The 288,358-nt window shown below is 46.3% G+C and overlaps 1 long non-coding RNA gene and 2 pseudogenes across 1 annotated transcript; 2 read left to right on the top strand and 1 right to left on the bottom strand.

Moving 5' to 3' along the window:
• Nucleotides 1-54,383: 54,383 nt before the first annotated feature.
• Nucleotides 54,384-268,081, top strand: LOC134947724 (uncharacterized). Its single transcript, XR_010182727.1, has 5 exons — nt 54,384-54,472; nt 66,026-66,064; nt 74,004-74,042; nt 266,046-266,135; nt 266,785-268,081. It is a non-coding gene; the product is annotated as an uncharacterized LOC134947724 (long non-coding RNA).
• LOC134952629 (5S ribosomal RNA) lies at nt 115,739-115,857 on the bottom strand (annotated as a pseudogene).
• Nucleotides 134,825-134,925, top strand: LOC134953831 (U6 spliceosomal RNA; annotated as a pseudogene).
• Nucleotides 268,082-288,358: the final 20,277 nt, after the last annotated feature.

The following is a 288,358-nucleotide window of genomic DNA, read 5'->3' as shown; positions in this document are numbered from 1 at the left end:
CCTTCCCTGGAACGAGATCAATCGGGCAGTCCCATTCTCTATGAGGAGGAAGGATATCAGCAGAAGCTTTACTGAACACATCCGTGAAATCTTGATATGGAGGAGGTGGAACATCAGACGACCTGGTGGAGGAAGAACAGACAGGCAATACTTTAAACAAACATGTCTCAGCACAGGAGGAACCCCATGCCAGGATTTGCGTAGTTGTCCAATCAATTGTAGGATTGTGAAGACGGAGCCATGGAAGGCCCAGGACAACAGGATGTGTGGCTCTTGGAATCACTAAAAAAGAAATAAGTTCGGAATGAAGAACTCCCACTCTCAGACGAACTGGTAGAGTCCTTAAAGAAATAACTGCATCAAAAATCTTGCTGCCATCCACGGCAGTTAAAGAAATGGACGAAGGAAGTCTCTCGGTGGGTAGGGACCACCGTTTAACATAGGCTTCAGAAATAAAGTTCCCAGCTGCTCCGGAATCAAGGAGGGCAACGACGTTCCGATAACGTTGAGCAACTTGAAGCGAAACTGGGAGATTACAATCTTGAGGAGATGGAGAGGAGATCATTACTCCTAGCCGGCCCTCTCCTTGGCGAGCTAGGATTTGGAGTTTCCCGGACGTTTGGGACAGGCATTAATGGTGTGAGACGGAGCTGCACAATAGAGACAGAGAGACTCGGAGAGACGTCTTCGGCGCTCAGCAGGAGTTAAACGGGAACGGCCAAGTTGCATGGGCTCATCTTTAGATGGTGACAGTTGACGAGGAGGAGGAGCAGAAGATTTTGGAGCAGATGATCTTCCACGCTCAGTTGCTCTCTCTCTGAAACGTAAATCAACTTTCGTGCAGAGTGAGATTAGCTCATCTAACTTAGAAGGTAAGTCTCTGGTAGCTAACTCATCTTTAATGCGCTCAGATAAGCCATGCCAGAATGCAGCATACAGGGCCTCGTCGTTCCATGCCAGTTCGGATTCCAGGATCTGGAACTGAATTAGATATTGTCCTACAGTACGTGATCCCTGGCGTAAACGGAGAATCTCAGATGAAGCTGAAGTTACCCGGCCTGGCTCGTCGAAGATACGCCTGAATGTTGACACGAAGGCAGTGTAGGAGGATAGCAGGATGTCGGACCTCTCCCATAACGGTGATGCCCAATCAAGGGCTGAGCCACTGAGAAGAGAGATAATGTAGGCAGTTTTTGTACGGTCACTGGGAAAATTGCCAGGTTGTAGCTCAAACTGAATCTCACACTGGTTGAGAAATCCCCTGCAGAACGTTGGAGATCCGTCAAATTTTGCTGGCGTTGGAAGATGAAGACGTGGAGCAGAAATGGGTAAGGTGGGTGGGGTTATAGCTGGAGTCACTGTGGTTGACGCACCAGACGCGCCTGATCCACAGAGAGTTGTCTGAATCCCATCCAGCCGAGTAGAGAGATCCTGGAGACAGCGGATGATGTGGCCCTGTGCAGCCTCCTGATGTTCTAGTCGGGCTGCCAGTTCTTGCATCGGCCTGGCCGCTTGATCCTGGTCTCCGGCTGGATTCATTAGGTCAGTGCTTACTGTCACAACTGAGGGCCTGAGCTGACGGGAGGCAGCCTCAGTTGTAGGGGCTGAGATGTACCGGAACCTGGGAGGTTGTATCAGACCCCTGGACATGTAAGTAACATGAATAATAACTGCCCGAAGGCGTGACCACGACAACTTGGATAAAAGTCAATGATGTTTATTATGACAACTCCGCAACACAGCAGCAGTAAAAGAAAACATAAAAGTCAGCAAAGAATAAATACAGTTCCTGGGTACTACAGGGTGGCAGGAGCCACAGGGCACTGGTAGTGTGAGATAGTTCTAATAATCTTCTAGATGGAAAGTCCTTACCAGGCCCGACTGTAGCAATGGAGATAACCCAGGATTGTACCAGCTGGTGTTCCAGGAAAAGCTGGGCTGCTGTAGATAAAACGGCTGCTGTGGATACTGGCTGGAACCAGACTGTTGTTAGCACGGAGTGGATACTGGCTGGAACCAGTTAAATAATAAATGAACTTGGGAGCGATGAAATATGAGCTGAAATGTAGAGCTTGAGAGCGGAGAAATAATAATACCGGTGGAGAGTGGTAAACTGTAGAAAGGACACCGGCCCTTTAAGAGAAGCTGTACTCTGCTGGAAGCTGGGCTGGAAGCAGGTAATGTTGTAGCTGGAAACAGATGAATCCAAAATGGATCGGAGAGTCAGGCTACACCGCAGGTGGAATGCTGGTGCGGGTCTCTATGGTGGAAGTCTTGAGACAGGAGCTGGAACCTGGAAGACAATCACAGGAGACAAACAGGAACTAGGTTTGACAACCAAAGCACTGACGCCTTCCTTGCTCAGGCACAGTGTATTTATACCTGCAGCAAGGAAGGGATTGGCTTGGCAATTATGCAGATTAACAATACTGACAACAGATTGGAGGAAATGATCAGCTGACAGAATCCAAGATGGCTGCGCCCATGCAGACACTTGGAGGGAAGTTTGGTTTGTAATCCATGTGGTAATGAAAACAGTAATGGCGGCGCCGGCCACTGGAGACAGGAGACGCCAGGCTGACAAGTGCACATCCAACCACGCGGACACAGCGGAGGCCGCGGCTGACGTAATCGCCACTCTGACACTCTGCATGCAGAAGCTCAGGGACGGCGGCGGAGGCCGCGGGAGACGCCATGCCAGATGTAATATGGCGTGACTGTGACAGCGTCTCAGGGAGACAGGAGAGGATGCAGGAATGTGAACATCAGGATAACAGATGGGATATGGTCCTGGAGCGCTGAGCCAGCCTTAGGAGGCATCTGATGGGTAAGAAATGGCGTCCAGATACCCGGATCGTGACATGGACGATCTCCTCATAAAAGCGAGATCAAGAGAGCAGTTGCTGAACAGCGTATCTCTTTCACTGAAAGTGTTACAACAACACGGCTGGATTCTCAATATCCCAAAGTCGCAGTTGGTTCCTACGACTCGTCTGCCCTTCTTGGGCATGATTCTGGACACGACCCAGAAAAGGGTTTATCTTCCGATAGAAAAAGCCCAGGAACTTATGACTCTGGTCAGGAACCTTTTGAAATCAAGACAGGTGTCCGTGCATCATTGCACTCGAGTCCTGGGAAAGATGGTGGCCTCATACGAGGCCATTCCCTTTGGCAGGTTCCATGCGAGGACTTTCCAATGGGATCTGTTGGACAAGTGGTCCGGATCACATCTACAGATGCATCGGCTGATCACCCTGTCCCCCAGGGCCAGGGTGTCACTCCTGTGGTGGCTGCAGAGTGCTCACCTTCTCGAGGGCCGCAGATTCGGCATTCAGGATTGGATCCTGGTGACCACGGACGCAAGCCTCCGAGGTTGGGGAGCAGTCACACAGGGAAGAAATTTCCAGGGTCTTTGGTCAAGTCAAGAGACTTGTCTGCACATCAACATGCTGGAACTAAGGGCCATATACAACGCCCTACGTCAAGCGGAGGCCTTACTTCGCGACCAACCAGTTCTGATCCAGTCAGACAACATCACCGCAGTGGCTCATGTAAACCGCCAAGGCGGCACAAGGAGCAGAGTGGCAATGGCGGAAGCCACCAGGATTCTTCGCTGGGCGGAGAATCATGTAAGTGCACTGTCAGCAGTGTTCATTCCGGGAGTGGACAACTGGGAAGCAGACTTCTTCAGCAGACACGACCTACACCCGGGAGAGTGGGGACTTCATCCAGAAGTCTTCGCACAGATTGTGAGTCGGTGGGAACTGCTGCAGATAGACATGATGGCGTCCCGCCTCAACAAAAAGCTGCAGAGGTATTGCGCCAGGTCAAGAGACCCTCAGGCAGTAGCGGTAGATGCCCTCTTGACACCGTGGGTGTTCCGGTCCGTCTATGTATTTCCTCCTCTTCCTCTCATACCAAAGGTGTTGAGAATAGTAAGAAGAAAAGGAGTGAGAACAATCCTCGTTGTTCCAGATTGGCCACGACGGACCTGGTATCCAGATCTGCAGGAAATGCTCACGGAAGATCCGTGGCCTCTTCCTCTAAGGCAGGACCTGTTGCAACAGGGTCCCTGTCTGTTCCAAGACTTACAGCGGCTGCGTTTGACGGCATGGCGGTTGAACGCCGGATCCTAGCGGAAAAAGGTATTCCGGTGGAGGTTATCCCTACGCTGATAAAGGCTAGGAAGGAAGTAACAGCAAAACATTATCACCGTATATGGCGAAGATATGTTTCTTGGTGTGAGGCCAGGAATGCTCCTACGGAAGAATTCCACCTGGGCCGTTTCCTTCACTTCCTACAAACTGGAGTGGATTTGGGCCTTAAATTAGGCTCCATTAAGGTCCAGATTTCGGCACTATCCATAAAAAGAATTGGCTTCTATCCCAGAAGTTCAGACTTTTGTTAAGGGAGTACTACATATTCAGCCTCCGTTTGTGCCTCCGGTGGCGCCTTGGGACCTTAATGTGGTCTTGGGCTTTCTAAAGTCACACTGGTTTGAACCACTGAAAACGGTGGAGTTGAAATATCTCACTTGGAAGGTGGTCATGTTATTAGCCCTGGCTTCGGCTAGGCGAGTGTCGGAATTAGCGGCTTTATCACATAAAAGCCCCTATCTGGTTTTCCATATGGATAGAGTGGAATTGCGGACACGTCCTCAGTTCCTGCCAAAAGTGGTTTCATCCTTTCATATGAACCAACCTATTGTGGTGCCTGTGGCTACACGGGACTTAGAGGATTCCGAGTCCCTTGATGTGGTCAGAGCTTTGAAAATTTATGTAGCCAGGACGGCTAGAGTCCGAAAAACAGAAGCACTGTTTGTTCTGTATGCAGCCAACAAGCTTGGCGGCCCTGCTTCAAAGCAGACTCTTGCTCGCTGGATCTGTAACACGATTCAGCAGGCGCATTCTACGGCAGGATTGCCGTTACCTAAATTGATCAAGGCCCATTCCACTAGGAAAGTGGTCTCTTCTTGGGCGGCTGCCCGAGGGGTCTCGGCACTACAGCTGTGTCGAGCTGCTACTTGGTTGGGTACAAACACCTTTGCAAAATTCTATAAGTTTGATACCCTGGCTGAGGAGGACCTTATGTTTGCTCAATCGGTGCTGCAGAGTCATCCGCACTCTCCCGCCCGTTTGGGAGCTTTGGTATAATCCCCATGGTCCTTACGGAGTCCTCAGCAACCTTTAGGACGTTAGAGAAAATAAGATTTTACTTACCGGTGAATCTATTTCTCGTAGTCCGCAGAGGATGCTGGGCGCCCGTCCCAAGTGCTGACTTCTTCTGCAATACTTGTATATAGTTATTGCTTCAATAAGGGTTACATTATTGTTGCATCGGGCGTGAACTGATGCTATGTTATTGTCATACTGTTTACTGGATTGTTATCACAAGTTATACGGTGTGATTGGTGTGGCTGGTATGAATCTTGCCCTTGGATTAACAAAAATCCTTTCCTCGTACTGTCCATCTCCTCTGGGCACAGTTCTCTAACTGAGGTCTGGAGGAGGGGCAGACAGGAAGGAGCCAGTGCACACCAGGAACTAAATTCTTTCTTAAAGTGCCCATGTCTCCTGCGGAGCCTGTCTCTCCCCATGGTCCTTACGGAGTCCCCAGCATCCTCTACGGACTACGAGAAATAGATTTACCGGTAAGTAAAATCTTATTATTTCCACCCATATGTGGAGTTTGAGATGCATACTTGTCAGCAACTGTATCATATGCACCTGGTTTACGCCAGGCACACTTCACAGACACTAATGTTCCATGTTTAAATCATTTATTTTATATCTAGCAAATGCATACGCTCTTAGGTATTCACACAGCTAAAACCTCTGTCAGAGGGCCTGATTCAGGTTGGAATGCAAATACTGCTAAGTAGCAGAATATGCAATCCATGTGATCGCATGCTGGGGGCCTCTCATTGCAGGGCAAGGCCACCCAACAAGCTGACCGCAGCTCCCCCTCTTAATCAAGCAGAAATTGTGATTGCACCACAATTTCTATTTGATCGCTAAAAATTAAGGTTTCCTCCTGCCGACGCAGCCTGGCTGCGCCCGCAGGAGGCCCACCACCAACTTTTAGACCACGCAGCCGCCCCAAATATGCCTCCGTCATGCGCCGGCACACCCCCTGTTTTGTAGCCATTCCCCCGCAATGCTTCATCTCCGCCTAGGAAACGGAGTGTTGCTGTCCCCCCCACCCCCCCACCACCACCACCTCTGCCTGATTGACACATAGAGGTGTTTGCATTTTCAGCGGGCGCCCGCAGAAAATGCGAACACATGAGCAGAATGATCACTGCACATGCGCCCACATAATTTTAGTAATTTTTGCGGTTGCGATCCAACCTGAATCAGTGGGTCTGTTTAATGGCACATACAAAAAGCATAGGCCCTCATTCCGAGTTCGCTCGCAAGCTGCTTTTAGCAGCTTTGCACACGCTAAGCCGCCGCCTACTGGGAGTGAATCTTAGCTTAGCAAAATTGCGAACGAAAGATTCGCAATATTGCGAAAAGACTTCTCTGTGCAGTTTCTGAGTAACTTGAGACTTACTCTTCCAGTGCGATCAGTTCAGTGCTTGTCGTTCCTGGTTTGACGTCACAAACACACCCAGCGTTCGCCCAGACACTCCTCCGTTTCTCCAGCCACTCCTGCGTTTTTCCCAGAAACGGTAGCGTTTTTTCACACACTCCCATAAAACGGCCAGTTTCCGCCCAGAAACACCCACTTCCTGTCAATCACACTCCGATCTCCAGAACGAAGAAAAAACCTTGTAATGCCGTGAGTAAAATACCAATCTTCATAGCAAATTTACTTGGCGCAGTCACAGTGCGAACATTGCGCAATTAGCGGAAAATCGCTGCGATGCGAAGAAAATTACCGAGCTAACAACTCGGAATGAGGGCCATAGTCTGTACATGAGCAATGAGGAAAATACCAAATGGCCAGTTACAGTTTACAAGCCCTGCAGCCATCAGCATCATCCAGTATTTGCAGCTGCAACACTCCCTTAATATGCTTGGATAAAGTTAGAGCACCCCTCCCCGCTTATCCTGGTGCTAACGGCATAAGTGGCAACATCAGGCAAATCTACATAAGCGATACAGTATGTGTACACCACTATTCTGGGCACGTTCACAGTAAATGTATACAGTTGTGTTGATATGTGTGTACTATTAATGGTGGAATGCAGGCAATAATAGGAGACAGCAGCGGAATCCAGATTCAGCAGACAGCCCAAGTACTTAACCAGGCGTTTGGTTTATTGAAGTGTAGTAGAGGTGTTTGTACAGTACTCACATTTACACTCAGTGGATCTGGATGAAGAGGAGCATGAGAGGAACACACAGCCAGTCATGTATGTGGGTAGCTCACACACAATAACAGAATGGCGCCACGCATGCGCAGGAGACCAAATGTGTCAATCTTGGTAAAGAAGAATGTGTCACATATGGAGCATTCATGGAGATATCTGTCGAAGTCGAAAGTATTTCAACCATACACATCACGGACAAACTCCACAGATGGGCTCCGTGCGCGTACTTGTGCTGCCGTGCGTGCGCATACTCGCAAGCTGCGTATAGCCGCTCACGCGGTAGTGCATATTAGCGCGTGGTATGAGTAATTACGGTAGCATTTGTAATCGCATGGAAAAGCCACAAAGACACATTGCATATTTATTACACATAGCGCACAATTTACACATAGTCTACATGCACCACACCAGCGAGTTACACTTGCTTAAAGGGTACAGTAACAAAGGGATTCACCTTCACAGGATATGAGGGGACAGAATTAGGTTAGGAGGTGGTGTTTGGTATCTAGCTGTAGGGTATTTTAAGAGCAATATTCCGGTGTTGGTTAGCGGAAGATATGCACAGGAGCAGAATATTAATATTAATATCAACTGTATTTACTGTACTCCTGATATTCGGCGGGAACCCAGTGGAGACCAACTGCAAGTGCACCTGGACCAGACATCGTCCACCTATTCAAACTGACCTATGACCTCTCCTGTACTGTAAATGACCATCCCAGTGACCAATAGATGAAGAGATAACAGTTTCCATTGTGTTAGGTTTTGGACAAATGTATAAAAGGCCAGCTGCAGGCCCGGTCACACCCAATCTCTGAAGGTCATCTACCTTGATTGACTGAGGACCGGACCGGGTAGCGCAGGCGAACAAACGTATGTACCATTGACTGTAGCCTTTTCTCTTATTGTATTGTATTATTATTGTAACCCCCTGCTAGTAAATAACCGTTGGTGGGTTGGACCCCAACATATTTATAAATACAATTGGTGTTGTGTCCCTTTTCCTGCTAAGGTTTAAAGTGTATTTACAGCCACTCGGGCTGCTGCATTGTGCTATCTGTGTATAGGCCTGTATACGCAAACTGTGTACTTACTACGTCCGTTCGGCGTAGGTACGCAGAGTGCGCACACGGTACGATCTTGTGTACGTAAGGTGTGTGAACAGTACAGAGGTTAAGGTTTAAATACAACGGCCGCAGCGGCTTGAACTTTGGTGAAATAAGGTATTGCTTTTTGCCCTGTAAAATAATCAGCATTCACAATTGGGGGCTCCTCCGGTTCACTACATACTCACAGATTTGCAGTTAATAGAACAGACTTTGATCTATCAACAAAGGGTGGAGACGCATCTTGTTAATCATTTTTCTGGTTGCTTGGGCATTCGTAAACCCTATTATTCTGTGTTGTTAGATCACGTCTGTAACTACAGTCTTAAGAGGTGCTGGTGTGAAACCCAGATACAGGAAAAAGCTGTTTATTGTCTCAGTGTAATTTTTGGCACGAAAAAAGCGTACACAGGGCGTACCGATACTTTGCATACCCTCTCACATATTGCTGACACAGGTATAGATTATTAGGTCATTTTAGGTCTGTGTGGAATCGGATACATTTGTTTGCTATATAGATACATTTGATATAGTATATTAAGGGCGTAATTGTAAAACAGAAAATGCAGTTCTGGCCTGGTCATTACGGTTTACACAGAACAAGTGTGGGTTGTGTTTAGTGGGCGATAGTAGTTTTTATTGCTCACATTTACCGAAGTTGTGTGGTTTTTATTGCGTCCGCACATTGCTACACGTGGTACGGAACGCGAGGACAGCGTACAAAAACGTGCATGTGGCGCAAGGCCGCACACATGGCATAGAGGTACGCACAGTTGCGTGATTACGCAAGCTTGCGTAGAGTTGTGTGCGCATAATAGAATCACACGATAGTTGTTCAATTAAGGTGGGATAGTATACCTTAAATACAAATAGCACATTACTATCCAATTTCAAAAGCAGATTAGTGTAAGACTTTTGTCTAAACTGTACTATCTCTGGGGTAAAGCTGCCAATCAGAAGGAGTGGAAATTTTTCTGTATTTGTGTGAGCTGAGAGTCAGAGTGAGTGTATTGAAGCCCGGGAATTCGGGATCCCGTCAGTGATACCAAGTAAGTGGAGGCGAGGCGGCTGACTCACGTTAATACAGATAGTGAAGTATGCAAATCGTGAGATTTGCAGAGGAGCATAATAGGGAATTGTGCATTGTGTAGTAAAGAATTGTGGACTGAAGTAAAGGTTTTTTTGTCACGCTCCGGCTGAGGAGCGCAGCTTGTATATTCGACTCCAGTGGTCGTAGAACAGATAGGTAACAAGTACCTATACGCTGTGCGATTGGACCGCGCATTTGTGGGTGCGATACGTGGCACAACTTGATACCCTTGTGCAAACTTTTTGCGCAAAACCGCGGTGTCATTAGTGCCGTGTAGAGCATACGCAAGCGTGATTTGTGTATTGTGTATAGGGAGTTTTCGCTGGTCTCTCTCAGGAAAATCTCCAACGGTAGATATTCACTGGAAAAGGTAAGTCACTCCTAAAACTTCCAGTGAATAGAAGCCAGGTAGGGTCCTCACTGGGTACGCGGTGGTCACTATTGGAGTGAGTCGTGGTACATCAGCGGAGAAGGAGTGGGTGAAAGCGCTCTGAGAACTTTCATCGCCTATTCGTGTCGTGCATTGGGGATTGTGTAAAAGGAAAAAGTCCGCGATGGGATCCAATTGCAAAAGTGGTGGGCGTTTGGTAGCCAGGGTTCAGGCTGAAGAGCCGTGGCCCAGGGGGTCAGCGAGGTTTATTATGTGTGGGAAATATGGTCCACACGCCGAGACTTTTTGTTCTAAATGTGTACGTATGACTGCTAAAGATAGGCCATCATTCCCTAGGATGGGCAGCTTTGAGCCAGAGGTATTACAAAACATAAGGATTAGGATATGTCTGATAAAATCTAGAAAACAAAGGATCAGACATACAGATTGTTTAAACTTGTGGCAGCAAGAGGGGGATATGCAGAGGGAATTGGCTCACACAGCAGGTTCCAAACCTAGCGGGAAAGCAATGGCGACCGCACCACCACCACCATATGTTGATGGGGAGAAATTGGCTACAAGCAATGGTGCATTGGTAAAGGATAGGAAAGTAATTGATCAATGTGCTAACCCTAACCCTTGCCAGCTGTATCCCGTTTTAAATTTTCCCCAGGACTGTGAGCAGAATTATGAGCCCAGCACGATATCGGCACTCTCTCTAGCAGCCACCATACAGAACACTCAGGTGGGCACGGCCCAACCACCAAGAGTTGTAGCAATGCCCCCCAGAGGAGGGGTGAGTGTGGTTGTGTCCACAGGTAAGTACGGCACCATACACTATGCAGTGACGATACCTCCCCGCATTATAGAGTCAAGCCAAAATGATGTAGTTGAATTAAATCCTGTCAGGGTGATTGCAGTTCCCAACGGGAGAACTGACAATCAGGGAGTAACTCCCATCAGGAACATTGCCATGCATTGTCCTTGGTCCCGAGTAGAGTTAAGGTCAATTATGTCAGAATTCCCCGATCCCAGAAAAGATCTAGTCGGATGCCAGAAATTTGTTAAAGAGTTAGGTAACGCCCATAAACCCACAAATAAAGATTGGCGAACAGTGCTAAGGGTGTGTTTACCCTCAAATATTGACATCACGAAATTCATAACGGATTGTAAGTTATATGCAGAAGTACCTCTCACTGATGAATACAATCAGGAGAACGTAAAGCAAATCAATCTGCAATTAGGAGTGTATTTCCCTACTGTTGTTAAATGGAATAAAATCTTCTCCATAAGACAAAAGGAAGGTGAAACAGCATCTGAATATTTCCATAGAGCACTGCAGGAAATATCTAGATACACTGGGATCGAGGATATTAAGGATAATGCACATCACAGGGAGGTAGCTGTCTCGGTGTTAATGGATGGTTTAAAGGAAACACTGAGGACAAGGGTGCAAACCTCTCTACCTAACTGGAGAGGTATATCGGTGGCTGCGTTGAGAGAGTCCGCTATCGAACATGATCGGAATATACCTAAACACAGGGAGTCGCAAGGGGATAAGCTGATGATGGTAAGTATACAGGCACTTACAGGAAAGTCCCATCAGCCAAAACCCCAGACCCCTGATGGTAAGTCACAGGTAATAGTATGCTATAATTGCCAGAAGGAAGGGCATTACTCAAGGGAATGTAGGAGTAAAGGAACACAATGTATACAGACCCCCTAGACCAGGATACGAACCACGCTATAACACACATGGGACCACTTAGAGGGGAAACACGGACGTACCCACCTAGGAGGGACTGGCAGACCTCCGAAAACTCTCAGTTATCCCCCTCACATATTGTAGCTGCCAATGCGCTGTGGGAAGGTCCCACTACAATAGAGGTCAGGCCACACCTGTAGTCTACAGCCAGTGAAGTTGATTGCTAGCCTTGGAAAGGAACCTGAGGTCATGGTTGATGTAGCTGGTGTACCATTACCTTTTCTTGTACTGTAGATACAGGGGCGGCCAGGTCAGTGTTGAATTCCACAAAAGGTGTGAAAACCACGGGAAAAACTATTTCGGCAATGGGAGTAACAGGAACGGTGCAACAATACCCTTTGAGTAGACCTGCAGAGATTAATATAGGGCCCTTGCAAACCAAACATTCTTTCCTGTTGGCAGCATCGGCTCCGACTAATCTACTCGGCAGAGACTTATTGTGTAAAATGAGGTGTGTCATATATTGTACTCAAGAGGGTGTCTTCTTGGATATACCTGAGAACCATGCTCAAGAAGTGCAAGATATACTAGACACCCCTCAAAGGCTAATGTCGCATTCTACTGTTATAGACACGTGTCCGTCAAAGGTAGAGGAAATGATCTCGCAAATACCGGGTTCCCTTTGGACCAAAGATGGACAGGACACTGGATTGAAGGCGAATGTAGCTCCAGTAGCAGTACAAGTAAAAGATGGCAGGATAGCTCCAAAAATCCCTCAATATCCTCTGAAGACAGAGGTAGAGTTAGGAGTGTACCCTTTCATAGAGCGGCTGCTACAGCAGGGCATCCTAGTCAGGACATCCAGCACAGCCAATAGCCCCATCTTCCCTGTGAAAAAAGTGGGGGGAGGGGTTACAGGCTAGTGCAGGATCTAAGGGGGGATAAACAAGATAGTTGAGAGCCAATTCCCCGTAGTGCCCAATCCAGCTGTCATCCTCATGCAAATTCCCCCTACCGCAAATTCTTTACTGTCATTGATCTCTGTTCTGCTTTCTTTTCTGTCCCTCTTCACCCTGACAGCCAATACCTATTTGCCTTCACATACAGGGGAGTAAAGCACACCTGGACTCATCTTCCCCAAGGTTTCATTGACAGCCCAAGTATTTTCTCTCAGGCCTTACATGACTGTTTGCAATCTTTTCAACCTGAGAGTGGGTCAGTGCTAATACAATATGTTGATTACTTGTTTTTGTGTTTTGTCTCACTCGAGTCGTCCTTTAGGTATACGGGCAGGGAGTTACAAGCCTACAAGACGGAGTTGGTCCAGCACAGGATGGACCTGAATTATGTCACGGCTGTGACGGGTGGGTATTGTGTCACTTTGGCAACTCAATATGGTGTGAAGTGCTGTACGTACATTACGAACAGCACTGACGACCCCACGGAGATCATCGATCAAAGGATAGACGACATCTTGCAGTTGAAGTGGGAGTTCCAGAGGAGACACAGTCTTACCTTGACGGCTGTGGGTAATGAATTGACCGGCTGGGTCTCATGGTTAAACCCACTCAAATGGTTTTCTGGATTAGGAGAGTGGGTGCAGAATGTAATTGCAAGTGTAGGAAAGTTTCTCCTGTGTATACTAGGTGTCGCTATAATTATTGGTTTGATATTTAGGTGTGTTCTAATTCTGACGCGGCGCAAGCGCAGCACAAATTTGATGATTCTAAGGAGCGAGGGCAGCAGATTTGGTTTATGATCCATCCCTAGAGACCGTGTTATGATAAGGATTGCAAATGAATTTCATGGCCTGTTTCTTTCACCATTTTTCTGTTTCCCCCTTTTACCCAGAAAACATCCAACCGGAAAAGACGTCAGCCCTACCCAATGTTTTTGTGAATGTATTTTTATATGTGTCTTATATTCATCTCTGCAACCTCCAGTTAATGGCACACATAGTCGACAGGTGTTATCCACATATACTAGCACTCACATATGTTCCCCCTCCATGTATCATCAACTAAATGTGCTCCCCGTTTGTTGGTATTAGAAGCCGAAGAGGCGAGGGTTAAAAGTCCTTGCCCAAACGAAGCTCGGTAGTGTTTGTTTGCCCAAGTACAGACCCTTAATACGGGATAAGAAGGATTTAATGTATACTTCGCAATACCTCGAAGCTTATTTAGAACATATATGGCACGATGATACATGCCCCTCAGACATTGATTCATACATACATACTTTTTACTATCCCACTAGGCTATACATTTCCCACCTACAATTCTCCCCCGATCATCCAAACTTGTATATATTGTGTAGATAATATTTTCTGTTTAGTATTCAAGTGTGGCAGTTATTGATGACTGCCAAAGGGTGGACTGTTGAAGTCGAAAATATTTCAGCCATACACATCACGGACAAACTCCACACAGATGGCCTCCGTGCGCGTACTTGTGCTGCCGTGCGTGCGCATACTCGCAAGCTGTGTATAGCCGCTCACGCGGTAGTGCGTATTAGCGCGTGGTATGAGTAATTACGGTAGCATTTGTAATCACATGAAAAAGCCACAAAGACACATTGCATATTTAATACACAGCACACAATTTACACATAGTCTACATGCACCACACCAGCGAGTTACACTTGCTTAAAGGGTACAGTAACAAAGGGATTCACCTTTACAGGATATGAGGGGACAGAATTAGGTTAGGAGGTGGTGTTTGGTACCAGCTGTAGGGTATTTTAAGAGCAATATTCCGATATTGGTTTGCGGAAGATAGCACGCTCCTGCGAATAGATATGCGCAGGAGCAAAAGATTAATATCAACTGTATTTACTGTACTCCTGATATTCGGCAGGAACCCAGTGGAGACCAACTGCAAGTGCACCTAGACCAGACATCGCCCACCTATTCAAACCGACCTATGACCTCTCCTGCACTGTAAATGACCATCCCAGTGACCAATAGAAAAGATTACAGTTTCCATTGTGTTAGGTTTTGGACAAATGTATAAAAGGCCAGCTGCAGGCCCGGTCACACACAATCTCTGAAGGTCATCTACCTTGATTGACTGAGGACCGGACCGGGTAGCGCAGGCGAACAAACGTATGTACCATTGGCTGTAGCCTTTTCTCTTATTGTATTGTATTATTGTTGTAACCCCCTGCTAATAAATAACGTTGGTGGGTTGGACCCCAACATAGTTTTGAAATACCATTCGGCGTAAGTACGCAGAGTGCGCACACGGTACGATCTTGTGTACGTAAGGTGTGTGAACAGTACAGAGGTTAAGGTTTAAATACAGCGGCTTGAACTTTGGTGAAATAAGGTATTGCTTTTTGTCCTGTAAAATAATCAGCATTCACACCATATTTCACCAGATTGACTATACAAACTGGAGAAGAATTCGCTCTGCATCAGCCGCTCTACTAGGAACCAGCTTTATAACAATGTGATACTTGGATTACCAGCTAAAAATGAAGGCAGGCCACCAGTACTCCGTGTTCTGTAATACACTATAGTGTAATAGGGAAATTTAGATGTTTTCCATACAAAGTGAGTAAAGTGTCTATTTTACATTTCACCTCACTGAAAATCCCTGGTGACAATATGTACAGCCCTGTCAGACAGTGCGTTACCCACTAAACATTCAGAGCATGATGCTGGGAGTTCATGGGAGGGTCGTAGTAAGAATGAAGTTCCATGTGATTCTGATTGGTGCATACAGGGAAGGGAAGCCTGTTTCTGACTAACCTCTTGTACCCTGCATAGTGCAGATACTACTGACAGTTGAGGCAGCTGGTGTAAAATCAGTGGGCGTTGCAGCTCTCTGCTTGCAGATGCACAAACTCCCCACATTAGCCCTATGGATTATCACATTAGCATAAGGTAGTAAATGTGTCTTCCGCAGCTGCCCACAAATACATGCCACTCAGACCAGCCTCATAGTCTTCATAGCAGCTCACATGCAGAGAATCACCTACAGGTACTTTACATTAGACCAAAGCATGGAAGCACAGTCTATGGCTGGCCCTGAGCATACTCTGGATGCCTTGGAGGCATTCATTATATAGGTAATGCAGGAGATATCACTGATCCCTCATCCTTGTGCCTATCTGAGAGTGGGGGTCAACTACATGTCCTCTGTTATATGCCATTGGTCATCCAGTGCTGGCAGCTGTGCATTCACTAAGCAGTGATAGGAAAATGGAATCAGTGTGATGAGCCAGGAACCCAGCACTTCATAAGCTGCTGCCCTGCCCCCATCCTTTCTCACTCTCTATGCACAGCAGTGGTGACACAGGGCCCTCCCAACCTTTTTTTTACTTCATAGGACACCGTGGCTCACAGGGGGAAGGTGGGACAATGCCTGAAAGGCGGGAATGTCCCAGCCAAATCTGGATGGTTTGAAAATATGAAATACTAGTTCAGCAAAACTAAACATTTATTACCCTTCCCAAATGTGTCAGAATGTAATTCTGTTCAATTGGAGTGATGTGATTTCAGATACAATTTACTATGGTTACAGAGGTGTTTTCTAGTGATTCCAAGTGTGGCCAATGAAATACATCTACTTATTCTACTACATTACTCACGTCTTCCAGTTCTTCCTTGGTCACGAATGTTCTGTGCTGCATCCTGGCCCAAAATTAGTGATGTGCACCAGACATTTTTCGGGTTTTGTGTTTTGGTTTTGGATTCGGTTCCGCGGCCGTATTTTGGATTCAGACGCATTTTGGCAAAACCTCCCTGAAATTTTTTTGTCGGATTCTGGTGTGTTTTGGATGCGGGTGTTTTTTTACAAAAACCCCTCAAAAACAGCTTAAATCATAGAATGTGGGGGTCATTTTGATCCCATAGTATTATTAACCTCAATAACCATAATTTCCACTCATTTTCAGTCTATTCTGAACACCTCACAATATAATTTTTAGTCCTAAAATTTGCACCGAGGTCGCTGGATGACTAAGCTAAGTGACCCAAGTGGCCGACACAAACACCTGGCCCATCTAGGAGTGGCACTGCAGTGTCAGGCAGGATGGCACTTCAAAAAAATAGTCCCCAAACAGCACATGATGCAAAGAAAAAAAAGAGGTGCACCAATGTCGCTGGATGGCTAAGCTAAGCGACACAAGTGGCCGACACAAACACCTGGCCCATCTAGGAGTGGCACTGCAGTGTCAGGCAGGATGGCACTTCAAAAAAATAGTCCCCAAACAGCACATGATGCAAAGAAAAATGAAAGAAAAAAGAGGTGCAAGATGGAATTGTCCTTGGGCCCTCCCACCCACCCTTATGTTGTATAAACAGGACATGCACACTTTAACAAACCCATCATTTCAGCGACAGGGTCTGCCACACAACTGTGACTGAAATGACTGGTTGGTTTGGGCCCCCACCAAAAAAGAAGCAATCAATCTCTCCTTGCACAAACTGGCTCTACAGAGGCAAGATGTCCACCTCCTCCTCATCGTCCGATTCCTCACCCCTTTCACTGTGTACATCCCCCTCCTCACAGATTATTAATTCGTCCCCACTGGAATCCACCATCTCAGGTGTACTTTCTGGAGGCAATTGCTGGTGAATGTCTCCACAGAGGAATTGATTATAATTCATTTTGATGAACATCATCTTCTCCACATTTTCTGGAAGTAACCTCGTGCGCCGATTGCTGACAAGGTGAGCAGCTGCACTAAACACTTTCGGAGTATACACTGGAGGGTGGGGAACTTAGATAAAAAAAGCCAGTTTCTGCAAGGGCCTCCAAATTGCCTCTTTTTCCTGCCAGTATACGTACGGACTGTCTGACGTGCCTACTTGGATGCGGTCACTCATATAATCCTCCACCATTCTTTCCATGGTGAGAGAATCATATGCAGTGACAGTAGACGACATGTCAGTAATCATTGGCAGGTCCTTCAGTCCGAACCAGATGTCAGCACTCGCTCCAGACTGCCCTGCATCACCGCCAGCGGGAGGGCTCGGAATTCTTAGCCTTTTCCTCGCTCCCCCAGTTGCGGGAGAATGTGAAGGAGGAGCAGTTGACGGGTCACGTTCCGCATGACTTGACAATTTTCTCACCAGCAGGTCTTTGAACCTCTGCAGACTTGTGTCTGCCGGAAAGAGATCCAATGTAGGTTTTAAATCTAGGATCGAGCACGGTGGCCAAAATGTAGTGCTCTGATTTCAACAGATTGACCACCCGTGAATCCAGGTTAAGCGAATTGAGGGCTCCATCCACAAGTCCCACATGCCTAGCGGAATCGCTCTGTTTTAGCTCCTCCTTCAATGTCTCCAGCTTCTTCTGCAAAAGCCTGATGAGGGGAATGACCTGACTCAGGCTGGCAGTGTCTGAACTGACTTCACGTGTGGCAAGTTCAAAGGGTTGCAGAACCTTGCACAATGTTGAAATCATTCTCCACTGCGCTTGAGTCAGGTGCATTCCCCCTCCTTTGCCTATATCGTAGGCAGATGTATAGGCTTGAATGGCCTTTTGCTGCTCCTCCATCCTCTGAAGCATATAGAGGGTTGAATTCCACCTCGTTACCACCTCTTGCTTCAGATGATGGCAGGGCAGGTTTAGGACTGTTTGCTGGTGCTCCAGTCTTCGGCACGCGGTGGCTGAATGCCGAAAGTGGCCCGCAATTCTCCGGGCCACCGACAGCATCTCTTGCACGCCCCTGTCGTTTTTTAAATATTTCTGCACCACCAAATTCAATGTATGTGCAAAACATGAGACGTGCTGGAATTTGCCCAGATGTAAGTGCACGCACAATATTGCTGGCGTTGTCCGATGTCACAAATCCCCAGGAGAGTCCATTTGCGGTAAGCCATTCTGCGATGATGTTTCTCAGTTTCCGTAAGAGGTTGTCAGCTGTGTGCCTCTTCTGGAAAGCGGTGATACAAAGCGTAGCCTGCCTAGGAACGAGTTGGCGTTTGCGAGATGCTGCTACTGGTGCCGCCGCTGCTGTTCTTGCTGCGGGAGGCAATACATCTACCCAGTGGGCTGTCACAGTCATATAGTCCTGAGTCTGCCCTGCTCCACTTGTCCACATGTCCGTGGTTAAGTGGACATTGGGTACAACTGCATTTTTTAGGACACTGGTGACTCTTTTTCTGAGGTCTGTGTACATTTTCGGTATCGCCTGCCTAGAGAAATGGAACCTAGATGGTATTTGGTACCGGGGACACAGTACCTCAATCAAGTCTCTAGTTGCCTGTGAATTAACGGTGGATAACGGAAACACGTTTCTCACCGCCCAGGCTGCCAAGGCCTGAGTTATCCGCTTTGCAGCAGGATGACTGCTGTGATATTTCATCTTCCTCGCAAAGGACTGTTGGACTATCAATTGCTTACTGGAAGTAGTACAAGTGGTCTTCCGACTTCCCCTCTGGGATGACGATCGACTCCCAGCAGCAACAACAGCAGCGCCAGCAGCAGGAGGCGTTACACTCAAGGATGCATCGGAGGAATCCCAGGCAGGAGAGGACTCGTCAGACTTGCCAGTGACATGGCCTGTAGGACTATTGGCTTTCCTGTGTAAGGAGGGAATTGACACTGAGGGAGTTGGTGGTGTGGTTTGCAGGAGCTTGGTTACAAGAGGAAGGGATTTAGTGGTCAGTGGACTGCTTCCGCTGTCATCCAAAGTTTTTGAACTTGTCACTGACTTATGATGAATGCGCTGCAGGTGACGTATAAGGGAGGATGTTCCGAGGTGGTTAATGTCCTTACCCCTACTTATTACAGCTTGACAAAGGCAACACACGGCTTGACACCTGTTGTCCGCATTTGTGTTAAAATAATTCCACACCGAAGAGGTGATTTTTTTTGTAATTTGACCAGGCATGTCAATGGCCATATTCGTCCCACGGACAACAGGTGTCTTCCCGGGTGCCTGACGTAAACAAACCACCTCACCATCAGAATCCTCCTTGTCAATTTCCTCCTCAGCGCCAGCAACACCCATATCCTCATCCTGGTGTACTTCAACAGGGACATCTTCAATTTGACTATCAGGAACTGGACTGCGGGTGCTCCTTCCAGCACTTGCAGGGGGCGTGCAAATGGTTGAAGGCGCCACCTCTTCCCGTCCAGTGTTGGGAAGGTCAGGCATCGCACCCGACACAATTGGACTTTCCTTGGGGATTTGTGATTTAGAAGAACGCTTTTGCCAGCTTAAGTCTTTTCATTTTTCTAGCGAGAGGATAAGTGCTTCCATCCTCATGTGAAGCTGAACCACTAGCCATGAACATAGGCCAGGGCCTCAGCCATTCCTTGCCACTCCGTGTCGTAAATGGCATATTGGCAAGTTTACGCTTCTCCTCAGATGCTTTCATTTTTGATTTTTGGGTAATTTTACTGAACTTTTGTGTTTTGGATTTTACATGCTCTCTACTATGACATTGGGCATCGGCCATGGTAGACGACGTTGATGGCATTTCATCGTCTCGGCCATGACTAGTGGCAGCAGCTTCAGCACGAGGTATAAGTGGATCTTGATCTTTCCCTATTTTACCTTCCACATTTTTGTTCTCCATTTTTTAATGTGTGGAATTATATGCCAGTATCAATAGCAATGGCCTACTACTATATATACTGCGCACAACTGAAATGCACCACAGGTATGGATGGATTGTATACTTGATGACACAGAGGTAGGTAGAGCAGTGGCCTACTGTACCGTACTGCTATATATTATATACTGGTGGTCAGCAAACTGTGCAAAACTGAAATGCACCACAGGTATGGATGGATAGTATACTTGACGACACAGAGGTAGGTAGAGCAGTGGCCTACTGTACCGTACTGCTATATATTATATACTGGTGGTCAGCAAACTGTGCAAAACTGAAATGCACCACAGGTATGGATGGATAGTATACTTGACGACACAGAGGTAGGTAGAGCAGTGGCCTACTGTACCGTACTGCTATATATTATATACTGGTGGTCAGCAAACTGTGCAAAACTGAAATGCACCACAGGTATGGATGGATAGTATACTTGACGACACAGAGGTAGGTAGAGCAGTGGCCTTCTGTACCGTACTCCTATATATTATAAACTGGTGGTCAGCAAAATTATGCACTGTACTCCTACTATATACTACAATGCAGCATAGATATGGAGCGTTTTTCAGGCAGAGAACATATAATACTGGTGGTCACTGGTCAGCAAAACTCTGCACTGTACTCCTCCCATATAATACTGCTGGTCCTCAGTCCCCACAATAAAGCAGTGTGAGCACAGATATATGCAGCACACTGAGCACAGATATGGAGCGTTTTTCAGGCAGACAACATATACTGGTGGTCACTGGTCAGCAAAACTCTGCACTGTACTCCTCCTATATAATACTGCTGGTCCCCAGTCCTCACAATAAAGCAGTGTGAACTCAGATATATGCAGCACACTGAGCACAGATATGGAGCGTTTTTCAGGCAGACAACGTATACTGGTGGTCACTGGTCAGCAAAACTCTGCACTGTACTCCTCCTATATAATACTGCTGGTCCCCAGTCCCCACAATAAAGCAGTGTGAGCACAGATAAATGCAGCACACTGAGCACAGATATGGAGCGTTTTTCAGGCAGACAACGTATAATACTGGTGGTCACTGGTCAGCAAAACTCTGCACTGTACTCCTCCTATAATACTGCTGGTCCCCAGAATAAAGATATTTGCACTGCAGCCCCCTGAAACAAAGTGAGAGGACACCAGCCACGTCCTCTCACTATCATTTCCAATGCACGAGTGAAAAATGGCGGCGACGCGCGGCTCCTTATATAGAATTCAAATCTCGCGAGAATCCGACAGCGGGATGATGACGTTTGGGCGCGCTCGGGTTAACCGAGAAAGGCGGGAGGATCCGAGTCTGCCTCGGACCCGTGTAAAAAGGGTGAAGTTCGGGGGGGGGGGTTCGGATTCCGAGGAACCGAACCCGCTCATCACGACCCAAAATATGGCCTTCTTCTTCTCTAACTGGCTGAGTGGAATATGGATGGCTATGGGGTATATTCAATAACTGTCGGAAGCTGTCGTCTTGTCGGGAAGACGGCAGCTTTCGACAGTTTTAGGTCGGAAGGGGTTCCGACCTATTCATTACGGACCCATTTATTCCGACAAGTCGGGAAACGCAACTTGTCGGAATGCTGTTGGAATGCACGCTGATCGACGTCTTCAGCCGCCAATCAGCGTGCATTGTCGGAAACTGGGCCAAACCCGACAGGTTTTAGCCCCGTTTCCGACAATCTCAATCCGACTTTAAAAAAAGTCAGATTGAGATGTGGGAGCTGAGAGCAGAAGACAGGGGGGGGGGGCTCTGCAGCGGGGAGAGCAGGAACCCATCGACAGCATCCACCCGGCTCCAGCAAGTGAGGTCCCGCTTACTGAAGCCGGGTGGACGCCGCCGTGAGCCTCCGCTTCTCACCCGTCTCCTCCTCTCCCCGTCCAGTCCATCTCATCCACTGGTCCCTCCACCGCCACAGACATCTCCTCACTCCCGACGCCGCTGACAGCTCCCCCTCACCCCAGGCGCCGCTGACATTTCCCCCCTCACCCCAGGCGCCGCTGACAGCGCCCTCTGTCGCTGCTGTCAGATAGGGGCGTGGCTTCATGGGGAAGGGGTGTGGCCACAAAATAATATAAATTCATATTACGGTGCACAGTAGTCTCCATTATTCAAATTACGTAGCAGAGTAGCGCCACTACACCAGGTAGAGCCCCTTTTCCACATTACGGTGGATAGATTCTCCATTTTAAACATTACGGCAGACAGAGTCCACCTTTTACACATTATGGCAGACAGCGTCGCTTTTTACACATTACGGCAGACAGCGTGCCCTTTTTACACATTACGGCAGACACCGTCCCCCTTTTTACACATTATGGCAGACAGCGTCCCCTTTTTACACATTACGGCAGACAGCGTCCCCCTTTTTACACATTGGCCCTCATTCAGAGTTGTTCGCTCGCTAGCTGCTTTTAGCAGCATTGCACACGCTAAGCCGCCGCCCTCTGGGAGTGTATCTTAGCTTAGCAGAATTGCGAACGAAAGATTCGCAAAATTGCTAATAGAAATTTCTAAGCAGTTTCTGAGTAGCTCGACACTTACTCTGCCACTGCGATCAGTTCAGTCAGTTTCGTTCCTGGTTTGACGTCACAAACACACCCAGCGTTCGCCCAAGCACTCCCCCGTTTCTCCAGCCACTCCCGCGTTTTTCCCAGAAACGGCAGCATTTTTTCACACACACCCATAAAACGGACAGTTTCCGCCCAGAAACACCCACTGCCTGTCAATCACACTCCGATCACCAGAACGTCGAAAAATCCTTGTAATGCCGTGAGTAAAATACCTAACTTTTGAGTAAAATAACTAAGCGCATGCGCTCTGCGAACCATGCGCAGTAAGCGACTAATCGCAATATAGAGAAAATCGGCAACGAGCGAACAACTCGGAATGAGAGCCATTATGGCAGACAGCGTCCCCATTTTTACACATTACAGCAGACAGCGTCCCCTTTTTACACATTACGGCAGACAGCATCCCCCGTTTTAAACATTATGGCAGACAGAATAGATAGATAGATAGAGACAGACAGACAGAGACAGACAGACAGACAGATAGATACTTACCATCTCTCCGCTGGCTCAGGCAGTCAGGCTCCTCGGTGCTCCAGAGGCAGGACAGGAGGAGGGAGGGGGACTCAGGAGCCGCAGCAGCGCAGTGTAATTGGTAGCGGCGCCGCTGCAGCTGTCACTATACTGTACTTCCAGTTATAAGCCTGCACCCCAGCTAATGGGTATATCCAGAGGAATCAATAGGGGGGTGCTGAGCACACCCGGGTGTCACTTTCCGAGGGGTGACACTAAAATGGTGGCTCCTCCGCAGTGACAAGGAGCTGGGGTCGGCACTGCGACAATATTGTGCAATACTCGGCTCTTGTCACTGAAGAGGACCTGGCAAGGTATGCAGACAAGTCTCCGGGTGCAGTCCAACATCTATGGGAATCCTGGGTATGCCCCCAGAGTAATGAAAATGGGACGGGCAGCAAGGCCACGCCTCCTTCCCTCGAGGACACGCCCCATTTTCAGGTGGGCGCCAGGTGTCACTGACCCCAATGACGCCTCTGGGTATATCTCCTATAGGGTTTATATAGCCTGTACATCGCTGTGTGCTGCTTTCTCACTTACAGTTTGGTTGCTGTGTCATTTGGGCTGCTAAGTACAAGCATAGTACTTTTTATGTTTATTGCTGGGCATACAGTAATCTGTAGGTGAGTAAATAACCCCTGTATTGGCTAGGTAGTGTTGTATTTTGTAATCCTGTCGTATCTGACTAATCAGTAAGTGAAAATACTTAGAGCGCATTAAAAGTTGGCGCAGTTGTATTCGCTCAATGTCAGGTTTACTCTCTGGAAGTAGACATAGACCATGGCCAGTAAGTACTAGAGCAGAAATACCAGTAACAGCGTCAGAATGGAAAAGTACATGTGTACATAGCCCAGCAATCCTATTTTCAACTATTCAGTCCCATTTCCTATAGCAAACAAAAGCAAAATATTGAGGGCATGAATATGGGATTAAGGTGCAAATTTATTGTGTATCTTGACCTGTATGTGCTACTGCACACGCGTGTTCTGCAGAGTGTGCATGCATGCTCTTCTCACTGTTATCGTCCGCTACTCTCCCAGACACATGCAGACGGCAGCACATAGGCTAAAATGGCTAAAGCTATCTGAAGATTCCAGAGCTTGCTACAATCAACGTTCGCATAGAAAACTATGGGGCTGCTTTTTGTGAACTGTGATGCCCTGTACACACATCCAAGTGATGTTTATTATTTACCAGTAGACCCTGAAAACTTTTTTTTTTTTTTAATACCTATGCTACGTAGGGACATTTTACACTAATCCCGCGGCAGCTGCATAAATATGCAAATGCCACAGCTGCCAGAACTTGCATTGAGATGCCCACTGGAGCCATAGCAGCTGTATACAACTGCATACACCTACACAGCATTGGATGCAGAACATACAAATGTAATCTCCCTGAGTGAGTCTATGGTAGAAACATAGAATGTGATGGAAGATAAGAACCACCTGGCCCATCTATTCTGCCCGTGAGGCAATCACGAGACCACCTGTCCGGATCCCGGTGGTCACAATGCTGATGACGGAATCCTGACAGGTGGTGAAATGCCGCCGCCGGAATACCGGCACCACAGGATTTTTTACCCCTCTATGGGTATCCACGACACCCATAGAGGGAGAATATAACCTGTTACGAGCGTTGTGAGCCACTGTGCCTACAATGTGGCGAGCGCAGTGAGCCCACAACGGGGCTTCCTAGCACATGCCTTGCTGCCGGTGTACTGGTGGCCAGGATCCTGCTGTCAGGATCCCGACAGCCGGGATTCCAGCTACCGGAAAAACGTATGTATTTCATTCTGCCCATGTACACACACACTTATACACTAGTGTTAATCTTTGTCTATTTCTTAGCATTTGGGAGCAAATGGTTGTATGTCATTTGCTTCAATAAATGACCAGATTTTCTTTCCCATCAAACAGATTGGACATATAAATCTTGTGCTGCTTATAAAAGCTACCAATAATAGGCAGCTTTGACTGAACAATTGAAATTGGCAACTCTAATAAATGCTAAACAAGCCTGATTTAGCATTTATTACAGTTGCCGGTTTAAATCCATCAGTCAAATCAACGATCAGTGGTGGCTTAGATACACCATGGCTTAGTTAATGTTCCCCAGGTGTTGAAAATACTATAAATAAGTTTTGTAACCCAATCCAAAAAAGTCAGACATTATCGGTCACTATTTCAGACTACACTAACCCGGTCATAGGTACCACCAGTTAACATCGGACTGCGATAACTCGGTCAGAGATGACATCACTTCACTAACCCGGTCATAGGTAACAGTCTACAGTAACCCGGTCATAGGTAACATCAGACTGCACTAACCTGGTCATAGGTAACAAACTAACCCGGTCATAGGTAACATCAGACTGCACTAACCCGGTCATAGGTACCACCAGTTAACATCAGACTGCGATAACTCGGTCACAGATTACATCCGGCTGCACTAACCCGGTCATAGGTAACATCAGTCTACAGTAACCCGGTCATAGGTAACATCCGACTGCACTAACCCGGTCATAGGTAACATCAGTCTACACTAACCCGGTCATAGGTAACATCAGACTGCACTAACCTGGTCATAGGTAACAAACTAACCCGGTCATAGGTAACATCAGACTGCACTAACCCGGTCATAGGTAACATCAGACTGCACTAACCTGATCATAAGTAGCATCAGATGCCCGCCCCCCCCCCCCCCCCCCCACTCCCCTGCCGGGCATCTAAAAGCCAGGATCCCAGTGTTGGTATGGCGAGGCCAGCCCAAAGAAACATAGAACATAGAATGTTAATGGCAGATAAGAACCACTTGACCCATCTAGTCTGCCCCATATAGTCACACAGCATATGGGCCCTCATTCCGAGTTGATCGCAGTGAATCATCGCATCGCAAACGGACAGAAATCAACTAAACGCGCATGCGCAAAAGCGGAAATACGCATGCGCGAGCATAGCGATACAACACTTGTGCAGAAATACTACAAAGAAAACTGCTCGTTACACAGAAACGAAAACGGGGAGTGGCGAAGGCGTGACAGGGGCGCGACTTCGCAATCTGATGACATGGGCGTGAAAGTGGGCGTCTAGTGTGGGAGTATGCAACTAGCAGTAGGCGTGTTTTTGCAGAAATGCGATTTCGATGTTAAATTTAACAGCAATTCCTCGCAATCTTGACACAGCAGCCGAGTAGGTCTGCAGTTACTCTGCATTTGCGAAGTAGTGTTACAAGTGTGTATGCAATAATTAGCAGTTAATTGGAGATGCCATTCATCTGTTGTCCAATTACTTGCTAAACACTGCTCTGCTGAAGTACTGCAAACAGCAATTGTGTGGACACATTACATGTTTATTCTAAGCACCTATAAATCTGTAACGCTGCCAAATAAGGTTTTTATTGTGAGTCAAGTTTTTGGATAAACATTCATGTTAAGTGCATGTTTTAATGTGTTAAATACTACCAAATGCAAACAAGTGAAATTATCAAAACTGCAAAACTACATCAGCAACATCTAAACTACATAAAATGTTACCTTTGTATATCCCAAATATCAGGACCAACATAATGCAGCATACACTTAATTTTTAACTTAAATAAAACTTTTATCTTTGGTTAGAATATCTGACAATGTTTAAAATGATGTCCTGTTGCCCATAGTAAAACAAAACCTGAGTTGTGACTATTTTTATAATATGGACATTAAAGTGTGGTGCAAGGCATACCTGTTGCATTTTTAAAGATGCAATGCTTGTATGTTTTTTCGGATTGTACCCTTGTTCCCCAAGTGTCTATATGCTTTGCTAAACTTTCCTGGACTAAGATTAACATAATGCATTTACTTTAATAAAGTACACAAACTTTTTTTTTTGTTTTGTTTTATTACTGCTGTAATATATTTAGTGATCCAAACAACATGGCTACAGGTGAGTGTCACAGGCAAAGATGGACCAAGCAGCAAGCAGATGCCACTGACACAAATGACATAGCAGAACTCAGTACTAGGGAAACTCCATCTTCTGACAAAATAATATTTTTAAAGCAAATAAATAATATGGTGTAAACACCCTGCCAGACAAATATATTTGGGGAACTGAGAAAGATTCAGGAGCCAGCACACAAACACAACAATACACAGCACACTAGGAAGAGGAAGATGGCTCTGGTGTACAGGAAAAAAAGCTCACAGGCTACAATATATCAAAACAGAAATAATAAATTTCACTAAGAGGGAGTTAGCCATTCTGGCCACACAAGCCAACACAAAAAAAACATAGAGACAACATGAAAAACATGGGTGCTGCCCATCTGGAGAGACATCACTTTCTCTTTTTTTTCCCCGCCTGATGCTGTTCTTCTTGCCTTGGTCTGCGGAGCGACCTTTGTGTGCCCTGCCCAGTGGGATGTTCTTCCTGGGCAGGGGCAGGGGAGGGAGCCGATGTGGCTGGCTCTCTGCCACTGTGGGCAAGGGAGACAGCGATGGCCTGGAGCCCTTGCAAGATGTTATTTGCAAGGTTTTGGAATGAGGAGGCAAGTTGATCTTGTCCCTGCCTGATCTCTGCCAGACCTTGGCAGAGTTGAGCAACACCTTGCTCCACACTGGTTCTGTGCTCAGTGAGCCGGACAGCTATCTGGCTTACCTCCCGGATCATCCTGTCCTGAAAAGCGTTTAGGCTCTCACCATACCTAGCTATTTCAAGCAGGATCTCCGGGATAGCAGAGGGTTGGGTGGGGGGGCCAGTTGGAACCTGGATAGGTGGGATTTGGGGTCCAACACTGCCAGACACACTAGGTCCCTCCACCTCAGCCTCAGCCACATAACCCTCCTGTGACTCTACCTGATCACCCCCCTGTGCTATGTGCAAAGCAAATAGAAGAATGTGTGGAAAAAGAGTACAAAAAAAAAAATATTAGACTTTTGTAACAAAAACAATTAAACAATACAAATATGTGTGTAAACTTACCTGGCAAGTCATGTTCCGTCAGTATTTCAGGCAGGTCCGTGTCCATATAAGACACCCCTGTCCCCTCCTCATATCTGATACAGTCCATCGCCATCTCCTCCAATTCTGTATACTCCACAGCGACAGATGGTCCGCCCCCTGTAGCCCTTGAGGCATTCCACTCCGCAGACCTCTTGCCCTTCAGGCGGGATTTGAAGTCGGCCCAACTACATATATTAGGAAAAATAGGGTCAAGGTATATTTTAAAAATAAATTCCAGCTTTAATATATAGGACACATGTTCTGCATTTGGTAGCTATAGACATCATATCTAATATATAGGACACATGTTCTGCATTTGTTTGCTATAGCCAACATCACATGTAACTAGCTTTTAAAGAATACTTTGCACAGATAATGGACTGCCAATATACACTTACCGTCGTCTAACTTCCTGTGATGTTCGGACTATAGAGCCGACTTCATTCACAGAATGAGTGATGTCCCTCCAGATTCGATCTTTGGTAGCAGCACCCATGTTTTTTGGGCCTCTATGTATTTTTGACATGGCCTGTGTGACCAAAACACGCAACTCCCTCTTAGTGAATGCGGGCTGCCTTTTTTTTCGCCTTGAAGTAGCCTGTGAGCTTTGTTCCTGTTCCTCCTCACCATCTTCCTCGTCACTAGCTGCTTGTGTATGTTGTGGTTGTGTGGCTAATGAGTTTCCCCAGTCTGTCTGTCTGGCAGGGTAACCCCTCCTAACTGCTGGGTATCAGAAGGTGGAATGTCTCTAGTACTGAGTCCTGCTTCTTCAGAATCCGCAGAGGCGGATTCCAGCATTTGCCGACGCAATGCTATTTGTCTTTGTGCCAATGCGGCCTGCTGCCGCTGCACGCGGTCCATCTCTGCTGCCAAATCCTCACGAGTAGCCATGTTGCTAATGACATGTCTGTACGCACAGGTGTGTAGGTATTTATAGCTACGTGCGCAGCGAAAATTCACACAGGTGTAAATTATGCTAATTGTGTGACTGATTGTACTGCTTATTTAAGAGCCTTGTTTGCAGCCTGTGTGAGTGGGTGTATGATGTTAAAAACTGCTGTGTGTTATCTTCGAAGGTGGTCGTCTTTGGTTCAACTTTGCAGTGAGTATTTTTAGCATTGTCTTGCAGACAGATGTCCGTTTATTCGCTTTAAACATTTTGTATAGCGTAGTGAGTTTTTTATGCTAAGTTTCTTTTGAGAGTATTCCTACATTAGTCAATTATCAAGCCAAGTATGTATGGTGGTGCAATGGAACTGGTTTTATGTATTTTGGAGGATATCTGTTTGATATTTAAATGGTTTAGTATGCCATGTTTTTATTTCTTACCTGTACTTTACAGTGTGTATGTTATATTGTTCACACAGTTTGTTTGATTTATTAGACTCCTTCTGTGTCTCTTGTAGGTGTGTCAGTTTTGGATTTTGTATCCATATTTTGCTTTGGACCAAGTTGGCTGCTTTTTTGTTGTTTTTTCTAATAAATTTGTGACTTCATTGATTGACCAGGTAAGTAGTCTATCCCTGTGTGTCCTGGAGTGTGTTTGTAGCAAGTGTGTATCTTATTTTTGATTGGCCATTTCTCTATCTAGTAGGTTTTATTTCTTGGTTTTCAAAGCATTTACTTTTGTCAAAGTCGGGCTGATTTTTGCTGTATTAGCTACTAAAGGACCCCCTTTTTTTAAAAAAAAAGTTTTTTTTAAGTAACAAACTAAGTTACATTATTCATACTTAGTTGTTTGAATATATATTGTGTCAGTTATTATATGGGTATGTTTGAAATCTCAAATACTTTTTGATTTGTGATGTTAACCTATGTTTGTAATAATTAGCTAAAGGTTTTTTTTGTTTTTTTTTTCCAATTTTGTGTTTTGGACCCGTATTTTATTCTTGAAGAAATGGAGTATGCTCCTGCAGTAAGTTAACACCCATACACTTTGTCTTTGATTATGGCTGACAATGTTTTTTTTTTTTTTTATTTAAAAAATGATTCTTACCTTCATTTTAAGTTGGTGATGTCCGTTCATGTGGCAGCTGAAGCCCTCCCACCCCAACCCACGGAACCACTCCCACCCCAACCGCTGCAAGCGCTCCTTCCGCAACCGGCTCCTCATCATCCAAGGCAACAAAGGCGTGCTAGGCCACCAATTTTCCGTACCCGTGTCCTCCTTTTTGGGATGCCTGATGATGTGGTTTTGCGCAGATACAGGCTGCCACCTCATCTAATCCTAGACACTCTCTCCATAATAGAGAGTGATCTAGAACAATCTATTAGGTATCCTACAGCAATACCAGCATTGACACAATTCCTTGCTGTGTTACATTTTGTGGCCACTGGTTCATACCAGCATGTTGTTGACAATCTGGTTGGCATGTCGCAGGGCCAGTTCAGTAAGGTCCTGCGGCGTGTCAGCCAGGCTTTTATTAAGCGCGTTAAGCAATTTATTGCTATGCCTTTGGATGTTGGGGCCCTAGATGTGGTGAAGCGGCGATTTGAGGAAGGTGGTAGTTGCTTACCACATGTTATTGGGGTTGTGGATGGCACACATGTAGCTATTGTACCACCAAGACATAATGAAGAAATTTATAGAAACAGGAAACTGTTTCATTCTCTGAATGTAATGATTGTTTGTGGGCCATCCCTCCAGATCCTGTCCCTGAATGCTAAGTTCCCGGGGAACTCCCATGATGCCCATGTCATTAGACAATCAGGGATATGGCACAGATTAAGATCGATGGAAGGACAAGACATGTGGTTATTGGGTGAGTGTTTTAATTTTTTTACTTACAATATTTAAAAAAAAAATTACATTCTAATTATTTTCTTTTCTTCTCATCAAACAGGAGACCGTGGCTATCCTTGCACCCCCTGGCTCATGACTCCTTACAGTAAGCCCAGGCCAGGACCACAGACGGCATTTAACTCCGCGCTTACTGCCACTAGACAGCTGGTGGAGCGCACGATTGGTGTCCTTAAAGGGCGCCTTCGTGTGCTTCACCGCACTGGTGGCGACATCATGTATTCGCCGGAGATGGTAAGTAAAATTGTGGTCCTGTGCGCAATTCTACATAACATCGCTGTAAGGAGTCGCGTTGAGCTTCCTCACACAGAGGAATTGCCAGATGAGGAGCCAGGGGTTGGGCGGAGAGTCGGTGGGGGGAGTGTTTCCCGGAGGGGAAACGAAGTAAGGGCACGCATTGTTCGGGAATATTTCAGGTATAGTGTTTTTTAACTAATTTAAAAAATAAAACACAAAGTCACTGTATGTTTATGTTCATTTTGCTCTGATGTCATTTAGGTAGCTTTTGAAAGTTCATTGTGTAATTGTTTTGGTGTCTGTGAATATATTATTAGTTGTTTCTGTAAATATTCAAACATGTTAACCGTACAATGTTTTTTTTGTTTTTTAAATATTTTTCCGTTGTTAAAACTGTTTTTTTTTTTTTTATACTAATCCTGTTTTCAAAACCAAATACACAACATATGATACTAAATGTGGAAAACTTTCTGACTGTGCAGCTGATTGTTCCTCCAAAATGTGGTGAGTACACAGATTGTCACAAAGATTTAAGTAAAAATGTGTGTGTGTGTGTGTGTGTGTGTGTGTGTGTGTGTGTGTGTGTGTGTGTGTGTGTAATTGTGAGGGTAGGTTCTTTTATTATCATGTTCTTCCGCGTCTGCGAATTTCCGCTTTCGCGAAATAACCCCTCTGCTCTTCACAGCACTGCAGACAGCATTAGTTTATTCAATGCACACATCAATAAAGTTAATTTAGATGACAGCACAGATTTTACACCAATCACATGCCAACACACACTATAAATATATGCCCATATATGGAAAACGCCATTGCCATGATGCGTGCTGAACCGTTCACACGGCGTGAGCTCCGCGTCCTGGTGGCGGTGATGGACCGCCGCGTAGGGCGATTTATCCCAAATCGGGTAAAGTGCGAGGCCTACGCGGAGGTCCGCCGCTTGTTAAGAAGCCGCATCCGCAGCCGGAGGACCATTATCCAGCTGGAGAGGCGCTGGAGCGACCTTCGAAGGCGTACGCCGGACTTGTTGGCGGAGCTACGCCAACAGATCCGGACCCTACGTGGGCGCAGTAAGTAACATTTCGGCACATGACTGATTTTACGCATAACCTTTGCATACTTTCACTAAGTGAGAGTGTGAAAATTTGCAAAACTTACAATAAGCATGAGTGTGTGTGGGTTGGGAAAGCAGTACTGCATACCTCCCAACATGACCCTCTCCAGGAGGGACAGAATACTCTGCTTCTGGACTTGTCACTTAATTTAGTAAATAAAGGTGTTTCAGCACAGATGATGGCAATCATACATTAAGAGGGAAGTGACGGAGCACAACATTCTGTCCCTCCTGGAGAGGGTCATGTTGGGAGGTATGGTACTGACTGTATGTTGTTGGGCATAATTACTACACAGGCTCACAACTGAACACAATAACCTGCTCAGTGGTTTATTTTTTTAAATGTTGGTGGTTTTGTGAACTGGTGATGTTGGCTATAACAAACATTCAGATTCTATATATTATCGGATAGAAGGTGCTTAAGAAAGTTTAATTATATTATGATTGGTTGCTAAGGACAACATCACCAGTGTAAACATTTTAATAACTTAGTAATGTTACCCCTGTCTCTTTAACATGGTACAGAACTGAGTAATATGAATATGCGGATGTTTGAAATGTATATGTTAAAACCTAAAAATTACATATGTCATTCTAGGGCGAGCACAACGGCAAGGTGCTGCTGCTGGTGCAGGGAGGCCACAACAGCCACATCCACAAACAGCATCCCCTTCTGGCTCCCCCTCTCCAGCCCAATCCCCCTCTCCAGCCACCTCACCCTCTCCAGCACAATCCCCCTCTCCTGCCCAATCCCCCTCTCCAGCCCAATCCCCCTCTCCTGCCCAATCCCCCTCTCCTGCCCAATCCCCCTCTCCTGCCCAATCCCCCTCTCCAGCCACCTCACCCTCTCCAGCCACCTCAGCCTCATTTTACCACTCCCCCTCTCCAGCCCAAGCCCACTCTCTTTCCCAATTCCCCTCTCCAGCCCACACCCCCTCTCCAGCCCAAGCCCACTCTCTTTCCAAATCCCCCTCTCTGCCCCCCTCCCCCTGTGTCACAAAAAAGCACACCACCACCCTCACCCTATCATTCCCAAACACCCTCTGTAAGTAACTCCCCCTTCCATCCTCTCACCCAATTGGACTCTCCTTCCCCCATCCTGCCTCCTTCCCCCAGCCAGCCCCCATCCCCCATCCAGCCAACCTCACCCATCCAGCCTCCATCCCCCAGCCAGCCCCCATCCCCCATCCAGCCAACCTCACCCATCCAGCCTCCATCCCCCAGCCAGCCCCCATCCCCCATCCAGCCAACCTCACCCATCCAGCCTCCATCCCCCAGCCAGCCAACGTCGCCTACAGAATGGGCAGCAGAGGCCCCGGAGCCACTAGAGGGAGGTGGCCAAGTGGCAGAGGAGAGTAAGTTCGCACACATTCCTTATTTTAAATTTTTTAAAATACAAAACACATTCAAATAAATGCAGTGTTGTACTGTGGCCAATCTTTGGACAAGGTTAAATGCTTGTCTTCTTCAGCATGGTATGGATGATGCATTCACATTTGTGTGCGGGACATTATATGTACAGTGTCTACATCTGGTTGCTAATCACTATGTCGACAGGTTTTCCTGCACAACAAGGTTTGTATGTGAAACATTATATGCAACACATTTAGACCTGAATGTTCATTTTTGTGTGGTTTTACTTTTACAATTGAGCTTGGGTATTGCAATATTTTCCGAAAAAAGTCGCAGGAGTCACTTTGTTAGGCAGCCGAACAACACAATGATTTGTGTTGTGAAAGTTACACTCCCAAAATGCTTATTTGCTTTTTCTAAACCTGTTTGACCTTATTTATTTAGTAAGGCAGGCTTTCAGGGAGTGTGGGTATGCTAGGATATGTTGTCCTTCTGAAGATGTTGATATGCAGTGTGATGATGCAGGGCAAAACAGCACAAAAGACAAGTCTGCTTCACTACAGATGTGAATGAAGACCAGTATGGGGTTAAATGTACTAATTTGGGGGTGTGATTAAAGATTGGATGTTGAACATAGCAACCAAAAAAAAACAAAGTTTCAGTTATTTCCCACCTTCCAGAAGATAAGTCGAATATGATTGGTTGCTATGGACAACATCACACCCTAAATATAACTCCCATCTTAGTAAATGTACATCATGGTGTGGTAGACTTTTACACATTGAAATTTTGCAAGGACAAACATTGCTGAGTATGCTTGTGTGTTGGTATGCTACTGTTTTGTCATTTATACATCCATGATGTATATCATTTGATATGAAAGTGTGCTTTTTGGAATTGTGATGTAATAGGTAATGTGAGTTTTGTTTTAATTTGCATTTTGACTCTGCATTTCAGATGGTGCCATTGGAGATCCCAGAAGCCTGGCAGGCATCGTTGCCCGGATGCAGGCACATTTGGAGGCCATGTTGGCCGAAGTTAAAAATTTGGCAAAATTAATTTAAAAAAAATATATATATATATGTTTATAAAAAACTTTAAACAAAAAATGTACTAAAAATAAAAAAAAATAATTTACTGTTATACGCTTGTGATGTTTTTAATGCCAAAATATTAAAGCATATTGCAAAGCAGAAATTGGTTACCTAACAAAAAAAACACAAACAAATTACGAGTTTAAGTCTTATTTATTACATACAAATTAGGTTAGTTAGTAGCTTATTTTTTAAAAAAACATGTAAACACATACATTCACACACTAAACATCCACACCAAATTATGCTAATTACATTTATGTCAGGCACAGTTTACACATCTCTTGCACTTCTTAAAAAACAAACATGGTAATGTCCAATTATGCCTACAAAGTGTTCTTGAGGTATTCTTTCCAGACTTAATTGGTCATGCACACAATCAATTATTACAATAATTTGATTTATAATTGAGGGACGCTTGCTGAGTTTGAATTGCAAGGTGTCATCTAAATTAAGGAAAAAAAACCCATTGCTGTGCGTTTGTTTGCACAAACCTTAGCACATTTAAGAGGAATGCGTAAATCTACGATGAGATCGGATTTTTACGATGAGGAGTGTACGTATGCGATGGATTCGCATTAATGCGTTGTGATTTGGCATACGCCTACTTTGTGTAGTACTGCGTACGAAATAGCAAATGTACGTTGGGGGCGGATGTTCGCAGTTTTACAACATAATCGCAACTTTGCGAATATGTTGTGCGAACGAAAAACATAGCGAACAACTCGGAATGACCACCATTAAACAGAACTCTGCAAGGGACATTTATCATTGTAACGTTAGATCAGCACTACTGGGTAGTGGGCAGAGTTCTCAGTGTAATAGGAAGTAGTATCTCGAAGGAACTAACAGGCTCTTTGTAGTAATGACATCTATTTACTCAATGTGCTATAACTATTCTGGAGCTTCTAGGACGGAGCCTAATACTGCCGGGTCCTCCTGGAGCACTGGATCACCAGTAGTTAAATGTATTTATATTTTATTTACAAAGCACCTAGTCAGTGGTGGATTACCAAATAGGCAGAGTAGGCACCGGCCTATGGGCTCCACGCCTTTTATTTGCCCGCGAAAATGGATCAAAATAATATTAATTTGATCTTTAAATAAAATTACAGTCAAGCTTTCTTAAATTGTTTCCAAAGGATAGAAAAAACTTAATCAACTCAAAGAAATGAAAAATGTAATGTACCCATTAACAACTTAAAGTACATAAACCATAGACATACGTTTCACATTACAGTTTCCAGATCGTAGACTTTTGGTTGGTAAAGGTAAAACTGTAAACATGTTTAGAGATAATGAAACTATGTGTTAACGCAAAACCTGTAAGGAGAAAAACAATATTTATGGTAAGAACTTACCGTTGTTAAATCTCTTTCTGCGAGGTACACTGGGCTCCACAGGGAATGACATTGGTGTAGAGTATGATCTTGATCTGAGGCACCAACAGGCTCAAAGCTTTGAATGTTCCCAGAATGCCTAGCGCCGCCTCTTCTATAACCCCGCCTTCGTGCACAGGAGCTCAGTTTTTGTTAACCAGTCCAATGCAGTAGGAGGCAAAAGAGACGACAACTGTTAGAAGCCACATACACCACACTCTCACGACAGGAGAAAGTGTCAGCGGCTAATGACATACCAACCCAAAGAAGCAAAATGCGTCAGGTTGGGAACCCTGTGGAGCCCAGTGTACCTCGCAGAAAGAGATTTAACAACGGTAAGTTCTTACCATAAATCTTGTTTTCTGCTGCGGGGTACACTGGGCTCCACAGGGAATGACAATGGGGATGTGCTAAAGCAGTTCCTTATGGGAGGGGACGAACTGTAGCGAGCACAAGAATCCGGCGTCCAAAGGAAGCATCCTGGGAGGCGGAAGTATCAAAAGCATAGAACCTTATGAACATGTTCACTGAGGACCACGTAGCCACCTTGCACAATTGTTCAAGGGTCGCACCACAGCGGGCCGCACAAGAAGGTCCAACCCACCGAGTAGAATGGGCCTTGATGGTAGCAGTAGCTGGAAAGCCAGCCTGTACATACTGTAAGCATGTGCAATCACCATTCTAATACATCTGGCCAGGGTCTGCTTGTCAGCAGGCCAGCCACGTTTGTGAAAACCAAACAGAACAAAGAGAGAATCCGACTTCCTGATGGAGGCAGTTCTCTTCACATAGATACGGAGAGCCCGTACCACATCCAAAGACCGTTCTTTGGAAGACAAATCAGGAGAGGCAAAGGCCAGAACCACAATCTCCCGATTAAGGTGGAAAGAAGACACCACCGTAGGAAAATACCCAGGACGTGTTCTAAGAACTGCCTAATCACGGTGAAAAATCAGATATGGTGACCTACAAGACAAGGCACCCAAATCCGTGAATGTATGCACATCAGGTAAGGTCGCAATTTTTCTCTGAAACCAAACCGACAAGGCAGAAATATGAACCTTGAGGGAGGCCAGACGAAGGCCCAAAAGTCCAGGCCTTGTTGTAGAAAGTAGAGATGAGCGGGTTCGGTTCCTCGGAATCCGAACCCGCCCGAACTTCAGGTTTTTTTACACGGGTCCGAGCGACTCGGATCTTCCCGCCTTGCTCGGTTAACCCGAGCGCGCCCGAACGTCGTCATCCCGCTGTCGGATTCTCGCGAGGCTCGGATTCTATCGCGAGACTCGGATTCTATATAAGGAGCCGCGCGTCGCCGCCATTTTCACACGTGCATTGAGATTGATAGGTAGAGGACGTGGCTGGCGTCCTCTCCGTTTATAGAGAAGAGAGTGAGACTAGAGAAGAGAGTGAGACTAGAGTAGAGAGAGACACAGTATTTACTTTAGTAATTTTGGGGAGCATTAGGAGGAGTACTACTACTTGCTGAAGTGATAGTGTGACTGTATATCTGACTTGTGGGGGAGACAGTGGGGAGCAGTTAGAGTCTGAGAGCAGGAGTACATATTTTAACGTACAGTGCACACTTTTGCTGCCAGAGTGCCACACTGCCATTGTGACCACACTGACCACCAGTATATATTGTGATTGTCTGCTTAGGAGTACTACTTGCAAGTTGCTGATAGTGTGACCAGTGACCTGACCACCAGTTTAATTAATCACCACCAGTTTAATATATATATATATAATTGTATATAATATATATATAATTGTATATGTATACCACCTACCCATGTTTTTTTTTTCTTTCTTCTTGATACATACTACTATAGTAGCTTACTGTAGCAGTCTGCGGTGCTGCTGAGCTGACAGTGTCCAGCAGGTCCGTCATCAGTCATTACATAATAAATATATATACCTGTCCGGCTGCAGTACTAGTGATATTATATATATATATATATATATATTAATTTCATCTCATTATCATCCAGTCTATATTAGCAGCAGACACAGTACGGTAGTCCACGGCTGTAGCTACCTCTGTGTCGGCAGTCGCTGGTCCATCCATAATTGTATACCACCTACCCGTGTTTTTTTTTTTTTTTCTTTCTTCTTGATACATACTACTATAGTAGCTTACTGTAGCAGTCTGCGGTGCTGCTGAGCTGACAGTGTCCAGCAGGTCCGTCATCAGTCATTACATAATAAATATATATACCTGTCCGGCTGCAGTACTAGTGATATTATATATATATATATATATATATATATATATTAATTTCATCTCATTATCATCCAGTCTATATTAGCAGCAGACACAGTACGGTAGTCCACGGCTGTAGCTACCTCTGTGTCGGCAGTCGCTGGTCCATCCATAATTGTATACCACCTACCCGTGTTTTTTTTTTTTTTTTCTTGATACATACTACTATAGTAGCTTACTGTAGCAGTCTGCGGTGCTGCTGAGCTGACAGTGTCCAGCAGGTCCGTCATCAGTCATTACATAATAAATATATATACCTGTCCGGCTGCAGTACTAGTGATATTATATATATATATATATATTAATTTCATCTCATTATCATCCAGTCTATATTAGCAGCAGACACATTACGGTAGTCCACGGCTGTAGCTACCTCTGTGTCGGCAGTCGCTGGTCCATCCATAATTGTATACCACCTACCCGTGTTTTTTTTTTTTCTTTCTTCTTGATACATACTACTATAGTAGCTTACTGTAGCAGTCTGCGGTGCTGCTGAGCTGACAGTGTCCAGCAGGTCCGTCATCAGTCATTACATAATAAATATATATACCTGTCCGGCTGCAGTACTAGTGATATTATATATATATATATATATATATATATATATATTAATTTCATCTCATTATCATCCAGTCTATATTAGCAGCAGACACATTACGGTAGTCCACGGCTGTAGCTACCTCTGTGTCGGCAGTCGCTGGTCCATCCATAATTGTATACCACCTACCCGTGGTTTTTTTCTTTTTCTTTCTTCTTGATACATACTACTATAGTAGCTTACTGTAGCAGTCTGCGGTGCTGCTGAGCTGACAGTGTCCAGCAGGTCCGTCATCAGTCATTACATAATAAATATATATACCTGTCCGGCTGCAGTACTAGTGATATTATATATATATATATATATATATATTTATATATATATATATATATATTAATTTCATCTCATTATCATCCAGTCTATATTAGCAGCAGACACAGTACGGTAGTCCACGGCTGTAGCTACCTCTGTGTCGGCAGTCGCTGGTCCATCTATAATTGTATACCACCTACCCGTGGTTTTTTTTTTCTCTTTCTTCTTGATACATACTACTATAGTAGCTTACTGTAGCAGTCTGCGGTGCTGCTGAGCTGACAGTGTCCAGCAGGTCCGTCATCAGTCATTACATAATAAATATATATACCTGTCCGGCTGCAGTACTAGTGATATTTTATATATATATATATATATATATATATTAATTTCATCTCATTATCATCCAGTCTATATTAGCAGCAGACAGTACGGTAGTCCACGGCTGTAGCTACCTCTGTGTCGGCAGTCGCTGGTCCATCCATAATTGTATACCACCTACCCGTGGTTTTTTTTTTTCTTTCTTCTTGATACATACTACTATAGTAGCTTACTGTAGCAGTCTGCGGTGCTGCTGAGCTGACAGTGTCCAGCAGGTCCGTCATCAGTCATTACATAATAAATATATATACCTCTCCGGCTGCAGTACTAGTGATATTATATATATATATATATTAATTTCATCTCATTATCATCCAGTCTATATTAGCAGCAGACACAGTACGGTAGTCCACGGCTGTAGCTACCTCTGTGTCGGCAGTCGCTGGTCCATCCATAATTGTATACCACCTACCCGTGTTTTTTTTTCTTTCTTCTTGATACATACTACTATAGTAGCTTACTGTAGCAGTCTGCGGTGCTGCTGAGCTGACAGTGTCCAGCAGGTCCGTCATCAGTCATTACATAATAAATATATATACCTGTCCGGCTGCAGTACTAGTGATATTATATATATATATATATATATATATTAATTTCATCTCATTATCATCCAGTCTATATTAGCAGCAGACACAGTACGGTAGTCCACGGCTGTAGCTACCTCTGTGTCGGCAGTCGCTGGTCCATCCATAAGTATACTAGTATCCATCCATCTCCATTGTTTACCTGAGGTGCCTTTTAGTTGTGCCTATTAAAATATGGAGAACAAAAATGTTGAGGTTCCAAAAATAGGGAAAGATCAAGATCGACTTCCACCTCGTGCTGAAGCTGCTGCCACTAGTCATGGCCGAGACGATGAAATGCCAGCAACGTCGTCTGCCAAGGCCGATGCCCAATGTCATAGTACAGAGCATGTAAAATCCAAAACACCAAATATCAGTAAAAAAAGGACTCCAAAATCTAAAATAAAATTGTCGTCGGAGAAGCGTAAACTTGCCAATATGCCATTTACCACACGGAGTGGCAAGGAACGGCTGAGGCCCTGGCCTATGTTCATGGCTAGTGGTTCAGCTTCACATGAGGATGGAAGCACTCAGCCTCTCGCTAGAAAAATGAAAAGACTCAAGCTGGCAAAAGCACCGCAAAGAACTGTGCGTTCTTCGAAATCCCAAATCCACAAGGAGAGTCCAATTGTGTCGGTTGCGATGCCTGACCTTCCCAACACTGGACGTGAAGAGCATGCGCCTTCCACCATTTGCACGCCCCCTGCAAGTGCTGGAAGGAGCACCCGCAGTCCAGTTCCTGATAGTCAGATTGAAGATGTCAGTGTTGAAGTACACCAGGATGAGGAGGATATGGGTGTTGCTGGCGCTGGGGAGGAAATTGACAAGGAGGATTCTGATGGTGAGGTGGTTTGTTTAAGTCAGGCACCCGGGGAGACACCTGTTGTCCGTGGGAGGAATAGGGCCGTTGACATGCCTGGTGAAAATACCAAAAAAATCAGCTCTTCGGTGTGGAAGTATTTCAACAGAAATGCGGACAACATTTGTCAAGCCGTGTGTTGCCTTTGTCAAGCTGTAATAAGTAGGGGTAAGGACGTTAACCACCTCGGAACATCCTCCCTTATACGTCACCTGCAGCGCATTCATAATAAGTCAGTGACAAGTTCAAAAACTTTGGGCGACAGCGGAAGCAGTCCACTGACCAGTAAATCCCTTCCTCTTGTAACCAAGCTCACGCAAACCACCCCACCAACTCCCTCAGTGTCAATTTCCTCCTTCCCCAGGAATGCCAATAGTCCTGCAGGCCATGTCACTGGCAATTCTGACGAGTCCTCTCCTGCCTGGGATTCCTCCGATGCATCCTTGCGTGTAACGCCTACTGCTGCTGGCGCTGCTGTTGTTGCTGCTGGGAGTCGATGGTCATCCCAGAGGGGAAGTCGTAAGCCCACTTTTACTACTTCCACCAAGCAATTGACTGTCCAACAGTCCTTTGCGAGGAAGATGAAATATCACAGCAGTCATCCTGTTGCAAAGCGGATAACTGAGGCCTTGACAACTATGTTGGTGTTAGACGTGCGTCCGGTATCCGCCGTTAGTTCACAGGGAACTAGACAATTTCTTGAGGTAGTGTGCCCCCGTTACCAAATACCATCTAGGTTCCACTTCTCTAGGCAGGCGATACCGAGAATGTACACGGACGTCAGAAAAAGACTCACCAGTGTCCTAAAAAATGCAGTTGTACCCAATGTCCACTTAACCACGGACATGTGGACAAGTGGAGCAGGGCAGGGTCAGGACTATATGACTGTGACAGCCCACTGGGTAGATGTATGGACTCCCGCCGCAAGAACAGCAGCGGCGGCACCAGTAGCAGCATCTCGCAAACGCCAACTCTTTCCTAGGCAGGCTACGCTTTGTATCACCGCTTTCCAGAATACGCACACAGCTGAAAACCTCTTACGGCAACTGAGGAAGATCATCGCGGAATGGCTTACCCCAATTGGACTCTCCTGTGGATTTGTGGCATCGGACAACGCCAGCAATATTGTGTGTGCATTAAATATGGGCAAATTCCAGCACGTCCCATGTTTTGCACATACCTTGAATTTGGTGGTGCAGAATTTTTTTAAAAACGACAGGGGCGTGCAAGAGATGCTGTCGGTGGCCAGAAGAATTGCGGGACACTTTCGGCGTACAGGCACCACGTACAGAAGACTGGAGCACCACCAAAAACGCCTGAACCTGCCCTGCCATCATCTGAAGCAAGAAGTGGTAACGAGGTGGAATTCAACCCTATATATGCTTCAGAGGTTGGAGGAGCAGCAAAAGGCCATTCAAGCCTATACAATTGAGCACGATATAGGAGGTGGAATGTACCTGTCTCAAGCGCAGTGGAGAATGATTTCAACGTTGTGCAAGGTTCTGCAACCTTTTGAACTTGCCACACGTGAAGTCAGTTCAGACACTGCCAGCCTGAGTCAGGTCATTCCCCTCATCAGGCTTTTGCAGAAGAAGCTGGAGGCATTGAAGGAGGAGCTAAAAGGGAGCGATTCCGCTAGGCATGTGGGACTTGTGGATGGAGCCCTTAATTCGCTTAACAAGGATTCACGGGTGGTCAATCTGTTGAAATCAGAGCACTACATTTTGGCCACCGTGCTCGATCCTAGATTTAAAACCTACCTTGGATCTCTCTTTCCGGCAGACACAAGTCTGCTGGAGTTCAAAGACCTGCTGGTGACAAAATTGTCAAGTCAAGCGGAACGCGACCTGTCAACATCTCCTCCTTCACATTCTCCCGCAACTGGGGGTGCGAGGAAAAGGCTCAGAATTCCGAGCCCACCCGCTGGCGGTGATGCAGGGCAGTCTGGAGCGACTGCTGATGCTGACATCTGGTCCGGACTGAAGGACCTGACAACGATTACGGACATGTCGTCTACTGTCACTGCATATGATTCTCTCCCCATTGAAAGAATGGTGGAGGATTATATGAGTGACCGCATCCAAGTAGGCACGTCAGACAGTCCGTACTTATACTGGCAGGAAAAAGAGGCAATTTGGAGGCCCTTGCACAAACTGGCTTTATTCTACCTAAGTTGCCCTCCCACAAGTGTGTACTCCGAAAGAGTGTTTAGTGCCGCCGCTCACCTTGTCAGCAATCGGCGTACGAGGTTACTTCCAGAAAATGTGGAGAAGATGATGTTCATTAAAATGAATTATAATCAATTCCTCCGTGGAGACATTGACCAGCAGCAATTGCCTCCACAAAGTACACAGGGAGCTGAGATGGTGGATTCCAGTGGGGACGAATTGATAATCTGTGAGGAGCGGGATGTACACGGTGATATATCGGAGGATGATGATGAGGTGGACATCTTGCCTCTATAGAGCCAGTTTGTGCAAGGAGAGATTAATTGCTTCTTTTTCAGTGGGGGTCCAAACCAACCCGTCATTTCAGTCACAGTTGTGTGGCAGACCCTGTCACTGAAATGATGGGTTGGTTAAAGTGTGCATGTCCTGTTTATACAACATAAGGGTGGGTGGGAGGGCCCAAGGACAATTCCATCTTGCACCTCTTTTTTCTTTCATTTTTATTTGCGTCATGTGCTGTTTGGGGAGTGTTTTTTGGAAGGGCCATCCTGCGTGACACTGCAGTGCCACTCCTAGATGGGCCAGGTGTTTGTGTCGGCCACTAGGGTCGCTTAGCTTACTCACACAGCTACCTCATTGCGCCTCTTTTTTTCTTTGCGTCATGTGCTGTTTGGGGAGTGTTTTTTGGAAGGGCCATCCTGCGTGACACTGCAGTGCCACTCCTAGATGGGCCAGGTGTTTGTGTCGGCCACTAGGGTCGCTTAGCTTAGTCATCCAGCGACCTCGGTGCAAATTTTAGGACTAAAAATAATATTGTGAGGTGTGAGGTATTCAGAATAGACTGAAAATGAGTGGAAATTATGGTTTTTGAGGTTAATAATACTTTGGGATCAAAATGACCCCCAAATTCTATGATTTAAGCTGTTTTTTAGTGTTTTTTGAAAAAAACACCCGAATCCAAAACACACCCGAATCCGACAAAAAAAATTCGGTGAGGTTTTGCCAAAACGCGGTCGAACCCAAAACACGGCCGCGGAACCGAACCCAAAACCAAAACACAAAACCCGAAAAATTTCAAGTGCACATCTCTAGTAGAAAGGCCAAAAGTTTGGCCGTACTAAACTTGTAAGCGTCATGATTGTTAGATGCGCACCAAGCAAAGTAAGAATTCCAGACCCTATGATAAATCCGAGCAGAAGCCGGTTTCCGGGCCTTCAACATGGTTTGAATGACTGCCTCAGAAAATCCTTTCGCCCTTAAGACGGAAGCTTCAAGAGCCACGCCTTCAAAGCCAATCGGGCTAAATCCTGATATGCACAGGGGCCCTGAATGAGGAGATCTGGGCGCTGCGGAAGTAGAAGAGGACGCTCTATCGAGAGACCCTGAAGGTCTGAGATCCAATGCCATCTGGGCGCTGCGGAAGTAGAAGAGGACGCTCTATCAAGAGACCCTGAAGGTCTGAGAACCAATGCCGTCTGGGCAACGCTGGAGCGATCAGAAGTAGGATTCCTCTTTTTTGCTTGAACTTCCTTATTACTCTGGGCAGGAGTGACACCAGAGGGAACACGTATGGCAGCCGAAAGTTCCATGGAATTGTCAGTGCGTCCACGAACGCTGCTTGAGGATCCCCTGTCCTTGCTCCGAAGATCGGAACCTTGTGATTGTGTCGAGATGCCATCAGGTCCACATCTGGTAGGCCCCACTTGTCCACCAGAAGTTGAAACACTTCTGGATGGAGGCTCCACTCTCCGGCGTGTACTTCCTGAAAACTGAAAAAGTCCGCTTCCCAGTTTAGGACGCCTGGAATGAACACTACCGATATGGCTGGCAGATGGCGTTCTGCCCACTGAAGAATCAGTTATACTTCCCTCATTGCCATGCGGCTTCGAGTGCCGCCTTGATGATTGATGTACGCCACCGTGGTGGCGTTGTCCGACTGTACTTGAACAGGTCTGTTCTGTATTAAATGCTGGGCCAAGTTCAATGAGTTGAACACCGCCCGCAATTCCAGAATGTTTATCGGGAGGAGAGACTCCTCCTTGGTCCACCGACCCTGAAGGGAGTGTTGCTCCAACCCCGCGCCCCAATCCCTCAGACTGGAGTCCGTCATCAGAAGGACCCAGTTGGAGGTCCAGAAGGGACGACCCCTGCTCAATCGTTGGTTCTGAAGCCACCAGCTAAGTGACAGACGGACCTCAGGAGACAATGAGATCATTTGAGACCTGATCCGGTGAGGCATGCCGTCCCACTTGGCAGGAATCAGCCTCTGGAGAGGGTGGGAATGGAATTGAGTGTACTCCACCATGTCGAAAGCCGACACCATGAGACCTAGCACTTTAATTGCCGAATGTATCGACACTTGTGGACGAGATAGGAAGCATCGAATCCTGTCCTGAAGCTTCAGGACTTTCTCCTCAGACAAGAACAACCGCTGGTTGTGAGTATCCAACAACGACCCCATGTGCAATATGCTCTGAGCAGGAACCAGGGAGGATGTCTTCCAGTTAATGAGCCACCCGTGGGCTTGCAGAAACTGGATAGTCAGATCCAGATGGCGTAGGAGAATCTCTGGGGAATTTGCCAGGACCAACAAGTCGCCCAAGTACGGTAGGATCCTGACCCCTTGACGGCGGAGTACAGCCGATATTACCGCCATGACCTTGGTGAAGACTCGTGCCATGGTCAAACCAAAAGATAACGCCCGAAATTGGTAATGGAGGTTGCCAACCGCAAACCTTAGGTACTGCTGATGCTACACTGCAACACTGCAATGGGAATATGCAGGCAAGCATCCTGTATGTCCAGTGAGACCATATAGTCCCCATGCTCCAAGGCCAGAACAATAGAGCGAAGAGTTTCTATACGAAACTTGGAGACCTTCACAAATTTGTTCAATGACTTGAGGTTGAGAATGGGCCGGGTAGACCCATTCGGTTTCGGGACTAGGAACAGTGGTGAATAGTACCCCTTGCCTCTCTGAGCCAGAGGCACCTGTACTACCACTCCTGTGCCCAGGAGGGACTGCATCACCGAATTAAGAGTCTTTGCCTTCACCTGATCCGAAGGGATGTCTGTCAGGCAAAATCGATGAGGGGGACGATTCTTGAAGGATACGGCATAACCTCGAGTGACGACTTCCCGTACCCAGGCATCGGAAGTGGTCTTCAACCACTCCTGGGTAAACCCTAGAAGTCGGCCCCTCACTTTGGGATCCCCCAGAGGGAGGCCCGCTCCGTCATGCAGCAGGCTTGTCAGTTTTGGAAGCAGGCTGATGGGCAGCCCAGGCCCGTTTGGGTTTGGGCTTATTGGGTTTGGAAATGCGAACCTGTTTTGGGTAAGCCTGACCTTTTGCTTTCCCTGAAGGACGAAAGGAGCGAAAGGAAGTACTCTTAGCCTTTGGCACCGAAGGAGCAGTACTAGGAAGACATGCTGTTTTAGCAGACGCTAAGTCAGCCACTATCTTGTTGAGGTCTTCTCCGAAAAGAATGTCTCCTTTGAAGGGGAGAACCTACAGGGTTTTTTTTAGAGTCCATGTCCATAGACCAGGACCATAACCAGAGAATTCGGCGAGCCAAAATGGAAGTAGTAGAAGCCTTGTCCGTCAGAATACCGGCATCAGAAGCCGTCTCTTTAATGTAATGAGATGCTGTAACAATATACGACAGGCATTGTCTAGCATGATCAGAAGCATTGGAAGGCAAGCTCCTGTGCCCATGCTTCCACAGCTTCTGCAGCCCATGTCGCTGCAATAGTGGGCCTATGCACCGCACCGTTTAGGGTGTAGATTGCCTTCAAACAACCTTCCACACGCTTGTCCGTCGGCTCTCTCAAGGACATGACGGTAGTTACAGGCAGAGTTGAGGATACTACCAGCCGCGCCACTTGCGAATCCACTGGCGGGGTTTTCCCAATTTTTACTAAGCTCCGCAGCGAGGGGGTAGCGAGCCAGCATCTTCTTGTGAGGCGTGAACTTCTTTACTGGATTTTCCCAGGACTCCTGACGTATGTCAGCTAAATTTTCAGAGTGAGGTAAAACTTGTTTAACCACCTTCTGACGTTTAAATCTGTCCGGTTTCTTAGGGGCAGCGTCAGGTTCCGGTTCATCATAAACCTGAAGTATGAGCCTGATAGCCTCTAACAAGTCAGGAACATCCACCTGCGAAACAACTTCCCCATCAGAAGCATTAGGATCAGAATATGTGGGGTCTGTATAAACGACATCCTCATCAGATGAGGTGTCTGGAACGTTGGTGGATTGTGAGGAAGTAATTGCCCGCTTAGAGGACCCCTTGGTCTTCTACGTCTTTTGGCGATTGCTCATCTGCAGCTCTACACAGCCCTTCCCTAGTGTACATCCATGTGTCCGAATGTACAAGGACTGAGATGCTCACTGTCTGCTTCTGTAGATGCTAAAATACCAACTTGTACCAGTCCTATGTCAGGTGCAGCTTTTTTTGGAGTAAAGTCTCCTATGTGAGTGGCCAAGCATCTGGGTATGCAGCCGCTTTCAACGACACAACTGCGACATTCCCAAAACAGGCGCATAGGAATGTCCATTACATTTTTAACACATTTCTGAGACCGGTGTCTCCCATGAGCCTCAATAAGAACTTCGGCTCTGTGTGCATGCTCAGCGAGCCTATACGCATGTGCAGAAGAAATAATTGCTCCACTGTGTCCGGCATCGGCAGTGCCTGCGACTCAGGCCCTACGTGTCTATCCATAATACTGAACCTTGACAACACCATAACAATAATCCCACCCATAACACACTCAGTCACCCCCACAGATATATAGATAAAATGTCACCCATTTCATCTTAGATTGGGTAATGTGTAATATAAAATGAGAGGCTGGGCACCAGATATCAGACTAGCAGTTGTCTCATGAAAATGTATCAAATCTGGGTCCAGATGTGATGAATCTGTGCAGAAGACCAAACAGCAGCTCTCTGCACAGTCACCTCATCCACGCACCTACAAAAGGCAGCAAATGGGATGAAAAGATGGAGGTTTCCCAAGTACAAATATACGGAATAAGTGGCAGGGATGAGACTGTACAGTCACACCCCAGCAGGAACGAGATCTTCATCTGGCACCCGACTCGTACGGGACGAGGGCAAGAAAAGGAGAAAATGCAGCATAGGATGATTATCCATAAGTGGCAAGTGGTGCCTAGTTGGGTCTAGGTCTAATGATTCCTAACTATGGTGGTGATAATGTCGATATTTTCTTACACCATAAAGCTATACCTTTAAACACACTCTTACCATGGAGCCGCTGCGGCCGCTATACTTAAGATACACGCTACGCACTTTGGGGGTAATTCCAAGTTGATCGCAGCAGGATTTTTGATAGCAATTGGGCAAAACCATGTGCACTGCAGGGGAGGCAGATATAACATGTGCAGAGAGAGTTAGATTTGGGTGGGGTGTGTTCAAACTGAAATCTAAATTGCAGTGTAAAAATAAAGCAGCCAGTATTTACCCTGCATAGAAACAATATAACCCACCGAAATCTAACTCTCTCAGCAAATGTTATATTTGTCCCCCCTGCAGTGCACATGGTTTTGCCCAGTTGCTAACAAACTTGCTGCTGCGATCAACTCAGAATTACCCCCTTTGTACGCTATTTGCGTACAGATTCCCGTACATTGTACGGACTTAGCGTACACACGCCGCGCTGGGGTATAAAGTACGCACAGCGTGCACACACACTCTTGATAAACTTTAAACCTTATTAGTAATGTAATGCAATGATGTTATACCTTAAACCTTACGCAGCGCTGACGGTATAAAGTACCCGCAGTGCGTACACCTTATCAATACACTCTTAAACCTTAGCAGGGAAATGAGGACACAACACCGATATGTAGTTAACCGCTGGGTTCTAACACCACAGTGGATTATTTGAAAGGGGATAACAATACAAATTATACACTACAAGGCTAACAAGATAAATCTACAACAGAATAATGGCTACAGTCAATGTACACACGTGAGAATATTCGCTTGCGCAACCTGGACCAGTCCTCCGCTCATCAGGTAGATAGCGTTCAGTCTTCTCACCGGCCAGGCAGCAACAGGCTTTTTATACACTACTTCCATAAACAATACAATGGTTACTGTAATCCCTTTGTTCATTGGACACAGAGATGCATCTTTACATTACAGGAGAGGTCATAGGTTGATTTGAAAAGGTGGGCGATGTCTTTCCCAACTGCTCTTGTGGGTGGTCTCCTCTAGATTCCCGCTGCATACATAATATACAGTAAATACAGTTTATATCTATATTCTATTTCTGCACATAACTATACGCAGGAACATGCGATCTTCCTCTAACCAACATCGGAATGTTACCCTTAAAATACCCTACAGCTGGATACTAGACATCACCTTATAACCTTAGTCTGTCCCTTCCTATCATGCAAAGGCGAATCCCTTAGTCCTGGAATCATTTTAACTGTTGATACTTGCTGATGTGGTGTGGGGTGGCTATGTGTACAATGTGCACTATTTGGGTTAAATATGTAATGTTCTGATAACCCTCTATGCGCTCACAAACTCCGACATAAATACCCCTACCACACGCAGGAACGCGGGAGCGATCATATGCAAATTGCGGATATGTGCACGGACGGCGGAACAAGTGCACGCGCAGCGGGCATGTGTGTGTGGTTAGTACATGATGTATGCATTACAATATTTTTTGACTTTGACAGTGGAGACACAGTGGGATTTCCGCAGGCCATACTGCCCACCTTGGTGGCTGTGGAGGACTGTAGGCAACCTATTGGCTTTGAGAACTGAGGCAGGCCTCTAAAGACTGGTGGCCTAGTGAATGTCCCTTTCCTTCAAGCACTTTCTTTCTGTTGGTAGCTGTTTCCCTCTTCGGTATTGCATCTTCTGTCGTCAGGAGGTCTTCCTGTCTCTATCTCTGCTGACAAAATGTTTGTGTGCCACTCACAACCTTTAGAATAAAAATAATAAATACAATCAGGACTTGTAACTGTGCTAAAATTCAAAAGGTCAGCAGCAAGCACTGATTGACTCTCTACACTGGTCTCTAATTGGGCCATAGTGAATCTTCACGGAGCTACTATTCTCAATGGCAGAGTTTCTGCTGCTCCATGTAATAAAATGATGTACATTTTTATGTTTCCACTTGATTGACCACTGGTAGTTTTTGTTGAAAGTGGAGTGCGCTACTGCGCAGACTCCATGCCGCTACTCATCCAGGGAAGCTTCATTCCCTTTACCAAGATGGCCTGCCAAGGCTACTAGTGAACATGTGCGGAGCCATCTTCAGACTCTGTTAAAGTGTCACAGTGAAAGAAAGCAGTCTTCCTTTTAGCTCCAGTGAAATCTGCCATTATAATGCTGTTCCAGCATCATGCACCACTATATGGCACCTGTTTATACTCACTGACTGGTGAGCCATATGACTCCCCGTGCTGCTCAAGCTACGCTCCATCTACCAGTGTGTATAAGAGTGAGTGCAGCTGTACCTGCAGTATCTTCAGTAAAACCACTCCGCTGGTTAAGTAACTGGGCTGTTTGTAGGTGTAAAGCATCTGCTGTCGTGTGCAGAAACTCTGCTACATACTCAAACCCTTACACACATATTTCCAGCAGTTAACCAAAGTGATTGTTGTTGTTACCCCAGCAGTACTCACAATCTTTATTGGGAATCAAGTGTGGCCGCACCCTTCTATCCAGCAATTGGGCCTGCAGATGACTCGGCGGCACTGCTTGTAGGTACATTATCAGTGTCTATGGAACATTATAAGGCGGTCTCTGCTGGTAAGTACATTAGCAGTGTCACTAGTAGAAGGCAGGCACTATTAAACACAAGACACTGAAATGTTTAGTCGCAATCCATGCACCCTCAGTTTCATTGGTTTTATCATCTAACAGTCAGTCTTACAGTATCAGTAGCTGATCTTCCCTCCAGCAAGATTTCTCCAGGATTCCATCCCAAGCAACAAAGAGAGTAATGACTGAAGGCTTTTCCTTCAATATTGGCTCTGCTTGCACATCCCAGCAAACTGAGTATCGCAGTGGGGGTACATACGTATTATATACTGCAGTGCCCAACATCTATTATATATTGCAGTGCCAACATCCAGCAGTGTTCAACACACTATGGGGGTCATTCTGAGTTGATCGCACGCTGCAACTTTTTGCAGCCCGTGCGATCAACTAGACGCCACCTATGGTGGTGTATTTTTGCATAGCAAGGCTGCGATCACTTGTGCAGCCCTGCTATGCAAAAAAAGTTTTGTGTAGAACAAGACCAGGGTAAGAGTTACTTACCCTGTGCGATGAATCCAGCGTTGCAGATCGCGGAATTGACGTCAGACATCCGCCCTCCAAACGTCTGGACACGCCTGCGTTCGCCGCACCACTCCCAGAAAACGGTCAGTTGCCACCCACAAACGCCCTCTTCCTGTCAATCTCCTTGCGATCAGCTGTGCGAATGGATTCTTCGTTAAATCCATCGCTCAGCAACAATCCGCTTTGTAGCCGTACGATGCACCTGCGCATTGCGGTGCATACGCATGCGCAGTAGTGACCTGTTCACTGCGCTGCGAAAAATGACAGCGAGCGATCAACTCGGAATGACCCCCCATATTGTTAATTGTTCAGTCAACGGACCTACATCAGATTTTTTTCATATGCATTCTTCAAGAAAGAGACAAAAATAAAGAATAAATATATAATTGGCAAAAAATAATAAAAATACAACTTTACGAGCGGTATTCAAGTGATCCCCGTTATCACACATATCGCACTTCATAGTAATCAGGTTTACCTGCGTAAAGGGTTGGGTGCCTCACTACCCTGGGGATAGCGATCTGAAATGATGATACCAGAAACAGAACAGGGGTGGAAGGGGGCAGAAAGAATTGAATACCGCCCTATAAATGTATACACATATGTTGTAACCAATAGCTACCAACAAGGCATTACAAAGATGACTCTGTTTACTCTCGGTATAGCACAGAAATGCATAATGCACAATTAAATAAGCTGCAAACTTCCTTTCACTAGTGCTGTATATGCGGTTAGTGAATAACAAGTATGAGCTCATTTAATTGCATAGTGCTAAATGCATACATGATAAATATGCTGCTATAATAACTGTCATTTTCTAAAATGTGCTAGAAAAATTGCCAGTGCAGTTTAGTTGGTTGCTATATATTGTAGCATATTGCGTCAAACATTTCCCTGTTTTATTATTGCCCAAAAGTTGGGCTGAATTGGGAACAATAAGTGTGATTGGACGATGAAAGCACTCATGGGCAGATGGCAATCAATATCTGGTTTTATATAAGATGCTGATCAGATGTTGATCAGGTTCTGCAGTCTTTGTGGAACCAAAAACAAAGCCATTTTCTACCTGTTCCATCTACAGTCACTTATGCTGCTTTCAGATCGCAAATGCCTTATCCTACCCGGTAAGAGAAACGTGTCCTTACCAGGTGGGATCCGGCATTTGCTCTCCTCTGCTGGCTTTCCGACCCGGCAATTTACCGGGTCGGTTGCCATAGTAGCGGGGGGCGCAGCAGCAGCAGGGGCGGGGGTGGAGGCGGCGCTGGGAGCTGAGCTCATCTCCTGCGCCGCCTCTCCCTATGCTGTGAATGGGAGCCGTGTCGCATCGAAACGGCTCCCATTCACACTGCACCTGACCCGGTATTCAACCCGGTAAACTAATAACCCTTCTTTTTAACCGTGTTGATTTACCGGGTCAGGCGACCCGCTAATTCGGCAAAGGCGCTTTCACATCGCACACTGACCCGTTTCGACACGGCAATATGCCGTGTCGATACCGGGTTATTTGTGCGATGTGAAAGGGGTATTAATTAAACCATACATGTGCTATCAATTTGGGAAATCCCCTGTTTTGCCAATGACTGAGTCAGGACATTGGCAAAATTCAAACATGTTGTAAACCCTTGATTTAAGAATGTCGACTTATAGATGATCAGAAGTCACACGAGATCATTTAAACATGTAAGCATAATGAATGTCTGTATTTTGACCGTGTCAGTATTTTGACTGTCGGTCAATGGCTGTCGTGATTATGACCGTCGGTATTGTGTCCGTCAGTAAACCTTACTGAACCCAGTCAGACGTGTAATTCATTCTTCCTAAGGAATTCCGTTGGAAAACCAAATGTTGATCAAATAGTGACCAACAGGTGGTGCACATGCTGCAGCTACTGTACAGCTAGCTCTTCACATACTTCATTTGTGCTACTGCCTCTACTCTAGTTTCATTGATTTTGTGCCCTTCCAGAGAACCTGACATAAACAGAATGCCACACACATTTTCCTGGGGTCATACATCTCTGCAATGCTTGCACACTGTCAGAGTAAAGTTTAAAAGGACAGACTTCGTGAAATCTATTTACCTTCCAGGCACAAACAGTAAAAGTACAGCATATTACCAGCACACAGTTATATATTAAGGGAATTGTGCTATGTAAAGTGCTATAAGACAGTACTGTTTATTTATTATAACTGCAGTTCTAGATAATTGTTTTATATTATGAACCACTATGCAGCTAAGGATGGACAAGACTTTGGGCTAGATAAACTAAATGACCATTTTTCAAAGCCACCAGTAATTGATGGCATTGATGGCATTGACTGATGGATTTAAAGTTGAAAACAGAAATAAATGCTATACTGGGCTGGTTTAATATTTATTCTGTTGTCATTATAAATCCATTGGTCAAAGTCGTTGATTATCAGTGGCTTTGAAAAACCGACAATTAGGCTGGGTAGACGCAATATATAGTTTATTCGAGCGACAAACTATATATTTGTAGGTCATTAGCAGGTGCGTACATCCAAAATATCTTGTAGATATATCGGTATGTCTGCCTGTGTGTATGGCCAGGCTCAGCAATGGGATGCAGTGCAGGGAAGCACAAGGCTGGAGAGGCGCTCTCCCTGCTCTACATCCCTGTGCTGAGCTGGGGCTGATGTACCTACTGCTGCTGCCTGCTGCTGTCACACTATGACATGCAGCGTCGTCGGCAGCACAAAGCCTCCTCTCCCCTCCCCTGTGTGACAGTGCATTGGGGGGCAGAGCTAGATGGGAATAAGAGGCAGAGCTAGACGGGAGCAGGCTACAGCAGGAGGATGAGCTGCTGCAGCTTCGGCCAGCCAGGCTTCCTTAGGTAAGTGTCTGGAAAGAGAGTGAGTGTGTGTGTATGTATGTGTATACAGTATCTGTGTATACTGTATATATGTATGAGTGTGTGTGTGTGTGTGTGTGTGTGTGTGTGTGTATATATATGTGTATATGTGGTGTGTGTATGTGTGACTGCAGCATAATGTGTATAAGCGGCACTGATACAGGGGGCGTTACGTGTCTAAGCGGCACTGGTACATGGTATAGGGAGCATTACATGTGTAAGCGTCACTGCTACAGGGAGCGTTACGTGTGCAGGCGTCACTGCTACAGGGGGCATTACGTGTGCAAGCGTCACTGCTACAGGGGGCATTACGTGTGCAAGCGTCACTGCTACAGGGGGCATTACGTGTGCAAGCGTCACTGCTACAGGGGGCATTACGTGTGCAAGCGTCACTGCTACAGGGGGCATTACGTGTGCAAGCGTCACTGCTACAGGGGGCATTACGTGTGCAAGCGTCACTGCTACAGGGGGCATTACGTGTGCAAGCGTCACTGCTACAGGGGGCATTACGTGTGCAAGCGTCACTGCTACAGGGGGCATTACGTGTGTAAGCGTCACTGCTACAGGGGGCATTACGTGTGTAAGCGTCACTGCTACAGGGGGCATTACGTGTATAAGCTTCACTGCTACAGGGGGCGTTACGTGTGTAAGCGTCACTGCTACAGGGGCGTTACGTGTGTAAGCATCACTGGTACAGGGGGCATTACGTGTGTAAGTGTCACTGCTACAGGGGGCATTACGTGTGTAAGCATCACTGCTACAGGGGGCATTACGTGTGTAAGCATCACTGCTACAGGGGGCATTACGTGTGTAAGCATCACTGCTACAGGGGGCATTACGTGTGTAAGCATCACTGCTACAGGGGGCATTACGTGTGTAAGCATCACTGCTACAGGGGGCATTACGTGTGTAAGCATCACTGCTACAGGGGGCATTACGTGTGTAAGCATCACTGCTACAGGGGGCATTACGTATGTGTTACTGGTACAGGGGACGTTACGCGCGAAAGCGTCACTGCTACAGGGGGCATTACATGTGTAAACGGCACTGGCACAGGGGGCGTTACGTGTCTAAGCAGCACCGATACAGGGGGCATTACGTGTCTAAGTGTCACTGCAACAGGGGGCGTTGCGTGTCTAAGTGTCACTGCTACAGGGGGCGTTGCGTGTCTAAGCGTCACTGCTACAGGGGGCGTTACGTGTAAGCGTCACTGCTACAGGGGGCGTTACGTGTGTAAGCATTACTGGTACAGGGGGCGTTACGTGTGTAAGCGTCACTGCTACAGGGGCGTTACGTGTGTAAGCGTCACTGCTACAGGGGGCATTGCGTGTGTAAGTGGAACTGCTACAGGGGGCATTGCGTGTGTAAGCGGCACTGCTACAGGGGGTGTTGCGTGTCTAAGTGTCACTGCTACAGGGGGCGTTACATGTGTAAGCGTCACTGCTGCAGGGGGCATTACGTGTGCAAGCGTTACTGGTACAGGGGATGTTACGTGTGTCACTCGTACAGGGGGCGTTACGTGTCTAAGCGGCACTGGTACAGGGGGCGTTACGTATCTAAGCGGCACTGGTACAGGGGGCGTTACGTATCTAAGCGGCACTGGTACAGGGGGCGTTACGTATCTAAGCGGCACTGGTACAGGGGGCGTTACGTATCTAAGCGGCACTGGTACAGGGGGCGTTACGTATCTAAGCGGCACTGGTACAGGGGGCGTTACGTATCTAAGCGGCACTGGTACAGGGGGCGTTACGTATCTAAGCGGCACTGGTACAGGGGGCGTTACGTATATAAGCGGCACTGGTACAGGGGGCGTTACGTATCTAAGCGGCACTGGTACAGGGGGCGTTACGTATCTAAGCGGCACTGGTACAGGGGGCGTTACATGTGTAATAGTCACTGCTACAGGGGGTGTTACGTGTCTAAGCGGCACTTGTACAGGGGGCGTTACGTGTGTAAGCGTAACTGGTACAGGAGGTGTTACGTGTCTAAGCGGCACTGGTACAGGGGGCATTACATGTGTATGCGGCACTGGTACAGGGAGCATTACGTGTGTAAGTGGCACTGGTACATTGGGCGTTACGTGTCCAAGCGGCACTGCTACAGGGGGCGTTACGTGTCTGAGCGGCACTGCTACAGGGGGCGTTACGTGTCTGAGCGGCACTGCTACAGGGGGCGTTACGTGTCTGAGCGGCAGTGCTACAGGTGGCGTTATGTGTGTACGCGTCACTACTACAGGGGGCCTTACGTGTGTAAGCGTCACTACTACAGGGGGCGTTACGTGTGTAGGCATCACTACTACAGGGAGTATTATGTGCCCTGTCCCTTTGTAAAGCATGGGATGCACAAATTTATAGTTTGCAGGGGGTCACCGAACACCCTTGCACTGGCCCTGTGTACGGCTGTCTGGCCAACCATCCGATATGCAGGCCAGGGACCAATGTCAATGATGTGACAGCTGAGTGGGCAAATTCAAATGCCCACCCAGCTGTCACAGATTGGTAAGTGTGTATGCTTCGCAAATCGTCCACTCTGACAGTGGTTAGCAGATCATTCGGCATAGTGTTAACCCAGCCTTAGTAAATCTACCCACTTGCCTGCAATTTGACAACATTACATGTAATTATTGTCTTGATTACATTTAAGTGTCACACATTTACTACACATTTACTAAAATTCTATCAGCCACTAACTGCAGTCAGTATCAGCAACTGGCACTGTGTGTAACCCCAAACGATTGTGATGCCTGACAATGACCACATCAGAATTGATCGGAACATAACGAATGCCCAGTTTTCTTCATGTTATACTTAATCTAAGTTCTGTGATCCATAAAACAAATACTTTAAAGTCATGTGAGTCCTTTCCTATTGTTTTGTCCTTAGTCACGTATTGTCAGCAGGAACACCTTACCAGTATTTAGATATATCATCCAGGCACAATTTACTGCTGGACACGTGCTTCTATAAGCTGTACGCACTGTAGGGCTGATGCAGAGTAGAACGCAGAGTCTACTGGTGGATGGAGACCTTGCGTTTTTACACACTGCACATGTGCCAGAAGTGACTATTTGCAAGTGCATGTGGTGTGCATCTACACAGTTAAATGAATGTCATAATCTGCGCTATGGCTTGCATTACCAACAAGGCTGGATTAACAATGGGGCGGATGGAGCTGCAGCTCCAGGCCCCCCATTGAAAATAGGTCCACAGACTTCCCTGTAGCGCAGCCAGTGTGGACAGGAAAAAAAAATGATCTTACGTCCTAGAGGATACTGGGGTCCACATTAGTACCATGGGAATGTACCACAACTCCCAAACCGGGTGGGAGAGTGATGAGGTTCCCGCAGAACTGTTTGACCAAACTGAAGGTCCTCAGAGGCCAAAGTATCGAACTTGTAGAACTTAGCAAACGTGTTCAAACCCAACCAAGTTGCTGCTCGACAGAGCTGTAAAGCTGAGACACCCCGGGCAGCCTCCCAGGAAGAACCCACCGACCTAGTAGAGTGGGCCTGTACTTTAGGAACCGGCAATCCTGCCGATGAATAAGCATGCTGGATAGTAAGCCTGATCCAGCGAGCAATAGACTGCTTTGAAGCAGGACACCCAATTTTCTTGGTATCATAGAGAACAAACAGCGAGTCAGATTTCCTGTGACGAGCTGTCCGCTCACATAGATCTTCAAAGCCCTCACAACATCCAATTACTTTGAGGTAGCAGAAGTGTCAGTAAGAACCGGAACCACAATAGGTTGGTTGATATGAATCACCGACACCACCTTAGGAAGAAATTGCTGACGAGTTCCGAGTTCAGCTCTATCTTCATGAAAAATCAAATAGGGGCTTTTGTGAGACAATGCCCCCAGTTCCGACACACGCCTTGTAGAAACAAAGGCCAACAGTGTAATGGTCTTCCACGTAAGAAACTTTACGTCAACCTCCTGTAAAGGCTCAAACCATTCTGATTGTAGGAACTGCAACTCCACATTAAGATCCCAAGGTGTCATGGGAGGCACAAAGGGCGGTTGGATGTGCAGAACCCCCTTCAAGAACGTCTGAACCTCAGGGAGGGAAGCCAATTGTTTCTGGAAGAAAATGGATAAGGCCGAAATCTGGACCTTCAAAGAGCCGAAACTTAGGCCCACATCCACACCCGACTGAAAGAAGAAAATGTCCCAGCTGAAATTCCACTGCAGGAAATTTCCTATTTTCACACCACGAAACATTTTTTCCAAATACGGTGGTAATGTTTAGACGTTACCCCTTTCCTGGCTTGGATCAGGGATGGAATAACCTTGTCCGGAATGCCTTTTCGGGCTAAAATTTGACGCTCAACTTCCATGCCGTCAAACGCAGGCGTGGTAAGTCTTGATAGACGAACGGCCCCTGTTGTAGAAGATCCTCTTGAAGAGGTAGAGGCCACGGGTCTTCGAGGAGCATCTCCAGTAGATCCGCGTACCAGGCCCTTCTTGGCCAATCTGGAGCAATGAGAATTGCTTGAACCTTTTCCCTTTTTATTCTTTTGAGAATTCTTGGGATCAGTGTAAGAGGTGGAAACACGTAAACCCTCTGGTAGACCCGCTTGCGGGTCCCTCGACCTGGAACAATACCACTTTAGCTTCTTGTTGAGACGAGAGGCCATCATGCCTATTTGTGGAATTCCCCACTGATGTTTTAAGGACTCAAACGCCTACGGGTGAAGTCCCCACTCTCCCGGGTGGAGGTCGTGTCTGCTGAGGAAGTCCGCTTCCCAGTTGTCTAATCCCGGAATGAAGATTGCCGACAGCGCCACCGCGTGTCTTTCTGCCCAGAGGAGAATTTTTGTTACCTCTGACATTGCTGCTTTGCTCTTCATTCCGCCATGTCGGTTTATGTACGTTACTGCCGGCACATTGTCCAACTGAACCTGAATGGCTTGATATTGAAGAAGATGTGATGCCTGTAGAAGGGCGTTGTATATGGCCCTTAGTTCCAGAATGTTGATTGGAAGAATGGCTTCCTGACTTGACCATTTTCCTTGGAACTGTTCCCCCTGAGTGACCGCTCCCCAATTTCTGAGGCTCGCGTCTGTGGTTAGCAGAATCCAATTTTGAATCCTGAACCTTCGACCCTCGGTCAGGTGAGAAGTCTGAAGCTACCACAGAAGAGAAATCCTGGCTTTTGGCAACAAACGTATCCTCTGGTGCATGTGAAGAGGCGAACTGGACCATTTCTCCAGCAGATCCAGCTGTAAGGGCCTCGCAGATCCAGCTGTAATCCCCTGCGTGCCGACACTGCCATGGCGGTGGTGCGTGTGCTGAGCAAACCAATTTCCTTTAAGGACTCCACCATAACCTTAACAGAATCTTGGATATGCTGCAGGAGAAAACCCGGGTAAGGTATCCAACTTGTCAATTAGGTTACCTGACCATTTTGCTCTGCTGATCCATGAACAAGCAATAGTGACCATCTATGCCACCCCCGCCGACATATATAGCGATTTGAGAGTGTTCTCAATTTTGCGGTCAGCTGTGTCCTTTAAGGATGCAGCCCCAGGCACAGGTAAGACAATCTTACGTGACAACCTAGATACCGATGCATCGACAATCGGCGGGTTTTCCCATTTCTTTCTATCATCCAGAGGAAAGGGAAAGGATGTAATTAATCTTCGATATCATCCCTTTAATGGAAGCCAACCATGGGGGTTCTGCCCCACTAGCCTGAGAATGAGCACTATCCTGGGTACAGGGTAGTGAGTCTCCAGGGGAAGAGAGGCACTAAGACGTGCAAGAAACACAGTCCCTGGACATGGTAATGTGAAGGGACACACACATACCCACACACAGAATGTGAAAACACAGTTTTAACCCACACAGAGCCCTCAGGGAGACACAGAAATCGGAGCCAGCCACACACAGTGCCCCTGTAGCCAAGAAAATATTAGCTAGGTCGCCACACTGAAGTCCCTTAAGAGGGCTTAGTATTTGACACTACTCCCCCCCCCCCTTCCCTTCTAAGACCCCTTGGTACTTCTGAGGATACTTGGAGCCTTTGTGGAGGAGCTGTGCTTCCCTGCGATTCCTGTCAGTTCAAGCTGCAGAGGGAAAATGGCACTGGTAAGCTGCTGGATCTGCTCTTAGTGAAGCCCCCCCCTTAATGGTGCTCAGCTTTTTTTTTTATACTGGCCTGAGGTAATTTTCTGTCTAGCAGAGGGTTAAAACCCCTGATATGGGTGCCAGTGTGGGTAGTCATTGGTGGCTCAGCGCGCACCTCACAGCGGGACACACGCAGCCGTGTGTCCTCCTGAGGCCCCTGCACACCGCGCTGCGCTCCTACCCTTGTGCCGCCATTCCCGCCGGCGACCCGCTAACTGGGACGCCGGCGCTGTATTCACCACTCTTCTCTCTTCTGGCTCTGTTAGGGGTGGCGGCGTGCTGCGGGAGGGTACGTTGCGCCATGGTGTGGCTTGTGAATAACGCCCTCAGGAGCTCAGTGTCCTGTCTGCGGAGAAACGGGACCATTAACTCTTCAGGAAGTTGGGGCGTTCTTCCCCCTAAGTCTCACGAAGCAGGCAGGCTGGTGCCAATCAAACAACAAATAGAAAATAAATGCAGAAAACTCTTCAGGAGCTTCCCTAAGCGTGACCGGCTCCTCCGGGCACATTTTCTAAACTGAGACTGGTAGGAGGGGCATAGAGGGAGGAGCCAGTGCACACTATTGATTTCTTAAAGTGCCCAAGGCTCCTAGTGGACCCTTCTATACCCCATGGTACTAATGTGGACCCCAGTATCCTCTAGGACGTAAGAGAAATAGGCATTAATAATAGACATTTTGCAGCAGTTACCACAGGGGTCGCAGATTTTCCCATTTGCCACCAATCAGACCCCATTTCTGTTCTTCCCCCTGTCCTCTGCTGCTCTTTTCCTCACCCGCTGCTCTCATACAGTACCTTAGGTTAAGTTTTCCCTAAATAGCCGGGGACGTCAGATATGGCTGCAGCAGCCTACAGTATGCCCCTTTCCCTCCTGCATCTCTGCCCTCGCTACACCTGTGTCTCTGCCCCCTCCCCACCAGCATCTCTCCCTCCTCCCCACCCGCATCTCTGCGTCCTCCCGACCTGCATCTCTGCTCCCTCCTCACCTGCGTCTCTGCCCCCACCACACCTGCTTCTTTGCCCCCACCCGCATCTCTGCCCTCTCCCCATCCGCGTCTCTAGCCCCTCCCCACCTGCATCTCTCCGCCCTCCTCACCTGCGTCTCTGCCCACACAACACCCGCGTCTCTGCCCTCTCCCCACCCGCGTCTCTGCCCCCTCCCAACCAACGCCTCTGCTCCCTCCTCACCTGCATCTCTGCACCCTCCTCACCTGCGTCTCTGCCCCCACCCCACATGCATCTGCCAGCAGCAGCAGCTCCTGTGCTTAACTAACTCCGTCAGAATCTCTTTCTCTTCTCTTAAATTGGATAGTGCTGTGTGTGTTTCTGTAGATATGCTGTTTGTAGGTATGTAGTGTGTGTGTGTGTAGGTGTGTATGCATGCTGATTGTGTGCGCATGTGTGTATGTACTGTATGTATGCTATGTGTGTCTATGTAGGTATGGTGTGTGTGTGTGTGTTTGTGTTTTTGTAGGTGTGTAGGTGTGTATGCATGCTGATTGTGTGTGCATGTGTGTATGTACTGTATGTATGCTATGTGTGTCTATGTAGGTATGGTGTGTGTGTGTGTGTGTGTACTCTATGCATGCTATGTGTGTTTATGTAGGTATGGTGTGTGTGTGTGTGTGTGTGTGTGTGTGTGTGTGTGTGTGTGTGTGTGTGTGTGTGTGTGTGTGTGTGTGTACTGTATGTGTGTGGATGTTTTGTGTGGATGTATGCTGTGTGGATGTAGGTATGCTGTGTGTGTGTATGTTAACAGTTTTCTTCTTGTAGTACTATAGGGTTTAGGATTAGTTGATATACTTCATTTTGTGACAGGCAGATTATACAATCCTGTACTGTTGTAACCATCAGCTTGCCTATCCCTAGATGCAAGCAGATCATGCCCTCACATCATACTATCACCACATACTGTGTGACAGGTTTGCGGTGACCCTGTGCCTCCCAGATTGGCCACAACGTCCAATACTCTGAGTCTAGCTGAGCACTACAGTGTGATATTGTTTTTCTACAGTGTATACATACGCAAATTTTCTATTGAATAATATGTGCTATATGTTGTTACTGCCTCTAACAGCTTTCTGCTTATACTTTTATCTAATATATATATATATATATATATATACGCACACACATGTAAGGAACATCCCCTTCCTATATACACTATATTTAGTCCTCTGGGGCCCCCCTTGTCTAAAGTACCCCGGGCCCCCTGAAGCCTTAATCCGACCGTCTCTGCCCCCTCCCACCCGCGTCACTGCCCCATCCCCACCTGCATCTCAGCTCCTGCGTCTCAGCTCCCTCCACACCCGTGTCTCTGCCGCCTCCCCATCCGCATCTCTGCCTCCTCTCCACCTGCGTCTCAGCTCCCTCCACACCTGTGTTTCTGGCCCCCCACCCGGGTCTCTGCCCGCTCCCCACCCGCGTATCTGCCTTCTCCCCACCCGTGTCTCTGCCCCTTCTCCACCAGCGTCTCTGCCCCCAACACACCTGCGTCTCTGCCCCCACCCCACCTGTGTCTCTGCCCCCTCCCCGCCCGCATCTCAGCTCCTGCGTCTCTGCCCCCTCCCCTCCTGCGTCCCTGCCACCTCCCCTCCTGTGTTCCTGCCCCCTCCCCACCTGCGTCTCTGCCTCTTCTCCATAGCGGTGTCTCTGCCCCCTCCCCACCTGCATCTCTGCCCCCTCCCCACCTGCATCTCTTCCCCCTCCCCACCTGCATCTCTTGCCCCTCCCCACCTGCATCTCTGCACCCTCCTCACCTGCATCTCTGCGCCCTCCCCACATGCGTCTCTGCGCCCTCCCCACCTGGGTCTCTGCGCCCTCCTCCCGTGTCTCTGTGCCCTACTCACCTGTGTCTCTGACCCCTCTCCACCTGTATCTATGCCCCCCACTCCACTTGCTTCTTCCATCCTCTCCACCTATATCTCTACCACCTCCCCTCTTGAGTCTCTGCCCCCTCTCCTCCTGTGTCTGCCCCTTCACCACCTGTGCTACCGCCCCTCTACAACCTGTGTCTCTGCCTTCTCTCTATTTGTGCTTCCACCTCCCTCTTCACTAGTGTCTCTGCCACCTTCACTCGTGTCTCTGCCACCTTCACTCCCTGTGTGTCCACCTGTGCCTCATTCCCCACTTGTGTCATTGGCCCTTTCACACCTGTGCCTCTGCCTCGCTCTCCATGTGTATCTCTGCCTCCCTCCCCAGCTGTGTCCCTTCCCCATTCACCACCTGTGCTTCCAACCCTCTCACCACTTGTGTCTCAGGGTATTTTTATGAAACACGCCAATATTAGTAGTGGGGGAGGAGGCAGTGTCAGCAGTCATGGAGGATGGAGGTGACCAGCTTGTCCCAGGGAGGTTGAGCTGATCACAGGCTGGCAAGCAGGCACTTGAGGGAGGAGATGACGAAGAGCACACCACTCCAAGCAGAGCAGCACCCTGAACAACCGGCAGGGGAGGTCCCAGAGGAGCGTTGCAGCCCAGGCGCGAATCACTATCGAAGGAGAATGGCACCAGATGATCTCCGCAGAGGGGGAGCAGAATTCACAGCTGGAAGTCCAGGGAAACCACAGCGGCAGTGTACAGGTGGGCGGATTTATGTATCGGAGCAATCACAAGATAGACAGCTGGACGAACAGCAGCAGGGTGCAGTGGGGAGGCCATGGAAGAAAGAGCACCCAGAGAGGATGAAGCCTGCAAGGTCAGGAAGCCTGCAGCTGAGGTAGGCAGCTGGATAAGCAAGAAGTCACATCAGCAGGGTGCAGGCGGGCGTCTTTAGGTAAGTGAGTACTAGCAATTGTAAAGAGGGAAGCCCGCAGGTTTCAGTTAACCAGTAGGGGTTGGGATGATGTTGGAGAGACCCCAATGTGGTGACACCCGAGCAGGTCTCGAACTCCGGCGATATAGGAATTAGGGTGGCTCAAGCAACCCCCCCCCCCCTTCCCAGGCCGACAACACCCACCCCATCCCCAACCCATGGCCACACCGCTATCCCCCCAAAAAACCTCTTACCAGAGAGCAGCGGGAGTTAGGAGGGGTTGGAGTTGTGTTACCAATGGCTGGGATCCTGGTGGTCAGCATCCTAACGCCGGGATTCCAGCTACAGAATGCTGGCGGGTGGGTGAGCACAACAAAGCTCCTTGCGGGCTCGATGGCTCGCCACAGGTTATATTCCCACTGGATGGGTGTCGTAGTCCCTGTTAGTTGGCATGCCAAATGTCAGGATGTAATGGTTGGTATTGTGACCGTTAGGAGACAGCCTGGGACAAACAGCACTCAGCGCAACCGGGACAGGCAGTCAGGATGAAATTGCCGCTGCAGTAATATAGGCACGCCCGTGAGCTGCTAGATCTACTTCCTTCCTTCCTTATAATATCTGGTCGCCAGGAAGCAGAATCTGGTTTCCATGGCGACCTCGTCCCCGGGATTTGTCGAGCCCTGCATTAAAGTAAGGAGTCTGTATTTTAAGAAATTGTCCAGGCATTATGGATACCGGATGCCTTGCCCCTATGCATATAAAAGGAGATATAATCTAGCACTAAGTACTATGTGATTGAGTTCCATTCCTGAAGACTGTCACTAGATACTGTGGCCCCTCTGATTGAATCCCTTGTGTACCCACCTGGACCCTCTGTGTGGATTGCTTGTGTACCAATTCTACTTTCCCCCCCCAACTCCTTTGTGGATTATTTGTGGCCCTGTTATCTGGATGGATGGGTGTGGGTCAATGGATCAACAATGTTATTATGGTCGATAGTCAATAGGTCATCACCATATATTCGACAGGTACAAAAGGTTGACAGATTAAAGGTCGTCAAGTGCCAAAGGTCAACAGGGTCAACATGCCAACATGACAATGGTTGACACACAATTTTTTAGGCTAAATCTTGTATATTCCATGATATGTGGCCGCTATCAGTACTAATGTGTACCTTCGCAGGCAAAGTAGCGCACGTCGCACGTCACAGGTTTCTATTCCTATTAGATGTCCACGTGGATTGTAATTCAAGCAACGGATAAGAAAACTTGAATAACCAAAAGCAAATTGTGTCGACCATTTATACGTCTACCATTGTCATGTTGACCTTTGCACATGTCGACCATAAGCACTATCGACCTCTCATCTGTCAACCTTTTTATACCTGTCAACCTAATGCATGTCGACAATCTGGTGTTGACCTATTGACTGTCGATGAATGAATTAGAACCCCTTTCTACTCGTTATTCCCTGGGAGAAATAAGGTTACCACTACTTACAATTAAAGTGTGCCTCCACCCAAACTGATTTGATGTGGGCTAGCTTGGGAAAGCCCTTAGGATAACATGGTACCACTTTTATTATCTCGTACGAGTAGTACAATAGAGATCCTATTACTTTAACCTTACCTATGTTCTTCACTTTTGTCTTTCAGACATATGCCAGTTAGAGTCTCCGGAATCCTGAGTTACAGGTAAGTCAAGTAAATAGGCATAAAACACAACCAACCATTTTTAGTAATTATAGTTTATCTGTTCACCAGTATAAATATATTTCTGTAAACCTTTCAATACTTATATACTCTATGGGTATACAATAATATCTGCATGCATTACAAAAAACATGTGGAACCGGTTATACAAAAAAAAAAAAAAACCCTGGGACCTCACAATATTACCTATACCCGTTATGGGGTGACATTACTACGCTTATTATTCTTATGTTCTCTCTCCTCTAATGTTTCGTTGGTGCACACGTTGGGGCCCTGGAGAATATAATAAATAGTAGCGGAGAGTGTGGGGTGACGATGAGGAGTAGATATTCCACTGGCTATATAGTTTCCACAAATTGTTGAAGTTCGTATATATAGATATATATCATAGATTCTCAGTAAGAGATATGGCACAATCCGTGTACTCACTAGTAATTGTCTCTTTGATGCTAATGGATATTACCTGTATTGATCCACAATTACTGCAGATCCTCTGGGTGAAGGATTGTGGTATAGTAGTCCCGGTCCTCTATTGTGTTGTGTTGCAACACAATAAAGTTGAATGAGTTCAACAGGTCATTTCTCATACCCGAGCAGCTTATTAAGTTACAGTATATATCTGTATATTGTTTTGGTTAAACCCCTTATCGAGGAAGATATTGCAGACGTCTATTATAGAAGGTTCCCTTGCCGGGACTACCTACAGCGAGGTGGCTCCTCCAATAATAATATATACCTGAGGGTGATTACTAGTATCGATACATTCCCCAATCCGAGGGCTATGTTGGATCTACTTTATGCCCGTGGGGATTGAAATGGATAAGGGTTGACTCAAATCTACCTATGATACAGATTTTGAAATTATCCTCAGTAAGGCAGTGTCCCGGTTGGACAGTGAAATCTCCTCCCAGCCCAATAAGTCTCTCTCCCTGAGATGTAGTTGCTATTCTGGCAGACGCTGCTAATTAAAAGTTGGTTGCTCTATTGTCCTCCCCCTACTGTGAGGCTTCACAACAATTACTCCCTCGTAAAGACCTTGCTGTACCTGGAAAGCAGACCTTCGTTAGACAGCTCATACATCTAGAGCTGCTCAGCAGGATAATGCTCCTGAGGTGCTTCCAGCTCTCCGCGGCCACTTCTCAGAGTCCGGATTCCGATTACTGCCACTTTAAATAGGATACTATGTGGAATACATCCAAATGTTAATAATTGTTAGCCATTGACTAGGAGCTGGAAGTAACAACGATACATGGGTTCCCAATTATCAGTGGTGAATGGGCTGCACTGTATAGAGGTAATAACTCTGACTGAATTTCTTCCCTGACTAGATTATGCAATTATGCAAAGTCACATATTCTTGTCCATTTGTACAGTAGACTGTCACTTAGATTTATAGTATTCATAAAACACCCTGTAGTGAAGGTTACCTGCTGTAGATGAAGGTTATAACAAAAATCCCTGTCCTTATCATGTCTCTGCACAGGGTGAGATAGTAAACTCCCTTCTGTATAATGCCCTTCTCTGGCCAAGTAGAATACAATATTTTTTTTTTCTTTATGGGTAGTAGGTTACAGCCTCCTTACTCTGTCACTGTTTGTGAGGGTTTCTCACCTCCCTGTAGGCGGATCAGTCCAGAGCGTTCTCCATTTATTGCTCAGACATTCCTCTCATCTTCTAGACCTGTGTCGTGAAGCCTCCCCCTCAGACGTAGGCAGTTATCGGGACCCTCCGCTCTCAGGTACACTACCACCACCCCTTCCTCTTTTCCCTCCTCTCAGGGTGAGTGTCTTTGTGGGGGCAATAATGTGGGGTTATAGTACCATCCAAGCGGCTCCGGGTTACAGGAGTAGCTTTGATACAGCCGATCCTCCTTCTCGGATCTCCGTCTTTGTTTTAGCGCAGCTCCAGCTTCGTCACCCTCTCCGTCTCACCCAGCACGGCTCGAGCGCCTTCCAACTGTCCCGCTCTCGTCGTCTCCCACAGCGCGGCTCGAGCTCCCTCACACAGTCTCGCACGAGAGCTTCCAGAAAAGTCTCTGCATTCCCTCATGCCCAATATTTACCACAATGAATAAACTTATATATATAATATTATTATACACAAAAAAAACTATAAAAACATCAATACATCAAGTATACTTATATGCTGTATTAAACCATAAACAAATCATTTATTTCATTCAATATACAGTGTTACATTCTCCCCCTGGGGATGGGCACTTCTGAAAGGAGTGACATTCACCACACTTAATAACTATACTGTTCCATCTATTAATGGCCCATACTATAACCAAAATACGGCCATGTCATTATCAAATGAGGGTGTATTACCAAAGGAACTTCAGTGGGGGTGCCCAACTGCTCATAAGTTAAAATTCTTGGGGGCTTACGAACTCTTTGGGGTCGAGGTGAACTAACTAGTCCTTCAGGCCCTATATCTAATCTTCCGGGGGAGACATCGAACAACTCGGAAGCTTCCCTTACTCCCCAACTTCCCTCATTCACTTCCCCTGTAAAAGTTGAATCAATCACTTCAGGGTGTGGATGCGTCTTTTCCGAAACCCTCTCCTCCCGTAAATATTCGGGATCTCGATAATAACATCCTGAAGCATAGTCATCCATATTGTCACTATTCTCGGTGGCCAATATACCTTCATCATCCTGATCAATGTTCATCCCTTTTAAACCACCTCGATCACTCAGAGGAAGATCACTTCCAAGATACTCCCCCCACCTTATATCTTGACCAATGGGGAGCAAATGCTGCCGATGATAGGTTACTACTGATCCCTGACCATCAGCCCTTGCCAGTTGATAAGCAGGAATATTAGGTAATTTTTTTACAACCACATAGGGCTCACTTCTCCATCTATTACTTAATTTCTTTTTCTTGGGTACCCCCAGCAATTGTATTAATACACGGTCCCCTGGCTGCAAACACTGTTCCTTTACTCCACGGTCGAAGTGTGTTTTATTCTTTTCTCCCATGTGCTTCGATGCAGCTTCCGCTATTTGATAAGAATCTTTCAGCTGTTGTCTTAGTTGCTTAATGTACTGAGAGTGTGAGGATCCAACAGAATAATTAACCTGTGTCCCTAAGCAAACATCTACAGGCAGCCGAGCTTCACGACCAAACATGAGGTAATAAGGTGTAAATCCGGTGGTCTCATTTCTGGTGCAATTATATGCGTGCACTAATGTAGAAACATATCTTTTCCACTTATATTTCCTCTGGGTTCCGAGAGTACCCAGCATATTTAACAGGGTCCGGTTAAATCGTTCAGGTTGGGGATCACCTTGAGGATGGTAGGGTGTGGTTCGTGATTTTTGAATTCCACAGCATTTACACAATTCTTTAATTAACCGACTCTCAAACTCTCTTCCTTGATCGGAGTGGATCCTTGCGGGTAGTCCATAATGGACAAAAAACTTTTCCCATAAAGTGTGTGCGACTGTCCCTGCTCTTTGATTGGATGTTAGATAAGCTTGAGCATACCGTGTAAAGTGATCAGTTACCACCAATAGATGACTATCTGATCCTTCTGGTCCTTCCAAAGTTAAAAAATCTATGCATACTAACTCCATCGGCCCAGAGCTACTGATAGTCACTAAAGGAGCAGCCCTTTGGAGAGGTAGGGTTTTTCTCAGGATACAATTACTGCATGTCCGACAATATTTCTCAATTTCTTGGTTCATAAAAGGCCAGAAGAAACGATCAGCCACTAATCCCTGAGTCTTATCGTATCCCAAATGGCCATGCTGATCATGTAACGAATTCAGTACCATCTTTTTATACTGCGTAGGCAAAATCAACTGTAGGTTAAATCTTCCATCATTCTTCCTAACAGTTCTATATAACACTTCTTTCACGATCCTCAACTTAGGACGTTGTCGCCATAATATTTTGGAGATTGGTGACATTTGCGACCACACCACGGGAAGATGGGGATTCTCTACCAGTCTCAACACAGCAACTATATCTGGATCCTCTCGTTGAGATCTAGCCATCTGCTCCGGTGTTATCCTATCTAAACCCTCCAATTCCATACGAGTTAACCAACAATAGGAGGGAGGAATGGCCGCATCAGACGCTCCAGTGAACAGAATGGCAGCTGATTCGTTATGTCGATTAAGACGGATATGCTGACATAACCCCTTAACCGAGGCGGCAGGCACTTCGATCCACTCATCCTCCTTAACTTTACTATCTTCATGAGATAGCCGGGATAGAGCATCAGCATCATGATTTTTGGCCCCGGGACGATATTTGAGAGTAAATTCATAGTTAGTCAGAGCAGCCAGCCACCGATGGCCAGTACAGTCCAATTTTGCAGATGATTGTATATAAGTCAACGGATTGTTATCCGTGTGTACAGTAAATTGCACGCCATATAAGTAATCGTGGAATTTTTCACTCACAGCCCATTTAAGCGCTAAAAACTCCAACTTATGTACCGGATAATTTCGTTCACTGGTTGACAATCCTCGACTAACATAAGCGATGGGGCGTAAATGTTTACCATGTAACTGATACAACACCCCCCCTAGGCCCTCAAAGGAAGCATCTATGTGAACCTCATAAGGTAAGTCTGGTTGTACATAGGCCAATACAGGGGATTTGGTGAGAAGATCTTTTAGCTGGGTAAATGCTTCCTCACAAGATGCTGTCCATCTTTCACCAAATGGTTCTCGAGGCTTATAATACTGCTGTTCCCTATCCTCCCTTGTAGGGCGGGATCGTTGATTAACAGGAGGATACCCTCGAGTCAATTCAGTCAAGGGTTTGGCAACTACCGCATACTGTGGCACAAATTTACGATAATAACCACAGAATCCTAAAAATGATCTTAGATCTTTCAGGTTTTCAGGTCGAGGCCAGTTCTTAACAGTCACCACTTTTTCCGGATCTGTGGCTATGCCTTGCCTGCTCACTATATGTCCCAAATATTTGACAGAAGACCGACAGAGCTTACATTTTTCAATGGACAATTTTAGCCCACGTGCCTGAAGTCGATCGAGTACTTTAAGTAGCCTTTCATTGTGCTCTTCTAGATCTTTTCCGAAAACTATAATGTCATCAAGGTACACCAATACCTCCCGGTAGCACATGTCCCCGACGGTCTTTTCCATGGTTCTTTGAAAAGTAGCGGGGGCTCCTCTTATGCCTTGAGGCATCTTTAGAAACTCAAAGAATCCAATCGGGCAAATGAAAGCAGTCTTGGCTCGGTCATCCCGGCTCATTGGAATCTGATAGTAGCCACAGCGGAGATCCAGCACAGAGAACCATTTACTCCCGTTTAAGCAATCTAGGGCTTCGTCCACCTTGGGAACTGTATACTGATCCGGCACAGTGCGACTATTTAATGTGCGATAATCGATGCATAGCCGTATCTCTCCACTCTTCTTGCGAGCGACCACTATAGGGGATGCATACGGACTTTCCGAGTCTGCTATAACATTGTTCTCCAATAAATTACGTAGATGCTCTCTTACGTCGTCAAAGTCAGCTGGAGCTAATCTTCTTGACCTCTCCCTGAAAGGGGTGGTATCCGTAAGGGTAATGTGATGTTCTACTCCAGTAGCTGTACCCAGATCCCAGTCACTCTTAGAGAAGACTGCTTCCCTTAACCGTAGCTGTTCCATCAGAAGTTGCTTGCTGGCTGGATCTATATCACTGCCCTTAAAGCATACTTCTAAGTCACTATCCGAAGAGTAAACATCCAAGAAGTTCCTATTCCCATCGGGGACTACACGATAACTTTCCATTCTATGGAATCGGTCAGTGTCTTCATGAGTTTGTTCTACTACACCAAATTGATGGCCCTTCTCTTGCTTCCCACACCATCGAATTAGGTTGCGATACAGGTTAGTATTGGTCCCTATTATGGCTGATAACTGTCCATTATCCCCCGGAGAGTCAGGGCATACCAATGCTATCAACGGAACGGTTTCATTAGGGGTGATCAGCCCGGGTTCAAAAGAAATTTGGGTAATAATATACCCTAAATAGGGGTACTTTTGTTCGCTTAATCCCCATACAGTAAGGCCACTAAGAGGTTGAATGGAGACGTCAGCCAAATGTTCCCGATACCAGGATTCAAATACTATAGACACTTGCGACCCGCTGTCCATTAATATTGTACAATCTTGGCCGTTAATCATAGCCTTAATGAGTGGGGCAGGCCCCATAAGACTTTCTGGGATATTATCTACCCACTGTGCACTCCCCATCGCTCGAACGTTTAGAATCGGGGAGCCTGTGAGGGGGTCACAGCACTCCCACTGAAGTTTTCCAGTTGGTGATCTGGTGGTGTAGGGGTGTGAGTTGTATTTCCTCCCCGGCCGCTTCCAGTGCCAGGACATTCAAAAGACCTAAGTCCTGGCTGACCACAGCTATAGCATATAATGGGATTCCTACTCCTACTTCCCTGAGTCATTCCCCGTCCTCTCATGACAGGCCATCCTGTATTAGACTGTGGGCGGGATTGTAAAGCAATCAGCTGATCGATCTTTTTATTTTGTTCTTCAATCAACTTCAAAAGCCTCTCATCCATATTAGGGGGGGATGGCGTAGGTAATACCACCTTCACTCTTTTTATATTTTTTTTCTCGGGTATCTATCTGAATCTCTTCTAATTTAACCTCTTTTACCAATTCAGTAAGAGTAGGAGGAGGTCCCCTAGCCATTGTGCATCGTAGTCGCTGGGCCACGGGATGGTTAGTCATGGCTCCTTTCAACACCTGTTTCATACGTCGCTCATCTACGGCCCCCGTTTCAATACCTCCTTTGTCGACAATCTGGTAGATTAGTCTATCCACCCTATAAATATAGTGGGTCAAAGTCTCCCCCGGCTCCTGGTACGTCCTATTTAGGCGAGCCAACAAATCACCCACATCCTCGAGTGTTCCATACGAGAAGTCCAGAGCTTCGATGTAATCCTTTAAAGTGGCTGTTGTTTTACTCCTCCTAGTAGCCTGAATTACCCGCATAGCAGGTCCCCGTAAACTCTCTACTATTCTTTGTTTTTTTATATGCTCTGGGCAATGCCATTCCTCCGAATGCTGAATGGCAGCCTCTCGCCAAGTGTCATAAGTCTCTTCTCCAGCCGGTACTGGTGTAATTCCCGAGAATATTCTGAGTCTACGGTATCCTCCCTCATAATGCCAACGCTCCAGTTGACTGACCATCTTGTCTACGACCGCCTCTACTCCTGTTCCTGTGACATCCTCCTTATTCCCTGAAGACTCTTGGGGGTCAGCAGTAGGCGGGGAATCCACTACCAGTAGGGGCCCGGTACCTAAATCACCTCCCGATAAGGCCTCAGCTGCTACCATCTCCTCCCCTTCAGGCCATATCACTTGTACTTTCCCTCCAACAGCCCCTTCCACTACTACCATGCAGGGGATTAAAGTCTTATCCAATGGGTTCCTATTACTAATCAATATAGCATAGGTATCCCCAGATTGTCCTTTCCACCTATCCACCACACAGGGCTGACTGATGCCATAAAAGTTTCCCACTGCCCGTATCGCCAAGTCATCATTAACGGCGTTAAGCGGTCCAATAAGAACAAAACTGCATATAGGTTCCACTCCCTTCTCCGTACACCATCTGTATATATCCGTCACAGTTACCTCCTCCATGACCCACCTGTTACTAGAACTCCTGAGTGGGTGTTATCTTTTGTCGGGATCTCAGCAGTGCCTCCAAATGTAACCCCTTTCTACTCGTTATTCCCTGGGAGAAATAAGGTTACCACTACTTACAATTAAAGTGTGCCTCCACCCAAACTGATTTGATGTGGGCTAGCTTGGGAAAGCCCTTAGGATAACATGGTACCACTTTTATGATCTCGTACGAGTAGTACAATAGAGATCCTATTACTTTAACCTTACCTATGTTCTTCACTTTTGTCTTTCAGACATATGCCAGTTAGAGTCTCCGGAATCCTGAGTTACAGGTAAGTCAAGTAAATAGGCATAAAACACAACCAACCATTTTTAGTAATTATAGTTTATCTGTTCACCAGTATAAATATATTTCTGTAAACCTTTCAATACTTATATACTCTATGGGTATACAATAATATCTGCATGCATTACAAAAAACATGTGGAACCGGTTATACAAAAAAAAAAACCCTGGGACCTCACAATATTACCTATACCCGTTATGGGGTGACATTACTACGCTTATTATTCTTATGTTCTCTCTCCTCTAATGTTTCGTTGGTGCACACGTTGGGGCCCTGGAGAATATAATAAATAGTAGCGGAGAGTGTGGGGTGACGATGAGGAGTAGATATTCCACTGGCTATATAGTTTCCACAAATTGTTGAAGTTCGTATATATAGATATATATCATAGATTCTCAGTAAGAGATATGGCACAATCCGTGTACTCACTAGTAATTGTCTCTTTGATGCTAATGGATATTACCTGTATTGATCCACAATTACTGCAGATCCTCTGGGTGAAGGATTGTGGTATAGTAGTCCCGGTCCTCTACAATCCAAATTAATTCATCAACACAATAAAGTTGAATGAGTTCAACAGGTCATTTCTCATACCCGAGCAGCTTATTAAGTTACAGTATATATCTGTATATTGTTTTGGTTAAACCCCTTATCGAGGAAGATATTGCAGACGTCTATTATAGAAGGTTCCCTTGCCGGGACTACCTACAGCGAGGTGGCTCCTCCAATAATAATATATACCTGAGGGTGATTACTAGTATCGATACATTCCCCAATCCGAGGGCTATGTTGGATCTACTTTATGCCCGTGGGGATTGAAATGGATAAGGGTTGACTCAAATCTACCTATGATACAGATTTTGAAATTATTCTCAGTAAGGCAGTGTCCCGGTTGGACAGTGAAATCTCCTCCCAGCCCAATAAGTCTCTCTCCCTGAGATGTAGTTGCTATTCTGGCAGACGCTGCTAATTAAAAGTTGGTTGCTCTATTGTCCTCCCCCTACTGTGAGGCTTCACAACAATTACTCCCTCGTAAAGACCTTGCTGTACCTGGAAAGCAGACCTTCGTTAGACAGCTCATACATCTAGAGCTGCTCAGCAGGATAATGCTCCTGAGGTGCTTCCAGCTCTCCGCGGCCACTTCTCAGAGTCCGGATTCCGATTACTGCCACTTTAAATAGGATACTATGTGGAATACATCCAAATGTTAATAATTGTTAGCCATTGACTGGGAGCTGGAAGTAACAACGATACATGGGTTCCCAATTATCAGTGGTGAATGGGCTGCACTGTATAGAGGTAATAACTCTGACTGAATTTCTTCCCTGACTAGATTATGCAATTATGCAAAGTCACATATTCTTGTCCATTTGTACAGTAGACTGTCACTTAGATTTATAGTATTCATAAAACACCCTGTAGTGAAGGTTACCTGCTGTAGATGAAGGTTATAACAAAAATCCCTGTCCTTATCATGTCTCTGCACAGGATGAGATAGTAAACTCCCTTCTGTATAATGCCCTTCTCTGGCCAAGTAGAATACAATCTATTTTTTTTTTCTTTATGGGTAGTAGGTTACAGCCTCCTTACTCTGTCACTGTTTGTGAGGGTTTCTCACCTCCCTGTAGGCGGATCAGTCCAGAGCGTTCTCCATTTATTGCTCAGACATTCCTCTCATCTTCTAGACCTGTGTCGTGAAGCCTCCCCCTCAGACGTAGGCAGTTATCGGAACCCTCCGCTCTCAGGTACACTACCACCACCCCTTCCTCTTTTCCCTCCTCTCAGGGTGAGTGTCTTTGTGGGGGCAATAATGTGGGGTTATAGTACCATCCAAGCGGCTCCGGGTTACAGGAGTAGCTTTGATACAGCCGATCCTCCTTCTCCGATCTCCGTCTTTGTTTTAGCGCGGCTCCAGCTTCGTCACCCTCTCCTCCTCTCTCCGTCTCACCCAGCACGGCTCGAGCGCCTTCCAACTGTCCCGCTCTCGTCGTCTCCCACAGCGCGGCTCGAGCTCCCTCACACAGTCTCGCACGAGAGCTTCCAGAAAAGTCTCTGCATTCCCTCATGCCCAATATTTACCACAATGAATAAACTTATATATATATAATATTATTATACACAAAAAAAACTATAAAAACATCAATACATCAAGTATACTTATATGCTGTATTAAACCATAAACAAATCATTTATTTCATTCAATATACAGTGTTACAGAATCATTGATGTATCATCCGGATACCTATCTGTGATTACCTGTGCTGTGTATAATCAGTCGTGCACTGACTTTGAACTATGTGACGTTGGTTTTCTTAATCCCTATGGATTTTACCTTGTTCGACTGTGCATCAGACCCAGACTGTCCAACTACGAAATCGACTACACAGCATTCTGATCACCTGAGCACCACATCGTCTATACCTCACTATCGTCTGCAATTATGTGTCTCTGTCACTAGGGTTTCAAATTGTGATACGGGGGTTATTCAGATTCTGTAGCAGCTGCTACAAGATGCACAAAGTACTGATTATCGGTACATTATCGTGCGTGTGCACGAATGGGTCCTGAAATGAAGGTAGCAGGATGGCAGTAGACTGACAGATAGTGACAGTCTGCTACCATCTGGGGGTGGGGAGGGGGCGGCGCCAGGCTCTATTTGTGAAAATGGAGGTGTGCCATTGCCGTTTAGGACAGAGATTCCCTGGCTTTTGAGACGAGTGGCTTGTGCCACAACATGGGTGCTGCAAGTCGAACGATGGTGAGTGGGAGATCCGATGCTGCGTTCTAGGATGCAAGTCAGATCACTACTGCTTGTAATAGATCACTACTGATTGTAATAGATGCCTTCCATTGCATTACCATACAGAGCTATCTCTGCTAATTCCAAGGTACCAGCAGTGATAGCAACTCCAACCACATCTCAGGCCTCTTGCAGGGGCCGATAAGCCCTCATTTGCTGATAGCCAATTCAATAGAATCATAAAGTAAAAGCCACTAAGACTTTTTTTACTTTTAATTATCTCCTATATATTTGCCTTAATCTGTGACTCTGTGCCCGTAACGCTGGGCGGAGTCACAGAGCTGGGCGGAGTCAACTGCATCTGCTGCAGGGAGCTACCCCATACCCAGTGCCAGCAGCAGTCAGGTGCAAGACCCTACCTTACAGTATAGGAGGTGAGGATGGCCACCAGCTGCCGGCTGCTGTGCCTGTCCTTCCTCCCCCTCCAATCACCTGTGACAGCAGGCTGTGCGGGTCCCGACAAGGGGGCGGAGCTACGGTGTCACGAGGGGGCGGAGCTACACGGAATAGAGGGGCGGAGCTACACGGAACCAGACAGCTGAACAGTGGTGGAATCAGCATTGCAGTGACGGCCAGCCAGACTTGGTAAGTGGAGGGTGAGAGAGAAATGTGTATGTGTGTGTGTGTGTGTGTGTGTGTGTATATATATATAGTGGGTGTGTGTGTGTGTGTGTGTGTGTGTGTGTGTGTGTGTGTGTGTGTGTGTGTGTGTGTGTGTGTGTGTATATATATATGGTGGGGTGTGTGTGTGTGTGTGTGTATATATAGTGGGGTGTGTGTGTGTGTGTGTGTGTGTGTGTGTATATGGTGGGGTGTGTGTGTATATATGGTGTGTGTGTGTGTGTGTGTGTGTGTGTGTGTGTATACATATAGTGGGTGTGTGTGTATATATGGTGGGGTGTGTGTTTGTATATATGTGTGAATTGTGTGTGTGTGAGGTATGTCTGTGTGTGCGCACTTTATGGACGCCACTGCTGGGGGGGCCATTACATGCAAGGACGCTACTAATATAGGGGGGGGCATTACGTATAAGGACGCTACTACTATAGGGGGGCACTACGTATAAGGACGCTACTACTATGGGGGGGCATTACGTATAAGGACGCTACTACTATAGGGGGGCACTACGTATAAGGACGCTACTACTATGGGGGGGCATTACGTATAAGGACGCTACTACTATAGGGGGGCACTACGTATAAGGACGCTACTACTATGGGGGGGCATTACGTATAAGGACGCTACTACTATAGGGGGGGCATTACGTATAAGGACGCTACTACTATGGGGGGGCATTACGTATAAGGACGCTACTACTATAGGGGGACATTACGTATAAGGAGGCTACTAATACTGGGGGGCATTACATATAAGGACGCTACTACTATAGGGGGGGCATTACGTAAAAGGACGCTACTACTATGGGGGGGCATTACGTATAAGGACGCTACTACTATGGGGGGGCATTACGTATAAGGACGCTACTACTATGGGGGGGCATTACGTATAAGGACGCTACTACTATGGGGGGGCATTACGTATAAGGAGGCTACTAATACCGGGGGGCATTACATATAAGGACGCTACTACTGGGGGGGGCATTATGTATAAGGACTCTATTACTTCTGGGGGGCATTATGTATAAGGACGGTGCTACTACTACTGGGAGGGCATTACATGTAAGGATGCTACTACTACTGGGGGGGCATTATGTATAAGGACGGTACTACTACTGGGGGCACATTATGTATAAGGATGCTACTACTACAGGGGTGGCATTACGTATAAGGACGCTACTATTACTGTTGGGGGGCATTACATATAACTGCTACTACTACTGGGGGGCATTACGTATAAGGACGCTACTACTACGGGTGGGGCATTACGTATAAGGATGCTACTATTACTGTTGTGGGGCATTACATATAACTGCTACTACTACTGGGGGGGCATTATGTATAAGGACACTACTACTATTGGGGGGGCATTATGTATTAGGACGCTACTACTACTGGGGGGGCATTATGTATAAGGATGCTACTACTACTGGGGGGGCATTATGTATAAGGATGCTACTACTACTGGGGGGGCATTATGTATAAGGACGCTACTATTACTGTTGGGGAGCATTACATATAACTGCTACTACTACTGGGGGGGCATTATGTATAAGGACACTACTACTATTGGGGGGGCATTACGTATATGGACGCTACTACTACGGGTGGGGCATTACGTATAAGGACGCTACTACTACGGGTGGGGCATTACGTATAAGATGAATAAGATTGTGCTACATTGTGGCGTAATTTTAAATGGGGGTACTATTGTGTGGCCATGCCCCTTAGTTGTGAGACCACACCACTTTTCCCGATGCACTACAAAGGAATATGGGAGGGCGCAAAATTCATAGTTTGCAGGGGGGCGCCGAACACCCTAGCACCGGCCCTGGCCACCAGTAGCAAAAGTACACCACGGCCACTGACACTATCTGCAGGGAAGGGAACAGCGCTGATATGGAGGGTACTTGCAGGCAGCGAGTCGCCGCCCGCAGCTCCTCTCCCACCTACACACCATACCTGCCGCCTGACACCCACACCCCAGGGAGAGGGCGCTAGCTCAGGCACCGCTAGATCAGCATCTGCAGCATACAGACAAGGGCTGCCATGCTCAGCGGCAAGCGGTGCGGAGCATGTGCAGCGGGACAGCGCCAGGACGGGACACGCACTAATCAACATTGCTGCTGGGACGGTGCTCCCTCCGTCTGCAGCCTAAGGACGCGCGCCGCACCTCTCCAGGGAAACACCATGCCTGCCCGCCCACAGGGCTCCGGACGCTTACCTATGCTCCGCGATCACAGCAGCTGACGCTGCCATGCAGGATGGAGGAATGACGCCCGTCAGACGGGGCGGACAGTGTGCGGCGGAACGGGGCCAGGAAGGAATGCTGACCACGACCCATTGCTGCTGGGTCTGAGCTCCCTCCCTCTGCAGTCACCATCTCACAGCAGCAGCCTGGAGGTTAGTGGCCACCACGACCCGCACATCCTTACCTCACACATACCTCACACATACCTCACACATGAGAGCAAAGGTACACACACTGTGACATCACACCTGTAGCCCACCCCTATATCTGCTAAGTACTCCCCGTCACTATGCCCTGTCACCCTCATCCTGCTCTCTAACTGCCTGTTTGTGTACTGGCCTTCACCCCTCTTACACCATCACCAACCCTCACTAACTACCACAGAGACTCTGTGCACTGATATCTGCCCCTCCACCACCTGCAGCGCCCCTGGACCCCTCCCCATCCCCTGCAAACCCCCGCACCTGCCCCTCCACCACCCGTGGCACCCCAACCCACTGCGCCTTCGGACCCCCTACCCCACCCGCAGTGTCTTCCAAACCCCTCCCCCATCTGCAGCAGCCCCTCCCCCATCCGCCACACCCCGCATCTGGCTCTCCCCCGCCCGCTGCACCTTTGGATCCCCTACCCCACCCACGCAGCAGGCCCTTCCCAATCCGCATCGCCTACACCATTCGCAACAGCACCGCACCCGCCACTCCCCCACCCACGTTACCCCCGCATCCACCCCTCCCCCACCCACCGCGCCCCCTGGACACCTCCCCCATCCACTGCACACTCGCACCCACCCCTTCCCCATCTGCAGCGCCTTCGAAACCCCTCCTCCATCCGCAACAGCCCTGCAGCTGCCATCCCCCACCTGCGACACCCCTGCTCCTACCCCACCCACAACGCCTTCATACCCCCTCCCCCATCCGCGGTCCCCACTCCCCAAACCCCTTCCTGTTGCAAGGGACTACGCCCCCTTCACCATCGGACGCCCTGTCATTGTGCAATATTCAAACACTAACAAAACTAGGAATGCAGGTAATACTCCATAGATTGAACACCAGAAAGGCGTGCAGGAGTTAAGGGGGCGTAGCCCCTTCCGACGGTGTGAAGAGCGCCCGTGGGGCGCGATGAAGCACCTAGTGTAAACATATTTACTAAGTAGGACAGCTTACAGGGGCAGTATGTGCATGTCCTGCCCGTTTGTACTCCATTCAAGATGGCATATGGTACAGTACAGTGGAAATATTTTGCAATCATTGGTACTTTTTGGACTGACAGTACCGACACATGTTGCCGCCAGAGCTTTTACCTATGTAACTAGTCATGTGTATGCGTGTGACTATTTTACTGTGTTCTGCCCATTGAGAAGTACATCATTAGTTTTTAAACTGTGTAGGGTAAAATTACTTTTTAGCCTATATTAAAACGACATAAACATTAATGTAACAGCAGACATCTCCTTCCACTTAACATAATTTTCTACAACTGGAAAACAAGTTGGATGAAAAAGAGCCGCCTGTCGTATATTAAGGATAAACCTCCCCACATTATGTGTAAAGACAGTATGCTACTTTCACACATCCTCATCCTCTCATGTTACTATTATAACCTTACAGCCTGCTCCCTGGGAATGTCTGCAGTATGTGTAAGATGTGCGGGTGTGGCTCTGTTTACACAGAATCTGGAAAGGCGCGGAGCTGACGTGGAGTGTAATTAAGGGCATATTAGAGGATTTCACTAAGTTGTTTACAGACACTGACAACAGTTTTCAATTGAAAACATTTCATTATACAAGTATACTTATCATTTGTTCTCTTGGGCTGTTGTTCTTCAGTCACTGGGCGTTCTCTTGCACACCTCAAAGGAAATAGATTATACATTTCCCGCTTGGTTACTTGTCACTTCCACAAGTGTATCTCAGGCTTTATGAAGCAAAACAGGTTACAAGGACATTACCATAACTGTTTGGGGTAATTCTCTTTACTTTTTGCAGTCCATCGAATTTGCACAAGAAGAAGCAATTAAAGGAACAGTGGCCCTCATGCCGAGTTGTGCGCTCGTTGCCGATTTTCGCTATGCTGCGATTTGTTGCTAAATGCGCATGGTATGCAGAGCGCATGCGCTTAGTTATTTAACTAAAAACTTAGCAGTTTTGCTGTTCATCCCGCGGCGCTTTTAAGTCGCACTGCTGATCGGTTAGTGATTGACAGGAAAGGGGTGTTTCTGGGTGGTAACTGAGCGTTTTCCGGGAGTGTGCTAAAAAACGCAGGCGTGTCAGGGAAAAATGCGGGAGTGTCTGGAGAAACGGGGGAGTGGCTGGCCGAACACAGGGTGTGTTTGTGACGTAAAACCAGGAACTAAACGGACTGAGCTGATCGCAGTCTAGGAGTAGGTCTGGAGCTGCTCAGAAACGGCAAGGAATTATTTTTCTCTGACGTCCTAGTGGATGCTGGGAACTGCGTAAGGACCATGGGGAATAGCGGCTCCGCAGGAGACTGGGCACATCTAAAGAAAGCTTTAGGACTATCTGGTGTGCACTGGCTCCTCCCCCTATGACCCTCCTCCAAGCCTCAGTTAGATTTTTGTGCCCGACCGAGCAGGGTGCAATCTAGGGGGCTCTCCTGAGCTTCTTAGATAAAAGTTAGTTTTAGGTTTTTTATTTTCAGTGAGACCTGCTGGCAACAGGCTCACTGCATCGAGGGACTAAGGGGAGAAGAAGCGAACCTGCCTGCTTGCAGCCAGCTTGGGCTTCTTAGGCTACTGGACACCATTAGCTCCAGAGGGATCGAACACAGGCCCAGCCTCGGAGTCCGGTCCCAGAGCCGCGCCGCCGGCCCCCTTACAGAGCCAGAAGCAAGAAGAGGTCCGGAAAATCGGCGGCAGAAGACATCAGTCTTCATCAAGGTAGCGCACAGCACTGCAGCTGTGCGCCATTGCTCCTCATGCACACCTCACTGATGGGTGCAGGGCGCTGGGGGGGGGCGCCCTGAGCAGCAATATTAACACCTTGGCTGGCAAAAATACATCACATATAACCCCCAGGGCTATATGGATGTACATTAACCCCTGCCAGAATCCATAAAAATGCGGTAGAAAAGTCCGCGAAAAAGGGGCGGAGCTATCTCCTTCAGCACACTGGCGCCATTTTTCCCTCACAGCTCCGTTGGAGGGAAGCTCCCTGGCTCTCCCCTGCAGTTAATACACTACAGAAAGGGTTAAAAAGAGAGGGGGGGGGGCACAATTTAGGCGCAGTATACAATATATATGCAGCTATAAGGGAAAACACTTTTTTATAGGTGCTATCCCTGTGATATATAGCGCCCTGGTGTGTGCTGGCATACTCTCCCTCTGTCTCCCCAAAGGGCTTTGTGGGGTCCTGTCCTCTATCAGAGCATTCCCTGTGTGTGTGCTGTGTGTCGGTACGGCTGTGTCGACAGGTATGTGGAGGATAATGAGGTGGAGGCGGAGCGAATGCCTGTAAATATGTTGTCACCCCCTGCGGGGTCGACACCGGTGTGGTTGAACTTATGGAAGGATTACGTGAAAGTGTCAACTCCTTACATAAAAGGTCGACGACACGGAACAGCCGGCTACTCAGCTTGTGCCTGTTCCAGCGTCTCAAATGTCATGGTGGGCTCTAAAATCGCCCGCTACCTCAGATAACAGACACAGATGTCGACACGGATACTGACTCCAGTGTCGACATCGATGAGACTGGTGTACCCTCCAAATAGGTCCACCCGTTACAGGATTGAGGCAATGAAAATGTATTACACATTTATGATTATACCCCAGGTACTACATAAAAGGGTATTGTGTTTGGTGAGAGAAAACTATTAGTAGTTTTTCCTGCATCTGAGAAATTAAAGGAGGTGTGTGAGGAAGAGTGGTCTTCCCCCGGTAAGAAATTGATAATCTCTACAAAGGTTATTGGCAGCGTACCCTTTCCCGCCAGAGGATAGGTCACGCGGGGAAACACCCCATAGGGTAGATATAGCGCTTACACGCTTATCAGAAAAGGTGGCACTACCGTCTCCGGGTACGGCCGCCCTGAAGGAACCTGCTGATAGAAAGCAGGAGGTTACCCTATAAGATATGGTCACACACTAGGGCATTATATTGCGACCAGCCGCTGCTTCGGCATGGATGTGCAGTGCTCCCGCTGCGTGGTCAGATTCCCTGTCGGAAAATAACTATGGATAGGGACAATATTTTGCTGAAAATAGAGCATATAAAAGACGTGGTCTTATACATGCGTGATGCACAGAGGGATATTTGCCGGCTGGCATCAAAAATAAGCGCTAGGTCCATTGCCGCCAGACGGGGTTATGGACTTGGCAATGGTCAGGCGATGCCGACTCGAATCGGCACATGGAAGTTGCCCTATAAGGGGGTAAAACTGTTTGGGGATAGTTTTTCAGACCTCGTTTCCACAGCTACTGCTGGGAAATTGAGTTTTTTGCCACAGGCTACCCCACAACAAAAGAAAGCACCGTATCATCAAGTACAGTCCTTTCGGCCCCAGAAAAGCAAGAGGGCTAGAGGATCATCCTTTCTGCCGAGAGGCAAAGGTAGAGGAAAAAGCTGCAACACACAGCTAGTTCCCAAGAGCAGAAGTCCTCCCTGCGTCCGGTAGGTCCACAGCATGGTGCTGGGGCTGCTCAGGCGGACCCGGGTACGGTGGGGGCCCGTCTCAGATATTTCAGCGGACAGTGGGCTCTCTCACATGGATCCCTGGGTCCTTCAAGTAGTATCTCAGGGGTACAGGCTGGAGTTCGAGACGTTCTTCCCCCCGCCGTTTCCTAAAATCTGCCTTACCGGCACCTCCCTCTGCCAGGAAGACGGTGTTGGTGGATATTCAACACTATAATCACAAGTGATTGTCAAGGTGCCCCTCCTTCAGCAAGGAAGGGGTTACTATTCCACAGTGGTTGTGGTACCGCAACGGTTCGGTGAGACCCATCTTGAAATTAAAATGCTTGAACTTTTATATCAGAAGATTCAAGTTCAAGATGGAATCGCTCAGGGCGGTTATTACGAGCCTGGACGAGGGGGATTACAGGGTCTCCCTGGACATCAAGGATGCGTACCTGCATGTCCCCATTTACCCCCCTCACCAGGAGTACCTCAGATATGTGGTACAGGACTGTCACTATCAGTTCCAGACGCGGCCGTTGGAGTTGTCCACGGCACCGAAGGTCTTTACCTAGGTAATGGCCGAAGTGATGATACTCCTTCGCAAGAAGGAAGTTTTTATTATCCCGTACTTGGACGATCTCCTGATAAAGGCGAGGTCCAAAGAACAGTTGGTAGTGGGGGTAGCACTCTCTCGGGAAGTGCTACAACAGCACGACTGGATTCTCAATATTCCAAAGTCACAGCTGGTCCCGACGACACGTCTTCTGTTCCTGGGAATGTTTCTGAACGCAGACCAGAAAAGAGTGTTTCTTCCAGTGGAAAAAGCAGAGGAGTTGTCATCTCTAGTCAGAGACATCCTAAAACCAGGACAGGTGTCGGTACATCAATGCACACGAGTCCTGGGAAAAATGGTAGCTTCGTACGAAGCATAATTCCATTCGGAAGACTCCACGCAAGGATGTTCCAGTGGGACCTGTGGGACTAATGGTCCGGGTCCCATGTACAGATACAACAGCGGATAACCCTGCCAGCAAGAAACAGGGTGTCGCTGCTGTGGTGGCTGCAGAGGGCTCATCTACTAGAGGGCCGCAGATTCTGAATACAGGACTGGGTCCTGGTGACCACGGATGCCAGCCTTCGGGGCTGGGGTGCAGTCACACAGGGAAGAAATTTCCAAGGAGATTTCGCTTCACATAAATATTCTGCAGCTAAGGGCCATTTACAATGCCCTAAGCCAAGCAAGGCCCCTGCTTCAGAACCAGCCGGTACTGATCCAATCAGACGACATCACGGCGGTCGCCCATGTAAACAGACAGGGCGGCACAAGAAGCAGGATGGCGATGGCAGAAGCCACAAGGATTCTCCGATGGGCGACCTACACCCAGGAGAATGGGGACTTCATCCAGAAGTTTTCCAAATGCGGGTGGACATGATGGCGTCCCGCCTCAACAAGAAGTTGAAAAGATATTGCGCCAGGTCAAGGGACCCTCAGGCGATCGCTGGGGACGCTCTAGTGACACCGTGGGTGTACCAGTCGGTTTATGTGTCTCCTCCTCTACCTCTCATACCCAAGGTACTGAGAATAATAAGAAGGCGAGGAGTGAAAACCATACTCGGGGTTCCGGATTGGCCATGAAGAGCTTGGTACCCGGAACTTCAAGAGATGCTGGCAGAGGACCCTTGGCCTCTGCCGCTCAGACAAGACCTGCTGCAGCAGGGACCCTGTCTGTTCCAAGACTTACCGCGGCTGCGTTTGACGGCATGGCGGTAGAACACCGGATCCTAAAGGAAAAGGGTATTCCGAAGGAAGTCATCCCTACCCTGATCATAGCCAGGAAGGATGTCACCGCAAGACATTATCGCCGCGTTTGGCGAAAATTTGTTGCTTGGTGGGAGGCCATGAAGGCCCCGACGGAGGAATTTCAACTATGTCGATTCCTGCACTTCCTGCAAGCAGGGGTGACGTTTGGGCCTCAAATTGGGGTCCATCAAGGTCCAGATTTCGGCTCTGTCGATTTTCTTCCAGAAAGAACTGGCTTCACTGCCTGAAGTTCAGACTTTGGTTAAAGGAGTACTACATATTCAGCCTCCTTTTGTGCCTCCTGTGGCACTTTTTGGATCTCAACGTGGTGTTGGATTTCCTAAAGTCGCATTGGTTGAGCCACTTAAAACCATGGAGCTAATGTATCTCGCGTGGAAAGTGGTCATGCTGTTGGCCTTGGCCTTGGCCAGGCGTGTGTCAGAATTGGCGGCTTTGTCATGTAAAAGGCCTTATCTGATTTTCTATATGGATAGGGCAGAGTTGAGGACTCGTCCTCAGTTTCTCCCGAAGGTGGTCTCAGGTTTTCACTTGAACCAACCTATTGTGGTGCCTGCGGCTACTGGGGACTTGGAGGATTCCAAGTTGCTGGACGTAGTCAGGGCCCTGAAAATGTTATTTTTCCAGGACGGCTGGAGTCAGGAAAACTGACTCGCTGTTTATCCTGATGGCACCCAACAAGCTGGGTGCTCCTGCTTCTAAGCAGTCTATTGCGCGCTGGATTTGTAACACTATTCAGCTGGCGCATTCTGCGGTAGGATTACCGCAGCCTAAATCAATAAAAGCCCATTCCACAAGGACGGTGGGCTCATCTTGGGCGGCTGCCCGAGGGGTCTCGGCTTTACAACTTTGCCGAGCAGCTACTTGGTCAGGGGCAAACACGTTTGCAAAATTCTACGAATTTGATACCCTGGCTGAGGAGGACCTGGAGTTCTCTCATTCGGTGCTGCAGAGTCATCCGCACTCTCCCGCCCGTTTGGGAGCTTTGGTATAATCCCCATGGTCCTTACGGAGTTCCCAGCATCCACTAGGACGTCAGAGAAAATAAGAATTTACTTACCGATAATTCTATTTCTCGTAGTCCGTAGTGGATGCTGGGCGCCCATCCCAAGTGCGGATTGTCTGCAATACTTGTACATAGTTATTGTTAACTAATCGGGTTCTTGTTGTGAGCCATCTATTCAGAGGCTCCTCTGTTATCATGCTGTTAACTGGGTTTCATATCACAAGTTGTACGGTGTGATTGGTGTGGCTGGTATGAGTCTTACCCGGGATTCAAAATCCTTCCTTATTGTGTACGCTCGTCCGGGCACAGTATCCTAACTGAGGCTTGGAGGAGGGTCATAGGGGGAGGAACCAGTGCACACCAGATAGTCCTAAAGCTTTCTTTAGATGTGCCCAGTCTCCTGCGGAGCCGCTATTCCCCATGGTCCTTACGGAGTTCCCAGCATCCACTACGGACTACGAGAAATAGAATTATCAGTAAGTAAATTCTTATTATTAGCAGTTCTGCTAATCTTTGGTTTGCTATTCTGCTAAGCTAAGATACACTCCCAGAGGGTGGCGGCCTAGCGTTTGCAATGCTGCTAAAAGCAGCTAGCGAGCGAACAACTCGGAATGAGGGCCCGTATGTTAAAACTACTCCTTTTGTAACAATATATACAGCTCTGTAAAGTATATATTCTTATTCGGACACAAGTGTAAAGGTGCATACACACTGGGCGTTTTTGCCCAACGTGTATGCACAGCGATGATGTGAACATCGCTGGTAGGAAAATAGCTCAGTGCATACCCACTGAGCGATTTTCAGTGTGCCCAGCGATGTTCACTGTGGGGGTGAAGCACTTTCCACAGTAGGAGACTGTTGAAAGTGCTTCACTCGGCTGTTCAAAGAGCCTGACAGACGGCGGCAGCCAGCGATGATGCATCAGCGCTCACCGCTCATCACCCGGCCATACACAAACGCCAAAACTGAGCTACTTTGAGCTCAAAATCGGCCAGTGTGTATGGACCTTAACTGTCCCTGTAGAGCTAACAATCTAATTTTCATACTAAATGTTACCGCTTTATTGAGCCAAACATGCTTCATGACAAATTATCCAGCACTGTATGATGGATATCCTTTACATAATAGGTGGGTTTTACACTGCTGAGTTAGCAGGGAAGCTCTCACAAATGTTAATACAAATGTATAGTTCCAAAGGGTTGGGATTATTTGCCGAAGGTCGAGAGGCCAGAATACCGACCACAGCATCTCGATATTCAGAATCCCGCCTCTAACCCTAACCCTCCCTTTCCATAGCCTAAACCTAACCCTCCCACATAGCAGCCTAACCCTCCATGGTGGCGCCTAAACTTAACCCCCCTTCCCGCAGCCTATCCCTAACCTACCATCCCCTCACCACAGCCTAACCCTCCATGGAGGTAACTAAACCTAACCCCCCTCCCTGCAGCCTAAACCTAACATCCCCCCATGGCGCACCCTACCCTAACACACCCACCGCAGCCTAAACCTAACCACCATCATCCCCCTGCGGCTTACCTCTCTGGCGTGGCGGTGTATAATTGTTTGGAATCCTGACTGCTGGAATTCCGGCGCTGGGCTGGAGACCGTATTTGAGATTCTGGCGTTGGTATTCTAACTGGAGGGATTCCGACCGCCGGGATCCTGACCGGATCCCGTACCAAGGTTTGTCTGTAGCACCCTATAATCTAAATAAATAATCACTTCACTGCAATGACTAATTATATGTACTTGAAGTGTGCATCACAGTTGGTGTAATGGTTAGCATTGCTGCCTCTCAGCACTGAGGTAATGAGTTTGATTTCCACCAAGGCCATAACTGTGTGGAGTTTGTATATTCTCCCCATGACTGTGTGGCTTCTCTCCCACAATCCATAATTAATCTGGTAGGTTAATTGGCTCCCAACCTAACAAATTAACCCGAAAGTGTATGTGTGGGTACATATGGTAGAGAATATAGATTGTAAGCTCCCCTGGGGAAGGGTCTGATGTGATTGGCCAAATATTCTCGGTAAAGCACTATTGATTTTATATGCGCTATATAATGTCAATAATTAAATCAATACAGTAAAATAAATAAGGAACAGAAACAATCTTCAAAATACCAAAACTGAATGGACTACCATACAATCAAAGTATCTCTCAAAGAGGCATATTCATGATGAAAAAATTGTGCAATGAGAATTTTTAGTTTTAAATTCTCATTGCATTCTCTTACATTTTTTTCATTATTTATCAAGGACCCCTCTTAAAATGATCACTTCCGAAAAACTGGACTTTTTGAAAAGGCAGTTCTTCGGGAAGTGATAATTTACAACTCAGGCTGCCGGCTGCAAACTGGAGCACTGCAGCAGCACTCACCCTGACTCCCTGCTGGCACCTTATTGGATGGTCCCTCCGTCTTCAGAAATCAGTCTGCAGCCGCAGCGCCCCCGTCTCCTCCCTTCCCGTGCCAGCACCATATTGCCGGGGGATGCCTGGCTGCAGAGATCGCTCTGCAGCCGTGGCCCCTCACCCACCGGGAAATTATATACTAAATTGCTGTGTGGAGCTGTGCCCTGTATCACAGGGCACATCAATGCAGTGGCGGGTGTCCGGTGCAGGGACCGCATATTGGTTCCCTGCACCATATCCTGTGGTCGCAGAAGAGGCCTGAAGACCCGGGCGGCGCCAGAGAAGATGTCCGGCAGTGGCTGGAAGCGGTGTAGCAACGGCGGCGCCGCTAACCAGGACGGGCCAGCAGCAGAAGAGTGAGGCGCAGGCTGGAGAGGCCACCAGGGGTGGGAAGAAAAGAGCTGACGAAGCTCCCACCCTGGTGCCGGGTCAGGTAGGCTCTTCTAAGGTGCCCCTGCTACCCCTACCTAGACCACCAGGGATCGGGCATTAGGCCCGTGGGCACAGTCAGGCCACAGGCCTGTGGATCAGCAGGCCGGCACTAGGCCCGTGGGGTAATATCAGGCATTTGACCTGTGGCTACATTAGAGGGCATTAGGCCCTAGTTCATTTACAGCCGCTTAGGTGTATAAGGTGATCCTGGGCATTAGGCCCAGGTCACCCAACTGGCCCCAAGTTAGGCAGGCGCTAGGACCGAGGGTAAAGTCAGGCCTCTGGCCTGTGCATAGTTAGGGGGCAGTAGGCCCAGTATAAAAAGAGTGCTCCCCAGGTGAATAAAGGATGGTGCTGGGCACTAGGCCCAGGCCACTCCGATGTAGGCAGGCCTGCATGGCCTGAGTCCCTGGTAAGTTACTGTACGGGAGGTAGGTAGGCTGTATGGCACCCACTCCCCAGAGAGTAAGTAGGGAACAGAACCATTTAAACTTGTTCTGTTATATTGTGATGCGTGTTGTTACCGTGCAGGGCAAAGTGTTTGTTTTAAAATAAGAATTTACTCACCGGTAATTCTATCTCTCGTAGTCCGTAGTGGATGCTGGGTACTCCATAAGGACCATGGGGAATAGACGGGCTCCGCAGGAGACTGGGCACTCTTAAAAGAAAGATTAGGTACTATATCTGGTGTGCACTGGCTCCTCCCTCTATGCCCCTCCTCCAGACCTCAGTTAGGGAAACTGTGCCCGGAAGAGCTGACACTACTAGGAAAGGATTTGGAATCCAGGGTAAGACTCATACCAGCCACACCAATCACACCGTACAACTTGTGATAACTATACCCAGTTAACAGTATGAACAACAACTGAGCCTCATTCAACAGATGGCTCATAACAATAACCCTATAGTTAAGCAATAACTATATACATGTATTGCAGAAAGTCCGCACTTGGGACGGGCTCCCAGCGTCCACTACGGATTACGAGAAATATAATTACCGGTGAGTAAATTCTTATTTTCTCTGACATCCTAGTGGATGCTGGGTACTACGTAAGGACCATGGGGATTATACCAAAGCTCCCAAACGGGCGGGAGAGTGCGGATGACTCTGCAGCACCGAATGAGCAAACTCAAGGTCCTCCTCAGCCAGGGTATCAAACTTGTAGAATTTTGCAAAAGTGTTTGATCCCGACCAAGTAGCAGCTCGGCAAAGTTGTAAAGCCGAGACCCCTCGGGCAGCCGCCCAAGTAGAGCCCACCTTCCTCGTGGAATGGGCTTTTACTGATTTAGGATGCGGCAGTCCAGCCGCAGAATGTGCAAGTTGAATCGTGCTACAGATCCAGCGAGCAATAGTCTGCTTTGAAGCAGGAGCACCCAGCTTGTTGGATGCATGCAGGATAAACAGCGAGTCAGTTTTCCTGACTCTAGCCGCCCTGGAAACATAGATTTTCAGGGCCTGGACTACGTTTAGCAACTTGGAATCCTCCAAGTCCCGAGTAGCCGCAGGCACCACAATAGGTTGGTTCAAATGAAACGCTGATACCACCTTTGGGAGAAATTGGGGACGAGTCCACAATTCTGCCCTGTCCATATGGAAAATCAGATATGGGCTTTTACAGGACAAAGCCGCCAATTCTGACACACGCCTAGCTGAGGCCAAGGCCAACAGCATGACTACCTTCCACGTGAGATACTTCAACTCCACGGTCTGAAGTGGCTCAAACCAATGTGATTTTAGGAAATCCAACACAACGTTGAGATCCCAAGGTGCCACTGGAGGCACAAAAGGGGGCTGAATATGCAGCACTCCCTTAACAAACGTCTGAACTGCAGGCAGTGAAGCCAGTTCTTTTTGAAAGAAAATAGACAGGGCCAAAATCTGGACTTCAAGGGATCCAAATTTTAGGCCCATAGTCACTCCTGACTGTAGGAAGTGCAGAAATCGACCCAGCTGAAATTCCTCTGTTGGGGCCTTCCTGGCCTCACACCAAGCAACATATTTTCGCCATATGCGGTGATAATGTTTTGCTGTCACATCCTTCCTAGCTTTAATCAGCGTAGGAATGACTTCATCTGGAATGCCCTTTTCCATTAGGAGTCGGCGTTCAACCGCCATGCCGTCAAACGCAGCCACGGTAAGTCTTGGAACAGACAGGGCCCCTGCTGTAGCAGGTCCTGTCGGAGCGGCAGAGGCCAAGGGTCCTCTGAGATCATTTCTTGTAGTTCCGGGTACCAAGTTCTTCTTGGCCAATCCGGAACGATGAGTATAGTTCTTACTCCTCTCTTTCTTATTATCCTCAGTACCTTTGGTATGAGAGGAAGAGGAGGGAACACATAAACTGACTGGTACACCCACGGTGTCACTAGAGCATCCACAGCTATCGCCTGAGGGTCCCTTGACCTGGCGCAATATCTTTTTAGCTTTTTGTTCAGGCGGGACGCCATCATGTCCACCTGTGGCCTTTCCCAACGATTTTACAATCAGCTTAAAGACTTCTGGATGAAGTCCCCACTCTCCCGGGTGGAGGTCGTGCCTGCTGAGGAAGTCTGCTTCCCAGTTGTCCACTCCCGGAATGAACACCGCTGACAGTGCTAGCACGTGATTCTCCGCCCATCGAAGAATCTTTGTGGCTTCTGCCATCGCCATCCTGCTTCTTGTGCCGCCCTGTCGGTTTACATGGGCGACCGCCGTTATGTTGTCTGACTGAATCAGCACCGGTTGGTTTTGAAGCAGGGGTTCTGCTTGACTCAGGGCATTGTAAATGGCCCTTAGTTCCAGAATATTTATGTGTAGGGAAGTCTCCTGACTCGACCACTGTCCTTGGAAGTTTCTTCCCTGAGTGACTGCCCCCCAACCTCGGAGGCTTGCATCCGTGGTCACCAGGACCCAGTCCTGAATGCCGAATCTGCGGCCCTCGAGAAGATGAGCACTCTGCAGCCACCACAGCAGAGACACCCTGGCCCTCGGGGACAGGGTGATCAACCGATGCATCTGAAGATGCGATCCGGACCACTTGTCTAACAGATCCCACTGAAAGATCCTTGCATGGAACCTGCCGAAGGGAATTGCTTCGTAAGAAGCTACCATCTTTCCCAGGACTCGCGTGCAGTGATGCACCGACACCTGTTTTGGTTTCAGGAGGTCCCTGACCAGAGATGACAATTCCTGGGCCTTCTCCTACGGGAGAAACACCTTCTTCTGTTCTGTGTCCAGAATCATGCCCAAGAACAGCAGACGCGTCGTAGGAATCAGCTGCGACTTTGGGATATTCAGAATCCAGCCGTGCTGTTGTAGCACTTCCCGAGATAGTGCTACTCCGACTAACAACTGCTCCTTGGACCTTGCCTTTATAAGGAGATCGTCCAAGTACGGGATAATTATAACTCCCTTCTTTCGAAGGAGTATCATCATTTCGGCCATTACCTTAGTAAATACCCTCGGTGCCGTGGACAGACCAAACGGCAACGTCTGGAATTGGTAATGACAGTCCTGTACCACAAACCTGAGGTACTCCTGGTGAGGTGGGTAAATGGGGACATGTAGGTAAGCATCCTTGATGTCCAGTGACACCATAAAATCCCCCTCTTCCAGGCTTGCAATAACCGCCCTGAGCGATTCCATTTTGAACTTGAACTTCCTTATATAAGTGTTCAAGGATTTCAAATTTAGAATGGGTCTCACCGAACAGTCTGGTTTCGGTACCACAAACTTTGTGGAATAGTAACCCCGTCCCTGTTGAAGGAGGGGAACTTTGATTATCACCTGCTGAAGGTACAGCTTGTGAACTGCCGCCAGTACTACCTCCCTTTCCTTGGGAGCAGCTGGCAAGGCTGATTTGAGGTAACAGCGAGGGGGAGACGCCTCGAACTCCAGCTTGTATCCCTGAGATACCACTTGTAGAACCCAGAGATCCACCTGTGAGCGAACCCACTGGTCGCTGAAGTTCCGTAGACGCGCCCCCACCGCACCTGGCTCCACCTGTGGAGCCCCAGCGTCATGCGGTGGACTTAGTGGAAACAGGGGAGGATTTTTGTTCCTGGGAACTGGCTGTCTGGTGCAGCTTTTTCCCCCTACCCCTGCCTCTGGGCAGAAAGGACGCGCCTCTGACCCGCTTGCCTTTCTGAGGCCGAAAGGACTGTACTAGATAATACGGTGCTTTCTTAGGCTGTGAGGGAACCTGAGGTAAAAAAGTCGACTTCCCAGCTGTTGCTGTGGATACGAGGTCCGAGAGACCGTCCCCAAACAATTCCTCACCCTTATAAGGCAAAACCTCCATGTGCCTTTTAGAATCAGCATCACCTGTCCACTGCCGAGTCCATAATACTCTCCTGGCAGAAATGGACATTGCATTAATTCTAGATGCCAGCCGGCAAATGTCCCTCTGTGCATCCCTCATATATAAGACGACGTCTTTAATATGCTCTATGGTTAGCAAAATAGTATCCCTGTCAAGGGAATCAATGTTATCTGACAGGGTATCAGACCAAGCAGCTGCAGCACTACACATCCATGCTGAAGCAATTGCAGGTCTCAGTATAGTACCTGAGTGTGTATACACAGACTTCAGGATAGCCTCCTGCTTTCTATCTGCAGGCTCCTTTAAGGCGGCCGTGTCCTGAGACGGCAGTGCCACCACTTTTGATAAGCGTGTGAGCGCCTTGTCCACCCTAGGGGATGTTTCCCAATGTAACCTGTCCGTTGGCGGGAAAGGGTACGCCATTAGTAACCTCTTAGAAATCACTAATTTCTTATCTGGGGAACACCACGCTTCTTCACACAATTCATTTAACTCATCAGATGGGGGAAAAGTAACTGGCTGCTTTATCTCCCCAAACATAATACCCTTTTTTAGTGGTAACCGGGTTAATGTCAGAAATGTGCAACACATTTTTCATTGCCGTAATCATGCATCGGATGGCCCTTTTGGACTGTACATTTGTCTCATCCTCATCTACTCTGGAGTCAAACTCCGTGTCGACATCTGTGTCTGCCATCTGAGGTAGCGGGCGTTTTTGAGCCCCTGATGGCCTCTGAGACGCCTGGGCAGGCGCGGGCTGAGATGCCGGCTGTCCCAAAGCTGTTACGTCATCGAACCTTTTATGCAAGGAGTTGACACTGTCGGTTAATACCTTCCACATATCCATCCACTCTGGTGTCGGCCCCGCAGGGGGCGACATCACACTTATCGGCTCCTGCTCCGCTTCCACGTAAGCATCCTCAAACATGTCGACACAGCCGTACCGACACACCGCACACACACAGGGAATGCTCTGACTGAGGACAGGACCCCACAAAGTCCTTTGGGGAGACAGAGAGAGAGTATGCCAGCACACACCAGAGCGCTATATAATAGAGGGATTTACACTAACACAAAGTGAATTTTCCCCCAATAGCTGCTTATATCACCTTTTGCGCCTAAATTTATGTGCCCCCCCTCTCTTTTTTACCCTTCTTGTAGTGTATACTGCAGGGGAGAGCCTGGGGAGCGTCGTTCCAGCGGAGCTGTGAAGAGAAAATGGCGCTGGTGTGCTGAGGGAGATAGCCCCGCCCCCTCCGTGGCGGGCTTCTCCCGCTTTTTTAATAATGTTAATGGCGGGGGATTAGGCACATATACAGTTTATAACTGTATTATGTGCACATTTGCCAAAAGGTATACTTATTGCAGCCCAGGGCACCCCCCCCCAGCGCCCTGCACCCACCAGTGACCGGAGCGTGTGGTGTGCTGTGGGAGCAATGGCGCACAGCTGCAGTGCTGTGCGCTACCTTATTGAAGGCCGGAGTCTTCAGCCGCCGATTTTCTCCTGGTTCTTCCGTCTTCTGGCTCTGCAAGGAGGACGGCGGCGCGGCTCCGGGAACGGACGATCGAGGTCGGGCCCTCTGTTCAATCCCTCTGGAGCTAATGGTGTCCAGTAGCCTTAGAAGCACAAGCTAGCTGCAAGCAGGTAGGTTTGCTTCTCTCCTCTCAGTCCCTCGTAGCAGTGAGTCTGTTGCCAGCAGATCTCACTGAAAATAAAAAACCTAACAAATACTTTCTTTTCTAGTAAGCTCAGGAGAGCCCACTAGGTGCATCCAGCTCTGGCCGGGCACAGATTCTTACTGAGGTCTGGAGGAGGGGCATAGAGGGAGGAGCCAGTGCACACCAGATATAGTACCTAATCTTTCTTTTAAGAGTGCCCAGTCACCTGCGGAGCCCGTCTATTCCCCATGGTCCTTACGGAGTACCCAGCATCCACTAGGACGTCAGAGAAAGTTTGTTTACAGTTTGTGCATAGTTGTGTTGCACCACATACACCTGAGCTAGTTTAAGGGCTCTGTTCATGTAGCCAGTGTAGCGGACGCACACTATTGTAGAGATAGGCCCTGCATGGCTGTTTGTTTGCCACACAGGGACCTGTAAGTGAAGAGGAAGATCGCAGTGCAAGATTGGCAATGGTGAGCATCATCTGTGTCCGTCTGTCCCTTTGTCTGTCTGTCCCCTGAGCGCCGGTTCGGTGGACCTAGCACGGCCGTGCGAGGTCCAGAGTACACCTCAGCGTGAAAGCGCTGTTTGGTGAAAATTGGGTGGCTGAGTCTTTGTGCCAATGATGATTTTCACCTAACCGGTGAAGGTCGTCGCCTTGCTGGGAGTATCCTCTTTCCCTTTAGAAAAGAGTTGATACTCCTTCATTTATCTCCTTTCCTCCCCAGTTCAGCTGTCATCTGCATCTGGAAGGGGATCGTCGTGTCCGGGTCCAACTAAAGGTTCCAGGTCCATTGAAGGTTCCGTGACCTGAAGGTGAGAAGGTGCGGCGCCTGGTAAGTAGTGAGTCCACACCTGCACGGCACTAGGCACTACACCGCACCGCCACCCTTTACAGCTGCATCCGCGGCACCTCGCCCCCAGCTGCTGGTACCATAGTGGCGTTGCACCCCCACCGGGACATTCAGTGCAGCTGCTTCTCCATGCTCCCGCCCGCCGCTGGCTCCATGGTATTGTGGCACCCCTGCCGGGACAATCTATGTAGCCGCAGCCGCTTCTCCTTGCTCTACCTACTGCCGGCACCAATACTGCAACACCCCTCCAGGACAATCTATGCAGCCGCAGCTGCTGCTCCTGTCCGCCGATGCCACCTTAGTACCGGGGTTGCCTGAACCGCTTTGCAGCCGTTCCCCCCCCCCCCTTTTCTTCTTTTCTCTGTTTCACAAGTTTCTGTGTAAACGGCAGCTTGTGAAGAGATTCGGAAGCTGTTCGCCATCTCAGGATGGCGAACAGTTTCACCATCAAACTCTGGAAAAAATACTTTTCTGGAGTTTGATGAGTGTCACAATTTCTCCAACTTCGGCGGAGTGTAGAAATTGTGACATTTTAGTGATAATGAATATGCCCCAAAGAATCAAATTTTAATCAAGTAAAATACCATACCAATACTACATAGCAGAACATTTCTTTTGCATATAATATTGCTATGGTCTTAGTATTTTAAAAAGTGTTCCTATCACATTGACTGCAGTTTACTTTATTTTAGCATTGTGTTCTAAATTTAGTTACTGCAGTGTAGCATTGTATTCTATATTTAGTCAGTGCAGTGTGGCATTGTGTTCTATATTGAAAACTATGGAATTGTGTAACCCACCCCTTTGTTTTGTATACAGTAGCGGATCTTGCCACGGGCAAGCAGGACTTTTGCCCGGGGCGCCGCCTTCCGGAGGGCACCGGCACCTTCCGGAGGGCACCGGCACCTTCCGGAGGGTGCCGCACCATGGCAAGATCCGCTGCTGCTGTGCCCCCCACTGCCCCGCTGTGAAGGGAAACTAGACGCTATGCGTCTAGTTTCCCTTCGTCGGCTGCCCGTTGTGAAGGGAAACTAGACGCTATGCGTCTAGTTTCCCTTCGTGGAGAGGACCTTTACTGTAATGATGTGCGGTGCGCGTTGACGTCATCGCGCACAGCAATGGTCCTCTCCACGAAGGGAACTAGACGCTTAGCGTCTAGTTTTCCTTCGTGGAGAGGACCTTTGCTGTGTGGTGCACGATGACGTCATCGCGCACCGCACATCCTACTACAGTACAGGGGGCGTAACTGACCACGCCCCCTGTATGAAGCCACGCCCCCTAATGCCGCCCGGGGCGCAAGAAGCCCCGGAACCGGCCCTGTATGTATATTATAATTCACTTGGTTACAAATCTTTAGTAGTTGTAATTAATAAATCAAAATGCCGGTTCATATCTGCATTACTTGTGTCTTTGACAACAAACTGTTGGGAATGATGGTGGTCATTCCGAGTTGTTCGCTCGCTAGCTGCTTTTAGCAGCATTGCAAACGCTAGGCCACCGCCCTCTGGGAGTGTATCTTAGCTTAGCAGAATAGCGAACGAAAGATTAGCAGAACTGCTACTAAATAATTCTTTGCAGTTTCTGAGTAGCTCCAGACCTACTCCTAGATTGCGATCACCTCAGTCCGTTTAGTTCCTGGTTTGACGTCACAAACACGCCCTGCGTTCGGCCAGCCACTCCCCCGTTTCTCCAGCCACTCCTGCGTTTTTACCTGGCACGCCTGCGTTTTTTAGCACACTCCCGAAAAACGCTCAGTTACCACCCAGAAACACCCCTTTCCTGTCAATCACTCACCGATCAGCAGAGCGACTGAAAAGCGCCGCACAAACAGCAAAACTGTTAAGTTTTTAGTTAAATAACTAAGCGCATGCGTGCTGCGTACCATGCGCATGCGCATTTAGCAACAGATTGCAGCATAGCGAAAATCGGCAACGAGCGAACAACTCGGAATGACCACAGATGTGTGCAGGTGTTACTTGCAGCACACACCAATGGATTACACAAGCTATGTGTCACAAATTCTGTGCAGCCGCCGGCCTACTTACTTGCTTCCTCGTTCCTTGCTCCGGCTCTGTGACAGATCTCCTGGGATTCAGTGCAGCTTCTAACATACTCACTGGCTTCCATGTGCAGCATTCCCTCCAGTGCTGGCTACTGGGTGCTGCCATGTCTGATTCTGGTGACTTGCTCAACAACCAAACAAGAGAGCAGCGTTCTGACACCTGCAGTCAATCCCTGCTATTCCAGGAGTTATAAAAGATCCCTACACACAGAACCTGCCAGTGCAATGTTATACACAGCCTATGCGTGATTCTGTGAGAGCTCCTGCAGATATTAATCCTATTCAGCATCTCCAGTGCAGATTACCATCTCGCTGCACTCCTGGCCCCTCATTGGTTCGAGTCCAATGTCCTGTATCATTGGTTCGAGTCCGATATCCTGTACCATCGGTTCGAGTCCAATATCTTGTACCATCGGTACCAATCCAGTATCCTTTATCATCGGTTCCAGTCCAATATATCATCTATCATCGGTTCCAATCCAATATCCTTTATCATCTGTTCTAGTCCAATATCATCTATCATCGGTTCTAGTCCAATATAATCTATCATCAATTCCAGTCCAATATCCTGTACCATCGGTTCCAGTCCAATATCCTGTATCATCTGTTCTAGTCCAATATAATCTATGATCAGTTCCAGTCCAATATCCTGTACCATCGGTTCCAGTCCAATATCCTGTATCACCGGTTCCAGTCCAATATCCTGTACCATCGGTTCCAGTCCAATATCCTGTACCATCGGTTCCAGTCAAATATCCTGTACCATCGGTTCCAGTCAAATATCCTGTACCATCGGTTCCAGTCCAATATCCTGTATCATCGGTTCCAGTCCAATATCCTGTATCATCGGTTCCAGTCCAATATCCTGTATCATCGGTTTCAGACTGATACCCAATAATACAGATCCAAACAGATATCCACCACCACCCTGGTTCCTACTATTCCATTCATCCGTGATACTCTGACAGCAGTACTGGGAGACCCAGTCAGAAGGCTGCAGACTGCACGACGGGTGCAGCAAAGGCCAAACTCCTTTGCAGGAGTCCCTTATGAAAACCACTGGTGTGTTAGACTCCGCGCCTCTGCCATGGGTTTCCATCAACTCCTGGGTACTAGCCGGTAAGAGCAGTAACTACATCAGGCCAGCCAGCTTCCGGACACTGATTCCAGAATCCACTTTTGTCTGAAACCTAGATCCACATACAGACCTAAGCATGATAGTGACAATATGGACATCCCAGTCACTTAACCAGTGCTGTTGTTTTATTGAAGTTTAACAGGCACAGGTAATGGAACAAAGCTTGTAACGTAGTAAGTTTTCACACAGCTCACCGGTGAGTGTATACTGCAAACAGGTAGTAGAGCAGGGACGCTGGAACAGCTTTATATGCAGGTCTCTCTGGAGCTAAGCATGGAGACTTGTGTCTCCACCATATCACATAACAGTCTCACACAGAGTAATCACAAGATGGCCCCTGCACATGCTCAGTAGTGATCCAGTTGAAGGACAGACCTCCCTTGGTCCTAGTGCCCAGCATGTATTATACACAGTGGGGAGTGCACAGCTTTCTATCACTGCTTAAAATGTGAATCCCATTATTCCAGTTACTTATTGATTGGGACGCTAACATATGGGCTTATCTGACTTCAGGTCACATTGGTGTGGTGGATCAGCTTCCACAATGAAATCCAATTATGGCTATAATAACTTCACTTTCTCAAAGGGGATGGGGTCAAAATACCAGCAGTCGGAACTCTGACAGTCATAAGACCGACAGCAGAATGTCGACAGTCAGAATCCAAATGCATCCCAAAGGTAAGTACAGGGGTTGGGGTTAGGCACTAGGTGGAGGGTTAAGGCTGCAGGGGTGGGGCAGGTTAAGGTTAGGATGTGGACGAGGGGAGGTTAGGGTTAGGTAGTGGGAGTGGAAGGTTAGAGTTAGGTTGAGGGAGGTGTGGGTTAGGGGTAGGGTAAATATACTTACCGCCATCTGTCAGGATTCTGGCCTTCGGAGTTCCAATGTCAGTCTTCTGTCAGGATCCTGACTGCCTAGATTACATACCCGACCCATCTCAAAGTGTAATGCTAGTTTATATTGTAATGTTGCAGAGTGTCCCATTCGTTTTTTCCCCTTTGAATGTTTAATAAGTGGAATTGTAGCACACCCAACTCAGCCACCCGTACTGTACCTGGTTGAGGTGCGGGATCTCCCCGGTTCCTGGATTCTGGAGGCTTAATGAGTTAGCAACACAGGGGTTATTCAATCACATTTCTTTTTATTTTGGGGTAACCCAATGAACGCATTTTCTTCTTCCTCTTTACTGGGGAATCACTTCTGAAATTTCTGATAATATAATTTGCTTCAACAGATAACACACCACTAACAAAACAGATACGTATGTAAGAATCAGTACCCTTCTTTCAGCATGACAGATAATTTGACAATAAACAGCTTATTTTCTTATACCAAGCATGTGTTAAGGGTCACCACAAATACATCAACATTTGCTAGACATGCCTCTATTGATTTTATGCCGGTGTACACCGCAGTAGCTGTATCTGTTTCTTATCTAACTCTAACAGCTGCAATGGACTTAGGGTCAGGTCCAGCCTGTGCACAGAGACCCAAGTCTTAACGCCAGAGGCATATCTAGGGTAGGGCGAGTGGGGCACGTGCCCTTGGCAGGCCCAGGAGAGGGGGGCGCCGCCGGCGTCCAGGGCATCATGCCCCACTCGCCCCTGTCAACCCTAAATGTGAGGGGAGGAGAGCGCAGCGTCTCTCCCTCCCCTCACCGCCGCTGCCAGCACTAGCATTTTCAGTGGCCACACCCTTTCTGGGGTGTGGCCACGCCCATTTATTTATTTTTCCGCCGCACGCGCACATGATTCTTTTTGTATGTTTTTTTTTCTGGGGGGGGGGCGCCATTTTCCATCTTGCCCTGGGCTCCGAAAACCCTAGTTACGCCTCTGCTTAACGCTCAACCATATACAGTCTTGTCACAGGGTATCAAATTCGACGCTAGGGAACAGGGATGAAGGGTTCCTGTAACACCCCCTTCTCTTAAGAAGTATGTGTTCTTGGGGTAGTATATTACACTGGGTAAAAGATATAGTGTTCCTGTGATGTCCTTCCTTAAGGAAGCAGATATTCCCAAGGCAGGATAAGGTGTTGGGGGAAGGGGTGTAGTGCTCCTGAAATGCCCTCTCCTAAGGGAGCATATATTCCTGGGGCAAAATACGGTACTGGGAGAAAGGCTGCAGTGTTCCTATGCTGCCCTCCCCTAAGGAAGCATGTGTTTCTGGATCAATGAAGGACGCTGGGGTTAACGGGATAGGGAGCACAGAGTACCTTGTTCTAGATGCTTGTTCCAGCCGGGTGTCCTCCGTTTGGCATGGTGGATGAGAGGGAGAGAGTTCGGTCCCCGCGCTGCGCTCCGGCTACCTGCCACTTGCCTCCACATGCTGCGTCTTCCGGTGGCTGTACTGACCGCTCTCCAGTCCCCAAAAGGGTTGCAGTAGTGCGAGCGCCGATGGCATTGCCGCACTTAGCATCCAACCTGTCGCGCTAGTGTGGCCGCTGGCATTGCCACACTCTGCCTCTGTCCCACTCTTCCGCTCCGGTCCCTGCTCCTTCTTCTTTCCCTGCCGTGAACACACTGCACCACGCTGCTCTCTGCCTCTTCCGGTCCTCCTGCGCGCTCCGTCACAGTCCTCTCCTGCGCTCTCACACTCCTCCTTCCTCACCAGCAAGTCTTTCCTCTCCATGCATCATGCAGGACTCGTGGGAAATATTAACCCCAACGACCCTGCCAAGTTAAAGTGGCCACCGCAAATGCGCTATTCAGATCTGCTGGGTGCCACATTCAGCCCCACTCTTATATGTGCGTGTCCTCAAGCATAGAAAGTGGAACCATGACACACAAACATTTAACTCCGTTATACAAATCAGTGTCATTAACAACAATACTCGCAGTATACATGAACAATACTAATACTGATAACGATGTGGCAGAGTAGCCTTAGTATGACTAGTCGAGCGGCGTAGCTCGGGGTCTTGAGGTACCTCTGTTAATACTGTCGGGACCTGATCCGGAAGTGTGTAGGGTGCAACTACAGCAGGCATAACCGGCCAACTTACATGAAGTAACAGTTCGAGTGGATTACTTGGCATGGTCGGAAATTGAGGCTCCGTTGTCAGTTGGTTCTCAGATCCGTCACCCACCCAGGCGTGATCAGGATCGGAGTATGGTTTCAGTTGGTCCCGGTTGATCCACTGAGTCTGCAAACCATCCCGTTTCACAATACGATAGATCGACACTGTAGAGCGATGTTCTTCCTCCACAATGTATGGGTCAGTCACCCATCTGGCATCCAATTTGCTGCGGGGTTGATTATTCTTCTTCAGCACCGTGGCCCCTACTGGCAAGGTATCAGCTTGGGCAAGTTTGTTATAAGTGGTCTTTTGTCACTCCCGCTCTCGCTCAAATCGCTGATCTTCCAGCGCTCGAGCATCTTCCAACTTAGTTTTATACTCCTGCACCCAAGGCGTTTGAAACCGTACTGGTGCCTCAATATCAGGGACATCCAATTGCAGATCAGCGGGTAATTTCCCAGGTCGCCCAAAGAAGAGAAAGTTTGGCGAATAGTCTGTAGAGTTATGGCACGTATTATTGTAGATGAATGTTAATTTGGCCAACAGCGTAAGACACTCAAGTTTTTTCGTGGCAGGTATCGCACGGAGCATGTTGATAAATGTCTGGTTTGTATGCCCACACAATCCATTCCCCTGGGGGTGATAGGGGTGGTATGTATTTTCTTACACCCGTATATGGTACACAGTTTCTCTATGAGGTGGGCCTCAAAAGACGGACCTTGGTCAGTCAGGATTTGGTGTTAAAAGCCATATGGCCGGACGAATGCTCGCCAGAACACTTCTGCGGTGGTTTGTGCCGTTAGGTCACGGACTGGTAATATGACTGCAAACTTCGTGTAGTGATCCACGATGGTGAGGGCGTAATTGTAGCCAATTCGACTGGGTTCCAGCTTCACATGGTCTAATGTCATGAGTTCCAAGGGGCACCTGCTGACGATCGGGTGAAGGGGCGCTCTTTCTTTTGGTGTTGCTGACCTCTGAACTGCGCAGTTTAGACAGGTCCTACACATTCTTCGACATCCCTTCTTACGTTGTGCCGGTAGAAATGGGTGCGTATGTTATTTTCAGTCTTTTGACTCCCAAAATGACCCGATTGGTTGTGGAAAACTTGTAGGATGACATGACTCTCGGGAGAACCAGTTGTTTTCACGAGCAGTGTGTTTTCAGATCTGTCCAACACTGATATAACAACCCCCTTATTACTTCTATTCGGTCTTGTTTCCACAATTGCACAAATTCCGAAGGTGCTGCCTCTCGTTTGACTTTTGTGGGGCCTTGTTTCGTAATCAGATAATTTTTTTACCTGTTGGATATGGGGGCACTTGCGTTGCCATCGGTCCCATTCGCTGTCTGTGGTCTCTCTGGACACATCGACCGAGGCCGAATTCACCTCGAGTGGTGGAAATTTCCGGGGCGGTTGATTGAAGTAAGGTATCTCTACATGCTCCCTCATGTCTTCACTCTCTTCTTCTTCAGGTAGGGGCAGTCGAGAAATAGCATCTGCATTGGCATTACTGCGCCTGCTCCTGAATTCAATTTTGTCCTGATAATTGGCCAGGCGGGATGCCCACTATTTCTCCAGAGCTCCCAGTCGGGCCATCAGCTGGTGAGCAAGGGGGTAGCAGTCCGTCACTGCCACGAAAGGAGAAGCGGCCAAGTAATCTCTGAATTTTTACATCACCACCCACACCAGTGCCAAGAATTCAAGTTTGAAGGAGCTGTAATTGGCGTCATTCCGCTCCCTCTTCCGCAAACTCTGGCTAGCGTAGGCGATGACACGCTCGTCTCCTTCTTGTACTTGTGCGAGTATGACCCCCCAATCCTTGTTTGCTTGCATCCGTGTACAGACAGAACGGGGTACCGTAATCCGTATAAGCCAGTAGCAGGGCCCTCGTCAGGGTTTCCTTCAGTTGGTCAAAGGCGTCCTGGCGGGTTTCAGTCCAGTGTACAGTTGTTTTCCGGTGATACTTGTCCTTAGGGATGCCGTGGAGAAGCTCAGACAGGGGTGTAGCGATCTTAGCAAAGTCTTTCACAAATCGACGGTAGTACCCCACAAACCCTAGGAACCATCTGACATCCTTAACTATTCTTGGGACTGGCCACTCTACCACTGCCTTGATTTTCCCTGAGTCAGGGGAGACTCCACCCGAATTAACCATGTGTCCCAGCTATTGGACTTCAGGTTTGAGGAGACAAAATTTGCTGGGCTTTAATTTCAGGCCTAATTTGGCCAATTGTTGAAATACTTCTCGCAGGTGTTGAAGGTGTGCACTGTACGTTTCTGAAAAAATTATATCCAGGTAAAGGAGTAAAGTTTCGAAATTTCGGTGCCCCAGGCAATGCTCCATCACCCGTTGAAATGTGCATCCTGTTAAACTCATACAGGCCCACTGGGGTGACGAAGGCCGTCTTTTCCTTGTCTGATTCTGCCATTTGGACCTGCCAATACCCGCTGGTCAGGTCCAATGTGGAGAAGTATTTTGCAGCCTTGAGAGCCGTTAGGGATTCCTTGATCCGAGGAGGGGATAGGCACCCTGGTGGATCACGGTATTTAGTATCTCTGTAATCGACGCAGAAGCGTAACTGTCCATCTTTCTTCATTACCAGGACCATTGGGGCGGCCCAGGGACTGTGGCTCTCCCGGATGATTCCGTTCTTCATGTCATCAAGCATCTGGTTGATAGAGGGCAGGGGCTACCGGTCAATGTCGTCCTTTGATAGGCCGGGCCTCCCCAGTGAGGATCTGATGACAAATTTCTTTCACCACTCCTAGTTCGGAGGGAACTTTGCTGAAGGCTATGGCATGTTCCTTCACCACCTGTAGGACCACCTGTTTGTGCTCTTCTCTGGTGTTTACATCTCCGACTTGAATTTCACTCCACCATGCATTGGTTGGCGTATCTCCCAAGTCCTCTTTTATATTAGTGGTACACTGTGCTACCTGCATGACTGGTTGTAGGATATCTTAGAACATGGTCCACCATAGTGTCACCAACGGTTGGCTACGGCACAGCTTGACCGTTCGGTTGTGGGGGTTCAACACCCGCACTGGGACTCTTCCATTCTTGACCCTGATGAGGGCGCTAGCCACAACCACATCATGGTGTGCCGGAATCAGGCCCATTTCGATTAGGGCATCGTAATCACAACCGCTTGGACCACAGCGTGCCTTACCCCACAGGATCGTTTCCGAATTTGTTTGCAATTTAATAGGTTTCCCGTCCGTTAATTGGATTTTCCCGACTTCTCCATTTTTTTGTACAAATCTTTGATTGCCTTTAACACTTTTATCATTTTCTGTAAGGCTCTTTGGGCGGGCGGGACCGAATTTGTCAATTCCCTCCTCAGGATGGCCACCAGTTCTTCAGGGCATTGTTATAATATATTCATGCCTAGGATTATCAGCGCTACTTTTCCTTCTCCACTTGTGGTTACCAAACACCCTTGTTTGGGTAAGAGAATCCCTCCGATTTTCATGTTGTCCTCCCAATATCCGATGCACAAAATCTCTAGGCTGTTGCTGGCAATCAATTGGAGCCAAGTAGGAGGTGGTGATAGCAACTGTTCTTCTCCCCAATATTGTCGGAGGGTGGCTAGCTCTATGGTTGTTATCTGTGACCCCGTGTCCAGCATAGCAAACGTCTCCTTTCCATTGATGATTACGGGCATCGTCGGACATTGTCCTACATATTGGGGCCACCACTTCTCCGGGTCTGGGTCTATTCTCAACATTCTCCCTGAGGCTCGGCCCCTTTCCTCGGGGTACTGGAGTTTAAAGGCTCTAAGTGGTAACAATTCGTTTCAACATGGCCGGCCTCTTGGCACCGCCTACAGATAGGACATCCCTGTCCACCAAACTGGTCGGTGGGTCATTTGCCGAACTCTCCTGTGGAGATCCATCATTTTCCAGTTGGTATGCGCCGCTCCTCTCTCCATCCGTACTCTCCGGTGTTGGAAGTTGGCTGTCTTGTCATCTGACGCATCTCCCTTTGCATGTCTGCCATTCCAACTGTTAGTTCTTCCATTTGTTTGCATAGCATTTGTAACTGGTCTACGGAAGGGTTCTGCCCCCTTGTATCACCGTATCCTTGTTCCTCCTTGCCCGAACAGGGCTGGTAGCGGCGGATCCATGCGGATTTTGATGTTCGCGGAAACCCAGTAATTCTGGGTATTCTTCGCGTTCTATTTGTGTGCCGACTACAGCAATAGCAGCTTCCTTGAAGTCCAGGAATGGTTTCCCCATCATCTGCCTATGTTGTAGTCTCAGTTGTGTTTGCACACTCTCTCTTGATGCTCCTTCTACCAGTTGTACCATCAATGATTCATCAGAGTTTTTAGCTTCTTCTGGGTCGATGGCCTGGATTGCTCTCAGGGTCTCTTGTAAACTCAAGGCATAATCTTGTAGCAAATCTCCTAATTGCTGCTTCCTTGCGTAGAGCTTCATTTTTAGTTCTGGGAGAGAGTTTGTTTCAAAAGTAGTAGTCTTTTCAGTTTTTGCTCTACGTCCTTCTTATTTTCTGGAGGCCACGATATCACTTTGCGGAGGGCTGAACCCATTAGCTGGCCTTTCAGGATCTCCACATTCTGTTGTTCTTTTAATTAGTTTAATCAAAACATCGACTTCAGTTTATTTTTGAATTCGACAAATGTGGTTCCTTTTGGCTTGTTAGTGTCTCCACTGTAGGTGGGTAGCCACGGGGCCCCAAAATAATATGGGAGTGTGATTGGGTGTGGCCGCTGCCATGGCGGATGATTCTTGCTGTCCTACTCCCTGTTGTTGTATCGGTGCTTCGTCCGCGGCTTGTTGTTACATTTCTGTTTTTGTAGGTTACTTCCTTGAACTTGCCTCCGGAATCCTGTTCGTAGACGCCAAAATAGAATTGTAGCACACCCAATTCAGCCACCCGTACAGTAACTTAGTTGAGGTGCAGGATCTCCCCAGTTCCTGGATTCCGGTGTCTTAATGAGTTAGCAACACAGGGATTATTCAATCACGTTTTTTTTATTTTGGGGTAACCCAATTAATGCATTTTCTTCTTCCTCTTTACTGGGAAATCACTTCTGAAATGTCTGATAATATAATTTGCTTCAACACACCACTAACAAAACAGGTACGTATGTAAGAATCAGTACCCTTCTTTCAGCATGACAGATACTTTGACAATAAATGGCTTATTTTCTTATATCAACCATGTGTTAAGGGTCACCACAAATACATCAACATTTGCTAGACATGCCTCTATTGATTTTATGCCGGTGTACACCGCAGTAGCTGTATCTGTTCCTTATCTAACTCTAACAGCTGCAATGGAATTAGGGTCAAGTCCAGCCTGTGCACAGAGACCCAATTCTTAATGCTCAACCATATACAGTCTTGTCACAGGGTATCAAATCCGATGCTAGGAACAGGGATGAAGGGTTCCTGTAACTCCCCCTTTTCTTATGAAGTACGTGTTCTTGGGGTAGTATACAGGTACACTGGGGAAAAGATATAGTGTTCCTGTGATGTCCTCCCTTAAGGAAGCAGATATTCCCAAGGCAGGATAAGGTGTTGGGGGAAGGGGTGTAGTGCTCCTGAAATGTCCTCTCCTAAGGGATCATATATTCCTGGGGCAAAATACGGTACTGAGAAAAAGGCTGCAGTGCTCCTATGCTGCCCTCCCCTAAGAAAGCATGTGTTTCTGGATCAATGCAGGATGCTGGGGGAAATGGGATTGGGGGCACAGAGTATCTTGTTCTAGATGCTTGTTCAAGCTGGGTATCCTCCATTTGGCACGGTGGATGAGGGAGAAAGTTCGGTCCCCACGCCGCACTCCGGCTACCTGCCGCTTGCCTCCACATGCTGCATCTTCCGGTGGCTGTATTGACCGCTCTCCAGTCCCCAAAAGGGTTGCGCTAGTGCAGGTGCCGATGGCGTTGCCGCACTCAGTCTCTGTCCCATGCCACCGCTCCAGTCCCCGCTCCTTCTTCTCTCCCTGGCGCGAACAAACCGCACCGCGCTACTAACTGGCTCTTCCGGTCCTCCTACACACCCCATCACAGTCCTCTCCTGCGCTCTCTCACTCCTCCTTCCTCACCAGCAAGTCCCACCTCTCCCTGCATCAGGCAGGACTCGGGGGGAAATATTAACCCCCAACGACCCTGCCAAGTCAAGGTGGCCACCCCAAGTGCGCTAGTCAGATTTGCTGGGTGCCACAGAAATATACCAACACATAAAATAAATCCCTGGCGATATGGTGATACATGCGGAATATTTTCACTTTAAAATGAAAAATAACAACAAGCGATTGGTAACACAGTATGGTCTAAAGGAGATTATAAATAACAAGTAAATAAATCATTTAATTAATGCAACATACATAAATAGTAAGAATGTAATGAGACACAACAAGTGTTTATTGTACAGATATAAATATGATGAAAGAAATATACAGTGGGAAGGTATATGACTGGTTTCTGCAGGGAACATCCTTGACAGGATGTTCAGATTGTTTTAAAACATACTTTCAATCAAACATATTAATTGTGCAAACGCTCTGGGAACATTTTAATGATGAGCACTTAGCAGGGAGTGGATTGCAAGTTCAGCCTACATGTGGCTGTGCAGATAACATTTAAGTTAGGTGGATGCCATTAATAAGCAAGTCTATGTGATTTATATTATTTTGTACTGTCACTGTATCATGTCATGCGAAGCTGGTAAAATGTACCTTATCCCATATGCACTTCTCGCATTTAATGTTTACACCATCCCAACTGCTGCCTCTATAAATGTTTCATTTGTTTGTTTCCATCCTCCATTAAATAAACTGTTTACAATCCTGTACATGCATACTGTACATTCTACATACATATAGAGTGAACTGTATCTAAGTTGTATGCTAAAATGATAAACTGCACTGTCACGTTACAGTGGCTATAAGGTGCCTGATTTGGAGAAAGATATAAAGCAGTGACAATTGCTCTAAATGCAATCAGTTATTTAGCAAAGTTATAATAATGTATGCATTATGTAAATGTATCCTCATCATAAAAATATTGTTGTGCTTAACATATATATATATATATATATATATATATATATATATAAAAATGTGTATATATATATATATATATATATATTTCTGAATACAGAAACAAAAGAAGGGAGCGTACATAGTGCAAATCACCTTTATTTAAAACAGGTAACATCCCTTTTGCAAAAGGATCCACATAAACAAATGAGATCACTGTGACATAGAATCCACATTAAATGAATGAGACACATACCGAGGTTCTCACCCATGTGGACTGGTTACCACATGATGTATACAGAATAAAAGCTCCAATCTCTGTCTGCTGGTAAGAGCTGTGATGCACTGGGAACCGGGACCTCACACCGCACCAGCGGCTTATGGGACAACACTGCGCCGCAGCATGGGTTTCACACCAGCACTATAAATGACAGGCATCACGTCCAGCAGGTCAGCCTCCTGACGAAGCTACATGCGAAATGCGTAGAGACGTGGCCTGCTAGACGTACCCGAATCCAAGCTGACCACCGGTCTGTGCCTCCTACCTGTGTTGGTGTTGCAACGAGCCGCAGCGTTGTCCCGTAAGCCGCTAGTGCGGTGTGAGGTCCCTGTTCCCAGTGCAGCACAGCTCTTACCAGCAGACAGAGATTGGGGCTTTTATTCTGAATAATGTCCACACGGGTGAGAATTTCAGTATGAGTCTCATTCATTCAATGTGGATTCTATGTCACAGTGATCTCATATGTTTATGTGGATCCTTTTGCTAAAGGGATTTTACCTGTTTTAAATTAAAGTGATTTGCCCTATGTGTGCCCCCTTCTTTTGTTTCGGTATATAGAGTATCTCATTCCAGGAGTCCGAAGTTCTACAGGAGGGGTGCAGCGGTCAGGGACGGGATCAGAAATCTTGGGGCCCCATTCAGTGATATCTCTGGTGCCCCCTCAGATGATATATATATATATATATATATATATATATATATATATATACACGGCAGTAGGTGCGGCACTCCAAGCGTCGGATAAATCAGAAACAGGGAAACATCATCTACAGGACGACGTTTCAATGTCCTTTTAAGGTGACTTGATGAAAATGCCAGATTAAGAGGGCATTGAAACGTTGTCCTGTAGATGATGTTTCACTGTTTCTGATCTATCCAACGCTTGGAGTGCCGCACCTACTGCCGTGTATGTTACTCTTCTAGTGAAGGCACCCAGCGCAGTATGTTTTGTTAATAGGAGAGCCGGACCTTCAGTTGTATGTATGTATATGTATGTATTGTCCTATTTGGACAAGACGGCTCACATCCCTTCCTGGTACTTATCAGCATATACTTGGGGCCCCTCTGATCCTTGGGGCCTGGTACAGATGTCCCCTTTGTACCCCTCTGTCGCCGGCCCTGGCAGCGGTTTTTGAAAGGCTTTAAAACCAGTGCTATATCCCAGAGTTCCCAGAGTTTCTTCCAATTTTTTAAGTGGAAACTGAACATTTACCAGCGCACCTGTACACCATTTCGTTGAATATATATATATATATATATATATATATATATATATATGTCAATTTTTATATACATTAAGCCCATCACTAACCACAAACAACATTCCTATCATAGTTAACAAGCATGATATGTCCAGTGGAGACAACAACCACATTTTACCTATTACAATCCAAACACAGTGATCTGATGCTGAGTTCTTTGCAGAATATACCTGTTTTACATTTAGGGGGAGATACAGTATATCAAGTCTTGAGATGTAGAATCGAGAAGTTGACTAGTGTTTATTCTATTACCCTTGTCGAAGTCCAAAATATTACATACAGAAAACATACAAACTCCACACGGATGAGTCGCTATGCGTGCGAATACACGCAGCAAGCACAGGAATATATGGTAGCATACGCATTCACACAAACAAGCCACAAGAATATATTCAACACATATTTCATACCACACATAAATTAAACATATCAAGCACTAAACATTATAATGTTTTAAATTATATAATGTAGTATAACGTCTTGTATATGTATTGTTGGAGCAGAGCAAGATGGACATGTCGTGCTTGGTGTCAAAGTAATCAGATTAATGTGTGTGATAATTTGGTGCCTGTGATTGTATTGTAGCAGATTGCAATGAGTAGTTATGATTAAATGTAGGAATATAAAGCCACAATTCTGAAGTGAACAAAGTATTTCCGGAAGACACATGGGCCAGCAACCTAGAACAAAAGCCCTCACACTGACCAATGACACATCATGAACGAGAAATTTCCCTCCCCTGGACCAATAACAGAAGACATGTACTCCCCCAACATACACAGTGTATAGCTGATTGCAGACTCACAAGAAGTTCTGTTTTGCTGTTTTTCTGCTACTGTGAGCATCAAGGGAGAGATGGCGGAAATGGAGCGGAGGGTGCATTGAGCAAATAGGGTAGTTGTATGCTGTGGTTGTGACTATGGATTCTTGCTTCCTGTGTACTTGTAACCATGTAACCATATATATACTGTACATGTGATATATTGTATACATATCCTTTTAATATCAAATATATACATCAATGAGCTTTGGAACTCATAAATGTGTGTGTACTTGTTTTCTCTTAAGGGATGCAGTGTTTGCGATGTACAGCGCACTTTTATCGTATATGGTAATAGGATACACCTTGCGTCCGCAACATATATTAGCGCTGGCATTTTAAATAATTATTAGAACTTAATTTGAATCTCACAGTTGGTTGCTCATCCGGGATATCACGTTCTTAAGGATTCACTGTACAGACGCTGCTGTGGTCTACCAGCTAAAGATGGACGCATTTTGATGCTGCTGAATCACATGCGTTTGTTTTTTTGTGTTATCAGTAAGGCGCTGATATGAAATTCAAGGCACAATATATATTTCTTTGTTGTGTGAATGTGACAAAGAAATGCACTATTTGAAAATGCCACAGCGTATTTTTATTGTTGCAAAACAAAGTTCAAATAAGTCATATTGTGTTTGATTCAGATTGGATTGTTTATCTGTTAAGTAAATTTAAAGAACATTTAAAAGTTGGTGCATAGGTATGAAATAGCTGTGTTAGCATGCTCAGGCCTATTCGCATACTGCGCTAACATAGGCCTAAAAGTAACAGACTTCCGATGCTTGTATAAATTGTGATTTATTTGTGACAAAAGAGCTAGCCACATGGTGTCCTCCATTTTGGACAAGCACATGGCTTGTGAATAAGGGGGAGGAGCAGTGGCCATTTTAGGAAGGTCACTGTACCTACTTAGCTAATAGCTGACTTTCAGTCTGGTTAAAGCAATCAGTTTCCTTTGTCACAAAGAAACAACATATATGTAAAAATCCAACACCATTTAAAAGCTACCAATGAATTTATTTAACCCATGCCATAGTCAATTACAAATAGTTTCAATTGGGCCTAGTGAGAGTTAATAGTGAAATGAATACTTGATGTAAGAATTACACACAGATAGAAAAAAAAGGAGAGTTTTTTTTTATTTTTCCTCCAGGATTTAGTTAACTCTGTTTGCTACAAGATAGGCATCGAAATGTTAATTAACTTGTTCAACCACTAGTACAGGCAGGCAAACATCTTTTGATATGCATATTAGAGGCACTGAATGGGTGAAGGGTCTCATAGAAGTGCAGTAAATTGTGTGTGTGTGTGTGTGTGTGTGTGTGTGTGTGTGTGTGTGTGTGTGTGTGTGTGTGTGTGTGTGTGTGTGTGTATTATATTATATTATTATATAATATGAGTATTTATATCAGTGTATGTTCTGCAAGATAGCTACCCAATCTGAATCATAGTATTTAAATTATAGTCTATAGTCATTATAGATCTGCATAAGAATCGGATACGTTTACTTGTTATATATTTGATATATTTAGTTAAGGGAGTAATTATAAATCATAAGACACAGTTCCGGCCTAAAAGTTTAGGTAAACACTCAAAGGAGGATTACCCTTGTGTGCGACTTCCAGAGGGTGTAAGGAACAAAAGTGTATTGTGTAGTGAGCAGCAGAATTTTTGCTTACATTGCTCATGATAAGTGTGTTATATTAAGTTGTGAATGCAAGGTGTACACGTGGTACGGTACGTGAGGTAAACGTATGCAAGTTTAACCACACAATTGAAATAATTTTAAAGGCAGGATAGAAGACATAGTCATACAATGGCAAGTAACTATCCAATTTTAAAAGCAGATTACTATAGTACTTTGTTTAAAGTGTAATACCTTTAAGGGGATGTTATCAATCACTGGTAAATGACGTTTTTTTCTGTACAGAAAATCTAAAAGTATGGGTTGTTGAAAGCAAGTGTGAGTGGATTGAACCAAGACAAAGTGTTATCTCGTTGGTGATGAGACACTGAGTTTACAGAGGCTCAGTGGCGTGAAGGATAGCAACCTTACGTATTGATTAGTATTGAAGCACGTAGAGTGTGTGTTTTTACTGGAAAAATGTGCAGAGGTGCGTGATAGATATGAGTAGGAAGTGCGGACCCTACACGGATAAACTGATCAAAGGGTTGGTGTCACGCTCTGGCTGTGGAGCGCAGCTTGTGAATTCGACTCCTGTGATCATAGGGCTTATAGATAACAAGTACCTATAAGCCGTGCAATTGGACAGTGCATCTGTGTGATACGCGGTGCAGCGTCATACCATTTGCATGATTTTGCGCAATTGCGTTATCATACGCGCTGTGTAAAGCATACGCAGACGTGATTTGTGTAAAGTAAAGACATTTTTTGCTGACTCTCTCAGGAAAATATTCCAACAGACTTGTAACCTCCACTGGAAAATGTGTTCTATTGATTCTGTTAATGCTTCAATAATTCCAGTGCTCAGGGGTCTGGTAGGAGCCTAGTCTGGGTACACAGGGTTTTCACTATTCGGAGTAAGTCGTGGTACTGGCCAGTGGAGGCAGGAGCAGGTGAAAAGCGCACGGTAAGGACTTTTCACCGTCATCTCATGTGGGCTATTTTGGTGTGTTGTGAAAAAGCCCACAATGGGAGCCAAATGGGCATGCGAGAGGCGTTCAGGAGCTAGGGTTCAGGCTGAGGAGCAGAGACCAAGAAGGTGCGCTCGGTATATTATGAGTAGGTAGTACGTTCCCTACACAGAGGCTTTTTGAAATGACTGAGTATGTATGAATGGTGGAATATCATTTCCAGTGATTGGTGGTTTTGATCCTGAGGTATTGCAGGTAGTATGTCTAACCAAAGTCATAGGAAAATATGGAGAAAAGAAGACTCTTTTGTGGGCGCACTCTAATTTGAAATAAATATGGAAATTAGTCAAAATGAATTAAAAGTTCACATTTTAATAATTCAACACAATTAAGATGGTCAGTGGTTCATAGAGGAAATAGTGGTCAAAAAGATAATAATGTAATCAAAATAGCATGAAGTGCTGATACAAGATGAAGACTGAATTCCGACTGACGGAAAAAATTATGAATGTTTGTTAACAAATAGTTTTGATTTTTAGACGGTGCGTTCTACCGATAAGCAAGACATTGTTATGTGTTCCCTGTCAAGATATAATTGGTACAAATAATACAGGCTGGATACTGGTTATACTTGTAGGTAATGTAGGGTGAAAAATCAGATAGCAGTGTGAATCTTCTGTCAGTGTTAGACACTGTGTATGCTAAACCAATGAGCTCTACTAAACTGAGTATTCCTCAATGGTCACCCACTTGAGTACTGACCCAGCCCAACACTGATTAGCTTCCGAGATCAGACGGCTTCGGGCGTTTCCAGTGTGGTATGATAGCAGAGAGAATGAACAATAATTGGAAGCTCTGGAATCACTGATGAGAGTTCACGAATTTACATAGTTATTCAGGACAGATCTAAGAGATAGAAGAAGCCAGATGGATCTGCTGCCAATGTTAGACAAGAATGTGTCCCTGAATCAATGGTGAGAGTCCACGAAATGAAGAAAAGGAAGAAATAAGAAAGCAGTGCTTGTAATCATAGCAATAATGGAATAAATTGAAACATCAGTTTGATAAGTCCTACAATGTAGTAATCAAAATTTGCCTGGATATATGATGTCTAGGATAAAGACACAAAAAGACAAATGGAGACCGATAGCAATATAACAGATTATATGAAAGTATCCAACTGCAAGATGTTGCTAATGAAGGAAACAGTAACAGATAACACGGAGATTGTAGCCAAATTACAAATGGTTTAACCCGATTAGAATAAAACCTTTAGAGTTTTGCTTAAATCACTACCAAAATTAATAATAAATATACAATGTGTACTACATTGTGACATAAGATCAATTAGTATAACTGGTAGTCCTGAAAAGAGCAACTAATTGCCTGGAAGCTGTGAATATAGCCTAATTCAAATGAGAAAATGAATAAATTGATAAGTTGTTCATATAAGCAGGTGAAATCAAAATATACAGCCACAGAGGGCCACCACTGCTGATCTGCACCCTATAACCACATAAACATGTAAAGGTGAAAAAAAGCTGATATTACCCGCGCTGGGTGAATTAACCCCTTAGATAGTCCTGTGGACCGCCTCGTTTGAATGAATGCCGCTGGCTGGTTGGAGCCCCTGGTGTCTCGATGGGTAAATAGGTGTGTAGACGCCGCCGGCCTGAGGGTGACCCTGGTGGGTGCTGGAGATCATCAGCTACTTTGCGGTTCAGAGACGGGGGAATCCGAAGAGGCACACAGCGCAGGCAGATGCAGGAGAACGTCTGTCACTCCGGTCAGCCAGGAGAATGAAGGGTGATGTCGGAAGACGCGTTTCACCCGTCCACCGGGCTTGATCACTTCAGAGGAAGTTATAAATGTTTGGAGAAACCACCCGGGAGACCCATAGTGGCAGGCACCGAATCCCTGACGTCAAATCTGTCACAGTTCATCGACCATAAGCTACAACCTCTGGTCGTTAAAACACCATCCTATTTGAAGGATTCCACGGATGTAATAAGAAAATTGGGTGCCATCCAATGGGAACCAAATTTTCACTTAGTGACAGCGGACGTCTCATCGCTCTTTACCATCATTAATCATAATGATGGTCTGGATTCGGTATCACATTTCATCTCCAAAGAACAAGATCTCAGCCCTTTTCGAGATTTTATTTTGGAAGTAATAGAACTAATACTGAAGAACAATTTCTTCATGTATAAAGAAAAGTTCTATCTGCAACTGAATGGGACCGCCATGGGGACCAGGTTCGCCCCAAGCTACGCCAATCTGTTCATGGCCAAATGGGAACAGGAAGCGGTGGACGGTTGGAGTGGCGAGGGGGGGGACCTGGTCTCCTGCGTTCAGTATATTGACAACATCTTTTTTGTATGGAGGGGCAACCCCACATCACTACAGGAATTTTGTCAGTCACTAAACAACAATACCAGGAACATTACTCTAACCTTTGACATCAGTCAAAAATCGGTAAATTATTTGGATCTAGAGATTTTTGTGGAAGGAGGAGAAGTGCACACACGAACCTACACCAAACCCACGGATTGCAACTCGTTTATTCCATCTAACAGCAATCATCATGCCAACTGGTTGACGTCCGTACCCAATAGTCAATTTCACCGTATAAGGAAGAACTGCTCCAAACTGGGAGATTACCAGACACAGGGTCTTAAACTTCGGAAACAATTTACAGCCAAAGGGTACACAACCAAAACAGTGGATACCCCCTTTCATAAATATGAAAAAATCAGTAGAGAAGATCTCATCAAAACTGAACATCGGGATAATAAAACCATTAAGGATTTTGGTGTGCCATTTATCACCAAATTCAGTACCCAACATAAACAGGTAGAAACAATAATTAAAAGACATTGGGGAATATTATTGCGGGACCCAGCTCTAAAAGACACCCTCAAAGATAAGCCCAAATTTATATACAAAAAAGCAGATAATCTCAAAAATCATCTGGTCAAGAGTGTGCTACATGAAAAGAAAAATATGACCACAGTCCTCACAAAAGGCTTCCATAGATGTGGTACCTGTAGCATGTGTAGGAACTGTAAGAGTACCACCTCTAAGATTACCGAGTACTCCTCTTCCTCTACAGGAAAAGTAAGGCAGATTAGGCAGTTCATTACTTGTAACAGCAGTAATGTTGTATACCTGCTAACATGCTCCTGCAAAAAACAATATGTAGGGAGAACAACTAGAAAATTAAAAGAACGTATGGCTGAACACGTACGGAATATCAAAAAAGGGGTTACCACACATGGGGTGTCAGCTCACTTTAAAGAGACCCATCAGTGCTCCATATCAGGACTCTTTTCTTTTTGTGGAATCCACATCATTAAGGGAAATTGGCGTAAAAATGACACAGAAGAACAGTTGGCAAGAAGAGAAATGAGAAGTATCTTTGAATTAGGAACATTACATCCGGCGGGCCTCAACTTGGATTTTGAAACGAAATGGTTTCTATAAGGAATCCTCCCTCTCATCCTTCTCCATCCAGAATAACTTTTGTAATTGAGACCTATTACCCTACATAGATTAACAATACTGTTTATGTAGTGCACTAGGAATTCTTTTTTATTATCACGTAGGGACTGCAATCATGCAAATTGTATTCATTTATTATCCAAAGCCAGGTATTATTATCAACAGGTAGATCCTAGTTAAGTTTTAATAGGGGATACCATTATGGGATTAACCATTTACACATGCACCTTGTTATTTAATTGTGGTTATATATTTACACTTTTAGGGTGGGATTTGTAAACCCGCATTACCCATTATTCAACCATGTATTATGAAAGCCCATTATGATGCCAGGTTATTTCAGGGCGGAAGTGTGCACCGGTGGTCTCAGTGCGTTCCAAGAGATGTGGAACGCACTGAACGTAAACTAGCCGCCACTTCCGCCTCCGGCTTTTACGTATAGTGACCCTTCTATTGCGTTCCAGGGGACGTGGAGCGCATAAGAATTCACCCCCATCAGTTCCGCTGTGGGCACTGACGTTTTCATATATCACTGGCCGCCGGGCCGGATATCCGGCGGAAGTACCATGCGTTCCACCGGGAGTGGAACGCAAATCGCTAATTCCCCTTTGCGGTTTTAAATATCTATCATCCAGCCACCCCTCCTGGTTGTTTTTATATATGCATATAGTATATAGTATGCAACCCTGGTTTATGTCACCATTTAGGATTTCAATTGTGTTATCCCCGCCCAGGAAGGGGCGGAGTTAGTGACACAGGGTTTAAATACCATTCAGATCAGTTCTCACATGCACCTTGATAAAGACTTACATACAGTAGAAACGCGTTGGTGGTGGAGCATGTGGAAGCTGAATACTTTCTACCAGTGAATTCAACGATACAACGGTGAGAATACCCGGGTTTTCCATCTTCTTTTCTCACGTTGAGGAGTTGCACTATCTGGTCATGATATCATTGTAATTTGTCCAATTATAAGAATCCATTGTGACGAATATTTGTTTTAAACCATTTTATTAAAAATCTTTCGTACCCTCATATATTCCTTCGTTTTTTTTGTGCTTAAACTGAGCATGAAGTAAAATTGAAGGAATAGAGGAGGAATACAGCGGAATACGTCGAAAGAAACCTTTGATGTGAAAGTACACTGCATCTTGAAGTAAGCATACACGTGAGCATCCCATACATCTAGAGATATACTCATGGGTGCTTGATTGTTTTGGATATCACATTCATATGGGTGAAAGAAACCTTGATGAGATTTATACAATTGTTTTAGAAGTAAGCGCATGTAAGCAGCACTTTTATGCGAATCACTGAGGTGGACCTTACGAGTAGAACTGCACATCCCAAGTACTGAATAGTCGAAGGAACCTGGGTGTATACTTTACCCCTCGAGTATCTACAGAGATTGTTACTGAACATTTGTGTATACATTGTGGTTTTTTCCATACACCATCTCTGGACGACGGACTTACATATGAACTCGCTTGTATGAAAAAGAACGGACTTTAGCCCACACGGGTAATTTCTTTGTACCATTCATTTTTTTGCGTCACCTAGGGATTATTCTAATATACCCTTTTCAGTGCTACGGGTATGTTTACCCTCAAATATTGACCCCGCGAAATTCATAACTGATTGTAAGTTAGACGCAGAAGTACCTCTCACTGATGAATACACTCAGGAGAATGTACGGCAAATCAATCTGCAATTAGGAGTATATTTCCCTATTGTTGTCAAATGGAATAAAATCTTTTCCATAAGACAAAAGGAAGGTGAAACGGCATCCGAATATTTCCATCGAGCACTGCAGGAAATGGCTAGATACACTGGGATCGAGGACATTAAGGACAATGTACATCACAGGGATGTAGCTGTTTCTGTATTAATGGACAGGTTGAAGGAGGCACTGAGAACAAGGGTACAGACCTCTCTACCGAACTGGAGAGGTATCTCGGTGGCTGCATTGAGAGAGTCCGCGGTCGAGCATGATAGGAACATCATTAAGCACAGGGAGTTACAAGGGGAAAGGCTGATGACAGTAAGTATAGACGCACTTACAACAAAGCCACATCAGCCAAAACCCCAGACACCTGATGGTAAGTCACGTGTAGTAACATACTATAAATGTCAAAAGGTAGGACATTACTCGAGGGAATGTAGGAATAAAGGTACACATAATGTATACCGACCCCCCTAGACCAGGATATGAACCTCACGACAATGCACATAGTTGGGATCAGGGACTGTGTAGGAGGAATTACGAGCCACACGCATGGGAAACAAGGAGGTAACAACCAAGGAGGGACTGACAGGCCTCCGAAAACTCACAGCTACACCCCTCACATATCATAGCTGCCAATGCGCTGAGGGAGGGTCTCCCCACACAATAGGGTTTGGGCCACACCTGTAGTCTGCAGCCAGTGAAGTTGATTGCTAGCCTTGGTAGTGAACCTGAGGTCACGGTTGATGTAGCTGGTGTACCATTACCTTTTCTTGTAGATACACGGGCGGCCAGGTCAGTGTTAAATTCGACAGTAGGTATTAAAACCACGGGTAAAACAATTTCGGCAATGGGAGTAACAGGAGCAGTGCAACAATACCCATTGAGTAGACCGGCAGAGGTTACGATAGGGCCCTTGCAGATCAAACATTCTTTTCTGTTGGCTGCATCGGCTCCGACTAATCTACTCGGCAGAGATTTATTGTGTAAAATGCGGTGTGTCATATATTGTACTCCTGCAGGTGTCTTCTTGGGTATACCTGAGAACCACGTTCAAGAAGTGCAAGATATATTAGACACCCCTCAAAGGCTAATGTCGCATTCTACTGTTATAGACAAGTGTCCATCAAAGGTAGAGGAAATGATCTCACAAATGGCGAATGTAGCTCCAGTAGTAGTACAAGTAAAAGATGGTAGGATAGCTCCAAAAATCCCTCAGTATCCTCTGAAGCCAGAGGTAGAATTAGGAGTGTACCCCGTCATAGAGCGGTTACTACAACAGGGCATCCTAGTCAGGACGTCCAGCACTGCCAATAGTCCCATCTTCCCTGTGAAAAAGAGTGGGGGGAGGAGTTACAGGCTAGTGCAGGATCTAAGGGGGATAAACAAGATAGTCGAGAGCCAATTCCCCGTAGTGCCCAATCCAGCTATCATCCTCATGCAAATTCCCTCTACTGCAACAGTTTTCACTGTCATCAACCTCTGTTCTGCCTTCTTTTCTGTCCCTCTGCACCCTGACAGCCAATACCTCTTCGCTTTTACATACAGGGGAGTACAGTACACCTGGACTCATCTCCCCCAAGGTTTCATTGACAGCCCGAGTATCTTCTCCCAGGCCTGGCATGACTGTTTACAATCCTTTCAACCTGAGAGTGGATCAGTGCTAATACAGTATGTCGATGACTTATTGTTGTGTTCAGACTCACTCGAATTGTCCTTGAAAGACAAGAAACAGCTTCTGTTTCATCTTTCCCAAACAGGACATAAGATTTCAAAGGATAAGTTGCAGTTGTGCCAGACCAGGGTAAAATATTTGGGACATTGCTTGACTCAAGGACTTAGACACCTCACCGCTGATAGAATACAGGCGATCCGCGACACGACTCTGCCACAAACTCAGCAACAGATCCGCACTTTCCTTGGAATGTGTGGGTACTGCCGAAACTGGATCCCAGGGTTCTCTATACTGGCTTTACCTTTGCAAGAAATGGTCTCTTCGAACAAACCAGAACAGATCTCGCACACAGATGAGTCCGAACTGGCATTTGAGAGACTCAAACAGTGCCTATCACAGGCACCTGCATTAGGCATGCCAGATTATGAGAAGCCCTTCGAATTGTACGGCACGGAAAGTGCTGGGTGTGCGACAGGTGTCTTAACACAGAGACATGGTGATGCCAGCAGACCGGTAGCATACTACAGTGCACAGTTGGACACTGTAGCGCGGTCTCTCCCCATATGCTTGCGAAGTGTTGCAGCGATAGCTTTGCTAGTAAGTAAAAGCGAGGATGTAGTGTTAGGACACAACCTGACCATCCATACACCTCATGCAGTATCAGCCTTACTAAACTCCGCCCAAACCAAACATGGCTTATCTGCTCGGTTTACAAAGTGGGAATTATCACTGATGGCCCCTGTAAACATCACCATTAAGAGATGCAGCTCACTAAATCCTGTAACTTACTTGCCAAGTGTGCCTGGACAGGCACAAAGGGTGGAGGATGAGAATGATGGTGAAGGAGTATTTAGTGCAGACACTGATACATATGATTTTATGGAATATCTGAATCAGACTTTCAATGCGAGACCTGACATCAGTGACAACCCACTGGAAGGAGTAGACTTTACCTTCTACACTGACGGTAGTTGCCACAGACAGACAGAATCGGGAGACTTGTGTACTGGATATGCAGTTGTAGACGACAGAGGTATCATAGAAGCTGAACCCATGGGCCCACCGCACTCAGCACAAGTTTCTGAGTTGGTCGCCCTAACCAGAGCATGTGAATTGGTCAAGGGTAAGTCAGCTAATATAAACACAGATTCTAGGTACGCCTTTGGAGTAGTGCATGATTTTGGGGCCCTATGGCGCCTCAGAAATTTCATGACGGCATCTGGCACACCTGTAGCGCATGCATCCCACATAAAAAGACTTTTAACAGCGATACAGGAACCAGACAGAGTGGCTGTTATCAAGTGTAAAACACATACTTACAACCAAGACCCAATTTCAATTGGTAACAGCCGGGCAGACGAAGCTGCTAAATCAGCAGCCAGCACCCTCATACAAACGAACATCACATCACTGATGACATTTAACACGATCAACACACAACAATTAATCGAAATGCAAAATTTGTGTTCCCTACAGGAAAAGGCAGTCTGGAGGTCAAAGGGGTATGGCCAGGAGTCCTCAGGACTTTGGACAGGTGGACACGGTAAGCCAGTGGCCCCCAGAGCATATCTTCCATGTCTAGCTGAGGCGGCACACGGTCTGACTCATCTGGGCAAAGAGGGTATGTGTAAGCTGGTGAGAGCCTACTGATGTGCGCCAGGATTCTCTTCGCATGCAGGTAAAAGAGCAATGACATGTTTTACTTGCTTGAGGAAGAATATTGGTAAGTCAATACCAACAGAGCCATCCCATATCCCCCCGACAGACGGACCTTTTCAGGTAATACAAATCGATTTCATGCAGTTACCACCCTGTAGAAATTTAAAATATGTCTTAGTTTGTATTGACGTATTTTCCAATTGGCTAGAAACGTTACCTGCTGCCACAAATACTGCTACGTTCACTGCAAAGAAAATTGTGCAGGAATTTGTGTGTAGATATGGTATCCTTAGAATAATTGAAAGCGATAGGAGTACCCATTTTACAGGTGAAGTCTTTCAGGTCATGAGCAAACTGATGGGAATTAATAGCAAGCTGCATACTCCGTACCGACCACAGGCGAGTGCGAAGGTGGAGAGAATGAACAGCACTATTAAGAACAAGCAGAGCAAAGTGATGGCTGAAACTGGATTGTTGTGGCCAGAAGCTTTGCCACTAGTGTTGTACAGTATCAGAACCACCCCCAGGTCTCCCCTTAACCTATCACCTTTTGAAATTCTTTTTGGTCGACAACCTCATGTAATGATAGACCCCCAGGATGATTTGAAATGTAATAACGAAGTGACTGTGAGATATTTGGTTGGGATGAGCCAGCAACTGAGAAATCAACAAAGAAATAGATCGATCACAAGAGACTGCGTTTCGGGTTCTGTTAGTAATTCTGGTTTTAATCAGGACAGTTTGTTTTGGTGAGGGCCCCAGAGAGGTCGAGCAGGGATCTGGAATGGTTTCTGATGACGAGTATGAATTTGTAGGATCTCAGGAGCGGCACATCGCTCAAGTAAAGGCTAGCATCAGTAAGCGCTCTGGTAGTCAGGGAGCTCGGAGGCACTGTGAGGGGTTATTGTCTGAGGAAAATTGGATCTGCAGGAATTGTGAAAATATAGTCGAGGATGGGTGCATCCAGAGATGTCAGTCCAACCTTAATATCGACATGGACCGTCATCCGTTGAGTGATTACCACTCACTAGTGGGTAAGGTCTTAAACTAGACAGAATGCTGGGTGTGCTCACAAGGACCTCAAGGTCAGAGCAAGTCAGGATTGGTACCATACCCTTTAGCAATAGATTAGGTACTCGAATTACGGGGTGGGAGACCGGTGGACAAGAAATTCAATATTTCTATGCCCCCTAGTTTGAAGCTCCACCAGTATCATGTAGACAGGTCCTTATTGTGCTTTAATATTTCCAATTACCTAAAACCAGGAAATTGGGAAGTGACGTGGAACAACCAGACAATGACCTTTTCACACAGAGCTGATAGGATACCCATAGACTCTGAACTTGTACGCCAAATAGCCAAAAGTGGGAGGTATTATCGGTATAGGTATACTCGTGGAAGCACGACCACGTGGGTTGGAAAAGTATCGCCAGGGTATTGTGCCCATATCATCCAGCCTGATACTTGTACTGAGCAGATGGGAGAACTAGGGATTGGTTTCTTTACTTGGAAAGTTTGTAATATGGTGATGTCATACTTTGTCCCTTATGGTCTCCCAGATGATGCCTATTTCATATGTGGGAGGAAGGCGTACAAGTGGCTTGCCCCGAGCTCAGAGGGATTGTGTTATATTGGGAGAGTACTGCCAGAGGTCATGACCATAACCCCTGATAAGATGAAAGCCGTTCACCGCAGTGCTCAGGCTCCCTATACTCATACTCACTATGAACACATCATCAAGAGACACCTCATAGATAGGACAGTGCACGCAGCCTCTGATTTGATCCACGAATCCACCGGGATTCAGTTCCTTCTCGCATTAGACATCACCCGTACAGCCAGAGGAACTATAAATTATAGGTATATCCATGCGCTAGCAAACTTGATAGATAATATCACTGAGATGTATGACGACACCTTCAGGTATACGGGAAGGGAGTTACAAGCCTACAAGAAGGAACTGATCCAGCACAGGATGGTCCTTAATTATGTCACAGCCATGACAGGTGGGTACTGTGTTACTCTGGCAACTCAATATGGTGTGAAGTGCTGTACATATATCACGAACAGCACTGACGACCCCACGGAGATCATCGATCAAAAGATGGACGATATCTTGCAGTTGAAGTGGTAGCTTAGGAGGAAACACAACCTTACCTTAGCGCTTGTGAGTAATGAACTGACCGGCTGGGTCTCATGGTTGAACCCACGCAATTGGTTCTCAGGTTTAGGAGAGTGGGCTCAAAATGTCATCATGAGTGTAGGGAAGTTTCTCCTTTGTATCCTGGGAGTCGTCATAATTATCGGTTTGATATTTAGGTGTGTTCGAATTCTGACGCGGCGCAAGCACGGCACAAAATTGATGAGTCTAAGGAGCAAGGGTACTGTTACAGCAGCAGATTTAATTTACGACCCATCCATAGAGACAGTGATATGATAAGGATTGCAAATGAATTTCATGGGCTGTTTCATTCACCTGTTTTTCTTTTGTCTCCCCCTCTGCCCAGATACATCCATCCGGAAAAAGACATCAGCATTATCCAAAATGTTTATGTAAATGTATTTTTATATATGTGTCTTATCTTCATCTCTGCAACCTTCAGTTAATGGCACACATAGTCGACAGGTGATATCCACATATTCTAGCACTCACATATGTTTCCCCCTTCATGTATCATCAACTACTGTAAATGTGCACCCCATTTGTTGGAACAAGAAGCCGAAAAGAGCCGGTAGTGTTTGTTGGCCCACTTACAGACCCTTAATACGGGATAAGAAGGATTTAATGTATACTTTGCAGTACATTGAAGCTTATTTAGAACATATACGGCACGATGATACATGCCCCTCAGACATGGATTCATACATACATGCTTTTTACTATCCTACTAGGTCATACTGTTAGGGTCTCCTGCCCTGTGCTGCCACATCGTCATGGCAACCGGGAGACAAGTGCTAGCGGAGTGGCCTGAGCGCAGCTGATACTCCGGTTCGGGTCTTTTGCTGTGCAGTGGTTACAGGCTTTGTGCATGGCAGGGGATCCGGTGCTGGTTTTTGTGCTCACAGTCTGTGAGGTCTGAGTGGGGCGTGGACAGCACCTGCTATATAAGGCCTCTTCTCAGGTTAAGCAGATGCTGCTGAATCTTTGTTGGTTAGTTTGTTCCTGAAAGAAAGCCAGTACTGTGTAGCTTTGTATTTGTTTGTTGCTTACTGCAAATAGGCCTTGGGATTAGGTACTACACTCTGCCAATCCAGACCTAGCAGTAAGACTGGAGTCAGTCGTTTAACTTGCTGGGGTTCTTTTGCTACTCTGTGAACTTAGCAAGTTTGCGGCTGTATTCTCAGACTTGCCTGCCAAAATCCTTTCTCACTGTGCAAGGTGTTCTGGTGTCAGTTTAGTGGCAGTAAGCTGAACCAGTGCACTGCAAGTGAGGACTAGGATTGTGGAGACTCTCCTTGTGTCTATTATTCCATCTCTGACCAAGGAGTTTACTGCCACACCCGTTGGTAACCCTTTAGGGTTTTGCTGTTGCCCTTAGCAACAGCATTTCGGGTTCTCTACGTATTAAAACACAACATCTTGCTTCTTTCCATCTGAGCACTCCTAATACTAGGGAGACACCCAGTTTCTTAGCCTCTGGGCTTCTCTGTTCACTTTTGTGTTTATTTTGTTACCCTATCACTTTCTGTGTACGTAATGTCATATTCCCCAGTCTGTCTGTGAGTTCATTCGTTTTGCATCCCTCTCCGTTCAGACACCAGTACATTCCTGCAGGCACTGGTGTGCATAACATATTCAGCAGCCCAATACTCCTGTTGAAATTTTGTGGGAATATGGAGCATACCCCTCAAAATACTTTACAACAGGTGGTTGATCAGGTGCAGGTCTTGACTCGACAATTTAATGATTTGTCCATTAAAATGCACACCTCCCAGGCCGCTGGCGGAGCTCCCGCAGCAGCAGCACCTTCAGGGGTTAAGGAGCCGAAAGTAAATCTCCCGGATCGTTTTTCTGGAGATCGCTCGCAGTTCTTTTGTTTCAAGGAGAGCTGCAAGCTATATTTCCAGCTTAGGCCTCAGTCTTCTGGGTCAGAGATTCAGCGGGTGGGCATAGTGATTTCCTTGCTACAAGGAGACCCACAGGTCTGGGCATATGGGTTGCAGCCTGACTGTCCGTCGCTTAAAAGTGTTGATGCTTTTTTTACGGCACTGGGCATGTTGTATGATGACCCTGACAAGACGGCCTCAGCCGAGGCTCAGATTTTGATCCTTAAGCAAGGGCGAAGGCCAGGTGAGGTCTACTGTACGGAGTTTCGGAGGTTGGCCCATGATACCCAGTGGAATGACCCAGCCCTGAGACACCAGTACCGAAGAGGTCTTTCTAACCAGATAAAAGACCAACTGGTACAATATCCCTTGCCTGATAGCTTGGATCAGCTCATGCAGTTATCCATCCGGGTGGATAGACGGCTGAGAGAGCGTAGGCTTGAAAGGGAGACCGAGGTTTCCTTCTTTCCCAAGGGAACCTCAGACTCTGAGGAATTTTCCGAGGAGCCTATGCAGATTGGGGCTACCCGCCTCTCCTCTCGTGAGAAGACGCGGAGGAGACAGCAGGGGTTGTGTTTGTACTGTGGGAATAAAGGTCATGTGGTAGTATCATGCCCAGAAAAGCCGGGAAACTTCAGGGCCTGAGGGTGATGGGAAATATCCTGTCAGGCCAGAAGTCAGAATTTCCCAAGAAGACTTTTATCATTCCGGTGACCTTGAAGATCCTCGGTCAAACTGTCAAGACTGAAGCCTTTGTGGACAGTGGGGCCGACGGGGTTTTTATGGACCGCCAAATCGCCCTGAAACACTCTGTTCCCTTAGTACCCTTGGCATCAGAAATTGAGATCTGTGGGTTAAACGGGGAACCAATATCCCAGGGTAAAATTACCTCTTGCACTAGCCAGATTTCTTTGTTTATTGGAGCCACACACTCTGAAAAATTGTCCTTTTATGTGACTGTCTGTACTTTTGCCCCATTGGTGTTGGGGTTACCCTGGTTAAGGGCCCACAATCCTCAATTTGACTGGGTCTCTGGGGAGATTCTTAGTTGGGGTACTGATTGTTTCAGGAGTTGCTTGAGCCTTCCAGTCAGGCTTTCGCAGCTAAGTTTGCCAGGATTGCCAGGATGTTATGCAGATTTTGCGGACGTGTTCTCCAAAAAAGTTGCAGAGGTACTACCTCCCCATCGCCCCTATGACTGTGCCATTGATTTGTTGCCGAATGCTAAGCTTCCCAAGAGCAGGTTGTACTCCCTGTCACGTCCTGAGACTCAGGCTATGGCAGAGTACATTCAGGAGAACTTGGCTAAGGGATTTATCAGACCTTCACAGTCTCCAGTTGGGTCGGGGTTCTTCTTCGTGGGTAAAAAGGATGGTTCGTTGCGACCCTGCATCGACTTCAGGGAATTGAACCGTATCACGATTAAAAACTCATACCCACTGCCTCTCATTTCGGTCTTGTTTGACCAGCTTCGTACTGCCACCATTTTTTCTAAGATTGACCTACGCGGTGCGTACAATCTAATCCGAATAAGAGAGGGGGATGGATGGAAGACTGCCTTTAATACCCACTCAGGGCATTATGAATATTTGGTGATGCCTTTTGGGCTCTGTAATGCCCCGGCAGTCTTCCAGGATTTCATGAACGATGTGCTCAGGGAATATTTGGATAGATTCTTAGTTGTATACTTAGATGACATCCTAATCTTCTCCCATTCCCTGGAGGAACATCGGAAGCATGTACGCTTAGTCCTCCAGAAACTCAGAGACCACCGGCTTGGGGCGAAGCTGGAGAAGTGCGAATTTGAAGTTCAGCAAATCGCATTTCTAGGATATATTATCTCCCCAGAAGGTTTCCAAATGGAGGGTTCCAAGGTACAGGCAGTCCTGGATTGGGTGCAGCCCACTAGTTTGAAGGCGCTTCAGCGTTTCCTGGGCTTTGCGAATTTTTATAGACGATTTATCGCTGGATTTTCGTCTACAGTGGCGCCCTTGGTGGCACTCACTAAAAAAGGGGCGGATGTTGCTCACTGGTCTTGTGAGGCCAAAGCGGCTTTTGCCCGTCTCAAAAGGGCATTTGTCTCGGCCAAGGTGCTGCGACACCCAGATCCAGAGCGTCCTTTTGTGGTGGAGGTGGATGCCTCTGAGATGGGTATTGGGGCAGTGCTCTCTCAGATGGGAGTGTCTGATAATCGCCTTCATCCCTGTGCTTACTTTTCCCGTAAATTTTCGCCTGCCGAGATGAATTATGACGTGGGTAACCGGGAATTGTTGGCTATTAAGGATGCACTCGAGGAGTGGAGACACTGGCTTGAGGGGGCTAAGTTTGTGGTCTCAATTCTCACCGACCATAAGAATTTGGCATATTTAGAGTCAGCGAAGCGTCTCAATGCCAGGCAGGCACGATGGGCTTTGTTTTTTGCTCGCTTTAATTTTTTGATAACATATCGCCCTGGGTCAAAAAACATCAAGGCTGATGCGCTCTCGCTGAGTTTTGCTCCAATCCAGGAGACCATCGAGGAGCCATTGCCCATTGTGTCCCCATCATGTATTAAAGTGGGCATTACCCAGGACCTCTTGTCATTAGTCCTTAGAGCACAGGAGCAGGCTCCTCCAGACCTTCCGGTAGGTCTTTTGTTTGTGCCTCCTAGGTTAAGACAGCGAGTGTTCCTGGAATTCCATGCCAAGAAGTCGGCAGGTCACCCGGGTATTGCCAGAACTCGGGAGTTGCTATCTAGGGCGGTGTGGTGGCCCTCGGTGGCTAAGGATGTGGATCAGTGGGTTCGGGCATGTGACATCTGTGCCCGAAATAAGACTCCTAGAGGGGTTCCTGTTGGCCCATTACATCCACTCTCTATTCCATCTAAGCCATGGACCCACATTTCAATGGATTTTGTGGTGGACTTGCCCAAATCCTCGGGGATGACAGCCATCTGGGTTGTCGTTGACAGGTTTTCGAAGATGGCGCACTTCGTTCCACTGGTTGGGCTGCCATCGGCCAGACGCCTGTCTGAATTATTTATGCTGCATGTTGTGCGCCTCCACGGGTTGCCACTTGATGTGGTCTCTGACCGCGGATCCCAGTTTGTGGCCAAATTCTGGAGGGCATTTTGTTCCGATCTCCAGATTTCTGTCAGCTTGTCGTCAGGCTACCATCCGCAGTCTAATGGGCAGACTGAAAGGGTGAACCAGTCCTTGGAGCAGTTCCTCAGGTGTTATGTCTCCAAGTGTCAGACTGACTGGGTTGCTCATCTGTCCATGGCGGAGTTTGCCTATAACAACGCGGCTCACTCTGCTACAGGGATCTCTCCCTTCCTTTGTGTGTATGGGCATCATCCTAAGGCCAATTCTTTTGACCCCCTGGACTCCACGCCTGGTGGTTCCTCTGTGGTTTCGGTCCTTAGGGGTATTTGGAGGAAAGTGAAGAAAGCCCTTGTGTCTGTGTCATTAGTGACCAAAAGGGTTTTTGATAAGCGGAAAAGACCCTGCAGCTTCAAATTAGGAGACTTCGTCTGGTTGTCTACCAAGAATTTGAAGTTGAGACAGCCATCTCATAAGTTAGGCCCCCGGTTCATCGGCCCTTATAAGATCACTAGGGTTATCAATCCGGTGGCATTTCAGTTAGATCTGCCCCGTTCTTTGGGTATCAATAAAACATTTCATTGTTCCCTTTTAAAACGGGCGATTAGTAATCCCTCTTTTTCAGTGGAAGACCTTCTCCTCTTCTGATACGTGGCCAGAGGGAGTTTGTTGTTGAAAGGATTCTTGACTCCAAGATGGTTCGGGGTCGGCTGTCATTTTTGGTGCACTGGAGGGGTATGGCCCGGAGGAGCGGTCGTGGGTGCGCAGTTGTGATCTTCATGCCCCCAGACTGATATGCTCTTTCTTCTCGCAGTTCCCCGATAAACCCGGTGGTAGGGGTTCTTTGACCCCTCGTCAGAGGGGAAGTACTGTTAGGGACTCCTGCCCTGTGCTGCCACGTCGTCATGGCAACCGGGAGACAAGTGCTAGCGGAGTGGCCTGAGCGCAGCTGATACTCCGGTTCGGGTCTTTTGCTGTGCAGTGGTTACAGGCTTTGTGCACGGCAGGGGATCCGGTGCTGGTTTTTGTGCTCACAGTCTGTGAGGTCTGAGTGGGGCGTGGACAGCACCTGCTATATAAGGCCTCTTCTCAGGTTAAGCAGATGCTGCTGAATCTTTGTTGGTTAGTCAGTTCCTGAAAGTTAGCCAGTACTGTGTAGCTTTGTATTTGTTTGTTGCTTACTGCAAATAGGCCTTGGGATTTGGTACTACACTCTGCCAATCCAGACCTAGCAGTAAGACTGGAGTCAGTCGTTTAACTTGCTGGGGTTCTTTTGCTACTCTGTGAACTTAGCAAGTTTGCGGCTGTATTCTCAGACTTGCCTGCCAAAATCCTTTCTCACTGTGCAAGGTGTTCTGGTGTCAGTTTAGTGGCAGTAAGCTGAACCAGTGCACTGCAAGTGAGGACTAGGATTGTGGAGACTCTCCTTGTGTCTATTATTCCATCTCTGACCAAGGAGTTTACTGCCACACCCGTTGGTAACCCTTTAGGGTTTTGCTGTTGCCCTTAGCAACAGCATTTCGGGTTCTCTACGTATTAAAACACAACATCTTGCTTCTTTCCATCTGAGCACTCCTAATACTAGGGAGACACCCAGTTTCTTAGCCTCTGGGCTTCTCTGTTCACTTTTGTGTTTATTTTGTTACCCTATCACCTTCTGTGTACGTAATGTCATATTCCCCAGTCTGTCTGTGAGTTCATTCGTTTTGCATCCCTCTCCGTTCAGACACCAGTACATTCCTGCAGGCACTGGTGTGCATAACACATACATTTCCCACCTACAACTCTCCCCGATCATCAAAGCTTCTGTAGATATTGTATAGATATTTTTCTGTTTAGTGATTAGATAGTGGCAGTTATTGGTGACTGCCAAAGGGTGGACTGTCAAAGTCGAAAAATATTGCAGTACATACATTACATACAAACTACACACAGATGGCCTCCGTGCGCGTACTTGCTCTGCCATGCGTGCGCATATTTGCAATTTGCATATGGTCGCTCCCGCGGACCTGAGTATTAGCGCATGGTATGAGTATTTACGGTAGAGTTTGTGAACGCATGGAAAAGCCATCAAAACACATTACATATTTAATCCAAATAGTGCACATTTTACACATAGCGTCCCTGCACCACAGCAGCAAGTCACAGCAGTTTAAATGGTTTCAGAACAAAGGGATTCACCTTTACAGGATAGGAGGGGACAGAACAAGGTTATAAGGTGGTGTTTGGTATCCAGCTGTAGGGTATTTTAAGGGTAATATTCCGGTGTTGGTTTTAGGAAGATCGCATGTTCCTGCGGATAGTTATGTGCAGGAGCAGAATATAGATATAAACTGTATTTACTGTACATCATGTATGCGGCGGGAATCCAGAGGAGACCACCCACAAGAGCAGTTGAAACAGACATCGCCCACCTATTCAAACCGACCTATGACCTCTCCTGTACTGTAAATGACCATCCCTGTGTCCAATGGACAAAGAGATTACAGTATCCATTGTGTTAAGTTTTGGAAGAATTGTATAAAGAGAGCCTGCTGCAGGCCTGGTCTGACACAAGACTCACAAAGTTATCTATCAGATGACCGGGGACCAGATCTGGGTAGCGCGGCAAATCCACTCACGTATGTACCATTAATTGTAGCCATTATTCTGTTGTATTATATTGTTTGTATTGTAATCCCCTTTCAGCAATAATACGCTGTGGTGTCGGAACCCAGTGGTTTAACTACAGACTGGTGTCGTGTCTTCCTTTCCCTGCTAAGGTTTAAAGTGTATTAGTATCGCATTGCATTGCTGTATAAGGTTTAAAGTGTATTCATTGGGTGTGTACGCGCTGTGTGTACTTTGTGCCGTCAGCGCAGCGTTTGTACGCAAAGTCCGTACACGAAACGGGACTCTGTACGCTTACAGCGTAAAAGTTGAGTAGAGTGTGTATTAAGTTTAGCGGCCGCAGCGGCTCCATGGTAAAGTGTATTTAAAGTGTGTATAAGGTATAGCTTTTCATTCCTGTTGATAAATCAGCATTATCACCATCTACAGTCAGGAAACCTCTGCTTTCCCTCCCAGCTTACAGGACCCGTCCCCTTATAAGCAGCTCCGTGCTGCTGCAAGCTGAGCACTGCAGGCGGAGCTCTACAAGGCGGGTGAGTTGTGTGGCCAGCCACACACCCCCTATGAGGCTGTTAATTTGAGTGACCGGGGCCATGCAGCGGGAGGGGCTATGACAGCCCGGCAGGTAGCGATGCGCAGCAGGTGATGATCCAATCATCACTATCTGTGTGCTGCTGTAGTAGCACCACTGATACAACAGAAGCACACAGACAGCGATAATCGGATCGCAGGCGTGATGTGCGGGAGGAGGTGCCGGACATTAGGGGTTGCCTGTGCGCACCAGGCACCCCCCATGCGCATGCCTGTGCCCTTACTATAATCTGTTGGTGCAGGGCCTCCTCTTCCTTCCACCTACCATATACACCCTTACTGTACTCTGACTGTGCTGGGCCACCTCTTCCTTCCACCTTCCAAACACACCCTTACTGTACTCTGTCTGTGCTGGGCCACCTCTTCCTTCCACCTACCAAATACACCTTTACTCTACTCTGTGCTGGGCCACCTCTTCTTCTACCTACCAAACTCCCCCCTACTATACTCTGTCTGTGCTGGACCACCTCTTCCTTCCACCTACCAAATACATCCTTACTCTACTCTGTCTGTATCAGGCCACTTCTTCCTTCCACCTACCAAACACATCCTTACTGTACTCTGTCTGTGCCGGGCCACCTCTTCCTTCCATCTACCAAATACACCCTTACTCGACTCTGTATCAGGCCACCTCTTCCTTCCACCTACCAAAGGTTGATGAGAAATTACAACACATTTTTCTTCAGACATATTTAATTTTCTGGCTGTATGGAAGGATGAGTGTCTGAGGGGTGTAGGTTTCTTCATGTCCAATGTAGTGTTGTTGACCTGAATCGCCAATGGTTGTGAATAATCACTGAAATATTTGGTGTATAGGGAGCAAATTGTGAATCTCTAAAATTTGGCCCATTTCTTAATTGCAAAACAGAAAAATCGGGTCTTTGGTCGGTGCCAGGTATGGGTGGCAGCTATTCTTCCTTCAGCAGCACCTATACTAAAGTTGTAACAATACACAGAAGATTAACATGACCTCTGCACAAGGATAACAAGCAAATTCATGAAACATTTTTTAGGCAAACAGCTCTGGACAAATTTCCGAAGCCTGCAGATAAAATGTCAAGAAATTTTGCAAGCAATATTCCTTGTTGACATATAGTGTACATAGGATCTATTTTAGAATATAAGAGCTTCCCAGAGGAATTCTTTACATGCATAAGGCAGGCCATTGGTTGATAACACCAGTAGATAGGTTTTCAGTTAAAATATATTTAAAATGGTATGGCATTAGATAGTGATGAGCGGGTTCGGTTCCTCGGATTCCGAACCCCCCCGAACTTCACCCATTTTACACAGGTCCGAGGCAGGTTCGAACCTTCCCGCCTTGCTCGGCTAACCCGAGCGCGCCCGAACGTCATCATCCCGCTGTCAGATTCTCGCGAGATTCGGATTCTATATAAGAAGCCGCGCGTCGCCGCCATTTTTGACTCGTGCATTGGACATGATAGTGAGAGGACGTGGCTGGCGTCCTCTCACTTTGTTTCAGGGGGCTGCAGTGCAAATATCTTTATTCTGGGGACCAGCAGTATTATAAAAGGAGTACAGTGCAGATTTTTGCTGACCAGTGACCACCAGTATTATACGTTGTCTGCCTGAAAAATTCTCCATATCTGTGCTCAGTGTGCTGCATATATCTGTGCTCACACTGCTTTATTGTGGGGACTGGGGACCAGCAGTATTATAAAGGAGGAGTACAGTGCAGAGTTTTGCTGACCAGTGACCACCAGTATACGTTGTCTGCCTGAAAAACGCTCCATATCTGTGCTTAGTGTGCTGCATATATCTGTGCTCACACTGCTTTATTGTGTGGACTGGGGACCAGCAGTATTATATAGGAGTACAGTGCAGAGTTTTGCTGACCAGTGACCACCAGTATACGTTGTCTGCCTGAAAAACGCTCCATATCTGTGCTCAGTGTGCTGCATATATCTGTGCTCACACTGCTTTATTGTAGGGACTGGGGACCAGCAGTATTATATAGGAGGAGTACAGTGCAGAGCTTTGCTGACCAGTGACCACCAGTATTATACGTTCTCTGCCTGAAAAACGCTCCATATCTGTGCTGCATTGTAGTATATAGTAGGAGTACAGTGCATAATTTTGCTGACCACCAGTATATAATATATAGGAGTACGGTACAGAAGGCCACTGCTCTACCTACCTCTGTGTCGTCAAGTATACTATCCATCCATACCTGTGGTGCATTTCAGTTTTGCACAGTTTGCTGACCACCAGTATATAATATATAGCAGTACGGTACAGTAGGCCACTGCTCTACCTACCTCTGTGTCATCAAGTATACTATCCATCCATACCTGTGGTGCATTTCAGTTTTGCACAGTTTGCTGACCACCAGTATATAATATATAGCATTACGGTACAGTAGGCCACTGCTCTACCTACCTCTGTGTCATCAAGTATACTATCCATCCATACCTGTGGTGCATTTCAGTTTTGCACAGTTTGCTGACCAACAATATATAATATATAGCAGTACGGTACAGTAGGCCACTGCTCTACCTACCTCTGTGTCGTCAAGTATACTATCCATCCATACCTGTGGTGCATTTCAGTTTTGCACAGTTTGCTGACCACCAGTATATAATATATAGCAGTACGGTACAGTAGGCCACTGCTCTACCTACCTCTGTGTCGTCAAGCATACTATCCATCCATACCTGGGGTGCATTTCAGTTTTGCACAGTTTGCTGACCACCAGTATATAATATATAGCAGTACGGCACAGTAGGCCACTGCTCTAGCTACCTCTGTGTCGTCAAGTATACTATCCATCCATACCTGTGGTGCATTTCAGTTGTGCACAGTATATATAGTAGTAGGCCATTGCTATTGATACTGGCATATAATTCCACACATTAAAAAATGGAGGAAAAAAATGTGGAGGGTAAAATAGGGAAAGATCAAGATCCACTTCCACATCGTGCTGAAGCTGCTGCCACTAGTCATGGCCGAGACGATGAAATGCCATCAACGTCGTCTGCCAAGGCCGATGCCCAATGTCATAGTAGAGATCATGTAAAATCCAAAAAACAAAAGTTCAGTAAAATGACCCAAAAATCAAAATTAAAAGCGTCTGAGAAGAAGCGTAAACTTGCCAATATGCCATTTACGACACGGAGTGGCAAGGAACGGCTGAGGCCCTGGAATATGTTCATGGCTAGTGGTTCAGCTTCACATGAGGATGGAAGCACTCATCCTCCCGCTAGAAAACTGCAGTGCCACTCCTAGATGGGCCAGGTGTTTGTGTCGGCCACTTGGGTCACTTAGCTTAGTCACATAGCTACCTCATTGCGCCTCTTTTTTTCTTTGCATCATGTGCTGTTTGGGGACTATTTTTTTGAAGTGCCATCCTGCCTGACACTGCAGTGCCACTCCTAGATGGGCCAGGTGTTTGTGTCGGCCACTTGGGTCGCTTAGCTTAGCCATCCAGCGACCTTGGTGCACCTCTTTTTTTCTTTGCATCATGTGCTGTTTGGGGACTATTTTTTAAATCTGCCATCCTGTCTGACACTGCAGTGCCACTCCTAGATGGGCCAGGTGTTTGTGTCGGCCACTTGGGTCGCTTAGCTTAGTCACACAGCTACCTCACTGCGCCTCTTTTTTTCTTTGCATCACGTGCTGTTTGGGGACTATTTTTTAAATCTGCCATCCTGTCTGACACTGCATTGCCACTCCTAGATGGGCCAGGTGTTTGTGTCGGCCCCTTGGGTCGCTTCGTTTAGTCACACAGCTACCTCATTGCGCCTCTTTTTTTCTTTGCATCATGTGCTGTTTGGGGACTATTTTTTAAATCTGCCATCCTGTCTGACACTGCAGTGCCACTCCTAGATGGGCCAGGTGTTTGTGTCGGCCACTTGGGTCGCTTAGCTTAGTCACACAGCTACCTCACTGCGCCTCTTTTTTTCTTTGCATCACGTGCTGTTTGGGGACTATTTTTTAAATCTGCCATCCTGTCTGACACTGCATTGCCACTCCTAGATGGGCCAGGTGTTTGTGTCGGCCCCTTGGGTCGCTTAGTTTAGTCACACAGCTACCTCATTGCGCCTCTTTTTTTCTTTGCATCATGTGCTGTTTGGGGACTATTTTTTTTAAGTGCCATCCTGTTTGACACTGCTGTGCCACTCCTAGATGGGCCAGGTGTTTGTGTCGGCCACTTGGGTCGCTTAACTTAGTCACACAGCTACCTCATTGCGCCTCTTTTTTTCTTTGCATCATGTGCTGTTTGGGGACTATTTTTTAAATCTGCCATCCTGTCTGACACTGCAGTGCCACTCCTAGATGGGCCAGGTGTTTGTGTCGGCCACTTGGGTCGCTTAGCTTAGTCACACAGCTACCTCATTGCGCCTCTTTTTTTCTTTGCATCATGTGCTGTTTGGGGACTATTTTTTTGAAGTGCCATCCTGTCTGACACTGCAGTGCCACTCCTAGATGGGCCAGGTGTTTGGGTCGCTTAGCTTAGTCATTCAGCGACCTCGGTGCAAATTTTAGGACTAAAAATTATATTGTGAGGTGTGAGGTGTTCAGAATAGACTGAAAATGAGTGGAAATTATGGTTATTGAGGTTAATAATACTATGGGATCAAAATGACCCCCAAATTCTATGATTTAAGCTGTTTTTGAGTGTTTTTTGTAAAAAAACACCCGAATCCAAAACACACCCGAATCCAACAAAAAAATTTCGGTGAGGTTTTGCCAAAACGCATCCGAATCCAAAACACGGCCGCGGAACTGAATCCAAAACCAAAACACAAAACCCGAAAAATGTCCGGTACACATCTCTTGTATTAGAACCCTGACAGTTTCTAAAACCATACTACCATGGTCCAAACCCTGCCTATAATCATTCCCAACATTTATAATATTGTATCTCACATTTTCAGTAAAAGTAAGTTCGGACCTGAGACTAGTTTGGACATTGGGCCTAATTCAATGGCCAAAACCATGTGCACTGCAGGTGGGGCAGACATAGGCGTGCGCAGGGGGGGTGCCTGGTGCGCACAGGCACCCCCTAATGTCTGGCACCCCGATCTCACATGCCCGATGCAGCGATTGCAGAGCAGGCTGATTACTGTCCCTTCTGCGCTGCACCCTGTCAGGACTGCATTACTGACCGGACGCCTGGGTTAATCAAGGGTGCCACTGCCACCGGCTTTCAAATTTCCGGCTCCACTTCCATGTACATAAACAGCGTGATGGGATGTGATTACGTCATGCTGCTCGCACGCCCACCTAGCTCCTTCTATGCTATGCCAACGCCAGCCACTGATGAGCTGCAGCATGCAGCCAGTGTTCCTCTTAGGAAGACAAATTCAATACTGGCAGGCGGTCGGCAGTAATATTGACATGTCACTCATTTTTCCAGCAGCAGCAGTACTAGTCTGCGACTGTCAGTGACAGTGAGTGGCTCCCTTGTAAGTAAGCTGCTGCAGCTTGCAGGGGAAAGAGAGGGGGAGCCAGACCAGGCTGAGGAGCAGTGTAATTGCAGTGAGTGCCATCAGGGGTGTTTGTTTGGTGCACACCACAACATCTGACAATGCATCTACATTATTAGGATTGGTACAAGGGTGGATATTTATATTGCGTTGACCGTCAAGAGATGGTGCTAGGCATACCCAAAAGACGGTGCTAGACACACCATTCCGACGGTGCACCCCCTAATAAAATGTGCTGCGCACGCCTATGGGGGCAGATATAACATGTTCAGAAAGAGTTAGATTTGGGTGGGGTGTGTTCAAACTGAAATCAAAATTGCAGTGTAAAAATAAAGCAGCCAGTATTTCCCCTGCACAGAAACAAAATAACCCACCCAAATATAACTCTCACTGCACATGATATATTTGCCCCCCCTGCAGAGCACATGGTTTTGACCATTAGAGAAAGATTTTGCTGCTGCAATCAGGTCTGAATTAGGCCCATTGTTATATGATATAGCACTTTATTGGTGTGTAAACATTGTTCACTGTCAGGGTTCTATTGCCATACCCACATTTTATGCATATATTCACAGAAGCATAAAAACAACTGGTGTTTGCAATTGGTTACAGGGTGGGTCAGATAAAGTCAGATAAAGTGCACGTTACAGTGCGGGATGTATACAGTGTGGTTAAGATACAGTGCAGGCTACAGTGCGGGTGGGATACAGTGCGAGTCAGATACAGTGCAGGTTACAGTGCAGGTCAGATACAGTATTGGTCGAATACAGTGCAGGTTAAAGTGCAGGTCGGATACAGTGCAGCCCAAATCCAAAACCTGCCAAAACCAACAACAGGAGGATAACGTTGTGCCTCATTTTGGGATCAGAGGAAGGTGGGAAGAGCCAAGCCCTATCTCAGATCCCGGAAGTTTGGGTGGGCTCGCTTCTCTGAGATCAGAGTCCGCTCATCTCTAATAAAAATGGTAGCAAAGTAAATTTACTGAACAACCCATGGAAGGTAATTAACATAAGATATATTGCAGATTTGCACTTATAAAGCCTTTTCACAGTATAATGGTCATTGACTGGTATAATGTCATAGTGGACAGCTAGAAAGAACCATAACTTTCACATAAGTGTGCATCATTGCATCTACAAAGTACATTCAAAATGTCACAGGAACATTGTCTATTCATGAAGCAGTGAAATATGTGGAGAAGTGAGCTAGTTGAGAAGTTGCCCATGACAACCAATCAGCATTGAAGTAACATTAATAATTTGCATACTATAAAATTATACAGAGCTGCTGATTGGTTGCCATGGGCAACTTCTCCACTGTCTCACTTCTCCGCTCTTTTCACTGCTTCATGAATAGACCCTATTTACTACTACTGATCAAAGGTGCACATTTGCAAATATGCAAATAATCAGACCTATACTTTTATTGTCAAGTTTGTAATAGGCGGATAAAAGCTAACAGCTGAAACTGTTGCTATGGCCTAAGACTAAGTGCAGCATTCAGCAATTCTAGTAAACAACCCTCAACAACTACATTTTAATAGTAAATAAATTATATATTTGCATAGTAAAAACTAGAAGGAAGTAGCCGGCAGTCACTTAATATATTTAGGCACTATGATTTTCATGAGAGTTGTCAAGTTTTTGATACCTAGCAAATAGCAGCTGTTTTGAAGGATGTTGCCCAGTTTCAAGTAAAGTGCACCACCACCACCTAGTAGATATCCAGAATTTGTACCTTCTGTCTTTAATAGGGCATCAGATGAGTAACCGGATAAGGAGACATGGATTTGTCTGAATAAAGGAACATGCCATTTTGTTCCAAATGCTCAAGTGTGTATGATATGGACAAGCCTTTCAGTAAGGATGGGGGGGGGGGGAGGGGGGAGGGATAATCCCATTGTTTGTTTCACAAATGATGTTCTCTTTCTAATTTCCATGTGATTATTCACCAGAATAGCATACCGGTTTAATAGATCTCAGAAAACAGTGACAGGTTTGTTTCAGCAAACATTAGCATGCGTTACCATAATGGCCTCTTCTGTTGCTAAGGTAATATGGGCAGCAAGTCCAAAGTCTTCGCAAGTGCTACTGATAAATATAACTAATAAAGCTGTTGTTTGCATTTATAGTCATTATACCTGTGTCAGGATGTAAACACTTCACATCTTATCATGGGTAGAGAGGAAGAGCCTCAAACATTGTTTTCTGAAATTTCACTTGTGTATAATGGACATAGTTCAAGGCCATGCTCTTTGGTAATAATGTACATTAACACAAAGCATACATACACTCTGACATTCCGGTGAACAGCCCACATAATCTGGTCATTAAATCATAATTTCATTTAAAACAGATCCAGAAATGTTGTCCTAAAGCTTATTGAAGTGTGTATTTTGTAATCACACTATACTGCATTGTTCCTTGTAGGTGCAAATTGTTTTTTAATGGCACGTCCAAAGACCCCAAAGTGGATATGTACCTTGAATTGCACTTTGCAGACAAGTAGGTGCACTGCACTCATACAGAAGCATTCTGGGTCTGCAGATTTTGTATTGCATAAAAATGACCCTTACTGCATTTAACACCCCTCAAAAAAAAGATCCTACAAACCATAAAAGTGCCACTGGAAGAAAGAGCAAAATAATATTGTAAAAGCTACAATTAAATTATATGGGACAACTACAGTATAGAACAATTTCGGGATGCCGGAGCCAGCATTCCGAGCAGTGTCGGGATTCCGGTGTTAGCATTTCGTCTACTGGATCCCAGTATAAGAGACTGCTGTAAATGCTAGTATATGTTTGGTCATTTCAGGTACATAGGATTGCTTCATAAATAAAATGACCCAGTATATTTGTTTTATGAAGTAAAAAAGCCCACAATCTTCCTTTTAGCATTGAAGACCTATTTATTTTATAAAGTCATCCAAGTAACAAATGCCAGTAAAATGTCTCTAAGGGATACATTTACTAAGCAGTGATAAGAGTGGAGAAGTGAGCCAGTGGAGAGGTGCCCATGGCAACCAATCAGCACTGAAGTAACATCTATAATTTGCATACTATAAAATTATACAGAGGTGCTGATTGGTTGTCAATGGGCAACTTCTCCACTGGCTCACTTCTCCACTTTTATCACTGCTTAGTAAATGTCCCCCTAAGTGCACTACAAATGAGGTTCTGGAAACCTGCATTCCCATAGCTCAATCTGTAGTACCAGGCCAGCAAAAGCAGTGGTCCCCATGGGAAAGGAGAATGTGCACCTTTTATCATTATTAAGTACTCAGGCTGGCAGGACAGTTTCACTTAATAGTAAATGTTGTTTATATTGCTAGTCAAGAGGATATTTGGATCACAAGGATGAATAACTATAGAAAACTGTAGATGACTACAATTATTTAGTTATTTGTAGCAACAGGTGTCTCAGTTGGAGTCTCACTCTATCTCTGGATGACATAATGGATCCCAGGTTAGCACTGGGAATCTGCCAAGTCTTGTGTTGAAAACATCATGGATCCCAGGCCTGCACTGGGAATCTGCTAAGTCTTGTGTAGAAGACATCATGGATCCCAGGCCTGCACTGGGAACTGGACACATCTTGTGTAGAAGACCTCATGGATCCCAGGCCTGCCTGGGAATCAGCCAAATCTTATGTAGAAGGCATCATGGATCCCAGGCTTGCACTGGGAACTGGACAAATCTTGTGTAGAAGACATCATGGATCCCAGGCCTGCACTGGGAATCTGCTAAGTCTTGTGTAGAAGACATCATGGATCCCAGGCCTGCACTGGGAACTGGACAAATCTTGTGTAGAAGATATCATGGATCACAGGCCTGCCTGGGAATTAGCCAAATCTTATGTAGAAGACATCATGGATCCCAGACCTGCACTGGGAACTGGACAAATCTTGTGTAGAAGACATCATGGATCCCAGGCCTGCCTGGGAATGAGCCAAATCTTATGTAGAAGGCATCATGGATCCTAGGCTTGCACTGGGAACTGGACAAATCTTGTGTAGCAGACATCTTGGATCCCAGGCCTGCCTGGGAATCAGCCAAATCTTATGTAGAAGACATCATGGATCCCAGAATGCACTGGGAACTGGACAAATCTTGTATAGAAGACATCATGGATCCCAGGCCTGCCTGGGAATCAGCCAAATCTTATGTAGAAGGCATCATGGATCCCAGGCTTGCACTGGGAACTGGACAAATCTTGTGTAGCAGACATCTTGGATCCCAGGCCTGCCTGGGAATCAGCCAAATCTTATGTAGAAGACATCATGGACCCCAGACCTGCACTGGGAACTGGACAAATCGTGTGTAGAAGACATCATGGATCCCAGGTCTGCACTCAAAATTTACTATGTCTTGTATTGAAGACATCATGGATTGCAGGCCTGCGCTGGGAATCTGCCAAGTCATGTCTTTGCCTTTTAGTCAGGTCTAACACACTTTTGCTAAATGGATTGCTTAGCCAGTGAGTGTTCAATACTCTGCCCTCACTATGGGGCCGATTTATCAAGTTTTTTTTCACTAAAATAATGTGAAAAAGGCTGTTTTCACACCCTTTTCACATTATTTTAGTTTCACTCAAATGTATTAAAGGGCTTTTGGAACAGTTTTCGTGAGAAACTGCTCCAAACCCTTTCATTCGCATATTTTTCAGTAATCCAGATTGCATTTCCCATACTTATAACGGCAAATGCGGTCTGTCCGAATTTATAAAAATTGTTTTAAAAAAATCCCCACTGCAGTGTGCCCTGTGATAATTATGCCAGTTTCGGCTGTACAAGTTGTACATTGTTTGATGATGTACTGGTCTGTTTTTATGTCAAGATTGTTTTCTACTATTCATCATAAAACAGACTTTGGGTATTGGTCCATGTTACTATTCCTTCAATGACTTAGACACTGTCTTCTTTCAGCTGTCAGGCTTCTAACAGGTACAGTGGTGTGCAGCTTAATTGGGACAAAGTAAGGTTTTGTGGTTTTAAATGGGGGGCTAGCTAGTGTACATCAATGACTTTTGGATACTGTACACTGGGGGTCATTCCGAGTTGAACGCTCACTAGCAACTTTTTGCAGCGCTGTGATCAGGTTAAAACTCAGCAAAACTGCGCATGCGTATGCACCGCAATGCACAGGCGCGTTGTAAGGGTACAAAGAGGATCGGTACTGGGCGAAGGATTTAACAAAGAATCCATTCGCACAGTCGATCGAAAGGTTATTGACAGAAAGAGGGCGTTTATGGGTGTCAACTGACCGTTTTCCGGGAGTGTTTGGGAAAACGCAGGCATGTCCAAGAATTTACAGGGCGGGTGTCTGACGTAAATTCCGAAACAAAAAGACTGGAATGATCGCAGCGGCTGAGTAAGTTCAGAGCTACTCAGAAACTGCATAAACTGTTTTCGCACCGCTAGGCTGCAAAGGCGTTCGCACACTTACAAAGCAAAAATACACTCCTCCATAGGCGGGGACTATCTGATTGCAGCGCTGCAAAAAGTTGCTAGCGAGCGATCAACTCGGAATGACCCCCACTGTTGGAGACAGTAAATCTAGTGTTTCAAGGCTAGATATAAATCAAATCAAAAAATTGGATTTGTGTCACCCAAATGGAAGGGCATGTATTGACAGAATGATAAAACACACTGAACTGGCATTCTACTGATTGTCCAGTGTAAACTATTAAGGAGTTACAAATATACAGTACTTAGGTAATGGTGTTCTGACTGATGTAGAATCAGTTGGTACACCTTCACCTGCTAAGTACTGTATATTTGTGTGGCACAGTCTTCTAGAAATTGGAAAAAACCCTTAAAAAATGCAATCTCTTAAATTTAAATTGAGAAATATTAACGTAAAAGAAATAATTGCAGGTATGGGTGGCCATATTAACTATTAACAATCTATACATATAATAAAACTGTAAGGGTTGTCTCTGTACATAGCAATTTTTTTTGAGAAATATACTTCTAGGGACTTTATGAACTATAGAGAGAAAAAAATCTGAATTTTTGTTTGTTCATTTCGGCATCACGCAAAAAAATACTGGATGAATTTGGATTGCGTTCTCACTATTATATAGCTTAGTGACCTAGAAAGAAATTGAGGTATGTACAACATGAGCTCAATGCGACAATGTGAACAAGCCCTCCTGGCGAAACGTACGTTTAGGAGTTTCCCAGCAGCATCGATCTGCGCAGAGTGGACCGCCCGACATCCAGGTTCAGTATGGTTATATGCAACACCCTGTCTTAGAGGCTATGTGCACACAGCGGCATCCTTCTCCCAAAGCAGCCACACATGTGGAATATCTGTTTAGTTTGGATCTTATACACATCTGAATAATGCTGGGATTTTGGCAGATTTAGGACCAAAGGCTTTTTTCATCATTATTATTCTATTTATTCTGACTGTCAAGGTAGAAATCTATCATAATATATTGTTGTGTCATAGGCATATTGATTTACAGAGTGCTATCATATGCAAAACCCTATTAGGGCTGATTACGAAACGGTCAATTCATGGCCACCCCTGTAGTAATGTGAAATAATACTGCTTATTTGTCAACTGTTGCTACAATTGATATTATATGCATTTGCTGGAATTGTATTTCTTTTCTTTAACACTTCTGACATTAATTATATTTTCCCAGTTTGTTACGATTATTATGCGTGATCTAGATTTGGGTTACCCCTTATAGATTTACACACAAATGTGAAGTAATACACTGTCACAAATATATATCTTCTATAACCTTGGATTTCAGTCAGTAATAATAAGAATTTACTTACCGATAATTCTATTTCTCGGAGTCCGTAGTGGATGCTGGGGTTCCTGAAAGGACCATGGGGAATAGCGGCTCCGCAGGAGACAGGGCACAAAAAGTAAAGCTTTAGGATCAGGTGGTGTGCACTGGCTCCTCCCCCTATGACCCTCCTCCAAGCCTCAGTTAGGTACTGTGCCCGGACGAGCGTACACAATAAGGAAGGATTTATGAATCCCGGGTAAGACTCCTACCAGCCACACCAATCACACTGTACAACCTGTGATCTGAACCCAGTTAACAGTATGATAACAGCGGAGCCTCTGAAAAGATGGCTCACAACAATAATAACCCGATTTTTGTAACTATGTACAAGTAATGCAGATAATCCGCACTTGGGATGGGCGCCCAGCATCCACTACGGACTCCGAGAAATAGAATTATCGGTAAGTAAATTCTTATTTTCTCTATCGTCCTAGTGGATGCTGGGGTTCCTGAAAGGACCATGGGGATTATACCAAAGCTCCCAAACGGGCGGGAGAGTGCGGATGACTCTGCAGCACCGAATGAGAGAACTCCAGGTCCTCCTTAGCCAGGGTATCAAATTTGTAGGATTTTACAAACGTGTTTGCCCCTGACTAAATAGCCGCTCGGCAAAGTTGTAAAGCCGAGACCCCTCGGGCAGCCGCCCAAGATGAGCCCACCTTCCTTGTGGAATGGGCATTTACATATTTTGGCTGTGGCAGGCCTGCCACAGAATGTGCAAGCTGAATTGTATTACACATCCAACTAGCAAAAGTCTGCTTAAAAGCAAGAGCACCCAGTTTGTTGGGTGCATACAGGATAACAGCAAGTCAGTTTTCCTGACTCCAGCCGTCCTGGAACCTATATTTTCAGGGCCCTGACCACATCTAGCAACTTGGAGTCCTCCAAGTCCCTAGTAGGCGCAAGACACCACAATAAGCTGGTTCAGGTGAAACACTGACACCACCTTAGGGAGAGAACTGGGGACGAGTCCGCAGCTCTGCCCTGTCCGAATGGACAAACAGATATGGGCTTTTTTGAGAAAAAAACCACCAATTTGACACTCGCCTGGTCCAGGCCAGGTCCAAGAGCATGTTCACTTTTCATGTGAGATGCTTCAAATCCACAGATTTGACTGGTTTTAAACCAATGTGTTTTGAGGAATCCCAGAACTACGTTGAGATCCCACAGTGCCACTGGAGGCACAAAAAGGGGGTTGTATATGCAATACTCCCTTGACAAACTTCTGGACTTCAGGAACTGAAGCCACTTCTTTCTGGAAGAAAAATCAACAGGGCCGAAATTTGAACCTTAATGGACCCCAATTTGAGGCCCATAGACACTCCTGTTTGCAAGAAATGCAGGAATCGACCGAGTTGAAATTTCTTCGTGGGGCCTTCCTGGCCTCACACCACGCAACATATTTTCGCCACATGTGGTGATAATGTTGTGCGGTCACCTCCTTTCTGGCTTTGACCAGGGTAGGAATGACCTCTTCCTGAATGCCTTTTCCCTTAGGATCCGGCGTTCCACCGCCATGCCGTCAAACGCAGCTGCGGTAAGTCTTGGAACAGACATGGTACTTGCTGAAACAAGTCCCTTCTTAGCGGCAGAGGCCATAAGTCCTCTGTGAGCATCTCTTGAAGTTCCGGGTACCAAGTCCTTCTTGGCCAATCCGGAGCCATGAGTATAGTTCTTACTCCTCTACGTCTTATAATTCTCAGTACCTTAGGTATGAAAAGCAGAGGATGGAACACATACACCGACTGGTACACCCACGGTGTTACCAGAACGTCCACAGCTATTGCCTGAGGGTCTCTTAACCTGGCGCAATACCTGTCCCGTTTTTTGTTCAGACGGGACGCCATCATGTCCACCTTTGGTAATTCCCAACGGTTTACAATTATGTGGAAAACTTCCCCATGAAGTTCCCACTCTGCCGGGTGGAGGTCGTGCCTACTGAGGAAGTCTGCTTCCCAGTTTCCATTCCCGGAATGAAACACTGCTGACAGTGCTATCACATGATTTTCCGCCCAGCGAAAAGTCCTTGCAGTTTTTGCCACTGCCCTCCTGCTTCTTGTGCCGCCCTGTCTATTTACGTGGGCGACTGCCGTGATGTTTTATCCCACTGGATCAATACCGGCTGACCTTGAAGCAGAGGTCTTGCTAAGCTTAGAGCATTATAAATTTACCCTTAGCTATATTTATGTGGAGAAAAATCTCCAGACTTGATCACACTCCCTGGAAATTTTTTCCTTGTGTGACTGCTCCCCAGCCTCTCGGGCTGGCCTCCGTGGTCACCAACATCCAAAACTGAATGCCGAATCTGCGGCCCTCTAGAAGATGAGCACTCTGTAACCACCACAGGAGAGACACCCTTGTCCTTGGATATAGGGTTATCCGCTGATGCATCTGAAGATGCGATCCGGACCATTTGTCCAGCAGATCCCACTGAAAAGTTCTTGCATGAAATCTGCCGACTGGAATTGCTTCGAAGGAAGTCACCATTTTTTTTACCATGGCCCTTGTGCAATGATGCACTGATTTTAGGAGGTTCCTGACTAGCTCGGATAACTCCCTGGCTTTCTCTTCCGGGAGAAACACCTTTTTCTGGACTGTGTCCAGAATCATCCCTAAGCACAGGAGACTTGTTGTCGGGATCAGCTGCGATTTTGGAATCTTTAGAATCCACCCCTGCTGTTGTAACAGTATCCGAGATAGTGCTACTCCGACCTCCAACTGTTCCCTGGACTTTGCCCTTATCAGGAGATCGTCCAAGTAAGGGATAATTAAGACGCCTTTTCTTCGAAGAAGAACCATTATTTCGGCCATTACCTTGGTAAAGACCCGGGGTGCCGTAGACAATCCAAACGGCAGCGTCTGAAACTGATAGTGACAGTTCTGTACCACGAACCTGAGGTACCCTTAGTGATAAGGGCAAATTTGGGACCTGGAGGTAAGCATCCCTGATGTCTCGGACACCAGATAGTCCCCTTCTTCCCGGTTCGTTATCACTGCTCTGAGTGACTCCATCTTGATTTGAACCTTTGTAAGTGTTCAAATTTTTTTTAGATTTAGAATAGGTCTCACCTAGCCTTCTGGCTTCAGTACCACAATATAGTGTGGAATAATACCCCTTTTCTTGTTGTAGGAGGGGTAATTTAATTATCACCTGCTGGGAATACAGCTCGTGAATTTTTTCCCATACTGCCTCCTTGTCGGAGGGAGACCTTGGTAAAGCAGCCTTCAGGAGCCTGCGCAGGGGAAACGTCTCGACATTCCAAACTGTACCCCTGGGATACTACTTGTAGGATCCAGGGGTCCTGTACGGTCTCAGCGTCATGCTGAGAGCTTGTCAGAAGGGTTGGAACGCTTCTGTTCCTGGGAATGGGCTGCCTGCTGCAGTCTTCTTCCCTTTCCTCTATCCCTGGGCAGATATGACTCTTATAGGGACGAAAGGACTGAAGCTGAAAAGACGGTGTCTTTTTCTGCAGAGATGTGACTTAGGGTAAAAACGGTGGATTTTCCAGCAGTTGCCGTGGCCACCAGGTCCGATGGACCGACCCCAAATAACTCCTCTTCCTTTATACGGCAATACACCTTTGTGCCGTTTGGAATCTGCATCACCTGACCACTGTCGTGTCCATAAACATCTTCTGGCAGATATGGACATCGCACTTACTCTTGATGCCAGAGTGCAAATATCCCTCTGTGCATCTCGCATATATAGAAATACATCCTTTAAATGCTCTAGTCAATAAAATACTGTCCCTGTCAAGGGTATCAATATTTTTAGTCAGGGAATCCGACCAAGCCACCCCAGCTCTGCACATCCAGGCTGAGGCGATCGCTGGTCGCAGTATAACACCAGTATGTGTGTATATACTTTTTATGATATTTTTCCAGCCTCCTGTCAGCTGGCTCCTTGAGGACGGCCCTATCTATAGACGGTACCGCCACTTGTTCTGATAAGCGTGTGAGCGCCTTATCCACCCTAAGGGGTGTTTCCCAACGCGCCCTAACTTCTGGCGGGAAAGGGTATACCGCCCATATTTTCTATCGGGGGGAACCCACGCATCATCACACACTTCATTTAATTTATCTGATTCAGGAAAAACTACGGTAGTTTTTTCACATCCCACATAATACCCTCTTTTGTGGTACTTGTAGTATCAGAAATATGTAACACCTCCTTCATTGCCCTTAACGTGTGGCCCTAATAAGGAATACGTTTGTTTATTCACCGTCGACACTGGATTCAGTGTCCCTGTCTGTGTCTGTGTCGACCGACTAAAGTAAACGGGCGTTTTAAAACCCCTGACGGTGTTTTTGAGACGTCTGGACCGGTACTAATTGTTTGTCGGCCGTCTCATGTCGTCAACCGACCTTGGCGCGTGTTGACATTATCACGTAATTCCCTAAATAAACCATCCATTCCGGTGTCGACTCCCTAGAGAGTGACATCACCATTACAGGCAATTGCTCCGCCTCCTCACCAACATCGTCCTCATACATGTCGACACACACGTACCGACACACAGCACACACACAGGGAATGCTCTGATAGAGGACAGGACCTACTAGCCCTTTGGAGAGACAGAGGGAGAGTTTGCCAGCACACACCAAAAACGCTATAATTATATAGGGACAACCTTATATAAGTGTTTTCCCTTATAGCATCTTTTTTATATATTTCTAACGCCAAATTAGTGCCCCCCCCTATCTGTTTTAACCCTGTTTCTGTAGTGCAGTGCAGGGGAGAGCCTGGGAGCCTTCCCTCCAGCCTTTCTGTGAGGGAAAATGGCGCTGTGTGCTGAGGATATAGGCCCCGCCCCTTTTTCGGCGGCCTCGTCTCCCGCTCTTAACGGATTCTGGCAGGGGTTAAATATCTCCATATAGCCCCCGGAGGCTATATGTGAGGTATTTTTAGCCAAAAAAGGTTTTCATTTTGCCTCCCAGGGCGCCCCCCTCCCAGCGCCCTGCACCCTCAGTGACTGCCGTGTGAAGTGTGCTGAGAGGAAAATGGCGCACAGCTGCAGTGCTGTGCGCTACCTTAAGAAGACTGAGGAGTCTTCTGCCGCCGATTCTGGACCTCTTCTCGTTTCAGCATCTGCAAGGGGGCCGGCGGCGAGGCTCCGGTGACCATCCAGGCTGTACCTGTGATCGTCCCTCTGGAGCTAATGTCCAGTAGCCAAGAAGCCAATCCATCCTGCACGCAGGTGAGTTCACTTCTTCTCCCCTAAGTCCCTCGTTGCAGTGATCCTGTTGCCAGCAGGACTCACTGTAAAATAAAAAACCTAAGCTAAACTTTTCTAAGCAGCTCTTTAGGAGAGCCACCTAGATTGCACCCTTCTCGGCCGGGCACAAAAATCTAACTGAGGCTTGGAGGAGGGTCATAGGGGGAGGAGCCAGTGCACACCACCTGATCCTAAAGCTTTACTTTTTGTGCCCTGTCTCCTGCGGAGCCGCTATTCCCCATGGTCCTTTCAGGAACCCCAGCATCCACTAGGACGATAGAGAAATTTATTATTACATTATTATTTTTCATTTCAGTTTGCCTATTTTTGAGATAAAGACACCTTTGTTATTATGTTACTGTTAGGCTGCAGAATTGTATTATCTGAGTCACTACCAACTTTGACACTGCATCCATTGATAGAATAACTTGCACAGCGAGAAATACGGTCTACCTACAGAATCTCTGTCTACAATTTCTATTTTTTCTCAAGCTGGATTAGAAGGAAGCGTCAGTAGTTCTCTCATCGGATGCACTGATCTTAACTAGAGATGAGCGGGTTCGGTTTCTCTGAATCCGAACCCGCCAGAACTTCATGTTTTTTTTCACGGGTCCGAGCGACTCGGATCTTCCCGCCTTGCTCGGTTAACCCGAGCGCGCCCGAACGTCATCATGACGCTGTCGGATTCTCGCGAGGCTCGGATTCTATCGCGAGACTCGGATTCTATATAAGGAGCCGCGCGTCGCCGCCATTTTCACACGTGCATTGAGATTGATAGGGAGAGGACGTGGCTGGCGTCCTCTCCGTTTAGAATAGATTAGAGAGACACTTGATTTACTAATTTTGGGGAGCATTAGGAGTACTCAGTACAGTGCAGAGTTTTGCTGATAGTGACCAGTGACCACCAGTTTTATTTATAATCCGTTCTCTGCCTGAAAAAAGCGATACACAGCACACAGTGACTCAGTCACATACCATATCTGTGTGCACTGCTCAGGCTCAGGCCAGTGTGCTGCATCATCTATTATCTATATATAATATTATATATATCTGTCTGACTGCTCAGCTCACACAGCTTATAATTGTGGGGGAGACTGGGGAGCACTACTGCAGTGCCAGTTATAGGTTATAGCAGGAGCCAGGAGTACATAATATATTATATAGTGAGTGACCACCAGACACACAGTGCAGTTTATTTAATATATCCGTTCTCTGCCTGAAAAAAGCGATACACACAGTGACTCAGTCAGTCACATACCATATCTGTGTGCACTGCTCAGGCTCAGGCCAGTGTGCTGCATCATCTATATATATTATATATCTGTCTGACTGCTCAGCTCACACAGCTTATAATTGTGGGGGAGACTGGGGAGCACTACTGCAGTGCCAGTTATAGGTTATAGCAGGAGCCAGGAGTACATAATATTATATTAAAATTAAACAGTGCACACTTTTGCTGCAGGAGTGCCACTGCCAGTGTGACTAGTGACCAGTGACCTGACCACCAGTATATATAATATTAGTAGTATACTATCTCTTTATCAACCAGTCTATATTAGCAGCAGACACAGTACAGTGCGGTAGTTCACGGCTGTGGCTACCTCTGTGTCGGCACTCGGCAGCCCGTCCATAATTGTATATACCACCTAACCGTGGTTTTTTTTTCTTTCTTTATACATACATACTAGTTACGAGTATACTATCTCTTTATCAACCAGTCTATATATTAGCAGCAGACACAGTACAGTGCGGTAGTTCACGGCTGTGGCTACCTCTGTGTCGGCACTCGGCAGCCCGTCCATAATTGTATATACCACCTAACCGTGGTTTTTTTTTCTTTCTTTATACATACATACTAGTTACGAGTATACTATCTCTTTATCAACCAGTCTATATATTAGCAGCAGACACAGTACAGTGCGGTAGTTCACGGCTGTGGCTACCTCTGTGTCGGCACTCGGCAGCCCGTCCATAATTGTATATACCACCTAACCGTGGTTTTTTTTTCTTTCTTTATACATACATACTAGTTACGAGTATACTATCTCTTTATCAACCAGTCTATATATTAGCAGCAGACACAGTACAGTGCGGTAGTTCACGGCTGTGGCTACCTCTGTGTCGGCACTCGGCAGCCCGTCCATAATTGTATATACCACCTAACCGTGGTTTTTTTTTCTTTCTTTATACATACATACTAGTTACGAGTATACTATCTCTTTATCAACCAGTCTATATTAGCAGCAGACACAGTACAGTGCGGTAGTTCACGGCTGTGGCTACCTCTGTGTCGGCACTCGGCAGCCCGTCCATAATTGTATATACCACCTAACCGTGGTTTTTTTTTCTTTCTTTATACATACATACTAGTTACGAGTATACTATCTCTTTATCAACCAGTCTATATATTAGCAGCAGACACAGTACAGTGCGGTAGTTCACGGCTGTGGCTACCTCTGTGTCGGCACTCGGCAGCCCGTCCATAATTGTATATACCACCTAACCGTGGTTTTTTTTTCTTTCTTTATACATACATACTAGTTACGAGTATACTATCTCTTTATCAACCAGTCTATATATTAGCAGCAGACACAGTACAGTGCGGTAGTTCACGGCTGTGGCTACCTCTGTGTCGGCACTCGGCAGCCCGTCCATAATTGTATACTAGTATCCAATCCATCCATCTCCATTGTTTACCTGAGGTGCCTTTTAGTTGTGCCTATTAAAATATGGAGAACAAAAATGTTGAGGTTCCAAAATTAGGGAAAGATCAAGATCCACTTCCACCTCGTGCTGAAGCTGCTGCCACTAGTCATGGCCGAGACGATGAAATGCCAGCAACGTCGTCTGCCAAGGCCGATGCCCAATGTCATAGTACAGAGCATGTCAAATCCAAAACACCAAATATCAGTAAAAAAAGGACTCCAAAACCTAAAATAAAATTGTCGGAGCAGAAGCGTAAACTTGCCAATATGCCATTTACCACACGGAGTGGCAAGGAACGGCTGAGGCCCTGGCCTATGTTCATGGCTAGTGGTTCAGCTTCACATGAGGATGGAAGCACTCAGCCTCTCGCTAGAAAAATGAAAAGACTCAAGCTGGCAAAAGCAGCACAGCAAAGAACTGTGCATTCTTCGAAATCCCAAATCCACAAGGAGAGTCCAATTGTGTCGGTTGCGATGCCTGACCTTCCCAACACTGGACGTGAAGAGCATGCGCCTTCCACCATTTGCACGCCCCCTGCAAGTGCTGGAAGGAGCACCCGCAGTCCAGTTCCTGATAGTCAGATTGAAGATGTCAGTGTTGAAGTACACCAGGATGAGGAGGATATGGGTGTTGCTGGCGCTGGGGAGGAAATTGACCAGGAGGATTCTGATGGTGAGGTGGTTTGTTTAAGTCAGGCACCCGGGGAGACACCTGTTGTCCGTGGGAGGAATATGGCCGTTGACATGCCAGGTGAAAATACCAAAAAAATCAGCTCTTCGGTGTGGAGGTATTTCACCAGAAATGCGGACAACAGGTGTCAAGCCGTGTGTTCCCTTTGTCAAGCTGTAATAAGTAGGGGTAAGGACGTTAACCACCTCGGAACATCCTCCCTTATACGTCACCTGCAGCGCATTCATAATAAGTCAGTGACAAGTTCAAAAACTTTGGGTGACAGCGGAAGCAGTCCACTGACCAGTAAATCCCTTCCTCTTGTAACCAAGCTCACGCAAACCACCCCACCAACTCCCTCAGTGTCAATTTCCTCCTTCCCCAGGAATGCCAATAGTCCTGCAGGCCATGTCACTGGCAATTCTGACGAGTCCTCTCCTGCCTGGGATTCCTCCGATGCATCCTTGCGTGTAACGCCTACTGCTGCTGGCGCTGCTGTTGTTGCCGCTGGGAGTCGATGGTCATCCCAGAGGGGAAGTCGTAAGCCCACTTGTACTACTTCCAGTAAGCAATTGACTGTTCAACAGTCCTTTGCGAGGAAGATGAAATATCACAGCAGTCATCCTACTGCAAAGCGGATAACTGAGTCCTTGACAACTATGTTGGTGTTAGACGTGCGTCCGGTATCCGCCGTTAGTTCACAGGGAACTAGACAATTTATTGAGGCAGTGTGCCCCCGTTACCAAATACCATCTAGGTTCCACTTTTCTAGGCAGGCGATACCGAGAATGTACACGGACGTCAGAAAAAGACTCACCAGTGTCCTAAAAAATGCAGTTGTACCCAATGTCCACTTAACCACGGACATGTGGACAAGTGGAGCAGGGCAGGGTCAGGACTATATGACTGTGACAGCCCACTGGGTAGATGTATGGACTCCCGCCGCAAGAACAGCAGCGGCGGCACCAGTAGCAGCATCTCGCAAACGCCAACTCTTTCCTAGGCAGGCTACGCTTTGTATCACCGCTTTCCAGAATACGCACACAGCTGAAAACCTCTTACGGCAACTGAGGAAGATCATCGCGGAATGGCTTACCCCAATTGGACTCTCCTGTGGATTTGTGGCATCGGACAACGCCAGCAATATTGTGTGTGCATTAAATATGGGCAAATTCCAGCACGTCCCATGTTTTGCACATACCTTGAATTTGGTGGTGCAGAATTTTTTAAAAAACGACAGGGGCGTGCAAGAGATGCTGTCGGTGGCCAGAAAAATTGCGGGACACTTTCGGCGTACAGGCACCACGTACAGAAGACTGGAGCACCACCAAAAACTACTGAACCTGCCCTGCCATCATCTGAAGCAAGAAGTGGTAACGAGGTGGAATTCAACCCTCTATATGCTTCAGAGGTTGGAGGAGCAGCAAAAGGCCATTCAAGCCTATACAATTGAGCACGATATAGTAGGTGGAATGCACCTGTCTCAAGTGCAGTGGAGAATGATTTCAACGTTGTGCAAGGTTCTGATGCCCTTTGAACTTGCCACACGTGAAGTCAGTTCAGACACTGCCAGCCTGAGTCAGGTCATTCCCCTCATCAGGCTTTTGCAGAAGAAGCTGGAGGCATTGAAGAAGGAGCTAAAAGGGAGCGATTCCGCTAGGCATGTGGGACTTGTGGATGCAGCCCTTAATTCGCTTAACAAGGATTCACGGGTGGTCAATCTGTTGAAATCAGAGCACTACATTTTGGCCACCGTGCTCGATCCTAGATTTAAAGCCTACCTTGGATCTCTCTTTCCGGCAGACACAGGTCTGCTGGGGTTGAAAGACCTGCTGGTGACAAAATTGTCAAGTCAAGCGGAACGCGACCTGTCAACATCTCCTCCTTCACATTCTCCCGCAACTGGGGGTGCGAGGAAAAGGCTCAGAATTCCGAGCCCACCCGCTGGCGGTGATTTAGGGCAGTCTGGAGCGACTGCTGATGCTGACATCTGGTCCGGACTGAAGGACCTGACAACGATTACGGACATGTCATCTACTGTCACTGCATATGATTCTCTCAACATTGATAGAATGGTGGAGGATTATATGAGTGACCGCATCCAAGTAGGCACGTCACACAGTCCGTACTTATACTGGCAGGAAAAAGAGGCAATTTGGAGGCCCTTGCACAAACTGGCTTTATTCTACCTAAGTTGCCCTCCCACAAGTGTGTACTCCGAAAGAGTGTTTAGTGCCGCCGCTCACCTTGTCAGCAATCGGCGTACGAGGTTACATCCAGAAAATGTGGAGAAGATGATGTTCATTAAAATGAATTATAATCAATTCCTCCGCGGAGACATTGACCAGCAGCAATTGCCTCCACAAAGTACACAGGGAGCTGAGATGGTGGATTCCAGTGGGGACGAATTGATAATCTGTGAGGAGGGGGATGTACACGGTGATATATCGGAGGGTGAAGATGAGGTGGACATCTTGCCTCTGTAGAGCCAGTTTGTGCAAGGAGAGATTAATTGCTTCTTTTTTGGGGGGGGTCCAAACCAACCCGTCATATCAGTCACAGTCGTGTGGCAGACCCTGTCACTGAAATGATGGGTTGGTTAAAGTGTGCATGTCCTGTTTTGTTTATACAACATAAGGGTGGGTGGGAGGGCCCAAGGACAATTCCATCTTGCACCTCTTTTTTCTTTTCTTTTTCTTTGCATCATGTGCTGATTGGGGAGGGTTTTTTGGAAGGGACATCCTGCGTGACACTGCAGTGCCACTCCTAGATGGGCCCGGTGTTTGTGTCGGCCACTAGGGTCGCTAATCTTACTCACACAGTCAGCTACCTCATTGCGCCTCTTTTTTTCTTTGCGTCATGTGCTGTTTGGGGAGGGTTTTTTGGAAGGGACATCCTGCGTGACACTGCAGTGCCACTCCTAGATGGGCCCGGTGTTTGTGTCGGCCACTAGGGTCGCTAATCTTACTCACACAGCTACCTCATTGCGCCTCTTTTTTTCTTTGCGTCATGTGCTGTTTGGGGAGGGTTTTTTGGAAGGGACATCCTGCGTGACACTGCAGTGCCACTCCTAGATGGGCCCGGTGTTTGTGTCGGCCACTAGGGTCGCTAATCTTACTCACACAGCTACCTCATTGCGCCTCTTTTTTTCTTTGCGTCATGTGCTGTTTGGGGAGGGTTTTTTGGAAGGGCCATCCTGCGTGACACTGCAGTGCCACTCCTAGATGGGCCCGGTGTTTGTGTCGGCCACTAGGGTCGCTAATCTTACTCACACAGCTACCTCATTGCGCCTCTTTTTTTCTTTGCGTCATGTGCTGTTTGGGGAGGGTTTTTTGGAAGGGACATCCTGCGTGACACTGCAGTGCCACTCCTAGATGGGCCCGGTGTTTGTGTCGGCCACTAGGGTCGCTTATCTTACTCACACAGCGACCTCGGTGCAAATTTTAGGACTAAAAATAATATTGTGAGGTGTGAGGTATTCAGAATAGACTGAAAATGAGTGTAAATTATGGTTTTTGAGGTTAATAATACTTTGGGATCAAAATGACCCCCAAATTCTATGATTTAAGCTGTTTTTTAGTGTTTTTTGAAAAAAACACCCGAATCCAAAACACACCCGAATCCGACAAAAAAAATTCGGTGAGGTTTTGCCAAAACGCGTTCGAACCCAAAACACGGCCGCGGAACCGAACCCAAAACCAAAACACAAAACCCGAAAAATTTCAGGCGCTCATCTCTAATCTTAACATCATCATCCGACAGCAGAAACGAAGATATGCATCCTGAGTCCAACCTCTTCTGCCTTTTCATAGGCTGGTGCTACTAAGGATCTCTCACCACATATTCAATGCCTCCGGCAGATATGGGGAAGCAGAATCCCTAAACCACCCTAGGAGCCTTGCCTTTTCCATCTTGAATTGAAATCCATACCATATTTGATACATTCTGAATGATCAGAGATAATTATACCGATATCTAATCTTTACAATCGGTATACCTGGTGTCATTTTTAATCATGTTATATGTCTTATTTGTCTATATTTCGCTTTTTAAATATTCCTATAGATCTGGTAATACCAGAAACTTTTTATTATTATTATTATTATTATTATTATTATTATTATTATTATAATTAAAAGTTACGTTTTATTAGCATAAGAGCATCTGTATTGTGACGTTAACTATTCTCAGTTTGTGATCAGGTACCTAAGAGTTGCTTCCCTACAAAGAGAGACCTTTTTCCCTCCACCTACTGGAGGATCTTCTTCCTCAGAAATAAAGGAAAAACCAGACACTTGTGTGAAGGGGTGTGGTATGAGTTGCCGGCGACCATGTCCCCGGTGGCCAGCATATCGGCGCCGGGATCCCGACCGCCGGCTTGCCGACAGCGGGGCGAGTGCAAATGAGCCCCTTGCAGGCATGGTGACGCGTTACATGCGCCACGCTATCTATTCTCCCTTCAGGGGGGTCGTGGACCCCCAAGAGGGAGAAAAGGTGTTGGTATGCCGGTTGTCGGGATCCCTGCGCCGGGTGCAGTGTGCAGGCTTATTGTTTACAAAGACATTTTGTGATCAATGTGTACAATCTAAAATATACATGGCAATATTAGATGGCACTATTGTCTTCACATGAGTGAAGCCGCAGGCAAATGCTTGTATGTAAATAAAGCAGTGTATTTGAAATGCAAGTGGATGCAAGTCTCGGCCACTTTAATGTCAATCATACAAGTCATCAGATGTAATAGCCTGCAACTAGTTAACTTGAAAGGGTGAGAAATAAAAATGTACATTTCTAAATAATTTATCACCCGCTTTGTAAGCACAATGTTTAGGAAATCTGCAGTTCAGATTTTTCAGCAATTTTCTATCAGATCCAATATCACCTAATTAGAATTCAGTTTTGGCTGAATAACATTCTGCGAAGCACAATGGTTTCACAACATTGGGGTCATGTGTTTGATTATGACTCAGGAATTTGTTTTCCCCATGTTTGTGGATGATTTGGTTTACTCACAATCCAAAGACATACTAGTAAGTTAATTGTTTTCTTTAAAATTAACCCATGTATGTGATGCAGCTTGACAAAATTTACAGCTGTAGCATACCCTCCAACAATTTACACATAAAAAAATCAGTACAAATGCGAAAAGGGGGCATGGCCACGGGTAAATGGGGTGTGGCCACGCTCCTTTTCCTATACTTTCAATGGAAGTTTGGAGAGCCAAAAATCGGTACAGACCATAAAGAAAAGGTACTGTACCTGCCAAAAAGGTACAGTTGGAGGGTATGCTGTAGACCAGTGGTTCTGGTCCTCAACTACCCCCAACAGTTGATGTTTTCCAGGTCTCCTCACAAGATTGCAAGTGAAATAATTTGCTCCACCTGTGGGTCTTATATAATGTGTCAGTCAGTAATGAATACACCTGTTCAACTGCTAGATGACCTGGAAAACATGAACTGTTGGGGGTACTTGAGGACTGAGGTTGAAAACCACTGCTGTAGACCATACCCTCCAACACTGAACACTCGAAAACAGGTACAAATTAGGAAAAGGGGTGTGGCCACGGGTAAAAATGACGTCCCCCCCTCCCCTTTCCTATACTTTCTATGGAGTTTTACTGAGCAAAAAATCGGTACAAAGCCCTTTTTGACAGGTACAGACCATAAAAAAGCAGTACTGTACCGGCCAAAAAGGTACAGTTGGAGGGTATGGTAGACAACACACATCAATGCTCAGCCTCCTCATATACAAGTAGTGCAGCAAAGGAGGAATTACATTAACCACTTAACTGACGATTTATTTCCCCAAAAACCGCTCCAAAATTGTCGGGGTTTATTATGAGTGAATTAGGTGAAGAACATGAATTTAACCCTATCCAAAATGATTTTAGTTAAAAAAAAATAAATTATTATTATTTTAATTTTATTATTATTTTATTATTAAAAAAAAATTTTAAATATATTTTTTCCAAACATCGAAACATCGATTGGGAACATCGCGACCATCGTAACATTGCGACCATCGTGACTGTAGTTTTTAGATCCTGGACAGCTGCCAGGTACACAGGGGGGGTCTGGGGGTGGCTTGGGAGGGTTGTTTTACCCTTACCAGCGGCTGCTATTGTCTGCAGCCACTGGGGGTGGGGGATCCTGCCATGCTGGCCGATCAGCAATGATCAGCAGCACAACAGACCCTGGGGAGGGTGCAGGGAGGCGGAGAGACCTTCCGGTACCTCTGCCAGCAGCAGCAGAGGGAAGTTTCTCTTCCCTGGCACTGCTAACGCAGCTTATCTGACTGGTCGCATCCTGTGCGACCAGGTCAGATAAGACACTTGCTGGTATGGTCGTATGATGCGACCATGCCAGGCAAGTGGTTAAAACGGAATCACTGACACCCTCTTTGTGTTTCCTTCTGGACTCTCCCTGTCGCAGCAGCCCCCAGTCAGGTGACATCTCTTTTCATGGTCCCTCCTCGCGAATGCCTCTGCCTCTCAATCAGACAGAGGCGTTTGCATTCATGCACTGAGATCACAGGACCTGTTCTGCACATGCACCATCAGGGTAAATGCAGTAAGGATCACATTAGCGAGCCTTACTGAAAGATCCCCATAGACACTATATTTACTGTATCTCTGTGCAGACACTGGGGGTCATTCCGACCCGATCGCTCACTGTAGTTTGTCGCAGCGCAGCGATCGGGTCAGAACTGCGCATGAGCCGGCGCCGCAGTGCGCCGGCGCATGGCAGCCGTCGGTGGCTAGCGATCACCTCTGAGGCAGAGGCGGTCACTGGGTGGAAGGGGGCTGGACGGCGGCATTAAGCCGCCATTTAGGGGGCGCGGGCCGGCCAATGCAGGCATGGTGGGGGGGGGGGGGTGCCGCAGTGGCTGCATGACGTCACACGCAGCCGCTGCGGCCAGTGGCAGCGACGAACAACTCCCGGCCAGCCGCAGGAGCTGCGCTGGCCGGGAGTTACTCCAGAAATACAAAAGCATTGCCGCTGTGCGATACTTTTGTATTTGTGCTGGGGGGCCAGCACTGACATGCGGGGCTGACTAGCCCTGTGCTGGGCGTCCCCCCGCATGTCAGGGAAAATGATCTTAGGTGTGTTACATTTAGCACAGCTACGATCAACTCTAAATGACCCCCACTACCAGGTTTCCAGTGTCTAATATTCAATAGCGGGTTTTTGCCCGTTTTTCAATCCATTTTCAGCTAGGCGTTGTTGTTTTTTGTAGAGTCAACATGGGCGAAAACGGAGCCCGAAAACTGCCACAAATTTGACAATACACGTGTATCAGCGGCGATTTTGCCAGATTTTTCGAGCTGTTGAAAAAATGGAACGGGCATTGAATAGGTTGAATGTAAATTCAACTTTAAAACAGGTGGAAAATGTGTTGAAAAAAAATGGCACTGATTGAATACCCCCCTAAGTATTCACATAAAGGATTTTCTATGCAATAATAGTTACAATGACTTACATGTGCAGAGATATTTAGATTTGGGTGTGGTTTGTTCAAATTGAAAATCTAAATTGCAGTGTGGAATTAACGCTGCCAAACATATGTGGGTTACATGAAAAAGAAGCCAGGATTTACCCTGTACAAAAAAATATAAATGTATTTCCTCCCCTTGCACTGCAAAATGCATTGTTACAGATGCAAACTTACATGCTTTTTCTGCCTTGCTTCTACATTGCTTCCAAATCTGAATCAGTCCCTATGTGCTTAATAATATATATTAAGTCCTTACTGTATTTTAAATAGAGATGTGCACCGGAAATTTTTCGGGTTTTGTGTTTTGGTTTTGGATTCGGTTCCGCGGCCGTGTTTTGGATTCGGACGCATTTTGGCAAAACCTCCCTGAAATTTTTTTGTCGGATTCGGGTGTGTTTTGGATTCGGGTGTTTTTTTACAAAAACCCCTCAAAAACAGCTTAAATCATAGAATTTGGGGGTCATTTTGATCCCATAGTATTATTAACCTCAATACCCTTAATTTCCACTCATTTTCAGTCTATTCTGAACACCTCACACCTCACAATATTATTTTTAGTCCTAAAATTTGCACCGAGGTCGCTGGATGACTAAGCTAAGCGACCGACCCAAGTGGCCGACACAAACACCTGGCCCATCTAGGAGTGGCACTGCAGTGTCAGGCAGGATGGCACTTCAAAAAAATAGTCCCCAAACAGCACATGATGCAAAGAAAAAAAGAGGCGCAATGAGGTAGCTGTGTGACTAAGCTAAGCGACCCAAGTGGCCGACACAAACACCTGGCCCATCTATGAGGGGCACTGCAGTGTCAGACAGGATGGCACTTCAAAAAAATAGTCCCCAAACAGCACATGATGCAAAGAAAAAAAGAGGTGCACCAAGGTCGCTGGATGGCTAAGCTAAGCGACACAAGTGGCCGACACAAACACCTGGCCCATCTAGGAGTGGCACTGCAGTGTCAGGCAGGATGGCACTTCAAAAAAATAGTCCCCAAACAGCACATGATGCAAAGAAAAATGAAAGAAAAAAGAGGTGCAAGATGGAATTGTCCTTGGGCCCTCCCACCCACCCTTATGTTGTATAAACAGGACATGCACACTTTAACAAACCCATCATTTCAGCGACAGGGTCTGCCACACAACTGTGACTGAAATGACTGGTTGGTTTGGGCCCCCACCAAAAAAGAAGCAATCAATCTCTCCTTGCACAAACTGGCTCTACAGAGGCAAGATATCCACCTCCTCCTCATCATCCGATTCCTCACCCCTTTCACTGTGTACATCCCCCTCCTCACAGATTATTAATTCGTCCCCACTGCAATCCACCATCTCAGGTCCCGGTGTACTTTCTGGAGGCAATTGCTGCTGGTGAATGTCTCCACGGAGGAATTGATTATAATTCATTTTGATAAACATCATCTTCTCCACATTTTCTGGAAGTAACCTCGTACGCCGATTGCTGACAAGGTGAGCGGCTGCACTAAACACTCTTTCGGAGTACACACTGGAGGGTGGGCAACTTAGGTAAAATAAAGCCAGTTTCTGCAAGGGCCTCCAAATTGCCTCTTTTTCCTGCCAGTATACGTACGGACTGTCTGACGTGCCTACTTGGATGCGGTCACTCATATAATCCTCCACCATTCTTTCAATGGTGAGAGAATCATATGCAGTGACAGTAGACGACATGTCAGCAATCGTTGGCAGGTCCTTCAGTCCGGACCAGATGTCAGCATCAGCGGGTGGGCTCGGAATTCTTAGCCTTTTCCTTGCACCCCCAGTTGCGGGAGAATGTGAAGGAGGAGCTGTTGACGGGTCACGTTCCGCTTGACTTGACAATTTTCTCACCAGCAGGTCTTTGAACCTCTGCAGATTTGTGTCTGCCGGAAAGAGAGATACAACGTAGGTTTTAAACCTAGGATCGAGCACGGTGGCCAAAATGTAGTGCTCTGATTTCAAAAGATTGACCACCCGTGAATCTTGGTTAAGTGAATTAAGGGCTCCATCCACAAGTCCCACATGCCTAGCGGAATCGCTCTGTTTTAGCTCCTCCTTCAATGTCTCCAGCTTCTTCTGCAAAAGCCTGATGAGGGGAATGACCTGACTCAGGCTGGCAGTGTCTGAACTGACTTCACGTGTGGCAAGTTCAAAGGGTTGCAGAACCTTGCACAACGTTGAAATCATTCTCCACTGCGCTTGAGTCAGGTGCATTCCCCCTCCTTTTCCTATATCGTATGCAGATGTATAGGCTTGAATGGCCTTTTGCTGCTCCTCCATCCTCTGAAGCATATAGAGGGTTGAATTCCACCTCGTTACCACCTCTTGCTTCAGATGATGGCAGGGCAGGTTCAGGACTGTTTGCTGGTGCTCCAGTCTTCGGCACGTGGTGGCTGAATGCCGAAAGTGGCCCGCAATTCTTCGGGCCACCGACAGCATCTCTTGCAGGCCCCTGTCGTTTTTTAAATAATTCTGCACCACCTAATTCAATGTATGTGCAAAACATGGGACGTGCTGGAATTTGCCCAGATGTAATGCACGCGCAATATTGGTGGCGTTGTCCGATGTCACAAATCCCCAGGAGAGTCCATTTGGGGTAAGCCATTCTGCGATGATGTTCCTTAGTTTCTGTAAGAGGTTGTCAGCTGTGTGCCTCTTCTGGAAAGCGGTGATACAAAGCGTAGCCTGCCTAGGAACGAGTTAGCGTTTGCGAGATGCTGCTACTGGTGACGCCGCTGCTGTTCTTTCTGCGGGAGGCAATACATCTACCCAGTGGGCTGTCACAGTCATATAGTCCTGAGTCTGCCCTGCTCCACTTGTCCACATGTCCGTGGTTAAGTGGAGATTGGGTACAACTGCATTTTTTAGGACACTGGTGACTCTTTTTCTGAGGTCTGTGTACATTTTCGGTATCGCCTGCCTAGAGAAATGGAACCTAGATGGTATTTGGTACCGGGGACACAGTACCTCAATCAAGTCTGTAGTTGCCTGTGAATTAACGGTGGATAACGGAAACACGTTTCTCACCGCCCAGGCTGCCAAGGCCCGAGATATCAACTTTGCAGCAGGATGACTGCTGTGATATTTCATCTTCCTCACAAAGGACTGTTGGACAGTCAATTGCTTACTGGAAGTAGTACAAGTGGTCTTCCGACTTCCTCTCTGGGATGACGATTGACTCCCAGCAGCAACAATAGCAGCGCCAGCAGCAGTAGGCGTTACATTCAAGGATGCATTGGAGGAATCCCAGGCAGGAGAGGACTCGTCAGACTTGACAGTGACATGAAACAGTCACTTATATGAGAGAGCGCATAAAGATTTTAAACCATTTTTATTTCATATTAAAAGATATATAAAATTCAATTCTAACATCAATATATGCATGAACCTGCCAAAGGCCTTTGGAACAGTATAATTAATATTGCAACACACAAAGAAAAACCTATCATTGATTAGAAACACAAGTCAGTCCAAAACTAACACTTATCACCAGCTGCCACTTATTTGCATATTTGGCTTCAGGATTCCTTATATTTCCACTTAATGGCTAGAATACAACTTGATGTCCCGCATCAGTATATTCCAAATCCTTTATCCACAAGGTGTAAGTATTGGTGGTACTTGAATTTCATATATTAAAAACGTTATTCAAAAAGTGCTGCTGCAAAATTCCCCCTTTAGTCCAAGATTTTATTCAGACTGTAGGACTTTATATAATTGTATAGCTAGGCTTGGTTTTCCCTGCAGGGAACGGACTCCCATCCAGTGACACAAGAATGGTATTGTGTCTATCACCTGAGAAATGATTGTCAGTTTTAGAGAACTATGTCTCACCTCACCGCAGCCCGGGTGTGATGTAGGTATCTTCCCTCCACAGACAGCCGTGGCTAGCAGTCGGGATTTCTTCACTATTACCGCTGTGCTCACTGGACGCAACGTGTCCGCTTGTGAGACCCCAAGCCGCTGCAGTATGCCTCAGGAGTCTCCTCTGTCGGGCTTCGCCCTGCCGGAGCTTGTAGATTCACTACGTGGTGTGATGTACTGCGGCCCCCAGCTACGGCAGCATGCCGCTGGATTTCCCCTGCTGGAGCCGTCTGACTTCTCCTCACCAGAGCTCAATCAGGCAGTTTGTAGCGTTTCACAGTAAGGAGTGATGTTGCTGGTCCTCCCGGTCCCAAACAGAGGAGTCCGTTTCACCGTCCTAGTGGGGGGTGTCCAAACACGCTTGGCAGAGTGTCCTTAACGCGTTTCTCCGTTATAGAATTTTAACGGTTTCATCAGAAGGTAAATGTCTGTGCTTGACCCACCTCTATTTAAGAGGGATCTCCTCCAATCAATCTCTCTCATTCATCATGAGGGGCAGGTGTGCAACAGGTGTGTATGCATATATACATTTTGTGGTCAGCTAAATGAACTCCAATTTAGTTGAATTACAAGAACTATATCATATGAAAACATATATTGAGATACCATATATACTAATCACATCCTCTTCAGAGGAGCAATACACAAAAATAAAAAATAAATAAAACAAAAAGAAACATTCTTTACATTTCTTTATGCAGCAAATCTTTGTCTGCATAAATCTCTAGTGAACCTATTGAGCTCAATAAATAGCTCAAATAGGTCAGGTCCCTGTGTAGGGGCAAATTTTAGCCCCTTCGCAATAACAGCCTTTTCACTTTCACTCAATACTCTAGATCAGTGGTTCTCAAACTCGGTCCTCAGGACCCCACACGGTTCACGTTTTCCATGTCACCCAGCAACTGCACTGTGTATCACCAACTGTCACATTTTAAAAATCTACAGGTGACCTGCAAAACATGGACCGTGTGGGGTCCTGAGGACCGAGTTTGAGAACCTGTGCTCTAGATGATAAATTGAACAGCCCCCTATTTCTTAGTCTTTTCTTGCGCTTTTGTTGACATTTTTTACTTCCTCCTCTGCATCCTCTGATTCGAAACCCTTTCTTTTGGGTGAGTCTTGACTCAACACTGTGAATCTGTTTCGACCTTTCCAGATGGGGTATAGAGTGTGTAAAATGGTATGAGTCCTTATATATTAGTAAAAATACTCTCTTTTTTCCCTAAAGTAAACTCCTTCTCCTTTCTTTTTGTAAGATGATATGTCTTTGAAAATATCCTCTTGATATGTATTTGAAAACAAACTATTTTCTCTTTATTGTTATTCCTTCTTTTCCCCTGGAGAAAATATATATTCTGAGAGGCCTTCTGTAATGGGTTATATATACATCTATAAGAATAATATTTCCCGATATAGTGGGGATATTTTATCTAAATGCAAGTTGTCTCTTTATGCTGTATGTACCCAAGAAAAACGATTAGGGTTACATGAGTAATAAGCGGTATTTAATATACCAGAAAGTGTAGTTGTAAATGTAATATAATATAATGAATAGAGAAAATAGTGGACACTGTAAATTAAATAGATACCTAGAAACACACTTTCTATTGATTGGGAATTTCTAACCAAATTGAGTCCGTAGTGGGATTAGAACCCTGAGGGATCATGATGTTAGTCTGTAGCTCTCACCATTAGGCTATGCCTATTATGGATAGCCAAGGTAGTATTTTAGATCTATTTAACATATAGACTGATAGAGGTGATAATGATCTATTCACGTGCTGCCACTGCTAAATGCTGCATAAAGAAATGTAAAGAATGTTTCTTTTTGTTTTATTTATTTTTTATTTTTGTGTATTGCTCCTCTGAAGAGGATGTGATTAGTATATATGGTATCTCAATATATGTTTTCATATGTCATATATAGTTCTTGTAATTCAACTAAATTGGAGTTCATTTAGCTGACCACAAAATGTATATATGCATACACACCTGTTGCACACCTGCCCCTCATGATGAATGAGAGAGATTGATTGGAGGAGATCCCTCTTAAATAGAGGTGGGTCAAGCACAGACATTTACCTTCTGATGAAACCGTTAAAATTCTATAACGGAGAAACGCGTTAAGGACACTCTGCCAAGCGTGTTTGGACACCCCCCACTAGGACGGTGAAACGGACTCCTCTGTTTGGGACCGGGAGGACCAGCAACATCACTCCTTACTGTGAAACGCTACAAACTGCCTGATTGAGCTCTGGTGAGGAGAAGTCAGACGGCTCCAGCAGGGGAAATCCAGCGGCATGCTGCCGTAGCTGGGGGCCGCAGTACATCACACCACGTAGTGAATCTACAAGCTCCGGCAGGGCGAAGCCCGACAGAGGAGACTCCTGAGGCATACTGCAGCGGCTTGGGGTCTCACAAGCGGACACGTTGCGTCCAGTGAGCACAGCGGTAATAGTGAAGAAATCCCGACTGCTAGCCACGGCTGTCTGTGGAGGGAAGATACCTACATCACACCCGGGCTGCGGTGAGGTGAGACATAGTTCTCTAAAACTGACAATCATTTCTCAGGTGATAGACACAATACCATTCTTGTGTCACTGGATGGAAGTCCGTTCCCTGCAGGGAAAACCAAGCCTAGCTATACAATTATATAAAGTCCTACAGTCTGAATAAAATCTTGGACTAAAGGGGGAATTTTGCAGCAGCACTTTTTGAATAACGTTTTTAATATATGAAATTCAAGTACCACCAATACTTACACCTTGTGGATAAAGGATTTGGAATATACTGATGCGGGACATCAAGTTGTATTCTAGCCATTAAGTGGAAATATAAGGAATCCTGAAGCCAAATATGCAAATAAGTGGCAGCTGGTGATAAGTGTTAGTTTTGGACTGACTTGTGTTTCTAATCAATGATAGGTTTTTCTTTGTGTGTTGCAATATTAATTATACTGTTCCAAAGGCCTTTGGCAGGTTCATGCATATATTGATGTTAGAATTGAATTTTATATATCTTTTAATATGAAATAAAAATGGTTTAAAATCTTTATGCGCTCTCTCATATAAGTGACTGTTTGGTGTAGAATTTGGTAACATTTCAGAATACTAATTGGGAGCTGCACCTAGATTTTAAGCGGTGTGATCAGCTAAGTAAAGTGATACTGTACGGAGATTAATTTATACTTTGTTTTTTTTTTGTTTTTTACACTTGCGCCTGAATTAATATTCACGCACGGGCGCAGGGGCAACCACAATTAAGTTGGGCCCTTTACGCACGTGCGTGTGTATATCTGTGTTACTGTTGACAGTGACATGGCCTGCAGGACTATTGGCTTTCCTGTGTAAGGAGGAAATTGACACTGAGGGAGTTGGTGGTGTGGTTTGCAGGAGCTTGGTTACAAGAGGAAGGGATTTAGTGGTCAGTGGACTGCTTCCGCTGTCATCCAATGTTTTTGAACTTGTCACTGACTAATGATGAATGCGCTGCAGGTGACGTATAAGGGAGGATGTTCCGAGGTGGTTAACGTCCTTACCCCTACTTATTACAGCTTGACAAAGGCAACACACGGCTTGACACCTGTTGTCCGCATTTGTGTTAAAATAATTCCACACCGAAGAGGTGATTTTTTTTGTAATTTGACCAGGCATGTCAATGGCCATATTCGTCCCACGGACAACAGGTGTCTCCCCGGGTGCCTGACTTAAACAAACCACCTTACCATCAGAATCCTCCTTGTCAATTTCCTCCCCAGCGCCAGCAACACCCATATCCTCATCCTGGTGTACTTCAACAGTGACATCTTCAATTTGACTATCAGGAACTGGACTGCGGGTGCTCCTTCCAGCACTTGCAGGGGGCGTGCAAATGGTGGAAGGAGCCACCTCTTCCCGTCCAGTGTTGGGAAGGTCAGGCATCGCAGCCGACACAATTGGACTCTCCTTGGGGATTTGTGATTTAGAAGAACGCACAGTTCTTTGCTGTGCTTTTGCCAGCTTATGTCTTTTCATTTTTCTAGCGAGAGGATGAGTGCTTTCATCCTCATGTGAAGCTGAACCACTAGCCATGAACATAGGCCAGGGCCTCAGCCGTTCCTTGCCACTCCGTGTCGTAAATGGCATATTGGCAAGTTTACGCTTCTCCTCAGACGCTTTTAATTTTGATTTTTGGGTAATTTTACTGAACTTTTGTGTTTTGGATTTTACATACATTTTACATGCTCTCTACTATGACATTGGGCATCGGCCTTGGCAGACGACGTTGATGGCATTTCATCATCTCGGCCATGACTAGTGGCAGCAGCTTCAGCATGAGGTGGAAGTAGATCTTGATCTTTCCCTATTTTACCCTCCACATTTTTGTTCTCCATTTTTTAATGTGTGGAATTATATGCCAGTATCAATAGCAATGGCCTACTACTATATATACTGCGCACAACTGAAATGCACCACAGGTATGGATGGATAGTATACTTGACGACACAGAGGTAGGTAAAGCAGTGGCCTACTGTACCGTACTGCTATATATTATATACTGGTGGTCAGCAAACTGTGCAAAACTGAAATGCACCACAGGTATGGATGGATAGTATACTTGACGACACAGAGGTAGGTAGAGCAGTGGCCTACTGTACCGTACTGCTATATATTATATACTGGTGGTCAGCAAACTGTGCAAAACTGAAATGCACCACAGGTATGGATGGATAGTATACTTGACGACACAGAGGTAGGTAGAGCAGTGGCCTACTGTACCGTACTGCTATATATTATATACTGGTGGTCAGCAAACTGTGCAAAACTGAAATGCACCACAGGTATGGATGGATAGTATACTTGACGACACAGAGGTAGGTAGAGCAGTGGCCTACTGTACCGTACTGCTATATATTATATACTGGTGGTCAGCAAACTGTGCAAAACTGAAATGCACCACAGGTATGGATGGATAGTATACTTGACGACACAGAGGTAGGTAGAGCAGTGGCCCTCTGTACCGTACTCCTATATATTATATACTGGTGGTCAGCAAAATTATGCACTGTACTCCTACTATATACTACTATGCAGCACAGATATGGAGCGTTTTTCAGGCAGAGAACGTATAATACTGGTGGTCACTGGTCAGCAAAACTCTGCACTGTACTCCTCCTATATAATACTGCTGGTCCCCAGTCCCCACAATAAAGCAGTGTGAGCACAGATATATGCAGTACACTGAGCACAGATATGGGCGTTTTTCAGGCAGACAACGTATACTGGTGGTCACTGGTCAGCAAAACTCTGCACTGTACTCCTCCTATATAATACTGCTGGTCCCCAGTCCCCACAATAAAGCAGTGTGAGCACAGATATATGCAGCACACTGAGCACAGATATGGAGCGTTTTTTAGGCAGACAACATATACTGGTGGTCACTGGTCAGCAAAACTCTGCACTGTACTCCTCCTATATAATACTGCTTGTCCCCAGTCCCCACAATAAAGCAGTGTGAGCACAGATATATGCAGCACACTGAGCAAAGATTTGGAGCGTTTTTCAGGCAGACAACGTATAATACAGGTGGTCACTGGTCAGCAAAACTCTGCACTGTACTCCTCCTATAATACTGCTTGTCCCCAGAATAAAGATATTTGCACTGCAGCCCCCTGAAACAAAGTGAGAGGATGCCAGCCACGTCCTCTCACTCATTTCCAATGCACGAGTGAAAAATGGCGGCGACGCGCGGCTCCTTATATAGAATCCGAATCTCGCAAGAATCCGACAGCGGGATGATGACGTTCGGGCGCGCTCGGGTTAACCGAGCCATACGAGAGAATCCGAGTCTGCCTCGGACCCGTGTAAAAAGGGTGAAGTTCGGGGGGGTTCGGATTCCGAGGAACCGAACCCGCTCATCACTAATTTTAAATGTCATTCCTAGGGGGTAATTCCAAGTTGATCGCAGCAGGAAATTTTTTAGCAGTTGGGCAAAACCATGTGCACTGCAGGGGAGGCAGATATAACATGTGCAGAGAGAGTTAGATTTGGGTGTGGTGTGTTCAATCTGCAATCTAAATTGCAGTGTAAAAATAAAGCAGCCAGTATTTACCCTGCACAGAAACAAAATAACCCATCCAAATCTAACTCTCTCTGCAAATGTTATATCTGCCTCCCCTGCAGTGCACATGGTTTTGCCCAACTGCAAAAAAAATTCCTGCTGCGATCAACTTGGAATTACCCCCTAATTACTTTGTTTTATTATACTCATATGTAAAAATACTTTTTTTTTACCTTTATGTTATATACAGGGGTGTATCTAGGGGTCCGAGCGCCCCTGGCAAAGTAAGGGACTGGCACCCCCCCATATTTGAAATAGGGAAGGTGCATGTGCTAAAAAGGGACATGATCTTGTGGGAAAGGGGCATGACCATACAATAGTTTCCCCAATTCAAATAATGCTACACAGTAGTAACCCTTATACACATCATGCCCACACAGTAGCAGTTCCCTTTACACATTATGCCCACACAGTAATTCTTATAACAGTGAGGAGACATCAGCAGTGCCTGGCCTGGCTGAGGAGGCAATGCCACCCAAGGCTAGGTAGTATAATCAGATAGTAGTGCAAAGAAGTGCAGTACAGCGCACTAATCAGTGGCGCAAGTAGAAAAAAATCTTAGTGGTACTGTGTGCATGCGCCTTTGGCGCACGCATGCCAAAGAATGGGTGTGGCCTCATGCCACATGGGGCATGGCCAATGAAAATGGGGGCGTGATACACATATGCCCCCAATAGTGCAGTGCCAGATACACATTTGCCCAAATAGTGCCAGATATACATATGCTCCCACAGTGCCAGATACACATATGCCCCCACAGTGCCATACACACATGCCCCCACAGTTCCACATACACATATGCCCCCACAGTGCCAGATATGCCCCCATGTTGCTAGATATGCCCCCACAGTGCCAGATATACATATGCCCCCACAGTGACAGATATGCCCCTACAGTGCTAGATATGCCCCCACAGTGCCAGATACACATATGCCTCCATAGTGCCAGGTATGCCCCCATGACGCCAGATATGCCCCCAAATTGGCAGATACACATGCCCCCATGGTGCCAGATATGCCCTCATAGTGCCAGATATGCCCCCACGGTGCTAGATATGCACCCACATTGACAGATATGCCCCCATATTGCCAGATACACATGCCCCCACGGTGCCAGATAAGCCCTCATAGTGCCAGATATGCCCCCACGGTGCTAGATATACCCCAACACTGCCAGATACACATATTCCCCAACAATGCCACATAAGCCCCCACAGTCATATAGTCATAGTCCCCATCCCCCTCCTAGCACATAGCTATAGTCCCCTCCTGGTAAATAGCCATAGCCCCCACCACCCCAAGCAATAGCCATTGTCCCCGCAGCACATAGCCGTAGTCTCCACCTCTCCCAACACATAACAATAGTTCCCTGCCAGCATAGGTAGCCATAGTCCCCCTCCCTGCACATAGCCCCTCACCTCCCCAAGCACATAGCCATAGTCCCCATCCCCTTCCCAGCACATAGCTGTAGTCCACCCTTAGCACATAGTAGTAGTCTCCCCCACTGCCAGCACATACATAGCCTCCCCACACACCACATAGCCATAGTCCCCACCCCACAACATTCCAGCAGATAGCCGTAGTGTCTGGCAATACCTGCTGTGCCGAGCTGCCTGGGATGGAGGACAGAGGATCGCTCAGCAGACATGAGCTGGCGCCGGTGTACGGCACTGCACCAAACTACATGATGAAACTGAAAATAAACTACAGCTCCCAGCAGCCCTTGCCGCCAGAAGCTCCCGACAGCAAGGGTTACTGGGAGTTGTAGTTTATTTTCAGTTTCATCCCTGTAGTGCATTGCGGTGCCGGACACCGGCTCCAGCTTCTGCTTACTGAGCGATCCTCTGCCCTCCATCCCAGGCAATGCACAGGCAGCTCGGCACAGCAGGTATTGCCAGACACTACGGCTTAAGGGATTCCACCCATTGGCCGATGGTGGCACCGTTGGGCAGTGCCCCCTGCTCAGTTGGTGCCCATGGCGAGTGCCATCCTGGCCAATGGGTGGATACACCCCTGGTTATATATTCCATCTATGATGTTATTTAGGATTTAAGTAGGGTGACCATATTATCCCTTTTACCTGGGATGGTCATGTATTACACAGGTTCTGTGGCTGATTAAAACCAGCTGAAATGTAGACTTGAAGTCAGACAGCCACAGAACCTGTGTAATCCATAAGCGTCCCAGGTAAAAGTGATAATACGGTCACCCTAATTAAGATAATAAATTGTGATTTTATATATTGCATTGGTCCAAGTGTTCATTGGCCTGATTCACAGACTCTATTGCACATCTGCTGCCACTATGGGCCTAAATCATGATTGTACACAAATGCATACACAGCAGCGGTTTTCTAGGTTACAAAGCTGCTAATCATCGCAAGTGAAGCTAGCGCCCAGGAAAAAATATAGACACCCATCGGAGCCATGGCAAAGTCTTCCGCAGTTATTTTCTCTAGTAATGTGCACTGGAAATTTTTCGGGTTTTGTGTTTTGGTTTTGGATTCGGGTCCGCGGCCGTGTTTTGGATTCGGACGCGTTTTTGCATGACCTCCCTGAAAAATTTTTGTCGGATTCGGGTGTGTTTTGGATTCGGGTGTTTTTTTTACAAAAAAAAATAAAAAACAGCTTAAATCATAGAATTTGGGGGTCATTTTGATCCCATAGTATTATTAACCTCAATAACCATAATTTACACTCATTTTCAGTCTATTCTGAACACCTCACACCTCACAATATTATTTATAGTCCTAAAATTTGCACCGAGGTCGCTGTGTGACTAAGCTAAGCGACCGACCCAAGTGGCCGACACAAACACCTGGCCCATCTAGGAGTGGCACTGCAGTGTCAGGCAGGATGGCACTTCAAAAAAAATTTCCCCAAACAGCACATGATGCAAAGAAAAAAAGAGGCGCACCAAGGTCGCTGTGTGACTAAGCTAAGCGACACAAGTGGCCGACACAAACACCTGGCCCATCTAGGAGTGGCACTGTAGTGTCAGACAGGATGGCACTACGCTTCTCATCAGACGCTTTCAATTTTGATTTTTGGGTCATTTTACTGAACTTTTGTTTTTTTGGATTTTACATGCTCTCTACTATGACATTGGACATCGGCCTTGGCAGACGACGTTGATGGCATTTCATCGTCTCGGCCATGACTAGTGGCAGCAGCTTCAGCACGAGGTGGAAGTGGATCTTGATCTTTCCCTATTTTAACCTCCACATTTTTGTTCTCCAATTTTTAATGTGTGGAATTATATACCAGTATCAATAGCAATGGCCTACTACTATATATACTGCGCACAACTGAAATGCACCACAGGTATGGATGGATAGTATACTTGACGACACAGAGGTAAGTAGAGCAGTGGCCTTCCGTACCGTACTGCTATATATACTGGTGGTCACTGTCAGCAATCTGCAAAACTAAAATGCACCACAGGTATAGAATCTAGATGGATAGTATACTTGACGACACAGAGGTAGGTAGAGCAGTGGCCTTCCGTACCGTACTGCTATATATACTGGTGGTCACTGACAGCAAACTGCAAAACTAAAATGCACCACAGGTATAGAATCTAGATGGATAGTATACTTGCCGACACAGAGGTAGGTAGAGCAGTGGCCTTCTGTACCGTACTGCTATATATACTGGTGGTCACTGTCAGCAAACTGCAAAACTAAAATGCACCACAGGTATAGAATCTAGATGGATAGTATACTTGACGACACAGAGGTAGGTAGAGCAGTGGCCTTCCGTACCGTACTGCTATATATACTGGTGGTCACTGTCAGCAAACTGCAAAACTAAAATTCACCACAGGTATAGAATCTAGATGGATAGTATACTTGATGACACAGAGGTAGGTAGAGCAGTGGCCTTCCGTACCGTACTGCTATATATACTAGTGATGTGCACCGGACATTTTTCGGGTTTTGTGTTTTGGTTTTGGATTCGGTTCCGCGGCCGTGTTTTGGATTCGGACGCGTTTTGGCAAAACCTCACCGAAAAATTTTTGACGGATTCGGGTGTGTTTTGGATTCGGGTGTTTTTTACAAAAAACCCTAAAAAACAGCTTAAATCATAGAATTTGGGGGTCATTTTGATCCCATAGTTTTATTAACCTCAATAACCATAATTTCCACTCATTTCCAGTCTATTCTGAACACCTCACACCTCACAATATTATTTTTAGTCCTAAAATTTGCACCGAGGTCGCTGCATGGCTAAGCTAAGCGACACAAGTGGCCGACACAAACACCTGGCCCATCTAGGAGTGGCACTGCAGTGTCAGGCAGGATGGCACTTCAAAAAAATTGTCCCCAAACAGCACATGATGCAAAGAAAAATTAAAGAAAAAAGAGGTGCAAGATGGAATTGTCCTTGGGCCCTCCCACCCACCCTTATGTTGTATAAACAGGACATGCACACTTTAACGAACCCATCATTTCAGCGACAGGGTCTGCCACACAACTGTGACTGAAATGACTGGTTGGTTTGGGCCCCCACCAAAAAAAGAAGCAATCAATCTCTCCTTGCACAAACTGGCTCTACAGAGGCAAGATGTCCACCTCATCATCATCCTCCGATTCCTCACCCCTTTCACTGTGTACATCCCCCTCCTCACAGATTATTAATTCGTCCCCACTGCAATCCACCATCTCAGGTCCCTGTGTACTTTGTGGAGGCAATTGCTGCTGGTGAATGTCTCCACGGAGGAATTGATTATAATTCATTTTGATGAACATCATCTTCTCCACATTTTCTGGAAGTAACCTCGTACGCCGATTGCTGACAAGGTGAGCGGCTGCACTAAACACTCTTTCGGAGTACACACTGGAGGGAGGGCAACTTAGGTAGAATAAAGCCAGTTTGTGCAAGGGCCTCCAAATTGCCTCTTTTACCTGCCAGTATATGTACGGACTGTCTGACGTGCCTTTTTGGATGCAGTCAGTCATATAATCCTCCACCATTCTTTCAATGGTGAGAGAATCATATGTAGTGACAGTAGACGACATGTCAGTAATCGTTGGCAGGTCCTTCAGTCCGGACCAGATGTCAGCACTCGCTCCAGACTGCCCTGCATCACCGCCAGCGGGTGGGCTCGGAATTCAAGGCCTTTTCCTCGCACCCCCAGTTGCGGGAGAATGTGAAGGAGGAGATGTTGATGGGTCACGTTCCGCTTGACTTGACAATTTTCTCACCAGCAGGTCTTTGAACCTCTGCAGACTTGTGTCTGCCGGAAAGAGAGATCCAACGTAGGTTTTAAATCTAGGATCGGGCACGGTGGCCAAAACGTAGTGCTCTGATTTCAACAGATTGACCACCCGTGAATCCTGGTTAAGCGAATTAAGGGCTCCATCCACAAGTCCCACATGCCTAGCGGAATCGCTCTGTTTTAGCTCCTCCTTCAATGTCTCCAGCTTCTTCTGCAAAAGCTTGATGAGGGGAATGACCTGACTCAGGCTGGCAGTGTCTGAACTGACTTCACGTGTGGCAAGTTCAAAGGGTTGCAGAACCTTGCACAACGTTGAAATCATTCTCCACTGCGCTTGAGTCAGGTACATTCCCCCTCCTTTGCCTATATCGTGGCCAGATGTATAGGCTTGAATGGCCTTTTGCTGCTCCTCCATCCTCTGAAGCATATAGAGGGTTGAATTCCACCTCGTTACCACCTCTTGCTTCAGATGATGGCAGGGCAGGTTCAGGAATGTTTGGTGGTGCTCCAGTCTTCTGTACGCTGTGGCTGAATGCCGAAAGTGGCCCGCAATTCTTCGGGCCACCGACAGCATCTCTTGCACGCCCCTGTCGTTTTGTAAATAATTCTGCACCACCAAATTCAATGTATGTGCAAAACATGGGACGTGCTGGAATTTGCCCAGATGTAATGCACGCACAATATTGCTGGCGTTGTCCGATGTCACAAATCCCCAGGAGAGTTCAATTGGGGTAAGCCATTCTGCGATGATCTTCCTCAGTTTCCGTAAGAGGTTGTCAGCTGTGTGCCTCTTCTGGAAAGCGGTGATACAAAGCGTAGCCTGCCTAGGAACGAGTTGGCGTTTGCGAGATGCTGCTACTGGTGCCGCCGCTGCTGTTCTTGCTGCGGGAGGCAATACATCTACCCAGTGGGCTGTCACAGTCATATAGTCCTGAGTCTGCCCTGCTCCACTTGTGCACATGTCCGTGGTTAAGTGGACATTGGGTACAACTGCATTTTTTAGGACACTGGTGAGTCTTTTTCTGAGGTCTGTGTACATTTTCGGTATCGCCTGCCTAGAGAAATGGAACCTAGATGGTATTTGGTACCGGGGACACAGTACCTCAATCAAGTCTATAGTTGCCTCTGAATTAATGGTGGATACCGGAACCACGTTTCTCACCGCCCAGGCTACCAAGGCCTGAGTTATCTGCTTTGCAGCAGGATGACTGCTGTGATATTTCATCTTCTTTGCAAAGGACTGCTGGACAGTCAATTGCTTACTGGAAGTAGTACAAGTGGTCTTCCGACTTCCCCTCTGGGATGACGTTCGACTCCCAGCAGCTACAACAGCAGCGCCAGCAGCAGTAGGCGTTACACTCAAGGCTGCATTGGAGGAATCCCAGGCAGGAGAGGACTCGTCAGACTTGCCAGTGACATGGCCTGCAGGACTATTGGCTTTCCTGGGTAAGGAGGAAATTGACACTGAGGGAGTTGGTGGTGTGGTTTGTAGGAGCTTGGTTACAAGAGGAAGGGATTTAGTGGTCAGTGGACTGCTTCCGCTGTCACCCAAAGTTTTTGAACTTGTCACTGACTTATGATGAATGCGCTGCAGGTGACGTATAAGGGAGGATGTTCCGAGGTGGTTAACATCCTTACCCCTACTTATTACAGCTTGACAAAGGCAACACACGGCTTGACACCTGTTGTCCGCATTTGTGTTGAAATAATTCCACACCGAAGAGCTGATTTTTTTTGTATTTTGACCAGGCATGTTAATGGCCATATTCGTCCCATGGACAACAGGTGTCTCCCCGGGTGCCTGACTTAAACAAACCACCTCACCATCAGAATCCTCCTTGTCAATTTCCTCCCCAGCGCCAGCAACACCCATATCCTCATCCTGGTGTACTTCAACAGTGACATCTTCAATTTGACTATCAGGAACTGGACTGCGGGTGCTCCTTCCAGCACTTGCAGGGGGCGTGCAAATGGTGGAAGGCGCAAGCTCTTCCCGTCCAGTGTTGGGAAGGTCAGGCATCGCAACCGACACAATTGGACTCTCCTTGGGTATTTGTGATTTAGAAGAACGCACAGTTCTTTGCTGTGCTTTTGCCAGCTTAAGTCTTTTAATTTTTCTAGCAAGAGGATGAGTGCTTCCATCCTCATGTGAAGCTGAACCACTAGCCATGAACATAGGCCAGGGCCTCAGCCGTTCCTTGCCACTCCGTGTCGTAAATGGCATATTGGCAAGTTTACGCTTCTCCTCAGACGCTTTTAATTTTGATTTTTGGGTCATTTTACTGAACTTTTGTTTTTTGGATTTTACATGCTCTCTACTATGACATTGGGCATCGGCCTTGGCAGACGACGTTGATGGCATTTCATCGTCTCGGCCATGACTAGTGGCAGCAGCTTCAGCACGAGGTGGAAGTGGATCTTGATCTTTCCCTATTTTAACCTCCACATTTTTGTTCTCCATTTTTTAATGTGTGGAATGATATGCCAGTAACTATCAATAGCAATGGCCTACTACTATATATACTGCGCACAACTGAAATGCACCACAGGTATGGATGGATAGTATACTTGACGACCCAGAGGTAGGTAGAGCAGTGGCCTTCCGTACCGTACTGCTATATATACTGGTGGTCACTGTCAGCAATCTGCAAAACTAAAATGCACCACAGGTATAGAATGTAGAAGGATAGTATACTTAATGACGACACAGAGGTAGGTACAGCAGTGGCCTTCCGTACCGTACTGCTATATATAGTATACTGGTGGTCACTGTGTCAACAAACTGCAAAACTAAAATGCACCACAGGTATAGAATGTAGATGGATAGTATACTTAATGACGACACAGAGGTAGGTACAGCAGTGGCCTTCCGTACCGTACTGCTATATATAGTATACTGGTGGTCACTGTGTCAGCAAACTGCAAAACTAAAATGCACCACAGGTATAGAATGTAGATGGATAGTATACTTATTGACGACACAGAGGTAGGTACAGCAGTGGCCTTCCGTACCGTACTGCTATATATAGTATACTGGTGGTCACTGTGTCAGCAAACTGCAAAACTAAAATGCACCATAGGTATAGAATGTAGATGGATAGTATACTTAATGACGACACAGAGGTAGGTACAGCAGTGGCCTTCCGTACCGTACTGCTATATATAGTATACTGGTGGTCACTGTGTCAGCAAACTGCAAAACTAAAATGCACCACAGGTATAGAATGTAGATGGATAGTATACTTAATGACGACACAGAGGTAGGTACAGCAGTGGCCTTCCGTACCGTACTGCTATATATAGTATACTGGTGGTCACTGTGTCAGCAAACTGCAAAACTAAAATGCACCACAGGTATAGAATGTAGATGGATAGTATACTTAATGACGACACAGAGGTAGGTACAGCAGTGGCCTTCCGTACCGTACTGCTATATATAGTATACTGGTGGTCACTGTGTCAGCAAACTGCAAAACTAAAATGAACCACAGGTTTAGAATGTAGATGGATAGTATACTTAATGACGACACAGAGGTAGGTACAGCAGTGGCCTTCCGTACCGTACTGCTATATATAGTATACTGGTGGTCACTGTGTCAGCAAACTGCAAACTAAAATGCACCACAGGTATAGAATGTAGATGGATAGTATACTTAATGACGACACAGAGGTAGGTACAGAAGTGGCCTTCCATACCGTACTGCTATATATACTGGTGGTCACTGTGTCAGCAAACTGCACAACTGAAATGCACCACAGGTATAGAATCTAGATGGATAGTATACTTAATGACGACACAGAGGTAGGTACAGCAGTGGCCTACTGTACCGTAATGCTATATATTATATACTGGTGGTCACTGTTCAGCAAAACTCTGCACTGTACTCCTCCTATATAATATTATACTGGTGGTCCCCAGTCCCCACAATAAAGCAGCACACTGAGCACAGATATGGAGTGTTTTTCAGGCAGACAACGTATACTGGTGGTCACTGTCAGCAAAACTCTGCACTGTACTCCTGCTATATAATACAGCTGCTCCCCAGTCCCCACAATTAAGCAGTGTGAGCACAGATATATGCAGCACACTGAGCACAGATATGGAGCGTTTTTTTCAGGCAGAGAACGGATAACTGGTGGTCACTGATCAGAAAACTCTGCACTGTACTCCTCCTATATTATACAGCTGCTCCCCAGCCCTCCCCACAATTAAGCAATAGTGCACAATCAAGTTCAACAATAACGGAGAGGACGCCAGCCACGTCCTCTCCCTAACATTTCCAATGCACGAGTGAAAATGGCGGCGACGCGCGGCTGCTTATATAGAATCCGAATCTCGCGAGATCCGACAGCGGGATGATGACGTTCGGGCGCGCTCGGGTTAACCGAGCCATACGGGAGAATCCGAGTATGCCTCGGACCCGTGTAAAATGGGGGAAGTTCGGGGGGTTCGGTTTCCGAGAAACCGAACCCGCTCATCACTAATATATACTGGTGGTCACTGTCAGCAAAACTCTGCACTGTACTCCTCCTATATAATACAGCTGCTCCCCAGTCCCCACAATTAAGCAGTGTGAGCACAGATATATGCAGCACACTGAGCACAGATATGGAGTGTTTTTCAGGCAGACAACGTATACTGGTGGTCACTGGTCAGCAAAACTCTGCACTGTACTCTTCCTATATAATACAGCCGCTCCCGGGGTATATGCAATTGCGGTCGAATTCCCGAAAATGTCGAAAAACAGGACATTTTCGACAAAAAAAAAAAATTCGACAATGCAATTCAGTAATTTTGGTCAAAAAAACGGACTTTACAAATTCGACTTTTTGAAATTCGACATTTGTCAAATTCGACATTTCTGCAATGGTACAAATGCGGCAATTCGACAAAAGTATATTCAATTGAAGATTGTAAATTCGACAACAGTGCTTTTAAACAGTAAATTCGTCATTTTCAATCCGCCACACTTTGCTGGCGGAATCTAATAAAAAAATTTAAAAACATGTTTTTTTGTGTGTTTTTTTTATTGGTAATAGCATATCTATTTATATTAGAAGGGATTAGGTACTTGGTGTGTCTATTTTGGAGGCACAAGTATTATTTATATATTTTTAAAATATATATATATATTTTTTAATGGAATGGTAAAAATCTAAAAAAAAAAAAAGCGTGGGGTCCCCCTCCTAAGCATAACCAGCCTCGGGCTCTTTGAGCCGGTCCTGGTTGCCAAAATACGGGGAAAAAAATGACAGGGGATACCCCGTATTTTAACAACCAGCACCAGGCTCTGCGCCTGGTCCTGGTGCAAAAAATACGGGGGACAAAAAGAGTAGGGGTCCCCCGTATTTTTTGGGCCAGCACCGGGCTCCACTAGCTGGACAGATAATGCCACAGCCGGGGGTCACTTTTATACAGCGCCCTGCGGCCGTGGCATTAAATATCCAACTAGTCACCCCTGGCCGGGGTACCCTGGAGGAGTGGGGACCCCTTCAATCAAGGGGTCCCCCCCAGCCACCCAAGGGCCAGGGGTGAAGCCCGAGGCTGTCCCCCCCATCCAAGGGCTGCGGATGGGGGGCTGATAACCTTTTGAAAAATGAAAGAATATTTTTTTTCAGTAGTACTACAAGTCCCAGCAAGCCTCCCCTGCAAGCTGGTACTTGGAGAACCACAAGTACCAGCATGCGGGAGAAAAACGGGCCCGCTTGTACCTGTAGTTCTACTGGAAAAAAAATACCCAAATAAAAACAGGACACGCACACCATGAGAGTAAAACTTTATTTCACAACTGCCGACACACACATACTTACCTATGTTGACACTCCGACACTGGCCACGACCCCCTAGTCAGTGAAGAATCCGGGGTACCTGCAAAAAAAATTATACTCACCAAAAAGCAGAGTCCGGATCTTTTTTTATAATCCACGTACTTGTCAAAATAAAAAAACGAACACCCGGACCAGGCGGACTGAAAGGGGTCCCATGTTTACACATGGGACCCCTTTCCCCGAATGCAGAGACCCCCCGTGACTCCTGTCACAGAAAGGTCCCTTCAGCCAATCAGGAAGCGCCTTCGTGGCACTCTCCTGATTGGCTGTATGCGCGTCTGAGCTGGCAGACAGCGCATTGCACAGCTCCCTCCATTAGTTTCAATGGTTGGAACTTTGCAGTCAGCGGTGGGGTTACCCGCGGTCAGCTGCTGACCGCTAAGTGACCTCACCGCTGACCGCAAAGTTCCAACCATTGAAAGTAATGGAGGGGGTTGTGCAATGCGCATCTGAGCTCAGACGCGCAGAGCCAATCAGGTGAGTGCCACGAAGTGGCGCTTCCTGATTGGCTGAAGGGACCTTTCTGTGACAGGAGTCACGGGGGGTCTCTGCATACATGGGAACCCTTTCAGTCCGTGTGGTCCGGGTATTCGTTTTTTTTTTTTTTGCCAAGTACGTGGATTACAAATCACAGGACACTGGATTGAGGTGAGTATAATTTTATTCACAGGTACCCCGGATCGTCGGCGACATTGGAAACGTGGCAGTCGACGGGTCAACATAGGTAAGTATGTATGTCGGCATGTATGAAATAAACTTTTACTTTCACGGTGTGTGTCTCCTGTTTTTATTTGGGTATTTTTTTCCCAGTAGAACTACAGGTACCAGCGGGCTCATTTTTCCACCCGCATGCTGGTACTTGTGGTTCTCCAAGTACCAGCTTGCGGGGGAGGCTTGCTGGGACTTGTAGTACTACTGGAAAAAACAATATTCTTTCATTTTTCAAAAGGCTATCAGCCCCCCATCCGCAGCCCTTGGATGGGGGGGACAGCCTCGGGCTTCACCCCTGGCCCTTGGGTGGCTGGGGGGGACCCCTTGATTGAAGGGGTCCCCACTCCTCCAGGGTACCCCGGCCAGGGGTGACTAGTTGGATATTTAATGCCACGGCCGCAGGGTGCTGTATAAAAGTGACCCCCGGCTGTGGCATTATCTGTCCAGCTAGTGGAGCCCGGTGCTGGTCCAAAAAATACGGGGGACCCCTACTCTTTTTGTCCCCCGTATTTTTTGCACCAGGCGCAGAGCCCGGGGCTGGTTGTTAAAATATGGGGGATCCCCTGTCATTTTTCCCCCTGTATTATGGCAACCTGGACCGGCTCAAAGAGCCCGAGGCTGGTTATGCTTAGGAGGGGGGACCCCACGCAATTTTTTTTCGGGTTTTTTACAGTTTTTTCCCGTCTTTTTAACATTTTTACAAATCTAATAAAAATCCGTCAAATCGGCGTTTTTCGACAGCGGGACTGTCAAATCCGTTTTTTATTGAATATGTAGAATTCCGGCACACACCTGCCGGAATTTGACGGTCTAATTGTGTCGAATTAAAAAAACAGGCGAAAAATTGCCGCGATTCGCCGGCAATTGCATATACCCTTGGTCAGCAAAACTCTGCACTGTACTCCTCTCAGAGGCGTAACTAGGGTTTTTGGAGCCCTGGGCAAGATGGAAAATGGCGTAACACCCCCCCCCCCCCCCCCCCCCCCGAAAAAAAACATACAAAAAGAGTCATGTGCGCGCGCGACGAAAAAAAAATGGGCGTGGTCACACACCAGAAGGGGTGTGGCCACGCTCCAGAAGGGGTGTGGCCACTGAAAATGGCCCACAGTGCCAGTTACATTGCCCCACAGTGCCAGTTACATTGCCCCACAGTGCCGGATACATTGCCCCACAGTGCCGGATACATTGCCCCACTCAGTGCCAGTTACATTGCCCCACAGTGCCTGTTACATTGCCCCACTCAGTGCCAGTTACATTGCCCCACAGTGCCAGTTACATTGCCCCACAGTGCCAGTTACATTGCCCCACAGTGCCGAATACATTGCCCCACAGTGCCGGATACATTGCCCCACTCAGTGCCAGTTACATTGCCCCACAGTGCCAGTTACATTGCCCCACAGTGCCAGTTACATTGCCCCACAGTGCCGGTTACATTGCCCCACAGTGCCGGATACATTGCCCACAGTGCCGGATACATTGCCCCACAGTGCCGGATACATTGCCCCACTCAGTGCCAGTTACATTGCCCCACTCAGTGCCAGTTACATTGCCCCACAGTGCCAGTTACATTGCCCCACAGTGCCGGATACATTGCCCCACAGTGCCGGATACATTGCCCCACAGTGCCGGATACATTGCCCCACTCAGTGCCAGTTACATTGCCCCACAGTGCCGGTTACATTGCCCCACAGTGCCGGTTACATTGCCCCACAGTGCCGGTTACATTGCCCCACAGTGCCGGATACATTGCCCCACAGTGCCGGATACATTGCCCCACAGTGCCAGTTACATTGCCCCACTCAGTGCCAGTTACATTGCCCCAAAGTGCCAGTTACATTGCCCCACAGTGCCAGTTACATTGCCCACAGTGCCAGTTACATTGCCCCACAGTGCCAGATACATGCCCCACAGTGCCAGATACATTGCCCCACAGTGCCAGATACATGCCCCACTCAGTGCCAGATACATGCCCCACAGTGCCAGTTACATTGCCCCACAGTGCCAGTTACATTGCCCCACAGTGCCGGATACATACCCCACAGTGCCAGATACATTGCCCCACAGTGCCAGTTAAATGCCCCACAGTGCCAGGCCCCACTCAGTGCCAGTTACATGCCCCACAGTGCCAGGCCCCACTCAGTTCCAGTTACATGCCCCATTTGGTGCCAGTTACATGCCCCATAGTGCCAGATACATTGCCCCACAGTGCCAGTTACATGCCCCACAGTGCCAGTTACATTGCCCCACAGACAATGCCAGATACATGCCACACAGTGCCAGTTACATTGCCCCACAGACAGTGCCAGATACATGCCCCACAGTGCCGGATACATACCCCACAGTGCCAGATACATTGCCCCACAGTGCCAGTTAAATGCCCCACAGTGCCAGGCCCCACTCAGTGCCAGTTACATGCCCCACAGTGCCAGGCCCCACTCAGTGCCAGTTACATGCCCCATTTGGTGCCAGTTACATGCCCCACAGTGCCAGATACATTGCCCCACAGTGCCAGTTACATGCCCCACAGTGCCAGTTACATTGCCCCACAGACAATGCCAGATACATGCCACACAGTGCCAGTTACATTGCCCCACAGACAGTGCCAGATACATGCCCCACAGTGCCAGGCCCCACTTGGTGCCAGATGCCAGATACATGCCACCCCGTGCCGCCGGACCGCCCCCCCCCCCCCCCCCCCCTCGTGCCGCCAGACCCCCCCCCTCTGTCACTTACCGGCCGGTGGCTTCTTGTTGCTATGTGAGGGGAGGAGAGCGCAGCGCAGCGCAGCGCAGCGCAGCGCAGCGCCTCTCCTTCCCCTCGCCGCTCCAGGTCTCCGGCGGCTGTCTGGCGCCGGTTCGCTAGCCAATCAGAGCTCGCGGACCGCCAGCCAATCAGGAGCCGGTCCGCAAGCTCTGATTGGCTAGCACCGGAGACCGGACACAGCAGCGCTGCTGACAGTGCTGCTAGTTCTGGCAGCGGCGGTGAGGGGAGGGAGAGACGCTGTGCTCTCCTCCCCTCACATTTAGGGTTGACAGGGGCGAGTGGGGCATGATGCCCTGGACGCCGGCGGGGCCCCCCTCTCCTGGGCCTGCCAAGGCGCCCAGGGCATGTGCCCCACTCACCCTACCCTAGATACGCCTCTGCTCCTCCTATATAATACAGCTGCACCCCAGTCCCCACAATTAAGCAGTGTGAGCACAGATATATGCAGCACACTGAGCACAGATATGGAGTTTTTTTCAGGCAGACAACGTATACTGGTGGTCACTGGTCAGCAAAACTCTGCACTGTACTCCTCCTATATAATACAGCTGCTCCCCAGTCCCCACAATTAAGCAATAAGCAGTAGCACAAATATTATTAATAAATGGAGAGGACGCCAGCCACGTCCTCTCCCTAACATTTCCAATGCACGAGTGAAAATGGCAGCGACGCGCGGCTGCTTATATAGAATCCGAATCTCGCGAGAATCCGAGAGCGGGATGATGACGTTCGGGCAGGGCCGGTGCAAGGTTTCTCAACACCCTAGGCAAAACTTCTGCCTATTGCCCCCCCTCCCATCCCCTCCCAATACCCTCTTTCCATCTAGGAAAGGTGAGAGGGGTGAGTCGTGACTGAGTCACGGTGTGTGAGGGGTGGTTGTAAGACAGAACGGGGAGGAGAGTGAGAGAGAGAGAGGGAGAGAGAGAGAGAGAGAGAGAAAAAGAGGGGGGAGCAAGGGAGAGAGAGTGGGGGATGAGTGAGAGAGACTGTATCAGGGAGAAAGAGAACAGTGAGATAGTGAAAGAGGGTGTCAGAGAGAGAGAGAGAGAGAGAGGGTGGGTATCAGGGAGAGAGAGGGTGTCAACCAAGGAGAGGGGAGGTTTTGGGAAACAGTCAACGAGCACAGCAATTTAAGTCAAAGTAGTTAGAGAGGGGTCAAAGAACAGTCCACATCAAAATGACATCAAATAACTAGCGTATATTTCATATAGCAGGTGGAGGTGCGCCCAGAGAGTAAATATAGTATTAACAGAAAAAAAGACAGAAATAAACTCTCTTGTTGGGGCACTCTTGTCTATGAAAAAATGGAATTAGTTAAAACTTAACTTTTATTAGTTAGAATTAGAATAGATATATGATAGCTCTCAGATAAATTTCACATCGGGCATAACACAAGAAAGAAATTTCTAGGGTTGGCGAAAATATCAGGAATAATATTAAGAAATTGGAGTTCAATGACTCAATTCAAAACATATAGGCAGTCCTATATAAATATAATGACAGTCTGATACTGTTATAAAATTGTCCAGAACCTAAAATATAGATAATAAAAAGCCAGATGCTTCGATATAAGGAGTTTCATCAATTATAGGTCAGACTGACACTATATTAGGCCGAAGCTATTTACACACACACACACACACACACACACACGCACGCACACACACACACACACACACACACACAATAAATTAGTAACACATGCAGTCACAAAATACATGAGTGGCATATGCAGTCCATCTCAATAACCTAACACACAGGTTCTCAAACTCGGTCCTCAGGACCCCACACAGTGCATGTTTTGCAGTTCTCCTCACAGAATCGCAAGTGACATAATTAGCTCCACCTGCGGACCTTTTAAAATGTGTCAGTGAGTAATTAATACACCTGTGCACCTGCTGGGTGACCTGCAAAACATGCACTGTGTGGGGTCCTGAGGACCGTGTTTGAGAACCACTGACCTAACAGATTCCCTCTATATGGTAACAAACAATAGTGTGTTGCTGAACTGGCTAACAATGTGTCAATGTAAAACTTAATGTGATACAATACTGCTGTGTAAGGGTAATGAAAGAAACAAATCAGAATCATTAAAGTACAGTTCAAAATAAGTCTGCCGCATAGATGGATACAATATATGTTAGCTAGCAGTGAAAATATCACTGATTAGTTTAGATTCAGTGATGTACAGTATCAATAAAACCCTGCATGGGTACACTCAGGGGTGATAGAAAAGGTCTATGAGCTCTGTAGGGCAGCTGCGGCTCTGTCACATGTAAAGGGTCGCAGTGAAGACAGAGTGACCGTGTTCGCAGAGCCGGCACTCTAGAGAGGAGACGGGGGTATACAGAATGTCTGCTATTAGAAAATTTTTGTCAGATTGTCCCTGATGAATTTAATTAATTAAATTCAGTGCAGGGACACTGCTGACACATGATCCAATGACAGCACTTTGGATTGGAGAGGTAGAGAGATGAGGTGTGGTCAGAGGAGAGGAATAGAGCTGGAGAGGGGTAGAACAAAGTTCCGGTGAGGTTCTGGAGAGCCCCTGCTGTGTGTGACATATAGTCACAGTGGACAGCAGTGAGCGGGTCCTGCCGCAGCTGTGACCAGATAGAAGGAAGAAAGAGTGGGCAGCTGTGGAGAGCGGTTGAGTCAGCAGTGTGCCCTGTTGCAGTGCCCTGTTTTGAATTGAGTAATTGAACTCAAATTTCTTAAAATTATTCCTGATATTTTCGCCAACACTAGAAATGTCTTTCTAGAGTTATGCCCCATGAAAAATGTATCTCAGAGGCTATTGTATATCTATTTTAATTAGAACTAATAAAAGTTACGTTTTAACTAAATCCATTTTTTCATAGACAAGAGTGCCCAATAAGAGGTTTTTTTTTGTCGAGAGAGAGAGAGGGAAAGAGAGGGAATGAGAGAGAGAGAGAGGGGGGGGGGTGAGGAGAGAGAGAGGGGGAGGGAGAGAGATGGGGAAGAGAGAGATGGGGGAGAGAGAGAGATGGGAGAGAGAGAGATGGGGGGAGAGGGGGAGGGAGAGGGGGAGGGGAGGGGGAGGGGGGGAAGGGGAGGGGGGAAGGAGAGAGAGAGAGAGAGGTGGAGGGATAGAGAGATAGGGAGGGAGAGAGATGGGGGAGAGAGAGATGAAGAGAGAGAGAGAGGGGGAGGGAGAGGGAGAGAGGGAAGGAGAGAGAGATGGAGGGAGGGAGAGGGAGAGGGGGAGAGGGAGAGGGAGAGGGGGAGGGAAGGAGAGGGGGAGAGATGAGAGAGAGGGGAGATGGATAGAGGATGGAGATAGAGAGAGAGATAGAGAGGGGGAGAGAGGGGGGAGCGATAGAGGGAGAGAGAGGGGGGAGCGATAGAGGGAGAGAGAGGGGGGAGCGATAGAGGGAGAGAGAGGGGAGCGATAGAGGGAGAGCGAGCAGGAGAGAGAGCAGAACGATAGAGGGAGAGAGAGATGGGAGAGATAGAGGGAGAGAGAGGGGATCCATAGAGGGAGAGAGGGAAGAGACAGAGAGAGAGATAAAGAGAGAGTGGGGAGAGATAGCGGAGAGAGAGGGAGAGGGGGGAGATAGAGAGCGGGAGCGATAGGGAGATGGAGAGAGGGAGAGAGAGAGGGGAGAGAGAGGGAGGGAGAGGGGGGAGAAAGAGAGAGAGGGGAGAGATAGAGGGAGAGCAATAGAGGGAGAGAGATAGAGGGAGAGTGGGGAGAGAGTGGGAGAGAGAGCGGAGAGATAGAGGGAGAGTGGGGAGAGAGAGGGAGAGAGAGCGGAGAGATAGAGGGAGAGTGGGGAGAGAGAGGGGGAGAGAGCGGAGAGATAGAGGGAGAGTGGGGAGAGAGAGGGAGAGAGAGCGGATAGAGGGAGAGGGGGGAGATAGAGAGGGGGGAGCGATAGGGAGATGAAGAGAGAGAGGGAAAGATAGAGGGAGAGAGGGGAGAGATAGAGGGAGAGAGAGAGAGAGAGAGAGGGGTGAGAGAGGAGACAGAGAGGGGGAGATGGAGAGAGAGAGAGACAGAGAGAGAGAGAGAGGGGGAGAGCGAGGGAGAGGGGGGTGAGAGAGATAGAGGGGGAGAGAGATAGAGGGGGATGAGGAGAGACACACTACCTGTTCCAGCCTTGCTAGGCATCAGGGCATGTCTCTGATGGGGGCGTGCAAGTCACGGAATTAGGCCCCGCCCCCTTTCCACCCGCGAATCGCGGAAATGCATTCCCCTGCTGCCACATTGTGGGGTCCCCTGGATGACCGCCACGTCTTTCCTATAATCTGGCCCTGCTGCATACATACACAGCATGCCGGCACTACAGAGCCAGGCCAGGCCAGGCTCCAGGGAAGAAACGCCAGCGCTGCCATAATCACACTCTGACTCACCATAGATCCGCGGGTCTCCTGTTGGTGCCCCTGCTGCTGTGCTGGCCGAAGAGCTGCAGGGATCCATCAGCGCGGTCATCATGCAGGAGGGATGTCGGTGAAAGTGGCTGTCCAGCCTGCCCTCGGAAGTTTAGGAGCGCCAGGTACTTGGGAGGGGGGGGAGGGGGGGGGAGTGACACGACCACCTGGCCTACACACGCTGACCACCTCTGGCAAATAGGAAAAGAGATGGGCGGGCACACACTCGTCAGACTGAGTGTAGTCTGCCATCTCCGGGTGTCTGGAAGAAGACCTTCATTTTTCCTCCAGACAGCCTCAGCGGGCCGCCCTTCAGGTCCTGGCGCCCATAGGCAGCTGCCTAAAGCTGCCTAATGGAAGCGCCGGCCCTGCGTTCGGGCGCGCTCGGGTTAACCGAGCCATACGGGAGAATCCGAGTATGCCTCGGACCCGTGTAAAATGGGTGAAGTTCGGAGGCGTTTGGTTTCCGAGGAACCGAACCCGCTCATCACTAATTTTCTCATTCGCACACCGAGGCAATAACTAAGAACATCGACTCCTAGGGTTGTCCCATAGCTACGTAGACTGGCCGCGGTAGTTGCAACACTGACGCCATGTTAATACATACATGATTGCAGCTGAAGGCAGACACACCTCTAAAAACGGCCATGATACACCTCCCATGTTAACTCCACCAAATGATCCCTTCCTGTCAATCACTCTGGGTATAAAATGTCAGTGCGAGCACGATCACAAAGGTAACTTGGTGCGTGTGCAGTGTGAACACGTGGCGCATGCGCAGTCTGATGATAATCGCTCCGTTGTGAAAACATCGGCACTGCATACAAACATGAATATTGCCCTTTGTATGCCATGGGTGTGCTAATGCCGCAGAAGACGTCTTGTGTAAATAGAAACCCCCTGCCGGATACTCTGATCCACTGCTACGTCTGCACACACAGCACTGCATCATCTGCAGGCACTTGGCCGTCTGAGTAGCCCTCAGGTTACTCAGGTGTTTTCATGCTGCCAGGGCCAGTAAAGCTGAGTCCAAGTATGCAGCCACTGATCTTGGCACACCCAGAGAACAGGGCCAACACGCCCCTTTTTCTGAAACATTGGGCATTGCCATCCCTTCCTCTCCGCCGTGTGGCTGCATGTCAATCATACTGTGGTTTAGTTGGCATTGTGACCATCACCGACACAGATTGGCACATATGCAGATTGCCTGTCATCAGACGTGCATAAACCATCTCTGAATTAGGCCCTATTTGCCTTTGGTGTGGTGCCAAACAGCTCAGTACCTATTGTCCATTTTAACCCTTGTGTGCAGGGTTGGACTGGCCCACAGGGGTACAGGGGAAACCACCGGTGGGCCCTACTGCCTGGGGCCCCACCCCCTCCCCTAGGGATCAGGTTCCAGACTGTGCTGTTACTAATCTAGTACATTATCTTGCATGCACTACAGTATTTACTGCATATATTTATCTAGGGGACCAACACAACCAAAATGGTTAGGTAAACCAATGTGGTGGCTGGGCACACCCCTCCTAGAGACTGGCCACACCCCTAAACATGGGCCCCTAGTGGGCCCATTCCACCAGTGGGCCTTACATGCCCCAGTCCGACACTGCTTGTGTGTGTTTCCATATGGTAGAATATGTGTACATTGTAAAGGTGTGTACACACGGTAAGATCTTTTCTTCCGATTCTGACTATATAGTCAGAATCGGAAGAAAAGATAGTGCAGATCGCAAGGTGACAGTCACCTTGCGATCCCAATCCGATGCCGATGCGCGGCCCCGCACGGTCAGCAACGGCCGAAAAAATAGGCTGTGCAGGCAAGTCAATCCTGACTATCTCTATAGAAGAGATAGTCAGGATTGACATTTAGCCAAAATCGCACAGAACCAGGATCGCAAGCACACTCATTATGTGCTTGCGATACTGGCTAAGTGCCGACCCGGCCCCCCGTCGCACAGTGAGAATCGGATAAGTCCGAATCTCACCGTGTGTACACGGCCTAAGCTCCACACTTCAGAGTGTGAATGTGAAAATATTTAAAAGCTCTATGTTCTTTGTAGGTGCTATTACAAATAACGATTACACCTCTTTGTGTCTGTCTGCAGCTTGAAAACCCAACGGTTTCCTTAAGTATTCATTTGCATTCAGTTATCAGCAAAGGCCAGATTAAGGGTCACATGGGACTGGGTCTTAAAAAGATCAAGGGCCTATTATGAGAAGCAGTTGTGACTAGTGCTGTGTGGGTGTGGTCAGTGCCATGTGGGCGTGTACACTCCCTGCACTAACAGCCCCAATGTCTCCCTAAATACATAAAAGTAGAAAAATTGCACTATAGTGCAAGAAAAGTAGAAATACAATATTAATACTTTTTTTTTTTTTTTTCAATACCAGTGGCTGGTCATCACCATGCTGTCAGGATCATGGGTTTATTTCTATGTCTGGACCATTAGTCCCATCTATACCAACAATAAATACAGGGGTTAGGCTGCGGGAGGGAACGGTTAGGGTTAAACTGTACTCACCGGGATTCGTCGACCACCAGGATTCCAATAGCAACGCCCACCATTGTCTTAACTCCATTTTTAACAAATCCTACGCTGTATTCAGGTAATGAAACTTATGCCCCTTTCAGACCGCCTGATGCGGGTCGCACACGGGTGCCTCAGGCGCCCTCTACCGCTGACTGCAACCCGGCATATTGCCGGGTTGGTGACGTCAGCGGTGACGCGGCGGGGGTGGCGCTTGGAGATCACATGATCTCCAAGTGCCGTCCGTACACAGAGAATCAACGGGAAACGGGTCGCATCGGCCAGGTTCCCATTCACACTGCACAGTGAGCAGGGTTACTCACGACCAAGGTTGAAATACCGGGTCACTCGACCTGGTATTTTAACCCTTGCACCTTTCAGACCGCACCTGAACATGGGTTATGCGCGCTCATGTGCCCATAACCTGTGTTCATAGGTGGCGGTCTGAAAGAGGTGTTATAGAAGTAAGGATTATATGACATACATAATTAAACATGAACATACTCCAAATAACAACAGTCACTAGAAACTTTTCAGGTTGCTGCCAACCTTTAGGTACCTGCTGTTTTGTCTGGTGTAGTGAGTCTGTAAAGAAGATAATAGAAAAGGTCCAGACACCTGCTAGTGTCGCATATAAATAAAGTGTTTATCTAAAGTGCAAAGTAAATGTATACAATATAGGTGATAAAGATGAAGCTTATCTGAAAAAGAATATAGGGGGTAATTCCAAGTTGATTGCAGCAGGAAATTTTTTAGTAGTTGGGCAAAACCATGTGGACTGCAGGGGGGCAGATATAACATTTGCAGAGAGAGTTAGATTTGGGTGGGTTATTTTGTTTCTGTGCAGGGTAAATACTGGCTGCTTTACTTTTACACTGCAATTTAGATTGCAGATTTAACTCACCACACCCAAATCTCTCTTTCTCTCTGCACATGTTATATCTGCCTCCCCTGCAGTGCACATGGTTTTGCCCAATTGCTATCAAAAATCCTGATGCGATCAACTCAGAATTACCCCCATAGAGCAGGAACAGCTAATAGTGCAGTGTATTAACGTAGATATGATCACTATTTCTAATAGGTGTACAAAATAGGTGAATGCTGAGCTTATCTGGTAGTGTATATTGTTGTAGTCTTCTGTGACCTTCCTTCTGGAGAGTCACATATCTTTATTGTCTCAAAGCAAACTGTTCAAAGGAACAACAATACAGTTTAGTATTAAAATTGCAATTCAATTCAAGTAATACTAGTAATAATAGTAGTAAAACACTATACAGTACAAGTACAATAAAGCAAAGATGAAAAGCTCATCTGGATGTTAATTAGCAAACATTTACAGTGTTGTGCCTCCTTTGTTGGTGCAAGTCCCTTTAATTCCTGGAACTAGCCTTCAATACCGTACAGTAGAATTGTATTATAGATTAGAACATACTCAATACTGGGCCTGATTCAGATGTGGTTGTTTATGAGGAAGCAGCGGCGACAGCACTAATATGGTAATGCAGCAGGAGCTGATCCGATCATCTACGACACCATCGGCCGGCTATATGACCCCATGGGCCACCCCAGCTACAACAAAGAGGCCGGAGATCCTGGCCTTATCAATCCCCCAAATTGGAGGTGACAGGCCTCCGGTTTGGGACACGGAGGCCATCGCTGCTCCTTCCCCGCTCCCAAATGGCATCAGACTGTCAAGTAGTAGTAGTAGTATTGACAATAATAATAATAATAATAATAATAATAATAATATGAGGTCTAGTCCATATCCAAAGTCTGCTTTCAATGTAAGAAAAAATAGAGATTATTATGGTATCTGCAGGGCCGGCGACAGGGGGGTTCAAAGGGGACAACTGTACCGGGTCCCAAGGATCAGAGCGGCCCCAAGAATATACTGCTTAGTGCCCAGCAGGGATGTGTGCTGTCTTGTCCAAATAGGGCAGCGAGCTGTAGGTGGTGTGGGCGAAGCCTCAGAGTGACAGGAGCCTGTCACACATGGTGACTATGCAGTGCGAGAGTGCATCCGCTCTTCCAGCTCCAGCTCTGTTGCAGGCAGTTACGGGACATGGCAGGAGATCCACTGGCCAGAGTTCTCATGCCCTGCACTGGTCTGTTCTGGTGGGGTCTGCTGTGCGGTGTTTGGGTCTGAGTACTGGGCAGTGCAGCACAGGTGACTCTCCCTGGACTAAGAGTGGAATGGTGAGGGGATGCAGGGCTTTGGGATGGAGTGAGGGAGCTGAGAATGCAGCATGGAGACATTGGGGAGAGACAGACTGTGGTGTGTGTAGGGGAGGAAGGAGAGAGATAAATATTTGTGTATACGTTTATAAATATATATATATATATATATATATACACATATATATATAAATATAAAACAGTTTCTTTTATAGCGCAGCAAATTCCGTTGCGCTTTAATATATACAGTATATATATATAAATTGAGGGGGCCCCAGAGATATTATTCTACTGGGCCCCAAGATTTCTGTTGCCGGCCCTGGGTATCTGACAGTCATTAGTGCCTGAGGTGTAGTGTTTGTCAGGGGATTTTGGCAACAAAATATTTTCAGTAATTCTTGCTCAGGTTTTAGATTTCTTAGTCTAATTAATGAATAAATTGCACAATAAACCACATCTGCCGGTCCTTATGGGGAGGATTCATTTATCTTCAGCAAGTAAGGAGCTTATAGAATCCCCCACCATGGAATGACATCATCTGCAGATAGGTGTCAATGACCAGTGAATGTACAGTATGCTGGTTCCGTCAAATGGGTGTGGTTCGTTTTATCGACAGTATCTAGGTCGACAATGTTTAGGTCGACCACTATAGGTCGACAGTCACTAGGTCGACATGGATGGAAGGTCGACAGGGTTTCTAGGTCGACATGTGCTAGGTCGACAGGTCTAAAGGTCGACATGAGGATTTTTTTTTTGTGTGTCATTTTCTTCGTAGAGTGACCGGGATCCCAAATTAGTGCACCGCGTCCCCTCGCATGGCTCGCTTCGCTCGCCATGCTTCGGGCATGGTGCCTTCGCTCCGCTACCGCTTGGCACACTTTACCGTTCCAATCGTAGTCCACGTGGATCGTTAAGTATGAAAAAATCCCCCCCAAAAAAAATGTGAAAAACTCATGTCGACCTTTAGACCTGTCGACCTAGCACATGTCGACCTAGAAACCCTGTCGACCTTCCATCCATGTCGACCTAGTGACTGTCGACCTATAGTGGTCGACCTAAACATTGTCGACCTAGACACTGTCGATCTTCATACCGGATCCCCCGTCAAATACCCTTGTATCTTTCAGAGGGAGAGTACTAGAGCAGCAGAGAACGTACAGCATGCCAGGATGCATCACTGAGTCTCTTCGTAAAAACCATCATTATTATCTTTGTAACTCAAGGGATTGCCCGCTGAAGATTAGCTCTGACTTAAGGTGGGTACACACTATTAGATATATCTGCAGATCAATTGATCTGCAGATATATCTATGTACGGATCGGGCAGTGTGCTGTGCATACACACAGCCCGATCCGTCGGGGGACTGACGTCATGAACTGGGCGTCATGAACTGTCAATCACCGCCGGCCGCCGCAGCATGTGTACGGGCGGTCGGACGACCGCCCCGTACACACACAGCGACGGGCCAATATATCGTTAGATATATTGGCTGTCGGCTGTGCTGCGCGGCCGACGCGATACGTCTGTGAACGACGGAGTTCACAGACGTATCGCCCGTACACACTGGCTGACGGTCCCGCGATGTATCGGCCGTTCAAGAGAACGGCCGATACATCGACCAGTGTGTACGGGCCTTTACAGGCTGTGATTGAAAAATTACAGTTAGGAACTGGTTGTTTGGTACTTTATCTCTGTCCACTTTAGCTCTCTCCAATGCTTAGTACATGGGTGGTCATTCCGAGTTGATCGCTCGCTAGCAGTTTTTAGTAGCCGTGCAAACGCGCTGCCGCCGCCCACTGGGAGTGTATTTTAGCTTAGCAGAAGTGCGAACGAAGGATCGCAGAGTGGCGGCAAACTTTTTTTGTACCGTTTTAGAGTAGCTCAATACCTACTCAGCGCTTGCGATCACTTCAGACTGTTCAGTTCCTGATTTGACGTCACGAACACGCCCTGCGTTCGCCCAGCCACACCTGCGTTTTTCCTAGCACGCCTGCGTTTTTCCGAACACTCCCTGAAAACGGTCAGTTGACACCCAGAAACGCCCACTTCTTGTCAATCACTCTGCGGCCAGCAGTGCGACTGAAACGCTTCACTAGACCTTGTGTGAAACTACATAGTTCATTGCAATTGTATGACGCGCGTGCGCATTGCGCCGCATACGCATGCGCAGAAGTGCCGTTTTTTTTCCTCATTGCTGCACAGTGGACGAATGCAGCTAGTGATCAACTCGGAATGACCACCATAGGCCCTCATTCCAAGTTGATCGCACCAAGCAACTTTTTGCTGCTGGTGCGATCAACTAATCTCCGCCTATTGGGGAGTGTATTTTAGCTTAGCAGAGCTAAGAAAAAGAAAAATGCAGGCACACACTCTAAATACTAAGCACTGCTAATCAGAGTAATTCTAATAAACTTTGTAATATAACACATAGCTGGATCCTAGGTGGGGCGACAGGGGTGGTCGTCTCGGGGCATCCACACATTAGGGGCCCCCACGCTCTCCCCCTGAATAGGGCACCACCGGCACTGAAATTAGAGCACAACATGATTCAGCTGTGTCTCCGATGCGATTTCCTAAGTACACGCCCTCCACCAGCGTCGCCCGCCATGGTGCTGCTGCAGTCTTGCAGGATTTCAGTTTCACACTCACCACCGCGGCCGCTGGGAATGTGTGACGTACAGGAGCTGAGAGTTAGGCAGCACCATTTTACTCTCAGCTTCTTCCTCATCGGCGCCGGCAGTGTGTAACTGGCTGGTGGCTTTGTGTTGTGTGGCTTCAGACACCCCTACAGGGTCACTATGTCGACCTGGTCATTAGGTCAAAAGGTCGACATGAGTTTTTTTACTTTTTTGGGTGTCGTTTTCTTCATAAAATGATGGGGAACCCCAATTAGTGCACCGTATCCCCTTGCATGGCTCATTTTGCTCGCCGTGCTTCAGGCAAGTTGCCTCGCTCCGCTACCGCTGCGCTCGTCACAGGTTACCATTCCCATCTGTAGTCCACGTGGATTATAAAGTATGAAAAAGTAAAAAAATTGAAAAAAAAATTGAAAAACTCATGTTGACCTTTCGAACTGTCGACCTAGCACATGTCGACCTAATGACCATGTCGACCTAGTGACCCTGTCGATCTAATGCATGTCGACCAATAGTGGTCAACCTAATGACTGTCGACCTAATGACCCTATCCTGTAATGGTTAGCCAAGCCTCTGTGGTTGCTGGTCACACCCCTCTGATGGATAGCCACACCCCTTAAGCATAGGCCCCTTCCACTGCATTCCATTGATGGGCCCTTCATACTAGTGATGAGCGGGTTCGGTTTCTCGGAAACCGAACCCCCCCGAACTTCACGCTTTTTACACGGGTCCGAGGCAGACTCGGATCTTCCCGCCTTGCTCGGCTAATCCGAGCGCGCCCGAACGTCATCATCCCGCTGTCGGATTCTCGCGAGACTCGGATTCTATATAAGGAGCCGCGCGTCGCCGCCATTTTCACACGTGCATTGAGATTGATAGGGAGAGGACGTGGCTGGCGTCCTCTCCGTTTAGAATAGAAATAGATAGTGAGAGTGAGACACTTGATTTACTGGAGCTTAGGAGTACTCAGAGAGTGCAGAGTTTACTAGTGACTGACCAGTGACCACCAGTGCAGTTTTATTATTATTTAATATAATCCGTTCTCTGCCTGAAAAAAAACGATACACAGTGACACAGTATACCATATCTGTGCTCAGCCTCAGTGTGCTGCATCATCTATGTATATCTGACTGTGCTAAGTGCTCACTGCTCACACAGCTTAATTGTGGGGGAGACTGGGGAGCAGTTATAGCAGGAGTACATATATTTAACAGTGCACACTTTTGCTGCCAGAGTGCCACTGCCAGTGTGACTGACCAGTGACCACCAGTATATTGTGATTGTCTGCCTGAAAAAGTTAAACACTCGTCGTGTGGTGTTTTTATTCTATAAACGCATTCTGCTGACAGTGTCCAGCAGGTCCGTCATTATATAATATATACCTGTCCTGCAGTAGTGATATATATATATTTTTTATATCATTATCATCCAGTCTATACTAGCAGCAGACGCAGTACGGTAGTCCACGGCTGTAGCTACCTCTGTGTCGGCAGTCGCTCGTCCATAATTGTATACCTACCTGTGGTGGTTTTTTTTTTTTCTATCTTCTTCATACTAGTAGTTAACTTTAGGAGTCTGCAGTGCTGACAGTGTCCAGCAGGTCCGTCATTATATAATATATACCTGTCCGGCTGCAGTAGTGATATATATATATTTTTTATATCATTATCATCCAGTCTATATTAGCAGCAGACGCAGTACGGTAGTCCATGGCTGTAGCTACCTCTGTGTCGGCAGTCGCTCGTCCATCCATAATTGTATACCACCTACCTGTTGTGTTTTTTTTTTTTTCTATCTTCTTGATACTAGTAGCTTACTTTAGGAGTCTGCAGTGCTGACAGTGTCCAGCAGGTCCGTCATTATATAATATATACCTGTCCGGCTGCAGTAGTGATATATATATATATTTTTTATATCATTATCATCCAGTCTATATTAGCAGCAGACGCAGTACGGTAGTCCACGGCTGTAGCTACCTCTGTGTCGGCAGTCGCTCGTCCATCCATAATTGTATACCACCTACCTGTTGTGTTTTTTTTTTCTATCTTCTTGATACTAGTAGCTTACTTTAGGAGTCTGCAGTGCTGACAGTGTCCAGCAGGTCCGTCATTATATAATATATACCTGTCCGGCTGCAGTAGTGATATATATATATTTTTTATATCATTATCATCCAGTCTATATTAGCAGCAGACGCAGTACGGTAGTCCACGGCTGTAGCTACCTCTGTGTCGGCAGTCGCTCGTCCATCCATAATTGTATACCACCTACCTGTGGTGTTTTTTTTTTCTATCTTCTTGATACTAGTAGCTTACTTTAGGAGTCTGCAGTGCTGACAGTGTCCAGCAGGTCCGTCATTATATAATATATACCTGTCCGGCTGCAGTAGCGATATATATATATTTTTTATATCATTATCATCCAGTCTATATTAGCAGCAGACGCAGTACGGTAGTCCACGGCTGTAGCTACCTCTGTGTCGGCAGTCGCTCGTCCATCCATAAGTATACTAGTATCCATCCATCTCCATTGTTTACCTGAGGTGCCTTTTAGTTGTGCCTATTAAAATATGGAGAACAAAAATGTTGAGGTTCCAAAAATAGGGAAAGATCAAGATCGACTTCCACCTCGTGCTGAAGCTGCTGCCACTAGTCATGGCCGAGACGATGAAATGCCATCAAAGTCGTCTGCCAAGGCCGATGCCCAATGTCATAGTACAGAGCATGTAAAATCCAAAACACCAAATATCAGTAAAAAAAGGACTCAAAAATCTAAAATAAAATTGTCGGAGGAGAAGCGTAAACTTGCCAATATGCCATTTACCACACGGAGTGGCAAGGAACGGCTGAGGCCCTGGCCTATGTTCATGGCTAGTGGTTCAGCTTCACATGAGGATGGAAGCACTCAGCCTCTCGCTAGAAAAATGAAAAGACTCAAGCTGGCAAAAGCACAGCAAAGAACTGTGCGTTTTTCGAAATCACAAATCCACAAGGAGAGTCCAATTGTGTCGTTTGCGATGCCTGACATTTCCAACACTGGACGTGAAGAGCATGCGCCTTCCACCATTTGCACGCCCCCTGCAAGTGCTGGAAGGAGCACCCGCAGTCCAGTTCCTGATAGTCAGATTGAAGATGTCAGTGTTGAAGTACAGCAGGATGAGGAGGATATGGGTGTTGCTGGCGCTGGGGAAGAAATTGACTAGGAGGATTCTGATGGTGAGGTGGTTTGTTTAAGTCAGGCACCCGGGGAGACACCTGTTGTCCGTGGGAGGAATAGGGCCATTGACATGCCTGGTGAAAATACCAAAAAAAACAGCTCTTCGGTGTGGAAGTATTTCAACAGAAATGCGGACAACATTTGTCAAGCCGTGTGTTGCCTTTGTCAAGCTGTAATAAGTAGGGGTAAGGACGTTAACCACCTCGGAACATCCTCCCTTATACGTCACCTGCAGCGCATTCATCATAAGTCAGTGACAAGTTCAAAAACTTTGGGCGACAGCGGAAGCAGTCCACTGACCAGTAAATCCCTTCCTCTTGTAACCAAGCTCACGCAAACCACCCCACCAACTCCCTCAGTGTCAATTTCCTCCTTCCCCAGGAATGCCAATAGTCCTGCAGGCCATGTCACTGGCAATTCTGACGAGTCCTCTCCTGCCTGGGATTCCTCCGATGCATCCTTGCGTGTAACGCCTACTGCTGCTGGCGCTGCTGTTGTTGCTGCTGGGAGTCGATGGTCATCCCAGAGGGGAAGTCGTAAGACGACTTTTACTACTTCCACCAAGCAATTGACTGTCCAACAGTCCTTTGCGAGGAAGATGAAATATCACAGCAGTCATCCTGCTGCAAAGCGGATAACTGAGGCCTTGGCATCCTGGGCGGTGAGAAACGTGGTTCCGGTATCCATCATTACTGCAGAGCCAACTAGAGACTTGTTGGAGGTACTGTGTCCCCGGTACCAAATACCATCTAGGTTCCATTTCTCTAGGCAGGCGATACCGAAAATGTACACAGACCTCAGAAAAAGACTCACCAGTGTCCTAAAAAATGCAGTTGTTCCCAATGTCCACTTAACCACGGACATGTGGACAAGTGGAGCAGGGCAGGCTCAGGACTATATGACTGTGACAGCCCACTGGGTAGATGTATGGACTCCCGCCGCAAGAACAGCAGCGGCGGCACCAGTAGCAGCATCTCGCAAACGCCAACTCTTTCCTAGGCAGGCTACGCTTTGTATCACTGCTTTCCAGAATACGCACACAGCTAAAAACCTCTTACGGCAACTGAGGAAGATCATCGCAGAATGGCTTACCCCAATTGGACTCTCCTGTGGATTTGTGGCATCGGACAACGCCAGCAATATTGTGTGTGCATTAAATATGGGCAAATTCCAGCACGTCCCATGTTTTGCACATACATTGAATTTGGTGGTGCAGAATTATTTAAAAAACGAGAGGGGCGTGCAAGAGATGCTGTCGGTGGCCAGAAGAATTGCGGGACACTTTCGGCGTACAGGCACCACGTACAGAAGACTGGAGCACCACCAAAAACGCCTGAACCTGCCCTGCCATCATCTGAAGCAAGAGGTGGTAACGAGGTGGAATTCAACCCTCTATATGCTTCAGAGGTTGGAGGAGCAGCAAAAGGCCATTCAAACCTATACAACTGAGCACGATATAGGAGGTGGAATGCACCTGTCTCAAGCGCAGTGGAGAATGATTTCAACGTTGTGCAAGGTTCTGCAACCTTTTGAACTTGCCACACGTGAAGTCAGTTCAGACACTGCCAGCCTGAGTCAGGTCATTCCCCTCATCAGGCTTTTGCAGAAGAAGCTGGAGACATTGAAGGAGGAGCTAACACAGAGCGATTCCGCTAGGCATGTGGGACTTGTGGATGGAGCCCTTAATTCGCTTAACAAGGATTCACGGGTGGTCAATCTGTTGAAATCAGAGTACTACATTTTGGCCACCGTGCTCGATCCTAGATTTAAAACCTACTTTGGATCTCTCTTTCCGGCAGACACAAGTCTGCTGGGGTTCAAAGAACTGCTGGTGACAAAATTGTCAAGTCAAGCGGAACGCGACCTGTCAACATCTCCTCCTTCACATTCTCCCGCAACTGGGGGTGCGAGGAAAAGGCTCAGAATTCCGAGCCCACCCGCTGGCGGTGATGCAGGGCAGTCTGGAGCGACTGCTGATGCTGACATCTGGTCCGGACTGAAGGACCTGACAACGATTACGGACATGTCGTCTACTGTCACTGCATATGATTCTCTCCCCATTGAAAGAATGGTGGAGGATTATATGAGTGACCGCATCCAAGTAGGCACGTCAGACAGTCCGTACTTATACTGGCAGGAAAAAGAGGCAATTTGGAGGCCCTTGCACAAACTGGCTTTATTCTACCTAAGTTGCCCTCCCACAAGTGTGTACTCCGAAAGAGTGTTTAGTGCCGCCGCTCACCTTGTCAGCAATCGGCGTACGAGGTTACATCCAGAAAATGTGGAGAAGATGATGTTCATTAAAATGAATTATAATCAATTCCTCCGTGGAGACATTGACCAGCAGCAATTGCCTCCACAAAGTACACAGGGAGCTGAGATGGTGGATTCCAGTGGGGACGAATTGATAATCTGTGAGGAGGGGGATGTACACGGTGATATATCGGAGGATGATGATGAGGTGGACATCTTGCCTCTGTAGAGCTAGTTTGTGCAAGGAGAGATTAATTGCTTCTTTTTTGGGGGGGGTCCAAACCAACCCGTCATTTCAGTCACAGTCATGTGGCAGACCCTGTCACTGAAATGATGGGTTGGTTAAAGTGTGCATGTCCTGTTTATACAACATACGGGTGGGTGGGAGGGCCCAAGGACAATTCCATCTTGCACCTCTTTTTTCTTTCATTTTTCTTTGCGTCATGTGCTGTTTGGGGAGTAGTTTTTGGAAGGGCCATCCTGCGTGACACTGCAGTGCCACTCCTAGATGGGCCAGGTGTTTGTGTCGGCCACTTGGGTCGCTTATCTTAGTCACACAGCTACCTCATTGCTCCTCTTTTTTTCTTTGCGTCATGTGCTGTTTGGGGGGTGTTTTTTGGAAGGGCCATCCTACGTGACACTGCAGTGCCACTCCTAGATGGGCCAGGTGTTTGTGTCGGCCACTAGGGTCGCTTATCTTAGTCACACAGCTACATCATTGCGCCTCTTTTTTTTCTTCTTTGCGTCATGTGCTGTTTGGGGAGTAGTTTTTTGAAGGGCCATCCTGCGTGACACTGCAGTGCCACTCCTAGATGGGCCAGGTGTTTGTGTCGGCCACTTGGGTCGCTGAGCTTAGTCATCCAGCGACCTCGGTGCAAATTTTAGGACTAAAAATAATATTGTGAGGTGTGAGGTGTTCAGAATAGACTGAAAATGAGTGGAAATTATGGTTATTGAGGTTAATAATACTTTGGGATCAAAATGACCCCCAAATTCTATGATTTAAGCTGTTTTTTAGGGTTTTTTGAAAAAAACACCCGAATCCGACAAAAAAAATTCGGTGAGGTTTTGCCAAAACGCGTTCGAACCCAAAACACGGCCGCGGAACCGAACCCAAAACCAAAACACAAAACCCGAAAAATTTCCGGTGCTCATCACTACTTCATACCCCAGTCCAAAAGTACAAAACAATTGCTAAAATGCATCTTACATCAGCAGTGTGTCCAACTCAGAATCAGGCCTTTGGGGGGCCGTATTTCAGAGGTGCATTCATTTCATGTGCAGCTGCAATTAGTCACAGATTCTCACAAGCAAAAATACAGTACATTGCTGCACTGGTGGATCCGATCTCCCATCGACACACCATCGACACACCTTCAGTCACAACATCGACTCCTCGAGCTACCCCTGCCTGGCGCTGAGTCTCCTTTGTAACTTTCTTAAAATACGGGCGCTGTGTCTGCAGTGCTACAAATTAGATGCAGCCACATGACACTCGCATAATGGGGGTAATTCTGAGTTGATCGCAGCAGGAACTTTGGGGGTGATTCCGAGTTGTTCGCTCGCTAGCTGCTTTTAGCAGCATTGCACACGCTAAGTCGCCGCCTACTGGGAGTGTTTCTTAGCTTAGCAGAAGTGCGAACGAAAGATTAGCAGAATTGCGAATAGAAATTTCTTAGCAGTTTCTGAGTAGCTCCAGACTTACTCAGCCATTGCGACCAGCTCAGTCCTTTTCGTTCCTGGTTTGACGTCACAAACACACCCAGCGTTTGCCCAACCACTCCCCCGTTTCTCCAGCCACTCCTGCGTTTTGCAACTCGAACGCCTGCGTTTTTCCGCACACTCCCATAAAACGGCCAGTTTATGCCCAGAAACACCCAATTCCTGTCAATCACACTACGATCAGCACAGCGATGAAAAAGCTTCGTTATGCCGTGAGTAAAATACCTAACTTTTGTGTAAAATAACTAAGCACATGCGCACTGCGAACCTTGCGCATGTGCAGTAAGCGATTAATCGCAGTATAGCGAAAATCGGCAACGAGTGAACAACTCGGAATGACCCCCTTTGTTAGCAGTTGGGCAAAACCATGTGCACTGCAGGGGAGGCTGATATAACATGTGCAGAGAGAGTTAGATTTTGGTGTGGTGTGTTCAATCTGCAATCTAAATTGCAGTGTAAAAATAAAGCAGCCAGTATTTACCCTGCACAGAAATAAAATAACACACCCAAATCTAACTCTCTCTGCACATGTTATATCTGCCTCCCCTGCAGTGCACATGGTTTTGCCCAATTGCTAACAAACTTTCTACTGCGATCAACTCAGAATTACCCCCAATATCCCCAAGGACATGTCGGGCATATTTACTAAAGGCTAATTTAAATGATATTTTTATCGATTGTAAATTGATCTAAATTGATGCTCTGTTCAGGGGCTAAATTGATGCTCTGTTCATTGGGGGTCATTCCGAGTTGTTCGCTCGCTAGCAGATTTTAGCAGCATTGCACACGCTAGGCCGCCGCCCTCTTGGAGTGTATCTTAGCTTAGCAGAATTGCGAATGAAAGATTAGCAGAATTGCGAATAGAAAATTCTTAGCAGTTTCTGAGTAGCTCGAGACTTACTCCTACACTGTGATCAGCTCAGCCCGTTTCGTTCCTGGTTTGACGTCACAAACACGCCCTGCGTTCGGCCAGCCACTCCCCCGTTTCTCCAGACACTCCAGCGTTTTATTCTGGCACGCCTGCGTTTTTCCGCACACTCCCAGAAAACGGTCAGTTTCCGCCCACAAACACCCACTTCCTGTCAATCACACTCCGATCACTTCAACGATGAAAATTCTTCGTTCAGACGTGAGTAAATCTACTAAGTTTTGTGCTAAAATACTTAGCGCATGCGCACTGCATACCATGCGCATGCACATTTTTGCCTTAATCGCACCGTTGCGAAAATCGGCAATGAGCGAACAACTCGGAATGACCCCCATTGTCTGTACTAACAGACAATGTTTTTTTATATTGATTTTTAAATGTTAGCAAATGTGCATTTTAGCCCCTGAAACACAATCTTCAATTTACAATGATTTAAAATCGATAAAAACTGATTAAAATCAACCTTTCATAAATATATTCTGTCCTCTTTTTGTGATGACTTTGGGACTAATTCAGGTTGGACCGCAAATCGCGATCCAACTGGAATTTTACGATGGCCCCACGGGCGTATGCGCAGCGCTCGTCCTGCGCATGCGCCCGCACTTTCTGCTGGGGGGGGGGCGCAGAAAAAGCAATCGCCTCTGCCTGTCAATCAGACAGAGGCGGTCGCAAGAAGGGGGGGCGCGGCAATGCTCTGTTTCCAGGGATGAGACGGAGCGTTGCGTGGGCAGGGTGGCGCGAATGGTGGGCGGAGGCAGACAAACGGGGTCGCGTCATGGGAGTGATAGCGGCGGCTGCGTGATATCACACACAGCCGCTGCGATCAGGAAACTAGTGGCGAGTCTACTACGGCCGCAGCTATGCTGCGCCGGCAGGAGGCTTCCACAGTTTCTGCTAACAAGCAGAAATTGCGAATGCTTCGCAATTTCTGCTTGGTCAACTGGGGGAGGCGGCGGTCACCATGACGGGCGACCTTGCCCAGCGACGGGCAGCCCCCAGCATGCAATCCAGAGGATAGCAAATTCTGCTGATTAGCAGAATTTGCTATCCTTACTGAATTAGCCCCTTTACACTCTTCGGAGTTCTGCGCATGCGCTGTAGACTCTGGCACAGTGCCAGAGTCTCTAGTGGTCAGTGCGCTAGCAGCGGCGCGACGGCTACGGGAGAGGAGGGGGCCCACACACGGTAATTGATGAACTCCGGAAAGGTAAGTATAGGGGAAATGGGTGCGGTGTGGGCCCCCCTGGACTCAGTTCACCGCACACACTGCACCCATTATCGAAACGCCAATGTGTATACCCACAGCATGTTTCAGCACAAACCTCAAACAAGAAGACAATATTACAAGATGAAAAATGTCATCATGTTGATTAATCCAAGCGGTTATGGGAACAATCCTGCCAGGATACAGACGTACATGGGGTAGATTGCAAAGGGCTTTGTGTGTGCCAAGCAACACACAGTGCTGTTTCTAGAAAACTCTTTCATGGAAGTAGCATTCTGTAATAGAAAGACCTTGACAACAATAGATTGAATGCTGATAAACTGACCTTGGCAACAGCACACTCAGAGGATAATAAACATATAAAGGATGGAGACTTCTTGTCACATAAGACGTCAGATAGTGATAGTAAACTGTGATAAGGCGCCCATAATTTTATTGCGATTGACATAAACACTTCTTTAAGCTAGCTTATCACTAAAATAACGACACACTAAAATAACGACACGGACACGGTTAGCTGTAGTTAAAGGTCAGATGATATTTATTGATCGCTGACCTGCTCTTTAAACTATAATTGTAATTGAATTCATTTTATATTGGAGGATGGCAAAGGACCAGTCGCTACCAGACACCAGCTCCAGTCCCTTGGATGAAATCCAACCACCAAGGAGGGGAGTACCCAAACCCCGCCTCCTCCCTGCATAACCCGCATTGTGCAAGCCTCACCACTCTTTTCTCTGGCAAACGTTCGGTTCCCGCAGGGGAACGTCTAAATGTCCAACCGCAAGGTAAGGACACACCTGCCGTCCTTCTAAAGAGGGTGCCCCACAATGACCACTTATGCCCATCTGACCGCTGGTTGGTAGCGACTTCCCGCCAATCTGGCTGTCAAGAGCCCACCGAGAAAGACAAGATGCAGAAAAAGAAAAAATATATAGTCAGGGCGGGCGGGAGGGCATTCCAAAATGGCAAGAGGAAGCTGAGTCACATGACCATGGCTTATGTATTATTCCAAGACCAACCCCTAAAACCTTTGATGGACAGCCCTTTAATCCTATAGGAAAATACCCAAGAACACACTGATCTGCCTAGCAACTGCTTAGTCACAAACAACCAATCACAAAAAATTGGGCTCTTATATGGCTTCAGGCTTATGCAGCCTTCAGCTTATCTAGTCCAGCTATTGGGGAACTAAAAGTCCCAGCATTTCCTGTCAGCCACAGGGACCTAGATTCCTAAAACTGAAAGGATTGGTTTATACCTTGCAAATTCAAAACAAAGTACAAATCACTAATGATGCTTTGGTTATATTGACCATATATTCTGAACATTTTAATCAGCTATGTTAAATTATGTCAATGGAGTCAGCACTTATATATACAAACTGCCCTCGTCTCACACATTTCTATACCACATTTATGAAGTGCAATAGCCTTCTACTGTACTGACTTAAAATTAAATGTAACTAATGTTATAAAGCTGGCTGCATAAAAAGGAGCATGTACCAGCCTATGACAGGAAAGGTGGCCCCATCATAAAACTTACAGGTTGATGGGAAGTGTAATGGAGCTGGTAATAGTAATTTTTAACTTTGTTATTATATTTCATTTTCTAAATCGTATATAATAAAGTTTGTGTCTGATTGATTGCCAGAAGCAACACATCTTTGTGTACAGCACATTTAGTAAATAAAACACAAGGAATGTTGTCCTGAGTATATCTACCTGACCCAGGCATGGATGATGTACATATATGTATTTACCATTATTAGCCAGTCATTGCTGAACATTTGCTGATCACACATTGACATGCGCTGAAAGATGTTATTGAGAATAAAGTTGCTGAATATTTATACAAAAGTTAGGCATCAACAACAGGTGATGGCCTTTGCATACATACATACATACATACATACATACATACACACATACCCTCCAACTGTACCTTTTTACCAGGTACAGTACCTTTTTTTTATGGTCTGTACCGATTTTTGTCTCTCCAAACTTCAATTGAAAGTACAGGAAAAGGGGTGTGGCCACGCCCCCTTTACCCGTGGTCATGCCCCCTTTTCCAATTTGTACCAATTTTTGTGTAAAATGTTGGAGGGTATGCATACATACATACATACACACAAACACAAACATACATACATATACACATACCCAGGGCTGAGAGGAGACTGGCGAGTACTGGATGACACGAGGACAGAGGGAGATCCTGAGGCAGGACATGCACAGAAGCTCTCCCTGGTCATTTCCCAATCTTCCACCAAAGCCTCCTTTCCTTAACTCTCACTTTACCTCATGCTTGGCCACTGCACTCAAACTCAAACCAAGACTACCCTGTCCTACACTGACCAGCAAAACACTTTATTCAGCTTTGAACAGTACAGATCCAGTCACCACATACATTGCTGATCCAGTCACCACATACATTGCTGATCCAGTCACCACATACATTGCTGATCCAGTCACCACATGCATTGCAAATCCAGTCACCATATATTATACATGGCCTAAGTGTAGGGCTGCAACATTAATTTCATCTTGTCACCTATCAATTTATCATGACACAGCATTGCGAACTAGAAGCGGATTTAGATCTCAGGGGGCCCTAAGCAAGACACCGATTTGGGGCCCCCTTCCTCAAACAATCCATAGCACTATAGTTTTGTTTCGGATTTATGTCCCTCACATTATTTGTCAGCTGTGTGTGAGGGTCATTCATAGTTGATCGCTCACTAGCAGTTTTTAGCAGCCGTGCAAACGCATTGTCGCCGCCCACTGGGGAGTGTATTTTCGCTTTGCAGTTCTGACCTGATCGCATGCTAGCTATTTTTTGCAACGCTGCGATCAGATAATCGCCGCCTATGGGGGAGTGTATTTTCGCTTTGCAAGTGTTCGAACGCTTGTGCAGCCGAGCGGTACAAAAACGTTTTGTGCAGTTTCTGAGTAGGTCCGAACCTACTCAGCCACTGCGATCACTTCAGCCTGTCCAGTCCCGTAATTGACGTCAGACACCCGCCCTGCAAACACTTGGACACGCCTGCGTTTCTCCAACCACTCCCTGAAAATGGTCAGTTGACACCCATAAGATACTATTACACATGAATACACAGTAAATCTTCTTGCGATCGGCAGTGCAAATGGATTCTTTGTTAAATCCATCGCCCAGCACCGATCCGCTTTGTACCTGTACGACACGCCTGCGCATTGCGATGCATACGTATGCGCAGTTATGCCGAGTTTTTTTACCTGATCGCAGCGCTGCAAGAAAAAGCTAGCGTGCGATCAGGTCGGAATGACCCCCTTGGTTTTGCCCATCTGCTAACAAATTTGGTGCTATGATCAACTCTGAATTACCCCCATGGTGCAATTGTAAAGAACATAGAATATGCTGGCACGTAATGGGATTGGGACGGGACCTGTGTATTCATGTGTAATAGTATCTTTTAATTAATTTAGCCAATTTTTTTTCCACCTTTTTCTGTGTTATGTATGTGCACCTCTGCAAAAACAAGCCAGCAAAGTGGGAAGTTATCCCTTTCTGTCAGCCCTGTGCAGCCTGGCTGACTCTTAAAGTGGAGGAAGCTTTCTATTCCACTCCTCCCCCCTCCCCCCCCCCCTCCTCAATGTTTGCCGCCCATCCTCCTGTCAAACGTTCCCACTCACCCTTTACTGTAACACATTCCCAATCATTGTCACACATACCCACTAACTCCTCACTGTCACACATACCCACTTACCCCTCGCTGTCACACATACCCACTCACCCCTCACTGTCACACATACCCACTTACCCCTCACTGTCACACATACCCACTCACCCCTCACTATCACACATTCTCGCTCACCGTCACACGTACCCATTCACCCTCACCACCACACATACCCACTCACCCCTCACTGTCACACTTACCCACTCACTGCCACACATACCCACTCACCACTATACGTACCCACTCACCACCACACGTACCCAACCGCCGCCACATGTACCCACTCACCACACATATCCACTCGCCGCCACATATACCCACTCGCCGCTCACTGTCACACATACCCACTCACCACCACACATACCCACTCGCCGCCACACATACCCACTCGCTGCTCACCACGACACATACCCACTCGCTGCTTATCATCACACATACCCACTCACCGCTCACTGTCACATATACCCTCTCACTGCCACACATACCCACTCTCCGCTACACATACCCGCTCACCGTCACACATACCCACTTTCCGCCACACGTACCCACTCACTGTCACATATATCCACTCACTGCTCTCTGTCACACGTACCCACTCACAGCCACACGTACCCACTCGCCGCCACACGTACACATTCGCTGTCACATGTACACACTCACCGCCATTTACGCACTGTCACATATACCCACTCTTCGCCACACATACCCACTCGCCGCTCACCACCAAACGTACCCACTCGCCCCATACATACACACTCGCTGTCACATATACCCGCTCACCGACACACATTCCCACTCACTGTCACATATACTCACTCACTGCTCACCATCACACATACCCACTCACTACTCACTGTCACACATACACGCTCACCGCCACACGTACCCACCGCCGCCACACGTACCCAACCGCCGCTCACTGTCAAACATACCCACTCACCGCCACACATACTCACTCGCCGCCACACAACTTGCCTCTCGCCTCCACACATATCCACTCACCGCTTATCGTCACACATACCCACTCACCACTCACTGTCACACATAACCACTCGCCGCCACACGTACCCAACTGCCGCCACTCGTACCTACCGCTGCCACACGTACCCAACCGCCGCTCACTGTCAAACATACCCACTCACCGCCACACATACTCACTCGCCGCCACACATACCCACTCGCCTCTCGCCCGCACACATACTCACTCACCGCTTATCGTCACACATAACCACTCACCACTCACTGTCACACATACCCACTCACCGCCACACATACACACTCACCACCACACATACACACTCGCCGCTCACCGCTACACATACCCACACGCCGCCACACGTACCCACTCACTGTCACATTCCCACTCACTGCTTACTGTCACACATACCCACTCACCGCTCACTGTCACACATACCTACTCATCGCTCACTGTCACACATACCCACTCGCCACTCACCACCACACATATTCCTTCACCACTCACTGTCACACATTCCCACTCACTGTAGCACATTCCCATGCACCCCTCATTGTAACACATACTCCACTCACTCCCAGAGACCCCAGGATAACCACACAGTCATACATTAGTACATGTATATTAGTATATACACATTAGTACCCCCCCCCCCCCCCTCTAATGCAACAAATGTCCCCTCTGCCCGTCTACACTACATCCAGGTCGTCTCTCCACCCTCCTCTCACCTAGAACCGGGACAGTGCGGAACAGCAGGACAGCGTGGCACCTCCTCGCTGTCAAAAGCGCTCCTACTGCTACAGCAGCAGCCTGCTTCCGGACACAGACACATCATGGTCCCAGGCTCCCAGCAGTGGCAAGTCCCACTGCGCCCCGGCTGGCTCCTCTCTATATGCATGTGACATCAAACGCATGTGCGTCATGACGTCACACGCACACCACCTTATACCCCTTTCACACTGGAAAATAAAAATGAAAAAAGAAAGACTGTGCTGGGGCACTCTTTATGAAAAAATGAGACAATAAAATGTAACCTTTATTTAGGATCAAGTAAAATATGGTGTGACAATCAAGATACGGTATTCTAAAAAAAATTTTTATAAATATAAATACCAAGGTAATATGAGATTAATAAACAGTAAATACTGCCAAGATGAAAAAATTATTGTATGTAATCGCAGGAGTAGCTTAACATATGTCCACTAACAGCGAGTGGGTAGCTAAAGTCTCCTATGGTTATATCCCGTAGGTTAATCTAAGCACCAATAGATTCAAAGGTTTGTTGCCTAATGTGGTGTTGATCCACCTTCTGTATAGATGTCTGACAGTGGTGTCACCATAAGCATTTTAATGCAGCGGATTAGACAGGATGCCGTGTGCTAAATCCACCACTGCTGTGAACAGAAAGGTGGGCAAACACACCAATACTGCTGTAAGGAAAGACTAATCTCACATGTTGGGTGGCTTACAGTATATAGTCTTACAAGTGAAACACCGGAGACAAGTTTTAATTCTTCAAAGGTGAATAATTTACTAAATTGATAAAAAAGGATTTGTAATTAGAACAGTAGATATTCATAGTGTAATAGTAAGAATTATATTTATCCATATCATGTCCAAAGGGGCGGATTACTAAACCTTGGAGAGTGATGGAGAGAGATAAACTACCAACCAATCAGCGCCTAACTGACATTTTTCAAACACATCCTGTAACATGGCAGTGCTAAAGTTAACCAGGGTATCAGTAAAAGAAAAGATTATTTCAGCCAGAATGTAAATGAACACACACACTATTATGGTGTTCCAGAAATACTCTGTTTTTATTATGCATATATGGGGTTTATATTGCTTCTTCATTGCTTGTAATATCATATTCAGAGAATGTATAAACATTTTCCAAAAGTGTTATCAAAATCACATATACACTGTCAGCTTTACTTGTATTAGTAGCAGGGGGCAGCATTGCCTAAATTATTAACAAGCAAAAAGCTAATAATTTCTAGACGTTTCTACTGTCTCACTGTCTTTTCTACTATCTTTTCTACTGTCTCTCATGTTCTCACACATGCAGATAGTAACATTCCAACTAATCCATTGTTACATTTGTAAATATGTTTGCTACTGCAACCAATGGACACTTACTGTAAAAATCGGTGAAATGTGTGAAAATATGTGATATTCCTGTCTCAGCATGACAGCATACATCATTCACAGTTTAGCTCTATCAGCAAGTAAGAGCTGATTGGCTGGTACTTTATCTCTCTCCACTTTATTACTCTCCAAGGTTTAGCACATCTACCCAAAAAGGACAAATATATGGAATGAATTTGGATTTTCAATCATGTTAATTGAAAAGCATTGTGTGCTGTGCCATTGACAGTAAAATGAAATACAGTAAGCACCTGCCCTTTAAAAGAAAGTATAATTTTCCTTCCCTGTGGAACAGGCACGGGAATGTTTGCCAGATTAAGCAAAACTTACTTTTGACTATATATATATATATATATATATATATATACATACTGTGTATTCTAAGGCAGGGTGTGTTTGGAATGTACAGTACACGGTGGTGTTTTATCCTTCAGTTAATGATGAGCAACATGGAATGGCTTTGGAATTCAGTGACCTTCATTTATTTTCTCAGAAATGATATAATGTCTTATGACTGTGCAATAAATAATATGATACCAATTTTCATTAATTGAATCATTATATTCATAACTCTATAATTAGATATTTACCTAAGCAAAAGCTTTGCTGCATGCATAGTGAACAAGGGCAAATAAAGCTGTGTAAGGAGAGAATAGATTATTGGTCCCACTTTGAAGTATAACTATTCATTTCCAGCCTGGTGTGCTCCAGGTTATATACCTCATTGGATGACAGTAGCCTGTCCTAGGGTAGCAAGTCTCTCTGAGGACCCCCATAGTATTATAAACAAATGTATATATTTTTATGTTTAATGGTGCATACACACGGTGCGATATAACCTTACGATTTTGACTATATAGGAAAGTTAGTGCAAATGGAACTGTGTGTACACAGCTTGCGATACCGATGCATGCTCCTGCGAGGTCGGTATCACAAGAAAAGATAGACTGTGCAGGTAAGTCAATCTTGACTATATTGTGTACAATCTAGTACATAATATAGTCAAAATTGGCACTTAGTCAACTGCACTGCCTAAAATATCTGTACTCCTATGGTTTCTGTATACCCTCCATTTGCCGTGTCTACTCTTGAACTCCCAATACCTGTGTCTCTTGTTTACCACCCTTATGTGTCTAACTCCTTGTTTTTCCTTACTCTTTTCCATGTCTGTCTCCCCTTTTACTTGTTTCACTTCCCCATCTAGTTATGAATTCCCTTGTCAGTGATGTACAGTGGTGGTCATTCCGAGTTGTTCGCTCGGTAATTTTTTTCGCATCGCAGCGATTTTCCGCTTAGTGCGCATGCGCAATGTCCGCAGTGCGACTGCGCCAAGTAAATTTGCTATGCAGTTAGGAATTTTACTCACGGCTTTTTCATCGTTCTGGTGATCGTAGTGTGATTGACAGGAAGTGGGTGTTACTGGGCGGAAATTGGCCGTTTTATGGGTGTGTGTGAAAAAACGCTACCGTTTCTGGGAAAAACGCGGGAGTGGCTGGAGAAACTGGGGAGTGTCTGGGCGAACGCTGGGTGTGTTTGTGACGTCAAACCAGGAACGACAAGCACTGAACTGATCGCAGATGCCGAGTAAGTCTGGAGCTACTCAGAAACTGCTAAGAGAGGTGTATTCGCAATATTGCGAATACGTCGTTCACAATTTTCAGATGCTAAGATTCACTCCCAGTAGGCGGCGGGTTAGTGTGAGTAAATCTGCTAAAAGCAGCTTGCGAGCAAACAACTCGGAATGAGGGCCAGTGTTGGTATAGTGTCCCTGCTTCAGAAGCCCCCAATAGCTGCTAAAAGGCTATGCCAGAAGTACCATATTCACAGGTAAGAATAAGGCAACAGGCATCCATTAGATTACATAGTATATAAGGGGTTGCAGAAAAGCTCCTATTGTGGTGGTCTGGGAATGTTATAGCAGGTCAGAGATTAGTGTTATGAACTTGGAACAATTAGAGGCACTGCTGTGATTAAGAGGTCCATGTACTAAAATATCACTTGGTGCAGAGATAAAGCCACCCCTGCATCATTGTGCATGATTTTGGCCACTCCCACACAATTTTTGCTGCAATGGTGTCGCTGGGGATGGCGCTGCAGTGACATGATTTGTATTGAAAAGTGATAGGGGGTGGAATGTGGGAGGGTTGCCTCTCTCCTAGGATTTGGAAGTAGGCAGATTTTATACAGTATATCCCATAGCTGAAATGGGAAGAGTCCAACACTCACAGCATGATCAATGATGTGGTATGTGTCAGTGGCTACACTATGGATCAACATAAAGTATAATCAAACAATAACTGTATTTAACTCTATTTATGTATAGACATGAAACAGACGCATGCTGCTTTCTTAACAAGTAGTAAAGGAAAGGAGGAACACCGTCTTCTATATAAATATGTCAGGATAAACAAAAAAGCTACCTTTTTTAAACAAACTTTATAAGTAGCTGAACACTGATGACATCTGCATGTACAGTGAACACTGTTGAGAACAGTGCAGTGTCGGAATGGGGAATGTAGGGTCAATCAGGGCATGCAATAGTAGGGACTGTTTTAGGTGGGTAATAGGCTCGAGGAGACTCATGAATACATGAGGACCACACAGATATCAAATCAAAGAAAACAGATGATAATACTGTATATGATAGAAACCTAGCTATGTACAGTATGATGTTCAATAAAATGATCATTCAGGAAATATGTCCAATGCAGCAATCATGTCAGCATACATTGTCCAGGAGCCCCTTCTTCTATAGGTTAGAAGCTGAATAGGTCATTCATCCTGGCACTTCTGAAGTCAGTGTTTCACCCAGGAGTAAAGCTGGCTAAACACTTCCTGGACTTGCTTATATAGTTTAGCAAGGCACAGATATGAGTTGCTAAATAAGGTTATAAACATAAATGAAACCTATGATTGGGCCTTAACTATTACATAGCATAAGACAGTTGAGCCAATACCATAAGTGGTGTTTACACTTCAGGATGTGATTATGTATGTAGAACTTTCTAGTAGTATGTTTCAAGTATGTTTCGAGATGAGAACATTGCATTAACAGTAAACAACAAAATGGATGACAGCCACCAACTTGTTCACCATTCTAGTCTTCCTAATACAGGGCATACTTGCCTACTCTCCCGGAATGGCCGGAAGGCTCCAGAAAATCATGTGGCGCTCCTGCCCCCCCCCCCCCCCCCAGAAGAGTGGGCAAGTCTCCCGGTCGAGCACCCACCACCTGCAACCGCCCCGCATCTCCTAGCAAACCCCCGGCAGCGCAGTTCAAAGTGGGCAATCTGGGTGTCAGATTACGCGATTCGTGTGATAATGTCGATTATCTTACAGGAAAGAAAGCTATTCCTTATACACACTAAGAATACACTTTACCATGGAGCCGCTGCGGCCACTAAACTTAGTACACACGCTACGTACTTTATACACTGTTTGCGTACGGAGTCCCGTATCACTGTACGGACTTAGCGTACAAATGCCGCGCTGGGGGTACAAAGTACACACAGCGCGCACACACCCAGAGATACACTTTAAACCTTCACAGTAATGCAATGCAATGATAAAACACTTTAAACCGTAGCAGGGCAATGAAGACACAACACCAATTGTGATTTAACCGCTGGGTTCCGACACCACAGTGGATTATTGCTGAAAGGGGGTTACAATACAAATAATACAATACAATATAACAGAGTAAATGGCTACATTCAATGGTACATACTTGAGTAGATTCGCTTGCGCTTCCCGGCCCGGTCCTTGGTCATCAAATAGATAACTTTGTGAGTCTTGTCATTTACCAGGCCAGAAGCAGGCTCTCTTTATACACTTCTTCCAAAAGCAATACAATAGATACTGTAATCCCTTTGTCCATTGGACACAGGAATGCACTTTTACAGTACAGCAGAGGTCATAGGTCGGTTTGAATAGGTAGGCGATGTCTTTCCCAACTGCTCTTGTGGGTGGTCTCCTCTGGATTCCCGCCGCATACATAATGTACAGCAAAAATACAGTTTATATCTATATTCTGCTTCTGCACATAACTATCCGCAGGAACATGCGATCTTCCTCAAACCAACACCGGAATGTTACCCTTAAAATACCCTACAGCTGGATACCAAACTCCACCTTATGACCTTGTTCTATCCCCTCCTATTCTGTAAAGGCGAATCCCTTTGTTATGAAACCACTTAAACTGTTGTTTATTTCATATGTGGTGCAGGGGGACTATGTGTACATTGTGCACTATTTGGATTAAATATGTAATGTGTTTTGATAGCTCTCCATGCGTTGACAAACTCTACCATAAATACCCATACCACGCGCTGATGCGCAGGACCGCGGGAGCGACCATACGCAAATTGCGGATATGTGCACGCACGGCAGAACAAGTACACGCACAGAGTGTGGTTTGTACGTGATGTGTGTACTGCAATATTTTTCGACTTTGACAGTCCACCCTTTGGCAGTCACCAATAACTGCCACTATCTAATCACTAAACAGAAAAATATCTTCACAATATCTACAGAAGTTTGGATAGTCGGGAGAGAGGGGTAGGTAGGAAATGTATGACCTAGTGGGATAGTAAAAAGCATGTATGTATGAATTCATGTCTGAGGGGCATGTATCATCGTGCCGTATATGTTCTAAATAAGCTTCGAGGTATTGCGAAGTATACATTAAATCCTTCTCATCCCATACTAAGGGTCTGTAAATGGGCCAACAAACACTACCGAGCTCTTGTCGGATTGTTCCAACAAATGGGGTGCACATTTAGTTGATGATACACGGAGGGGAGACATATGTGAGTGCTTGTATATGTGGATATCACCTGTCGACTATGTGTGCTATTAACTGGAGGTTGCAGAGATGAAGATAAGACACATATCTAAAATACATTCACATAAACATTTTGGGTAGGGCAGATGTCTTTTCCGGATGGATGTATCTGGGCAGAGGGGTAAACACAAGAGAAATGGGTGAAAGAAACAGGCCATGAAATTCATTTACAATCCTTATCATAACACTGTCTCTATGGATGGGTCATAAATTAAATCTGCTGCTATAACAGCACTCTTGTTCCTTAGACTCATCAATTTTGTGCCGTGCTTGCGCCACGTCAGAATTCGAACACACCTAAATATCAAACCAATAATTATGACGACTCCCAGGATACAAAGAAGAAACTTCCCTACACTCATAATAACATTTTGAGCCCACTCTCCTAATCCTGAGAACCAGTTTCGTGGGTTCAACCAGGAAACCCAGCCGGTCAGTTCATTACTCACAGTCGCCAAGGTAAGGTTGTGTTTCCTCCTGAACTCCAACTTCAACTGTAAGATATCATCCATCTTTTGATCAATAAACTCCGTTGGGTCATCAGTGCTGTTTGTAATATACGTACAGCACTTCACCCCATATTGAGTTGCCAGAGTAACACAGTACCCACCTGTCATGGCTGTTATATAATTCAGGACCATCCTGTGCTGAATCAGTTCCTTCTTGTAAGCTTGTAACTCCCTTCCCGTATACCTGAAGGTGTCGTCATACATCTCAGTGATATTATCTATCAAGTTCGCTAGCGCATGGATATACCTATAATTTATAATTCCTCTGGCAGTACGGGTGATGTCTAATGCGAGAAGGAATTGAATCCCGGTGGATTCGTGGATCAAATCAGAGGTTGCGTGCTCTGTCCTATCTATGAGGTGTCTCTTGACGATGTGTTCGTAGTGAGTATGAGTATAAGGAGCCTGAGCACTGCTGTGAATGTCTTTCATCTTATCATGGGTTATGGTCATAACCTCTGGCAGTACTCTCCCAATATAACACAATCCCTCTGAGCTCGGGGAAAGCCACTTGTACGCCTTCCTCCCACATATGAAATAGGCATCATCTGGGAGAACATAGGGGACAAAATATAACATCACCATATTACAAACTTTCCAAGTAAAGAAACCCATCCCCAGTTCTCCCATCTGCTCAGTACAAGTATCGGGCTGGATGATATGAGCACAATACCCTGGCGATACTTTTCCAACCCACATGGTCTTGCTTCCACGAGTATACCTATACCGAAAATACCTCCCACTGTTGGCTATTTGGCGTACAAGTTCAGAGTCTATGGGTATTCTATCAGCTCTGTGTGAAAAGGTCATTGTCTGGTTATTCCACGTCACTTCCCAATTTCCCGGTTTTTGGTAATTGGAAATATTAAAACATAATAAGGATCTATCTACATGATACTGGTGGAGCTTCAAACTAGGGGGCCTAGAAATATTGAATTTCTTGTCCACCGGTCTCCCACCCCGTAATTCGAGTACCTCATCTATTGCTAAAGGGTATGGTACTAATCCTGACTTGCTCTGACCTTGAGGTACCTGTGAGCACACCCAGCATTCTGTCTGGTTTAAGACCTTACCCACTAGTGAGTGGTAATCACTCAACGGATGACGGTCCATGTCGATATTAAGGTTGGACTGACATCTCTGGATGCAACCATCCTCAACTATATTCTCACAATTCCTACAAATACAATATTCATCAGACAATAACCCCTCACAGTGCCTCCGAGCTCCTTGACTACCAGAGCGCTTACTGATGCCAGCCTTTACCAAAATGATGTGCTTATCCTGAGATCCTACAAATTCGTACTTGCCATCAGAACCCATTCCAGATCCCTGCTCGACCTCTCTGGGACCCTCACCAAAACAAACTGTCCTTATCAAAACCAGAATTACTAACAGAACCCGAAACGCAGTCTCTTGTGATCGATCCATTTCGTTAGGGGAAAGGAGGAAAATAAGAAGGAGAAAAGAAAGGAAAAATGTAGGGGGAGGTGAAAAAAGAAAGTGGTACGACAACCATTCTACCTCTTGTTACTCTCTGTGCTCAGATGCCTTTCAACAGTCCTGCCTCTCAACTTTCCCGGAACAGACACTCCAGTGATACGAGATTCTCTACACTCTGCTCTTTGTCACGAGTTCTCTCCGGGTCAGCGACCTTCTTGCAGTGGGACGAGTGGATCCACGTCTCTCTTTCGGCGACTTTCAATGCTGTTGTGCTGGTTAACAAGACTTGATATGGTCCTTCCTACCTGTCTATAAGGCAACCTGAGCGTAAGAAATTTCGAATCATCACATAATCCTCAGGTTCAATGTCATGACAATTACTGTTTGGCAGGTCAGGAATCACCAGCTTTAAATTTCTTTGTTGATTTCTCAGCTGCTGGCTCATCCCAACCAAATATTTCACAGTCACTTCATTATTACATTTCAAATCATCCTGGGGTCTATCATTACATGAGGTTGTCGACCAAAAAGAATTTCAAAAGGTGATAGGTTAAGGGGAGACCTGGGAGTGGTTCTGATGCTGTACAACACTAGTGGCAGAGCATCTGGCCACGACAATCCAGTTTCAACCATTAATTTGCTCAGCTTGTTCTTAATAGTGCTATTCACTCTCTCCACCTTTGCACTCGCCTGTGGACGGTACGGAGTATGCAGCTTGCTATTAATTCCCATCAGTTTGAACATGACCTGAAAGACTTCACCTGTAAAATGGGTACCCCTATCACTTTCAATTATTCTAGGGATACCATATCTACACACAAATTCCTGCACAATTTTCATTGCAGTGAACGTAGCGGTATTTGTGGCAGCAGGGAACGCTTCTACCCAATTTGAAAATCCGTCAATACAAACTAACACATATTTTAAATTCCTACAGGGTGGTAACTGTATGAAATCGATTTGTATTACTTGAAAAGGACCGTCTGTCGGAGGGATATGGGATGGCTCTGTTGGTATTGACTTTCCAATATTCTTCCTCAAGCAAGTAAAACATGTCATTGCTCTCTTACCTGCATGAGAAGAGAATCCTGGCGCACACCAGTAGGTTCTCACCAACTTACACATACCCTCTTTACCCAGATGAGTCAGACCGTGTGCCGCCTCAGCTAAGCTTGGAAGATATGCTCTGGGGGCTACTGGCTTACCTTGTCCACCTGTCCACAGTCCCAAGGGTTCCTGGCCATATCCCTTTGACCTCCAGACTGCCCTTTCCTGTGAAGAACACAAATCTTGCATTTCAATTAATTATTGTGTATTGATCGTGTTAAATGTCATCAGTGATGTGATGTTCGTTTGTATGGGGGTGCTGGCTGCTGATTTAGCAGCTTCGTCTGCCCGGCTGTTACCAAGTGAAACTGAGTCTTGGTTGTAAGTATGTGCTTTACACTTGATAACAGCCACTCTGTCTGGTTCCTGTATCGCTGTTAGGAGCCTTTTTATGTGGGACGCATGCGCTACAGGTGTGCCAGCTGCCGTCATGAAATTTCTGAGGCGCCATAAGGCCCCGAAATCATGTACCACTCCAAAGGCATACCTAGAATCTGTGTATATATTAGCTGACTTACCCTTGGCCAATTCACACGCTCTGGTTAGGGCGACCAGCTCAGCAACTTGTGCTGAGTGCGGTGGGCCCAGGGGTTCAGCTTCTATGATACCTCTGTCGTCTACAACTGCGTATCCAGTACACAGGTCTCCCGAGTCCGTCTGTCTGTGGCAACTACCGTCAGTGTAAAAGGTAAAATCTACGCCTTCCAGTGGGTTGTCACTAATGTCAGGTCTCGCAGTGAAAGTCTGATTCAGGTATTCCATACAGTCATGCGTATCAGTGTCTACACTAAATCCTCCTTCACCATCATTCTCATCCTCCACCCTTTGTGCCTGTCCAGGCACACTCGGCAAGTAAGTTGCAGGATTTAGTGCGCTGCATCTCTTAATGTTGATGTTTACAGGGGCCATCAGTGATAATTCCCACCTTGTAAACCGTGCGGATGAGACATGTCTGGTTTGGGCGGAGTTCAGTAAGGTTGATACAGCATTAGGTGTGTGGATGGTCAGATTGTGTCCTAACACTACGTCTTCGCTTTTACTTACTAGCAAAGCTATCGCTGCAACACTTCGCAAGCATGTGGGGAGAGACCGTGCTACGGTGTCCAACTGTGCACTGTAGTAAGCTACCGGCCTGCTGGCATCACCATGTCTCTGGGTTAAAACTCCTGCTGCGCACCCTGCACTTTCTGTACCGTATAATTCAAAGGGCTTCCCATAATCTGGCATACCTAATGCAGGTGCCTGTGATAGGCACTGTTTGAGTCTCTCAAATGCCAGTTCGGACTCATCTGTGTGCGAGATCCGATCTGGTTTGTTCGAAGAGACCATCTCTTGCAAAGGTAAAGCCAGTATGGAGAAACCTGGGATCCAGTTTCGGCAGTACCCACACATTCCAAGGAAAGTGCAGATCTGTTGCTGGGTTTGTGGCAGAGTCATGTCGCGAATCGCCTGTATTCTATCAGCGGTGAGGTGTCTAAGTCCTCGAGTCAAGCAATGTCCCAAATATTTTACCCTGGTCCGGCACAACTGCAACTTATCCTTTGAAACCTTGTGTCCCGTTTGGAAAAGATGAAACAGAAGCTGTTTCGTGTCTTTCAAGGACGATTCAAGTGAATCAGAACACAACAATAAGTCACCGACATACTGTATTAGCACTGATCCACTCTCAGGTTGAAAGGATTGTAAACAGTCATGCAAAGCCTGGGAGAAAATACTTGGGCTGTCAATGAAGCCTTGGGGGAAACGAGTCCAGGTGTACTGTACTCCCCTGTATGTAAATGCAAAGAGGTATTGGCTGTCAGGGTGCAGAGGGACAGAAATGAAAGCAGAACAGAGGTCAATAACAGTGAAAAATTTTTGCAGTAGGGGGAATTTGCATGAGGATGACAGCTGGATTGGGCACTACGTGGAATTGACTCTCAACTATCTTGTTTATCCCCCTTAAATCCTGCACTAGCCTGTAACCCCTCCCCCCACTCTTTTTCACAGGGAAGATGGGACTATTGGCAGTGCTGGACGTCCAGACTAGGATGCCCTGTTGTAGCAACCGCTCTATGACGGGGTACACTCCTAATTCTACCCCTGTCTTCAGAGGATACTGAGGGATTTTTGGAACTATCCTACCATCTTTTACTTGCACTACTACTGGAGCTACATTTGCCATCAATCCAGTGTCTTGTCCATCTTTGGTCCAAAGGGAACCCGGTATTTGTGAGATCATTTCCTCTACCTTTGATGGACACTTGTCTATAACAGCAGAGTGCAACATTAACCTTTGAGGGGTGTCTAATATATCTTGCACTTCTTGAACGTGATTCTCGGGTATATCCAAGAAGACACCCTCAGGAGTACAATATATGACACACCGCATTTTACACAACAAATATCTGCCGAGCAGATTAGTCAGAGCTGATGCAGCCAGCAGAAAAGAGTGTTTGGTCTGCAGGGGCCCTATCGTAATCTTTGCCGGTCTACTCAAAGGGTTGTGTTGCACCGTTCCTGTTACTCCCATTGCCGAAATTGTTTTACCCGTGGTTTTTATACCTACAGTCGAATTTAGCACTGACCTGGCCGCCCCTGTATCTACAAGAAAAGGTAATGGTACACCAGCTACATCAACCGTGACCTCAGGTTCACTACCAAGGCTAGCAATCAACTTCACTGGCTGCAGACTACAGGTGTGGCCCAACCCCTACTGTGTGGTGAGACCCTCCCGCAGTGCATTGGCAGCTACGATATGTGGGGGAGGTAGCTGAGAATTTTCGGAGGTCTGCCCATCTCTCCTTGGTGGGTATCTCCTTGTTTCCCCTGCATGTGGCTCGTAACTTCTCCTATGTGGTCCCTGATCCCAATTATGTGAGTAGTAGTGTGGTTCGTATTTTCTGTCTAGGGGTCTATCTTGGCTATGCGCTCTACTACTCTTACAGTCTTTGGCAAAATGCCCTTCCTTCCTACAAGTGTAACATGTTCTAGGTCTGTCCAAAACAACAGGGGTCCGGGTTTTCGGCTGATGGGATTTTGCCGTAAGGGCCTGTATACTTACCGTCATCAGTTTTTCCCCCTGTGACTCCCTGTGTTTAATGATGTTCCTATCATGCTCGATAGCGGACTCTCTCAATGCAGCCACCGAGATACCTCTCCAATTTGGTAGAGAAGTTTGTACCCTTGTTCTCAGTGCCTCCTTCAACCAGTCCATTAATACTGAAACAGCTACCTCCCTGTGATGTACATTGTCTCTAATGTCCTCGATCTCAGTGTATCTAGCCATTTCCTGCAGTGCTCGATGGAAATATTCGGATGCCGTTTCACCTTCCTTTTGTCTTATGGAAAAGATTTTATTCCATTTGACAACAGTAGGGAAATATACTCCTAATTGCAGATTGATTTGTCGTACATTCTCCTGAGTGTACTCATCAGTGAGAGGTACTTCTGCGTCTAAGTTGCAATCAGTTATAAATTTCGCGGGGTCACTATTTGAGGGTAAACATACCCGTAGCACTGTTCGCCAATCTTTGTTTGTGGGTTCGGTGGCATTACCTAACTCTTTAATGAACCTCTGGCATGCGACTAGATCTTTTCTGGGATCGGGAAATTCTGACATAATTGACCTTAATTCTGTCCGGGACCAGGGACAATGCATGGCAATGTTCCTGACGGGAGTTACTCCCTGAGCGTCAGTCTTCCCATTGGGGACTGCGATCACCCTGACAGGATTTAATTCAATTACATCATTTTGATTTGACTCTACAATGTGAGGTGCTATGGTTTCTGCATAATGTATGGTACCGTACTTACCTGTGGACACGACCTCACTTATCCCTTCACTAGGGGGCCTGACTACTGCTCTTGCTGGTTGGGCCGTGCCCACCTGAGTGTCTTGTATGGTGGCTGCTAGAGAGAGTGCCGATATCGTGCTGGACTCATCCTCTTGTTCGCAGTCCTGGGGAAAATTTAAAACAGGGTACAACCGGCAAGGGTTAGCGTTAGTACATTTTGCAATTACACTTCTATTCTGTACCAATGTATCATTGCCTGTAGCCATTTTCTCCCCAACAATATATGGTGGTGGTGGTGCGGTCGCCATTGTTTTCCCGCTAGGTTTGGAACCTGCTGCGCGAGCTAATTCCCTTTGCATATCCCCCTCCTGTTGCCACAAATTTAAACAATCTGTATGTTTAATCCTTTGTTTCTTGGATTTTATCAGACAAATCCTTAACCTTAAGTTCTGTAATACCTCTGGTTCAAAGCTGCCCACCCTAGGGAATGGTTCCCTATCATTGTTAGTCATACATATCCACTCATTGCATAAAACTTCTGTGTGTGAACCATATTTTTCACACGTGATAAACCTTGCTGAGCCTTTTGGCCACAAATCTGCCTGAACCCTGTCTAAACGTCTCTTACTTGAGCAACTGGCTCACATATTTGTGGGTCTCTTCTATTATCTTTAAAAAATTCCCACAAACACCAAAATACTCAATATAAGTAGACGGTGGGAGTATACCTGAGCGCCTTCCACTCGCTCTCACCCACGCTGGCCAATACAACGATACACTGTTGATAGCGGATCGCAATGTACCCAACTTAGGGCTCCTATCAGACCTTACACCGTAATTTCTTTCGGTGGAAGTTCTGTTTGGAAATTTTCCTGAGAGAGGCAGTGAAAATTTCCTTTTCGGTGTCTTTCAACTGGAATTGTTTGTAGGGTGAAAAACAGAGAAATTAGATAACTATCTTTCACCCTTTCCAGTGAAGCCGACCAGGGAGATTTCCCGAAGTTATCAAAGAAAAACCCCTTTGTCTATACAATCACGTCTGCGTATGCTCTTCCACAGCGCATATGACACAATAATATCACGTTGCTCTGTGCTGAACAAACGGACATGTGATGCAATAGCACAGCCTATAGATACTAGTTATCTATATGCCCTACGATTGCTGTAGACCACCTAGACCACTTAGAGTTGTATGGGATACCACTCAGTCCACTAAGACCACCTAGTTAATAATGCAGGGTTGCGAACCCTACGCCACCGGGCCTCTACTAACCCAGTGTGTCCACTTAGACCACTTAGACCACTTAGTTCTTGGGTTCAGTATCCACTCACTCCTGCATTCGCTCACTCACATACACGTTATTTTATTTTTATTTTTTCTGTACAGAAAATTAGGATTCATTCAAGTTGGCAGCTTTACCCCCAGAGGCAATTTTAAAAAAATTATTTATACTAAATTTTGTTTTTATATTAAATTTCTTTAGAAATAGGGTAGTTTGGTGCTATTGTAGCGTAGCTACTGTCCCGCCTTTAAACTAAACGAACTATTGTGTAATTTGTACTTAGCGACCGTATTTCTTACGCAATTTGCGTAAACACGCGACCATGCGTGTCTTCTTACGCTGCGTGCGCAGTCCCGTACTTTGTCCGAGACACGTGTACAAAACCGTACGTCCGCAATCAAACAAATTCCACAACTTCTATAAATGTGAGCAATACCAACTATAATTGCTCACTTAAAACAACACACAGTTTCTTTCTGTATAAACCTTTATAACTAGGCCAGGCTGCGTGTGTGTCTTACACTTACTTCCTTAACATTTATTTTAGTTTTAACTATATAGCAACAAATATCTCCGGTATCACACAAGTTTAAATGAATCTAGCAATCTGAATGTTATGGCAACACTGTGAGAGAGTATGCAAAGAGTATGGGTGCTGTGTACGCTTTTGGCGCCAAAAGAAATTTCACAGATTTTAAATAGCTTTTTTCCTGTTTACCTTACGAGTTCTACCAGCATCTCTACAAACCATACAGAGCAGACACCATCTAATCAGCAATTAAGTAGGGTTTTCAGTGCATCCATCGACCAAGAAAAGGATACATAGGATAACTTCCCACCCTTTGCTGATAGATTACGTCTGCTGTGACCTGTTAGGTAGTGAGTATGTGGAAAACCGGAGAGCCCCCAATTGATAATGTTGATTATCTTACAGGAAAGAAAGCTATACCTTATACACACTTAGAATACACTTTAACATGGAGCCGCTGCGGCCGCTAAACTTAGTGCACACGCTACGTACTTTATACACTGTTTGCGTACAGAGTCCCATATCACTGTACGGACACACAGCGCACACACACCCAGAGATACACTTTAAACCTTCACAGTAATGCAATGCAATGATAAAACACTTTAAACCTTAGCAGGGCAATGAAGACACAACACCAATTGTGATTTAACCGCTGGGTTCCGACACCACAGTGGATTATTGCTGAAAGGGGGTTACAATACAAATAATACAATACAATATAACAGAGTAAATGGCTACATTCAATGGTACATACTTGAGTAGATTCGCTTGCGCTTCCCGGCCCGGTCCTCGGTCATCAAATAGATAACTTTGTGAGTCTTGTCATTTACCAGGCCAGAAGCAGGCTCTCTTTATACACTTCTTCCAAAAGCAATAAAATAGATACTGTAATCCCTTTGTCCATTGGACACAGGAATGCACTTTTACAGTACAGGAGAGGTCATAGGTCGGTTTGAATAGGTAGGCGATGTCTTTCCCAACTGCTCTTGTGGGTGGTCTCCTCTGGATTCCCGCCGCATACATAATGTACAGTAAATACAGTTTATATCTATATTCTGCTTCTGCACATAACTATCCGCAGGAACATGCGATCATCCTCAAACCAACACCGGAATGTTACCCGTAAAATACCCTACAGCTGGATACCAAACACCACCTTATGACCTTGTTCTGTCCCCTCCTATTCTGTAAAGGCGAATCCCTTTGTTCTGAAACCTCTTAAACTGTTGTTTATTTCATATGTGGTGCAGGGGGACTATGTGTACATTGTGCACTATTTGGATTAAATATGTAATGTGTTTTGATAGCTCTCCATGCGTTCACAAACTCTACCGTAAATACCCATACCACGCGCTGATGCGCAGGACCGCGGGAGCGACCATACGCAAATTGCAGATATGTGCACGCACGGCAGAACAAGTACACGCGCAGAGGCCATCTGTGTGTGGTTTGTACGTGATGTGTGCACTGCAATATTTTTTTACTTTGACAAGTGCCATCCTGGCCCCCCCTGCCTTGCAACGCCAATATCATCTGCATTGCTAGACAGGGGGCAAGGCCACGATGATGTAATCATGTGGTCACGCTCCCCAATACCGCCCCTTCAAGTCATACTTCATCATCGCTACGTCCCTGCTGCTCCGACCTGGCTGCCTTCTCCCGGAGGGGCAGCCAGATTGTTGGTAAGTATGCTACAGGGGCCCAAGCTTAAGGAGTGTAGCCCGCTACCAGAGGGTGTATGACCAGCCACCACAGAGGGTTGGCCATTAAATAGGACATGCAAAGAATGGGGCCACATTAAAAGGAGGCCACAGGGGTGTGTCAGAACCAGTGGCGCCGAGAGGGATGAGGAGAAGGTCCCGCTGCCACCCCCTCACCCTTCCTCGCTGCAGAGAGCTGGACAGGGAGAAAGAGAACAGACTGCCGCTACAGCAGCCTCTCTCTCTGGCCCAGCACACGCTGCTCAGTGCTGTGTGCTGAGCTGGGAGAGAGGCAGGTGCAGCCTGTCCTCTCCCTGCATGGGTGGGGGTGAGCGACCGCATCCTGGGGCCCCCCGCTCAGGACACCGGAGCCTCCCGGTGGCCATATGGAACTTCTAAATATTATGATTTTTAATGTGATTTTAAGTGTGGCTAAATGGAGGAGGCATGGTCAGACCCCCTCCTTTGTATGAGGGCCCCCGAAACTGTCAGCTCCCCTGGTCAGAACCACCCACTTTGATTGACAGGAGGGCTTATCTTGGTGCAGTTTCCATAGAAAAAAACATAGCACCCAAGTTAATTGATGTTTTTCCTCTTGCTATCTCTAGGGGAGGAGTTAGAGCCCTCAGGCAGTATGTTTCAGCAGGGATTTCCCCCATACACCTGTGGGCCAGTCCGACCCTGGAACAGTGGTTGCAATATAAGTCTTAAGCCCCATACACACTAGACGAGAAAGTAAAAGATATCGCTCAAAAGGGCCATTCTGAGCAATATCTTTTACTATCTCATCTAGTGTGTACACTCAACATCGTTAATGATGCGCACTCCTGCGCATCATTAACGACCCCCACTGAACAGTTCAGATGAGGGAGGACCTCGCTAACGAGGGCCATGCTGCAGCATGGCCCCCGCTCCCCCTGTTGCTCCCCCGCCGTTGCACCCTCCCCATCAGCATCGGCAAGTATTTATGCACTTGCCGATGCCAGCACCCTGCCGGGTCCCCGCCACAGCCAATATCGCCGAGTACACACATCAGCTAGTATGTACCCGGCCTAACAACTACTGCACTAGCCAAATCAACGTAAACCAAGAGATACGTTTATTAAGGGGCCCTTTGGCATTTTGAAAATCTACACACATTGGGGGCAATTCAGAACTGATCGTAGCAGCAAATTTGTTAGCTAATGGGCAAAACCATGTGCACTGCAGGGAGGGCAGATATAACATGTGCAGAGAGAGTTAGATTTGGGTGGGTTATTTTGTTTCTGTGCAGGGTAAATACTGGCTGCTTTATTTTTGCACTGCAATTTATATTTCAGTTTGAACACACCTTACCCAAATCTAACTCTCTCTGTACATGTTATATCTGCCCCCCAACTGATTGATGCACCTCTATAAAGCAAATAACACTGGTTCAGATTTTCTTAGACTGATGCAATCTATATGGGGAATATAAAAAATCCAGATGTCATTGCTTTCACTTGGATATCCACAGTTATATGTACACTAATGCAAGTGTTGTGTATGTTATCTGTAATTTATGCCTCTCTTTTTATTATGCCTGCAAAAGAGATGTAGGCAACCTAGATAGCCCACTCCTGACAAGAACAAGTCAAGCACAGCCTGATCCTCAAGTGCACTAGGTGTCAGCTCAAGCTACCACAACTAGCTGGGTTAGGCTTCCAGAAGGCCAGCTACATTCTGCTGGAAATGCCAGTCATCCATAGAGTGCTCCACTGCTCTCCAACCTCAAATGAGTCAATCCTGTAAACAAGGACTAAACACAAAGGGCCAGGTAATGCGGCTGCAAATCTGTCCGATCGGAAAATCCTATATTCAAAGTCAACGGCATCTACTGTATGTGTTCACACCTCCTCCAGACACCACTTGCAATAGCAGCCAACACCACTAAAATCTACATCTGCACCAGCCCTACCCTTGCTAAAGGTGATTAGAGATGAGCGGGTTCGGTTCCTCGGAATCCGAACCCGCCCGAACTTCATGATTTTTTACACGGATCCGAGCGACTCGGATCTTCCCGCCTTGCTCGGTTAACCCGAGCGCGCCCGAACGTCATCATGATGCTGTCGGATTCTCGCGAGGCTCGGATTCTATCGCGAGACTCGGAATCTATATAAGGAGCCGCGCGTCGCCGCCATTTTACACGTGCATTGAGATTGATAGTGAGAGGACGTGGCTGGCGTCCTCTCCGTTTATACCCCTTTTCCACTAGCTCAAAAAACATGGGTAAATGCACGGGGGTGCGCATTTACCCGTGTTTTTTGCTAGTGGAAAAGGGTAAACCCGGATCAAGTGATCCGGGAATCCTACCCTGGTAGCTAGCCGGGTTGAACACGTGTTCAACCCGGCTAGCTGTCTAGTGTGAACGGGAGCCGTGTCGAGGTGACACGGCTCCCGTTCACAGTGCATAGGGAAGGCGGCGCTGGGAGATCATGTGATCTCCCTGCGCCGCCCCTGCCGTGTCACTAGAAGCGTCACCAACCCGGCATTTGCCGGGTTGTGACTGCTAATGGAAAAGGGACCGAGCACGGGTCGCAGCAGGGGGCAGCTCCCGTGTCAGGCTCCCGGCTGCGACCCGTGCTCGTTAGTGGAAAAGGGGTATTAGAGAAGAAATAGATAGGAGAGTGAGAGTGAGACAGTGACACTTCATTTACTGGAGCTTAGGAGGAGTACTCAGACAGAGAGTGCAGAATTTTGCTGATAGTATTAGTTAGTTATACTAGTGACAGAGTGAGACAGTGACACTTCATTTACTGGAGCTTAGGAGGAGTACTCAGACAGAGAGTGCAGAATTTTGCTGATAGTATTAGTTAGTTATACTAGTGACTGACCAGTGACCACCAGTGCAGTTTTATATTATTTAATATAATCCGTTCTCTGCCTGAAAAAACGATACACAGTGACTCAGTCACATACCATATCTGTGCTCAGCCCAGTGTGCTGCTGCATCATCTATGTATAATATCTGACTGTGCTCACACAGCTTAATTGTGGGGGAGACTGGGGAGCAGTTAGGTTATAGCAGGAGCCAGGAGTACATATTAAAATTAAACAGTGCACACTTTTTTTCTGCAGGAGTGCCACTGCCAGTGTGACTGACCAGTGACCTGACCACCAGTATATAGTATACTATATTGTATTGTGAATGTCTGCCTGTAAAAGTTAAACACACGTCGTGTGACTTGTGTGGTGTTTTTTTATTCTATAAAATAAAAAACTCATTCTGCTGACAGACAGTGTCCAGCAGGTCCGTCATTATATAATATATACCTGTCCGGCTGCAGTAGTGATATATATATATTTTTTATATCATTATTTATCATCCAGTCGCAGCAGACACAGTACGGTAGTTCACGGCTGTAGCTACCTCTGTGTCGGCACTCGGCAGTCCATCCATAATTGTATACCACCTACCCGTGGTTTTTTTTTTCTTTCTTCTTTATACATACTACATCTCATTATCATCCAGTCTATATTAGCAGCAGACACAGTACAGTACGGTAGTCCACGGCTGTAGCTACCTCTGTGTCGGCACTCGGCAGTCCGTCCATAATTGTATACCACCTACCCGTGGTTTTTTTTTTCTTTCTTCTTTATACATACTACATCTCATTATCAACCAGTCTATATTAGCAGCAGACACAGTACGGTAGTCCACGGCTGTAGCTACCTCTGTGTCGGCACTCGGCAGTCCATCCATAATTGTATACCACCTACCCGTGGTTTTTTTTTCTTTCTTCTTTATACATACTACATCTCATTATCATCCAGTCTATATTAGCAGCAGACACAGTACAGTACGGTAGTCCACGGCTGTAGCTACCTCTGTGTCGGCACTCGGCAGTCCGTCCATAATTGTATACCACCTACCCGTGGTTTTTTTTTTCTTTCTTCTTTATACATACTACATCTCATTATCAACCAGTCTATATTAGCAGCAGACACAGTATGGTAGTCCACGGCTGTAGCTACCTCTGTGTCGGCACTCGGCAGTCCATCCATAATTGTATACCACCTACCCGTGGTTTTTTTTTCTTTCTTCTTTATACATACTACATCTCATTATCAACCAGTCTATATTAACAGCAGACACAGTACGGTAGTCCACGGCTGTAGCTACCTCTGTGTCGGCACTCGGCAGTCCATCCATAATTGTATACCACCTACCCGTGGTTTTTTTTTCTTTCTTCTTTATACATACTACATCTCATTATCATCCAGTCTATATTAGCAGCAGATACAGTACGGTAGTCCACGGCTGTAGCTACCTCTGTGTCGGCACTCGGCAGTCCGTCCATAATTGTATACCACCTACCCGTGGTTTTTTTTTTCTTTCTTCTTTATACATACTACATCTCATTATCAACCAGTCTATATTAGCAGCAGACACAGTACGGTAGTCCACGGCTGTAGCTACCTCTGTGTCGGCACTCGGCAGTCCATCCATAATTGTATACCACCTACCCGTGTTTTTTTTTTCTTTCTTCTTTATACATACTACATCTCATTATCATCCAGTCTATATTAGCAGCAGACACAGTACAGTACGGTAGTCCACGGCTGTAGCTACCTCTGTGTCGGCACTCGGCAGTCCATCCATAATTGTATACCACCTACCCGTGGTTTTTTTTTCTTTCTTCTTTATACATACTACATCTCATTATCATCCAGTCTATATTAGCAGCAGACACAGTACAGTACGGTAGTCCACGGCTGTAGCTACCTCTGTGTCGGCACTCGGCAGTCCGTCCATAATTGTATACCACCTACCCGTGGTTTTTTTTTTCTTTCTTCTTTATACATACTACATCTCATTATCATCCAGTCTATATTAGCAGCAGACACAGTACAGTACAATAGTCCACGGCTGTAGCTACCTCTGTGTCGGCACTCGGCAGTCCATCCATAATTGTATACTAGTATCCATCCATCTCCATTGTTTACCTGAGGTGCCTTTTAGTTGTGCCTATTAAAATATGGAGAACAAAAATGTTGAGGTTCCAAAATTAGGGAAAGATCAAGATCCACTTCCACCTCGTGCTGAAGCTGCTGCCACTAGTCATGGCCGAGACGATGAAATGCCAGCAACGTCGTCTGCCAAGGCCGATGCCCAATGTCATAGTACAGAGCATGTCAAATCCAAAACACCAAATATCAGTAAAAAAAGGACTCCAAAACCTAAAATAAAATTGTCGGAGGAGAAGCGTAAACTTGCCAATATGCCATTTACCACACGGAGTGGCAAGGAACGGCTGAGGCCCTGGCCTATGTTCATGGCTAGTGGTTCAGCTTCACATGAGGATGGAAGCACTCAGCCTCTCGCTAGAAAACTGAAAAGACTCAAGCTGGCAAAAGCACCGCAAAGAACTGTGCGTTCTTCGAAATCCCAAATCCACAAGGAGAGTCCAATTGTGTCGGTTGCGATGCCTGACCTTCCCAACACTGGACGTGAAGAGCATGCGCCTTCCACCATTTGCACGCCCCCTGCAAGTGCTGGAAGGAGCACCCGCAGTCCAGTTCCTGATAGTCAGATTGAAGATGTCAGTGTTGAAGTACACCAGGATGAGGAGGATATGGGTGTTGCTGGCGCTGGGGAGGAAATTGACCAGGAGGATTCTGATGGTGAGGTGGTTTGTTTAAGTCAGGCACCCGGGGAGACACCTGTTGTCCGTGGGAGGAATATGGCCACTGACATGCCTGGTGAAAATACCAAAAAAAATCAGCTCTTCGGTGTGGAAGTATTTCAACAGAAATGCGGACAACAGGTGTCAAGCCGTGTGTTGCCTTTGTCAAGCTGTAATAAGTAGGGGTAAGGACGTTAACCACCTCGGAACATCCTCCCTTATACGTCACCTGCAGCGCATTCATAATAAGTCAGTGACAAGTTCAAAAACTTTGGGCGACAGCGGAAGCAGTCCACTGACCAGTAAATCCCTTCCTCTTGTAACCAAGCTCACGCAAACCACCCCACCAACTCCCTCAGTGTCAATTTCCTCCTTCCCCAGGAATGCCAATAGTCCTGCAGGCCATGTCACTGGCAATTCTGACGAGTCCTCTCCTGCCTGGGATTCCTCCGATGCATCCTTGCGTGTAACGCCTACTGCTGCTGGCGCTGCTGTTGTTGCTGCTGGGAGTCGATGGTCATCCCAGAGGGGAAGTCGTAAGCCCACTTGTACTACTTCCAGTAAGCAATTGACTGTTCAACAGTCCTTTGCGAGGAAGATGAAATATCACAGCAGTCATCCTGCTGCAAAGCGGATAACTGAGTCCTTGACAACTATGTTGGTGTTAGACGTGCGTCCGGTATCCGCCGTTAGTTCACAGGGAACTAGACAATTTATTGAGGCAGTGTGCCCCCGTTACCAAATACCATCTAGGTTCCACTTCTCTAGGCAGGCGATACCGAAAATGTACACGGACCTCAGAAAAAGACTCACCAGTGTCCTAAAAAATGCAGCTGTACCCAATGTCCACTTAACCACGGACATGTGGACAAGTGGAGCAGGGCAGGGTCAGGACTATATGACTGTGACAGCCCACTGGGTAGATGTATGGACTCCCGCCGCAAGAACAGCAGCGGCGGCACCAGTAGCAGCATCTCGCAAACGCCAACTCTTTCCTAGGCAGGCTACGCTTTGTATCACCGCTTTCCAGAATACGCACACAGCTGAAAACCTCTTACGGCAACTGAGGAAGATCATCGCGGAATGGCTTACCCCAATTGGACTCTCCTGTGGATTTGTGGCATCGGACAACGCCAGCAATATTGTGTGTGCATTAAATATGGGCAAATTCCAGCACGTCCCATGTTTTGCACATACCTTGAATTTGGTGGTGCAGAATTTTTTAAAAAACGACAGGGGCGTGCAAGAGATGCTGTCGGTGGCCAGAAGAATTGCGGGACACTTTCGGCGTACAGGCACCACGTACAGAAGACTGGAGCACCACCAAAAACTACTGAACCTGCCCTGCCATCATCTGAAGCAAGAAGTGGTAACGAGGTGGAATTCAACCCTCTATATGCTTCAGAGGTTGGAGGAGCAGCAAAAGGCCATTCAAGCCTATACAATTGAGCACGATATAGGAGGTTGAATGCACCTGTCTCAAGCGCAGTGGAGAATGATTTCAACGTTGTGCAAGGTTCTGATGCCCTTTGAACTTGCCACACGTGAAGTCAGTTCAGACACTGCCAGCCTGAGTCAGGTCATTCCCCTCATCAGGCTTTTGCAGAAGAAGCTGGAGACATTGAAGGAGGTGCTAACACGGAGCGATTCCGCTAGGCATGTTGGACTTGTGGATGGAGCCCTTAATTCGCTTAACAAGGATTCACGGGTGGTCAATCTGTTGAAATCAGAGCACTACATTTTGGCCACCATGCTCGATCCTAGATTTAAAGCCTACCTTGGATCTCTCTTTCCGGCAGACACAAGTCTGCTGGGGTTGAAAGACCTGCTGGTGAGAAAATTGTCAAGTCAAGCGGAACGCGACCTGTCAACATCTCCTCCTTCACATTCTCCCGCAACTGGGGGTGCGAGGAAAAGGCTCAGAATTCCGAGCCCACCCGCTGGCGGTGATGCAGGGCAGTCTGGAGCGACTGCTGATGCTGACATCTGGTCCGGACTGAAGGACCTGACAACGATTACGGACATGTCGTCTACTGTCACTGCATATGATTCTCTCAACATTGAAAGAATGGTGGAGGATTATATGAGTGACCGCATCCAAGTAGGCACGTCACACAGTCCGTACTTATACTGGCAGGAAAAAGAGGCAATTTGGAGGCCCTTGCACAAACTGGCTTTATTCTACCTAAGTTGCCCTCCCACAAGTGTGTACTCCGAAAGAGTGTTTAGTGCCGCCGCTCACCTTGTCAGCAATCGGCGTACGAGGTTACATCCAGAAAATGTGGAGAAGATGATGTTCATTAAAATGAATTATAATCAATTCCTCCGCGGAGACATTGACCAGCAGCAATTGCCTCCACAAAGTACACAGGGAGCTGAGATGGTGGATTCCAGTGGGGACGAATTGATAATCTGTGAGGAGGGGGATGTACACGGTGATATATCGGAGGATGATGATGAGGTGGACATCTTGCCTCTGTAGAGCCAGTTTGTGCAAGGAGAGATTAATTGCTTCTTTTTTGGGGGGGGTCCAAACCAACCCGTCATATCAGTCACAGTCGTGTGGCAGACCCTGTCACTGAAATGATGGGTTGGTTAAAGTGTGCATGTCCTGTTTATACAACATAAGGGTGGGTGGGAGGGCCCAAGGACAATTCCATCTTGCACCTCTTTTTTCTTTTCTTTTTCTTTGCGTCATGTGCTGTTTGGGGAGGGTTTTTTGGAAGGGCCATCCTGCGTGACACTGCAGTGCCACTCCTAGATGGGCCCGGTGTTTGTGTCGGCCACTAGGGTCGCTTATCTTACTCACACAGTCAGCTACCTCATTGCGCCTCTTTTTTTCTTTGCGTCATGTGCTGTTTGGGGAGGGTTTTTTGGAAGGGCCATCCTGCGTGACACTGCAGTGCCTCTCCTAGATGGGCCCGGTGTTTGTGTCGGCCACTAGGGTCGCTTATCTTACTCACACAGTCAGCTACCTCATTGCGCCTCTTTTTTTCTTTGCGTCATGTGCTGTTTGGGGAGGGTTTTTTGGAAGGGCCATCCTGCGTGACACTGCAGTGCCACTCCTAGATGGGCCCGGTGTTTGTGTCGGCCACTAGGGTCGCTAATCTTACTCACACAGTCAGCTACCTCATTGCGCCTCTTTTTTTCTTTGCGTCATGTGCTGTTTGGGGAGGGTTTTTTGGAAGGGACATCCTGCGTGACACTGCAGTGCCACTCCTAGATGGGCCCGGTGTTTGTGTCGGCCACTAGGGTCGCTTATCTTACTCACACAGTCAGCTACCTCATTGCGCCTCTTTTTTTCTTTGCGTCATGTGCTGTTTGGGGAGGGTTTTTTGGAAGGGACATCCTGCGTGACACTGCAGTGCCACTCCTAGATGGGCCCGGTGTTTGTGTCGGCCACTAGGGTCGCTTATCTTACTCACACAGTCAGCTACCTCATTGCGCCTCTTTTTTTCTTTGCGTCATGTGCTGTTTGGGGAGGGTTTTTTGGAAGGGACATCCTGCGTGACACTGCAGTGCCACTCCTAGATGGGCCCGGTGTTTGTGTCGGCCACTAGGGTCGCTTATCTTACTCACACAGTCAGCTACCTCATTGCGCCTCTTTTTTTCTTTGCGTCATGTGCTGTTTGGGGAGGGTTTTTTGGAAGGGACATCCTGCGTGACACTGCAGTGCCACTCCTAGATGGGCCCGGTGTTTGTGTCGGCCACTAGGGTCGCTTATCTTACTCACACAGTCAGCTACCTCATTGCGCCTCTTTTTTTCTTTGCGTCATGTGCTGTTTGGGGAGGGTTTTTTGGAAGGGACATCCTGCGTGACACTGCAGTGCCACTCCTAGATGGGCCCGGTGTTTGTGTCGGCCACTAGGGTCGCTTATCTTACTCACACAGTCAGCTACCTCATTGCGCCTCTTTTTTTCTTTGCGTCATGTGCTGTTTGGGGAGGGTTTTTTGGAAGGGACATCCTGCGTGACACTGCAGTGCCACTCCTAGATGGGCCCGGTGTTTGTGTCGGCCACTAGGGTCGCTTATCTTACTCACACAGTCAGCTACCTCATTGCGCCTCTTTTTTTCTTTGCGTCATGTGCTGTTTGGGGAGGGTTTTTTGGAAGGGACATCCTGCGTGACACTGCAGTGCCACTCCTAGATGGGCCCGGTGTTTGTGTCGGCCACTAGGGTCGCTTATCTTACTCACACAGTCAGCTACCTCATTGCGCCTCTTTTTTTCTTTGCGTCATGTGCTGTTTGGGGAGGGTTTTTTGGAAGGGACATCCTGCGTGACACTGCAGTGCCACTCCTAGATGGGCCCGGTGTTTGTGTCGGCCACTAGGGTCGCTTATCTTACTCACACAGTCAGCTACCTCATTGCGCCTCTTTTTTTCTTTGCGTCATGTGCTGTTTGGGGAGGGTTTTTTGGAAGGGACATCCTGCGTGACACTGCAGTGCCACTCCTAGATGGGCCCGGTGTTTGTGTCGGCCACTAGGGTCGCTTATCTTACTCACACAGTCAGCTACCTCATTGCGCCTCTTTTTTTCTTTGCGTCATGTGCTGTTTGGGGAGGGTTTTTTGGAAGGGACATCCTGCGTGACACTGCAGTGCCACTCCTAGATGGGCCCGGTGTTTGTGTCGGCCACTAGGGTCGCTTATCTTACTCACACAGTCAGCTACCTCATTGCGCCTCTTTTTTTCTTTGCGTCATGTGCTGTTTGGGGAGGGTTTTTTGGAAGGGACATCCTGCGTGACACTGCAGTGCCACTCCTAGATGGGCCCGGTGTTTGTGTCGGCCACTAGGGTCGCTTATCTTACTCACACAGTCAGCTACCTCATTGCACCTCTTTTTTTCTTTGCGTCATGTGCTGTTTGGGGAGGGTTTTTTGGAAGGGACATCCTGCGTGACACTGCAGTGCCACTCCTAGATGGGCCCGGTGTTTGTGTCGGCCACTAGGGTCGCTTATCTTACTCACACAGTCAGCTGCCTCATTGCGCCTCTTTTTTTCTTTGCGTCATGTGCTGTTTGGGGAGGGTTTTTTGGAAGGGACATCCTGCGTGACACTGCAGTGCCACTCCTAGATGGGCCCGGTGTTTGTGTCGGCCACTAGGGTCGCTTATCTTACTCACACAGTCAGCTACCTCATTGCGCCTCTTTTTTTCTTTGCGTCATGTGCTGTTTGGGGAGGGTTTTTTGGAAGGGACATCCTGCGTGACACTGCAGTGCCACTCCTAGATGGGCCCGGTGTTTGTGTCGGCCACTAGGGTCGCTTATCTTACTCACACAGTCAGCTACCTCATTGCGCCTCTTTTTTTCTTTGCGTCATGTGCTGTTTGGGGAGGGTTTTTTGGAAGGGACATCCTGCGTGACACTGCAGTGCCACTCCTAGATGGGCCCGGTGTTTGTGTCGGCCACTAGGGTCGCTTATCTTACTCACACAGCGACCTCGGTGCAAATTTTAGGACTAAAAATAATATTGTGAGGTGTGAGGTATTCAGAATAGACTGAAAATGAGTGTAAATTATGGTTTTTGAGGTTAATAATACTTTGGGATCAAAATGACCCCCAAATTCTATGATTTAAGCTGTTTTTTAGGGTTTTTTGAAAAAAACACCCGAATCCAAAACACACCCGAATCCGACAAAAAAAATTCGGTGAGGTTTTGCCAAAACGCGGTCGAACCCAAAACACGGCCGCGGAACCGAACCCAAAACCAAAACACAAAACCCGAAAAATTTCCGGCGCTCATCTCTAATAGGAGATCCGACTGAAATCGAATGGATATCTGCATACACTCAGGAAAGCAACTGTCTACACACCCACGGGACACTTCTATGTGCTAATGCTCCGTTGTCATCCAGTAATGCCCATCTGTATGTGAGAAGATGCAGCCACCACAGAATCCCCCTGAATAGCTGTAAGCTGCGTATACAGGCCGCAATACATGCACAGTTTACTAAAAATCACAAGATCCATCCACATCTTGAATTGTATGCAATTCAGAATCAGGCCCAAAGGATCCAAGTCTTTACCAGGAAATCTCAGGAACATTCAATGTTGAAGAGCAAACACTATTGTACTGTGTATACATATACATACGGTATATCACATTGCAATTATTATAATCTTTAGTGACACCTCATTCCTCACCTCCTTCGACTTCTCCTCTCCCCTAGAGAAAGAAGGCTCTTCTCTCCCCAATTACCAGAGGCAGAGCGCAAATACAGTAGTGAGTGGAATCCGAGGCGAGCGCGGTCCCGCCTCTTCTAATCACACCACCTCCTCGCAGGGGCAAACGCAGGATTTTTATGTGTGTGATTATGTATGCAGTATATATACAGTACATATATACACACACACCACACATGCATATGTCCCCCACATACATATGCACCACAGAAAATATAGGCTGCTGCAATAATTATAGCCCCCCAGCAAACATTGGCCTGTGCAGTCATCTATTGTAGACCCCACCGCTCCATATACACACTTACCCACCCATACCCCCCCTTCCCCTAGCAAATAACGGCACCTCTGCATGTGCCATACACAGTGTGGGCGGCGTCTTACCTGTGGTGCGGGAGCAGCGCTTCCCGTCACAGAGCCCCCCCGGTCCCGACAGGGAGACGCTATTTCCGCCGTTGCGGTTCTTGGTGCAGGAGAGTGACCGCAGCCCCGTGTCCCGGGTAGTGAGGGGGGGACGCGGTGCATCTGCGCACCTAGGAGCCACACTCTGCCAGGTGGCGGCTTCCCGGCACTGAGGTCCTATCACTGCGCGCTGCCGCTTCGGCTCCCCCTGCAGTAGATTAACGGATCGGCGGGCGGCAGCAGGTTTGCGGAGGGGAGTGTTTGTAGGTACTCAAAACACCCCCTCCCTGCTTGCGCGTATGACGCCTCACACGTGTGTGTCTCCCGCAGCAGCACCTTCTCTTGTAGGTGTTCTGCAATCACAGCAGTGCAGCCACACTCACTGGGTGGAGGGGCTTACAGGCACGGAACTGGAGACAAAGGAGGTGAGGTGCCCCCTTGAGGCCAGGAGCCCGGCGGCAGCCGACTCCGTTGCCTCCCAGAGTTCCGCCACTGATTGTACGCAGGATAAGCAGACAAATGGTTCCTACTAGGGATATCCCAACAACATACCAATGCAGAAATGTATAGATGGTAAGAAACCTTAATAGGCGCTAATGATAAAGTAACACAGTATTATATAAAAAATAAAATTATTTATAATAAATGAATGGATAGATATAAAGACAATTATAAAATATAGAGGCTGCTAGAGATAATAACCCTGAACCCTGTGGGGTAGAATAAACCATGATCTCATGCAATTTAGAAATCAGTTCAGAAAAGCATATGGAACATTCGGTAAAATAAGCTCAGAAGCAAGTAGGGTATAATTAGCTTAGAAGCAAAAATTGTCTGGTAGCCATACCATAAGTCCAACAAAGCATTAGGTCGGATTGATGTAAATGCTGCTGAACGGTGGGGATCCGAAATTCCACCATTATGACCCAGTCTGTATCCTTGTAGGTAGGGGTGCAGCATGCAGAAGTCGGTGATGCGTTTCAAGTTGTAATCTGCTCTTTATCAAGGTTTGTACATGCAGTAATGGGTCCTTGCTATCTATGAGGTCCTGGAGGGTGTGGTTTGAAATTGCTCATTCCAAACTTGGTATTTCCGGTCCACAGGTCCACAACCGGAAGAGCATCATCACCAAGTTCCGGTCCATAGGGAACCAAGTGAGAGTGGTCAATTGCAGGTATGGCACTTCCAGTCCGCTGGCCACAACTGGAGTGCGTCACTGCATGTGAGCCATGACTAGAGGCCAAAGTGCGGTGAAGCTAATTATTCCTTGTGGCATCTTGCGCTAGAGGCCAAACAGTAGTATGTAGAAGAGGTCTCAGTTTCCCCCTTTTTTTGTGGCAAATGATGAAGACTTCTCCAGGAACAGTTTGAATGGACATAAAACCAAATAAAAATAATAAATTAGTTTAGGGCATATAAATAACAAGCAATCCTATATAATAATATAGAAATAATAATAATCATAAAAAATATGTAATAATTGAAAATTCTTGTTGCAATTTTGGGCATCTGTATGCTAAAAGATGGGGGAGGCAGGAAAAATATAAATAAAAATATATAATAAATACAATGGTTTCTTTAAAAAAACATTTAAGTTCAAAGATTTAATTTAGACCACCAGGAACAAAAGTTTTAAGGTTAAATATCCATTTCATCTTGCATTTAGCAAGTGATGTTTCAGTTTCTCTATTTTTCCAGGTAGGTTCAATGTTCTTAATTCCATAGAATTGTTTTATAATAGCAGTTGTGTTTTTTTCTTGAAATGATCAGACAAAGAGTGGGAATCTAGACCCGTCTTAAATAATTCTGAGATGTTCTAATATTCTTGTTTTGAGTGACCTGGTAGCCCGACCTACATAAAACAGTCCACAGCAGCATACTATGATGTACACAACATTTACAGTATGGCATGTGATGAAGTCTTCTATGCGGTATTTCTTTCCTTTCACCTCAAATTCTGTGATTTTATATTGTTGATTCTACTGCTTTGCACATTGCACAGGTCCCACAGCGGTGAAAACCTTTGGTTCTTACAGTGGAAGTCTTACGTTCAAAAGTGCTCCATACAAATTGATTTTTCAAGTTGTTGGCTTTTTTTTATAAATAAAAGACGGTCTGGCAGGTAGAACTTTAAATAAGACGTCATCTTTCTGAAAGATACGCCAGTGTTTGTAGAAAGTTTTTTTCAACTTCTTTATAATGGCTCCCATATCATGTAATGAAGGACCATACTTTTTAGGTTCTGTGTTCTTGGTCTATGGGTCTAAAAAGTTGATCTCTTCTCATCTCAATGATATCCTTTTTTCATACTATCAATCTTCTTTTTCACATTCTCTAGCAAGGAAATCATCTTCCATTACTTGTTGCTGTTGTGTGCAGACTTCTTGGTTGCTACAGTTTGATAGGAATAGGCTTCTTGGCACACCATCTAGCCATCTTCCAAGGTGTTTGCTCTGTCTGTCAATATAGCTGTTATAGTCTGTAGGTTGTTTTTTTTTATAGCATTTGGTTTGTAGATTTCCATTTTCTAAGTACAGAGTGAGATCCAAAATATAAATTTCATTTTTACTTATGTTAAAAGTAAATTTGATGTTGAGTGTGTTCTGGTTGAGGGTGGTGCAAACTATTAGTAAGATCTTCTTTGGTGCCCTTCCAAAAAATATAACATCATCTATGAGGTGATGTCACGAAACCAGATTTGAACCCCATATGATGTTACACCAGGCGGTAAATTAACTAAGGTGGGAGATTTTTAGAACTGGTGATGTTGCCCATAGCAACCAATCAGATTATATCTATTATCTGCTAGAAGCAGCTAGATAAATGGTAGGTAGAATCTGATTGGTTGCCATGGGCAACATCACCAGTTCTAAGAATCTCCCACCTTAGTAAATTTACCCCCAGATGTTATTCTCCTCCCACATCACAAGAAAGAGGTTGGTATTACTGGGGGCAAACTGGGTACCCATGGCAGTCTCTTGGGTACAGTCAGTGACACATATTTGAAGCAGGATCTAAAACAAACTCTTGGAAGACAGTCTTAACAATAAAAGCATCACCAAAGAGGAAAAAGACTTCTCTAACATACAGAACCCACTGACACCTATACGATATATCATACCAAAAATTCACAAGGACACTAGAAATCCACCCGGATGCCCCATTATAGCCAGCATTGACAGTATAAGTAATTTATCATCGTTTACTATCACCTTCAACCCATTGTCACTAGCACTAAGTCCTACCTGAGATACAACTGACAGTCTTACATCTATAGTGGGGAAAGTAATGGAAGGTATTCTAAGAGATAGTATTCAGAAGTTCCTTGAAGTCAATAAGGTCATTAAAAGGAATCAACATGGGTTTATGAAGGACAGATCCTGTCAAACCAACTTACTTGGCTTTTATGAAACAGTAAGCGCAAACCTAGATCAGGGTAAAGAGGTGGCTGTAATCTTTTTAGATTTTGCCAAAGAATTCGACACTGTACCACACATGAGACTTATCTACAAGCTACAAGAATCAGGGCTAGGAAGCACAATATGCACTTGGGTCAAAAACTGGTTAGATAATAGGGAGCAGCGCGTTGTGGTTAATGGATCTTTTTCAACTTGGACTGAAGTGCTAAGTGGTGTGCCGCAAGGCTCAGTATTAGGACCGCTATTGTTCAATATTTTCATTAACGACCTAACAGAAGGTCTAGAGAGCATGGTGTCAATTTTTGCAGATGATACCAAATTGTGTAAAGTTATAAATGCGGAGGGGGATGCTGAGTCGCTTCAGAACGACTTAGTTAAATTAGAAGCTTGGGCAGCGAAATGGAGAATGCGCTTCAATACAGACAAGTGAAAGGTAATGCACTGTGGTAACAAGAATAAAAATAACACCTACCTACTAAATGGGGTAAAATTACGGGATTCTGTATTGGAAAAGGACTTAGGTGTCCTCATATATAGCAAACTATGCAGTAGTACCCAAAGTAGGACTGCAGCAAAGAAGGCTAATAAGATATTAGCATGCATAAAACGGGGAATTGATGCTAGGGACGAGAGTATTATACTCCCGTTATATAAATCACTTGTGAGGCCACACCTTGAATACTGTGTACAATTCTGGGCACCTTACTACAAAAAGGATATCCTGGAGCTAGAAAAGGTTCAAAGGCGGGCGACCAAACTAATCAAGGGCATAGAGACGCTGGAATACGAGAAAAGGCTTGCAAGACTAGGCATGTTTACACTGGAAAAGAGGAGATTAAGAGTGGACATGATCAACATTTACAAATATATAAGGGGACAATATACAGATCTTGCGCAGGACCTGTTTTTGGCTAGATCAACACAGAGAACTCGTGGACACTCGCTCAGGTTAGAGGAGAGGAGATTCCGCACAATACGGCGTAAAGGCTTTTTTACGGTAAGGACGATACGTGTTTGGAATTCCCTGCCTGAGGGAGTTGTAATGGCCGACTCAGTCAACACCTTTAAGAATGGGTTAGATAAATTCCTAATGGATAAGGATATCCAGGGTTACGGGGCATAGTCACGCACTATGGTTATTATAAAAAAGAGGGGTAAAACGTAACGGCTGTCATCAACTTCAGTCAAAATTTTATACAAAATAATCGTGCATAGGAGACCACAAGTAGGTTGAACTCGATGGACTATTGTCTTTTTTCAACCTTAGATACTATGTTACTATGTTACTATGTTACTCAATATCAACAACATCAGATGGAATTAAAACATGTATAGGATTTCAGCAGATATAACCTTGTTCTATACTATCATTGATCACAAAGATGGTATCTCTGCTACAACATGGTGTTCTTCATTCTTAATAATAACTTTTTCTTTTTCAAAGGTATTTATTATCTGCATCATGTTGGGACCACCATGGGTACCAGATTTCCACCAGTTACGCAAACCTCTGCCTTGCAAAGTGGGAGGAGAACATATGGTATAACAACATATGGGGGCAAACCTGGTATCCTGGCATTGCAACATAGAAAATGTTCTGTTTTTTTGGAAGGGCACCATAGAAGATCTTACTAACATTTGCACTACCCTCAACTAGAACACAATCAACATCAAGTTTATTTTAAACAATAAAAATTAAATACATTTTTGGATCTTACTTAGTACATAGAAAATAGAAAGCTACAAACCAAATGCTATAAAAAAAACTATGGTTTCTAACAGCTACATTGACAGACAGAGCAAACACCTTGGAAGATGGCTAGATGGTGTCCCAAGAAGCCAGTAACTATGCATTAAGTGTAACTGTAGCGACCAAGAAGTCTGCACACAACTAGAGATGTGCGGCAGGCACTTTTTGTGTTTTGGTTCTGGTTCTGGTTCCATCCTCATGTTTTGGATCTGGATTGGTTATGCCAAAACCACCCTTTCGTGTTTTGGTTTTGGTTTTGGTTTTGGATCTGGATGATTTTTGAAAAAAACATAAAAATTGCTAAAATCACAGAATTTGGGGGTAGTTTTGATCCTATGGTATTATTAACCTCAATAACATTCATTACCACTCATTTCCAGTCTATTCTGAACACCTCACACATAACAATATTGTTTTTAGGCCAAAAGGTTGCACCGAGGTGGCTGGAAGTGACACAAGTGGGCGGCACAAACATCTGGTCCATCTAGGGGTGGCACTGCAGTGGCAGACAGGATGGCAGATTTCAAAAATAGGCCCCAAACAGCACATGATGCAAAGAAGAAAAAGAGGTGCAATTAGGTAGCTGGATGGCTAAGTAACACAAGTGTGTGGCACAAACACCTGGCCCATCTAGGGTTGGCACTGCAGTCCCACTGCACTAATGGCGGATACCGGATGCACGTCTTACACCAGCATAGTTTTTATGGACTCAGTAATCCGCGTTGCAACAGGGTATATATATATATATATATATATATATATATACGGCAGGATCACTAGAATTATATGGCAGTACCACTGGACATATACAGCAGTATCACTGGAATTATACGGCAGTATCACTGGAATTATATTGCAGTATCACTGGATTTATACGCCAGTACCACTGGAATTAAATGGCAGGATCACTGGAATTATACGGCAGTATCACTGGAATTATACAACAGTATCACTGTATTTATACGCCAGTGCCACTGGAATTATACGGCAGGATCACTGGACTTACACACCGGTACCACTAGAATTATACGGCAGTACCACTGGATTTATCTGCCATTACCACTGGAATTATACAGCTGGATCACTGGAATTATACTACAGTACCACTGGACTTACATGGCAGTACCACTGGACATATACGGCAGTATCACTGGACTGGATTTATATTCCAGTACCACTGGAATTATATGGCAGGATCACTGGAATTATACGGCAGTACCATTGGATTTATACGGCAGTACCACTGGAATTATACGGCAGTACCACTGGACGTATACGGCAGTACCACTGGACATATAAGGCAGTATCACTGGACTGGACATATACGTCAGTACCACTGGAATTATATGGCAGGATCACTGGAATTATACGGCAGTACCACCAGACATATATGGCAGTATCACTGGACAGGACTTATACGGCAGTACCACTGGAATTATACGGCAGGATCACTGGAATTATACAGCAAGATCACTGGAATTATACGGCAGGATCACTGGAATTATATGGCAGGATCACTGGATTTATATGGCAGGATCACTGGAATTATATGGCAGGATCACTGGACTTTTACGCCAGTACCACTGGAATAATACGGCAGGATCACTGGACTTATACGCCAGTACCACTGGAATTATACGGCAGGATCACTGGAATTATAGGGCAGTACCACTGGACTTTTACGGCAGTACCACTGGACATATACGGCAGAATCACTGGAATTATAGGGCAGGATCACTGGATTTATACGGCAGTACCGCTGGACATATACGGCAGTATCACTGGGACATATACAGCAGTACCACTGGACATATACAGCAGCACAGGGACACCACCACTGGACTGGACACTCTCCAATGCTGGAGTGAAAATGGCGGCGACGCGCAGCGACTTATATGGAATCCAATCCCTGCGAGAATCCGACAGCGGGATGATGACATTTTGCCTCGTTCTGGTTTCCGAGTCAGGCAGGAAAACCAGAGCCTGACTTGGATCCAGGCTTGGGTGGTGACGTTCGGACGGGTTCGGTTCTCTGAGAACCGAACCCGCTCATCTCTACACACAACAGCTACAAAAAATGGAATAAAATGTCCTTGCTAGAGGATATGAAAAATAAAAGATTGATAGTATGAAAAAGGACATCATTGAGATGAGAAAGGATTAAGTTTTAGAACCAAAGACCAAGAACACAGCACCTAAAAAAGTATGGTCCTTCATCACACAATATGGAATTCATCATAAAGAAAATAAATTAAAAAAACTTTCTTAGAACACTAGGGTATCCTCCGGAAAGATGACGTCTTATTTTAAGTTCTACCTGTCAGATCATCTTTTATCTGTAAAAGCGCCAACAATTTGGAAAATAAATTTGTACAGCGCACTTTAGAATTCAAGTGTATATATCCCACCCTTTCTTTTCACCCACATGTATATACAGTGAGAATCAGGATGCTCACTTCTGTGCTTACATGCAGATAGTAGGGTGAACTCCCAAAAAGGTACGGTATCTCTTAAATAGTCCCTCCTTGTCGAAACCACCTCAGTGAAATAGGTATGACAGTATTTGCTTAACTTATGCTTACATAAAACTGACGTTTTGCATTCATATCACTGTTTCTTTACAACTTTCAACATGCAAGCATATTTTACATCACTGTGGGACCTATGCAATGTACAAAGCAGTAAAATTGACAAATATAAAATCCCAGAATTTGAGGTGAAAGGAGAGTAGCTCCCCTGTGTCGGCTCCAGATTTCAGAAGTGTCTGTCAGTGTCTGTCCTCCGATGCGATGTACAGGCTTTCTAGCACTGCTGCGCCGTTGCCTGTCACATTACTTGACAGACAGCAAAGCAGCAGCAGCAGGAAGACTGTACTTCCCAGCGCTGATCATACAGCTCCTGCAGCTGCCATCAGTGTTTCTCTGGCATGACCTAAGGTTCCATGACAAAGACACCCAACAGTGTTGAAACATGTTGGAGGAGTGATTGGGGAGTAAGCAGCCACCCATACCAGGATATCCAGAACAATGCCAGCAATAGCTGAGACCTGGGTTCCATCAGCTTTACTGGTATATTTTTGGACCTATACATCTTATATCTGGTATGGAGGCAATCTCCCCATATTTTATGTTCATGTGTGGTTACTTAAATGTTTTAACACTGCACCATGAGAGTTCTTCTTGGTTCTTTTGCATATTGAAAGTTTTAAAGAAACCGTGATATGAATGCAAAACACCGGTTTTATGTAAGCATAAGTTAAGCAAATACTGTCATATCTATTTCACTGAGGTGGTTTCGACAAGGAAGGACTATTTCAAAGATACCTTTATGGGACTTCACCCTACTATCTGCATGTAAAAACAGAAGTGAGCATCCTGATTCTTACTGTATATACATGTGGGTGAAAAGAAAGGGTGGGATATATACACTTGAATATATTGTGTATATACAGATAGTATTTCAGTTGCTGTGTTTTTTGTTTTTTATAAAAACATCTGAGGATTTATCAACATATAAAAGGTTTCGTAAAGGAGACCCCATTTATCCAAAGATAAAGATTGAAACAGGAGCTGTGCAAGATTCACTGATCCAGTCCATTTTGTATATATATGACATAAGGTTCTGTCAGTCATTCACAGCAGAGAGCATGCTGCAGAGGAGAGAAGCAAAGTAAAGACAGAAAAGACAGGTAAATTAGATTGGATTGCTGAAGACAAACAAGGGAGAGAGATTTGATGCTGAACACTTACAATGGGGAGAGATTTGATGGCTGGAGACACTAAAGGGGGAGATATTTAATTGCTGGAGACACACAAGAGGGAGACACTTGATGACTGGAGACACAAGGTGGGGAGAGACTTAATGGCTGGAGAAACAAAGTCGGGGGAGACTTGATGGCTGGAGACACAAAAGGGGGAGAGATTTGATGGCTGGAGACATACAAGTGGGAAAGATTTGATAGCTGGAGACACACAAGGGGGAGAGATTTGATGGCTGGAGACACTAAAGGGGGAGAGATTTCATTGCTGGAAACAAACAAGAGGGCGAGACTTGATGACTGGAGACACAAAGTGGGGAGAGATTTGATGGCTGGAGATACACAAGGGGGAGAGACATGATAGTTGGATACACAAGGTGGGAGGAGACCCAATGCCTGTAGACAGCTCCTGCAGCTTCCATCAGTTTGATGCTGGCATGACCTAAGGTTCCATCAGTCATTCACATGAGAGAGCATGTCGCAAAAGAGAGAAGCAGAGTGAAGTCAGCAAAGATAGGTAAATTATGAGAGCTTTGGACTTCCGGCTCTACCTACCATGCAGTGAGCTGTGCCTAGCTGCAGCTCCGCTACAAACCCGGCAATTCTTGCCCCCACAGCTGTGTAACAGCCTTTATTCTGCTGTACTGCAGCACCTGCTGACCCCTCTGGCTCTCCTCTACCTGTATGGACCACTTTCTGTCCTCTTCAATGCCTGGAAAATCTCATAAAAAACGCTTAGACCGCCGCAGAAAAAACGCTTAGATGGAGGCTGCAGCCCAGACACAAGGCAAAGGAGATGTGTCAGAATCACAAAATACTGTACGGTCTCACTCTCCCTCCATCCCTACACAAGGTACCGCTGACTCTTTTATCACTTATGGGGAGGTTGTGAAGGCAATCAAGGATGCTATAAAACCCATGCTGAAGGAGCAGGCTGACATATTTCATCAAACGCTGTCTGCCTTACAGGACCAGTTGCAGCACCTTACTCACAGAGGGGCAGATGTATTAACCTGGAGAAGGCATAAGGAAGTAATAAACCAGTGATATGTGCAAGGTGATAAAGGCACCAGCCAATCAGCTCCAATATGTAAATTAACAGTTAGGATCTGATTGGCTGGTGCCTGGTTTATCACTTCCTTATGCCTTCTCCAGGTTAATACATCTGCCCCAGAGTTTCTTACACTGAAAATGTGTCTGGCAGCAACTTTCAAGAGATTACCTCTCTCAAAGCTGATTATGCTGCCCTCCAGTAAATCTCATGCCCAATTGTTTAATAAGGTTGATGACCTTGAAAATAGGTCACACTGAAATAATTTGAGAGTGGTCGGGTTGCCGGAGACCCTTAAAGGGACAGACCTCATTGCATTTCTGACTACGACCCTCCCTGCAATTCTACAGTAGATGTAGCTTATGGCTGTAAAGACTTGATAACAGAAAGAGCATACTGATTGGGTCCCCAACGAAATACACCTGATCGCAGACCGCGGGTGGTCATTTTTAGATGCCTCAACTTTGTACATAAAGACATTCTATGGTCTGCTTCTCACAAACATCGCAATCTGTCATGGGACAGCCACAAATTGTATGTCTTTAAGGACTTCTCCACCAAAGTCACCAAAGCAAGAAAAGAGTTTTCCCATATCTGTCAAAATTTGATTCACCAGGGTTGCCATTTCGCTCTTTTATTTCCAGCACGCCTCAGACTATATGATGGCGGCACTTATAAAGATTTTACCACTGCTGCCTCCGTGGAAGCATACCTCCGTGAGTTGTCTGAATCGGCACTGTTTGAGGATCCTGCTTCCCCCGCTTCCTCTGATACAATGTGACTCCAGTATCACATGTAGTATCCTGCTTATGCTATATTGCTGGCCTGAACCTTTTTATGTTACACTATACTTCGTTGAACACATCATAATATTGCTATCTTGGGCCATCTTACTTTTTCCTTAGCAATGTATGCTGCTTACTGCGCAGTTTTCAATTTTTATCTATGTTGCTGGGCTTGATTAGGAGATTACCGGCTAGGATATGGTTTGGCACTGGATATCTGTGCCGCCCGGTAGTCCCTGTTTGACTAATTATGCAGTGCAGTAGATGCACTGCGGTTCACTTTTTGGATGTTGTCTTATTTTTGTTTTTCTATCTGTTGTCTTGTCATACGTTCTTTCCCTATTGTGTCTCCTCCCCCCACCTCGACCCCTTTAGGGCTGTTCATGATTATATTCTACTTTCCTTTCCTACTGTATGGAGAATGAGGAAAACGTGTTTGTGCAGGATGTTTCATTGGGGTTGGGTATGTGTGACCAGTGGGCATGCTTTGGTACATGCTACAATGGCAGTTAATATTGATAAAATAAAGGGCCATTTAGACAATGGAGATTCCCCTCCCATCTGCTCTCCTCTTTGACACTTTGTAATAGAGTGGAGTCCTCCTGGCTGGCCTACAAACATGATAATCTACTTTATCAGAAAGATAATCCTGTACTGTTTTGGCAGGCATCAAAAGCGGTGGTTCGAGGCGATGTCATTTCTTATGTATCAAATAACAGGAAGACATTTCTATGAATCTTTAAATCAGCTCAGCAATCTTTCACAGCGTCTTTTTCAGCATATAAATCCTCCCCTACCCCTGCTCTCAAAATGGTCTAACAGGAAAATAAGACTCACTTTGAAGGGATCCTTACTGAAATGGGGAATAGATATACCTTTCATACAGAATTAAAATTTTACAAACATGGTAACAGGACAGGCAGACTCTTATCGAATCAATCCTTATTAAACGATTACACACTACTTCTGACACATATACTTTTTCTAGCAAGCAAATAGGGGAGAAATTCCGCTCCTTGTATGCTATTTTGTATGCACTTTCACATTCTGATGTGAGCAAGCGGGATTCCTTTTGGTCTACAATTACCCCTCCCTCTCTTCTGACTTGGGTGCATCCTTCACAGCGCCGATATCAACCTCTGAAGTGCACAAAACTATACATGGTATAAAGGGCCTAATTCAGATCTGATCGCAGCAGCAAATTTGTTAGCTAATGGGCAAAACTATTTGCACTGCAGGGGGGGGGCAGATATAACATGTGCAAAGAGAGTTAGATTTGGGTGTGGTGTGTTCAAATTGAAATCTAAATTGGAGTGTAAAAATAAAGAAGCCAGTGTTTACCCTGCACAGAATAAAAATAAAAATAACCCATCCAAATCTAACTCTCTCTGCACGTTATATTATAATTTCATGTAATCAGGATTGCACTGTTTTAGCACAAATACCAGCAAGGGAGCCTGAATGGTTATCCTCTATCAAATCCATGATTTCTCAGATTTCTACTAGGGTTGCACAGAATGAATCTGCAACTCAGGTTTTACAGAACTCTATGGCAGTTTGGTCCGGTTCTGTTACTTCAGGGCCCCCCTCAGGAGGTTCCCATAAACGTGCTCTTTCACAGATTATGCAGGATGACATGGATACTGACTCTGACATGGCAGACGGTGATGGGAATGTGCTAAGGGGGGCTGCATCTCTTGCTAAAGGGGTGCAATTAATGATAGAGGCTATAAGGGATGTGTTGAATATTGCAGATACAACACCGGAGCAGGTTGAGGAGGCTTACTTCACTGACAATAAGAAAGCCTCGCTAACCCTCCCTGCGTCCAAAGAATTAAATGCTATATTTGAGAAAGCATGGGAAAACCCAGAGAAAAAATTCCAGATCCCTAGAAGGGTTCTGGTTGCTTTTCCCTTCCCTGAGGAGAATAGGAAAAAATGGGAAAACCCACCCATAGTGGACGCGTCTGTATCCAGACTCTAAAAAAAAGTTGGTTTTACCTGTTCCAGAATCTACCGCCTTAAAGGAGCCGGCTGACCACAAAATTGATACTACGCTCAAATCCATATACACGGCTTCAGTGGGGATACTACGTCCTACTATTGCCTGTGCATGGATTTCCAAAGCTATAGTAAAGTAGTCAGGCATGTTACTTGAGGATTTGGATACTATGGATAAAAGTGACAAAAAAATTGTTTTTATGTAACATTCAGGATTCTGCAGGATTTATGGTAAAATCAATGAAGGACCTGAGTTCAATGGCTGCAAGAATTTCTTCCATGTCTGTCTCAGCTCGTCGAGGACTGTGGCTGCGCCAGTGGTCTGCCGACGCGGAATCCAGGAGAGGTGTGGAGACCCTACTCCACACAGGTCAGGCTCTTTTTGGGGAAGCGTTGGATGCGTGGATCTCCAAGGCTACAGTGGGTAAGTCACCTTTTCTTCCCTCAGCTGCACCTGCTGTGAAGAAACCTTTTCCTTCAGCGGCATCACAGTCCTTTCGTGTTACTAAAACAAGAAAGGCCAAACCATCCAACGCCTTCTTTAGAGGAGGTCGGCCAAAATCCAAGAAACCTGCTTCTGCAGGTCCCCAGGAACAGAAACCTGCTTCTGGTACACCAAAGTCCTCAGCATGACGGTGGACAGCGCGGCCTGAAGGTAGGGCCGGTGGGGGCGAGACTCAGACATTTCAGTCACGTCTGGGTGTCGTCCGGCCTGGATCCCTGGGTACTAGATATTGTGTCCCAGGGGTACCGGCTGGAATTTCAAGGTCTCCCTCCTCACCGGTTCTTCAAATCAGGCTTGCCAGCTTTGCCAACAGACAGAGCTACCCTACAGGGAGCCATCCAGAAGCTGGTGGAGGCACAGGTTATCGTACCAGTTCGTGGTACCGAAACCGGATGGTTCGGTCAGGCCCATTCTGAACTTAAAATCACTAAACCCCTTTCTGAGGGAGTTCAAGTTTAAAATGAAGTCTCTAAGGGCAGTGATATCAGGTCTGTAAGAGGAGGAATTCCTGGTATCCCTGGATATCAAGGATACGTACCTCCACATTCCGATTTGGCTGCACATCAAGCTTATCTTTGATTCGCACTGTTTTACTGTCATTTTCAGTTCCAGGCTCTGCCATTCGGCTTCTCCACAGCACCAAGGGCATTCACCAAGGTGATGGCGGAAATGATGGATCTCCTCCGCAGACAGGGAGTGAACATAATTCCATATCTGGACGATCTGCTGATAAAAGCATCGTCCAAGGAGAAGCTGTTACGGTCCGTAGCTCTCATGACCCAGTTTCTCAGGGAACATGGTTGGATCCTGAATCTTCCAAAATCACATTTGGTACCAACCAGGAGGTTGTCCTTTCTGGGAATGATCCTCAACACGGAAGTGCAGAGGGTGTTTCTTCCAGAGGAAAAAGCGTTGGTGATACAAACAATGGTACAGGATGTCCTGAAGCCAACCCAGGTGTTGGTTCATCAGTGCATTCGCCTTCTGGGGAGGATGGTGGCCTCTTACGAGGCTCTGCAGCACAGGAGGTTTCACGCTCGGACCTTCCAACTGGATCTCCTGGACAAGTGGTCGGGATCCCATCTACACATGCACCAGAGAATACGTCTGTCACCAAAGGCCAGGATTTCACTCCTCTGGTGGCTGCAATTACCTCACCTTCTGGAGGGCCGCAGGTTCGGGATTCAGAATTGGATCCTTCTAACCATGGATGCAAGTCTCCGGGGCTGGGGTGTAGTCACTCAAGGGGAAACCTTCCAAGGAAGGTGGTCAAGTCTGGAAGCCGGGCTGCCGATAATCATTCTGGAATTAAGAGCCATCTACAACGGTCTTCTCCAAGCGGCCCATCTTCTGAGAAATCGGGCCATTCAAGTGCAGTCGGACAATGTAACGAGAGTGGCTTACATAAACCGACAGGGCAGAACGAAGAGCAGAGCTGCAATGTCAGAGGTGACAAGAATCATCCTCTGGGCAGAAAAACACGCGTTGGCGCGCTGTCAGCAATCTTCATTCCGGGAGTAGACAACTGGGAAGCAGACTTCCTCAGGAGACACGAACTCCATCCAGGGGAGTGGGGTCTCCATCTGGAATTGTTTAAGGAGGTAACAGATCTTTGGGGCGTACCCCAAATCGACATGATGGCCTCATGTCTCAACAAGAAGCTTCGACGGTATTGTTCCAGGTCGAGGGACCCGCAAGCAGTGGCGGTGGATGCCCTAGTGACTCCATGGGTGTTCCAGTCAGTGTATGTGTTTCCTCCACTTCCACTCATTCCAAGAGTTCTCAAACTCATAATGAGAACAAGAGTTCAGGCAATCCTCATTGCTCCGGACTGGCCAAGAAAGGCTTGGTACGTGGATCTTCTGGATCTATTGCTAGAAGAGCTGAGGCCTCTTCCTCTTTGGGAGTACCTGATGCAGCAGGGGCCGTTCGCCTATCAAGACTTACCATGGCTACATTTGACGGCATGGAGGTTGAACGACAGATATTAGCTCGGAAGGGCATTCCGAACAAGGTTATTCCTACCCTGATACAGGCTAGGAAAGGAGTAACGTCAAAACATTACCATCGTATTTGAAAAAAATATGTATCTTGGTGTGAGTCCAAGAAGTTTCCTGCGGTGGAGTTTCAACTGGGACGTTTTCTCCTCCTTCCTGCAAACAGGTGTGGATATGGGCCGAAGGTTAGGATCTATAAAGGTCCAAATTTTGGCCCTATCCATTTTCGTCCAGAAACAGTTGGCTGCCCTCCCTGAGGTTTAGACTTTTTTGAAGGAAGTTCTGCACATCCAACCTCCCTTTGTACCGCCTACGGCGCCTTGGGATCTTAACGCGGTGTTGCAGTTCCTCCAGTCGAACTGGTTTGAGCCTCTACAGGAGGTTGAGGTCAAGTTTCTCATGTGGAAGGCTGTCACTTTGCTGGCCTTAGCTTCTCCTAGACGTGTTTCGGAGTTGGGGGCTTTGTCATGTAAAAGCCCATACTTAATCTTCCATGAAGACAGAGCTGAGCTTCAGACACGTCAGCAGTTTCTTCCGAAGGTTGTGTCGGCATTTCATATCAACCAACCTATTGTGGTGCCAGTTGCGATTGACTCCTCAATTTCATCAAAGTCCTTAGATGTTATAAGGCTCTAAAAATCTATGTGAGGAGGACTGCTCTGTTTGTCCTGTATGATCCCAAGAAAATTGTGTGTCCTGCTTCTAAGCAGACGATCTCTCACTGGATCAGGTTCACTATCCAGCATACGTATTCTACGGTAGACTTGCCGTTTCCTACGTCTGTTAAGGCCCACTCTACTCGTAAGGTTGGTTCTTCCTGGGCGGCTGCCCAGGGTGTCTCGGCCTTACAACTCTGTCGAGCAGCTACTTGGTCAGGGTCGAACATGTTCGCAAAGTTCTACAAGTTCGATACTGTGGCCTCTGTGGACCTTAAGTTTGGTCAATTGGTTCTGCAGGAACCTCCGCGCTCTCCCTCCCGTTCTGGGAGCTTTCATACATCCCCATGGTACTAACGTGGACCCCAGCATCCTCTAGGACGTAGGAGAAAATAGGATTTTAATTACCTACCGGTAAATCCTTTTCTAGTAGTCCGTAGAGGATGCTGGATGCCCACCCAGCGCTTCGTGATCCTGCAGTGGTTGTTTAGTTCAGTACTGCTTAGTTCTAGGTTAAGTACTATTTTGTTACTTGGTAAGTAATCTTGTTCAGCCGTTGCTGATGTTTCAAGCTAGTTAGCTTGGTTTGCCTTGTGTGTGAGCTGGTGTGAATCTTGCCACTATCTGTGTAAAATCCTTCTCTCGAAGATGTCCGTCTCTTCGAGCACAGTTTCTAGACTGAATCTGGTAGGAGGGGCATAGAGGGAGGAGCCAGCCCACACTCTCAAACTCTTAAAGTGCCAATGGCTCCTGGTGGACCCATCTATACCCCATGGTACTAATGTGGTCCCAGCATCCTCTATGGACTACGAGAAAAGGATTTACCGGTAGGTAATTAAAATCCTATTTTTTGGATTGAGGTAGGAAACCAGAGTACCCGGAGGAAACCCACACAAGTACGGGGAGAATATACAAACTCCACAATGTTAGAGCCATGGTGGGAATCAAACCCATGACCTCAGTGCTATGTGGCAGTAATGCTAACCATTACACCATCCGTATTTGATGGCTGGAGACATATAAGGGGAGAGATTTGATGGCTGGAGACACACAAGGAGGATATATTTAGTTGCTGGAGGCACACAAGCGGGAGAGACTTGGGGGGTAATTCCGAGTTGATCGCTCGCTAGCTACTTTTATCAGCCGTGCAAACGCATAGTCGCCGCCCACGGGGGAGTGTGTTTTCACTTTACAAGTGTGCGAACACGTGTGTAGCCGAGCGGGACGAAAACTTTTTTGCAGTTTCCGAGTAGCTCTGGACTTACTCAGCCCTTGCGATCACTTCAGTCTTTTTGGTCCCAGAATTGACGTCAGACACCCGCCCTGCAAACGCCTGGATAAGCCTGCGTTTTTACAAACACTCCCTGAAAATGGTCAGTTGACACCCATAAACGCTCTCTTACTGTCAATCTCCTTGCAATCGGCTATGCGAATGGATTCTTCGTTAAATCAATCACCCAGCAACGATCCACTTTGTACCTGTATGACGTGCATGCGCATTACGGTGCATACGCATGCGCAGTAGTAACCTGTTCGCTGCGCTGTGAAAAACGTCAGCGAGCGATCAACTCAGAATGACCCCCTTGATGGCTAGAGACACAAAGTGGAGGGAGACTTGATGGCTGGAGAACCACAAAATGGGGAGAGGCTTCATGGCTGGAGTCACACAATGGGGAGAGGTTTGATGGCTGGAGACACACAAGAGGGAGGGATTTGACGGCTAGTGACACTAAAGTGGGAGAGATTTTATTGCTGGAGACCAGTGCCGTTTCTAGCGGCGGGCGAGCCGTGCCACCGCACGGGGCGCCCGCCGCAGCACTTTGCAGGTCCTTTTCCCCCTCCTCCCCCTTCCCGAGTACTCCTGTTCGGGGGGGCGGAGTTTCGTGCAATGACGCGATTGCTTCGTGACGACTCACAACGCAATCGCGTCATTCCGCGAAACTCCGCCCCCCGAACAGAAGTACCGATGACAAGAGGAGGGGGAGCCAGCTGGAAGGAGGAGGCAGCCGGCGCGGACCGAAGAGCGGGAAGAGCCTCTTCATACTGTATGTAAGTATTCTCTCTCTCCCCCCCCCTCCCTCTCCCCCCACTTGACACTTGCTTGCCATACTGTGTAAAATGGGGACACTTGCCTGCAATACTGTGTAAAATGGGGACACTTGCCTGCAATACTGTGTAAAATGGGGACACTTGCCTGCAATACTATGTAAAAATGGGGACACTTGCCTGCAATACTGTGTAAAATGGGGACTATTGCCTGCCTAACTGTGTAAAATGGGGACACTTGCCTGCAATACTGTGTAAAATGCGGACACTTGCCTGCAATACTGTGTAAAATGGGGACACTTGCCTGCAATACTGTGTAAAATGGGGACACTTGCCTGCAATACTGTGTAAAATGGGGACATTTGCCTGCAATACTGTGTAAAATGGGGACACTTGCCTGCAATACTGTGTAAAAATGGGGACACTTGCCTGCAATACTGTGTAAAATGGGGACTATTGCCTGCCGTGCTGTGTAAAATGGGGACTCTTGCCTGCCGTACTGTGTAAAATGGGGACATGTGCCTGCCGCAATGTGTAAAATGGGGACTTGTGCCTGCATACTGTGTAAAATGGGGACTCTTGCCTGCCGTACTGTGTAAAATGGGGACTCTTACCTGGCGTACTGTGTAAAATGGGGACTCTTGCCTGCCGTAAAGTGTAAAATGGGGACACTTCCCTGCCGTACTGTGTAAAATGGGGACACTTTCCTGCCATACTGTGTAAAATGGGGACACTTGCCTGCCGTACTGTGTAAAATGGGGACACTTGCCTGCCGTACTGTGTAAAATGGGGACACTTGCCTGCCGTACTGTGTAAAATGGGGACACTTGCCTGCAATACTGTGTTAAATGGGGACACGTGCCCGCCGCAATGTGTAAAATGGGGACACGTGCCTGCCGCAATGTGTAAAATGGGGACTCTTGCCTGCCGTACTGTGTAAAATGGAGACTTTTTTTTTCTGTGGTGGCCGTGATGATGAGATCAGATGAGGCCACGCCCATTTTAATGAGGCCACACACCCTTGCCGGGAGCGCGCGCACCTTCGGCGCGTGCTTGCTTTTTCTATCTATGGGGGGGGGGCATATATATATTTTTGTATGTCAATGGGGGGGGGGGGGGGGCGCATTTTCAAATCTTGCACTGGGAGCCAAATTGGCTAGAAACAGCCCTGCTGGAGACACACAAGAGGGAGAGACTTGATGACTGGAGACACAAGATAGGGGGACTTGATGGCTGGAGACACACAAGGAGGATAGATTTGATGGCTGGAGACATACAAGGGGGAGAGATTTGATGGCATTAGATACACAAGGGGGTGAGATTTGATGACAGGAGACACTGACATCCTCTGCCTCCCTAGTCACTCACTGTCACGAGGCCATGGCCATTTGGCAAAGCCACACTCCTTTCTCGGGTTCCACATTGAGGAGAGCATCAACCAAAATCTTGCCTAGGGTATCAAATTGATCAGGGTCGGCCCCTGTCATATATAACATGTTGCTGCTGACAGTCACATAATAAAATCTTTCCTGTCTGTTCATATGTAGGTGGAGGAGGGAACTCCCCTTCTCATATGTATTCATTTACTGCACTCATTCTGGTTTTCAGCCCAAGCTTTGACCCTGTAGTTTTGATGTTTTTGTTCTACAGGTTCTGAGAAACACGAGTTAACATGAGCTAACTGGTTTGTTTTTTTCAGTCACGTTACAGCTGAATACCAGATTACTAGAAGCCTATTGAAACTGATTGCAGCCCTTAAGGCATTTGAGTAGGAACATCTTGTTGAGAACAACAATTTGACTTTCCTAATAAGCAAAGCTACAAAAGAACATTTTTTTTATACTGTCTTTTATAGACCAGGAAGCATGCACCCAAGCAAGGGAAAAAACACAGTTGAACTTGTACCTTACTGACTTATGCAAATAATTTTATTTTATTACTCTGTCCTATGTGAAAGTACTGGTACATGCTTTGCACTCTATGGGCTAGATCCTACACGTAAGGCTTGCCTTTGTTTTAGGTATGCTATTAAAATTTCCTTTTGTTTTTTATTATTATTATTATTATGATGATGATGATTATTATTATTATTATTGTTATTATTGTTGTAATTTATTGGGCGCCGCAAAGTATAGACGGCGCTATACAAGGATACATTGAGGTTCTTTGTAGAACTTTCAGCCAACACCCAAACTGGGCTTGGTCACGCTTACAATGTTTCTGCTAATTTAGGTGGTCATTCCGAGTTGTTCGCTCGCTGCCGTTTTTAGCAGAATTGCGATCAGGCTAAAATCAGGCAGTTCTGCGCATGCATATGGGCCACAGGGCGCACGCGCTAAGTACTTTCACATAAAACTATGCAATTTTACACAGGGCCGAGCAACGCTTTTCAGTCGCTCTGCTGATCGGTGAGTGATTGACAGGAAGTGGGTGGCAACTGAGCGTTTTCCGGGAGTGTGCTAAAAAACGCAGGTGTGCCAGATGAAAATGCAGGAGTGGCTGGGGAAACGGGGGAGTGGCTGGCCGAACGCAGGGCGTGTTTGTGACGTCAAACCAGGAACCAAACAGTCTGCAGTGATCACAATCTAGGAGTAGGTCTGGAGCTACTCAGAAACTGCAGGGAAATATTTAATAGCAGAACTGCTATCCTTTCGTTTGCAATTCTGCTAAGCTAAGATACACTCCCAGAGGGCGGCGGCCTAGCGTGTGCAATGCTGCTAAAAGCAGCTAGCGAGCGATCAACTCGGAATGAGGGCCTTAGAGTACTGTACAAACGGGGCAAGTTAAGGTTCAAATCGAAGGCTGAGAGAGCATTGATTTGCCAGGGATATCAAATGTAAAATGATTAGTAGAACCACAGGGTCATACACAATATTACACTATTTATTTGATACATTCATGAACATTGCACATTACATTAGACAATGAACAGAGTATTTAAATATGGAAATGTCACCTTTGGTGTGATATATTTAAGGATACCATAGGCCACCAAGGTGTTCTTTGGCCATATGAAAGCATGAGGAGGAAGGTCAAATGCTGTTATACAGGTCCAGGTAACTTCCTTTATGTTATTTTTCACAACATAGGGGTATATTTACTAAGGTCCCGATTTTGACCGAGATGCCGTTTTTTCATCAAAGTGTCATCTCGGTAATTTACTAAGCAATAATCACGGCAGTGATGAGGGCATTCGTAATTTTTTGGAAGTCCAACAAAAAAAATACGAATGAATACACCATCGGTCAAAACGCGGCTGTTTAAGTATGAATCTCGGTAATTTACTAAGAAGTGCAAAGCAAAAAAAAAAAAAAACACTGCCGTGAAAAATTACAACTCGTAAAAAAGTGCTAAAAAAAAACAGACCTGCTTTTTTAATCCGTGATTGTATAGGCATGCAGGGATCCATGAGATCCGTGCATGTATATCAGTGGGAAGGGGTGGGAAAGTGGTTATTTTCTTTAAAAAAATTGCGTGGGGTCCCCCCTCCTAAGCATAACCAGCCTCGGGCTCTTTGAGCCGATCCTGGTTGCAGAAATATGGGGAAAAAATTGACAGGGGTTCCCCCATATTTAAGCAACCAGCATCGGGCTCTGCGCCTGGTCCTGGTTCCAAAAATACGGGGGACAAAAAGAGTAGGGGTCCCCCGTATTTTTAAAACCAGCACCGGGCTCCACTAGCTGGACAGATAATGCCACAGCCGGGGGTCACTTTTATATAGTGCCCTGCGGCCGTGGCATCAAAAATCCAACTAGTCACCCCTGGCCGGGGTACCCTGGGGGAGTGGGGACCCCTTCAATCAAGGGGTCCCCCCCCAGCCACCCAAGGGCAAGGGGTGAAGCCCGAGGCTGTCCCCCCCATCCAATTGGCTGCGGATGGGGGGCTGATAGCCTTTTGTGAAAATGAAAAGATATTGTTTTTAGTAGCAGTACTACAAGGCCCAGCAAGCCTCCCCCGCATGCTGGTACTTGGAGAACCACAAGTACCAGCATGCGGCAGAAAAACGGGCCCGCTGGTACCTGTAGTACTACTACTAAAAAAATACCCCAAAAAAGACAATACACACACACCTTGAAAGTAAAGTTTTATTACATGCATCCACACAAACATACATACATACTTACCTTATGTTCACACGAGGGTCTGTCCTCTTCTCCAGTAGAATCCATGGGGTACCTGTTGAATAAATTCTACTCACCAGATCCAGGGTCCCAGGCTCCTCGTAGCATCCATTTGTAATCCACGTACTTGAATAAAATAAAAAAACGGAGAGCCGAGCCACGCACTGAAAGGGGACCCATGTTTGCACATGGGTCCCCTTTCCCCGAATGCCAGAAACCCACTCTGACTGATGTCTAAGTGGGTTTCTTCAGCCAATCAGGGAGCGCTACGTTGTAGCACCCTCCTGATCGGCTGTGTGCTCCTGTACTGTCTGACAGGCGGCACACGGCAGTGTTACAATGTAGCGCCTATGCGCTCCATTGTAACCAATGGTGGGAACTTTCTGCTCAGCGGTGAGGTCACTTTCGGTCAACCGCAGGGCAGAAAGTTCCCACCATTGGTTACAATGGAGCGCATAGGCGCTACATTGTAACACTGCCGTGTGCCGCCTGTCAGACAGTACAGGAGCACACAGCCGATCAGGAGGGTGCTACAACGTAGCGCTCCCTGATTGGCTGAAGAAACCCACTTAGACATCAGTCAGAGTGGGTTTCTGGCATTCGGGGAAAGGGGGCCCATGTGCAAACATGGGTCCCCTTTCAGTGCGTGGCTCGGCTCTCCGTTTTTTTATTTTATTCAAGTACGTGGATTACAAATGGATGCTACGAGGAGCCTGGGACCCTGGATCTGGTGAGTAGAATTTATTCAACAGGTACCCCATGGATTCTACTGGAGAAGAGGACAGACCCTCGTGTGAACATAAGGTAAGTATGTATGTATGTTTGTGTGGATGCATGTAATAAAACTTTACTTTCAAGGTGTGTGTGTATTGTCTTTTTTGGGGTATTTTTTTAGTAGTAGTACTACAGGTACCAGCGGGCCCGTTTTTCTGCCGCATGCTGGTACTTGTGGTTCTCCAAGTACCAGCATGCGGGGGAGGCTTGCTGGGCCTTGTAGTACTGCTACTAAAAACAATATCTTTTCATTTTCACAAAAGGCTATCAGCCCCCCATCCGCAGCCAATTGGATGGGGGGGACAACCTCGGGCTTCACCCCTGGCCCTTGGGTGGCTGGGGGGGGGACCCCTTGATTGAAGGGGTCCCCACTCCCCCAGGGTACCCCGGCCAGGGGTGACTAGTTGGATTTTTGATGCCACGGCCGCAGGGCACTATATAAAAGTGACCCCCGGCTGTGGCATTATCTGTCCAGCTAGTGGAGCCCGGTGCTGGTTTTAGAAATACGGGGGACCCCTACTCTTTTTGTCCCCCGTATTTTTGGAACCAGGACCAGGCGCAGAGCCCGATGCTGGTTGCTTAAATATGGGGGAACCCCTGTCATTTTTTTCCCCATATTTCTGCAACCAGGGTCGGCTCAAAGAGCCCGAGGCTGGTTATGCTTAGGAGGGGGGACCCCACGCATTTTTTTTCTCCGTTTTACAGTGTTTATTTAAAAAAAAAAAATGAACCCCAGCACGGATCACACAGATCCGGCCGAGATTCATTGTGATAAAGTCGGCAGTGTTTTGCTAATCACTGCCGTAAAAAACGGGGGAAAAACACGAATGACATCGACATCGGAACAAATGAAAAATCCGAATACGACAGTTTAGTAAATTAGGCGTAATAAATTCAAAAAGTTGCAGTTTTACACTTTCGATGTCATTCGTGATTGAACTTTGACCTTTTTCCGAAAATTACGAATGTTAGTAAATATACCCCATAGTGTTCATTATTCCTAAATGCATAAGTAATATTGTAAGTATTGTAAGTATTTATGTATTTAAACTAATAATATAGGCAATTATGTTTAAGTATACTTTGTATTTTGTCTTTATAGAAAGGAAAGCTGCAAGCCTGTCAGACAGATTGCTGTGTGTGGGAGAGACTTGTGCAGAGCTTATGCTGTGATTAAGCAGTGTAATATAAGGTACACTCATACCCCTTTCATATTCAAGCCCCAGCTCCGATCTGAGATACTAAACACAGTTTCTAGCCATGTCAGACCCCTTTCTCAGCACACTTTCGACCTGGGTTATTTCCAGGTCACTGCCTTCATACTGCACCTCTGTCTGGGCGGTCTGCCCTGCATGTCACTTCCCGTAGGCAGGACTTCTGAATACACAGCTAACCAGTAGTCTTGAAGTGAGAATCGGGTCAAATAACCCGGTTACATCTTTCCCCCTGCAACCAACCCGAGTTGGTCCTGGCAATAACCCTGGTCGCAACCTGGGTAGACGACCCAGGACACACAACCATGGTCGAGTGTTTCACACAGGACCTGGGTAGCACCAGCAATATCCCGGGTCCAAGGCTCAGTGTGATAAGGGTATCATTGATAGAAGAGAAGAATGAAGAAGAAAAACTGTAAGTATTGTTCATACACAGTGTATAAACAAATGTGAAATATTATGTTTGTCTCTATCTGGCATACATGTCATCACATCCCACATCAATCATCCTACCATTATGTCCTCCATCAATCCACAATTTAATATTTCTCTATCAGTCACCTATATCACTGTGTCCTTCCCCAAATCACCAAGGTCCTCATCATCCCACCTCTCCTTTCTTCACAGGTAAAAACCATCTTCATGATGATATATCTGAGTTTCTCATCTCTCTCTGGCTACATTTTTTACACCCCAAGAAAGTTTGTGTGCAACTGTGATCCTGTCTGCAATGCAACACCCCCTCTGCTAAGATTGCTGGACATGCTAGAGCACAGCTCCCCTTGTGCCAGCTGATATAGTGTGTAGTGTCCAAGAGCATTATTGACAAGGTCTGTAGTCAGAGCCTTGGCCTGCATTTGTTAGGAATGCATTTGAAGGATGTAATTTCAAGGATACAGTTAAAACCGGAGTTTGACCTGGATTTGGACTACTCTATAATCCAAAATGAAACAATTTGACCAACACTGCAGCTCAGGATCATTATGTGGCTTTTCCTCACCTCTTCCATGAGAACACCAGGGCCAGGCCTATTACCCCTCCAGTTAAGAACATCAGGACTGCCCCCTGGCCTCCCCTCAAGGTGAGCAAAAAGATGTGGAGGGAGAGTACCAGGACTGGCTCAGTAGGGACATTAGTGTGCTACCCACATTCTCAAACCCACCTGTACTGCTCCCTTAAGACCAGGACATTTATAATTTTAGCAAAATAATGTTACCCCAATTTTCCCCCTTCCGTTGGTTACCTTAAAATGTATTCTTACCATAAGTTTTTTGGCGTTTCACAGCGCACTTCCACCCACTGTGTGCTACTGTAACCCAGTAATGTGTACCTCCACTGACTGCACACCCTGCCAGCAGCAACCTACTCAGTGCATGCCAGATGGTTACCTCGGATGGTTCCTCCACGGGCAGGATGTATTTCATGTGGATCTTTCTGTACAGGGTATATCATTCTACAAACAAGTGTCAGTTTTCCCATATATGCATTGAGACCTTATATGGCTCACCTCCAAAAGTGTGATCTGCATAGTCCACCCAACATGGCTGCCTCATCTGGTGTGCTTGTGGATGGGATGAACTGACTGTATTTTTGGGACTCTACTCTAAGCGTTAAGATTCTGCAATCATCCCATTTTGTGTCATCTCTTCAAGGGGTCGACTATTCCACCCAGGGTAATCCTACACAGTGCGCCCAAGATGGCTGCCTCACTTGGTACCTTGTGAGGGTGGAATACACAATCTGTGGAAGTGTTTACCTGAAATGCCTGCACCAACCCTGCACTGTGCTTATATTGCACTCTACATTTTCTTTTTTATGTCTGTATGGCTTGTCTGTTGCTGTATACTTAAGTCTGTAAAGTGTCTTGAGTACTGTTGGAGAAAGAGTGCTATGTAAATAAAATTATTATTATTGTTGTTATTATTATTAGCAATTTAATTATTATTATTATTATTATTATTATTACATTATATCTTTCAACAATGCCTACTATCACCATGACTCACTTTAGGTCTCGATATCATCATGTTCCACCTATATTATCATACTACCATCAATCCCCCATGTCATCATTTCCTCCATCAATCTCCCATATCATTATCTTCTCTATCAATCCCACTTATCATCATCTCCTCCATTAATCCCAAATATCATCATATCCTCCATCAATCCCCCTTATCATCATCTCCTCCATCAATCCCCCATAATATCATCTCCTCCATCAATCTCCCCTATCATTACCTCATCCATCAATCCCCCCTAACATCATATCCTCCATAAATCCACCATATCATCAGATCCTCCATCAGTGTCCCATATCATCTCTTCCAACTATCTCCATATCATCACCTCCTCCATCAATCCTCCATATCATCATCTCCTCAATGTATGGCGCCCAAGATGGCTGCCTCACCTTTTGTATGCTCCTGATCATCTCCATAAAACAGCTTAAATTCACCACAACTGACCTATGAATCATCATAAATATCCAAGGACTTACCTTGAACTTGTACTACTCTATGCGGACATTTCATCAAAACCAACGGATTGCATTCCTGCGCTGAGATACAGACTGGATTGAATCCTGGACTGAATCCTCTGCATATCTCCACTGAGAAATCCTTCAGTTTAGCAGCTGCTGTACTCTGCATTGGACATTACCCAGATAAAGTACTGTGGATTACAACCTATCTTTGGCTACATCCAGCCCCTCACTTAGACATCATCCACCTCTGTTCTCTGAGCAACAAATAACTGACTTATTGCATTAATCTACTAATATCAGTATATTCAGGCTCTGAATTGCTGAAGGCTCACTGTTTAAAATCAGGATCCATTTCCAGGACACGTTATCACTACCCCCACAAAAAAATCTACTTCAAAGTCCTCTCACACTGAGACTTTTCACACCTACACAGTAGGAATTGGCTTCTAACACCTTTCCAAAAGGCTGCCTATCCTAGGATAATTGACTAAATCAGCAGTTATTTTATTTATTACTTGCTTCAAAAATACACAATAGGTTATAGCAATAACTTTGTTCATAATCCCATTATAATTTTGGATCACATACCGAATTGGGGGAAAACAAAACACAAAAAGAAAAAAAAAGAAAAGAAAAAACAAGAGCAAAAAAAAACACTGCTTTCTCTCCCTCTCTCATCATCATATGCAGCTCAAATTTATAGTAATCTGTCATTGATGACCAAATGTATACGTATTGCTCCAGCTTCATTCTTACACTCCACCCACCATGTTCTGCAGTTCCTATCACACCATCACAGGCTTCTATTCTCCAATCCCTTGGCATTTTAAAAAGAAAATACAGGCGCATTCGTGGGAAGCGAGCAGGCCGGAAATGTATTTCCCCCGGTAACCATCTAAGTCCTTTGCCCACCTGCTCACCCCCATACTCAAAGAACAATCAAATAGAAGTGATACCCAAAAGACGGCCCTGTGTTTTGAAGGACAGAACTGTCAACTCTCACTTTGTGACCCCCATACCCAGAGCTCCTGCACTTAACATAAAGAAAACTGAAGGCCCTCTGGTATGCCCAATCAGGTCAGTCCTTTGTAATGCCAGATCTATAAGAAACAAGACTGCAACAATTGCTGACCTTATTGAATCTGCAGATCTAGCCTGTATTACAGAGACCTGGCTAGATGAAAATGCAGCACCTATATTGGAGGCTGCAGTACCAACAAACTACTCTGTCATCCACAACCCAAGACTGGACCGCAGGGGTGGCGGAGTGGCTATCTGCTTCAAAAAAGAACTTAAACTTAGGGTCCACCCTATTGAAACTACTCGCTCATTTGAGTGCATTGCTGCCCGGAGTTCGACAGGATTAGGTTTCAGAGTACTTCTCATTTACCGGCCACCTGGAGATGGAAAGATATTTCTACAAGAAATTGCAGACACTGTTGCTGACCTGGTTCTGGAACATCAAAGATGGCTCATCCTCGGGGATTTCAATGCATGGGTGGATGATGAGCTCTCACGCCTTGGCCAAGACCTCCTGTGCACAATGAATGGTCTGGGCTTCACACAGGTCATTCCCTCTGCCACACATAAAAGTGGTCACACTCTCAACCTTGTCTTTCAGATTGGATTAGAAGTCACTGACCTAAAAATAAACCCAGTCATCTGGTCAGACCACTACTCCCTCTGGTTCTCAATTGCAACCCCTCAAATAAGATCTCTGCCCGTGGAGTTGACCAGCTATCGTCCAAGGAGGGGTATGACTCCCCAGGCTCTTGCAGCAAATCTGGATCTCTCTGCTATACTGGGTGCCTGTGAAGATCCCTGTTCCCTAGTCCGTTATTATAATAGGGATGTTATGGCTGCAATTGATATTATCGCCCCTGTGCGTTTAAGACCTCGTAAACCACAACGTCAAGCTCCATGGTTCGACAACAGTGTTAGTGAGCTCAAGAAAAGGGGGCGTAGACTGGAAAGACGATGGAGGAAGACTAACCTAGTGGATGACAAAATAAAACTAATAAAGCATAACGAAAAATATCAATCGACAATCACTCGTAAGAAAGCACAGTTCCTGTCAAATGAGATCACAGCAGCAAACAATAGGCCAGCTCAACTTTTCCGCACAGTGGAGATGCTTTGCAAGCCAGCATGCCTGCAGACTGATGAGACCCTCTCCCAGGCAAGATGCAACGAGTTTGCAAACTTCTTTGCAGATAAAATATCCACCATCCGAGCTGGAATCTCCACAGTGCCATCAAAGGAGTGCCAAACTACAAAGCCTGCCAATATAAGCTACCTGCCTTCATAGACCAGCTTTGATCCAGTGGATGTAAAGGACACTGCTGAAATTGCTCGGATTTTGCGTCCCACCACCTGTGATCTGGACCCAGCCTCAACCAAGCTTCTAATAGGTTGTATGGATATAATTGGTCCTGTCTTTACAAAAATTGTTCAATGCTCTTTGCAGACAGGCATTTTTCCTGAACCCATAAAGGAAGCAATTGTTAGACCGCTTCTTAAAAAACCTAATTTAGATCCCGACTGCATGACCAACTACAGACCGGTATCAAACCTTCCTTTCCTAGGAAAGGTTATTGAGAAAGTCGTTGCAAGTCAACTGGAAACCCGCCTGACAACCCATGATATTTATGATCCATTTCAATCAGGATTCAGGAGAAGACATAGCACTGAAACAGCCCTGGTGTGTGTGTTAAATGATCTTCTGATGGCAAAAGACAGAGGTGACTGTTCAATATTAATCCTTCTGGATCTCTCGGGCAGCATTTGATATAGTGGACCATGGGCTTCTGATTGAGCGACTGATACATTTCTGTGGTCTGGATGGCACAGTCCTAAGCTGGTTCAAATCATTTCTCACAGGCAGGTCACAGAGAGTATCATCTGGATTATACTCATCACCACCAGTGCCATTGCCATGTGGTGTCCCACAAGGTTCTATACTATCCCCCATGCTTTTTGCAGTATACATGCTCCCATTGGGTGAAATAATCAGGCGCCATGGCCTGGTCTACCACTGCTATGCAGATGATACACAACTGTACTTGTCCTTTGCTCCGGGCACTGATAACCCAATAGCAACCCTAAATGGCTGTCTAGCTGAACTACAGGAGTGGATGAGTGCCAGTTGGCTGCGACTGAACCCGGATAAAACAGAGGTCCTTATGATACGACCGCAACATCAAAGGACAAGACTGCAGCATAGCCAACCAACTGGACTTACACTCAGGGATTCAGAATTACAGACCAGTGATCGTGTGCGGAATCTTGGCGTTGTCCTGGATGGTGGCTTGACAGTTAAACATCAGATATCAGCCACAATCAAATCCTCATTCTTTCACCTGAAGAACATAGCCAGAATCAAGCACTTAATTCCCTCAGATGATCTGCCAAAAGTCATACATGCATTTGTATCATCTCGTTTAGACTACTGTAATGCCCTCTACCTTGGTCTACCAGCAAAAGAATTGCAGCGCTTACAGCTGGTGCAAAACACAGCTGCCAGGCTATTAACCAACCAGCCCCGTTCTAGCCACATAACACCCATCCTCTACTCCCTTCACTGGCTGCCTGTACGATGGCGAATCATTTTCAAGATTGGCTTACTGAGTTTCAAAGCATTACATGACCAAGGCCCAAGGTACCTGAAACAGCTTCTGACCCCATACTGCCCCACTCGATTACTGCGATCTGTAGATGAAGGACTTTTAGCAGTACCTAGAATCTACCGTAATTCATCTGGGGGTCGAGCTTTTAGTCATGCGGCTCCGACTCTATGGAACTCACTTCCCCGCACAGTGCGAGAGGCCCCAACTATAGAATCCTTCAAAAGTAGACTCAAGACTTTTCTGTTTACTCAAGCATTTCCATCATGTCCCTTTTAGTATCTTCATGCTACTGTATTTTATGAAAATGTACTTCATTATTTTCTGTACTATATTATGCTATGTATCTGTTAAGCGCCTTGAGTCCTATTGGAGAAAGAGCGCTATATAAATAAAATTATTATTATTATTATTATTATTATTAATCCCCCTATCATCATCTCTTCCATTAATTCCCCTATCATCATCTCTTCCATCAATCCCCCATATCAGCATCTCTTCCATCAACCTCACATATACTGTATCATGCTTCCATTAACACCTTTTTTGCACCCATCAATCTGCCATATCCTTTTGACTCTCAGTAATCTCCAATACCATCATATCCCCATCTATCCCCTTGTTGCCCTCCCCATAACTTACAGCCCAGTTCCCTGGATAACGTTGTCTTATACCAGTCAGTGAAGTCTTTCAGGCTTTTCTAAATCCCCACCACATTGAAGCACTATGCCCATGCATGGACTGCTGTTGCAAATGCGCATTTATCATTATCCCTGGTCTGGCAGTGATAGGCTGCTGGCAACACCAAAAAAACAAGCCAAGGAGGGAGACACTGCTAGACCTCACTGGACAGGTGGTATTATAGTAACTGTGAGATGCAGAGATAGTAACCAAAATAAACCACTAGCTACAATTTCTATTGGTAAATAATCCTCCTTAGTATCTTTAAAGTTCTGGCTTCAACTGTGCGCTAATCCTGCAATAACACAAACACTGCAATAAGCGTTCATTATCCTGTCCCGCATTTCCTACTTCCCTACTTTTAGTTTAGTTCTTGATACCGTCATTATACAGCAGAAAATAGTGCACAGGACTGGACCCGTCTATGCTTATATGTAAAAGGTGTGCATCACAATAACTCAATAAGATAAATGTTTGTTGTAAAATAATAGAAATAACAATCTGGGCAAAAAAAAAAAGGCTATAATTTGTAACAACCATATAAACCATTTTAATCAATGCTAGCACATAGTAGGTGGGTGTGGTCCTGAATCTCAAAGTTTGTTTTTAAACTAATCTATTAATGTATTCAAATGTTATGTAATATTATGAGAAATCTATTTAGTATGCCTTAAAATATGTTACATAATAAAAGGCAAGATCAGGCAACCTGCACTACCTCAATTAGATTACAACAATCCACAATTACTGCCAGCCAGTAATAAATTAAATATGTAAATAAATCTATGTGTATTTAACCTGTAAAGCATGTTGTAAGAAACATGTAACTAGTAAAAAGTGTATGTTTGAGAACATATCACACTGCATTACACCAGCTACCACAGTTGCTAAAATATTAAGACAAACAATATCTTCATAATTAATTCCCAGCTGATCAATCTGATATATGATCCAAGACTTTCATTTTTCCTCGCCTTAAAATTCAACAACTTCCTTATTCTATTATTCCCCCCACACGCACACATACACACACTCCCCAAGCAATGAGGATTGCAGAACAATAGAACACAATTACTTCCTTCCTTTGCTACTGTGTATCTGTTTGGATCCATTCCATCCCAGTCTTAAAATAAACAAACTCTGTTTCTCTGACAGTCTCTGATAGAACGAAAATCACCAAGAGGCGTTAGGAACAAGCAGCTTTTGCAGTTTCCAACAGTAGCCTTATTGTTAATGATGAAACACTCTTAGAATTCAGACATAGCTATGTCAATGCTATTCTGTCATTGTGAGGTCCAGAAATTACATAATACATTGAGTCTTATAGAACAATTACTGTTTCTACAGAAAACTGTAACAAAAAATATATGTATTCTTTATTGTGGTTCTACTCCAGTAAAATACCACTAAACCTAAAATACGGGTCACTTGGTATAAAATTTAAGTGAGGAAGTAGTCTGTGACAGATTAAGAAAAAATTAAGATTATTAAGATTAATAAATCACCTGGTCCGACGGAATTCAACCAACGGTTCTCATGGAGCTACACTCCGAACTAGCAAGACCCCTATATTTGATTTTCAATAACTCACTTGCATTAGGCATGGTCCCCAGAGACTGGCGTATAGCGAAAGTAGTGACAATATTTAAAAAGGGAAGTAAATATGAACCAGGTATTTATAGACCAGTAAGTCTTACATTTATAGTGGGGAAAGTACTGGAAGGTATTTTAAGGGATATAATACAGGAGTTCCTTGAAGCCGATAAGGTTATTATTAGGAACCAACATGGATTTGTGAAGGATAGATCATGTCAAACCAACTTAATAGGCTTTTACGAAACAGTTAGTGCGAACCTAGACCAGATGAAGGAGGTGGAAGTAATCTTTTTAGACTTTGCTAAAGCTTTCGATACAGTACCTCACATGAGACTTATCTATAAATTAAGAGAACTGGGGCTAGGAAGCACAATATGCACTTGGGTTTGAAATTGGTTGGATAATAGGGAGCAGCGAGTGGTGGTAAATGGTACTTTTTCGAGATGGACTGAAGTAATAAGTGCGTGCCACAGGGGTCTGTACTTGGACCACTATTGTTCAACATTTTCAGAAATGATCTAGAAGTAGATCTAGAGAGCATGGTGTCAATTTTTGCAGACGATACCAAACTGTGTAAGGTTATAAATTCATAGGGGGATGCTGAGTCTCTTCAGAATTACTTATTTAAACTGGAAGCATGGACTGCAAAATGGAGAATGAGGTTCAATATAGACAAATGTAAGTTAATACGCTTTGGTAGCAAGAACAATAATACTACCTACAGACTAAATAGGGAAAAACTAGGGGATTCTGTACTGGAAAAAGATCTAGGTGTTCACATTCATAACAAACTGATCAGTAGTACCCAAAGTAGGAATGCAACAAAAAAGGCAAACAAGGTATTAGGATGAATAAAGCTGGGAATTGATGCAAGGGATGAGAGTGTTATACTCCCATTATATAAATCACTAGTAAGGCCACATCTTGAATACTGTGCACAATTCTGGGCACTATACTACAAAACTTTCCTGGAACTAAAAAAGATTCAGAGACGAGCGACCAAATTGATTAAGGGGATGGAGACACTCGAATACGAGGAAAGGCTTGTTAGGCTAGGCATGTTTACACTGGATAAAAGGAGATTAAGAGGGGACATGATTAACGTGTACAAATATATAAGGGGACAATACACAGAGCTAGTGGGGAATTTGTTTTTGGTAAGATCAACACAAAGGACACATGGACACCCTCTTAGGTTAGCGGAGAGGAGACGAAAAGGTTTCTTCACAGTAAGGACAATACATATTTGGAATTCCCTGCCTGAGAGAGTAGTATAGGCAGACTCCGTCATTGCTTTTAAGAATGGGCTGGATAAATTCCTACTGGATAAAGATATACAGGGTTATGGTGGGTAAATCATGCACAACAGTATTAAAAAAAAAAGAAATAGACATAACATTTAAACATTCACTACAGTTGAAATAAGTATTAAAAATGTGAAAGTATAGGAGATCACTAACAGGTTGAACTCAATGGGCAAATTGTCTTTTTTCAACTTCAGAAACTATGTTACTATGTTATTATGTTAAATATAACATTCATAGATACATGGATATATGTAGGCCGATATTAAGGTTTGTGGGGGCCCCAGGGCAATTAACTTGTGGGGGCCCCTAACAATAAAGTTGTCGCTATGATATACTGGTGATGCTATTACAAAGTCGAATATGCTGGTATGTGGCATCCAAGGAATATATTAGCCGCCTTCTGCTAATTCTGCTTGGTACTCCCACATTGGTTGCACTTAACTTTGCACCTACGCATTCTGCTCGCTCACTTGTATTCAATATATACTACAATGATCTGTAATGCTTTTTCCCCGGGACCAGCTGCTGCCAGTGTTACCCCTTCCCCTTATCATGCTACCCTTACTTTTGACGGGAAGGTCCCCTCTTTCTGGAACTGACCCATCGTCCCACCCGTGGGCCGCATTGTCTCGCGGTTGTGGGAAGGGGGTGAGTTGGGGGGAGCACACACTGCTTATCTGCAGAACAACGGGTAAGCAGCAGGTAAATAGAGACCTTCAGTGCTTGCAGGGTCCTGCTTCCAGGATCAACTAAGTTGGGAGTAATGCATTGTCCCTTCCCTTCTATGTCCTTGTCTCTTGTGTTGTCTCCTTTTTGAGTTACCTGTGATTCATTTCCCTGGAGAGCCCTTCCCCTCATTTTCTCTTTGTATCTATACTTAAAACTGATAGTTTAAATTTTACATAATATTCCAAAATATACCTCTAATAGTAAATGTTCTTTCTTATTCCATTCATCGTTCACCGTTGTCGCTACATGTGACCCTGGAAGAATGCTTCTGGCATATTCTACTCTCTGCTGAGGAGGCATCAAACTATTGACGTGTTGTTTCTTCCTTATGTACAATGCACTTCACTACTGGTATCTCTGCACTATTTTTATGGCTGTTTAAATAAATAAAAATTGTAAAAAAAAAAAAGGAAGTGCTCCTAGTACCATGGTGGTCATTGCGAGTTGTTCGCTCGTTGCCGATTTTCGCTATGCTGCGATTTGTTGCTAAATGCGCATGCGCATGGTACGCAGAGGGCATGCGCTTAGTTATTTAACTAAAAACTTTGCAGTTTTGCTGTTGTCTGTGCGGCGCTTATCAGTCTCTCTGCTGATCGGTGAATGATTGACAGGAAGTGGGTGTTTCTGGGTGGTAACTGAGCATTTTCCAGGAGTGTGCTAAAAAACGCAGGCGTGTCAGCGAAAAACGCGGGAGTGTCTGGAGAAACGGGGGAGTGGCTGGCCGAACGCAGGGCGTGTTTGTGACGTCAAACCAGGAACTAAACGGACCGAGCTGATCGCAATCTAGGAGTAGGTCTGGAGCTACTCAGAAACTGCAAGAAAATATTTAGTAGCATATCTGCTAATCTTTCGTTCGCTATTCTGCTAAGCTGAGATACACTCCCAGAGGGCGGCGGCCTAGCGTTTGCAATGCTGCTAAAAGCAGCTAGCGAGCGAACAACTCGGAATGACCACCTATGTGTTCAACACTCTGTAGTACTCACAGTTCACATTATGCCACAGTGGCCCCCATCGCTGGTGATATTATTATTATTATTATTATTATTATTATTATTATTATTATCCTTTATTTATATGGCGCCACAAGGGTTCCGCAGCGCCCAATTACAGAGTACATAAACAAATAATCAACCAGGAAAACAGCAACTTACAGTTGACTACAATATAGGACAAGTACAGGGTAAATAAACATAGCTACATCAGCAGATGACACTGGAATAAGTATCAGGTGGCAGAAGACTGCTGGATTTGGTGCAGCTGAAGATTATTAAAGTAAGAAAAGGGTAAGCACATGAGGGAAGAGGGCCCTGCTCGTGAGAGCTTACATTCTAAAGGGGAGGGGTAGACAGACAGGGGTGAGACAGATGGGGTACATAGAGAGTGTGGAACAGAGGTTTAGGATGAGATTTGGCTGGGTTTGGTGAAGAAGTGGGTCTTGAGAGCCCGTTTGAAGTTTTGTAGAGAGGTGGAGCTGGATATAGGTGGATATAGCTATGTGTACGGCCCTCTAGGTGTGGGAGGAGCCCTGCCTGCCCTGTTGCTAATACCACACTGTGTATATATATATATATATATATATATATACTGGATCAATGGTGTTACATATGCTGTTTGTAATAAAATATCTCCCACCTTGATCGCAGCTTTATCTATAATATTTTCAGGCCTGATAATCACATACATTACATACACATTTGCAAATTTTATTAGTATTTCTTTTATATAGAAATTACAGAGATATGGAACCCGATGGGGAAATACATTAGCACAGGATTAGCACACTATAATTAATTGCAGTAAGTGGTCTCGTACCACATAGGCAATAAAACATGTTTATCTGTATTACTCTTGAAGTCTCTGCAGTTAATGCGGGCAGACTTTTGTCATGTATTGGTCCCTTGGGCAGCAGTATCCATAGACCTGGTGTGTAAATAAATGATTCAGTACAAGAATTACAAGCCGTTTATCCTGGTGTACAGGACAGAGAAAGCACCAGAGATCTGAATGACCTAAATATTCCCTTTACCGGTTTACCATCATCAATTCATTTCCATAATGATTTAAGTCATTTTACTCTTACTTCTTTATTGCTTGTTTTATATATTATGTATTTTATATGTGAATTGTTTAATATATTTAAATATTTATTAGAAATATTTATATGACTTTGCATTATTATTATTTCGCGTTGTGTGACAATGTGGTCGATTTCTAAACCTTGGAGAGAGACTAAGTGGACGGAGGTAAAGGGCCTCATTCAGAAATGTACGTTAATCCATCGATAAACGCACATCTCCGATGTTTTCGTTCTGCACATGCAGAGGCATTTGGGGGGTGGCCAGCATTTCCAGAAATGGGGGTGTGTCACCCCTGTTTCCTGGGAGGGGAGAGCCAGGGGTCTGTGTGTTATCACACAGACTTTCTGGTCTTGCAGCCCCCACTTCCATCGGTCAGCTGAGTAAGCTGGAGCTTATTTAGCTGGCCTTTTGCTTAGAACATCATGACCGATGGCTGCAATGTTGGAACCCAGCCGGAATTGCAGGTACATGCAGGTGGCATCTCTTCTACTAAGATGTCTTCTGCATGCAGCTCCTGGAGATCGACTATGTTGCTTGCATGCAGCATTGCATTTTCATCCATCTCTGAATCAGGCCCATAGTACCAACCAATCAGCTCCTGTTATTTTTTTAAACACAGCCTGCAACATGACAGTTAGGAGCTGACTGGCTGGTACATTGGCCCCATTTATCAAGCCTTGGAGAGTGATAAATAGCACAGTGATAAAGTGCCAAACCAATCAGCTCCTAACTGCCGTGTCTGAAAAAACACGTACCAAAACCAATCAGCTTCAAACAGGCTGTGTTTGAAAAATGACAGTAAGGAGCTGATTGGCTGGTACATTATCATCGTGCTATTTATTACTCTCCAAGGCTTTATAAATCTGGGCCTTTATCTCCATCCACTTTATCTCTCTACAAAGCTTAGTACATAGACTCCTACTGTACATATTTATATTTGTGCTATTATTTAACATTGTTTTACGCTTTTGCATAATTATTTTAATAATTACTAATAATGCAAAGATAAATTTATTAATGTCTTTATATATTTATTTATGTTTAATATATTTATGTATAAGTCACATACAGTAATTCTTTGCCACAATATTATTATAATGATGGCCAAGAGGTGGACACTTCAGTAGAACCACATGTGTCCTTCCAAGCTTTCAACTACGCAGGGCCGTCTTAACAGCAGTGTGGGCCCCTGGGCACAGCAATACACTGGGGCCCCTACCCATCCTCCATGGGTGGGGGTGCTAACAACGGCAGCTTTTATATCCCATGGGCGGTAGGGGGTGTTCTAGCTTCCGCTCAGCATGTAGGACCTGGAGCAGTAATTTCTGCTAACTACTCCTTTACTGCACAGATGGGGCGGAAGGGAGAACACTAAACTGTAGAATGTGGCATTGGGCTGAATGAAGGGGCCCCGGTACATGACTTCCAGGGTGGTATGGGGTGTTTAATATGTAAGGGAGGGGTCGATAGTGGAGTGGGCTTCATTTTCATCATTTTCTGGTGGGAGGGCAGCTTGCTTGACTGCAGATATGTCAAGTTCCTGGAAAAATATTTCTTAGCTTTGCATGGGATAAAAAAATTAGAGTGTCTCACCTGTCAGGAGGTTCTGGGGAATTGGGGATCAGAGTTCAGAAGCCAGAACAATCCACCAACAAATATACAAAACTGCATATTAGGCGTGTGGAGCTTGAGCAGGGACCAGCTGCTTGAAGGCTGATATCTCTGGTTCTGAGCATAGTAGAGACAAGCTTCTAGTGTCCACCGAAAGGGAAGAGTCACAGCTTTTGAAATGTACCATCGGAAAAACTCTAAGTCATACAGAGCCTGAGATATCTTGATGGTAATAGCAATTAACAGGCTTGGATGGGGACCACTGCTTTGAACTCGGATATCTCTGGTTCCCTAGGGCCGATTTTCAAAAATCTGGTACCCCTGGAAAGAGGGGACCCTCAGCTATAAGCTTAGGGCCCTTATACTCCTGGGGCCCTTGGGCAAGAGCCCATTGAGCCCATACGAAAAGACGGCCCTGCAACTACGGCCCCCAGCTCATTCCTGGTTTATGCCCTTTTTGTTCTTTTTATGCTTTATACACTATTGTCTCACCTCTTATTCTTTCCGTACCACCAGCCCCAGCTCTTATTCAATTAGTAAATAAGAGCTTGGGAAGCTGCGCTAACATAAACTAGGCATAAGGCATGCACATCCCGTAACCACCTACACACAAGGCATGGATGTCACACAATGCCAGCAGCACATCTCAGATTAGAGAGGGAGAGACGTGCAATCTGCAACACATGCGGCGGGATGTACTGGAGTCCGAGATGCAGGATGCCGGTCGGTCTCAGAAGCTGTTTTTATAGGGGCAGACACTTGCAACATGCAAGGCAAAACCATGCCTTGTAAGTTATTGCCCCTTTAAAGAAAAATGGTTGAGACTGGCCAGCATCCCGCACCTCCGGCGATTTCAGACTGCATTAGATCCCTCCGATGATCTCTCTCCTTCCTACAAGGGGGAAGATCTGTGTCGCTGCATGATTCCCGTTTTCCTCAATAATGCAAGATAAGGAATTTTTATATCACACTATTTAGCATCAGCATGTTGCTGCAGTTTTGTTGTCTCCTTTTGTCTATTATTAAAAAGTGCAACATAAAATTACAATAACTTTTTACCAACGAGGTAATTCATTTGCAAAACATTGTTGCTGATAGTCCTGCAGCAAAGCTATGGTATTTGAGGGACTGGCTCTGTGATCATAATGACTACATACCAGCCTTTCTGGAAACATTTTTTGCAGTTTGTGCACATACTCGCAAGTCACAATTTCCTGCCGCAATATTAGCTAACCATCTCTTAATGACTGTGCGTAGACTGATTCATACTACGAAAATAGGATTTTAATTACCTACCGGTAAATCCTTTTCTCGTAGTCCGTAGAGGATGCTGGGGTCCACATTAGTACCATGGGGTATAGAGGGGTCCACTAGGAGCCACTGGCACTTTAAGAGTTTAATAGTGTGGGCTGGCTCCTCCCTCTATGCCCCTCCTACCAGACCCAGTCTAGAAACTCTGCCCTAGGAGACGGACAACTTCGAGAGAAGGATTTTACACAGATAGTGGCGAGATTCATACCAGCTCACACAAAAAAGGCAAACCAAGCTAACTAGCTTGAAAACTCAGCAATAATAATAATAATAATAATAATAATAATAATTTTATTTATATAGCGCTCTTTCTCCAATAGGACTCAAGGCGCTTAACAGATACATAGCATAATATAGTACAGAAAATAATGAAGTACATTTTCATAAAATACAGAAGCATGAAGATACTAAAAGGGACACTATGGAAATGCTTTAGTAAACAGAAAAGTCTTGAGTCTACTTTTGAAGGATTCTATAGTTGGGGCCTCTCGCACTGTGCGGGGAAGTGAGTTCCATAGAGTCGGAGCCGCATGACTATAAGCTCGACCCCCAGATGAATTACGGTAGATTCTAGGTACTGCTAAAAGTCCTTCATCTACAGATCGCAGTAATCGAGTGGGGCAGTATGGGGTCAGAAGCTGTTTCAGGTACCTTGGGCCTTGGTCATGTAATGCTTTGAAACTCAGTAAGCCAATCTTGAAGATGATTCGCCATCTTACAGGCAGCCAGTGAAGGGAGTAGAGGATGGGTGTTATGTGGCTAGAACGGGGCTGGTTGGTTAATAGCCTGGCAGCTGTGTTTTGCACCAGCTGTAAGCGTTGCAATTCTTTTGCTGGTAGACCAAGGTAGAGGGCATTACAGTAGTCTAAACGAGATGATACAAATGCATGTATGACTTTTGGCATGTCATCTGAGGGAATTAAGTGCTTGATTCTGGCTATGTTCCTCAGGTGAAAGAATGAGGATTTGATTGTGGCTGATATCTGATGTTTAAGTGTCAAGCCACCATCCAGGACAACGCCAAGATTCCGCACACGATCACTGGTCTGTAATTCTGAATCCCCCAGTGTAAGTCCAGTTGGTTGGCTATGCTGCAGTCTTGTCCTTTGATGTTGCGGTCGTATCAAAAGGACCTCTGTTTTATCCGGGTTCAGTCGCAGCCAACTGGCGCTCATCCACTCCTGTAGTTCAGCTAGACAGCCATTTAGGGTTGCTATTGGGTTATCAGTGCCCGGAGCAAAGGACAAGTACAGTTGTGTATCATCTGCATAGCAGTGGTAGACCAGGCCATGGCGCCTGATTATTTCGCCCAATGGGAGCATGTATACTGCAAAAAGCATGGGGGATAGTATAGAACCTTGTGGGACACCACATGGCAATGGCACTGGTGGTGATGAGTATAATCCAGATGATACTCTCTGTGACCTGCCTGTGAGAAATGATTTGAACCAGCTTAGGACTGTGCCATCCAGACCACAGAAATGTATCAGTCGCTCAATCAGAAGCCCATGGTCCACGGTATCAAATGCTGCCGAGAGATCCAGAAGGATTAATATTGAACAGTCACCTCTGTCTTTTGCCATCAGAAGATCATTTAACACACACACCAGGGCTGTTTCAGTGCTATGTCTTCTCCTGAATCCTGATTGAAATGGATCATAAATATCATGGGTTGTCAGGCGGGTTTCCAGTTGATTTGCAACGACTTTCTCAATAACCTTTCCTAGGAAAGGAAGGTTCGATACCGGTCTGTAGTTGGTCATGCAGTCGGGATCTAAATTAGGTTTTTTAAGAAGCGGTCTAACAATTGCTTCCTTTAGGGGTCCAGGAAAAATGCCTGTCTGCAAAGAACCTTGAACAATTTTTGTAAAGACAGGACCAATTATATCCATACAACCTATTAGAAGCTTGGTTGAGGCTGGTTCCAGATCACAGGTGGTGGGACGCAAAATTCGAGCAATTTCAGCAGTGTCCTTTAAATCCACTGGGGCAAAGCTGGTCCATGAAGGCAGGTAGCTTATATTGGCAGGCTTTGTAGTTTGGCACTCCTTTGATGGCACTGTGGAGATTCCAGCCCGGATGGTGGATATTATATTCTTCGTTATGCTTTATTAGTTTTATTTTGTCATCCACTAGGTTAGTCTTCCTCCATCGTCTTTCCAGTCTACGCCCCCTTTTCTTGAGCTCACTAACACTGTTGTCGAACCATGGAGCTTGACGTTGTGGTTTACGAGGTCTTAAACGCACAGGGGCGATAACATCAATTGCAGCCATAACATCCCTATTATAATAACGGACTAGGGAACAGGGATCTTCACAGGCACCCAGTATAGCAGAGAGATCCAGATTTGCTGCAAGAGCCTGGGGAGTCATACCCCTCCTTGGACGATACCTGGTCAACTCCACGGGCAGAGATCTTATTTGAGGGGTTGCAACTGAGAACCAGAGGGAGTAGTGGTCTGACCAGATGACTGGGTTTATTTTTAGGTCAGTGACTTCTAATCCAATCTGAAAGACAAGGTCGAGAGTGTGACCACTTTTATGTGTGGCAGAGGGAACGACCTGTGTGAAGCCCAGACCATTCATTGTGCACAGGAGGTCTTGGCCAAGGCGTGAGAGCTCATCATCCACCCATGCATTGAAATCCCAGAGGATGAGCCATCTTTGATGTTCCAGAACCAGGCCAGCAACAGTGTCTGCAATTTCTTGTAGAAATATCTTTCCATCTCCAGGTGGCCGGTAAATGAGAAGTACTCTGAAACCTAATCCTGTCGAACTCCGGGCAGCAATGCACTCGAATGAGCGAGTAGTTTCAATAGGGTGGACCCTAAGTTTAAGTTCTTTTTTGAAGCAGATAGCCACCCCGCCACCCCTGCGGTCCAGTCTTGGGTTGTGGATGACAGAGTAGTTTGTTGGTATTGCAGCCTCCAATATAGGTGCTGCATTTTCATCTAGCCAGGTCTCTGTAATACAGGCTAGATCTGCAGATTCAATAAGGTCAGCAATTGTTGCAGTCTTGTTTCTTATAGATCTGGCATTACAAAGGACTGACCTGATTGGGCATACCAGAGGGCCTTCAGTTTTCTTTATGTTAAGTGCAGGAGCTCTGGGTATGGGGGTCACAAAGTGAGAGTTGACAGTTCTGTCCTTCCAAACACAGGGACGTCTTTTGGGTATCACTTCTATTTGATTTTTCTTTGAGTATGAGGGTGAGCAGGTGGGCAAAGGACTTAGATGGTTACCGGGGGAAATACATTTCCGGCCTGCTCGCTTCCCACGAATGCGCCAGTGTTTTCTTTTTAAAATACCAAGGGATTGGAGAATAGAAGCCTGTGATGGTGTGATAGGAACTGCAGAACGTGGTGGGCGGAGTGAAAGAATGAAGCTGGAGCAATACGTATACATTTGGTCATCAATGACAGATTACTATAAGATTGAGCTGCATATTATGATGAGAGAGGGAGAGAAAGCAGTGGTTTTTTTTTTTTGTTGTTTTTTTTTTCCTTTTTGTATTTTGTTTTCCCCCAATTCAGTATGTGATCCAAAATTATAATGGCATATGAACAAAGTTATTGCTATAACCTATTGGGTGTGTTTGAAGCAAGTAATAAATAAAATAACTGCTGATTTAGTCAATTATCCTAGGATAGGCAGTCTTTTGGAAGGTGTTAGAAGCCAATTCCTACTGTGTAGGTGTGAAAAGTCTCAGTGTGAGAGGCCTTTGAAGTAGATTTTTTTTTTTTTTTTTTTTTGTGGGGGTAGTAGTGATAACGTGTCCTGGGAATGGATCCTGGTTTTAAACAGTGAGCCTTCAGCAATTCAGAGCCTGAATATACTGATATATTAGTAGATTAATGCAATAAGTCAGTTATTTGTTGCTCAGAGAACAGAGGTGGATGATGTCTAAGTGAGGGGCTGGATGTAGCCAAAGATAGGTTGTAATCCACAGTACCTTATCTGGGTAATGTCCAATGCAGAGTACAGCAGCTGCTAAACTGAAGGATTTCTCAGTGGAGATATGCAGAGGATTCAGTCCAGGATTCAATCCAGTGTGTATCTCAGCGCAGGAATGCAATCCGTTGGTTTAGATGAAATGTCCGCGTAGAGTAGTACAAGTTAAAGGTAAGTCCATGGATATTTATGATGATTCATAGGTCAGTTGTGGTGAATTTAAGCTGTTTTATGGAGATGATCAGGAGCATACAAAAGGTGAGGCAGCCATCTTGGGCGCCAGTCAAATAAATCAGCAACAGCTGAATAACATTATTGAACCAAGTAACAAAGCAGTACTTAACTAAGAACAAAGTGTGAGGGGTGCGGCTGCGGTGTGGTGGTGCCTGCTGCCGTGCAGGTGTAGATTCGGTACTCACCAGGCGCCGCTCTCTCTCACCTTCAGGTACCGGAACCTTCAACGGACCTGGCATTCTTCAATCGGATCCGGACACGGCGATTCCCTCTCGGAGCTGACCGACGACCGAGCTGAGGAGAGAATAGTTTACCTCAAGGGGGGTATCGACCCTTCTTCCACTGGAAAAGGGGATACCCCAGGGGTGACCGCGACCTTCACCGGTTGGGTGAAAGGTCATCACTGGCACAAAGCCTCAGCCACCCAGCTTTCACACACTCGCGCTCTCGCACGTAGTGTGATGAAAAGGATTCTCACGTCCGTGAGCAATCCCGACTCCGGCGCTCGGGACAAAGGGACAAAGACAAGGGACAAACGCACACAGATGCTACTCACCGTCACAAGTCTTGCACTCCGATCTTCTCCACTTACAGGTCCCTGTAAGGAGGCAAAGAGAAACAGCCGTGCAGGACCAAGAACTACCCTAGTGTGCGTCCGCTACACTAGCTACATAAACAGAGCCCTCAAACTAGCTCGTGTGAGTGGTGCAACACAACTATGCACAAACTTAAACAACACAGACACTTTGCCCTGCACGGTAACAACATACATCACAATATCGGAATACAAGATCACACGGTGCTGTCCCTTTAAATCCCTCCCGCTGGAAAGGGGGTGGGCGCCGCACGGTAGGTAATTAAAATCCTATTTTCTCTTACGTCCTGGAGGATGCTGGGGTCCACATTAGTACCATGGGGATGTACCAAAGCTCCCAGAACGGGAGGGAGAGCGCAGAGGCTCCTGCAGAACTGATTGACCAAACGTTAGATCCGCAGAGGCCTAAGTATGGAACATGTAGAACTTGTTCAAACGTGTTCGACCCAAACCAATTAGCCGCTCAGCAAAGTTGTAAAGCTGAGACACCCTGGGCAGCCGCCCAGGAAGAGCCCACCTTACGAGTAGAGTGGGCCTTAACAGATTTTGGACACGGCAATCCTGCTGTAGAATATGCATGCTGAATAGTGAAGCTGACATAGGCGTGCGCAGCACATTTTATTAGGGTGTGCACCTCTGGAGGGGCGTGTCTGATGCCGCCTATTGGGCGTAACTAGCAACATCTATTGGGCGTGGCTAGCACTATTTTATAATTAGTGCAAGTGAGAGAGCATAAAAATGTAAAAATAAGAGGGCAGCACTGAATGGGATGGGTACGTTGGATCCACCCTGACTATGTCAATCCCGAAATGCAGGCGTTGGCATGTGAACAAGGTTAACGTAATTTACAGCATTTTAACTGGATCAGCGTTACAACTGTAAACTAGAGATGTGCGGGTTCGGTCTTACTCAGATTTACTCGGGTCTCAAAACGGCACCATATTGGCTCACAGATGTCATGCGTTTTGGATAGCCAATAAGAAAAATCTGAGTAAAACCGAACCCACACATCTCTACTGTAAACATGCTTGGTAGACAGCATTTTTAAAGTTGTGCTCTTGATCTGACTTATATTATGTAAGTAACATGTTGACAACATGCCGGCACCTACATTCAGGGATCAACATCACTGTCCATCCTGTAACTACAACCTGCACATCTTATCCTTCGTGCAACTCTTCCCCCTGACACGTTTTCTCCCTCGTGCAGCTCTTCCCCCTGACACGTCTTCTCCTTCGCACAGCTCTTCCCCCTGACACGTCTTCTCCCTCGCGCAGCTTTTCCCCCTGACACGTCTTCTCCCTCGCGCAGCTCTTCCCCCGACACGTCTTATCCCTCGCGCAGTTCTTCCCCCTGACACGTCTTCTCCCTCGCGCAGCTCTTCCCCCGTTACGTCTTATCCCTCGTGCAGCTCTTCTCCCTGACACAGATTTGTCCCGCCTTACACAGCTTGTCACTAGAGTGGGTGCCGCTGACTCCCCCATGCAGCTCACTGACCCAGATAGCAAAAAATACACGTTCTGCTACACACAATAAAGCCACTCACAGCATGTTTTGCCACAAGTGTGACACTGAGCCAAAAACTCTCTCCCCCCCCCCCCCCGCCCCTTCCAATCCTCGGTACCTGTAGTTATCTTCTGTGGCTCGCCGTGTTCCCGATTAGCTCCCCTGCCTTACTTCTGGCTCTGTTCCCCGGCTACCCTCTGGGGCTTTGCGTGATCCTCTTTCCCTGCCGCCAGCTCCACGCTCCGCACAGTTGTATGTCTCCACCAGATTGTGCCTGCACCTTCTGTAGGCTTAAGCAACGTCCCCTGACGAGCTTCTACTAACCTCTGTGCCGCCACTGCTTGGTCCCCTCTGCCCGCACTGCTCCGGCTCCTCAGTGTCGCGGACGGATGATGCGTCACTCCCGCCGAGCAGTCACTAGAGCGGGCTCAGTGGCAACACACCTTAAGCGCTGGCAGTAACACCTCGATGGGGATGGATGGAGGCAGCCTGGC

Source organism: Pseudophryne corroboree, chromosome 8 (assembly GCF_028390025.1).
Source record: "Pseudophryne corroboree isolate aPseCor3 chromosome 8, aPseCor3.hap2, whole genome shotgun sequence".
Lineage (NCBI taxonomy): Eukaryota > Metazoa > Chordata > Amphibia > Anura > Myobatrachidae > Pseudophryne > Pseudophryne corroboree.
This window is presented reverse-complemented; position numbering and strand designations above follow the sequence as displayed.